Consider the following 287,883-nt stretch of genomic DNA (forward strand, 5'->3'; position numbering starts at 1 on the left):
AGAAATTGAAGAGGACACAGAGTAATGGAAAGACATTCCATGCTCATGGATTGGAAAACAAATATTTTTAAAATATCTATACTACCCAAAGCAATCTACACATTTAATGCAATCCCTGTCAAAATACCACCAGCACTTTTCACAGAGCCAGAACAAACAACTTTAAAATATGTATGGAACCAAAAAAGTCTAATAGCCAAAACAATCTTGAAAAAGAGAAACAAAGCAGATGGCATCACAATTCCTGACTTCAAGTTCTATTACAAGGCTGTAGAGATCAAGACAGTATGGTAATGGCACAAAAACAGACACATAACATCAATGTAACAGAATAGAAAACCCAAAAATAAAACCACAGTTATACAGTAAAGTAATCTTTGACAAAGTAGGGAAGAATAACCAATGGGAAAAAGATAGTCTCTTGAACAAATGATGCTGGGAGAACTGGACAGCAACATTCAGAAGAATAAAATTGAACAACTTTCTTAATCCACAAAAACAAATTTAAATGGATGAACAACCTAAATGTCAAACAGGAAAGCATAAAAATCCTACAGAGATAGCAACCTTTTTGACATTAGCTGTAGCAACTTCTTTCTATATAGGTCTCCTGAAGCAAGGGAAACAAAATCAGAAATGAAATATTGGGACTTCATCCAGATAGAAAGCTTCTCCACAGCAAAGGAAATAGGCAACAAAACTAAAAAGGCAGCCTACAGAATGGGAGAAGATATATGCAAATGACACAGCCAGTAAAGGGTTTGTATTCAAATCTATAACGAACTTAGCAAACTCAACACCCAAAAGTCAATCCAGTTAAGAAATGGACAGAAGACATGAATAGACATTTTTCTGAATAAGACATATAAAAAGAAGACATGAAAAGGTGCTCCACATCACTCATCACAGGTAAATACAATCAAAACTACAATGAGATATCCTCACACCTGTCAGAATAGCTAAAATGAACAACATAGGAAACAAAAAGATGTTGGGGAGGTTGTGGAGAAAGGAGAACCCTATTAGACAGTTGGTGGGAATACAAACTGGTGCAGCTACTCAGGAAAATAGTAGGGAGGTTCCTCAAAAAGTTAAAAATAGAACTACCTATGGACCCAGAAATTGTACTACTAGGTATTTACCCAAAGGATATAAAAATACTTGATTCCAAAGGACACATGGACCTGATGTATATATAGCAGCAGCATCAAGAATATCCAAATAATGGAGAGAGCCCAAATGCCCATCGACTGATGAATGGATAAATAAAATATGGTATATATACACAAAAAAGAATGAAATCATAGAAAAGAATGAAATCTTGCCATTTGCAACAAGCTAGAGATTATTAAGGTAGTGAAATAAATCATTCAGAGAAATACATCCACCATATGATTTCACTCATATGTGTAATTTAAGAAGCAAAACAGATGAACATAGAGGGAAAAAAGAAAGGCGAAGCATAAAAAGAACAAACAAGGTTGTTGGATGGGAGATGGGTAAGGGAATGGGTTAAATGAGTATTGAGTATTAAGGAGAGCACTTGTGATGAGCAGTGTTTTTTTTTTTTTAAGATTTTATTTATTTTTCATTAGAGACACAGAGAGAGGGAGAGACACAGGCAGAGGGAGAAGCAGGAGAAGCAGGAGATCCCTGGGATCATGACCTGAGCTGAAGGCAGACACTCAACCACTGAGCCACCCACGTGCCCAGCAGTGGGTTTCTATGTAAGTAATCAATCACAAAAATCTACTCCTGAAACTAATACTTTTAAAAAGATTCTATTACTTACTTATTTATTGCAAGTGAACAGCCAAGGGAAGGGAGAGAGAGAATCTCAAGCAGACTCCCTGCTGAGTGTGGAGCCTAATGTGGGGCTCCATCTCATGACCCTGAGATCATGATCTAAGCTAAAATCCAGAGTTGGACACTTGACCAACTGAGCCACTCAGGTGCCCCTCCTGAAACCAATATTATACTACAGGTTAAATAACTGGAATAAATAAAAACTTTAAACAAACAAAAAGGTATATATAGAAATAGATACCAATTTCAAAGTGCCACAATTTCAAAGTGCCACAATTGTAACTGAGGAACTTAAGGCCCATAGCATTTTATTCCTAAAGCAATCAGTAAACATTCCTACTTTAAAATCTGTTTAATCAAAATAATAAGAAGAAAGAGGTAACAATATTTTTAGTGATTAAAGACAGTGTTCTCAATTTAATCCCCTCACAGTAACACATTTAAAAAATAAAAATGAAAACATCTTCCTCACAGCAGAGGTCTTTCCTCTTCCTTAATCTGAGAATTCTTATTATAAGGAAATATTCGCTTCATAATATCTAGTTAAGAAAGAAATTTCTGGAGCAGCCTGGGTGGCTCAGTGGTTTAGCCCGCCTTCGGCCCAGGGTGTGATCCTGGAGACTCGGGACCAAGTCCCATGTCAGGCTCCCTGCATGTAACCTGCTTCTCCTTCTGCCTGTCTCTGCCTCTCTCTCTCTCTCTCTCTCTCTCTCTCTCTCTGTGTGTGTCTCTCATGAATAAATAAATAAAATATTAAAAAAAAGAAATTTCTAATGAGCAAACTGCCATAAATATTGAATATGGATAATAATATTTACTAGGATTCTTCACTAGCAATTAATAGAATTTACAACAAGTTATAACTGAGTTTTGTTGAGTCTTTCACCAAAATAAGGGACTTGAACTTTTATAAACATCATAATTTTATAATTAAGCAAGAGGTAATAAAACATAGATACTGTTTCCACTACTGAATGCCAACACAATCCAGGATCCTATATTCCTATATAGTGTTATTAAAATTTTGACCAATCTTCAACTTTCAGGTGATACACTATAGAATCAATACTGATTATAGGCACTTCGTATCAATTACTAGTTGTTATCACCACTGCAGAGAACAACATGGAACTCAGTTTCCCATCAAAATTGACACTTTTGTTTTTCCTTACATTATTATTAAATGAAGTATCTTATATTACTAAAATACTAGGACTTTAAAAAATATGTCCACTCTAATGTTTTAGGTTTATTTTTAAAACTCAGGAAGCTTGAATATCTTATTAAATTTAGGTATTTACATATTTCAACCCAGAGTCCAAAAAAAAAAAACAAAAACAAAAAACGTAATAGTGGTAATGATAAACTTCAGATCAGAGAATTTTGTACAGTATGCCAAAAAATGTCTTGCCAATGTCATTCTGCTGAGGTGACATTTCTTTCAAATAAGAAGTTATACTTAAGAGTAGAATATGATACTTTAATAGTTTTTTAAATGCTCCTTTTTATTTGGTAGTCTTCTGAGTCAAGGCCAAATTAGGTGACAAATAATGCATTAATCAAATAAATATATAACTAAAAGTAATAAATAACTTAAACTACTTTATTGGAAAAAGTCTTATTATAAATTAAACATTGTAGGCCATTTTTTTTCTCTGTTCTTTTGGACAGAGTTGATTGCTACTCCTCCGTTCCATGCTTAACGAAGGGCTTTATGGTAGTAATAAATAATCCAAGCCCTTAGAAGTGTTGTTTGATGAGTATGCTGATTATTTGTAATTAAGTGTGTATTGTAGCTAAATGGCAATATGGGATTTACTTGGTTTGATCCTTTGTTATATAATTATTGTTTGAAAATTCAGTAAAATGCTAAAACAAATAAAGCTACTAATAATAAGAACAATTGATGAGTTTTTCGCGTGTGTTACACTCTCTGTCTCTAGACTGAAAGAATGCAGCTGTGTTGATTCATTATTAAAGAACTACTTGCAAAGTTAATCCCCAATCTACCAAATAAGAGATTAGCAAAACAACTCAATTGTTTTAACTCTTGATTATAAGTGTGATTACATGAAAAAATGATACTCATCTGTGATGTGATTCAATTTTGTCCTTCACCAGAACATAACTTCTTAATAGAATTATCCTCTAAGTAATTTTACTGATGTAGAAAACAATAAATTCTATTTTAGTGTCAACATATAAGATTGTTGAATTTTATATCTTTTAAAGTATTTACAGATTTATATCTTATGAGGGAATTTCCAAATTACCAAATTGTCAATATTAGACTTATTAACAGATATATAAACTGTAAAATCAATAACAGAGTCTTCACTACACCATGGATTTGATTATAATAAAATAGCATATTTCTCCTAGATTCAATGTACAATTTATTTAGAGAGTAAAATATTAGATTTTGTCCAACAGAATAAGCCATTGTCATATTAATTTATTAATGATTTTTTCTCATTTAAGATGAGTTTATACTGAACTTGCAGAGAGCTATTTTATGAAGTATGACATTATATAATTATAGTTATGTGACAAATAATGTTCTAATTTTGCTATATCTACAAGTTAAATCAATTTACTTTCAAGTTCTAATTCTTAACCTTAGTTTTATGCTTTTGTTTTTTTTTCACGATACCGTATGTTTATTATATTCTGAAGTTGAAGCCTGACAATTTTCCTTGAAAAGATTTTTATCCACGTTGAAGCAAATGGTAAATTGAACACCAATAAAAAATAAATTTATTAAAAAAAGAAAATATTTTTATATCTGTTTGAGTGAGACTCTTTTCATCCTGTGATCCAGGGATTCCTCGGGTATACTTCCATGATTAATACCAAGTAATGTACAAACTATTGGATATGTACTGATTACAAATGAGTATTTCTTTACATCTGAAGTCAAGAAGTCAAGTGGGATATTTAAGGGTTTCTCACAGTCAGTTGCTGCTAAAATGAAAATACTTCTTCTCCATCTAAATTTAATTAGAGAATTACTTCTAAAGAGTAAAGTACACTTCCCTTTTTTGTTTTCATCACAGAAGATAACACCCTAACTTAAAATGAAAGGAAAGGAAAGATAACTCTGTGCAAAACCGGGAAAAATTAAAATTTTCAGCTGACATTCAGCAGAACTTAAAAACTGTAGTTTCTTAGACTATATTCAAAACTCTGCTTTAAAAACAAACCAAAAAACTGCAGATGGTAAGAGAATGAACATATTATGGATAATTATAAGGGTCTTAGTACATGAAAGCCACCCACTCAGTTGCAGCTGTCCCTTGTAAATAATGAGCACAGGACAAGTTGATGATGAGCAAAAGTTGGGCCATGCCAGAGAAATCCAAGAACTCTTAACATTGAATATCAACTAAGCTTGGGCTAAGAGACTGGAAAGTCATGTGTCTAATGTTCAGTTTGTCTTTTAGGCTTGAAGATAGATTCCAGCACTTTTCTCCATCACCCTATCTAATATATCTGCTAAGAAACATACACATGTTACATTCATTTTAAAACATTATTTATTTTACTCATTGTACTCATCACAGTCTGAAATTTCTTATTACTTTGAGTGATTGTTTACATATTTCTTGTCTTTTTTTTTTCACCACCAGAAAGTAAGCTCTATGAGGAAGTGTTCTTCATGATCATACATGCACTGTTTTACACAGTGGCTAGTAGTTAAATGCAGGTATTTAAATTTAAGTTAAACCTGAATAATATAATAAAAGAGTTCTTTTTTTCATATTTTAAATGTTTAGTAGTCATGTGTGGCTTGGGGCTACCTTATTTGACTTCACAAACTTTCATTTCTATTAGTAGTCATATGTGTAGTTTGAAATAATTTTTTTAAATCCATATTTTTCAATTACCCACACAAAAGGAAGTCAGCATTAAGTATTCCCAAGTCAAATGAGGAAATTAATTCACCAGCTCTTACTTCTTTTTGCCCTCCTGAATTACACTTCAGGCAGCTTCCTAACTGGGATGGGGGAACCCAGATACACAGAAAACAGAATTTCATAACATTGTCTCTGTAGTTTCTTTCTGAACTTGGGGAAAAGTCATCTGTGGCCAGACAAACAATATTGAGAGATTATGTTTCAAAGATTTGTTTCCATTATTGTTTTTTTCTGGAATTTGGGTATAAATTCTCACTTTAGTGAGGTTTTACTTGAAATGAAATTCTTCTACTCATGGAGTTTACACTGCAACTTTGTTTGTATGTTTACATTGCTTCTGAGCCCTAAGGAGGATGGCTTTCATACTTGACTCTTCCTTCTAGGAATCTGGACCGGGGGAAAAATGAAATTAGCTAGTATTTAGCCTACCACATTCTCCTTCAGTTCTACATCGCTTGTCTATCATCAAGGATAAAATAATTTCTACAAGGGGTAGTGTAGTTCACCCACTTCTTTAGCACTCTCTTTTCAAAACTGATAAATACTAATATAGTTGATCAGAAAGGCACCCATTTTGGATAAGTTATTCTGTACTGAGTCCAGAAAGTTTTAATTTGACCTTATTTTGTTTCCTTTCAATATCATCCAAATTTCATGTAACATAAGGTGAATGAATTTCTATAACTCTTCTTTCCTATTGTTATTTTTTCTCATTTAATTATACACTGGATAGTAGTATTTTTGTCAAATGTGCTAAAACTGCCATCCTTACCAGAATTTCTAAAGTTCTCTTGTCCCCAAAACTAAATTAAGAAAAACAAACCGAGAAGTTTTTATGTGTAATTGGTTGGAAATCTTACATCTGATTTAAAAAATGCCATTAATGACATTATGTTCTGTTATCTATGGCCCTCAAGCAAAAGTTTGCTTTGCTGAAATACATTTCTCTAAGTAATATATGTTGAAATAGCACTGCATTTTTCTTATTACTTACCTTTTCCTACTAAACTTTAGAAAAAAAATTGTCTTATTTCCAGCCTAAAAAAATCTGGTACATAATATGTACTTAACAAATGTTCAATGAATAAATGAAAGAAATAATGAATGAATGATGTTCTAGCTAATTAGTGCATTACTTGAATGTTCTTTTATAAGACAAAAAAACTACCCATATTATCTTTTTATGTCTAAAACAATAAAATGAGGTAAATAAAAATAGCAAAAATTATTAGCAAAAAGCTCTACAATTATCCTATTGACAAATGACAATTTTAAGTTTTTATTTATACAGGCAACATGAGTAAATCAATTTTGATTTATATGTTTAAAAAATATAATAGGAAGTCATCATGGTCGGGATTAAGATGCACAGTAAGCAATATTGTTAATGACAAGAGCTGTAACATTCCAAGTCCACCTAAAAGGTCTTGTCAGTAGACACATGAAGTATCAGGAAGTAAAGTCCACATTAGAATTTCTGGAAGTTCAATATTCAAGGTTGGAGGAATTCTATATTTGGATTAAGAATATTGGCTAGAGGTCATCTCATATGAGCAAGATCACCCCTATTATATATAGTTTCTGAGACAAGACTAAAAATGGAGGTCTACATACCACCTGACTAAATATTTAATTTGTAAATTAAATTAATGAGTTAAAATATATTTCATAATAGATTTTGTACAAATAGAAAATAGAGTTTTAAATGAAAAATATCAAAGATGATAAATTTTTAAAAAATTTCCAATAGTTCCTTGCATAGCCCCTATTAAGAATAGTAAATGTGAGAGATTTTGCCCTCCTGCAACCTAACAAGTTAGCCTGCCTTACATGGACACTGAAAGAAGACATGAGACTCTGGGGCTGGATACAAAGGACTTCATTACCTATAGCATTATAATAGCCAGAGTGCCGTCGCTTAGACCAGCTTATTGAGTCCTGATTCCCAGATGGTGACATGACAAGGGCCCCATGATGCCTGGGCCTACAGCAAGTTGTAGTACAAGAGTGAAACCCTGACCATAGGAAAGTTCAATCTTTCTAAGGGAATTAGAAACAAATCTGTCCAAGTCTAGCACCTGAGAGAGACATTATTATTCTGAACAGAAAAATTCTGCCCTCTTTCCTGGAAGAACACACTATCTCTATCTTTCAAGTCTGTTTGTCACACAAATAGTCTTTAAAAAGTAGTCTGAAACAAAAAGAATGACATTGTCTCTGCTGGCAAGATGTGTAGAAATATAAGGCATCCATGGAGAAATGTCTCCCAATAATCCTAATGTGTTTGATTGAATAATAATTAATAGAGTGCTATATAATTATTTCATAAAAATTGTTATTTATGCCTTAATTTCAGCAAAATCACCAAATATGTGGTTAAAGATAACCCTTTCACATAGGTTTTGTTCAATTGAAAGTAATGTAAAAAAAGAAAAAAACAAACAAACAAAAAAAAGTAATGTCAAATTGCACTTTTTTTTTTTTCCCCGAGTCACTGTAGTTCTTATGTTTTGTTCTAATGCTAATTTGGGGAAAAATGTTACTTTGTTGGGGAAGTTGCAATAAAATAACTATAATAATTTGGTTCTTTTTTCATATTTTCCATTTTTCTGTCGTGATTTTTCACCTCTTACCTCTTGATGCCTATGTTTCTTTAAATTTTTGATCATATACATAAGAGTGCTTTTAATTTTCTTGTCTGCTAATTTTAGAGATATCTTGTGATTTCTCTTGACTTTTTCCTTTAAGCTACAGCTGATAGGATCCGACTGTGGCATCTGAGTTTTGGTTTGTGATTATATGCTGGTCCTTACAGATATTACATTGTTGAAAGTTTGATTCTGTTGGTTTCCTTTAAAAAAAAATGATGAGTTTTGTCCTTACAGGAAGTTAATTTAAAATCCTTCTTAAGTCTTGATTTGAGAATTCACTAGGGTAGTTTTGAAGTAGCGATACCTAGCATGACAGTAGCCTTACTTCTACAGAAAGGGCTTTCTGCCATTTCAGTTGAATGTCCAGAGTGAGCAGAAGTCTCTTCACACTGGCTATATGAACTCCAGTGTATGCAAAATTTTATAACCTCCAGGATTTCTATTTAGCATACAGTTCTTCAGTAGTTGTCCTCTGTCAAGTAGGATATGGAGTATCATCAGCCAAAGGCTCAAAGGATTCCTATGCAGGTTCCTGGTGTTCTTCCTCTGTGTATCTCCTTTTTCTTTCATATCCCGCTTTCCAAATTTCAGTTGCCTCAGGAGTCCTATATTGTAATGACTGATTTCCTCTCCCCAGGGAGACAGCTTATCTCTTTTCAGCTCCCCTTCTTTTACCATGGTTCAGAAACTTTCTCTCACCTTTGGTGGAAATTTTGGTGAATGTGATGCTTACCTAATGGGTTTCCTTTCTCTTACAGATAAAAGTCTTGTTCCACGTGTTGTTCTGGATCTGAGCAACTATATTTGTATAGTTTTTCCAGTTTTATAGTTGTTTAGAGTGTGTATGGAGGGGAGTCTGGTACCTGCCATTCCATATTTGAGGGATATTTCTTCTGAGTATAGGCAGAATTGTGTATTGGAAATGTTTTCAGCATTGAAATATATCATCAAACTGTAATCCATCTTTGATTGCTCTTATGAAAAAGTCAGCCATCAAGTTTAGTGCTCCTTTGAAGGTAATAAATACATCTCTCATTCTCCGGCTACTGTCAAAGTTTTACTCTTCATCTTTGGTTTTCAACAGCTTTACTTTGATGTAATTGGAAATGTCTTCTTAAAAATATTTATTTTGCATAGAATTAAATGAAATATTTACATCTGTGTGGGAATCACAGAGAAATTTTCATCAGTTTTTAAAAAAATTATTTGCTGTGATTTATTCAAACATTGATTCTGACTCATTTTCTCTTTCCTGTCTCTCTGGGACTCAAATTTCACATATGTGAGAACTTTTGATAGTGTCTCACATGTTTCTTGAATTTTACTTTAAGTTACTCTACTCAATCTTGTTTCTCTCAGTGCTTTTTATGTATATATTCTATTTTTTTTTCTATTTCTGGTTTTCTAATTCTATGTCCTATTGTGTTCAATCTCATTCAATGTGCTTTTATTTTCATATTTTCTAGGGTTTTTTTTGTAATTTCTAATTATTTTGTAATTGTAATTTTGTAATTTTTTAAAATTTCTAATTCTATGTTAAACCTATTAAAATCTTTACTGCTAAAATCTTTACTTTTTAATCTATTTTCCATCTTTTCTCCTCTTTCACATTTTTTTTATCATGGTTTATATATTAGTCATAAAGTCTCTATCTGATAATTTCAATATCTGAATTACCTGTGGTCTTTTATCTACTATCCTTGTTTTATATTAATTTTCCATCATCTCAATCTCTGTTTAGTATTCCTCATAAGTATGGTAAACATTGCTAAAATACACTTGTGAAAACACTGTTTTCTGCTTCCAAAAGGGCAAACTTTCCTTCTATAAGCTTTAGTATTCTGGTGATTAACTTGATCTTGTGTCTAGATTTAAGGCTATAATAAGGCTTGTCTATACACTTTGGCAAAGTTTTAACTGCAATATCTATATCCTAGTATTTCATAGCTACTCATATTTTTGCTCATATTTTTAGCCTCATGGTTCCCGTTCTCAGTTTTTTTTTTAAAGATTTTATTTATTTATTCATGAGAGACAAGGGGAGAGAGAGAGAGAGAGAGAGAGAGAGAGGCAGAGACATGGGCAGAGGGAGAAGCAGGCTCCATGCAGGGAGCCTGATGCAGGACTCAATCTCAGGACCTCAGAAGCATGACCTGAGCCGAAGGTAGACACTCAACCACCAGCCACCCAGGCATCCCCTCAGTTGTGTTTCTATGAGATTTACTTAGCACATGTGTAGTAAAGGAGTCAGCCAACAGGTAGAAGAAATTTTGTTTACAATTTTGTTGTTATTTTACTCTCCTTTTCTATAGTTTTCACACTCTGGGATTTTTCCTGAGTTTTGATGCACTGGTATGCTTGAACACAACCTCTTCTGTCTTTGACCAGGTAATCTGATGCTTTGTTCTTTATCTCTATTCTGCTACTCCTGAGGTGAAGAGCAACCTTTGGAAAAAAGCTGTGATATCTGATACCTAAAGAGAGAATGATCCTTAAAGGATCCTAGTATTAATAATATCATACATAGTTATTGAAATGCTTTGATAATAAATGTACATGGTCCAAGACATTGATATTGAGTAAAGTTTTAAGAATGCATATAGATAGATAAAGTTTGCTGGGAAATGAATCTGTGGTCCATAATTAAAGATGTGTATTAAAACTAGCATCAAATTAGAATTTCGCCTACAATACAGATAATTGAGCACTCAACCCTTTAACAGAGGGCAATAGATTAAAATTAAACCTAATGTTTCAAATAATAAATGTGATGCTTTATTTCAAAGGTTTTAAAATACTGGAAATGAATATATAGTAGCACACACCAACTGGTAGATAAGGTATTTGATTTATCCTGCCTAAGGTTTGGTTCTACTGTTTGTTTGTTTTAAATATATACTACTAGATACTGCTAAATATTAAAAAATTTGATTTAAAGCTGTTCATGCCCATATAATTTTCTAACACCCTTGTCTCTCACATAATCCTTTTTACTTACTTTCTATCATTTCAACATACTGGATTATTGTAACCATCATTTAATATAATGGTTTCTTTAGATGAAAAATTAAAGTAACATATATATCATGATTCCAATATCTAATACTTGGTTAGCAAGCATATTACTGAGTTTTGTCGTAATTTTCTGCTGGATTGTTTATTAGATGTTATATTGCATTGTAGAGAACAGCAATAGCAGGGACAATCTGGAACCCACCCATACATTTCAGAAAATATAGAAAGGAGGAATTTTTTCTTAAACAAAATAAATAAATAAATCCTTCAAGTTAAAAAAATTAAGATACTTTTAGGCAACTTGTTTGCAATGAATTAACTCTTAGGTAAAATAATAGGTGTTTACACTCTCTTTTGGCATATTTTAAGAAGGTCTCATTTTCAGGATTTTTGAAGTGTGCTTCTCTTGAATTCCATCTTGGTTTTGTTTAGAGTTATACGTACAAATCAAACACTCTCAGAATAGAGGTAGGGCATCTTAGTCAGTGATTCAAAATGAGAAGCACCCAATAGTTCTACCTTAACATGTTTGTTGAGAAATTAATTAGACATGTATGGATGGATGTGTATGCAAAATGTTTATCATAGAATTTTTTATCCAAGTGAAATATCTGTAACAGAATATAGCAAAAAATGGTACTGGGTTAAAAATTTAAGTATAGCTTCACACATTTACTCATATGAAAAATGTTCACTCAACACTCATGTTTTGGCAATAAATAAATAAAATCTTTGAAAAAAAGGATTTTTTAACTGGATGTGAGGTATGAGGAGGAGTCATAGAGTCAAGGATGACTTTCCTGTTTATGACCTGGACACATGAGCAGATTGTGTGTTATTTATGAATACAGAACACTAAAATAGGAACAATTTCATTTTGAAGGGTGGGGTAGCAGTATTAAGTTCAAAATAATTTTGGTCATGTTCATGTAGAATTTGAATGCTGCTAAGATATCCTAGTGAAGAAACCTAGATGGTATTTGGAGAAGCACATGGTAACAGTCATGGACATATTTGCTCTTGAAGTATAAAAATTGTGTTGAAATGTAAGAATGCATAAGATCGCTTATGAAAGTGTGTAGAGTAAGATATGAAGGCCTAGAACAATTCTGAAAATTACTAAGATTTAAGAAGGTAGCAGAAAATAAAAATTAGTCAAAGAAAGAATATTCAAAGTTGTAGAAAACCAAGTGAGTTGTTGTGCCATAGGGAAGATTAGAGACTGTCTTGGGTGAATGATCAATACTGTCAAATAATACAGAGATTCCAAACAAGACAGTGGTTGAAAAGTATCCATTGGATTTAGTCTCAAGATAGTAATTGGTGACTATGACAAACTATTAAAGTAAGTAGTTGAAGTACTTCCTTTGTTGGAGTGGGGTGGAGTAGGTAATGAAGAACTATATAGTCCCTGAAGATGATGAAAAGATCTATATTTATTTGAATGAAAATGTGTTAATTTCTAAACATCAGGTTAAAAAGTAGTATTTAAATACTAGCTGTTTTATAAGAATGTGTGTGAATATACTCATAAAAGTATAAAATGACTGTAAAAAATGAGCATAAACTATATACCACAGTTTGCTTAGAACTTTCTATTATTACCTCAGAGGCTTTCTGTGAGAAATAGATGAGAAAGCCACAACTTAGGTACCTCTAAGATCACCCAATGATTAAATCAGGGGAGCCACAATTCTATTCAGGAAGTCTTGTCCCTCTCCTCCCACAAGACATCAGTTGGCTTAAGTTATTTTCAGGATGAGATACATTTGTAATTATTTTGTAATGTATGTGTATTTAAAAAAAGAAAAATTTAAAGGTACGCCATTTAACAACTATGGAAAAATCTTTTTTAAATAACCTTTCTCATAACACAAAAATTCAAAGTTCTGGGTTAATGGGTCAGTTTTCAAGTAGACTAAATGATGGAGAAAAAGTGAAGAAAAGCATGTTTATTATATTTTCAATAATAAGTATTCCATATCCAGACAAGTTCAAGTAAATGTTGAGTTTTTTAAAAGTATCTTAGAGTTTAACAAAAATATCAGTATCTCTAGGGGTGCCTAGGTGGCTCAGTCAGTTAAGCATCTGATTCTTGATTTCCCTTTAAGTCATGATCTCAGGGTTTTGAGGCTGAGCTCTGGCACTCAGCAGAGAGTCTCTCCCTCCCTCTCCTCTGCCCATCAACCTCTCTCTCTTCTCTCTCTAATAAATATTTTCAAAAATATCAATGTCTAAAAATATCAATATGCCTGAAATATTATGTTCAGTTGGTCTATGCCTTGTTATTAATGGGGGAGTTCAAGCATGTTAAAACTGGTTTGTATGGATGTAAGGTGACAATTATCATACATCCCTCTTTATAGCTGCAGCATCAGCTGTGAAAACAGATCATGGTATCCCTACTGAAATTTCTGTAGATTGATTGTGCTAGTTCAGCTCAGATAAAAGGTCAGCAAATGTAAAATGAAGTAGACATGTTAGGTCAAAGAAACACTCATATGCACCATGTGATATACTTCATTTCCTTGATTTGGTTAGATAATTGAACCATTTCTACATTTTGTTTCTAAACACACTATGCTTAATTATAAATTGAAATATAATTGCAATTATAATCCTTTCCTATGGTGAAATAATGAAGACTAATTTATCAATTTCAAAAAACAAACAGGAAGTGAATTTAGATATTATATTTTGTACTTATTTTCTTGTGGTTCTATAAGTATACTTTTAAAATCCTATGAGACAGGCACACATGCACACACACACAGAGACAGGGCTCTGCAAAGACACAAATTTTTGACACAAAACCGGAATACAAACGGAGAAGTTTTCATTCATAATGATGAATGTAGAAAATCCTAGCTGTTGGTAAATAGTATTTCTAAACCTTTTCAAGTATTTTCCATCTTGCTCCAGGATTTAAAATGCAAGGTGAGCTGGCCACTTTTGTGGTTCGGTTTAGTAGGACTAATTCCTCAATAGCTTTTTCTTGTCAGATAATTTCTCATGAGCAGCAACACGCCCCCAATGGCCTCTGTTACTGTGACTGACAGAGAAGATGTGGAAAAGTGTCTCACGTCCCCCCAGTATAAGCAGGAGCATTCCAATATTACCATTTCTGCAGTGATGAAATGGTATAAATCAAATTAGGAGAAAAAGCACTTGGCCTAGATACTGTTTCCACTTCCTTTCAAAGTGGCCATAGTAAGAGCTCATTTGGCACCCTGCAGTTTCGCCTCCCTCATTTCGGTCAGAATTAGCCAGGACTAGGTACGAGCATATGTTTTGAATATTGATTGCCATTTCACAAATTTATATGGATGGAGAATTATATTACTATTTTATCCTTTAGAGCTTATTATCTGAGATTACCAAAATAGGTAATGTTACCTTCACAGGAAACATAAATTAGGGTAAAAGGCTACAGAAGATGTGCTCCTATTTATAAGTTCATTTCATGTTACACTATAATGAATACCTGGTGACTGACTATCACATAATTAAAGATGAGTTATAATAATGACACTGGCATTAACTTTTGCTCGGATACTTCTGTTTTGTGTGTGTTTAAAAATCTTTATTTGAGAAAGTCAATATTTATTAAGAGTTCAGGTCATCCTACAGCTTTTCATAAATTATGCCAATTCCCAGAGATTTGTAAATATAACTTCATTTCAATTAACACCCTTACAGAGCTATCCTTTACATTAATATATTCATGAAGCTACTAAGTGTGTTGCAGATTTTGAACTAAGGTCTACTTATTCCAAAGTCATGAAACATGCTAGCCTTTTGAAATTGCTGCAAACATTAAATAAATAAGTATTTTGGTAATATGAAAATCATTATGGTGAGTGTTTTTACCTATACCTAACCCCAGTAACTCTAATATTGCTTATTTTCTTTACAGTACTTGACACAATCTGAAAATTCGGTAATGCATTTTTATCTCTATTTTTGTCTCTCCTCACCTTGAGGGTAGGGACTATGTGGTTTGTCTTATTCATAGCTATATTCCCATTATCTAGAGCATTTATTGGCATTAGGCAAGTGCCCAATAAATGATTGAATTTTAAAAGGTATTTCAATAGATGAAAATTTCAAGTCTGTTTCATTCTTAGGGACTTTTATAAATCTTACATGGTTTTAATTTTAAGCAATTAAAATAAAATACATGTTTGTTAATAGTACTCAGGTATGGGGCACCTGAGTGATTCGGTCGCTTATGCATCTGACTCTTGGTTTTGGCGCAGGTCATCATCTCAGGGGCATGAGACTGAGCTCCACAACATGCTCCGGGCTCAGCAGAGAGTCTGCATGAAGATTCTCTCCCTCTGTCCCTCCCCTCCACTCACTCTCATGTGCTTGCATGTTTGCGTGCATGCTCTCTTTCAGTCAAATAAATAAATAAATCTTTTTAAAAAATAGTACTCAGGTAATGGAAATAAACACAATATCCTGAAAATTAAAAAAAATATATACGTTCTAAGGATGTGGATATTTTTAAGTATTAAAAATAATCCTTCATTTCTATTTTTCAAATACATTATCACTTGAAATACATTTCCACTCACAAACCATTTTAAATTATTATATCAAATACAAAGCTAAGCCTCTGAAAGTTATCAGAATTCTAAACATTCATAACCTAAAACAATTTATCTTAAATAATTTAGTTAGGGCAAAGCTATTCTGGCATTTTGCTTGAGACATGTTTTTAAGCTGAATTTTAACCCAAGAAAAATAAATCAATTGAAACTACTTCTTTATATTTGATTCTTTTTTTTTTTTTTTTTTTTTATTTATTTATTTATTTATTTATTTTTTTTATTGGTGTTCAATTTACTAACATACAGAATAACACCCAGTGCCCGTCACCCATTCACTCCCACCCCCCGCCCTCCTCCCCTTCTACCACCCCTAGTTCGTTTCCCAGAGTTAGCAGTCTTTATGTTCTGTCTCCCTTTCTGATATTTCCCACACATTTCTTCTCCCTTCCCTTATTTTCCCTTTCACTATTATTTATATTCCCCAAATGAATGAGAACTGGAGGGTATTATGCTGAGTGAAGTAAGTCAGTCGGAGAAGGACAAACTTTATATTTGATTCTTAAGTGATATCTCTCTTCTCCAAGTTGTCACTTTACCATCTTCTTCATGACTCCTATTTGCATGTAGAGAGATCTTCCATGTTTGCTTTCCATATTACTTATTAAAGCTTTACAACTGTTAAAACCTCTATTTTTTGTTTGCCTATGTTAACAAATATTTTATTGTAGATATACTGACTTTTTTACTATTTTGGCTCCTTGAATTTTTGCCTTATCTTCTCCAATTTTCTCCATTTGGCTATATCCTCCTGTAGTCTCTTATACCTTTTTGAGGATAATAAGACATTGATTTTAAAAAATACTTCTCTATTCCTTGTAGAAATTCATTTGCAGTGACAGACACTCCCTCTGAGACTCTATGGCAAAATTCACTTTCCTTTGAGATTTCAAGGATACAGGCTATTTTGTTGCTGGTTTTATTAATCCTCAATTAGGAAGAGAGCTATTCATGTCAGTATATGTTATGAAACAGAGTTTAATAGGATGGTTGACAGTGATTGGATATGACCTAATTCACATTGGCTCCAGTGAAAGAAAGAGAATTTATTGACATATCTACCAAAAACTTCCAATGTTTGATCAGGTATAGATGGATCTAAGTACCCAAATGACATGAAGAGTCACTCTATTGCTCATCCCTATGTCATTTTTTTTTTTGGTTTCATTTATTCAGGCACGCTCTTCACATGTTTTGGCAAGATGGTCTTCATGTGGTTTACTCTCAGAAACCTTTGCTCAAAGAGATTCGTTTTCCCATACTGTAGTTTCGAAACATTTTAGTGGTTGATTCGGATTTTCTTCTTCGTAGGCAGGCTCTTCATGAAGAAGTCACTTTGGCCAGAAGTTTGTAAATATGTTGGTGCAGCCTCAGTTTTATGTTCACTTCTAATGATGAAGAATGGAATTGGTCTTGTTCACTGTTTGAACTCAGAATTAGAGGAAAGTCTCTGAATAAAAGAAGATGTTGGAGATATAATTGCTGGGTAGGAGGATAACAAATGTCTACCATGCACAGGCTGTATAAGCTTTTTTTTAAAAAAAATTTATTTATTATGAGAGACACAGAGACAGAGAGAGAGGCAGAGACATAGGCAGAGGGAGAAGCAGGCTCCATGAAGGGAGCCTGATGTGGGATTCAATCCCAGGACTCCAGGATCATGCCCTGAGCCAGAAGGCAGATGCTTAACCGCTGAGCCATCCAGGGATCCCTGTATAAACTATTTTTGATTGTGCTCACTATTTAGCACTAATTAATCACTATTTAGCAAACGCAAGGATCTCAGATTCAGGAATACTGTCCTGGATTTCAGTGCATTATTTCCTATTAAAATCTGGCTGGAAATTTTGAGTACAATGAAAAACTTAACAGATTCATTGTAATTTGAACATTGTAACTACCTATTTATATAAACTTGAAGAAGTCAGCTGAAATTTTAGGACCTCCATTTGCTTTGGAACAAATTCAGGTAATTATAATTTCTCTAAAATTATAATATTCTAATTAAAAATTAGCTTGTGAGTCCCTCTTGTGTGTGCCACCACCTCTGTCTGTTTCTCAAGCATAAAAAAAGTTGCAGGGTTCCTGTCCTTTCCGACCTTTTTGTGTACAGTGAAAGTAAAATAAAGTGAACTAAAGGAAAGTGCCAAGAAATATGTGAATAAGTTAAGTTTTAATTTTCACAGTGCAAGAAACAAATTATGAATCATTTTATTTAGTTGAATCTTGGGCAACTTCTCTTTAAAACAAACTAAACCAATACATATTTTTGCTGATGTGATATAAGTTAATCCAGTAAATACTATTTGTGTATAATTTAATAAAGCCCATGACTGTTTTTCTGTATACCCCTCAAATACTGATGGTACTTTGTAACTTACCCAACTTACCTAACATGCATAATGATAACAATAGTTAATATTTGTTAGTGCTTATTTTAATTATTAAACTAAAATGCAAATCACTTAATTCATAACAAAAATATTTTGAGTATTTTTCTGAAATAATATAATAATAATAATATAATATTTGTGGAAACCTAGTAATGCTGGCTTTACTTTTCAGTAAAATAGAGATATATCTGTGTGACTATTGACTTACATGGGACATAAAAAATATGTGATATCTGCATATTAATTAGTGATCATCATAGTGTTCCTGAGGTATGTATTTTTAGAACACATTTGCTATTGCTTTTATAATATGAATTGAAGAATTTGGCTTTTTCATTCCCACTAGTTTCACTAGAATACATAGCATTGAATTAAGTTTTAACCTAATTATTTTGTTACTTATGAAATAATATTTAAATCATTTTTACTCCGATTGACTTATTTCACTCAGCATAATACCCTCCAGTTCCATCCACATTGAAGCAAATGGTGGGTATTTGTCATTTCTAACGGCTGAGGAATATTCCATTGTATACAGAGACCACATCTTCTTTATCCATTCATCTTTCGATGGACACCGAGTGAAAGGGAATAGAAGGGAAGGGAGAGGAAATGGGTAGGAAATATCAGAAAGGGAGACAGAACATAAAGACTCCTAACTCTGGGAAAAGAACTAGGGGTGGTGGAAGGGGAGGAGGGCAGGAGGATGGGGGTGAATGGGTGACGGGCACTGAGGGTGGGCACTTGACGGGATGAGCACTGGGTGTTATTCTGTATGTTGGCAAACTGAACACCAATAAAAAATAAATTTATTATTTAAAAAAACAAAAAAATAAATCATTTTTACTGTATAATAGATTTATCCAAACTTTCACATTGCTGATTTTTATCTAATGCCATTAAACTTATCAGATGTACAGCCTACTGTAAATTTCACCCCATAACACTGCATCTATTTCTCATCAAACTCAAAAAAAATTTCTAGAAGAAATCACACAGCCTTTGCATGAACAAAAGTTCTCTCATTCACTTTTGCTTCCTCCCACATTCTCCCATGGTATTACATATTACATAATTTATAAGGTGAGCCACTGTTCTGAGATCCCCTATAATAATAATAAATGCATTCTTCGTTTTATGATGTAGTAATTATTTCCAGTGCTACAGTTATAATTGTAATGTGAACAGTGTAAGTGTCATTTGGTGAAATGTGTTCTTTGAGCATGGTAGATATGTGGACATGATTCCTTAAATGCCAGCTCATAACAAGAATCCATATGAGTAAGGCAAACTAGAAAGCAACAGAAATGAGGGCTTTTTCTTTATATCTTTGTTATCTTCAAAATGATTTTTGGAGAAATATGGAATATTATCTGTAGTTTATTTTCTGACAATCTAGTGACCTGATATTTAGTGTTTCATGAAATAACATTGAATTCTATTGTAATAAAAATGAATGATACTCTCCACTACATAAAGGTTGCATAATTCACATGTAAGACAGGATCAAAAATTGTCATAATTTTAGATGAAATAATTCATTTGGAACTTAATTCATATAAATTAAAATATTTTAAAATGAGGAAAAATAATTACTTAAGGTCATATGTAAATTCTTAAAATGGATAAAATATGTGTATTATATTTCAGGCTAATGCAAGGCAAAACAATGTATTCAATGAATCCAAACAACAAATTGAGAAAATGAATATTTTTTACTTGAAATACCTAAATTTTTTTTGAAATGTTTTTGCTTTGCTGCATCAAACACTCATTATTAATCTCTAGTTACTATATTTATCAAACTAATCAATCACATTATACCAATAAGCTATGTTTCCATAGTTCTATTTCAAAGATACTGACAGAGTTTAAAGTATTTGAGAAAACTGGTTTAATCTGTCATATGGCCTCAGGAAGCAATATATATATATCTTATTTCTTATTATATATATTATATATACCTATATATATGCTATATATATTATAGTATATAATGGTATATATATGGTATATGTATATGGTATGTATAGTGTATATATGGCATATACATACAGTATATATATAATATGTATATACCATATATAGGTATATATAATATATATTATATATAATATGTATATACCATATGTATACCAAGTTACATGAAGTTTTAGTAGCCTGAAATATTTATAATGGTCAAACTTTAACTCCTTAGTGTTGATGTGATGGAAGGTTATGTTGTTTGTATTGTTTTTCAAACTGTACTTTTCCTCATGATTCTTTTATTGGTTTAGGAAAAGGATTATTTATCCTTTATATGGTATTAAATTAACATGCTACTCACTCAAAAAAGAATAAAAGCAAGACACTAAAATATATTCGATTTCATTGACATCTTCTGCAGTCTAAAATATACATTCAAGAAGCAGTTGGCAATGTCAACTGCATTTGACACTGGCCAATTGATGAAAATGGTTTGTCCTGTTGACTTAACTTCCACAATTAGACCTGTTCACCATGGCTGCTGCACAGAGTGCTTTTAGTTACAGCGACCTGTGCTATTACAAGAAATGAGTTTTGGAAATGGTCTTTATCCTCCCAAATAAAGTTAGTGCATCCAGATTTGGAAACTGACAGCAGTAATATTCCCCAACTAAAGCTGGAGCTTAGCCCTGTTATACTTATTAAAAAGCCTATTCATACAAATTAAATCCATTCCATATCCTGGCCTCTGATGACAGCTCCATTTTTTTCCTTGTCTGGTTTGAATTACCTCAAGTCTGTACCCAGAAAGAATTTATCCCTTTCAAGAGACTTCTCCAAGCCTATAATAAATTCACATGGGTCGTCCCATCAATGTAGTGAATTTGCATTATTATTTCATTATGAGTAGGAAAGAAAGCGGATTAGATCTCTCCCAGCATTGGCAGAGCCTAATTCAACCTGAACACATGATTAAAGCTGGCATTTATGACTATAACTGTCAAAGAAAACTAATTGTAAACGGAGAGCTGTGGATAATTATGGCTTTTGGTATTAAACCATTTCTCTCCTATTTATCACAGAACCAACTACAGACTTTACTACTGTTTGCATTTAGTTGTCTGATTACTATGAACCTACTTATGCAAATTAAAATTGATTTATATTCTCAAATTAAGGCCTCTATGTAGGCTTAAGTTCAATCATGTTTAGTGTGTTTTGCCTTTTCTTTTCCTTAGTTTTTTCTTTTCGAAAAAGTAAAGTACCACTATTCCAAGACGCTATACATTGTTTTAATTACAAACCCTGAAAGCAGCTGCCTAATAATCAAGTTTGACACATTTAATTTAAACCATCTTTCATAAGAGATTTTTAAAAAATCATCCCTTATTATGTGCACATATACATAAAAAAGGTTTTAGAACCATATATGTACATATTATTATATTTTAAATTCATATGTATTTACAGAAGTATGAATAATTATGCACATAGAAAATACAATATATAACTGTGTATAGAAAAATATGTATGCTACACATACATACATACATATGTGTGCATTAACGCATCCACATACAAACATGGATATATCACTACTTACCATTATAAGCCCTTAATTGTGTAACTAGTATTTTTATAATTTTATGGGAAGTTCTTGGGTTAGTGACTAATCATATAAGCTCTAATTAGGATTAGATTCCAATTTTGCCACATGCCAGCTATGCACATTTTTAACACTTCCTCATTTAAAAAATGTACAGATATTAATATGAGTAGGATAATTAAATAATTGTTGTAGACCTACTTGTATTCAGAAAGTGCTCAATGTGAGCTTTTAACCTAGTTTTATGAAATTCTATTTTTGTCACACAATCTGTGTTTGTATGAATTTGTGTGGCAATTTATTTTCAGGTGGAAATACAATAGCGATAGGTATAATTCAACTATATTCTTCAATTTTATGGGACAGTTCTAATTCATGAAATTGTATTCAGCAAAGGCAATTACTTAAAAGCTTAAGTAGCAGAATTTAATTTTTATAACTGTAAAAATCATTTATGAATAATAAATTACACATCAAAGGAAAAAATAATTTTCTTTTGTCTAGTGCCCTGGTATTCAGTTCAGGGAATAGTTTCACTGAATCACATGAAATATTACTGATAATGAGTGAAATGAATTATATGTTGATAAGAATAGGCTATTTTAAAATATCAAACAGTGGGAAGTGTTGCTATTATGGATATTAACAGTTATAGTAGGCACAGAAACACCTATATTTTATTCCATTGACACCTGGATTTTAGGAAACAAAATGTTTCATTAAGAAAAAGCAAAAATAAAAAAAAAAGGAAAAATATCTTGAAAATGGGACGTATTGAGAATGCTCAACTCAATTACAAAAATTGAATTTTATCACTTCTTAGGGTCAATGAAAATAACATTTTATTCCTAATCACTCAGCAATATGAAACTGGAACCAAAGATTATGGGATTCCTTAACTGGACGAAGTTTTGATAATAAGTTACTCAGTAAATATGACTGATTAAAATAATTTCTACTACTAAAAATAACAGTATTAATTTAAAATCAACTTCAGGTGATATATGTAATGGTTAAAAATGCAGACCTTTGGATCAAAAAAATTCTTTTTCTTCTTTTTCCTTATGAAATAAAAGACCTTTTAAACTATCTTTGGTCTGGGCAGCCCAGGTGGCTCAGCGGTTTAGTGCCACCTTCAGCCCAGGGCGTGATCCTGGAGACCCAGGATCGAGTCCCACGTCAGGCTCCCTGCATGGAGCCTACTTCTCCCTCTGCCTGTGTCTCTGCCTCTCTCTCTCCCTCTGTGTCCCTCATGAATAAATAAATAAACTTAAAAAATTATCTTTGGTCTCATGATTCTACTGATAAATAAATCTTTATGTTCATGTATTACCTTTTTTTTTTCTTGGAATGTATTATCTTTCCATCTCTGTCCATGAACAAAAATATTTTGGCAGTTACATTAATTGTGCACACATGTCACACGTGCTAGTTTTTCACTTATAACTACTTCATAAATACCGATTCATGTCTTTACATAATCTCTGTATCATTTAAGTGATGTTTTATAATGTCATTGAGTCAATATTCCAGTATTGATATCAATATCAATAATTTAAACTACACCTTATATTTGTGAGACTTTTAGACTATTTAAAAATTGCTATGTATATTGATGCTACAAAGATCTCAAAGCATATTTCTTCAAATATTTCCTTATTTGGAATAATATTACTTTTTTTGTATTTGGAATCATATTACATTACTGAAAGGAATTAGACTAATTATGGTTTTCAAATTTTTATTTTTCTATAAGAGGATGTATAGCAATAGGCTTTTCCTAGCAGGACTATAGTGTAATTTTGGTTTCATTTTTATTATTTTGTTAATTTGTCAATTGTATATAAACATTAAAATGCATTTCTAATTTTAGGTTAAAGATAGCAAATCAATAATTAAAAAAACAAGTTCATTCTCTGTGTATACACTAAATGACATCTACTCGTTTGGTCTTTACTTTCTGACAGTTTGCACTTTGCTTATGAGTCCTGAAAGGGCCAATGTTAATAAATTGTGCTTACATTTTAGGAGTCTTAATTTCATATTAAAATGACAACCTGAGTCAACACTTCTGATAGGAATAACTTTTCTTAAGAAAAAAAGCATCACTAAATACAACATTTATTCTTTAAATTAAGCTAAAGTAAAAAGATACCTTTTAAAATATGCTTATTCTCTTTTGCAGGAGAATATTTTAGTCTCTGTACAAACTTATCATTAAAATTAAGGTTTATTGAAGCAGCTCAAAACATATTCATGTTCCTAACAAATTTTCTAACGCATATCATGGTATATCTAGATTAAAATTATTTTCCCAATGGGGCTAATATCATTTTGAATATTTTTAAAAAATTAATTTACTTGAAAAAGATAAGAGAGAAAGAGAAGGAGAAAGAGAAAGTGAGTGAAGGAACAAGGGTAGATGGAAAAGGAGAGAGAGAATCTCAAGCAGACATGAGGCCCTGATCTCAGGACCCTGAGATCATGATCTTGAGCCCAAACCAAGTCAGCCACTTAACTGAATGAGCCATCCAGGTGCCCTGAATTAGCATTATTTTGAATGAAAAAGCAAAATTTTTTCACAATGATACCAAAAATTCCTGTAATTCAGTAATGATTCAGTAATAGAATTTTCACCTAAAAATAGTGAGATGCACTTTAAGTTTTCTATAAGAAACAAATTCTAGTATAGAATTATATTTCTTTCTTTTTTTTAATTTATTTTTTATTGGTGTTCAATTTACTAACATACAGAATAACCCCCAGTGCCCATCACCCATTCACTCCCACCCCCCGCCCTCCTCCCCTTCTACCACCCCTAGTTCGTTTCCCAGAGTTAGCAGTCTTTACGTTCTGTCTCCCTTTCTGATATTTCTTTCTTGTGTCAAAAAAATCTCTAGAATCTCCTCTCATTAATGTAAAAAAGAAAAAAAGAAACATTTGGTTTTACCAAAGTGTTTGTAGTGTCAGATAAACGTTTTCAAAAGTGTTTTTCAACATGTGTATATACAATAAGTAATTTTATTAGCTATTTTGTGGGAAATAGAGCTCTATAACATTTTTATTCATTGATCATTAATGATGTCTCTATAGCTGAGTAGACTGAAATCCAAAGAAGTTAATCAAGTAAACCAAGACATAAAAAAGAGTAACAATGGAAAATATTTTATAGATTTTTTTGTATTCTCAAGAATATATGAACATAATTTCTCAGAAAATGCAATAGATATAACTAGGCATTACTGAACTTAAGAGGAGTAATGTATCATCATTGCTCAACTATAGTTCAAAGCCAGCTATTACTGTATTAAGGAAAAGAAAGTATGTCACCAAAGTGAGAAAACTGAAGACCCCCCCCCCCCCCGCCAAGTTGAAAAGGATCCTGGAATCTAGTAAGTCTGAAATAACAGAAACTTAATAAAACTACTACATATACAGATGAAATGCTTTCATAACCATTGTGTAGAGGTCAGTGCAATGCAGACTAAGCAGTGTTTATAGTTGGTGTGAGAATTCTTAGTGCTTTGGCTTGCATTAAGGACTGGAAGCTACACACAGAAACTTTAGTTTTTGTCCTTCATTCTAGAATACAAATTTGACAAGGATTTGACAGGATAGTAAGAATCATGAAAATATATTCTTTTACTATTTTCTTCCATTTCTTAACAGTAATATGTGTCAAAATAATATACTTTAAACAAACAAACCAAAACCTTCTGTCTTTATTTTAAGTGCCAATTGTCATAGCACTTCAGTCTTCATGATGCAATTTCCAAATGGCACAAATTGCAGAGGACTTATTTTGTGAGGAGGGAAAAGAGGGTATCTACCCTATGGAGGCCACACATATCTGAATAAGGGGCTACTGTAGAGAACTGAAGCATTAAAGAAGCAAATATATTCTGGAACAAATACCACTTCTTCCCCACTCTGTTTTGGACATTAACAGCTAGGCCTTTATTTTCAGGCAGGATACAAGATCTTTTTTTTTTTTTTTTGTGAGAAACACAGTATCCTAAGAGAAAATACTTACTATATACATCAATATTGGGAATTTCCAGCTAGGTATTTCATAGCAAAGTCCAGCTGATAAGCCCTGTGCACATGCTTAGAGCTTCCAGTTGGCTTTATAACATCTTACTCTTAAAGATGAAATGGTGAGCAAGGGCCAAAATATACAAAAGGGAAGTTAGTATCAAATAAATTAAATACAGAAGTAATTAAAAATAAGCTATCACTCAGTAATATGCCTTTGGAGACTACCAGCATGGGGGCAAGAGACAATTGCTAATGCCTTTTCCCACCATCTAGTGACTCCAGGTCGGTATTTAGCATGGTGGAAGTATTCACAGCATTGAAATTGGCTAACTCTAAAAATACAATGATATCAAAATTGCACAGCTGAAGGGAGAACCGAGGACACAGGACACACTGTGGCATGTGGGAGGTACAGAGATGTGGTTTGGGGGAGAAATGGATCATGGGTAAAGAGGAGAGGAGGGAGCCCTGGTTGCAGAGAGGCCAGAGAGAGATAAAGGTGTGCACAGGGGATTGTACAAGGAAAAACTTCCACAAAGCCATTTATTGGGAAAATGAGAGGGGCTGATTTTCATGTTTTCATAACCAGTGGAGCTCAAAGACTGGACTTTTAGAGGTCTGTGGCCTGGCTGCTATGGAGGTCTGATGGTGCTGCAGTGCTTTTTCCTGTGGAAAAAGAGGGCAGAGAGTTCCAGGGCAGATGGTGTGATCTAGGGATCCCCTGGAACACATGAGACGGAAGGTTCCCCTTCTTGGAGTACATCTGGGAGAGGCAGCATTGCCTCTCTAGGAACAAGAGAGCCAGAGGGCACTACTTCCCTCCCTGACCCCTCAGAGTAGGTACAGAGACATCTGCTAAGGCTAGATAACCTGGACATTGGTTCTTTGCTGCATTTTATGCCAAAACTCCATGCCCTTGCAATTTGTTGTACCTGCCCTTCTGGGACAAACCAGCATCAGTCCCAGTGTGCTGAAGCCCTCCCCCAGAAGACCAGGACAGGTCCCTGCAATGCCAGGTCCCTAAAGTCGGGAGTTTTAAAATTCAGCCAGCCTGCCTGGGATACAGACCAATGTGCACTGTGCTGATAGGTGGGCAGGTGATCTGGACACAGGGTGAAAATGGAAATCCGAGGGACACCTGAGACACATGAGGGGAAATTATTTGCTCTTATGAAAGGGCTTCTCAGACAGCAGAGGGCATGATTTCCCCTCTCCAGGATGAGGTAGGGGGCTGGCAAGATTTTCCTACCCCAACCCTTGACATAAACTAACTTCAGCAAACAGCACAGTGCCAAAAGTGGCAGTCTAAACCACTTACACTAAACCCTGTCCTGCTGCATTCTGCAGATGCTTTTCTTGGACAAGAGTGCCTGAGAACCAGAACCATGGGCCCCCCTCCCTCAGAAAACCAGAACAAATCACCTGCATGCACCATGTCTACTAACCATAGAGTTCTGCACAGCTTCAGCTGTAGTGAAAATAGCATCAGGTGGCTACTGTACAGAATTGAAGCATTAAAGAAGCAAATATATTCTGGAACAAATACCACTTCTAACAAGCAGATCAGAGCACATCTAGTTAAAATTTGCCACACTGGCCAAGGAGAAACTCTGCCAAAGACTGATCCAAAGGAAAAAGCAGCCAAAACACAGCAGCAGAGTGCACACAGCATACAGCAGACACTTCCTGAAGTGCCAGGCCCTAGGTAGTAAATGATCTCTTCTTCATAAAGCTGTTACTCTGAGTAAGAAATATAAAGGCTTTCCTAACATAGAGAAGAGACAGAGACCTAGAAAAAATGCTAAGACAGAGGAATTCATCTCAAAAGAAAGAACAAGAAAAAGCCATCACCAGGGATCTAATAGAAATAGATATAAGTAATATGCCTAAGCCATAATTTAAAGCAACAATAATAAGAACAGTATGTGCACCTGAGAAAAGCAAAGAAGACACTAGAAAGCAGAGCTAACTGATCTAAAAGCTCATTAGGCCAATGTGAAAATGCAATAACTGAGATGTAAAACTGACTGGATGTAATAACTAAATGATGGAAGAAGCAGAGGAACAAATAAGTGATATAGAAGACAAAATTATGGAAAATAATGAAAGTGAAAAGAAGAGGGAAATATTGAATCACAAAAATAGACTTGGGGAACTCAGTGATTCCAAAAAATATAATAGCATTCATACCACAGGAGTATGAATAATACTCATAGGGAAGAATTCTCACAGAAAAGAAGAAGAGAGGTAAAAAGGGACAAAAGATTTGAGAAAATTATAGCTGAAAACGTTCCTATCTGGGGAAGGAAACAGACATCCAAATCCAGGAGGCACACAGAACTACCACGAAAATTAACAAAAGCACAACAATAAGACACATTGTAGTTAAATTTGCAAACTATAGAGATTAAGAAAAAATCATAGCAGCAGCAAGACAAAAGAAGCCCCTAATTTACAAAGGAAGACAAATAAGACTAGCAGCAGATCTATTCACAGAAACTCGGCAAGCAAGAAGAAAGTGGCATGATATATTCAAGATGCTGAATGGGAAAAATATGTAGCCAGGAATACTCTATCCTGAGCAAGGCCGTCATTTAAAGTAGAAGGAGAGATAAAGAGTTTTCAGACAAACAAAAACTAAAGGAGTTCATGACCATTAAGCCAGACTTGCAAGAAATATTGAAGGGGATTCTCTGAGTGAGAAAAACTAAAGGTGAAAAAGACTAGAAAGGAACAGAGAAAATCTCGAGAAACTTTGATGAAACAAGTAATAAAATGGCACTAGTTCCAAATCTATCAATAATTACTCTGAATGTAAATGGACTAAATAAATGCTCCAACCAAAAGATACAGGCTGGCAGAATGGATAAAGAATACAAGACTCATCTATATGCTGCTTACAAGAGATGTATTTTAGTCCTAAAGACACTTGTAGATCGAAAGTGAGGGTAGGGAGTAGCATTTATCAAACAAATGAATGTCAAAAGAAAGCCAGAGTAGCAATACTTATATCAAATAAATTAGATTTTAAACCAGACTATAATAGGAGATAAAGAATGGCACCATACTAAAAAAGGAGTCTGTCCAAGAAGAAGATCTAACAATTATAAATATTCATGCTCCCAAATTGGGAGCATCCAAATATATAAAACAATAGCAAACACAAAGAAACTCACTGATAATAATACAATAATAGTAGGCGACTTTAACACCACACTTAGAGTAATGGACAAATAATCGGAGGAAAAATCAGCAAGGAAATGATTCTGAAACACACTGTACTGGATGGACTTAACAGATATATTCAGAACATTTCATCCTAAAACAGCAGAATACACATTCTTCTCTAGTGAGCATGGGATATTCTCCAGAACAGATTACATACTAGATCACAAATCAGGCCTCAACAAGTACAAATGTCTGAGATCATACCATGCATTTTTTCTGATCATCTATGAAACATGCTATGAAAACATGCAGTCAACCACAAGAAGGAAAAATGGAAAGGTCACAAATATATGGAGGCTAAAGAACATCTTACTAAGGAATGAATGGGTCAACCATGAAATTAAGAAATTAAAAAATACATGGAAGTAAATGAAAATGGAAACATGATAGTCCAAAACCTTTGGGATGCAGCAAAAGCAGTCAAATACCCACCATTTGCTTCAACGTGGATGGAACTGGAGGGTATTATGCTGAGTGAAATAAATCAATCGGAGAAGGACAAACATTATATGGTCTCATTCATTTGGGGAATATAAATAATAGTGAAAGGGAATAGAGGGGAAGGGAGAAGAAATGGGTAGGAAATATCAGAAAGGGAGACAGAACATGGAAGACTCCTAACTCTGGGAAATGAAGTAGGGATGGTGGAAGGAGAGGAGGCCGGGGGGTGGGGGTGACTGGGTGGTGGGCACTGAGGGGGGCAATTGACGGGATGAGCACTGGGTGTTATTCTGTATGTTGGCAAATTGAACACCAAAAAATAATAAATTTATTATTAAAAGAATCACAGAGGGGAGAGATCATATCCAAATACAAACAATTATAGCAGAATACTATAAAAAATTATATGCCAACAAATTGGGCAATCTGGAAGAAACGAATAAATTCCTATTAGCCTATAAACTACCAGAACTAAACAGGAAAAAATAGAAAAGTTGAATAGACAAATAGCCAACAAAGAAACTGAAGTGGTCAAAAATCTCCCAACAAATTCCAAGGCCTAATGGCTTCACATGGTACTTCTAGAAAAATTTTAAAGAATAATTAATACCTATTTTCAAACTATTCAAAAAATATAACTGTAAGGAAAACTTCCAATTCATTGCGCAAGACCAGCATTATCCTGATTCCAAATTCAGACAGACTCCACTTAAAAAAAAAAAAAAAAAAAACTACAGGCCAATATCCCTGATGAACATGGATGCAAAAATTCTCAACAATTAGTAGCAACAGTACAGTAAAAGAATCATTCAGCATGATCATGTGGGATTTATTCTTGGGCTGAAATGGTGCTTCAATATTCACAAATCAATCAACGTGATACACCACAGTAACAAAAGGAAGGATAAGATATGTGATCCTCTCAATAGATGCAGGAAAAGCTTTTGATAAAGTACAGCATCCATTCTTGATAAAAACCCTCAACAAAGTAGGGATGGAGGGAACTAATGTCAACATCATAAAGGGCATATACAAAAAACCCACAGCTAGCATCATCCTCAGTGGAGAAAAACTGAGAGGTTTTCCTCTAAGGTCAGCAAAAAAGACAGGAATGCCCACTCTCACCTCTGCTATTTGACATGGTACTGAAGTCCTAGCCTCAGCAATCAGGCAACAACAACAACAAAATAAAAGGCATCCAAATCGGCAAGGAAAAGAGTCAAGCTTTAATTATTTGCAGACGACATGATACTCTATCTAGAAAAACCCGAAATACTCCACCCAAAATAATTGATACACTAATTCAGTAAAGGTGCAGGATACAAAATAAACATGCAGAAATCTGCTGCATTTCTATACATCAATAATGAAGTAGCACATAGAGAAATCAAGGGATCATCCTATTCAAAATGGTACCCAAAACAATAAGACACGTAGGAATAAAGCTAGGCAGAGGTGAAAGATCTATCCTCTGAAAACAACAAAACACTTATGAAAGAAATTGAGGAGGGCACAAAGAAATGGAAAGGCATTTCATGCCCACGGACTAGAAGAACGAATATTGTTAAAGTATCTATGCTACCCAAAGCAATGAACACATTTAATGCAACTGCTGTCAAAATACCACCAGCACTTTTCACAGTAGTAGAACAAATAATCCTAAAATTTATATGGAAACACAAAAGACACTGAATAGCCAAAACAGCCTTGAAAAAGAAAAGCAAACCTGGGGGTATTACAATTCCTGACTTCAAGCTCTATTACAAAGCTGTAGTGATAAACATACTATGGTCCTGGCACAGAAACAGACACATTCAGCAATGGAACAGAACAGAAAACCTAGAAATGGACCCACACTCTATGGTCAATGAATCTTCAACAAGGCAGGAAAGAATAACCAATGGCAAAAAGTCTCTTCAACAAATGGTGTTGGGAAAAATGGACAGCAATATGCAGAAGAATAAAACTGGACCATTCTCTTACACCATATACAAAAATAAATTCAAAATGAATGAAAGACCTAAATGTGAGACAGTAAACCATCAAAATCCTAGAGGAGAACACAGGCAATAACCTCTTTAACACTGACCATAGCAGCTTCTTAATAGATACATCTCCAGAGGCAAGGAAAACAAAAACAAAAATAAACTATCGGGACTTCATTGAGATAAAAAACATCTGTATAGCACAGGAAACAATCAACAAAAGTAAAAGAGAATCTTCAGAATGGGAGAAGATATTTGCAAATGAGATATCTGATAAAGGGTTATTACCCAAAATCTGTAAAGAATTTATCAAACTCAATACCCAAAAAACAAATAATCCAGTTAAGATATGGTTGGAAGACATGAATAGACATTTTTCCAAAGAAGATATCCAGATAGCTAACAGACATGAAAAAATGCTCATCACTCATCATCAGGGAAATACAATCAACACTACAATGTGGTATCACTTTACTCTTGTCAGAATCGTGAAAATTAACAACAGAGGAAACAAGAGTTGTTGGCAAGGATGTGAGAAAGGGTAATCCTCTAACATTGTTGGTAGGAATGAAACTGGTGCAGCCAATATGTAGGTTCCTGGAAAACAGTATGGAGATTACTCAAAATCTCTATAGTTAAAAAGAGAATTACCCAATGATCTACCATTTACACTACTAAGTATTTACCCAAGGAATACAAAAATACTGATTCGAAGATCAGTGTGTGTAAATATGTATTTGAAAACCCTCAACAAAGGGGTTTCAACACACACCTTTGCGTGTTGAAATATATATATATATATATTTCTCTCTCTCTCTCTCTCACACACACACAGACCGGTATTTATAATAGCATTAACATTAGCCAAACTATGGAAAGAGTCCAATTGTCTGTCAACTAATGAATGGATAAAGATCTGATATATAGGCACAATAAAATATTACTCGATCACTGAGAAGAATGAAATCCTGCCATTTGCAATGATGTGGATGGAGCTAGAGACTAATACTAACCACAAGTGAAATTAGTCAGAGAAAGACAAATACCATCTGATTTCACTCATAAGTGGAATTTAAGAAAGAAAAAGATGATCATCGGGGGAGAAATGGCAAACCAGAAAACTGATTCTTTCCGATACAGAACAAATTGAGGGTTGCTAGAGGGGAGGTGGGAGGTTAAATGGCTGATGGAGATTAAGGAGGGCAATGGTCTAAGTAGCACCAGGTGTTGTATGAAAGTGATGAATTACTAAATTCTACACCTGAAACTAATGTTATACTATATGTTAATTAAATGGAATTTAAATAAAAACTTAAAAATAAAAAAAGGTGAAAACTCAAACATTGTATAAAATTACAATTTGAAATTATTTTAATTGTATTGAATTTATATTTTATATGGAATGGAGAAAGTTGAGAAAACAAAAAATAATAAAAGTAAATATACAATACTATAATTATTTCTCAGAGATATATGGGAAGTGTTGTATGTACAAAAAGAGATGCTATGCTGTTAATAAAGAAAAATCAGAGATGAAAACAAAAATTTTCACAATTAATAATGTGAAAGTAGAAATGAAAACTTAACAGAAAGTTTAGGAAAGATTTTGCTCCCCAAAACAAGAGCAAATCAGAACAAAATAAAACATAGGACAAAAAAGAAAAAAAATAAACTGCTGATCTAAATGTTCAATATACTACTAGTAAAAAAAAAAATCCAGAAATAGGCAGAAGAGAAAGATTGGAGTGGAGGAAATAATGAAATTATTCAATAATACTTCCCAGAGCTTGAAATCATGAGTCTCTTGATTGAAAGATTTACATATATCCAAAGCCATGGATGAAAAAAAGATGCACACCATGAAACATCATTGCTGAATTTCAAATCATGAAGAAAACAAGAAAATCCTACAAGTTCTCCCTGAGAAAAACTTGTCGTATATAAAGACTCAGGAAAGAGAATAATTTTACTGTTTGAATTTCAGCATTGTACATTTAAAGGCAAGAGGGTAATTCAGTGAACTTACAGAGCAAAAATGATTTCCATTACAGAATTCCACATCCAACCTAACTTTCATACAAAGATGAGGGCAAAGGTAAGTTCAGAAAGACAGTTAAGCTGATTGAGATCGTCAATCAAAATGAGAAATTAAAAACAATTTAAAAAGGGGAAATACATATGATGGGATCCAGGCATCAGGGGATCAAAATATAAAAGAGGGGCTCAGGGAGACTCCAGGATAATGACAAAGCAAGAAACCTACAGGATTGTGCTCTAAGGGTAGAGGGCAAAGTCCAGATTAGAGCAGGTAAGAAGTAGCCAGAGTTTTTGATAAAATTGAATTGATTGTACATCTGCTAAGTCTATATGCATTTCAAAGACTCTTGGACACTTGGCTGGGTTGTTTTAAGTTATAAAAGTAGAAAACTATTCAAATAAATAGCAAGACAAAACAAGACAAAATTCACTGTGAGGAAACTAAGAAGAAATATGGTTTATGGCTCAGTGATGAATAGTATTTATATCATCATTTTAAATGCTGGATAATGTTCTAATCCCAATTTGAAGTAATTGCATTAGAAGAATGGGAGGCAAGTGTGGTTATTTGTTGTAGGGATAAAGGAGGGAAAGAGAAGAGAATTATAAAGTAAAAACTACATCTTTCTTAGTGAGAAGTTAATAGATAATGCTTAAAACTGAAACTCAGGGAAGTCCTGGTGGCTCAGCGGTTTAGCGCCACCTTCAGCCCAGGGCGTGATCTTGGAGACCCGGGATCGAGTTCCGCGTCGGGCTCCGGCATGGAGCCTGCTTCTCCCTCTGCCTGTGTATCTGCCCTCCCGCCGTCTGTGTCTCATGAATGAATGAATGAATGAATGAATGAATAAATAAATAAATCTAAAAAAAAAAACAACTGAAAAATTGGGATGTAGCTATATAATAATGTTATGTATACATTTGGTGAAACACTTTGAATATTAGCAAAAATTGAGAGTAGGTGACACTGGGGCAGAAAAAAATTACAGAGTTGGTGATAACTATTTTTCATAATAATCATTTAAACAATGTGCATGTACAAGTTTGATTTAATTTTTAAAAATACTTGACAAAAGTTAGACATATACACAGCAGAGTACAAAGTTTAAGAGCCTTGGTTCTAGAGTCAGGTTGAGCTAATTCTGGAATAATCAATAACTAATTCCATTACTTTAGTCAAATTATTTAATTTCTCTGTGAGTCAGTTTTTTGCTTTGAATAAAAGAGATGATACTAAGACCCACTGGTCATTTTTATGTAGATTTAATGAAATTTTTTGTGTAAACAGAACTTCTTGGCATGTAGTTAGATGTTACTACTACTACTATTATTATTTCACTATAATATGAACTTCTCATATGAGACCTCCCTTCCTTCAGTTCCCCACCCCAAAAGAGAACTGGTAATTTTGTGCATCATCTAGAGATAGCCCTTATATTTATAGACATTATACATCTAATATATACTTGCATACCTTGTGGGTATATAGGAATTTTTTCATTTTTTATAAACAGAAACATAATAGAGATCACATTTTTAACCAGCATGTATCATCTAAAAGTTAATACTTAGCACGTAAACCACGAGTCATCTAATTTTTTTTTATGCTGCAAAAGTTTCCATTATATAAATGTACCATATTTTATCTTCTTACTGAGCGGTAGATATAAAGTATGTTTTAGTCTTATATTCTGAAAAACATAATTTAGCAAATGAGGGAGCATATTCTGTAGTATAATCTAAAAGCTGAACCACTAGATTAAATGATATGCAGTTTTAAAAACTTTAACAGATGCTACCAATGTAAGAATTTCTCAAACCCCAAGATTTAGCATATTGTATAATCTGCCAGCTTTCATACCCTGAAAACTTAGCAAATTAAGTAGTAATTGAGTGTGTACAGAGATACAATTTAGGGGTCTTTTCTATAAATTCAGATTAACTGATTTCACCAGGTTGGTGTAAATTCTAGCATCAATTTTAACAATAAATAGCTAGCTAGCTAGCATGGTATTTTAAGAAATACTAGTTAAATACCTACTATGTGCTGGTAAGTTTTTTGTTTCAATAAAAAAATTTACAATAATCCTACTTTATTACATTTTTTAAATCAAATTTCGAAGTTACATGGTAGAAAGAAGAGAAGTCTTGGGTCCATTGTGATTCAAGGAAAGCTTGAAGTTTACTATATGCTGAAAGTTTATGAGACATACTTAGAAGCAAAAAAACAAAAAGAAAAGAAAAACAATGTAAAATTCAAAGTTTTGTTTTGTTTTTTTTTGCTTACCTGATTAATTCCTTTAAGCTGAAATGTATCTTGAATAAATGTACTTGAGTTATAAAATAGCTTGTTTATGTAATAGAATCTGATTTTACTTCATTCCCCACCCCCATCCCCGGCCTTTTCTGATGTTTCCTTTGGGTATTTGTTCTTGTAATTATCTAGAGCGCTATACGGCCCTGTAATGGTGTGAGGATGCTGTAAATAGATGTCCCTGTCTCCCCACTAAAATCATTAATTCCTCCTTTATGTTGAGGTAATAAATGAAGCATGAGGAATAGAATATCTGAAAAGAAAAAGTAAAAGTATTCAATTTATCAAGGTCTAAAATAAAAGCATGGGATAGGAAAAATATATATAACTTAATGAACAAATGTTTAAATGAGAAATGACTGGCAGGTTTTACTGACAGCGAAGTAGCTGTACTCTCTCCATCAGTTAAACAAAAAATTAAGCCTACATTGCCAGTGATATTCTTATACATGAAAGTCAAAAATAAAATATGTCATTTATGTGCCCACTTTCAGACACACAAAAATTAGTTGATGCCAAATGTAACAGTAACACTTAAGTTTAAGGGATCAGGATAACTTCATATGCTGAAAGTCTGCTGCTCAGACACAGCTCACAGATGTTTGTTTGACATGAATATGTTTTTAAAAATACTCCATCAATTAAAATGCAGGAGATTTCACATATGAACCCAAACTTCTGGGGTTTCTTGAATAATCTGATTAGCTGGTACATTGGGCTCATACTTTCTAGCTTGCAACCCTCCTAATAGGTAATAGGTAATGACTATTAATAGGTAATAGGTAATGACTAGGTAATGACTCCCTGTCATGAGATGGAGTCTTGGTTCACATAGAACATTTTATTTCCTCTGTTGTTTTTCTTCTCCTTGGACAACCAAAAGTGGAACATTAAAGAGAATGTTTTATATTCTAAGGAAATTAGAGAGGGCGCTTTATTGTGGAAATGAAGAATATTCTTACTTTTTAATGTATGCAATATGTGTGCCCAGAAAATTCAAGATAGCATTTTCATAAATTCAGCCAAATTTCCTCATTTATTTTTTTTCTTGACTGAATTCAGTTGGCTTTTGATTTTGAGACATCTCTTTTAAGAGGATGTGAGCAGGACTTTTGGTTCTGGTTAGAAGCATAAATAGCAATGTTAAATTCTGAAGTGTCCCCTACAAAGAAACCAGAAGAATAACAATAAAAACTCAGTGAGTATTTGCAAAACTAAACAATTTTACCATGTGATCCAGCAATTGTGCTCCGTGGTATTTACCCAAAGGTGTTAAAAACTTATGACCATACAAAAAACTTGCACATGGATATTTATAGCAGTTTTATTTATGACTGTCAAAACTTGGAAGCAACCAAGATATCCTTCATTGGACAAATGGATGAGTAAACTGTGTAAAAAAAGTATTCCATTCCAGACAATGGAATATTTTTACCATTAAAAATAAATGTGCCATTAAGCCATGAAAAGACACGGAGGAACCTTAAAAGCATATTACTAAGTGAAAAAAGATAATCTGAGAAGACTACACAGTGTATAGTTCCAGCTCTACAACATTCTGGAAAAGGCAGTTATACTATGGAGACAGTGAAAAAAATCAGTGGTTACCTGTACTGGAGAAGGCAAGGGAAGGCTGAATAGGTGGAGCAGAAAGATTTTTACAGCAGTGAAAATACTGTCTGATGCTCTAATGACAAACACAAGTCATTATACATTTATACAAACCCACAGAATGTACAAGAATGTAAACTATGGACTTCGAGTGATGATGATATGTCAGGGTAGGTTCACCAATGATAACAAATGTATAACTCTGCGTGAGGTTGTCAATAATAAGGGAGACTATGCATGTATGAGGTTGGTAGAGCATATGGAAAATCTCTGTACCTTTCTGTCAATTTTGATGTGAACCTAAAACTGTTCTTTAAAAAAACTGTCTTTGGAAGAAGAACAACAACAACACACATTGATTGATTGAGTACATTTTCAGTTCAATGAGAAGTCAGAGAAAACTCAGAACTCCATCCAAATACCATTGAGTGTTACCTAAAGCATCTGAGACCGAAGGAACCATTTATGAAGTCTGTGCAAGTCATAATGGTTCTGTGGAAAAGAACAAGAAGGCTGAGTGGGATTTATTACAGGACTAGACTGGTTCAATATTGGGTATATAATCATATAACTTACATTATTTGGGAAGTACCAAAATATCATCAGAGTATTCCTTTGATGAAATTCATATCTGTGGTTTCCAAAACAAAACAAAACAAAACAAAACAAAACAAAACTAGGAAAATTGAAAAGAATAAAAATAGCTAAAGTTTCCTTAGCATGAGAAAAATGTATTACTCTCAACACCAAAGTTAGTATTATTCATAATTGAAAGATACTAGAAACATTTCTACTAAGGTCAGAAATAAGACAAAAATATGCTCTACTATTACTATTACTTAACAATTTTTCTACTGCCATTATCCAATAAATTTAGAAAGAATAAATATAAGACATAGAAGTCGATGAAGGAGGTTGACTAATATTTGCAGACGACTTGATTTTGCACCTGGAAAGTTTAAGAGAATCAAGTGAAAATAACTTATGATAGCAGAATAAAAAATCAGCATATACTAGTGGCTAATAATATAAAACATCAATAACTTTCATATACTTCAAATCAACGACAAACCAGAAGAAACATGATGGAGGAAATGTTCCATTTATATTAGGAATGAGTAAGATAAATTGGATGGAAAATAAACTTTGCAAGAAACACTCAAATTCTACATTAACAATATTTTAAAATGTTCCTGAGTGACACAAAGAAAACTGTAAACAAAAGGAAAGGCTACCTATTTTCTTTAGAAAAGATGTCTCAATATCATCATCTTATCTATTCCTGCTGCTATTTCACATATTTAACATTGTGACACTTAACGTCATCGAGATTTTATCAAAATTACTTGAGTGCACTATTAACTGTTTCACTACCCACTTCAGATGCATGGGAGACTGCACTTCTCAGGCCCTTGCTGAGTCAGAGGGCCACCTGACTCATTCTAGACCATGAGATAAGAGAGGAAGTTGTGTCACCTTCAGCACAAGCCAGTGTAAAGCATATGTGTACTGCTGTTTCTCTTTTCTACTTTGTGGCAATCTTGGAGAAAGTTCTGTGTTGAAATGGTCGGTCTAAGGACTGGAGCAATGTGTAATGTTGAGTGACATTGTTGAATAGAGTAATTTTGGGAGTTACACTGACACAGCAGAGTATGTAGGCGTAAAACCAAACCAAACCAAACAGAACAAAAAAATATTTTTCCTTAAGCCATTGAAAGTTTATGATTGTTCCTACTATTTAATCATATTTATTCTGCCTAATAACGGAGAAAAGTTGGTATATGGAGTGACATTTTTTACAGCAGTAATAAAATATGAGGCATTGATTTAACAGTCAAAAACTATTTCAAATGTAATATTCAATATATAAGTATTACATGGAATCAACACTTTATTAAAAACACAGAAATGCATAGATTAAAAGTGAAATCTGGTCATATGTGTCATTTACAAAACAACCAAAGAGATAAAAAAAAATTGAAAGCATAAGAGAAAGGTATCTTGGACAAACAAAAACAAAAATAAGTCATTATTATTTCTATTTAACATGGTAATGATGGACCTGTGTAATATTGAATGACAAGAAGGAAACGAAAGGTATAAGATTTTCAAAGACCTTGAATTTTTAAATACATTTTTTATCATTTACAATTATAATAGTTTTCAAGAAAAGCACAGAGATCTTATAGACAAATTAAGGCTATTAATGAGTGACGATTAGTAAGTTTTCTAAATATAATATACAAAGTCGAAAATAAAATTTAATTTTTATACATCATCACGAACCATTTAAAATATATAAATTACCATTTAAAATAGCAATAATTGAGGAGACCTTAGTTTTGTCTGGTCCCAGGAATTTAGCTAGATGGCTATTACATCATTCTGAACACCTGAGAACTCAACCGGAGATCCAAGAATATGAATAGCTGCAACTCTACGAACAGAAAAGCTTTCTTTTACTTTCTGCAAGGTAGAAGGTGCAGAGAAGCGAATCAAGGTGATATATGAAAGATAAATGAGAGAAGGGGAGGGATCCCCAGCAGCAGGCTACCAGAAAGTGGTGGAGCAGCAGAGTGCAAAATCAGAACTTCTAGAAGTCTGCTCTGGTGAAGGAGCTCAGGCAGCAAAGAGGGGGTGGAATTTGTGGGGGGACAGTGTGGTTTCAGGATCCTGAGGGTCACAGGAAGACTAGGGGTGGCTGAGTGCAGCAGATTCCTAGGCATCAGTGGGAAAGCCAGTTGTCATCAGCCAGTCCAGGAGGGGGCTCTCAGACTAGACTGCATGAACTGAGAACCTGGTACAGTTCAGGTGACTGCTCTCTGAGCAGGGATCTGACAAATGGCAGAACCCGTGGGACTCCCCTTGCTCTCCTGGGGGAGTAGGCGTAAGGGAATGCTGGGCAGGGGTCTTCAGGGTTTGGAGGCTCCAAAGGGCGGGGGGGGGGGGGTCGCATGCCCCCAGAGGAACAGCAAGAACAATCAGTTTACCCTGATCCTTGAAAACTGCAGAACTCCAGGGCTAGGGGAATACAGCATATAGAATTCATGGGGGGGGGGGGGTTCCACATTTTTTGGTCTTTCAATTTTAATTTTTTTATCTTTCTTTTCAACCAGTTTCTTATTTGATTCACTCTTTTTAAATATCTTTTTTTTTAATTTTCATTTTTACGGTTGCATTCTATCCTTCCAGTGTATTACTTTTTTTGGCAAATATGTAAGTTTTTCTTTTGTTACAATTTTCAGATTTAGTTTTCTAATAAACAGACCAAAGTATACACAGGATTCAGCATATTCCTCTATTCTGTTCACCTGTCTCATTATATTCTTCTTTTTTTTCATTATATTCTTTTTAAAATTTTTTTTTTTTTCAATTTTGGGTCTCTTCTGATTTGTTTAGCATATATTTCTCTGGAGTCATTGTTGTCATTTTCTGTTCTCTCATTCATCTGTTCTTCTCTGGACACAATGACAAGACAGGAAAACCTCAAAAATGAGAACAAGAGGCATTACTGTCAGCGATCTAATCATGTCCATACATAAGTAAAATGCTGGAACTGAAGTTCAGAATAATGATTATAAGGATAACAGCTGGGCTTAAAAAAAGCATAGAAGACACCAGAGAATCCCTTTCTGGAGAAATAAAAGAACTAAAGTCAAAATAAAAAATGCTATTAAGGAAAGGTAATAAAAAATGGAGGTTCTAACTGCTAGGATAAATGAGGCAGAAGAGAAAATTAGTGATATAAAAGACAAAATGATGGAGAATAAAGAAGCTGAGAAAAAAAGAGAAAAATACGCCACTGGATCATGAGGGGAGAGTTTGAAAGATAAGTGATACCATAAAGCAAAACAATATTAGAATAATCGGTATCTCAGAAGAGGCAAGGGGGGCCACAGAAGGTATATTCGAGCAAATTATAGTGGAATCATCCTTCCCCTAATCTGGGGAAGGAAACAGGCAACTAAGTCCAGGAGGCCCAGGGGACCTCCCTCAAAATTAATACAAATAGGTCAACACTCTGACATGTAATAGTGATACTTGCAAATCTCAGAGACAAAGAGAAAATCCTGAAAGCAGCTTGGGACAAGAGGTCCATAACCATAAGGGTAGAAACATTAGACTGGCAGCATACCTATCTACAGATCTGGCAGGCCAGAAAGGGCTGGCATGATATATTCAGGATGCTAAATGAGAAAAATATGCAGCCAAGAATACTTTTTCCAGATAGGATGTCATTCAAAATAGAAGGGAAATAAAAACCTTCCAGGACAAACAGAAATTTAAAGGAATCTGTGATCACTAAATGAGCCTTATAAGAAATATTAAAAGGGATCCTTTAAATAAAGAGACAGCCTAAAAGTAATACAGACCAGAAAGGAACAGAGACAATATACAGAAACAGTGACTTTACAGGTAATACAAAGGCACTAAATTCCTATCTTTCAATAGCTACTCTGAATATAAATGAGCTAAAATCTCTCATCAAAAGACACAGGGTATCAGAATGGATAAAAAAGCAAGACCCATCAATATGCTGATTGCAAGAGACTAATTTTAGAACCAAAGACACCTCCAGATTTAAATTGAGGGGGTGGAAAACCATTTATCATGATAATGTACATCAATATAAAGCTGGGGTGGCAATCCTTATGTTAGATAAATTAGATTTGAAACCAGAGACTGTAATAAGGGATGAGGAAGGACACTGTATCATAATTAAAGGGTCTATGCAACAAGAAGATCTAACAATTGTAAATATTTATGCCCCTAACATGGGACCAGCCAATTTATATAAGACAATTAATAAAAAAATTAAAGAAATACATAAAAAATACAACAGTAATAGTAGGAGACTTTAACACCCCACTCACTGAAATGGACAGATCACCTAAGCAGAAGGTGCATGAAAGGTGCAAAAGCTTCTCTCCTTATTCTATGAAACTTGCATGAGGCATATTTCTTTTAGATCAACTGCCCATTTATCATGTAAAAGAAGAGAAGGGAAAAGATCACAAGGAAACAAGGGTTCTGAAGCAACAGAATGCACGTTCTTCTCCGAGTGTACATGCAACCTTTCTCAGAACAGATCACACACAGGGTCACAAATCAGGTATCAACCAATACGAAGAGATTGAGATGCTTCCCCGCATATTTTCAAAACACAATGCTTTTAAACTATAACTCAATCACAAGAGGACATTTGGAAAGAAAGAACTCAAATACATGGGTGCTAAAGAGCATCCTACTAAAGAATGAATAGGTCAGCCAGGAAATTAAAGAAGAATTAAAAATTCTATGGAAACAAATGATTAAGAAAACACAATGTTCAAAACCTCTGGGATGCAGCAAAGAGAGAAGTATACAGCAACACATGCCCTTCTCAAGAAACTAAGAAGGTCTAAAATTCACAAGCTAAGCTTATACCTAAAGAAGATGGAGAAAGAAAAGCAAATAAAGCCTAAACCCAGAAGGAGAAAAGAAATTTTGAAGATTAGATCAGAAATCAATGAAATAGAAACCAAAAGAACAGTATAACAGATCAACAAAACTAAGACCTGGTTCTTTGAAAGAATTAGTAAGATTGATAAATCCCTGGCCAGATTTATCAAAAAGAAAAGAGAAAGGACCCAAATAAATAAAATCATGAATGAAAGAAGGCAGATCACAACCAACACCTATGTAAGAATATATTATGAGCAACTATATGCCAACAAATTATGCAATCTGGAAGAAAATGGATGCATTCCAAGAGACCTATAAACTACCAAAACTGAAAAAGGAAGAAACAGAAACCTGAACAGGCCCATAACAAATAAGGATATTGAAGCAATAATCAAAAATCTCCCAAGAAACAAAAGTCCAGGGCTGGAAGGCTTTACAGTGAAATTGTACCAAACATTCAAAGAATAATTAATACCAGAATAGCTTCTTCTGAAGCTGTTTCAAAAAACAGAAATGGAAGGAAAACTTCCAAACTCTATGAGGCCAGCATTACCTTGATCCCAAAACCAAAGACCCACCAAAAAGGAGAATTACAGAACAATATGCCTGATGAACACAGATGCTATAATTCTCATCAAAATATTAGCCAATAGGATCCAACAGTACATTAAAAGGATTATTCACCATGACCAACTGGAATTTATTTCTGGGCTGCAAGGGTATTCAACATCCATAAATCCATCAATGTGATACACTACATTAATAAAAGAATGGATAAGAACCATATGATCCTCTCAATAGATGTAGAAAAAGCATTTGGCAAAGTACAGCATCATTTCTTGATTAAAACTTTTCACAATGTATGGATAGAGGGAACATACCTCAATATCATAAAAGCCATATATGAAAAGCCCAAAGTGAATATCATTCTCAATGGGGAAAAACTGAGAGCTTTTCCCCTAAGGTCAGGAATATGGAAGAGATGTCCACTATCACCACTGCTGTTCAACACAGTACTAGAAGTCCTACCCTCAGCAATCAGACAACAAAAATAAATAAAGGGTATCCGAATCAGCAAAGAAGAAGTCAAACTCTCATATTTTGCAGGTGACATGATACTCTCAATATGGAGAACCAAAAGACTCCACTCCAAAATTGCTAGAACTCATACAGGATTTAAAATAGATGCATAGAAGTCAGTTGCATTTCTATACACTAACAATGAGACATAAAAAAGAGAAATTAAGGAGTCATTCCCATTTATAATTGTACCAAAAACCGTAAGATATCTAGGAATAAACCTAACTAAAGAAGTAAAGGATCTGTACTCAAAAAATTATAGAACACTCATGAAAGAAATTGAGGAAGAAACAAAGAAATGGGAAAACATTCCATGCTCATTGACTAGAAGAACAAATATTGTTAAAATGTGCATGCTACCTAGAGCAATCCTTACATTCAATGCAATCCCTATCAAAATACCATCAACTTATTTCATAGAATTGGAACAAATAATCCTAAAATTTGTATGGAATCAGAAAAGACTCCATATAGCCAAATGAACGTTGAAAAAGAAAAACAAAACTGGTGGCATCACAATTCCAAACTTCAAGTTCTACTATAAAGTTGTGATCATCAAGACAGTATGGTTCTGGCACAAAAACAGACACACAGTTAAATGGAATAGAATGGAGAATCCAGGAATGGACCCTCAACTCTATGGTCAACCTATCTTCGACAAAGCAGGAAAGAATATCCAATGGCAAAAAGTCTCTTCAACAAATGGTGCTGGGAAAATTGGACAGCCACATGCAGAAGAATGAAACTGGACTATTTCCTCATACCACACACAAAAATAGATTCAAAATAGATTAAAGACTTAAATGTGAGACAGGAATCCATCAAAATCCTGGAGGAGAATACAGGCAGCAACCTCTTTGACCTTGGCCTCAGCAGCTCTTTACGAGGCACGTCTCTAAAGGCAAGGGAAACAAAGGCAAAAATGAACTATTGGGACTTCATCAAGATAAAAAGCTTTTGCACAGCAAAGGAAACAGTCAACAAAATCAAAAGACAACCAACAGAATGGGAAAGGATATCTTCAAATGACAAATCAGATAAAGGGCTAGTATCCAAAATATATAAAGAACTTAAACACCCAAAGAACAAATTATCCAATCAAGAAATGGGTAGAAGACATGAACAGACATATCTCCAAAGACCTACAAATGGCCAACAGATACATAAAAAATGTTCAACACTACTTATCCTCAGGGAAATCCAAATCAAAACCACAATAAGATACCACCTCACACCAATCAAAATGGCTAAAATGAACAAGTCAGGGAAGTGACAGATGTTGGCAAGGAGGCAGAGAAAAGGGAACACTCTTATATTGTTGATGGGAATGCAACCGGGTAAAGTCACTCTGGAAAACACTGCAGAGATTCCTCAAAACATTTAAAATAGAGCTACCGCATGACCCAGCAATTGCTACTAGTAGCAAAATACTACTAGGTATTTGCCCCAAAGATACAAATGTAGTGATCCAAAGGGGTATCTGCACCCCAATGTTTATTGCAGCAATGTCCACAATAGCCAAACTATGGAAAAACCCAGATGTCCATCGACAGATGAATGGATAAACAAAGTGGTACACACACACACACACACACACACACACACACACACTTGAATACTACTCAGCCTTCAAAAAAAAAGAATGCAAATTTTGCCATTTGCAATGAAGGAACTAGAGGGTATTATGCTAAGCAAAATAAGTCAATGGGAGGAGGACAATTATCATATGATCTCTCTCATATGTTGAATTTAAGAAGCAAAACAGAGGATCATAGAGGAAGAGAAGAAAAGATAAAATAAGACAAAATCAGAGATGGAGACAAACCATAAGAGACTTAATCACAGGAAACAGAGGGTCACTGGAAGGGAGAGGAATGGAGGATGGGATAATTGGGTGATGGACATTAAGGAGGGTGGGTATGTGATGTAATGACATGGTAACCACTGGGTGTTATAAAAAGACTGATGAATCACTGATCTCTACCTCTGAAACCAATAATACATTATATATTAATTAGTTGAAAAAAAATTTTTAAAAAGCATTTATAGCAAAAAAAATAACCAAAATAGCAATAATAATTATAAAAATGTCTCAAAATAACTTCAACACTAGCTGTACAATAATGTTTATGGAGAACATTAAAATCTTTATTTAAAGACATGAAAAATAAATATATTACAATATATAACATATTTATGAGAGGAAAAATATCCTAAGTATGGTAATTATCTTTATATTAATTCATAAATTTCATAAATTTCTCACAATTCTAATAAAAATTCTTTCAGTTGTTTTTTTAAATTTGACATACGATTTTCACCATTATACAGAAAGGAAATGACTAAGAGAAGCCAAGAAAATTTCAGAGAACAATTTAGTGAGGCTTAACCTAACAAGTATTAGGTTGTAATATGATACTCACATAGCTTAATAGTATCTTGGACAAAAAACAGTTTTGTTACCTTTAGTTATCTATAATTAAAAACAATAAAATTTCACCCTTATTTCATAAACAACTTTAAAGTTATTAAATATATATCAAAGAATAAACCTCTTTGTTAGTGAAGGGTTTTATGATACAAAAACACATACTATAAACAATTGCTAATTCTAATTCATTAATTGGTAGAGTGGAGAGCAATTTGGCAATATTTAGAAAATTTGAAGATGCACTTACCATATAGCACATTAACTTCACCTTCAGTTATAGACACAGAAAATCTTTCCCATATTTGTACTGGGAGACATAAATAGGCAAGAATGTTTCTAGTGGTGGTGGTGTTTTTTTTTAAGATTTTATTTATTCATGAGAGACAGAGAGAGAGAGAGAGAGAGAGACAGGCATAGGGAGAAGAAGCAGGCTCCCTGCAGGAAGCCCGATGTGGGACTTAATCCCGGGTCTCCAGGATCATGCCCTGGGCCGAAGGCAGGCGCTGAACCGCTGAGCCACCCAGGTGTCCCAGGTAGCAGTGTTTTTAAATAGGGAAAAGAAACAAAACAACTTAAATGTCCAACAGCAGGAGAATGAATTCTAGGGACACCTGGGTGGTTCAATGGTTAAGTGTCTGCCTTTGGCTATGGTTGTGATCCTGGGGTCCTTGGGATCGTGTCCTACATCAGGCTTCACAGCTCCCTCTACTTATGTCTCTCCCTCTCTCTGTGTGTCTCTCATGAATAAATAAATATAATTCTTAAAAAAAAGAGAGAATGGATTCTAAACTGTTGTTATATATACGATGGATTTATACAGAGAAATGAAAATAAATTATTTATTGTTTATATAATAATGCAAGTTAATCTCAGGAATGTATTGAACAAAATAGTTGCATAATGTTACATATATAAGAATAGACTATGTAAAAATATATTAATGTAAAACAATAATGTTGGTATGTATATACTTTTCAGAAAAATTATAAAAAGAAATAGATGGAAATGACATCTAAATTTTTGAAAATGGTTAAGTATTATGAGAAGTGGTAGAAATGGAATTTTTAAGTGTCATATTCATGATTTCAACACTTTGTATGTTGGATTGAGGATACACAGGTCTCCTATACTAATTTTTAGTCTTTAAGAATATCTGATCTATTTCATAATACTTTTTTAAAAAACAAAGTCTAATATTTAATAGTCATTAAATATTAAAGACCCAACCAACCAATTTAGTAAAATTTTAAAAAGAAAATCTTAGGGATATGTGTGTAAGATAAGCCTTAAAAGTTATATAAGTTACATTTTCAGAAAACTATTTTGTTAATGACTGGTAGGTAAACTGTGCAGTGTAAAGAATGTAATAATGATTCAAGAACATGAAATCAGTAGACGACTGACTCAAGTTTTAATAACCACCACTTACTTGTCCTTGAACTTCATTTAGCCAAGCCATTCTGACTTATGTTCTTGTCCTTTGCCTTTCTAGTAAATATCAGAGCTACAATAGCTTGAAATATGAGCATATGTGAACTAGCCTTGTCAAGGTAGCTTCTAAACATAATGAGTGTGCTTTGGCAAACCTTGGTAAGCATAGGTCATTTTGTCAAGCTATTCTGTTACAAGATATCATGATGATACCTTTGGATTCAAACCATCATGCTTGAGCAGTTGCTGCCTAAAAGGAATTTACCTCTATTAAACTGACACAGAAAAGTTCTGCCTTCCTGACAAGATGTTTCAAATGAATTACTACTTTCATTGGCTGGTCCTAGAGATCTCTGCTTTAAAATGCCACCTGGCTAAAAGTATCAAATACAGCCTTTAACAACTTCCACCCGTAATAATTTTGAAGATTAGAAAAGATACAAAAGGGCAACTAGGTGTCTCAGTGGCTGAGCATCTACCTTAGGCTCAGGGTGTGATCCAGGGATCCTGGGATCAAGTCCACATTAGGCTCCCTCCTTCTGCCTGTGTCTCTGCCTTGCTCTCTGTGTCTCTTATGAATAAATAAATAAAATCTTAAAAAAAAAACTAACAATGTATTTTCCAAATCAGGCAATTACATTTCATAACTTACCAGAAGCCTGTGGTATATACATGTTTCCTATAAAACAGATGAAAATTCAAAGGCAAAAAATAGTTCATACATTTATTGTTCTTTATTTCCTAATTTAGATGCATAGTGTCACTAGTGTTCCAGATATATTCTGAGGTGGCCCTATCACCTCTGCCTCCTGCTGTTTATACTTGGTACTAGCAACAGAATGTGCAAAAATGATGGAATGTCGTCATTCCCATGATCAAATCACCTTACATAAGAATCTATTTTGCAAGTAAACTGCTTTTAGAGACTCTCTTTGTTGGCTTGAAAAAGTACTTTTTCATTCTGAGAAAGCTCCCAAGCAAAGCACTGTGGGTCACCTATACAAACTGAGAGTTCCCCCAGAAAACAGCCAGCAAAAAAGTGGTGCCCTCAATCCTACAACTATAAGCAAAGAAATGCTGCTAGCAACTTAAGTGAGCTTAGAAGTGAGTTCTTCCCCAGTTAAGCCTTCAGATGAGAGCACTAATTAGCCATTATTTGCACTGTAGTCTCATAAGGGCTTACACAGAGAACATCATTAAGCTATGCTCAGATTCTTGATCCATGGTAATGGTAAAGTAACAAATGTGTGCTGTTTTTAAGTTGCTAACTTTGTGATAATTTATTATGCAACAATAAGTAACTAATAGAGATGGTAACCGAATATTACACAGCCTTGCTCATCTGCATGTTGGATAAATAGTCCCCACAAGCTAAAAGTGAGACAGATAAGTAGTTGAAGAAGATCTATGATAACAGAAGATGCCAGAGTATGAAGTTTTTTTGAGCATGTATAAGTTCAAATGTCAGATAGAGGCACTGGAAGTAGAAAAGCTCCCTGGGTTAACACAGTAGCTGTGTTGTACTAGAGCACTGTACTAGATACTAAAGTATTGCACTAGAATACTAGAGTACTACATGCAGAGGCAGGTCATCATGTTAGATCTGTGTATCAAATGGTTTTCTAGTTATAATTAAGAGGAGACAGCCAATAGCACCTTATAAATTAGAGCAGAAGTTGGCAAACTATGCCCTGAAGGCCAAATTTGGCCCACCTAACTGTTATTATAGTTTCACTGGAACACATCCATGCTCATTTATTTACATATTGTCTTTGGCTACATAATGGAGTTGAGTAGCTGTGGCAGGGACTGTATGGCCTTCAAAGCCTCAAATATTTTCTATTGGGTTCCATGCCGAAAAAGTTTGCTGATCTCTGGGTTAGAACATGAAATAAAATGGGATCTGCCTATACTGGTATACATTTACTGGCAAATGTTACCTATAAATCTTATTTTAAGTGTTTTTTAAAATTTAAATTCAATTAGCCAACATATAATATTTTAAGTGTTAATGAATAAGAAAAATAGAGTTCCAAAACATATTGTACTACATGGCAGCAAAGGGACAGCTTCATTTAAGTCAAATGGACATATTACATGCCTGAAAATGACCTAAAGCAATATTTAGGATAAAAAGAAAATGAGAAAAAAAAAAGTTTTCAGATATAATTAATCAAACCTAGAACATAAGTAATTTTTCCAGAGATGAATAAATCAGGTTGATCTTTCAGATTAAAAATTTCACAATGTTTCAGTAGACATAGTAAGAATATAAATTTTTGTACCTGCTGAATTTTAAAGTTGTACTTACACATAAACACACATGAAAATACTATAAAAAATACCAAGTTGGAAAACTGTTGAATATAAAAATGAGTTACTAGTATAGCAACACATTTTTCTTCTGCAATAATAAGTTAAATTTAAAAAGGAGAGCTTTGACATATAAAAGCTTATACTCAATGTTTTTGAAAGGTTATATTTATTTATTTGAGAGAGCCAGCAGAAGAGTGAGAGAGAATATGAGCAGAGGGAGGGGCAGAGGAAGAAGCAGACTCCCCGCTGAGCAGAGAGCCCAACATGGGACTCAACCCCAGGACCCTGGGATCATGACCTGAGCAGAAGGCAGATGCTTAATCGATTGAGCCACCAAGGCACCCTTGTACTCAATATTTTTAGACTCAATTAACTTGATTTTTAGAAATTTGAGCCAACAAAGTACATACTCAAATATGTAGATGTTCAGAAACATAATTTATGAATTTTTTAATAATTACATAAATTACTGAAAAATAAAGTGTTTATGAATTGAAAACTGATAACAGAAAAGGAGGAGCAATGAACATTAAAATGAATTGTCCATAGTTAAAGCTAAATAAAATTTAAAAATCAGGTTACAACTGAATTAAAAAAAAGTTTAAGGGACACCTGGGTGGCTCAGTGGTTGAGCACCTGGCTTTGGCTCAGGTCATTATTCTGGAGTTCCAGGATCAAGTCCCACATCATGCTCCCTGCATGGAGCCTGCTTCTCCCTCTCCCTGTGTCTCTGCCTCTCTTTCTGTGTCTCTCATGAATAAATAAAATCTTTTAAAAAAGTCTAAAAAATGGAAGACATGTAATTTAGAAATAATAATTAATACTGCTACAAGTTGTTTGATATCTAGAAAATACTAAAAAGGACAGTGTGTTGAATGGTTGAGAGACTGTGAGGCTGTAATTAGATAGCATAGTACAGAAGGACACAACGGCATAAGAGAGGTTCAGGAGCTATTTTTAAGTAGAAAAGATAATCTACACTGTATGTAAAATGTTTATTTCTCTTATATGCTTTATTGTATGAATTATCCATCCTATCCATATCATGATTGGAAGGAGATCTTCAGTTATTGTCAGTGTTATTTCTATATATAAGTAGTTTGGGATATTTACATTTAGTTTTACCTTTCTTTGTATTTCCTAAATTTATTATGGCCAATATATATTATTTTTCAAAAGAAAGATTATAAACATACTTGAAATTAATATATCAAAATATTTACCTTGGATATTAGCAGTATTAGAGACAAAAGGTATTCTCAATTAAAGTTAGGATTGTTTTGGTTGACATTAAAAATCTATTGTATAACTAGGTCAGAGCCCCATTATTGTTTTATAATAAAATTGACTGTATCAGAACATGGAATAAATTTTATTAGGTAATAAGGAATGTCAGTGTTTAATAGCAAAACCCTTTTTTCAAGTTATTAATCCAAAAAATTGGGTTATGGATCCACAAAATTTAAGAAACAGCTTAGGCAGTACTAGCTGTCTTAAGCTGTGAGGCTTTGCTTCTGAATCAACCACCATTATGAAATAAGGTGCTATTTTCATAAATGATATGTGGCCACCCATGTTTATTAATGCCAGATCATAACAATTAAAATTCATTTCTAGATGAGTAGGTCAAGAATGCTTACATGACAGGAATTTTATGTTTCGTGCTTAATATAAGCAGGACACATAACTATATATATATAAATTTACTTATTTATATATATGTATTTTTACACATATGTGGGTGCCCGTGTGTGTGTACTAAAATGGTAAGACTTGGATTCCTCTATGGCATTTGGAATTTTCATAATAGGGAGAACAGGGTGGCCCAACCTCCAGGGAGGAGAACAGAGATGGGTGGAATGAAAACCAACATGACAGCAGGAGATAAAAAAAAAAAAAAAAAAAAAAAAAAAGGGCATATGCAACCAGACCAATTAGCCTGATCAGGAAAGGGAAGGAAGCAGGTTAGGTGCAGGTCTTCATAAGGAAAGTTTTTAGGTGTGTTGGTTAAAAATGAGGATAGTGCAGAGTTAGGATAACCAGGTGGGGCTGAAAAAAGAGGACTGTGATTTACAAGGAGAGGTCTGGAGACAAATAAAAGAGGTTTGGCAACATAGTTGCGGTCATTAAAGCAGCTGAGCTTCATAAATCTGGAGTCTGCCAGGATCATTATTCAGAATTCCCCATGTGTAAATTAGTTGTGGACACGGAACTACCACATGTAATTATTTGTTAATAGTAGGCACATACACAGAAGAAATAAAACAGATTCAGTGCAAAATATGTACTTATTTTATTTTTAAAATAATTTTTTCACGAGAAAAAAAGTTATTTCATGGAAATGAAATAGGGAAATTCAAAATCATAGCATTTACGATTCAAAATAAGATGTAAAATATCTCACAGTTAATGTTTATAGGTCAAGTATAATTATAAATCTAATTACTTTTAAATTAACTGAATATGGAGAAAATTTGTGAGGGAGCTCAAGACTATAAAGTTTGTTAGCAAATATGTCAAATATTACATATATTGAGAAAACTAGGAAGGTAACTCCTGATGGTATATTCCATAATACTATTAACTTGATGCAAAGTGGAAAACTTGAAAGCAACTGACAAAAGCGATTTTTAAGAGGGGGAGCACGGATAAAGTTGAAAGAACTTAATGGAGAGTCCAGCTGCTAACTCAAAGGAGGAAATAGAAACATTTCATACTTTTTGGCATCTTTCTACTCTAAGGTTTTCTGTATTTCAGCTGTTGATATTCCTAATCCATTTAGGGTTTTATTTTTTGGCAAGGTAAGAACAGAAAAAGACTTCATTGTGCCACTATAAACAAAGTTTAAGTAATTATATCTCAAAAGCTTTCCAAAAAGGATTTCTCTTTTCTGGACTTTCAAACTGGGTGTTGGAGAAAGCTTCCTGGTGTGGTATTTCTCAGTTTTCATTTTCACTTTGGCTAAGAGGCCTATTTTTGTTCTGTTTTTTTCTTATTTTGATAGGTCCAAGTTGGTTTCATTTTTTGAGGAGCTGATCACCCTGAAATTATTGCAGGTGCCTGAGGATTTGGTTTTGTCTCATGTTAGACAGACTTCAATATATGATACCTTCATTTATGCAGCAGATTTTTACTGGCTTAGCTTTGCTTACCCATTCTTTATGCATTCCTAGATAGTTTATCATTTATTTGATTTGCTTTATAGATCCAAAATATTTGAAATTAATGAGATGTGTCTAGATTAGAGTTTGTTCTGAGTAATGCAAAGAAATAGGTTTCCAGAATTTAAATCAACTCCCCTGAAAAAAAGTGGTTTTTTTTTTTTTTCATATTTAGGAGGTTGTCTTATTTTTTTTAAAATCCTGGTCACATGTATTGTTCAACAAACTGTTCAACAAATCCACTCTTAATTTCATCAAGCCATAACTCTGAAATACATTCCTCATTTATCTTTATCATTTCCTTATTTGTTTTTTTAAAAGTTCACTCCCACTATCAAATCTTTTAGAGTTAATCTGATCAAAATTTGATAATTCTAATCAGTCCAGATTACTTATCATCTATGTAAATAAGTATACACTTTTATTTCAGTGGGAAGATATTACTATGGACATTTTATTTTGGGCAAAGGAGAACTGATAAGGGCACATTCTTTGTTGTTAAAATTTGTTCCACTAATACAATTTTGGAAACAGAGAGTAGATTCCCATGTCAGTTGTGATTATGACAATTAAAAATAAGACTGATCTTGATATAGCATTCTTTCAGGAGACGGACTGGTAAAAAGCATCACCACACTAATGCCAGAAAGAAATCTTCTACAGGAAGAATGCCTCTGGTCACAAGCTGATGCATAGGTATCTTTAGCTTGTACTTTCCACTAATATAAGTTACGTTTATTTAATGATTAATAAAGCACTTCCAGAATGCTTTTCCTATGTTAAGTTAATCTTCACAGTAACTCTATGAGGTAGAAATATTAATATACAAAGACAAGGAAACCAAAGCATAACAATGGTCACAGAGATAGTGAGTGTGCAGCCATCATTTAAACTCAGGCAATGTGGCACCAGGGCTTAGGTCATGAAATACCTCCTATATAGCATCTGAAATTGGGTTCTGATGTCAATGAACCATAGTCCAAGAAAAGCCACTGCCATCCACCTCTTTCATTCTTAGAGAAATTGCTTAGTGTTTGAGGGTTCAATGATGGCTGGCAGGGGTTAGTTTTTCTACCACTATTTCCCTGTTTGCCTTTTAGAGCTGTGATAAGTAGACTTGCTTTTTAAGATACAGGTTCTAAGAGAGTTAGTTTGACTTGCCCATATATATGTTTGGGTAGAACTCAGATCGTTTTGTTTTGTTTTCTGTATCCCAGTTTTTAAAAATAAGCCTAAGGATCACATAATAGCATTGTCATTTCCTCATTGGTTCACCTCACTTGTAGGTTTTAATTTACATTATTTATATAATAAATATATGTACCCCTGTATTCCAACTAGATATTAAACTTTTTGTCTTCTATTATAACTGTGTAATATTACAAAGATAATCATTTCTAATCCTTTGTATCTATAAATAAGAAACTTAAGTCCAGAAGGCCTATATAATTTGTATGTGGCCCATAGTTATTCAGTGACCAAATCAGGATACAACTCATCAGGGCAGACTCTAGGTTAGTTCTCTTTTAACTATAAAATACAGGTGCTGGCAAAAACACTTAAAACTATAAAAAAATAAAGATAAGCTTCACTTACTTAGGCAACATAACTTTGAAATTCAGCTTAAGAGAGAATTGATAAGAAAAAAGTCATATTCTAAACAATTTGAGTAAAAATTAATATGCTATATTAAAATGTATCTAGTATTAATACTGTCATCAGAGAAAATGTATTAATGACACAATTCGTGAAGCTTACGCCAGCAAGAGAAAACACTTTGGTTCATCATCTGATCACGTTCTTAGAGTGTGGATACAATACTCAGTACACATTTGTTTTACAGTTGATGTTTGTTTGAACTATCTGCTCTGATTACTCACACGTTGGCAGGAAAACCATTCATACATAAGAATTAGAATGTGTTTTAGATTCAGACAAACCTTGATTAGAATGTTGGCCATTTCGTGTAATTTGTGTGACCTTGGCCAAATTACTTAAATAAGGACTCAATTTCTTTGTCTTTGAAGTGGAGATAATATTGTACATGATAGTTGCTCTCAGTTAAATATATATTCTGCTTAACACTCTCTGACACATAGTACATAATTTAATAAAAACATTTTATTATCTTTGTTGTTGGTATTAAGTGCTCAATAAACAAATGTACTGCAAGTTTTTCTCAGGATTGTACTAGAGAATTTAAATCAGCAGGCAAGTACTTTTTCCTTTTAGTTGTATACATAGTCTTTTGGGGGAGAAGGCTGTGAAGAAAGTGGGAGTTAGTGTAAAGAATCCTAAGTAAGTAGTTAAAGCTAGACATTTGAAATATGCTCTGGGAAGGTACAAGACTAGAAAATGTGTAAGTTTTCATTCAAGGTGTTACAAAGTAAGTTTATGTAGGAAAATAAAAAATACTACAAGAAAAACTGCTAACAAGTAAGATTTCTAAAAAACTTTCAAAATAAGTGCTAAGCGAAGCTGTAAGCAGGATAATCAGATCTGAAGGTAGATCACTTAGAATGGTTTTATGCAGAAGTGATTTGTGAGCAAGCTGTAAGCAAAGATGCAATGAGTAGAGAAGAATGGAATGGACTTTCCAAATGTAAAAAAAGGGCTTTTGAGGACACTTAAAATTGTGAGCTGACAAATTCAAATTGTGCTGACAAATTTATGGATAACTATAAACATTTTTCTTTGGCTGAAACAGAAATTCTTGCCTAGGAGTTAGAAAAGCATGACCAATGGTTAAAAACAAAAATCTGCTATTCATTTCTCAATGATAAGAAATAGTGGACGAACACACAGTATTAGGATATGTAATGTCTTTAAGATTTTAGGCAGAGATGCCACTGATAGAAATAGTAACATAATTCCAATGTTGCATTAATTACATATTTTATTTATTTTAGACAGAGATAAATAGCATCATCAGAGGGAGGAGCAAAGGGAAGAGAATCCCAAGCAGATTCTGTGCTCAGCGTGGAGCTCAATCTCATTACTCTTGAGTTCAATCAGCGAAATCAAGAGTCCAGTGCTCAACAAATTGAGCTGCTGAGGTGCTCCCCAATATTGCATTATATAAAAGATAATTTCACTTAGGGAATATGTGATAGTCTTGAATCAGATCCACCATTCAGTTGTTAACTTTTGTTAACTGTGCTAGTAGCTAAGATGATTTTGGTGGTCAGAGTTGGCTTCTTCTTTGCCTGTGATGCTTCCTTTTGCATGCCGTAAATGATGGTTTTGGTTTTACGTTTCATACCAAAGGTGTATTATGTCTTAGCTTATAAATTCACTAGGTGGTCCAATTCATAAGAAGCAAAAGCAAGTTCTTGTTTGTACAACTCTAATTTCACTTCTGAAGTAATTTTATAATGACAGGTTGTCATTCATACAAGGTAAAAATTTTAGAAGCCCATAAACCATTGATTCACTGATGAGTATTTCCCAGTTTATCCTGAGAGGTAAAATACATAGAGTGACTTTTAAATTAATCACAATACGTAAGATGTAGAGTTACCTAATTAAGGATATCTATAATTCCCCTGTAAGGAATGTCTCTAGTAGTTAGCCTGACTGCTGTGAGCAGTGCTATCTTAACTACTATGTTCATATGTTTGTCCCCGCCACTGTAAGACATGGCTGAGCACAGTTTAGGCAGACTTTCATCCTTCTCTGTCTTACTCCACAATCTAAATATGCACTGAACTTATTTGAAAAGCAATCATTTGGTAGAAATTTTAATTTGCACAATAGGCAAAAGTTGTGTCAGTGACCAGATTCCATTGTATATACTGGGCAAACACTTTCTTTTGAAACAGAAAATATGAAAATGTTTTTCCAATAAAAATTTCTTTTAGAATTGCTTTTATTGAGTTAAGATAATTTAAGCCTATTTAAGCCTACCATATAAGGCCTGCTGAATATATATATATATTATTATTATTCAATATATATATATATTCATGCACTTCATAGAACAGTGTAATTGCAGATGGAGGCAATACAGTCCTGTGAATGTACAGACAGACAAGTGTTCAAATCTTGCATTTAAATGACATTTTCAGGACGGCTGGGTGGCTTAGCGGATTGAGCATCTGCCTTTGGCTCAGGGCATGATCCAGAGTCCCGGGTTCAAGTCCCACATCGGGCTCCCTGCATGGAGCCTGCTTCTCCCTCGCCTGTGTCTCTGCCTCTCTCTGTCTCATGAATAAATAAAATCTTTAAAAAAATAAATAAATGATATTTTCAGTACATGAATCTACATATGAATCTAGAATTATTTAAACTACCTAAACTGTTTTTCTCCTCCTCTGTAAAATGGAGACCAATAGAAATGCAACTTGATTTAAAGTTTTCCATATGATAGCTATTGTCATCATCATCACCAATATTATTATTGTATATGCTACCTATATCCTTCATTATTCTGCAGCATCTTGTATGCAGCTCTAGTTTAATTCTTATCATATTGCTATGTCTGTTTCTTCTCTCTGAAATAAATACAGAACATAATGTAGATGCATTGGGAAATTTGCTAATTGAATAAAAGATGTGAGGTAATATAAATCTATCTCTATATTATATGTATGTATATATATGTATGTATATATATAAATCATACATATACATATATATGTATATATATGTATGTGTATATATATATATATAAATCAAGTAGTGAATATGTCTTCTTACATTGACTATAAAGGTGCAAACATAAACAAAAACTTTTTATAACTGAATATATACTCTTATTTAAAAGAACTCTAAAACTGGTAGGCTAATAACAAATAGTATTTAGGTTTAGTGCTGCCAAATTGTTATATTCTCATTAACTATGTTTAGCATCATATGTAAAATGATTCACTGTGCTTTGCTAACTTTAAGCATTTTAAAACATGATAAAATTTGCTTTTTTTTTAAAGTAGTCAGTACCGATGCATATGTACAGACAGCTGAATAAAGTAGAGAGAAAATCACTGAAGTAAGAATGACTTGGATTCAAATCAAATTTTCTAACCTTGACATATAAGGGAATGAACATGAAGTACAGAAGAAAGGAATAATAAGAAACAATAAGGGAAGGTTGATGCAAGTACATGAATTGGGAAAAGGAAACAAAAATGGGAGGAAAAAATTAACAAGGGAGATCAAGTTCAGGTGGGATTGAATTTAAGATATGGGCAGTGAAATTGTAGGAAAAACAGTGAAAATAAGAGAAGATATATTTTTCTCATTTTATACAAAACCACTGTAGGCAACTAGCCTTTGTAAAGAGGGATACAAAATTCAAATCCAAGAGGAAATCAATTTATGCTGTTTTTGTCCCTTCTGGGAAACTGACAGTGAGATACAAGAGAATGACATTTGGAATTTTTGTGTGAAACAGTAGGTTTGGGAGTAGTTGGTTCTTTTTTTGGCAGAGATATTAGTCTTTGAATATAGCAAAAGAGGTCCAGACACTGCATGAGAGTAAGGAAATTGAAGGAAGAGGAAGAAATCCTGAGGTGGGAGGTGAGGAGGCAGTAGAGCCATGTGTTCATGTAAACACCCTCTATTGCACTGATGCAGAGATTATATATGTCTACCCTTGTGTGAAGGATGCTTTGAGGGGAAACTCAGGAGATAGGAGCTGAGTTCCACATTTAGGATAATTCAGTAGAGTATCAGATCAGCAAGGTAAGGACTGTGTGATGGTCCATAAATGATCAAATATAACCAGCAGTGATTATTAAAAACACTAGTCCACCACAGATGAGATAGAATTTCAGCCAATCATACTGAACGAATCTAAAAAGACAGCAGGGTTGACATCCAGCTTAAAGGGGTTGGTGGTTAAGTACACATAGTAAGACTCACATGGTGTGAGTCAGCTGTTTCTAGAGATGAATTAGTTATTCAAACAAAGGAAAGCTGATTTCTTAGAAGAGCATCCTAATTTTGTTTTTCGCCATATGGTAATAGTTGTGAGTAACGTAGTTAACCTCTCCAAATTTTTAACCAGTTCATCTTTTCTAATCCCCTTTTGCTCAAGAACCTGGCTTTAGCCACTGCAAGAAGATAGTGAGGTGACTTCCTCCTGCCCTATGCAAAGTGTCAGCAGAGACTCAGCAAATAGTGGTTACTTCAATCTCTCAGGGAATTGGGCTCACAGGGAATTTTGTTTTCAGAGACAATTCAGCTTGTATATATTTTTCTAAATGGCTGTACTAATGGACAGAAGCTTCCAGTGTAATTGATTTTGTTTGTTTAGATTTATTTATTTATTTTAGAGAGTACAAAAGAGAGGGAGAGAGCATGGGTGGGAGGGGTAGAGGGAGAAAGAGAATCTTAAGCAGACTCCCTGCTGAGTGTGCAGCCTGATGGGGAGCTCAATCCAATGACCCTGAGATCACCCCCCTGAGCTGAAACCAAGAGTCAGATGCTTAACTGCAAAAAACAGGTGCCACTATTGTATTTGAGTTCGGAATTTCATGTGACCTTATGCCTGTAGATGGTATTTGGGGGTACATTCTGTCCTAGATATGTGTACCTGCTTTTTGTTCTTAAAACAAATTGGACATAGTGGCAGGAAATTCCTCTATACATCAGTATTCACCTCCAACGGACAAAACCTGAATGATGATATAATCATTTTTCTAAAACCTTAATAACCTTTAAAACTCTTGCCACTGGCTGTCCAGAAATTCTCATGTGAGCTAATTTAAATGAGATTATGGTTAATATGTCTCCATTTTTAACAAGAAACATTTTATTGGAGTATATCATGTATACCGAAAATGCACAGATCCCAATTATCACAAAGTGAAGTGACTCACTTCTCTTTCTCTATATATGTCAGTATGTATCTGGTATATAAAACCATTCTTTCTTGCCGAATACAATAAAAATATAATTATGTATTTTCTCCCAGAAACAATTAAAATGTATTTGGTGTGGGAAATTAAGATTTTTTTTTTCCTTGCCTCTTGATGAACTGGGAATGCTGGCTAAGACTCTCCACATTCTTATCTGTTTATTCTTTGGTATTAAAATACCTTCAGTCATTTTTAATGGTAAATACAGTTTTAATTTAGTGGTTCTAACTTTATAGTCCTAGAAAATAATCAAAACTGTGAACTAGCTTTAGCATTTGAATTTTTTCCTTTCCTCATGGCCAGGGACACCATGGGGAGAGTGCCTCCCTGTTTTCCTTTTTTCTGCATTTAGTATATCCTTCTCTGTACTGCTCTGTAACTGCTTGTTCTCACCTTATGAGATCATCAGGTTTAAGGCTCAGGGTAGGAGAAGTGGAGAGGGGAGGGTATGGTCTTCCTAGCAGCAGGTATATGTGATTTCTGACTTAGTCTTCCATGGTATTTCCTGGGTCCTTTAGGGTGCCCTCTCATCCGCCCACTCCTGCCACAACTCTGCATAGCTGGGATGCATGTCTTCCAGGTGAGTATTCTTTCTGCAGCCCTAGTTTTTCCTGCAATCCATATGCCGCAGAACCTTGGGCCTTCAAGGGAAGTCTCTACAATGGCCTTAGGCTCTCTTTCCCGTACATTCTTAAACCCGAGTTGGGAGGGTTTACTTCCCAAATAGCCTCTCCCTGCCTAGCTGCCTCAGGGCAGTAACCATGTCCATGGTTCTTGTCATCCTTTTGGAGTGTTCCACACAGCAGCTCAGGGTGCTCTCGTAAACACTGGGGATGACTCTCAAGCTACCTGATGAACCTCGTCAGAGCTCCTGTGAGTGGACGTGAGGCAATGGCAGGGGATTGGGAATCACAGCATAGGAGATACACTTTTCAAAAGGGAAAGAGCAAAACCAAACCAAACTCTTTCCACAAACTCTCTTTTTTATTCTACCTTCTATCTCTGTCAGGAGTCCCAGTAAGAAAGGTCTTCCTCCCATAAAACAATTCGCAGATGCTTATTTTGAAAGTTTTCATTTTGTTCTGTCATCTTACTTGCTTGAAACCTCTATTGTATCATGAGTCCTTGATGTATTATTATTCTGTGGAACAGATATGAATGTGTATAACAGTGATAAATATGATTTTTATACAGTACCTATTCTTCTTTACTTCCCTAAATATATATTATGATCACTTCCTCTCTGTTAATAAATACTCTTCTTTCATAAAATTTTAATGGCTGTAGATTATTCCTTTCTATGAATGCACCATATTTTATATGAAATATTTCCTACTTTATACAAACTGCCTATGATTATTTCTCCCCAATTTTTACTACTGTTAACAAAGTACTACTAACATAAACTCTTCATGGAAACATTCATATTTATTTCCTTAGGATAAATTCTTAGAAAGAATTGCTGAGTCAAATGTATGCACATTTTTAAGAGTTTTAGTATATATTGCCAAATTGTCCTCTGAAAAGTTTGTCTCAGCAGCAGTGTATAACAGTTCCTGTCTAATTTACACTTGGCAATAATGCATATGTAATTTCTTTAGTCTTTCTCAGTTGATGAATAAAAATTAAATCTCACTGAGAATTCATTTTTATTACTGGTGAGTTTCAAACTATGTATGTGTATATATACATGCATTAGACACTTTTATTTGATAGAAAATTGCTCATTTCTTTACCCATTTTTATTGGCACATTAATTTTTTATTTATTTCCGTTTAAATATTAAGGACATCAAGACTTTGGCTTACCCTATCAGTCAGAATCCAGTCAAAAACAGAAACCACTTTGGCTATTTCAGAGAATTTAATACACGAAATAGGGTATAAAGTTTTGGAACCTCTGAAGGAACCAAAAAGAGAAGGGAATGTTAGAGGAATTAGAAGGATGATAGGATATTACCCTGAGATGAGAAAGCCATGAATGCCCCTGAGCAGGAGCCATGAGCCTGCACCTGCTGCTGTGTGGTTGTAGGTACAGCTGCAGCAGCTCCAGTTCCAAAGTGGCACTGACACTGCTGGGGAGAGACCTCAGAGAGGGAATTCTTATTTGGGCTGGTGCTTCCATGGCTGCTGGAGGCCATGATTATCTCCCTGTCACTAGCCCTAGTGCCAAGGCCACCAACTGCTGCCGCTTTCAGAGCCAGACAATGAACATGTATTTTCCTTCTCCCTACCTCTTAATATCAATCATCTATCTTTCACTGACAAAAAGTTAATAAAAAACCAGCTAGTTAAGGAGTCTAGGGAAAGCAGTTTAAGGTGTCTAGCTGTAGAGCCACAAGGCAGCATGTAGAATGCAATGACCAATGTGGGACCAAGAGACAAATGACAAATAATGTGTATAATGTTTATACATGATATTTTCCAGGTTGTCATTCACTTATCTTTTTGTACTATAATGTCTTGTGAACAAACAAAAGTTCTGAATTTTATTTATTAAAAATTTTTATCATTTTCTTCTGTTTTCTATCCTTGGTATTTTGATTAAATATATTCTATGTGTAATTACACAGGCAAGTATAAATACATAAATATATATATATGTCCCCTAATATAAGCTTAAATATGCTTATAAATTTACATTTAAGTTTTAATCCTTCTGACTTGATACTGTATGTAGAAAAAGCCAAAGGACTCCACCCCAAGTTTGCTAGAAGTCATACAGCAATTCGGCAGTGTGGTAGGATACAAAATCAATGCACAAAAATCAGTGGCATTTCTATACACTAACAATGAGACTGAAGAAAGAGAAATTAAGGAGTCAATCCCATTTACAATTGCACCCAAAAGCATAAGATACCTAGGAATAAACCTAACCAAAGAGGTAAAGGATCTATACCCTAAAAACTATAGAAAGCTTCTGAAAGAAATTAAGGAAGACACAGAGATGGAAAAACATTCCATGCTCGTGGATTGGAAGAATCAATACTGTGAAAATGTCTATGCTACCCAGGGCAATTTACATGTTTGATGCAATCCCTGTCAAAATACCAAGGACTTTCTTCACAGAGTTAGAACAAATAATCTCAAGATTTGTGTGGAATCAGAAAAGACCCCCAATAGCCAAGGAATATTAAAAAAGAAAACCAGACCCAGTGGGGATCACAATGCCAGATTGCAAGTTGTACTACAAAGCTGTGATCATCAAGACAGTGTGGTGGTACTGGTGCAAAAACAGACACATAGATCCATGGAATAGAACAGAGAATCCAGAAATGGGCCCTCAACTCTATGGTCAACTAATATTAAACAAAGGAGGAAAGACTATCCACTGGAAAAAGGACAGTATCTTCAATAAATGGTGCTGGGAAAATTGGACATCCACATGCATAAGAATGAAACTGGACCATTCTCTTACACCAGACACAAAGATACACTCAAAATGGATGAAAGATCTAAATGTGAGACAAGAATCCATCCAAATCCTAGAGTAGAAAATAGGCAACACCCTTTTTAAACCTGGCCACAGCAACTTCTTGCAAGACACGTCTATGAAGGCAAGAGAAACAAAAGCAAAAATGAACTACTGGGACTTCATCAAGATAAAAAGCTTCTGCACAGTGAGGGAAACGGTCAACAAAACTAAAAGACAACCTACAGAATGGGAGAAGATATTCGCATATGACATATCAGATAAAGGGCTAGTATCCAAGATCTATAAAGAACTTAATTAAACTCAATAGCAAAGAAACAAACAATCCAATCATGAAATGGGCAGAAGACATGAACAGACATTTCTCCAAAGAAGACATACACATGGCCAACAAGCACATGAGAAAATGCTCCGCATCACGTGCCATCAGGGAAATACAAATCAAAAGCACAATGAGATCCCACCTCACCCCAGTGAGAATGGGGAAAATCAACAAGGTAGGAAACAACAGATGTTGGCAAGGATGTAGAGAAAGGGGAACCCTCTTGCACTGTTGGTGGGAATGTGAACTGGTGCAGCCACTCTGGAAAACTGTGTGGAGGTTCCTCAAGAAGTTAAAACTAGAGCTACCCTATGACCCAGCAATTGCACTACTGGGGATTTACCCCAATGATACTGATGTAGTGAAACACCAGGACATCTGCACCCCAATGTTCACAGCAGCAACATCCACAATAGCCAAACTGTGGAAGGAGCCTCGGTGTCCATCGAAAGATGAATGGATAGAGAAGCTGTGGTCTATGTATACAATGGAATATTCCTCAGCCATCAGAAACGACGAATACCCACCATTTGCTTCAACATGGATGGAACTGTTATACTGAATGAGGTAAGTCAATCAGAGAAGGACAATCATCATATGGTTTCAGTTATACAGGGAATATAAGGAATAATGACAGGATTATAAGGAGAGGAGGGAAAATGAGTGGGAAAAATTAGCTAGGGTGACAAAACATGAGAGACTCCTAACTCTGAAAATGAACAAGGGGTAGTGGAAGGGGAGGTGGGCAGGGGGAATGGGGTGACTGGGTGAGGGGAATGAGGAGGGCATTTGATGGGATGAGCACTGGGTATTATACTATATGTTGGCAAATTGAACTTCAATACAAAAATTATAAAAAAGTTTTAAACCCTCTACTTATTCTTCTTTCTATATTCCTTTTATTTTATTATTTCTTTCTGCAAGTGGTAAACTAATTGTTTAAACATTCTTTATTCAATAATTAAATCTTTCCCCAACAATTATAAATTCTACCTCCAGAAAACCGTCTAATTTGCTGGCTCTAATTTCTCTCTTACAATTCTTTTACCACCCTCTAACCAAGCTTTGGCTGATCTCTCAAGGCTGTTAATTTTTTATCATGAACACGAACCCTATTGACCTTACTAAATTCAAATTTCAATTCTCAGTTCTTGTCTTACCTGCTGCAACACCATTGTTTGAAACACTGATTACTCATTCTTCCTTCTCTTAGCTCACCAGCTGTACCTTCTCAGGCTCCTTGACTTGTTTCTTATCTCCTACACTTCTTTTTTTTTTTTTTTTCCAGGACTTTTTTTTTTAAATTTATTTTTTATTGGTGTTCAATTTACTAACATACAGAATAACCCCCAGTGCCCGTCACCCATTCACTCCCACCCCCCGCCCTTCTCCCCTTCCACCACCCCTAGTTCGTTTCCCAGAGTTAGCAGTCTTTATGCTTTGCGCAGTGGCAGTATCGTAGCCAATGAGGTTTATCCGAGGCGCGATTATTGCTAATTGAAAACTCTCCTACACTTCTTAATGTTTGAGTTTCCTAAAGCTCAGCTCTTAGACGTCTTCTCTTCTGTTGCTACATTTACTTCCTTGATGACTTTGTTCAGTCTCTGGTTTAAATACATTTATATAGAGATTTATATTTACATTTCAAACTTTCCCCTACATTTCAAAATTATATATGCATATACCTATTTGACATTATCATTTGCATATCTAAAGAACATCTCAAGTATAACAAAGTAAAACCAATACCTTATCTTTGGTCCTAAATAGGCTTTTGCTATAATCCTTCTAATCTCTATAAATAGTAATTACATCGAGTTGCTTAGGACTAATGCCTTGGACTCATCTTAGCTTCTCTAACTTCTCTGAGAGCCCACATCTAGTCAATAATAATACACCATCAGTTTTCTACCCAAAATTTATCAAAAATTCACCAGTTCACTGCTACCATCCTAGTCAAAACCACCTGCACCTTTTATTTGGATTATTTCAAAGGCCTCTTAATTGGTCTCCCTGATCTCACTATTTTTCCTCTACATTCAATTCTCAGCACAATAACCAAATCATTGCTTTTAATATACAGATTGAACCATGTACTGCCTTCTAAAAGTAGCTTATTCCAAGGAAAATCTCTAGAATCCTTATGATATTCCTCAAGAACATTCACCGTGTCACCACACTGGTCTCACAGCCAAACATACTGGCTTTCACTTTTTTTTTAGTCACAATGGTCCACTTGCCTGTCTTCAAATCTGCCAAACATACTCCTTTCAGAGACTTGCACTTTCCTTTGGTATGGAATGATCTTTCCCCACACATTCCTATTGCTCACTCCCTCAACCTATTGCTATTCCTATTGCTTTCCCCCATCCCATTCCTATTGCTCATTCCTATTGCTCACTCCCCCATCTTTCTCAGTTTTTCTCATAATTTGCTAACTGAAAGGCCTTTTTGATCATTCTATTTAAAAATGTTACCCCTTGGGACGCCTGGGTGGCTCAGGGGTTGAGTGCCTGCCTTGGGCTCAGGGTGTGATCCTGGGGTCCCTGGATCAAGTCCCGCATCAGGCTCCCCACAGGGAACCTGCTTCTCCCTCTGCCTATGTCTCTCACTCTAAATAAATAAAATCTTAAAAAAATAATAATAATTTTAGTCTTACAAGACATTGTAAAGATAGTGTGCAGGGTTCCTAACACCTCACACACAGTTTACCTGTTATTAACATCTTACATTAGTACATTAATTTTGTTACAGTTAATGAATTATGTTTTATATATTATTAATTGAAGGCTACATTTTATTCAGATAGTCTTTATCTAATGTCTTTTTTTTTTTTTTTAATCCGAGAATTCCTCCAGGATACCACATTACATTTAGTCATCTTGTTCCATTAGGCTCTTCTTGGCTATAAAAGTTACTCAGACCCTTTTGCTTTTGATGACTATAGCAGACTGAATGTTTATGTCCTTGCAGAATTTATACGTTGAAATTCTATCCCCCCATGTGATAGTATTAGGAGGTGGGACCTACTGGAGGTGACAAAGTCTTAAGGGTACAGTCCTCAGAATGAGATTAGTGTCCTCATGAATGAGATCTTAGAGAGATCCCTCAATCCTTCTGCTTCTGAAAAGACAGTGGTCTATGAGCCAACGCTTGAGCTTCCCATGCCCAGATCTACTGGCATCTTGATCTTGTACTTCCCAGCCTCCAGAACTGTGAGAGATTGCTGTTGTTTATATACTATCTAGTACATGGCATTTCTGTTACAGCAGCCAGGAGAGACTAAGACAACAAACTTGACAGTTTTGAGAGGTACTAGTCAGATATTTTGTAAATTTCATCTTTATTGAAAATTTTCTGATTTTTTTTCCCAAGATTAAACTGGTTATAGGTTTTGGAAGGAATGCCCCATCAAGGGAACAAATTATCAATATGACTTTTCACTCTGTTAATAAGCTTGATCACCTGGCTCAGGTCAGGTAGTGTTTGTCAGGCTTCTCCAATGTAAGGAAACTTTTTTTCCCTCTTTCAATACTATATCCGTTGGAATAAAATCACTCTATGAAATTCATTTAAGAAGTAAAGAGTTATACTTATTCCACTTACTTGAGGGTGGAGCACAAAATTCTTCTGCATGGGAAATTTCCTTATTCTCTCCCATTTATTTATTCACTTATCTATATAAATATTAATGTATGCATATTTATTTTATACTAATTTATTCTGTTGCTCAAATTGTATTTAGGGCCATTGGAAGCTCTTCTATTGGTTCCTGCTTCCTTTTGATAGATGACACATACATGTTTTTATTCTTATTTTTTTGAGCACTAGTTTTCTGACACTGAAAGATGTTCTGGGCTCATCTTCTATATTCCTGCCTTACTCCTGGAACAGTCATTTAGTTCCTTCAATCCAATAATGGTTTTTAAACCAAGATCTGGGCACTTGGACTCAAGTATCCTTTATTCCTTCATTTATCAATAATTTCTTGTGTACTTTTGCCTAAACATCCTAGATGGATGTTAACATTATTAACTCAAATTAAAAAAAATCTATTAAAGTTTTCATTGATAATTACATATAATATGTATATATCGACTTGACTTACATTAATGTATTTATAATGCTGAGCAATTTCCTTCAGGACAAAATTTGTCTCTATTTACTAAAGTCTTCTTCGCTGTCCTTCAAAAACTTTACTATTCACTCTGATTTTTCCTTGTTAAGTTTTTTCTCATTCAAAAAAATTGTATTGCTATTGTGAATGGGTTCTTTTGTTCCATTTATGTAACTGGTCATTGTTATTATATTTATGAATATAATAAAATGAAACATATAACAAATGAAACTTTGCTAAACTTATATATTCTAGTATCCTTTTAGGTTATTCTTTGAATAAAGAATGATAATGTTGTAAACTCTTTTAGCTTTAATCTTCTGCTTTCTAATACTTATATTATCATTTCTTTATGGTGATAAAACTTCCAAGAAATATTCAATATAATACTGAGATTCTTTTCTTCTTATTTGTGTTTAAAATTCACTAAAAATAAGATACTAAAATGAAAGCATGCTCTGATTTGGTAATAGAATCTTGTCAGTCTATGGTAAAAAAAAAAAAAAAGACTTACGCAGTGATGGACACTTCAGATGTAAATCTGATAATATGTTAGCAATTTTAAGAAATCACCTAGAAGAGGAAATGTCAAAATGCCATAGGACCTATTTCAGGTAAACTGATACCACAAAAACTTTATCATAGTCATTACAATTCTAAACCACACATCAGTTTTCATCAGGACACTACAAATGTACCTATACGTTCTCTCTATTTAAACCTGTATATAATAATTGGGTTTATAACTTTCTCTTTAACATAAAAGGTACCTATTCTTTTCAATGTGGAAATCATAAAATATAGTAATAAAGATAAAACAAGGTATGGGACAAGTTTACTAGAGATTTAAAATGAAATCATATCATTGTTGATATTTTTTTCCCTAAAAATAGTTAAAGTGCATACCTGCTTAAAATAATTTTAAATTTGTTTTCCTTTACTTTGCTATTAGTAGATACATTTCTCCAAAAAAGATTACTAAATATTTTGCTCTTATTTTAAAAATGCATTTGTAGGGCATCAGGAAGGCTTGGTCCATTAAGCATCTGTGTTCAGCTCAGGTCATTATTCCAGAGTCCTGGGATTGAGCCCCACATCAGGCTCCTTGCTCAGCAGAAAGTCTGCTTCTGCTTCTCCTTCTGCCTCTGCTCCTTCCCCTAGCTCACTCTCTCTCTCTCTCTAAAATAAATAAATAAAATCTTTAAAAAATAAAAAAATATAAAAGCGCATTTGTATTCTTTGTTTGTTTTTCCTTAAAACAGAGGCAATTAAAGGCCTGATGACCCCAGAGATTATGATGGAAGACGTCTATTTTTTCCAGAGGTATTATAGTTCCTAATGGTTTAACCTGCAGAAATATGGACAGTATAAATAATATACACTGTAATGAAAGCTAATAGTTACTGCTGACTTGCTCATTATGATACTGAATAATAATCCTTGGTTTGTAATTATCACCTGACAAAAGGAGAATTTACCAATTAAGATTAGTTTTTTTTTTTTTTAAGATTTTATTTATTTACTCATGAGAGGCAAACAGAGAGAGAGAGGCAGAGACACAGTCAGAGGAAAAAGCAAGATCCATGCAGGGAGCCCAATGTGGGATTGATCCTGGGACTCCAGGATCACGCCCTAGGCCGAAGGCAGGCGCTAAACCGCTGAGCCACCCAGGCATCCCAATATTAGTTTGTGCTTAATGTCAATGTTGAATCTTGGAGAAGAATCTAAAGTAGGAATGGAAAGGATTTTTTTCTGAGTTGTTCATTTTTTTGACAATATAGACTTATCAAAATTAAGTACTATTTCACTCAACAAAGTACAACATCCGTTCATGATAAAAACCTTCAACAAACAAAGTAGGTTTAGAGGGAACATACCTCATATAATAACAACTATATATGAAAAATCCACAGCTAATATCAGCCTCAATGGGGAAAAAACTAAGAGCTTTTACTCTATGGTCAGGAACAAGACAGGGATGTCTACTCTCATCATTGTTATTAAATATATTACTGGAAGTACTAGACGCTGCAATCAAACAATGACAACAACAAAATAAAAGGCATCTAAATAAACAAAAAAAAATGAAACTTTCATTCTTTGCAGATGACATAAAAATCTATATGGAAAACCCTAAAGGCACCACCAAAAAACTGTTAGAACTGATACACAAATTCAGTAAAATTCAAATGATACAAAATCAACATGTAGAAATGTATTTCTATACATCAATAATAAAGCAGCAGAAAGAGAAATTAAGGAATTAATCCCATTTACAAATGCTCCAAAAAGAATAAGATACCTAGGAATAAACATAACCAAAGAGGGGAAAGATCTAAATGTGAGACCTGAAACCAAGGGACTTAGAGAAGAATACTATACCCTCTTTAATACTGGCCATAGCAACTTCTTAATAGGTAAGTCTCCAGAGGTAACTTTAATACTGGCCATAGGGATCCCTGGGTGGCGCAGCGGTTTGGCGCCTGCCTTTGGCCCAGGGCGTGATCCTGGAGACCCGGGATCGGGTCCCAGGTCGGGCTCCCGGTGCATGGAGCCTGCTTCTCCATCTGCCTATGTCTCTGCCTCTCTCTCTCTGTCTGTGTGACTATCATAAATAAATAAAAATTAAAAAAAAAATACTGGCCATAGCAACTTAATAGATAAGTCACCAGAGGTAAGGAAAACATAAGCAAAAATGAAGTTTTGGAATTTCAAGATAAAAAGCTTCTGTACAGTGCAGGAAACAATAAACAAAACTAAAAGCAGCTTTTGGAATAAGAGAAGATATTTGCAAGTAACCTTTCTGGTAAAGGGTCAGTATCTAAAATCTATAAGAATTTATAGAATTCAAAACCATAAAATGAATAATCCAATTGAAAAATGGGGATAAGACATGGCAGGCATTTTTTCTAAGGACCATCTAGATGGCCATGAAAAGATGCTCAACATCACTCATCATCAGAGAAATGCAAATCAAAACCACAATGAGATATCACCTCACATCACTGAGGAATGGCCAAAATCAGCAACACAAAAAACAACAGGTATTGCCAAGGATGTGGAGAAAGGGGAACCCTCTTGCATCGTTGGTAGGAATGCAAACTGGTACCATATGAAGTTTACTCAAAACGTTAAAAATAGAACTACCTTATGATCCAGCAATTGCACTACTAGGTATTTACCCAAAGAATATAAAAAAAGACTCACTCAAAGGGAGTGCCTCCCAATGTTTTTTTTTGTTTTGTTTTTTTGCCTCCCAATGTTTATAGCAGCATTATCTACAATAGCCAATTTATGGAAACAGCCCCAAATGTCCATTGATTGATGAAATGATAAAGAAGTTGTGTGTGTGTGTATAAAATGAATATTATTCAGCATTAAAAAGAATGAAATCTTGCTTTTGCAACAATGTGAATAGAGTTAGAGAGTATAATGTTAAGCAAAATAAGTCAGAGAAAGTCAAACAACATATGATTTCACTGATAATTGGAATTTAAGAAACATAATGGGAAAAGGGAAAGAAAAAAGAAAGAGGGAGGCAAACAAGAAATAGACTTTTAACTATAGAGAACAAATATGGTTACCAGAGGAGAGGAAGTGGGGGGATGGTTTAAATAGTGAGGGGCATTAAGGTGTGCACTTGTCGTGATACACTCCTGGCGTTGTATGGAAGTGTTGAGTCACTTTATTGTACACCTGAAACTAGAATTTAAATTTAAAATATTAAAATAAAAAAATTAAGTGCTACTTAATTCTATCTTTAATGCTGATCCTTGAATAAACTTTGAATATCATCTACTCTTAACAAAGATTATTTTAAAATAACAAAGATTATTTTAAGCCTTATATATACATTGTGATATATGCAACAGGAAAGTTTATAAATAATATTAATATATTAATATATTATATATATTATATATTATTATATATCCAAAAATTATCCAATACATTTTTGTCTAAAGCTAGTGTGTCTTGGAGGATTTGTTCAGGCTGTCTTAATCTTTCTAGGCAATGAAAGGAACGTGTGAGTAATCAAGTTATGCTGTAAACCAAAGGTTGGCAAACGTTTCCATAGAGGGCCAGAATATAAATATTTTAGGCTTTGGTAGGCCATACCATCTCTGTCACAAGTACTGAACTTGGCCATTGCAGCATGAAAGAAGGCCTAGATGACACATAAAGAATAACTGTAACTATCTTCTTCAAAACATCATTGGGTACTGAAATTTGAATTTCATATAATTCTATGGGTCATGAAGTATTATTCTGCTTCTGAGTTTTTTAAACCTTTTAAAAATATGAAAACTATTCTCTCTATAGCTTATAGGCTATACATAAACATGAGACAAGATGAATTTTTCTCAACCATGTTTCCATTGTTTGCTGACCACTGATACAAACCCTTGAACACTGCCTCTGAGAAAAGAATTTTACCCAATAATTGAGTGACTGATGGTAACAGATCATCATGTCTTTCAAGGGATACCAGAAATCTGGTTCTGTTCATGTGTCACCATATTGATCTTCCAAAATGTTTTCTGCTTTCATTTGGAAATAATTTTAGAAACTACGTGGATTAGATCAGAGCAACGGAGGCATTATTTCTAGAATGCTGATCAAAATGTGTAACCTTTGTGTATGACAGGAAAAAAAACCCTAATATGTAAAAAGGATATCTTTTATTTTCTTTTTTCCCTCATTAGGGATCAATTTTCTACCTTGGAAGGTACAAAGAGCATTTCCTCGGACAGATGAGTGAATATATAAAAATTTCAGTAAAAAGAAGGTAAAATATAGTTCAAGTGACATGTCCAAGCATGTCTTCACTCTCTCTGCCTAAATTGTATGTCATTAAAGTTTTACCTCAAGAACAGAATGAGGTATGCTGGAATAACTCTAGTTTGGGGAAGACAGGGAGCTGCATGAAAGCATCAGGGCACATCAACTTTGAGGTAGGTATGAATATGATAGAGGAAGAAGTAGTAGAAAGACACATTGTACTTAAAACTTTTGTAGAATAATTCCTTAAAAGTATTCTAGAAGAACACAATCTTCTATATACAGTTGACCCTTTAATAACATGGGTTTGAACTGTGCAGGTCCACTCATACATGGGTTTTTTTTTTTTTACAGTACTATAAATATATTTTCTCTTAGGCTTTTAATAATATTTTCTTTAGCTTGCTGTAAGAATACAATGTACAATACAAATAATATACTAAATAAATGTTAATTGTTATCAGTAAGGCTTCTGGGTAATATTAAGCTAATAGTAGTTAACTTTTGGTGGAGTCAGAAGATATACACAAATTTTCAAATACATGGGGGCCAATGCCCCTAACCTCTGCATTCAAGGGTCAACTGTATAGTTAAAGTAGAACACTGAGGACAGAATGAAAGCTACTGATGGTCAGTCTTCCCTTTTGGTCTTTGAGGAATGCATGGTTTGAAAGCTTAAACCTAAAAAGAAAAAGTGAGTTCCTTCTTTCAGCTGGAAAAAAAAGCAGAAACATAAAATTTATATTGAGTAACTTAAAAGTTATTAAAAGTTTTCTATGCCTATGATACATTGATCCAAAGCGCTGATAAGACTCTAGTAATTGAAAATAAAACTAATTATTGGAAGTTATAAATTATCTATAAATTTTAAAATGCAAATTGTTTACCTGCCATTGGACATTGTAAAATGGGAAAGATTTATATATTGGCAATAGATTATGCTGTTATGTTTATTTTATCTCAGACTTACAGCATGAAATGTACACCCTGAAAATTCAGGCACAGTACATGCAGTATAATCAAATAAAATATGAACTATCTCTCATTGGTTAAATAATTAATTTTCAGATTTGATATAGTTTTGGCTTGTTTAACATATGCCTGGGGCTTATGTTGAGTATTTTGAATGTATTTGAATAATATGTGTTTTAATGTGTGTATACATTGAGTAAAATCAATAACATGTCTAAAATGTATAGTGCCATGCAAAATCCATAACTCAATATAATTGACCTGAAAATAGCAATTCCACATTTATCTTCCAAGCTGGTCAGCAGAGGACAGGATGAAAATGTCTACGGAAATGTTTTAATCAGTGTGCATTCTCCACCCAAAATTGTGGTTGGCTAAAGTCCAGAATGAGTTTCTTTGTCTTCTTCATATTTATCAAATGCTAAAGCAGAATAAAAGAGCAAAAAAAAAATGACTTGTCATAGTAGAAAACCTTAAAATTAACTACTTTTGTCATTCTGAAGTTTTTCTAAGACCTCACATTTGGCTACAGAAAAGCAAGGTGGTTTCCATCTTTTCAAGACACAATGCAGTACGTTGTTCATTGGAACAGTTGGCCTGCCAAAATTCCTTGGCAAAGAGAAGCCTCTGGCCAGCTAACTGTGATATAATAAATGATCTGACCAGATTGTCAATGAATTGAGATCTGAAGTTAGAGCCGCTTTGGGGATGGAGAAATTAGTTATTTCTCTTCAACTCTTGCCCCTACAAATATGAAAACTCTGCAAAGTGTACCACAAACCTCCAGAGAATTAATACTGTAGCAAGTAGTGGTGTGTTTCTTATTTGTCTAATATTATGAATCATTTATTTATTTACAAGGGAATTTTTGTTATTAAACACTTATTATGTCTGATTTTAAATATACTACATGTTCATTTGGATAATATGACAAAGTTTAAAGACAAAAATAACAGCCATCCATAATTTCACTACCCACACATATCCACTGTTAAAATTTTGATAAATAGCTATTTTTTCTTCCTCTGCATTTGCAGATTATTAGTTGTGTGTATTACTTTGTATTCTATTTTTAACAGCTTCATATTATAATGTAAACATTTTACCAAGACATAAAAAATATCCTCATAAATACTATTTAAATATTTTTAAATATTCAATCATAAGAATTTTTGGTCATTTAATGTATCTATATACCAATGTATTCACACTTCAATATAAATTTTTTAATATCTAGATTTGCTCCCAAACACTGCTTTTGTTCTCCACATTTATATTCTAAGATAACATAAAATGTAACCCTAATACATATGTTAAGGTGTCGCTATTTTAAATTTTTGTAGTTGCTGCCCTGGTAAATTTATTTTTAAAAAGGTTAAAACTGTATCAGGAATAAACTTTGATGGCCTCCTCTGAGAATCTGCATAGAACTAAAAGGGGCTTAGCCAATATATGAGGCATCTGAGTTTGTTTTGTGCTCTTTACGACATCTGTTTGGTGTGGACATGCTCTGCCTGAGTAGGGTTGTTTCATATCTGCTCTTCAGCAGAATGTTCTTCAGTTCTGTTCTGTCTTGGGTAAGAAAAGTTATTTAGATAAATTAAATTGTATAAATGTCTAGTGATTTTTGGATAGTATTCTGTAAAGATGTGATATGAGCTAACTACTCCTCCTTCTACTACTCTCATATTTTCTTTAATCATATGATATGTTTTTAACCCCAGTCACTAGTTCTCAGTTTTCCATAATTTTCAAACATCTCTACTAGAACTGTAATCTAGGATAAACATAAATATACTAATTCATTTACCAAAAGTTTAATAAATACCTAACAAATGACTTGGAAATTTGTAGACAATGAGAATACAGCAGTCCACATGACATTAAAAACTTTTCTCTCATGGAGCTGTTAACACATAGAGAAGGGAAGGGGGAAGATATGGTTCAAGAAAATATAAGCTGAGGGACGCCTGGGTGGTTCAGCGGTTAAACGTCTGTCTTTGGCTCAGGGCATGATCCTGGGGTCCCAGGATTGAGTCCCACATCCGGCTCCCCACGGGGAGCCTGCTTCTCCCTTTGCCTATGTCTCTGCTTCTCTCTGTGAGTCTCTCAGGAATAAATAAACAAAATCTTTAGAAAAAATATGTAAGCTGAAAAAATCAGATAGTGTCAAGTACTATACTGTTAATTAAAATGAGAGGAATTCATAACATTGACAAGATAGCTACTCAAGATTGTATGTTCAGAGAAGGCACCAATGAAAAGGTGACATTTAGTCTGAGATTTCAGTATCACAGAGGAGACAGCCTTGTGAAAACCAGAAGGCCCAGCCTTTCAGATAGAAGAAATAGGTACTGCAAATGTTACAAGGTAAGGAGGCGCCTGGTATGTTCAAGTAACATAAAGAAGGTTTGTGTGACTGAAGCTTAGTAAATTAGAGAACAAAAATGGAAAATAGATAATAGAGGAAAAAGAGAGATCAGATATGATATGAATAATAAGCTAGGTTGAGAATTTAGATTTCATTCCATTTGTATGAAGAATCTATTGGAAGCTTTTAGGCAGATCAATCATATGATATGAGAGCTAGCAATATAATTTTGTTTTCTTCATTATGGATGGCTTATAGGGACTTAAGAGTAGAGACAGGGGATTAAAGATATAAACTTCCAGTTATAAAATAAATAAATCATGAGGATGAAAAGTACAGCATAGGGAATATAGTCAATAATATTGCAAATAACTTTATGTGGTGACACATGATAACTACCTTTCTCATGATAAGCATTTCATATTGTACAAAATCGTCAAATCACTCTGTTGTCACATGAAACTAATATGCCAATTATACTTAAAAATTTTGAAAAATTATACAAAGCACAAAAAAAAGTAGAGACAGGAAACTATTTACCCGTAGTAGTAGGCAACAAATACAAGAAAAAAGAGGATGGAGGATGGCTTAGACTTGTGTTGCAACAGGGGGGATGGAGAGAAAAGGACAGATACGAGGCATGTATTTGAAGACAGAAGATGAACTAATGAATTTGACCTAGAAGGAAGATGTGTTTTGGCAAAAAATATTGGTAATTTGTGTGATTTTTTTCCAGAATGGAAAAGACTGAGAGTAGAGCAGGTTTGGAGAGATAAATCAGTTTGTTTTGGACATGCTAACTTCTAGATGTCAATATGCTACCTGAGTGGAGATGTTGAGGCCACTTTAGATAGAACTCTGGAAAATTGAGGACAGAAAAACTGGAAATAAATACTTTGGAATTATTTTTTTGATAAATGACATCTGAATACATGAAGTAAGATATGTTATCTACTACAATCAAACCTCATTCAAAATATTCCTCTAACCTCCATTTTATGCCTTTGTTTTTAGTTTGTTCACTACTCACATAGACAATACATCCAATACCTTATCTTCAGATATTTGGACTTTTCAATACCAGTGATCCTTACTTTGTCACTTATTCTCACAGCTTCATCTTGAACCTTGGCTCAGGGATGACTCATCATTTCAAAGCTCTTACACTTCTGACTTTCCTCCATAACTACCAAGCAAGATCCCAACTCAATCTCAAATCTACTCTCTGTGCCACTATGAAACACCAGCTAAATACTTCTGCCATAATAACACTTCAGCATGTTTAAAGTTTCCCTCTCTTGTTTCAGAGATGTTTTTAAATGGATCATACAGGATTATTGTGTCTATGTGTAACAACAACAACAAAAACACCTTGAAATAAAATGTCATAAATGAAAATTGTTAAAGTTTTAATCATTATGACCTTGGAGGGAGGAGCCCCTTGGAATTGGTTCAACAGCCCATTGACACCATAGTCAACAGCCTTATAATTCTTTTGCACGTTGTCCATGGCTACAGAGAACAGCCCCATCTCCACGCTTTGCATTAACATTCAAGGCAGGAGGATGTGGCAAGAAAAAGAAGCTGCACCAGGTATGCTTGTCTCTTTGAATCCTAAAGAAGAAGCTTCCTCTCCATCTCTACTTTTTAGCATTATAAAATTATTTTCCCTACTATTTTTCAAAGCAAACACCACCATAGTAGTTCTTGATTCCATCCTCTCCACTATCATTTTTCTCCAACATCATTCCTCTCCTCTTCCTCTGCCACCATTAAGTTTCAAATCTCTATTTCTCTACTCACTCTTCCTCTAAATTTAGCCCAATGCATATAGCTGGGTATCTTTTAATAAAAATACCTTTTCATTGATCTTTCATCCTTCATAACTATAATCACTATTTCTCTGACTCATGCTCCATTCAATTCTCAGCCGACTATGGTCTTTTCCCTCCCTCACCATTTCAAAACACTGTCATTTCAAAGGTTCCTGATGACTTCTATAGTGTCAAGAGCAAGATCTTGTTTTACTGCCTTTCAACTAATTCAAACACGTCAATTAGCATTTTTTTCTTAGAAGTGTATACTTAAAAGTATTTTGAATTCCATATAAATATTGTCTCTCAAGTCTCTGAATGCTTCTGGAACTATTAATTTTTTTTTTTTGGAACTATTAATTGATGGCTTTCTTTGCAGGTCTCTCTCTCTCTGGCATATCAGTATGCTCCCAAATTTTAACTTTGGTTTATTGGTATTTATTTCCTCTGAATATCTGCCAAATGTGATATGAACCACTGTCATCATGTCCACAAAATTTAAAAGGTAGGTGATTGAACACTGGCATTTGCATTCTGATATCTTTTGTGATGGCTTTTGTGGCACTTATCTGCATAGCACATTATTTAAATGTGCCACCATCAAATTCATCATGTCCAAGATCAATGTAAGATATTTCCATCCTTTCTCTATATTCCTCTGATCACCCAAAAAAAGAAAACTGGCAAGTATACTGGTTACCTCATTATAGCGCAACCCACAATGCTATTATCAGTATGAATCCTAAATATTTCTTCTCACTTATTAAAAAACTACTACATCCATTTTAAATTCAGGCTTAATTCAGATCTTACCTGAATTATTTCAATAACACCCTAATAAGGAAGGCCACGTGGCTTCAATCCATCCCTTATGCGTAGTTACGTTACGCCTAAACAAAACTACCTACCACATCTACAGCTGAAAATCCTTCCATTGTCCTCTATCACTCATATAAGACTTCAGTGCTCCCCATTATTCACAGATAATGTACAAGAGGCATTTCATGGCTATGAAGATTATCTTTGCTCTAGTCCTCTGAAACCTGATCCTTAGGTAACTATAAAGCTTCATCTCCCTTCACTGCTTTTCTCACACCTTATATGTTGGTAAAACCAACGTGTGTGGTGCTCTTGGAACACAGTGCAATGTTGTACAGCTCTCACCTCTCCTCTCACTCCTCTGTCCCCCCACACTATCCCTTCTAGCTCACTGTCTTCATTTAATTATCGCCGATCCTTGAAAATTTAATTAGGGACTACTTCTTTCAGGTACTTTGTAATTGACTCTTATTTCTCCCCAAATGTTTACTTTTCTCCAGTTTCTGTATCAACCTCCCTCCAGAAATATCAAAGTAATTTCTCCCAAATGCTACAGTCTTTTCACTTCTAGACTTTTGCATAAACTCTTAAGTCTGTTCTTTCCTCTCCTCTCCCTTTACCTCACTCTCTTACCTTCCAACAGCTACCCTCTAGGACATTTCCATCTTTACCATAGCTATCACTTCCTCTCAGAAGTCTTCCTGAGCATCAAAGTCTTGATTTGATCCCTTTAATGTGATAACAAAATTAAACAATATAGTATTTAACATGTGCCAAACATTCTTCTAAGTATTTTGAATACATTAGATTGTTTAATCTTCGCTGTAATGCTGTAAATTAAGCATGGCTATTATCCAGATTTTAGAGACAAGGAAAAGGAAGTATTGGGCTATTAATTAATTTGTTCCATGTTGAATATTAGCAAGTGGAAGAGACAGACTTTGCACCTAGGCAAGCTGTCATTGCTCGTGGTGTACTATAATTCTACATGCATTCTTCTATCATACATATTATCTGCTTACTTGCTATTATCATTCACCAGAATATAAACTCTATGAAAACTTATTCATTAGTGAATCCCTACCATCTATCATCTGCCCAACAGCTTTTGAACATATTCGATGCTCAAAAATTTTTGATAAATGATAGAGACATAACTATGTGTTTCTCTTCTGTGTTCCCACAGCACTGTGGGAATGTCTATGCTTTTGCTGAAACTGTGCCATTATTTACTTATAGCCCTCTTGGCCTTATTGAATTCTAAGCCCCTCTAGGACAGAAAACTTTACTTATCCATCAATATGTCCCAAGTGAAGCACAGGTGTTCAATAAATGTTTGTTGAACAAATCTGTAAATAATACCAGTGGAAGAAATGAATGTAAGTGTTTTTTTTTTTTTTTTGGATAGATTTCAATAATCCCCTTCTATGTGTACATCTATGTGGCTGCAGGAAAATATTTATTATATAGTACTCATGTTAATCACCTGTTTTTGAGACTTCTATTTTATTGTAAATGAGGATGATTCTGAAATAACTCTTTCTCCTCTAGAGTACTAAAATGTTTATGAATCTTTAATTCTCTTCAAGTACTTTATGACTATTCAAAAACACAACAAAATACATTTTAATAATCTTCTAAAAATATCTTCTAAATGTTCAATATTATATTGCCACAAGGAGTTAAAGAAAAGCAGAAGATATATCTCTTGCCCACAAGGACAATGCAATACAGAAGTTAGCTCCAGCATAAATAAATCTCTGCAAACATAAATGATAGAGACATACTTATGCTCCTATTGACATGGCAAGATACACACAGGTGCGGAATATCTGGAAGGGAGCAGACACAGGTGGATCTAGTTTGACAAGTTTTCTAAGAATTGATCAAGTGGAAACTTGAAGGAGGGTTTTATACATTTAAGAAAGGTGTATGACCCAAAAAGGGTAGTAAAAACATACTGTAACAGCTCATGGAGAATAATTTGAAATATTTTCATTTTTTAAAGTATTTATAACAAGTTATAAGGTTGTATATAACAGCTTGACCTCCTACTCAGAGTTGAACTCATAAAAGTCTGCTTTGACAAATAGTCCAGGCATGGGCTTAATTTTTATTTTTTATTGCCCCACTGTGCTTGTATTTCCACATATCCTCAGCAGAATCCCACATATCTTTCTACCTCTGCTCCTTGAGATTTCTTCCCTTTTCTTTTATCCTCTTTCTTATTTTAACACTATTTTTTGGCTTTTTTAATTCCATGGAGAACAACTTCAGGAACTTTCAGCGATCACCTCCTGCATTTCCAGTACCCTATTAGCTCATCTCACTTAAAAACCTTCTCCTTGAAGAAAGAAAGTGGGTCTCAATGCCTTGAATCATAAGTATTTTGACATCTAATATTAAATAAGTATGGATATTTTATAAATGTGAAATATATATACACTGTATTTTCACATAATTGGACTAATTTTAAGGGCTCATCACATAGCATGTGTTACACACTGGAAAAGAATAAACTGAATGAGAAAAGATGATTAATTTCAAAATATGGTAGATATCTTTAACAGAATTTTCTATTTGAATCTTCTCCAGGGGCCATTATGAACTTGATTTGAATAAACCAAAACTTTCCCTAAAGAAATCCCAATTTCCTACTTTGTTGAGAAGTTTCATTTACATAGTCTTCTCATAAAGCATTATCTTCAACCTGAGTTTGATGGCGAAGTCGCATTGCCTCACATTAACAATATCCTTTTATTGGAACCTTATCTTTAGTGCATGCCTCTACATATAGCAGTCCGTAAGAAATGGAATAAATAAAGTCTATAGACACAGCCTGCAGGTATAAAACAAAGAGGAGAAAAAGCCCCCCTGTTGTGCTTTCACCTGGCCTTTCTTTGCATGCCCTTGGTGTTACAACATCTAATCTGGATTTTATTCCTTCCCTTTGTCAGGAGAGGATCAAATCTGGATTCTTCTCTGGTACACTGCTTATCAGGAAAAGACAGAATTATAAAAAATGATCCAAGCATCGTTCTTCTCCTTTCTGAAACCCCTTGGGTCTATGACATTCCAGCCGCAACCCTAATTCATCATTTGATTTGATTTTCTTATTCTTAACTATCATTTTCTTATTTCTTTATGCAGATTAGGAACAATAGTACATATGTGCAGCTAGCACTGGGAAAGTATTTTTCCATTTATTCCTGGGAGAAAGACATTTTACTGCCCAACCAAAAGGCAAAGTGAAGGATCAGATTTATTTATAGTTATATTGCTACATTAGTTAATATGGGAGTGGGGCGCGGCGGGGGGGGAATCCCTGGGTAGCTCAGCGGTTTAGCGCCTGCCCTCAGCCCAGGGCGTGATCCTGAAGTCCTGGGACTGAGTCCCAAACATCAGGCTCCCTGCATGGAGCCTGCTTCTCCCTCTACCTGTGTCTCTGTCTTTCTCTCCCTCTGATGAATAAATAAATAAAATCTTTAAAAAAACATATGGGGGGAAGAAAGGAAGAAATGTTGACCCTTTGTATAAATAATAGGTAATAACATAAAAGCTAACATTTATTGAATGTGCCAAATACTGTTTTAACTAGAGCTTTGTGTTATCTCTTTATATGTGGCAGGTACTCTGAATTGGAGTCCTCATCTATGCTCCCCAGAAACTGAGGCTCTGTAGGTTTCAGGCACTTTCTCAGTAACTCTCAGCTATTGAGCAGGAGAACTAGATTTGAGCTTATGTCCATCTGGCTCCATAATGTGTATTCCTAAACAGCATGCTACATCACCCCATATTTAATACCCCAAGCCTCAAAAGGACTTTACTATTACGCATCGCTTAAATTATGTATTCTACTAAGTTCTCTATAATTACACTTAAAGTGAAATTTAATAACTTTTGAAGCATAATTTAAGGATGAAACACAATAAATGGAATAAGCTGTGTATCTTATTAGGATGTTCAATGTTCAAATGGATTTTTTAATTTGGAAAAAATTTTTATATAATTTTTACTGAAATTTCTTGTAATACATCCCCACCAATCTTAATAGTCTCCTCAGCATTATTCCACTTTGGGTGTCTCCTTGACTCATCTGTAATTATTTTCTATTATTTTAATCTGTGATTTTTGTTCATACACACTCCAACATCTAAAAATATATTTAAATATTTTGGCTTCTTATGATATTCTTCCCAGGGAAGTGTTTATTTTCTTTTTCATATTTTTGAAGGATCTCAAAGGATGAAAGAAATACATATTTGCTCAGCCTAATATCTTGAAATAGAGGTTTTATGTATTTTTTTTTATTTTTTTTATTTTTTTATGTATTTTTTAAATGACAATTATTAAAAGACTATTACAGGTATATTGAATACTTAGTATTGACACTTAATTCAATACTGAATTAATTCAGTAATTAATTTACTTAATTCTACTCTTTATTTTTGGGTTTCTGTATTTTCTCACTTAAAAAGGAAAATTAAACTTCATTGCATCAACTAAACTAACTTAACTCTTTCCCCCTCTACCTCAGGCCTCTTTGCTGGATTTGATAGCACAGAATATGTTTCACAACCAACAGGGTTGGCAATACAAATATGAGTAAAAATAGGATTAAAAATTATTTTAAGATATTCTTGAAAAGAACAGTGTATGACTATAGGAATTTGTAACATGTGGAGTTAGGTGAAAACTGATTTTTATAGTATGACTGAACAATTCAAATGAGAGCTTTACAAATCCACTGTTAGGGCTAATTTCATGATTAATTAAAAAATATTAGTGGGGGCACTTGGATGGCTCAGTCAGGTAAATGTCCAACTCTTGTTTTTAGCTCAGGTCATTATCTCAGAGTTGTGAGATGGAGACCTAGTCAGGCTCTGCCCTGGGTGGCAAGCCTCCTTAAGATTCTCACTCTCTCTTTCCCTCTCTCTCATTTCTTCTGCCCCTCCCCCAACCCTTCTTTCCTCTAAAAAAGAAAAATAGTGGCAATAATTCTGATATAATTTCAAATAATTGATGGTCAAGTAAATTTATTATCAACTGCTTCTTTTAATCATTACTGTCATATAACTCTGCTTAGTCATTATTTTCTAGTATATTTTCTGAGATTTGAAATATTCCTGTGTCTGAGGATGGCTACGTGAATGCAGAACATGTCTGCGTCTTATGACTAGGTACATCATTTCAATGGTCAGGTTTTTGTTTTTCTTTTTGTGTTTCAGTTTGTTTTTGCTGTGAACCTTTAAAAATTATTTATTTTTATTTAAATTCCAGTTAGCTACCATACAGCGTTCTACTAGTTTTAGGTGTACAATATAGTGATTCAATAGTTCCATACATCACCCAAGGCTCTTCAGGACAAGTTCCCCCCTTTTACCCCCACTACTATTTCATCCATCCCCACCCCGCCTCGCCCTCTGGTAACCATTAGTTTGTTCTCAATAGTTAAGAGTCTGTTTCTTGGCTTGTCTTTCTTTTTCTCCTTTGTTCATTTGTTTTGTTTCTTAAATTCCACACATGAGTGAAATCATATGGTATCTGTCTTTCTCTGACTGACTTATTTCACTTGACATTATACTTTCTAGCTTCATCCATGTTGTTACTCTAAGGTCAGTTTGTATATGAATTAAATCATGGTCCAGGCCCACCGACATACTCTCAGACCTCTGTAGTTACATCACTGCCCTTAGGGGTGCTCCTTTCTTTTGTACCACTCTCAAACAAAAGTGCTATTGTGACTTTTCCTTAATTTTCCTTCATATAAATAAGTTTTATAAGAACTCCTGGAAAAGTTTTAATAAGAACTCCTGGAAAGGATCAAGCAAGCAGATATATCTACAACTGGCTACTGTTTGTAGTCAGAGATGTCTGCAGTTTACAGACAATACCCTATTCTTGTGAGGAGTTTACCATCCTGATGTAGAAAATTAATTTGTTAAAGATTAATGAACAGTGAAACTCCTTCCCTCCTCAACACCTGCTCCTCTTTACTAGACAAGTGGAAAGGTAGAAATGGGACAGGTATCATTCAAACCAGTCACTATTCACTTGTTTCTAAATTGTAGCTGCTTATGTAACTAATATTGACTGTTTACTTGTTTAATTTTCTCTTGGTATTTGGAGTCTCTGAAGTCTGTATGAGACCTCTGCAGGCCTCTTGCCACATACTCTCCTCATCTGAGAGATCCTACTTGGACACAACCTCATTTATTCTCCCTTAGCTCTCCCGCCAGAGCACATGCTTCTGGGATTTCCTTGCCCAACATTATTCTATGGAGCACAGGCAGCAGAGCCCAAGCACAGTTACTTCTCCAGGGGCTCACTTCATCCATATTAAGCCCATATACATCTTTATCCTCTTCTTGACAATGCCATCTCTCTTTGGTCCCATATGAAAGAGGGACAGTTTAGCAAGTGCACAATTTCTGTGGATGTCAAGGAGAGAAGAGAATGGCGTTCTCTTGATTCCCTCCTTCCCATGAGTACCCGTCTCTCTTTTCCCTTGACACTTCTCTTCACAAACACCTCTCTAAGGGACAAGTCCAAAGACCCATTCCTTTTCTTGGTCTGTTGGAGAGTGGCAGTATGTTAATGGCTGCAGGACCAATTTTATATCCTCTAAGCCTTAGTAAAGATGGCTAGGTTCAAATGTTTATGGGTTTCAAGTAGACTTTCTCAGCACATATTATTTTCTGGTTTTAGTACAATCCTGAAAAACTTTAATGTCAGTGGTTGAAATACATCTGATCATTCTCCAAGTATTTAACTGGTTCTCTGATATTCTCCTCAGATTACATTAACTGTCATGTTTCCATCCTGTTTATTTTCAACCTTTAATGGATCAATTTTCTATAGTGTAAGGCCAGTGAGTTTGTATGTTATTCCTACTCAGCCATAATTTCTTGAGATTTTACTATGATGAAATGATTTCTGTTCTTTTTCAAAGGTGCTCTGTTATTGCCTTTCCTAAGGTATTTAGTGTTTAAGAAAAAGAACACTAAGTAAAATATCTTTCTTTTCTCATGCAGCATATATTCCCGACGTAGAGAAATTATGTATTACCTTGAAAATAATGCCTTATGTTTTTTTCTAAAAATACTGATGATTTAGTTTTCTAAATTCTACTTTGATATTGTTTTCACTATGAGATTCACAAATGGAGAACTGCCCAAGTAATCATTTCCAAAGCACTGTAATCTCTATCTAACTTTGAAAAGAGATATGTTCAAATTTTTTATGGCATATTATCTTTTCAGCAAAATATTTTAAGTAAAATGGTGAGAACATAATATAGTCAAAGAAAGCAATTTGTGTGAGAGATCATACATTATCACATGGGAAAACAGTATATGACACACTTTACATACAATATAGGCACGAGATGTTTTGTTAGAGTTGCTGAAGCAAAAGAGTTCTACCTTTGTTTTTACTTGTTTGATCTTACAAGGAATCTGAGTCATTCAACTGAGCTATCAAAGTATGTTCTCTCTCTGAATATTGTAAGGTTTTGTTTTTCCTCACTAATCATTATACTTCCCACTTGCTAGCAGTTCAATCAATACAGTTTCTTCTCTAGATGGATTTTAAAAGGTGAATCTTGATTTCAATAAATGCTTTGTAGAACCAAAGACTTCTAGAGCATGCCTATGCACAGGGCAACTTTACAATTGATCCTCACTCTTGTAAGGCTTAGAAGTTATTGAGAATGCCTTAAAGATAGACAACCCATAATTAAAAGATGCTATTCCAATGACAATAACTATTACTGAGTATTTAAGAAAAGCTCAATTGAGTATCCATTTAGTCATTATGACAGTATGTATATTAGTGGTATAAAACAGGGAAATCATAGATAATTATATTTAATTTTAGCATATTATTTTTCTCTCTTGGACTTGCTATATAGTCAAATATGTAAAAAGTGTAAGAATTTGGAGAATCTGAAAAATCACATTGACTTAGGGGTACTTGGCTATTTGTGTCCTAACTCAGATTCTTTCTGTTATCTTAACCTAAGAAAAACACTATTACATGTGGATTATTGAAAAAAATTAGATTTATTAGATCTTTTAAGGTTAGTGATAATAATAATGTAAGTTGTACATAAATAACCTTTATTTGAATAGTATTTCATATCTATCATTGATTTGATTTCTATATTATTAATATTGACAATAATAGCTACTGTTTCCAAGTATTTACTTGGTTTTAGACAATTTATACAGAAGAATTTAGGAGATTTTCTTTATAGGAAATTTTTAGGAAAAACCCATAATAACCATGAGGCACAGATACTGAGTTCTATACTGTTATTGCACTTTTAGAAAGTCGTACAGCTGAGATTATAAACTACATTTTACTGACTCTGACCAATATACTATATATTTCTTATCCCTGTTTCTGAGAAGAAAGCAAGATCATTATTATCATCCATTCAGTTGGTGAGACTCCATGGTTAGGAAAATCTCACAGGCTTTGGATAAATAATCTTAGTTCAAGCTACACCCCAATATTGCCCTTCTTTAGTTATGCAGATAGTGGATGTGAGGTTAGATCTTACTCAGTCTGAAGACCCGAAATCTTTTACAGCATAAGAAAGGTATATAAATAATAACAGAAGACAAATATATCTATTTGCAAATGTGCAGAATCTCGAAGAGAAGTCAAGTCATATGGTAAGAACTTTATTCATTCACCTCATAATTTGTTAATAAATTGTGATTAACAATATCTTGAATAGTTGCATTTAAATTCATTTTTTCTCATATTTTTAAGGAATACCACCTTAGAACCACAAAAGTTTTTTAACTTTTTAGAAAATCTCTTTAGATTATAAACATCAACTACTCATGTAGATGCTTTGAAGAACTTCAGATAACCAAATAAATCCCATTTATTTCCCACTTGTTCTTAATGGCTTATAATATAGTATAATGATATTGTGTCCAGTTTCTCTCTTTTCCACTTCATTATATAACAACTCCATTCTTTTTACACAATAAGAAACATAATTAGACTCTCTGCCTTTTTCCCTTTAGAAGGCTAGAATATAAATATTATCCTCATCATAAAAAGAATTGTCTTTAGAAAAAAATCTTTTACATCTTCAAAAAAAAGTCTATGAAGTTACAACCATTAAAGAGAATTTTCCCTACTTTGGTTCTTGTTAGAAGGATTAAAGACACACCCCTTAGCACAATTTAGTATGCATTCTGCTATTCTGTACTTAAAAACATATATCTTGCTTTCCCCACTGCTCTTTCATATTGTGCAATAAGAAAATATAGCATACTGCATTCAGCATGATGTCAAGAGCCTGAAACCAGGAAGGCAGAGACATGAAGCTATTAAGATATAAAATATGTTAAAAAAAGATATAAAATATGTAATCTTAACAATGTTCTTTACTTTGAATGCATTCTTGTGGGGATTTCCCAACACATCTGCCTTTGCTCATTGAGCTTCACAGGAGTAATAGTGTGGAGCGGAAAGAGTTATGGGCCAAGAGCTTGAAATCTTGGGTCAAGTTCAAGCTTAGCCTTACATTCATTCAAAACTTTTTGATGGGAATAATTGTGCATGGACCTTGTTTTATTCCCATTTTCTCATGTAGAATTTGGCATGGGATAAGGACTAAATAACTATTTGTTGAATGAATAAACACATGAGCTCAGACAAACTATGAATATTCTCTGAGTCACAGATTCCTCACTAGAAAAATAGAAATCATAACATCTGAACTGTGATGGCAATAAGAAAGTATATGTCTGATTTGTGTGTATACATTAAACTATTGTACATGAAAATATTCTGTAATCTGTGTAAGCTAAAAAGTAAATGCAAATGTAAAAAATATTTTATTAATACTAGAATCCTTGTTGAAGACAGAGTGATGGAAATGAGCACTTTATGATACTCACTATGATAAATATCAGAAAACTGTAAATCCAAAGTAAAGTTTATAAATACAAAGTGAGAATGCTACTATGCTTCTAGTTTGTAATAAGCCTTCCTGACTTGAATAGTACACATCTGTTCCCTGAGAGGCAACTTAAATACTATTTAATGCTGTCAATAGGATATTCAAGAGAAGAATTTAATGTTTTGCATGTCAAACAGAGATGTTCCTCTCATAGTGCATTGCCATTAAATACTGGCATCAATCAGAGATTCAGTAAAGAGTTTAACATTTGGAATATTTTTAAAGTTAAAAAACTCACAGTGACTGGTAGAGGCAAGTCAAAGATGAGGCATGGGGCAGTCCATCTGTGGTGCAGGCAATCCATGAGGTACACTGTCTGTAGAGAATTTAAACACAATAATAAAGTTTGACTTGTTTAGTTTGACAACTAAAGTTGTCTGCTTTTTATTAACACCATGCCTTAAGTCAATGATAAAATTTTCCTTCCAGAAAAAATTCTGTGTTGTTCTAAGTTCAAACAATCGCTACAATTACTACTGAGTTTTAATAGTATATATGTAAGATTCAAATTAGCACATTTGTGTTACTTATCCTCTAGTAAACACTGTATTCTACATGGAATTTAATTCTCAGTTTTATAGCTGGACTTAATACATGCATTTGTTTCCAGATGAGTTCATAAAGATTCGGAATCATTTGAGATCTCTCACAGTTCATGTCTCACTTTAAACAACAGAGTAGAAATAAATAATGATAGTCTAGTGATATAAATATAAATATAAATATAAATAAATATAAAATGATAGAACAAAACTTTAGTTGGTCATCTGGGTTTTTATCTGAGTTTAAAATATCCGTTCTTAAGAATTGATCCTGGGACACTTGGGTGGTTAAGCGACAGAATCTTGATTTCAGTGCAGGTCATGATCTCAGGGTCATGGAATCAAGCCTTGTGGGCTCCCCTGAGATTCTGATTAAGGTTTCTTATTCTCTCTCATGTAAATAAAATAATATTTTTTAAAAGAATTGATCCTAAAGAAACAACAATGTACAGTAATATTGCACTTTCTGGAATTTATTGTAAAACAGGATTTTTATCTGTGTATGCCAAATTTTCCTTATATTTTTGATATTTTAAAAATGATATATATCCATTATGTGAAAAAAACATTTTTTGGAATTAAAATTAATGAAAAGTGTTTGTCAATTAACTATGAGCAGAATTAGAATTACAAATCTGGTTATGTTGCCAATTGACCACAAATATTTTAAGATAATCCTGATAAAGGCACTGGAAAATCTGCAGATTAAGACTTGCAAACCGAAAATTTAAAGTGATTACAATTTATTACAGCTGTAGACCAACATATGTGTAAGATACATTCCCATTCTTTAAAAGATACGGTAATAACTAAAAAAAAATACTAACCTACTACATTATTCTCTATTTTGACTATAATATTTCCATATTTGTATTCTTTAATTTTTTTTACAACATCATACACACACACACACAACATTTAGTAAAATAAAACCCTTACTGTCTGTGTTCTCTTTTTTGGCCTTTATTTTTATATATTTCATTTCATGATTATTGTTTGATAATAATCTATTCAGGGTGTCACCTATGCTAGGTATGACACTGGTGATGACTCCTGTCCCACAGATTGTCAGATGAAGAAAAGAATGTTGAAGTTGAGTGTCACTTTACATGGAAGCAATGAGATGTTTTTAGTGGATATATTCAGTTCTCAATTGAGCTTGATATAGTAGAAAGGGAAAATTTTAAAGTTTTCTCCTGTGTTTGTACATACAAGTGTGTGGAGTAGGGATGACAATGAGATAACTAGAGAGGGGAATGTTCCCCAGATCTTGGTTTGGAATTTCTGCTCATTGAAAGATGTTATTGAGAGCATAAAAAATATAAGCCAGAGTGGAGAAGCGTATTTGTAATACATGTAAACCACAAAGGACTCACATCTAGTATGTATAAGGTATCCTCATAAACCAACAGAAAATAAGAAAACACAAATGAGAAAACATTTGATCAGGATATCCAAATGGCTAACATACACATAAACAAAAGTCCAATGCCATTGATATAAAGGGAATATAAATTAAAACCACAATATGATATCATTACAAGTTCATTACCTTAAATTAAAGGAAAATACAACATATTGACAATATCATTGTTGGCAAAAATGCTGAATAGCTAGAATTAATATAGACATAGTAAGTATATACGAGCATAACTCTTTGGAAAATAATTTGCTGTTATCTATGGAAGTTGATCATATGATCCCTGTGACTCAGCAATTCCCTGTAAGAATGACCTCACTGTTCCATTCATAATAACTGAAAACTATATATAAAGAATGCAGTTATTCATCAACACTAGAATAAATGAATTATCTGTGGTGTATTAATAGAACTGTGTATCATATAGCAATGAAAATAAACTACTGCTACATGCAATAAGATATAATCTCACAAACATCACTTCTATGGACTACATAAAGCATATATGTATATGTAAAGAACTCCTACAAAATTTACATTAAGTTCAAAACTGGGCAAAACTAATATAAAGAATTAGAAATCAGGGATCCCTGGGTGGCGCAGCGGTTTGGCGCCTGCCTTTGGCCCAGGGCGCGATCCTGGAGATCCGGGATCGAATCCCACATTGGGCTCCCGGTGCATGGAGCCTGCTTCTCTCTCTGCCTCTCTCTCTCGCTCTCTCTCTGTGACTATCATAAATGAATAAAAAATTAAAAAAAAAAAGAATTAGAAATCATCACAGTATTTAATTTCGGGTGAAATACTGGTGTCTGGGAGGGATGTCAGGGAGAAATTTTGGTGTGCTAGTAATCGAACTGTTATAGCCATATTATACTTCAAAAAAGTATTTAATTAAGTTATAATATATTGCATTTACTTTAATTTTAATAACATAGCAAATCTAAACAAGAATTCCCCTTGCATAGCAGAGCCACATAGATCATAACTCTAATCTCTAATCACACTAAATATAAATTGACCTTGTAGCAAGCCTTGTTGTAATGCACTGGTATAGACTTTTATATTTTATCAAAAATCTTTTGAATATAAAGGTCATTAATAAGCCATTTAGATAAAATTGGATTTTCAAATTGTTAGTGGAAAAAATCTATTACATTTGTTTCTTATATGGTGATTTAGTATCTCATTCACAACTTAATCATTATCTCACATAGAATTACTAGATTGCCTAGTGGAATTACCAGTTAAAGATATGTAAAGAATACATGTGCTACATTATTCTTCACATTTCCTTTATGAGTTTTCACAGATGTCTTGAAATATACATTAGGGACAATTGCTTTGCCAGGCACATGATTAATGCTTTTAAATCAAGAGCCTATTGAGGTTATATCATACCTATACTATGTGGATGTTTTCTAATTAGATATACACTATTATTTGTTATAAACCAATTTTGTGGATGTTTTCTAATTAGATATACACTATTATTTGTTATAAATCAATTTTATTTCCTTTAAAGAAAACACAAACAGGCAAATTCTCTAAGTAAAAAAATCCCTAAATTTTCTTCAAGGGCAGAGAATAAGGAAATGGTATTAATGTAGTATAATGGCAAAAAAATATAAATTTCTGCCTTTCTTTTTGATTTACTAGAGTTTTGTAGTGTTTAATATCCATAGAAGTCAATGTTATCATGACTACAAATCTTATGTGAAATTTAATCAAATATGAAATTACTATAAGCTACTGGTGACTTAAGTCATAATCTCCCACATCTATATTGTTTGAATAAACATACTTACAAATTTATCTACATTAAAAAAATTTTTAAACAGAAAAAAAGTTTACTAACCAAAACAGTGAAATTCTCAAAGTCTTGACAGACAATTTAAGGTTAATAAATTGTACCTTTTGATCAAACGAGATTTTCAAGACAATGTCTATAAAGATACTGTTAGTTCTCACATCATTTAACTAAAAATAATAGAAATAACCATCAAGAAAAATAACTCTCTAAACATGTAGTGTTGACTGCTAGTATCTCTTTCAGGGTAACATTTAGAGTTTTTGTTCCTATGTTCTTTTCTCTGTGCCTTCTTTCTCTTCTTGAATGTAGTTAAGCTAATTTTCTATTGTTACCTTAGAGCCTAATATTAAATTGTATTACTAACTCCAGAAAGAGTCTATAAAGTTGAAAATCCACAGGGATTTCATTTTTTGCTCCGTTATTATCTATATGACTTTTGGTTGTATCATATGAGAGTTGATAGGGTTTTAGGGACTCTGTTATGTCCAATGTTGCTTCTGAGGTAAGGTGTATGTTTCTCAAGTTATAAGGTTCAGAAAGTCTCTTTATTCAACAGCTCTGCAATTCTGTTGCTAGTTGGTACCACCACTCTTCACTGAACACTGGCTAACTATGAAGCCAGCAACCTGGGTTTCTGACTTAATGGACTTGTAAGTTATTTAGTATAAGGAACATGTTCCTTTTGACTTGCTTTCCATGATGTTTTTATCTTTGTAACAAAATGACCTGTAAGGCTTTGATTATTAATATTTCTTTTGGAATTGGAAAAACGTGATATAAAAGTCATCAACTCACCTTAGGAACACACTTTGAAGCATCATCACTACAATCATTGTGATTTAAAAATGTAATAAGAAAAGGCTTGAGTTTAGTTGTAAGTTTTATTTTAACACTTTTAATATCAATATATAAAAGCCAAGTGAAATTATTGATTTTAGAAAAAGATGAATTTCCATGGAAAAAAATTGTCAAAAGAAGACAGAAAAGATAATAGTTTAAAATGTTTGCTTTGATACAAATCAAAGGATCACAATGCTTGCTCTTCTCATTCTGTTACACCTAGGCTCATGGAAAGACAACATTTAAAAAAAAATTATCTACCAGCTACTACTAGAGAAGTATGATTGGGTAAGAAGTTCATTTTCTTCCACAGTATGTAATATTGTTACTAATGATAATTTACTTCAATTTCCATCAACTATGCCCTTACAAAGAAACATTTATATATACCACTGGATAGGTTGCAGGTTTCTATTAACAAAGAACATTCTGCAATACAAAAAGCAATTTTAAAAAGTCTTGAACCTGTTATAACTTTCAATATTGTTATTTTCACTAATTAGATTTCCATCTCTTGAAAAAGAATAATATATATCTCAATCTTATTTTTAGATTTAATTATTCATTTGAGAGAGAGAGAGCCATGCATGCATGCTAGGAGAGGGGCAGAGGAAGAGGGAGAGGAGAGAAGCAGACTTCCCACTGAGCACAGAGCCTGATGCAGGGCTTCATCTTATGACCCTGAGATCATGACCTGAGCTGAAATAGAGTCAGATGCTCAACTGACTGAACCACCCAGGCACCTCTGTAATTGTTATTTTTATAGATCATGTTTCTTAATGCCAGTATAAAAAAGTTAATATATTTTAAAAAATTACTTTTAAATATTTAAAATTTAAATTTTAAAAATTAAAAAATTTTTAGAAATCTAACCAAATTTGCCTCATAAAATTCTAAAATTTCAAAATATGTTTAGGACACAAAAAATATGGCTTTGGGATGTCTAAATGGCTCAGCGGTGAGCGTCAGCCTTCAGCTCAGGGCCTGATCCTGTGCTCTAGGATCAAGTCCCACATCAGGCTCTTTGTGGGGAGCCTGCCTCTCCCTCTGCCTAAGTCTGTGCCTCTCTGTGTTCCTCATGAATAAATACATTAAAAATATTTTTTAAATGTGGTTTTAAATAAATTATCCCAAATAATAAACTATTAACTTATTATTCCTGGTGAAAATTGGGGTACTATTAGCAAAAGATTCCCATTAAAAAGTTAGTAAATTCTTTCTGTTTCTTTTTTTATTCTTCTTCTTTTTCTTTTTTCCTTCCTAACTACAAGCTCACAATCAGTTACATCTTGTCTGGAAATCATTTGCAATTGGGAAATGAAAGGTATGTCTTTTTATCCTGAAATGTACTGGCAGGAAAGTAAAACACCATAGTGTTGCAGGTAAAATGAGTAAATCTGATACTCTGATATACTTTAAGAAAAAGTATTGAAAACTGACTTTGCTTGGTATGGTATTAAATAGAGTGGACATGTTGATTTTGTATGTTTATTTATGTATTTTTTGATATATTTAATTTTTAGGTTTAAGTCAATGAACTTAATGAATCGGATTTTTTAAAAATTTCAACTGAATAGATAAAAAGAAAGAAGGAAAGAAAGGAAGAAAGAGGAAGAGGAAAGAGAAAGAAAGAAAGAAGAAAGAAAGAAAGAAAGAAAGAAAGAAAGAAAGAAAGAAAGAGAGAGACTTTTAAAAACACAACCACAGAGGCACCTAGGTGGCTCAGTTGGCTGAGTGTCAACCTCTTGATTTCAGCTCAGGTCATGATCTCAGGTAGGTTCGTGAAGGAGCTTCTCCCACTCTCAGGCTCTGTGTTCAGTGGGCAGAGTCTAAGATTCTCTCCCTCTACTCCTTACCTCTTTAACATGTGTGGGTGTGCTCTCTCTCTCTGTGTCTCTCAAAAAAATAAAAATAAAAAATAAAATACATAAAAACAATCACAATATATTATCAAATATGAAAATTAATATTTTCTTAATATCATCAAACACCCAGATTAAACAAAATAATTTAACTTGGATCCAAGTGAGATCAATATGTTCCTTAGGTCTCTTTTAATACTTATTTCAAATAATTAATATTTAATTATATATTTCCATACTATTTCTTTTTCTCTTGTAATTTATTGGTTGAAAAAAACTGAGTCACTTGATTCAAAGAATTTCCCAAAGCCTGGATTTTTCTGATACCAGCCTAACATTTTACATATTTCTTCACATTTTATAATTTCTGAAAATTGATAGGTAAATCTTGAAGCTTGATCTGATTTGTGGTAAGAGATTTCGTACATAGTAAGGTTTAATTTTGTTTTTAATACAACCTAAGCTAGACTTTGGATTTGCTGTTGACCATTATGATTACATACATTCTTATTCCTGAGTGCTAATGAAGTTCCTTCCTGATGAGAATAACTAAAGTATCCTGTGGCAGAAAATTTAGGGAAGACACAAGTCCTCCTCATTCCAAGACTTATGTTTGTCTTAGGTGTGTAAGGTGATGAGATACCTGACGTTTCACTGGGATTGAGCATTGTTTTCATCAATGAGACCTGTTGAGCACTGGATCCTAATTAGCAGTGCTAAGGTGCTCTTTATATTTTCTATTTTCCTTAGTCCTAAAGTTTGGTTTATCTTGCCCTGTAATAAGCTTTTAGGAATTAAGGACGAAAAAAAAGAAAAAAGGAATTAAGGACGAACCTATGTCAACTTCATGCAAAGTAGTATTCAGGCAAAGTATAAATGTTCTTTTGCTCCTCAAATAATAGTTACTTTTACATAATGAACTAGGCACTGTGTTAGGAACTAAAGGTATAAACAACTGTGAAAACAGACATGATTCCTGTTTTTATGATATTACGGTCAAAAGAGGAAGAGACATAATAATCAAACAATTCTCCTAATTAATACACAACTACAAACTGAGAGAGCACTTTGAGGAGAAAGAACACTATTTAATAATATCATAAAGTGCAGGAACCAAATCCCAAGATAATGAAGACAGTACAGAGCCAGGCATATTTTGGAGGTGATAAATAGCCATTGGGATTTGTTTATGAAACATGCAAATATTTCTCATCCTTTTATTTTTTTTAAGACTGACTTTATTTATTTATTTATTTATTTATTCATTCATTCATTCATTCATTCATGAGAGACACAGAGAGAGAGGCAGACACAGGCAGAAGCAGAGGGAGAAGCAGGACCCATGCAGGGAGCCTGACGTGGAACTCGATCCCGGGTCCCCAGGATCACATCCTGGGCTGAAGGCAGACGCTTAACTGCTGAGCCACCCAGGTGTCCCATTTCTCATCCTTTTAGGGAGGATATTAGTTGAGGGAGGAAATCCTATTAGTTGAGGGAGGATATCCTATTCCTGAAAAGAATTTGAGGGTCTCTGAGATGTAGTCCTCACACTTTTTTATTAGACATTGAATAAAATTATCTCTGCAAGTAAGAAAAGTATGGACTATTTGGCTTCTATCTCAAAACTGATTATAGAAAAACATGCCTCTCATCCTCATTGTTTGTCCTGATGGTCCATATTGGAAATACTGGGTAAGCAGAGAACTATATCTATTTACAAAAGGCTTTGACTTCTGGCTAGGTCTAAACATGACTTTAACTGCTGTTTGCAATACAAACTAAATGGTTTGGTGATTATATTAACCATACCAGTATCAAGCTTACTAACTTGCTTTGTCTAGAAATACAGAGAAATTTCTTATAAACCACATGTAAAGGAACCATGAATAACCATGTGCAAGACTATGAACACAAGCTGAACAGATTTAAAAATACAATTTTCCCTACACCATGAAGTGTTTCTCTACTTCAGCAATTCTTCATGTGAGAGAAAGAGCCACCAAAGATACTTCAACATAAAAGAACCACAATATTTTTTTTTTGGTTATAAATGGGAAACAGAGGAAATAAGAAGACAGTATAGGAAATAATTTATGGAGAAAAAGAAAGCAAAGGAAAAATTTTTTACTCGGAAAATTTTGCAGCCTGATACCTGCCTTGCTCATGGAGAAGATAAGTAGTGACAGATGTGGCTTTGTTATAGAAAGAACTTAATGTCAAGCAGCTGAGCAACTATACTTCTTAAAGAAAATTAATCCTGAGCTGTCTTAATTGGACTCCTCTCCTCTCCTCTTTCCTCCTTAAATTTCCATCTGGAGTTTTCAGTAAATGATAGCAGTCTTGATGGGATCTAGTGGTCTCAGTGATTTTACAATCCCAGTTTTCCTGCTGGTAGTGTTCACAAACACTTTTTGTAAGTACCAGTGTCTGGGGTGGGGTGATTTATCTCAAAATATGGCCATTTATTTCATTAAAAGCTGACTAGGAATGATATATTATCATTTACATATGCATTCTCCTTTTGTTACTATATCTTTTCTGTCATACTTTTCTCAGGGAGTAATGAGTTATATAATAATATTAGTAGGGATAATTTATAAAAAGTAAAAATACCATTTTTATGTATTATATATTTACCTATGAAATTTTGAAATTCCTATATTATGAAAGCACTGTTATTTCAGGGGCCACTCCAGGCTAGTGAGTTACCACAGGAAAAATAGTGTTCCCATTGATGCCTCCCGGTTCTGGAAGGACCCATCTTCCACATTTTAGTGAAATGGTTCCTCATCTCTATGTGGTGTTGTCTGGTTCTCCATGTTTAATACTTTACTAGTGTGGCTTCCCATTTTCCTACCTATTAACTCTTTACAAGATGGTAAAAACTCCTCTTGGCATTCTAGATCAGTGTGTCCAAGAGAAGTATTATTGATGCCACATTCGTAATTCTAAACTTTCTAGTAACCACATTAACAAAAGTTAAAACAGTGAAATAAATTTTAATATTGTATTTTATTTAACCTAATGTATAAATATTATTTCAACTCATAATCAATGTAGAGATCATTCTTTTCATCATACAAAAGCTCCCAAATCTGTTTATATTTAACAGTTATAGCCCATCCTAATTTGAACTAGCCACCACATTTCAAGTGTACAATTGCCACATGTGCCCAATGGCTATCATATTTGAGAACATAGTTTTAGATTCTAGCAGCAGATTTGATTATTTCTCTCCTTTATATGGCCATGGGCCTAGATCAAGCAATTGAGTAATCAAGAATGCACACTGAGAGACTTAGAAATGAGATGACCAGACCATGTCCTCACTTTAAAAAAAATCAAATAATGACCCTTTATTTTAAAGTTCATTCTGTCTTGGATCAAATTTACATCAGTCTCTAGGACTCAGTTCATAAACAGAGTATATGAAACTTCATTCTCAGTCTTGTTTCATTCCACATCTAGGTATGTGCTTTCCTTCTTCTTAGAACTCTTAAATGAAAAAAAAAAAAAAAAAAAGAACTCTTAAATGTCTAAATGTTGACAAAGCCCTTAAGATGTCCTCACTATGTTACTAGACAGAAATAAGAAAATCAGTAGGAAACAGAAGAGAATTCCAAACTCCATTGAGGCTGTGAATCATATAATCCATACACCGTGTCCACAGGTAATTAGTATGCTCACCATAAAAGCCAACACATGATCATTTTTATTCAGATAGACACAGATTTGAATCCTGCCTCTATCATCTGCTTGTTTCCAACATCTTCATCATAGAAACTCCCTCTGCTCTCAAATAGGAACAATAATAATGGTACTTGATATTAAGAATTGTAATTATAACCATACATTGAATATTTGCTTTGGGTCAGATTCTTTGCTACAGACTTCACATCAGTTATTTATTAAATGGATAAATACATCTCATTAAATGAAGTAAAATATGTAATGCTGCTAAGTTATATTGTCTTATCAACGTAATCACTACAATAAAAATATTAATAATCATTTCTTTATTATTTTTGGTCTGTATTTAATATTTTAAACCAATGATAAAATATCAATTTTTGTCATAGAAAAGAAACCTCTAGTGACAAAAAATGTATATTATTGATTACATGAACCCCCAGGGCATAGCTTGTTAATTGCTTATAAACTTTGAGGGTTCAAATGTTCAATAGAGAATGAATAATGAATGAATAAGCCAAAAAGAAAGCATTTCTAAATTCAACAGTCAGGGTGTAAAATAGCAAGTGTATATAAATCATGCCATTTGGAGAGCTGAATTTACAAGACAGCCTCTAAAATTTGTTAAATCATACCAAAGCAGTACACACTGGATAGTCACTCAAAGAACCCAAAATTTTATTTAAATGGAGAGATTAGATTCATTGACAATGGGACCAATTTGACTCCTCATATTCCTCTTCTGCCCTCCCACTAAAACTAGGTCATGAGTGTCCCATCTGATTAATGACTGGAATAGCTTGACATACATAGTAGCAAATCCTGTAGGTCCAGAGAGATCTATATAAAAGGGGCTCTGCTATTTGCCAGCTTTTCGACTTGAAGATTCATGGAGTCTGCTTCCTTTTTTCCCCCAATCATACAAAAAATTAGTTTTCGCATGTGCCATATACATGTAAGTTAAATATAAAATACACCAAACAATTTCTGAAAAATGTGGAATTAATGCTCTTTTGTATACACATTTCTAATTTAAATAATAATTCAAAACTATTCATTTTATTAGATACATCAAAATGTATTGACAGATATCAGCATTTCTGGGAAAAGTGGACACTCGTGTTAAAGAATGAAACTAGACTCCTATCTTACATCATTCACAAAAATTAACTTGAAATAAAGTTGAAATAATGCATATGAAATCTAAATAAAGTTGAATAATGCATATAAGACTTAGAGCACAAGCAACAAGAGTAAAAATAAACAAGTGGGACTATATCAAACTAAAAAGCTTTTGCACAGCAAAAGAAATGATCAACAAAATGAAAGACAACATACAGAATTGGAAAAATATTTGCAAATCATACATCTGATAAGGGGTTAATATCTCAAACATATAAAGAACTCCTATAATTCAACTGCAAAAAACCAAATAATCCAATTAAAAATGAGCAAGGGCGCAGCCTGAGTGGCTCAGTGGCTCAGTGCCGCCTTCAGCCCAGGGTGTGATCCTGGAAACCTGGGATCAGAGTCCCACATCAGGCTCCCTGCATGGAGCCTCTTCTCCCTCTGCCTGTGTCTCTGTCTCTCTCTGTGTCTGTCATGAATAAATAAATAAAACCTTTAAAATAAAATAAAATAAAAAAAGTGAGCAAGGGACTTAATAGACATTTCTCCAAGAAAGATACAAATGGCCAAGAGATACATGGAAAGATGCTCAGTATCATTAATCATTAGGAAAATACAAATCAAACTCAAAACAAGATATTACCTGAGGCCTGTTAGCATAGCCATTATCAAAAAGACAAATGCTGGTAAGGACGTAGAGAAAAGGGAAACTTTGGGGATGCCTGGGTGGTTCAGTCAGTTAAGTGTCTGCCTTAGGCTCAGGTCCTGATCTCAGGGTCCTAGAATGGAGCCCCACCTCATCTCAGGAATCCACCCTCAGGAGGAAGTCTGACTTGTCCCTCTGCCCATCCTCCTCCTCAAGCTCTCTCTCTCTCTCCCTCTCAAATACATAAATAAAATCTTTAAAAAAAAAAAAAAAAAGAAAAGGGAAACTTTGTGTGCTGTTGGTGAGACAGTAAACTGCTGCAGCCACTATAAAAACAGAATGGAGTTTCATTAAAAAATTAAAAATGGAATTACCATATAATCCAGCAATTTCACTTCTGAAAATATGTCCAAAGGAAACAAAAACACTATGTTGAAGAGATATCCACAACCTCTATGTTGACAGCAGCATTATTTACAATAGCCAGGCATGAAAACAAGTTAAGTGTCCATCCATGCATAATGGGTAAAGAGATTGTGAGATATACATGGATATACAATGGACATTATACCGCCATAAAAAAAAAATAGAAATCTGAAATCTGTGGCAGGAATGGGCCTTAAGCACATTAGACTAAGTAGAGTAGAACACACAAAGAGAGATACCTACTTTATAATCTCACTTATACGTGGGATCTAAAAGCAAAAAACAAAACAAAACAAAACAACTAAAAAGGAATGAAATGAAACAAAACACCAAACTCAGAAAAAGAGATCAAAGGGGCACCTGGGTGGCTCAGTCAGTTAAACGTCTACCTTCGGCTCAGATACTGATCCCAAGGTCCTGGGATTGAGCTCAGCATCTGGCTCCCTCTTCCTCTGCCTGCCACTTCCCCCTGCTTGTACTCTCTCTCCCTCTCTTTTTCTGTCAAATAAACAAATTCTTTAAAACAAAAGAAAAAGAACAGATTTGTGGTTACCAGATGCAGTAGGTGGCGGTAGGTAGAATTGGAGGAAGGTGGTCAAAAGGTACAAACTTCCAGCTGAAAGATAAATAAATGCTAAAGATGTAATGTACAACATGATGGTAACAATTAACACTGCTCTACGGTATCTTTGAAAGTTGTTAAGAGAGTAAATCCTAAGGGTTCTTTTCAAAAGGAAAAAAAATTATTTTTTTATATCTATAAGATGATGGTTGTTAACTAAACTTCTTGTGGTATCCACTTCACAATATATTTAAATCAAATCATCGTACAGTACTCTTTAAAATTATACAATTGTTTGTGCCAATTATATCTCAATAAACCTTGGGAAAAATTAAAAAAAAAGATAATCATTTTTGTATTACTGGCTATTTTGAGTCACAATCATTGCCTTAACCTTCACCTGTTCTTTTAAACTTTCTTTCAATGGAAATGTTTTTATATAGCTACATTCACTTTTAATATGAATAGCAAAATTATTGCTAATTTGGAAGCAAACTTATTTCAGAGTTGCACATCACTGTTGTATATCTGGGCTGTTCATTTAAATAACTTCCATCTTAAAAGAACAAAAATCACTACAGGGTTTTTATTATAATGGCTCAAGAACTTGTGGTCTAAAAATTCTCAGGATATTTCCAAAGCTAGAAATTAGACCTTTTGATGACAGGTTTATACCAAATAAGAGATTATAATTCATTTACATAAGATCATCTGGGAGAGATTTTAGATGAAGTTTTTTCTTAAATAAATAAACTTCAAGTTTTTCCCCCCACAAAGGGAGATGGATGTAAATGTGACCTCTCCCTAATTTTCCCTCTTTCTCTTTTCTTCCCCTCTTCCTATTTTTCTTTCCTCCCTTCTTTTTTAGTAGGGAAATAAAGCTTCAAAGATTGATGTCATGTGAGTACAAGAAATGAGATCTCAACTTCCAGAGCCCTAAAGGATGAAAGGTTATTGCCTGAGGGGAAAATGAACTTGTCTCAGAAGGTCTTATGACCACTTAAAGGAAAAGGATATGCATAGTCTTGCTAAAGAGGTCCAGGGAAGCCTGTGTGTCTGATCATCACGATGTTGGCAAGATATCCCATATGTAGGGATGGAGGCACATGATTTACAGACATACTGCTCTGCCCTTTGCTGCGCGAAGATTTAGCAAACATGATTTGGGCTATGAATAATGCTTAATGAAAATAGCCCAGAAAGACTGGCCTTCAAGGAAACTGATTAAACAACAACAACAAAACAAACAAACAAAAAAACAAAAAAAAAACAAAAACAAAAACTTAGAACAGTCATTGAAAGATGAAGGTATTATAAAAAAAATGAAGGAAATCATTAAATTCATGGGCATATGAGAAGCCATCCAGGTTGTTTCAGGACCTATTGAATTAGAGGACTCTAGCCAAGAAGTTTTATAAATTCCTAATTCTGTCTTCAAGTTACTTAATTATTTACTTCAACTATCTGCTAAATGAAAACTTAGAGAATTAAAAAAAAAAAACACAACAATCCAAACAAAGCAACAAAAAAACTCTCAGAATTACCTATAAAGTGTAAAATCTGGGTGAATAAATGAAGGTTAACTCATCAAGAGCATCATCATTATTTTCTCATTTCAAAAGATCTTTAAAAGGGCATAGTGTGGCCCTTGCTGTGTTAATTTGCAAGCATAAATATTTGATAAAAGCTTAAAATGTGTATCTGGTAAAAACTCACAATAGTAATTGAAAGCTTACTTCTCTTTGAGTGCTAAGCAGATGAAGTTATGATTTGTACTGAAAAGAACCTCACATTTAGCATTTGTGATGCCTCACCTATCAATCTAAATAAATAATCATGTTACTATGTACTCTCAATGGTTTTACTCTATATACATTATGAGCCAAATCTGGCACATGTGTATATTATATAAGAGCCCTTACATAATTAGCACTACAAATACTCAATACATTCTACTGGACCTAGAAGTAAAAGGTTTCTGTATAACTTCTGATGAGAAACTTTAATTTTCTATGCCTTAGTGTCCTTATTGATTGATTTGAAAAAAATAAATAAATAAAGGTCTAGAACTAGATGTCAAAGGAGTTTTCACTTTTGTTTTTTCCCTTAGGCAATAAAGAGATATGTATGGTCAAGCATTTATCTATTAATATAGAATATTCTTTGCAATATAAAAAAGTTGATTAATTGATTTGCTTATCAAGTTTATACTTAAAGAGATATATTGTTAGTCATAATAAAGTCTGTTTATTTTTTCTCCAGCTTTTGCTTTGAGGAGTTGGTTTGTTTTATAATAAGGTATTAGGTGTTTCTGTAAAGCTGTATTAAGAATAACAAACAAAAACCGTAAAATACTAAGATTCAACAATATATAAATCCCTCTGGTTCTTTTACTTTTTGAACTATACACAATATTATAATTGACTGATCTGGTTACCTTGAATTCCGGTTTGTCCCCATTAGATTCTAAGCAATTATCTGTTTAGATGAAGTAAAGAAATAAATCATCTCCATATTATATGAGGTGTTGACATTTATTGATTTAATATTCTCTTAAAATCTTTTGGGGAAATGGTTTTTAAATTACAATAATAAGTGGACAGAAATTAATGGACCTACCCAAACTAGAGCAACATGTTGGAATGTAATTCATTGTCAAAATTTTGTGAGTGAATTTTAGTAAGGAAAATTATGGCTAAGAGGCTGTATTTGTAGGTGTCCTTTTATAACTTGCACTGCTTTCTGTGAGCCAGTGTTGAAGAATGCTGCTCTACTGAGAAACATAATTATTTCTGGCTTCACTAGAATCAAAGTCCTTCAAAAGATAATCTTTTAAAAAAGATTTTACTCCATAATTTAAGAAAGAATAAATGATTATGAATATAATAAAAGATTATCATTCAGACAACTCCACATTAATATTTAATAAGAAAATGTGTTGTAACATGCAATATAAACTTTACTAAATACATAAAAAACATAAGCATAAATCATTCGGATTACCTTTATCAATCTCCCAGACAGCTGTAAGTACACATAAATGGTGCCTGTCTACAAATACATAATTAGCCCTATTCATTTTACCCCATAGTTCTTTTCATGTTCTTTACCTTGTGTTCTATCAGCTTTCCCCAGCCATTTATCTGTTATTTATATTTCTTGTTATCTTGGGCTTTTTTGCTTATTTATCTTTACAACAGGAGTATGGTTTCTCTTTATCAATGTGCAAGTAAGGTACATGCCACTTCCCCCATATGTTTCATATTGAAGCATTTTTTAACTAAATCAAAATTTCTGTTATCTCTTTTTCAGCTTGTGCCTAACCATACTGTTTTTTTAATATAAAATTTTTTCTTCTGTTACAAGTATCTATGCAACATTGGTAAATCTCAAATCTGAGGTCAAAGAGTATAGCACCACCTCATGTTAGGCAGGCCTTAAGTGGCATTCTTGTATACCTGTATCCCTAGGATGCTTGAGTGCTCTTATGAGTTTCCTTAGCTTTGCTTTCGAAAAAAACTAAGACATAGAAGACAGAAGTGAGTCTAAGACAAGGGTTAAAACACTGTTAGGCTCTCAATACTTCAGGCAATGAACCTTTGGCTTGAAATTTTATTTTATATTGATTAGGAAAACGATGCTTGAAACGGAGATTCTACTTCAAAATCATTGGCTTTTGTGTAATATTCTCAAGTTGACTTGTGAAAAACCTCTCTTCCCTGCCGATTGTGCCACCCCAGATGGTGTTTTGGCATTATTTACCTGTTGGGTTATTGTATTTTATTGAACAATCTTAGGGTACCTGAAAAGCAAGCAGATGAAAAAAAAACTTACTTTATTTTAAAGGCATACACTAGTTTTTACACAGGGGGAAATAAAAAACCTTAATGGAAGTGTGGAAATCATTCCAAAGAAAGTAAAAACTTAACTTGGCAGGTTTGAACTGACTGAGTTAAACTGACTTTTTAGCTAGATAGTAAAGTTCAGGAAATCATTGTTGGAATTATATTGATGCCTGTTGGGACCTGGCCTTTGAATTTGTTTTGGTACAAACCTACAAAACATCTATGTAAAAAACTGTTCTTACATTTCTAGTATATAGGTCATGACACGTAGTCATTTCCTACTGAATGTCCATCAAATGTTATCCTTTTGCATCCTTTAAGGATTTAAAGTCTTATATACCTACTGGCATACTCATTCAAAACTCCAAAAGCTCTCATCATGGTTTTTCACACTTCTGATTAACCCCTGAAGCACAGGAGAACTCACCTAACTGTATGAAGAAATGGAAAATCCACAGCAAGACAGAAACCTCATACAGAGGAAAGCACTCACTCCTACAATCTCATTTTTTTTTTTTTTTGTAGTACATGTGCTCAAACCACTAAAAAACAAGCGATATTTTTCTGTTATTTGATTGGGTAGACAAGCTTTTTGGCCTTCAGCTAGCTTACAACTCCCTAAATACGTAAGCTAACACATTTCATAAGTTACCAAAACAGAAAGAATGCCAGCAATTCTGCACAAGATATATTTGGGGGAGTACTTTTTAAGTATTGAAATGAAATTGGCACTTCAATTTTTATTATTTTATCTTATAATTTGTACCTAGAGGTCATACAATTTAAACATGATTGCTTATTGTTAGCATATGCAGTGAGGTATGCTTAAAACTTTCTAATAGAAAATTTGTGGTGACTGTAGGTTTTCTATACAGTGATAGGCAATGCTGGAGAGGTAACTTTGAAGGTGAAGGCAAGCATAAAACTCATAAAAACACCCATATTAATGACTTTAGAGTGAGCTCGATGAGTATATAATTAGATGACAAAGAAGTCAATCACCCGAATATATTCCACACTTTTAAGTTAGGTACTATAGGTAACAAGCTTAAACAGACTGGAACCCCTTTTCAAAGTTACAACAAAAAACTGCAGTGCAACATGTTTTTCATGTAATTTTAAGAGCTATCGGTAGTTTAGATCGAATATCATGAACTTATATGGAGAGTGTTAAGCAAAGTGTTGAGTCACCATGAAAAAGTTTAGTGGGCAGCCTGGGTGGTTTAGCGCCGCCTTCAGCCCAGGACCTGATCCTGGAGACCCGGGATAGAGTCCCACATGGGCTCCCTGCATGGAGCCTGCTTCTCCCTCTGCGTCTCTCTTTCTCTCTGTGTATCTTCTGTGTATCTCTCATGAATAAGTAAAAGCTTTAAGAAGAAAGAAGAAAGAAAAGAAAAGAAAAGAAAAGAAAAGAAAAGAAAAGAAAAGAAAAGAAAAGAAAAGAAAAGAAAGAAAGAAAGAAAGAAAGAAAGAAAGAAAGAAAGTTTAGCAAGGCCAATAACAGGAGGACCATTGTTGTGTTAAGGGAGGGAGAAATAGAGGAGAGAGAGAGAATTTCTCATTGAAAATGTCTTTGTAAACCCCAACTCTGTGCTACTTTAGAATTTTGAATCATCCTATAAATTCAATCATCTTTAAAAGGTGATCAAGTGAAAAAAGTTATGGAAAATTCCTGGTCAGGTTTTGTTTTGGCTTTTGTTTTTTTCTTCCTAGTCAGGCTGTGAATGATTGCAGTTCAGATAAATTGGTGAGCCATCATGAGAACTAAGCATCTTGTAATCTCGGAGTTGGAAATAAATGGTACACAGCCATTATTACTCAGTATAGGTTTGAGTTAGAATAAGAAATTCTTGGGACACCTGGGTGGCTCAGCAGTTTAGCGCCTGCCTTCAGCCCAGGGCATGATCCTGGGGTCCTGGGATCGAGTCCCACCTGGGACACCTGGGGAGCCTGCCTCTCCCTCTGCCTGTGTCTCTGCCTCTCTCCCTGTCTCTCATGAATAAATAAATAAAATCTTAAAAAAAAAAAAAAGAAATTCTTGATCATACAAATTTTGGGTGGGGGGCAAACAACAAAGAATAGAAATATGCAAACATCGGGATCCCTGGGTGGCGCAGCGGTTTGGCGCCTGCCTTTGGCCTAGGGCGCGATCCTGGAGACCCGGGATCGAATCCCACGTCAGGCTCCCGGTGCATGGAGCCTGCTTCTCCCTCTGCCTGTGTCTCTGCCTCTCTCTCTCTCTCTCTCTCTCTCTGTGACTATCATAAATAAATAAAATCTTTAAAAAAAATATGCAAACATCAAAATTAGGACTTTGATGGACTTTACTAGATACCATTCTTTGCTGTATAGCTTTGTTGAAATTTTATTAGATCAGAATAGAATTTGTTCTATGAGGACCTGTAATTTACACGACTTGTTTCCCTTTCCCATTTGTCTTAATGGTTCTGGTTGGATTTTTGGCAAACAGTAGATACTTTGTTAATTAATCAATCAAGTAATCAATCAATGAAATATATATCAAGTTTTAGTGGCTATTTTGTTTTTCATTTTTTTCATAAGAGGAACATTGTAAATTATTTGACTCTCTCCTTTTTCTTCCTGCCACTCTTTCCACATTTAGTTTAAGAGACAGCTTAACTAGTTGAATGGCTCAGCCTATAATAAAATCAAAGACCCACTTGTACTTCTCTTCAAATTTCCTCCCAGAAAATATTTAGTAAGGGCTTATTAATTGTATCTGTGTTCAAGGATGGAATATACCATTTATAAGAAAGATCGTGTTCTTGCCTTTTATGGAGCTTATATTTCAATGGGGAAAAATATGAAACACAAATTACATAATATCAGATAAATAAAACAGGAAGACAGAATACAAAATAAGAGTCACTTTTAGACAGAATAATCAAGGCAGGCCTCCATGCAGCATCAATGTATATAGTATAAAATATTTCAGGAAAGTGAAATGGTAAATACAAACATTCTGATGCAAGGAAAACCCTTGTGAAATTGAGGATTAGAAAGAAGTCTATTGTGGGTGTAGGTATGGGCTATGATTGAGGGGGAGACTGTTTATTCTGATTGTGATGGGAGCCACTGGAAGTTTTGAACAGAAAGCGATCTAACCTATCTAAGTATCAGGATGACCATATTGACTGCTTTGTGAAAAAACTGACTCAAGAGACCAGAAAACGAATACAGCAAGAATATTAAGAAGGCTATCACAGTCTATGATTGCTTCCACCGGGTCAGAATGAAAATAGTGAAAGCAGTCGGAATTCAGCATTTATGCCAAGGTAGGGCCTTTTAGGACTTGCTGTGGGCAGGATGAAGGGCATAAGGGAAGGAGAGGAGTCACATGTCTCTTCATATTTTGGCTTAAAATAACCTATGATGATGGCCCCCTTTATCCAGGTGGGAGAAAACAGAGGTAGAGAACTGAGGATTCTGTTTAAGTATATTAATTTTGACTAAATTTAAGTGGTATTAAATAACCAATTAGAAATATCAAACATATGGTAGAGTCTGAGTTTGAAACCACAGAGGGAATGGAATTAGATGTATAAAGGGGAAGTTTTCAGACAATAAATAACATTAGATGGCAGCCATACACCACTGGGTCTTGGGGTCTTCTTCCTCACCTTAATCTCCATAAAATATTAGAAGTTTACTCAACACAAAGTTGCCAGTTATGTCCCTTTTTTGTTTCTTGGAGTGAAAACTTGATTTTCCTTCTGCTTCCACTTGCTATAACTGTTGGTCACAAGTGGCCCCTCGGGTTTTGATGCTATCATATCTACTACTTCAATGATTCTACTAAAGGTTTTAAAGGGAAGGAGTTATGGAAAGAGGAAGTCTTCTCATATTTACTTTCAGCTAAAACTTCTCAAATCTGTACTATGTATACAATTCAGCAGGAGAAAACTCTAAAATGCAGAATATGATTTAGTAACTCATCTAAGAGTTTGAGTTTCTAGGATATGGGCCACACTTTGAATAACATGGCACTGCATCACCAGAACCATGGGCTACTGACATTTCTTATATTAGCTACTTAGTTCATGCTGACACACTCAGCTGTTCATCACGCCTACGGCTCAGGATGGCTGGTCATGAGGAATATATAGCTTAAGTCAAAGACAAGTCAGAATCATGCATCCCCCCCAAATATTTCATTCTAGATTTTGAGTCTAGATCATCAATTCTGATTGTCTCTTACCTTAAGATGAGGTTCTGGGAGATGAAAGCTATAGGTAGGCTAGGGGGCTTGGGAAACTGTAAGAATAAGCCTTACTGAAATTGCCCTAGTCCATCAGAGAGGGTCCAATAGCATTGAAAGCGTTTGAATCTCAATCATTTTGCTCAAGGAGGATATTCCTCAGAACAAGGTATTTGGGTAAGGGGCAACTTCTGCTCATGCATAAGAAAAGACTAGTTTCTATACTCCTCACAGTATCATCAGTGCCTACAAGACTCTCTTTGCCTACAGCGTTTGCCTTGCCTTGACATGGATTATCCTTGATATCTCAAAGTTTTAAGACAATTCTACATAAAATCAAAACTATAGAATCAGTTGTGAAACTCCTTGTTTTCATCAATCTTCCCATTAGTCTTATGCTAAAAATGATACCAGTTTTGACTAGTAAATAATTGATTCCTTGATGTCCTCAGACATGACTGTGGACAAGCACAGCCCTTAATATAATAAGGTAATGGGACGCCTGGGTGGCTCAGCGGTGGGGTGTCTGCTTTTGGCTCAGGGCATGATCCTGGAGTCCCAGGATGATGAGTCTCACATCGAGCCCCTGCAGGGAGTTTGCTTCTCCCTCTGCCTGTGTCTCTGCCCACCCCCATCCCTCATGAATAAGTAAATAAAATCCTTCAAAAAATATATAGCAAGGTAAGGATTAACAATAAAATCAAAGTACATTTTCTTGAGCACTGTATAAAGACAACAGATTTAAAAGCTAATAACTGTTTGACACTGCAGACATTATTCTCAAACAGGCAAGTCTAATATTATAGCCAGGGTGTTTTTCTGTAAAAGATGAGATGTCTCAATCATCATTGCACCTGGAAGAAAGCTAACATACAAAATGTACACTCACAAAATATTGATATCAAATGTACTGACTAATCAGGTTCCTTGGTACTCTTTAAAAGAGTAAGGTAAGTAAGTACTTTCTCTCATTGCAGTATTATTTCAGAAACCTTAAAATGGAAATAACAGTAAACAAGGAAAGGTATTTTCAATTAGCAATAATCGCGCCTCGGATAAACCTCATTGGCTATGATACTGCCACTGCGCAAAGCTCAAGGAAAGGTATTTTATTAAGCATTCTCCTCAGAAGGTAACTGTTTTCAATACTATTGTTCCTTTGTTAGGAAACAACATTTTACAAAAATCTTGCCTTCTTTGGCTTTGTCCATCTGCACTCTCATCAGGCCATTCTAATGCACCAGAAATTCCAAGGAACACATGACTACAGGCAAGGGATGTAGACATGTTTAAGTGTTTCATTCCTGGTGCGACAACAGTTCAGCTAAAATACCCATTTGTTGGCAGCCTGGGTGGCTTAGCGGTTTAGCTCAGGGTGTGATCCTGGAGATCCGGGATCAAGTCCTGTGTCAGGTTCCCTGCGTGGAGCCTGCTTCTCCCTCTGCCTGTGTCTCTGCCTCTCTCTCTCTCTCTCTCTCTCTGTGTCTTTTATGAATAAATAAATAAAATCTTAAAAAAATAATAAAATAAAATACCCATTTGTTGTTACACATCATTACTAAAATGAATGTTTTAACCTAGTCACATAGGGTTATCTTAATTGACTAGATGTTTAAATTTTATTTTCTTTGTCTTTTGAAATAACTTTAATAAATATTTTCTTGCATTTTCAGCTGCCTTGCAGCTGCTTCCCTAGTTTGGTTCAAACCATCTCAGATATCATTTTTTTTAGAATTACTTCTACCTCTACTGTATGAGGTTATGGAGAGTCTTTAATTCAGAATATTTTCATTTTTTCCTTAGTAAAAGAGTGAATTTGTAACATATAAACAAATCGGACATTTTCTTCTAGTATTTTACAGTAAGAATGGAGTACAAAAAGAAAATAATTTATATACTTTTATTCCAGGAAAACTGTTTTGATGAAAACCTTGAATGGTTCTTACCAGAGACATATTTTATACTTCCTAAGCCTTATTATTCATTATTACTTGTATTATTTATGTCCCTTCATATCTTTCAAATAAATTTCTTTTTTTAATCTAGGTATTCAGATTTGCTTTACAAATTCCATAGACATTGAAATTTGGAAATGTGAAGCCTTTTTTTATGCAAAAAATTTTAAGTATCACTTGTTTTGATAAAGAGAAGTTGGATGTTGAAGTATATTCACAAAAAATATTCCAAGAATAACAATATTTTACAAAGTCACTGTGTAAGAGAACTAGTAACTAAGCCAATCTTGGTAACTGGGTTCATGTTAAAATATTGCTAGAGGGAAGTTATTATTGACACAACATAACAAGGTCAATTCCAGCTCACTTAAACTATCATTTATGAGAAAAACTGACAATAGCATAGTATCTAAAGAAAAAAACTACCTAAAAATTCAAAAACATAAAAATCTATTTAACATTTTAGTATATATAGTAATAGTAAATTACTTGGTAATATAATTTTCATTATTATAGCTCTTTTACCCACACATGTAAATTCTGAATGGCATACTCCTTCAGTGCAGTGCTTCATGTTAACAAATGTTCTTTATTAGTACATTTCAAAAAAAAATAGCTCTGATAACTTCTATAGACTATTCAGGGCTAGTCCTTGAGCTATATACTCTATCAACAGGTATTCTAGAATACACTTTCCCACAATTTTTTTAGTACAGTTGACATAAACTCTATCTGAATATCCTGCATATTCTTTTATACTAGAAATCCATTTCAGGAACCTTCATGATGTGAAGCCACTTTAATGCTCTTGTGGATCTTACTAAAGCATGTCCTTAATACTCTTACAACTTTCAAGTGCACACATATCTATCTCTGCTTTCAATTTTTATGTTATTTGCTTCAAAATAAAATGAATGCCTTCAGCATACAAATCCAGGTAACATCTGACTGGCAAAAAACTCTTCAGTATATAATAAAAGTATTCTTTTAATTACAAAGCTTATGCTTTGGGAAACATTCATCTCATCAATATTGTCAAACCTATTAGTATAGTATTATTTGCAATATTCCTTTACAATTTTTATTATTGGAAATAATAATTTTTTTTTACACCTACAGGGTCTTCAATGATATCTCCTGGTTCATTTCTGATATAGTATTTTTTTGTCATTTCTTTTTTTGTCAGTGTTGATGGAGGTTTGCCAATTCTATTAGTATTTACAAAGAAATGGCTCTTTTGTTGATCTCCTCTATTGTTTTTCTGTTTTTAAACTCATTGATTTCTGTTCTTGATTGGGTCTTTATCCTTTCATTGGGTTTTTTGCTTTTTTTTTTTTTCGAGGTCTTGAGGTGGGAGCTCAGATTATTCATTTTAGAAGTTTCATCTTTTCTAATATATGGATTCAGTGCTATACGTTTCTCTCAGCACTACCTTAGTTACGTCCCACAAGTTTCCATTGAGATGTCTTTAACCCAAAAATTACCCAAAGGGTTATTTAATAGTTTGTTGTTTAGCTTTCAAATATTTGGTGGTTTTCCACTTACCTTCATGTTACTGAATTCTAGTATGACTCTATTGGATTTAAAGAACACACTATTTTTGATTGCAGTTTTCTAGATTTTCTAGTATTTGTTCTATGACCAGGATATGATCTGCATTGGCATATGTTCCCTGAATGCTTTAAAAAAAAATCATGTATTGTCCTGCCATTGAATTGTGTATTCTAAAAATGTTGGTTAGATTCTATCAGTTGAGGGTGTTTTAAGTTCTGATTCTTGCTGATTTTCTATCTAGTTGTTCTGTCAGTTATCTGGAGAGGGTATTAAAATCTCCAATTATAAATGTGATTTTGTCTATTCTCCTTTCAATTCTATTAGTTTTTATTTCACACATTTTGCAGCTCTATCATACACAAATTATATTGCCAGGTCTTCTTGATGTATTTACCCTTTTATTATATCATGTTATTCTGTGACTCTGGTAATTGTCTATGCTAAGAAGTCAATGATATCTTTTGTTAATACAGCCACGCCTGCTTTCTTTGGTTGATGTTTACATAATATAAATTTTAATACTCCTATACTTTTAACCTGCCTATATTATATTTAAAATGTCTTCAACATAAAAATCCTAGAAGATAGAACAGGCAGTAACATCTCCGACATCAGCTGTAGCAAAATTCTTTCTAGATATTCCTACCAAGGCAAGGGAAATAAAAACAAAAATAATACTAGGACTACTTCAAAATAAAAAGCTTCTGCACAGTGAAGGAAACAATCAACAAAACTAAAAGGCAATCTACTGAATGAGAGAAGATATTTGCAAATGACGTATCCGGTAAAATGTTAGTATCCAAAATATATAAAGAACTCATATAACACCCCAAAAATGAATTAATCCCATTAAAAAATGGGCAGAAGAAATGTACAGACGTTTCTCCAAAGAATACATACAAATAACTAACAGACACATGAAAAGATGTATAATGTCATTCACCATTAGGGAAGGGCACATCAAAACCACAATGAGCCATCACCTCACAATTGTCAGAATGGCTAAAACCAAAAGCATAGAAACAAATGTTGGTGAGGATGTAGAGAAAAAAGAACCCTCCTGTACTGTTGGTGGGAATGCAAACTGGTACACCCATTCTGGAAGACAATATGGAGGTTCCTCAAAAAAAAAAAAAAAAAAATAGAACTACCCTATAACCCAGTAATTGCACTACTGGGTATTTACCCCAAAGATACAAAAACACTAATTCAAAGGGATATGTGCTCCTCTATGTTTATTGTAGCATTATTTACAATAGCCAAATTATAGAAGCAACCCAGTGTTCATTGATGGATGAGTAGATAACGAAGTGTTTACACACACACACACACACACACACACATGCACACACACACATACTGGAATATTATTCATAAGCAAGAATGAAATCTTTCCATTTCCAATGACATGGATGGAGGTAGAGTATAATTCTAAGCAAAATAAGTCAGAGAAAAACAGATTCCATATGATTTCTCTCATATGTGGAATTTAAGAAACAAAACAAATGAACAAAAGAAAGATGACAGAGAAAGAGAAATCAAGAAACAGACTCTTAACTATAAAGAAGAAACTGGTGGTTATTGGAGGTGAGCTGGACAGGGGGATGGGTGAAGGAGATTAACGTGTGCACTTGTGTAATGAGCACTGGCTGATGTATGGAATTGTCGAATCACTATATTGTACACCTAAAACTAAATATAACACTGTACATTAAACACAATGGAATTAAAACAAGACAACATAAATAAAAATAAAATGAACTTCCACAGACAGCATATACTTGAGTTCACATTTTTTATTTCATTATGCTACTATCTCTCATTTAATTGGTATACTTAGGCAAGTTACACTTATTAGAATTATCAATATGGTAAGGTTTAAGTTTTACTGTTTTTTAAGGTTGTAGTTATATTTGTTCTGTCATTTCTATGTATCCTTTCTCTTGCCTTCAGAGGTTACTGGAACATGTTTAGATTTTATCTATAATATTTTTGAGCATATCTCTTTGAATATCTTTATTAGTCATTTCCTCTAAGAATTTTATTATATATACATAACATCACATTCTTTTAATACTAGCATTTTGCCCATTTGAGTAAAATATAGAAACATTACTTACCTTCTCTATTATATTTTCATGTTTACTGACTCCTTCCTATGTGCCCTCCATTCTGCTGTCTCACTTTTTTATTTTAGTAATTTTATTTTAAATTCTAAAATTTCCATTTGATTCTTCTTTACATATATATATATATATATATATTGCTGAGAGTTAAAAAATCTTTTTGTTTCACAGGTCTGTGTAATGGTTTGTTGAACTCTTTTTCTGAAGACTACTTTTAAAGCCTTTTCAGATAATTTTAATATCTTTCATCTCGGTGCTGGCATCTATGGATTGTCTTTTTCATTCAGTTTAAGTTCTTCATGGTTCTTGGTACAAGTGATTTTTATTTAAACCTGGAGAGTGTCTTGTTAAGAATTTAATTTTCATCTGACTGATGACTAATAAGATTGAGTATCTTTTCATGTATTTGCTGAAATTTGGATATTCACCTTTGAGAAGTATTTATGCAAGTTTCCCCGCTAAGGATTTTTTACCATAATTGGATGTTGAAAATCTTCAAAAAACCTTTTTCAGTATCTACTAAAATTACCCAACCCTTGTTTTTCTTCTTTATTCTGTAATGGAGTCATTTAGATTGACTTATTTTCAACAATTAATAATTACTGCATTCCTTTCAATAAAATACTTATTTGTAATCAATTTTTCTTTAATAGATGGCTGTATTTAATTAGCTAACATTTTCAGTAGGATTACTGCATTTTCTTTCATTGCAATGTCTTTTGTAATTATCTGTGTTGTTAGCTTTGGATATCAAAAGTATTCTGGGAAAATTTGTCTTCTATTTCATGACTATGTTTACGTTTGGAAACATTACTTTGATTATGTTCGGGAGAATCAAGTAAGAAGCCATCTAGATTTGATGTTTTTATGTGAGATTTTTATTTATGGTTTCTTCAATTCATAAAGAGATACTTTGATTTCCAATTTTGTGTGTGCCATTCCCTCTAATGTTTTCATCAAAACTTTTCAAACATAAAGAAAAGTCAAAAGTCTTGTACAGTGAGTACCTACATAACCACCACTTAGACTATAGGAAATATTTTGTTCTGTGTGCTTCCTAGCATATTATTCCATGCATTCAGCTTGCATGCATCCTTCAATCTATCTTATTCTTTTATTCATTTCAATTAAGTTGCATATTTCCACAGACTTCAGCCTTAAAAATTTCAACAAATACCACTGCCATCTACTCTGATACTTGTTTATGATTTTTAAGTAAAAGTCACATAGATTGAAAAGTACAGGTCTTAAGTGTACATGTAATAACTTGATATATACCTGTAGCAAACGTCTTTCAAAATATGTAACATTTTGGCCATCCTAGAGAGGTTTTGTTGTTGTTGTTTGTTTTTAAAGATTTTCTTTATTTATTCATGAGAGACACTCAGAGAGAGGCAGAAACACAGGCAGAGGGAGAAGCAGGCTCCATGCAGAGAGCCCAGTGTGGGACTCCATCCCAGGACCCCGGGATCACAACCTGAGCCAAAGGCAGACGCTCAACCACTGAGCCACCCAGGTTTCCCCATTTTAGAAAGTTCTCATGCCAGTCTACACACCAGAGGAAAAGAGTTCCCTGATTTTTTTCCTTCCCTATATTTGTTCTGTATCTTCTGAAATGTCACATAAATGTAGTTACACAGGTTGTGCTCATTTGTGTGGTGCTTTTGTTTTACTAACATGTTTTTTGAGATTCATCCATGGCTTTGCATGCAATAATAAATAATAGTGCATTGCTTTTTATCAGCAAGTGGTTTCCCATCCTATGAACATGTCACAGTTTGTTATATATTGTTGGTTAAAAAATAAACTAGTTTTTTTTTTTCCACCTTTGGTTACTATAAACAAAACTGACTTGATTGATTTTTATCTTGTAGTCTACTTTATCTGTAATTAAGTCACTGTAATCATCTTAAGCTTAAAGTATGTCCAGGCATAGAAACCTTTCCAGATTCTGCCTATCCTTAGTTTCTCTCCAATGGATTCCTGTAGTTGACGTTTACATTTTATCCAAAGTTTATATGTGTTAGCTGCAGAATTGTTCCGAAAGGAAGAATTAGTAAACAGTTCTCTGTCCAAACTACTCAAATCTGTCATTGTTGTACAAAAACAGCCACAGAAAATAAAGGAATGGTCATAGCTGTGCTCTAATAAATGTCTGCATAAAAAAAGCTAACATTGATTTGGGCCCACAAGACACATGATAAATCCTTTCTGGGGGTCTGCAGATAGATGAAACATAATCTTTTAACAGCATCTTTTTGTATTGGGTACTTGGTCAGTTTTAGTAAGGGTATAGCTAGACCAACTGAGATCTTTAAAATTTAATTCTCTTCTATCTCTCCCACTTCTGAATGGCCTTTGTCCTGAGGCTAGCAGGGACAGGGTCAAGGGTTAACACTGTTGGAGATAAATCAAGTAGTGGGTTGTCAATATGCGCAACCATTTGGTTGTCAATGTACACAACCATTAATTATAGCCCAGGTATTATTATCCTGAGAGTTCCAAAAAGAAGCTGCCTCATCCATACTTTAATAATGGTATCAAATTTACAAAACCGGTCTTGGACAGATTCTTGGAGTGAAATCAATAACTGGTAAGTTTAGTGAGAGGATCCAGAGAGTGCCTTAGCAAATAAGAAGTGGTTGAGGCAAACGTACAGTTGGAGAGGTATCTGAAATTCCAACAATTGAAATTCTATTCTTACCCTAAGGAAGGAGATGGAATGGTAATAGGGTTAACGACAGAATCAAATAAAAAAAGAGCATTGTTTTGGCAATTATGCGGACACATCCATCCTGCTTATGTTGAGGACAATAATGATAGAGAAATACCATTTTGTCACACAGGAACTGTCATTTGTCCCTTTGAATTCTATTTTTTTGTGCATAAACAACATATTTTTTTCTTCTTTTTTGTAAAATACGGACAAGTATTTAACGACAAGTATTAACGGACAAGTATTAACGACAGAATCAAATAAAAAAAGAGCATTGTTTTGGCAATTATGCGGATATTTATGGGTTTTTCCAACTGCTTACCCTAGAAGCTATGAATTTGGTCTGCAATTTTTTTTTTTTTTTCTGAGCAAAGTTTGTAAAGTGTTCAGTAAATTCTTATAATTCTGAGAGGGTCCTGCTTGCTTTCTAATGTTTGGTTTTCTAACGAAATCTATGACTTCAGGATTAAGACTTTAATAAAAAATGTTAGTAAGACAATTAGGACAGTTGTGCTGTCCTCTCCTTGAGAGACAACAGAATTTCCTCTTAAGATAGTAATAATAGCATCTAAAAAGTCTAAGATGATTTTTTCTACTTATAAAACTGGGGTTTTTAAAGTATGTATTGTATTTATATTTTAGAACACTTTCATATTTGAAAAAATTAATATACTACAGTTCCCATATATTTTGCACCCATTTCCATATTAAGAACATCTGACATTAATATGGTATACTATTAATTAACAAACCAATATTGATACATTGTGGATTAAATAAATTTTGCACTGTATTTAGATTTTAATTTTTACTTAATGTATTCTTCTGTTGTAGAATCTCATCCAGGGTCCCCCATGTCTCTTTAGCCTCCTTTCTGTTATTTTTTGGACTTTCCTTGTTTTTTTTATTAACTTGGCAGTTTTGAAGTTTATTGATCATTTTGTAAAATGCCTCTTTACCGGAATTTCCTAATTTTTTTCCCTCAGGAATAAACTGGAGTTACGGGTTTTAGTTTTGGGGGAGGACCACCACAGGAAAAGTATGATTTTTTACCACATCTTTTAAGGACACATACCATCAACATAGTTTTTCACTTTTGATGTTGACCTTAACTGCCTAGCTGAGGTCATGTTTGTCATGTTTCTCCACCATAAAGTTACTCTTTCCCTCTTTCCAAACTATACTCTTTGGAAGGAAGTCATTTTGTGCAGCCTACACTTGAGGAATGAGGAGTTATATTCCTCTTTATAAAGATCAAGTATCTATATAACTTATTTAGAAGTCTTCTTATAAGAGATTTTTCTCTCTTCCCAAATTTATTTATTCAATCAGTTATTTATATAAGTACAGACACATGGATCTTTATTTTATACTTTGGATTATAATGCAATACTACTTTATTTTCTTGCTCAAATTATTCCAGTTTTGGCTACTGGGAATTCTATTAGTTCCCCATCATCATCATACCTCATCAAAGTGTATATATGTGTGTTTTTAGTTATCTTCTATTCTTTGGCAATACAAAATGATTCAGGCTCATCTTGTATATGTTCTATTCCAATCCTTAAGTCAGCCACTTGTCCAGGGAGTTCTGCTTTTTGTTTTCATTTTAAATTAGAGACTGGTAAGACATTAAGATCTAAGAGCCAGAACTGGATTATTTGCTAACCATTTCTGAAGATTTTATTTATTTTTTTAAGAGAGAAAAGCAGAGATAGGGAGCAAGAGCATAAGTGAGGAGGAGAGGGAGAAGCAGGCTTCCCGCTGAGCAGGGACCCTCCCCCATATACCTCCCCACCCCACCCCACCCGCCCCAGTGCAGGACTCCATCCCAGGACCCTGGGTTCATGACCTGAGCTGAAGGCCTACCTGGGAACCCTTAACTAATCATTTTTGATAGGAAAGCCCTTGGGAAAATTATTAGTCTACTGAAAGTTATCCAAAATAACCACTAAAGTCATTAATTGTCCTCAGTAAAGTCCCACCAGAGTTTCAAATATTTAGTTATATTCATATTACAGCATTTGTACACACAAAGTGGACAACAAATTAGTTTCATTGAGTGAGAAATCCATATACAAATGATAATAAACAATGAAAAATAATAGATAAGAATCCCAGCACTACACCCTACCTTACTGAGTGCCTTGGGCAAACAGATTCTAATCAAGAGGCTAAGTCAAGGTCAGAAAAGATAGACAGTAAAAGCATAAACAGCACTAAAAGAATAGGCATGTTCATCATAAGTACAAACTACTCAACCTTCCAGGCTCTGGGATTCCAGAAAGGCAGACATTATGAGGTCCTGTTGTATCCTACCCAGGAAGTGACCAGGACTGAGTGTGATCTGAGTGGCAATACCAAAAATGGCAGAAGACTATAACCTCAGCACCATTATAGACAGCCTTCATTTGAAAATGCTAAAGCAGGGTATTTTTTGTTAAGAAAAAGGGCAGGGGTGCCTGGATGGCTCAGGGCATGGTCCCAGGGTCTGGGATCAAGCCCCACATGGGACTCTCTGCTCAATGGGAAGCCTGCTTCTCCCTCTCCCTCTGCCCACTGCTCTGCCTACTTGTGCTAGCTCTCTTTCTCTGTCAAATAAATAAATAAGCAAACAAACAAATAAATAATTTTTTTAAAAAAGAAAAAGGGTAGGGTTTTGTAGTGCTTTGAAGAGTAATAAAATGAAGTAAGTTTAGGAAAGGAAACTTAGTTATAAGCATTTCTTGGAACAGGGAGAGACTGTTCTTGCAGTTTATCAGCTGATGGCTAGGCAATTTTGATTCAGCTGAAATGACACAATGAGGGTTATGTGCTAATGATGTCACATAAAGTCTACCATGATGTTTGGGAGGAACAGTTTTGGAAGCTGAGAACATAGTGGGAAATTTTTAGTCCAAGTTTCTCATGCATGATTATAATAAACAACGTGCTCTTCAACTTCAAGGAAATGTAAGTATTATACCCTCTCACATGTATTATTTTTATTAATTTTAATGTTTTAAATAAATATAGCAAGAAAACTGCATGACAGGATTATGTACTTTTACTATATACCTTTCAGAATGCCTCCTTGAACGTATTAGGGAGAGTTAATATTTTGAGAGAAAATGCTGATGCTGAGCACTAATAACTAAATATTAGTAGGTAAAATATCTTTAGGTATAATGGCTAACTGTCTACCTACTTGCTAATTCGGTGTGATTTTCTGATCCCATGTTTAGTTTTACCAAGAGTTTCTACCTTGGAACTTAGTCAAGGAGTATAATACATTCTTCATTCAAATATAATATGGTAGAGGAAAGTGAGAGGAAAATTTGTCAGCCTGACTTTCTGCAGAGACAGTTGGAGGATTATGTAGCAAAGTATGCTTCATTCAGACTGCATGACCCTTCTCTCAATGAGCTGTACCCTAGACATGGAATTGTTGCTCTTCTAAATGGATGATAAACTCTAGCCTCAAAAGTTTATATAATTTTCTTATGCCTCTGCAGGCACTAAGCCATAATTCCTGATTTCATACCATGCATACAACCATCAGTCTCTGTGTTTACAGGCACACACAGAGGGCTTATTTGTTTATTTTTAGATGTAGTGCCCCTTTGAGTATGAATGTGTATAAACATGAATCAGAAAAAAAAGAGTGTAGCAGAATACTAGAGGGCAATATTTAATTTTGCTTTAAAAATGAGCTCTCACCTATTTCTCATGTGTTGAAAATGAAGCTTGTAATTTCCCAAAGGTGTGCAGTGGGAAATAGATAATATTTGGAAATTCATCAGTGGGCTTTTTCTTATAATGAAAAATGTGGACATGAAAAGATTGTTCCTGATAGCCATGGCAACATTTAGGAAAATATGGAAAGAGATCTTAATAGTAAACTGAACATAAACAAATATACCATTAAAAATTCAATAAGTTCATTTCTCTCTCAGTTTCCAGTGTGACAGAAACATGGAAATACATATATAATAAGTGAATCAAAGGGACAGTGGCTGCATTTTCCCCCTCAGCTCCTAGCACTGTGGGCTCAGTTTTACTTCTTAAGTAAAGAAAAGGGCATCAAAAGACAAGAATGAAAAAAATAAAGGCAAACAACAGTGGCTTTTGAAGAACTCTAATCAGATATGTTCTCCTTTGTGAATGTCTTTATTTATTTAGTAGGAAACTTCTGTCTGGACACTAGGACATTTATTATTTACCATTATTTTTCACTGTGCCTTATTACTTCAGTTGGAAGTGGCATCCAAAAAAATTAGAAAATAAATTTGTTGAAATGATTAAAAACAGTAACCAAGTATAGACAATTTCACTTTGAAAATTTAACAAAAAACCTATTTCTATTTTATTTAGGCTACTATGTAGCTACTTGCCAATATCTTTTATGTACTTATTTATCAAGAGTAATTTGCCTCATTACCTTATCTTTTTAATATCCCTTTTTGTAGAGAATTTGGAATTCTTTTTATCTTTACAAATTTGAAATTGCTAACAATAACACATAATAATTAATTATGTATAAAATACTCTGTATTTTCATAGGTTATGCATATATGTTTTATTTTACTGTTCTTGCAGTGATTCTGTGTTGCTATTTAAAATGAAAAAAATTACATAGCAACATAAAAAGTAGAACAGACTCAAGATATTCTATAATTTAATTCATTTTTCTTTTTCTCCTGAAAATAAATCTGTCACATGGCTAAATTATGGCTCAAGTAGTAGATGAGTCATTCCACATATAAAGATTAGACAGTTTTACTGAACTGAGATTCAGAGAAGGAAGAGAGACAAAGCACAGACTGGAAGCTTGATGAACTAGACTGTAGTAGGTAAAGACATGGTGAAAGATGATTCGAATAAACACCCTTACTGCAGATGACTGGGATCTAGAATTCTAGCAAAATTAGATCAAACACACTGTGAAGCTATAGACTGCTATTTTTAAATAGCTCTTGAAGACTGGAACATGGTTAAGGGTCAGAAAGAAAACTCTAGGCTTAGCTTATCAATTTGGGAATTTGGAAGGAAAACATCATTGGATAATTTTACATTGTCTTAAGAGTGAAGTACTCTTAATAACTACCATAACTTTACGAGGTATAAGACCTACTTTTACCACTTATATTCAGGACAGGGAAACTTCTTAAAATCAAAAATAAGACTAGACATTCATCTTGATCTCATTGTATCTTTAGATTTCCTCCCTTATGGCATGATAACGACTTCATAATATACAAAATAGACCACACAGCTATCCAGAATGCATACAGTAGCTTAATAATAATATAAGAATCACAATGTTGGTAAATTGACTTTATTTTCCTCCTGGAATTAATAAAGAATTCATCTGGGATCCCTGGGTGGCGCAGCGGTTTGGCGTCTGCCTTTGGCCCAGGGCGCGATCCTGGAGACCCGGGATCGAATCCCACGTCGGGCTCCCGGTGCATGGAGCCTGCTTCTCCCTCTGCCTGTGTCTCTGCCTCTCTCTCTCTCACTGTGTGCCTATCATAAATAAATAAAAATTAAAAAAATGTTTAAAATATAAAAAAAAATAAATAAATAAAGAATTCATCTATGTAACTTAGTGACTCCAAATCCTTGATGCTCCCTCTAAGGCACAGGAATGGTATTTAATTAAAAGTGAGTTCCTAAAAGGAATGTAAATTCTTCTTACCTCATATTCAAATCTTTTTGACTCATTCCATAATTGGCTTAAATTTGGTAAGAGAAAAAAAAAGATTTGAACTACTCTGACCGCTGCTGTTGGTGGTATTGATGCCAATAGTTACACATGGCAGCTACCAGGCAAAAGCCAAAAGTTCAGGGCTATTGTCTCTAGCACTCAGCAAGCTGCACAGGTCATATGCATAGCTCAGGGAGAGATCAGCATAGGCTTTTCTCCTTACTAATTATCCACACTAGAACCCTTGACTCACCCAAACATTAGTTAACAAAGCTGTATATGAGAATATTGGAGATGTCAGACGGATTCAGTGGTTGAATCATCAAAAACACAACAAAAAGCTATCAAAAGTTCAACCTGAGGTAAAACACAGATCAAAACCACAATGAGATACCACCTCACACCAGTGAAAATGGCTAAAATTAACAAGTCAAGAAACAACAAATGTTAGCATGGATGTGGAGAAAGGGGAACCCTCTTACACTGTTGGTGGGAATGTGAACTGGTGCAGCCACTCTGGAAAACAGAAGACAGGTTCCTCAAAACATTAAAAATAGGGCTACCCTAGGATCCAGCAACTGCACTTCTAGTTATTTACCCAAAGGATACAAACATAGTGATTTGAAGAGGCACCTGCATCCCAATGTTTATAGCAGCAATGTTCACAATAGCTAAACTATGGAAACAGCCCAGATGCCCATTGACAGATGAATGGATAAAGAAGATATGGTATACACATACAATGAAGATTACTCAGCAATAAAAAAAAATGAAATCTTACCATTTCCAATGATGTGGATGTAACTGGGAGTATTATGCTAAGTGAAATCAGGGAAAGATAATTATCCTCTGATTTCACTCATCTGCAGAATTTTAAGAAACAAAGCAGGATCACAGGGGAAGGGAAGGAAAAACATAAGATAAGATATGAAATCAGAGAGGAAACAAACCATATAAGACTCTTAACTTATAGGAAACAAACTAAGGGTTGATGGAGGGGAGGTGGGCGGAGGGATGGGGTAACTGGTAATGAACACTAAGGAGGGCATGTGATATAATGAGCACTGGGTGTTATATGCAACTGATGGATCACTGAACTCTACCTCTGAAACTAATAATATACTATATATGAATAATTTAAATAAAATTAAAAAAAATTTTTTTGAAAGTTCAAACTGATATAAATGAACTCAATACACCCATATAAAGAACAGGGATAAACATGAAATAACTTTCTAGTTTTGTTAGGAAATTTATAATTTAAACAAACTTTTTCATAAATTTTGGTAACTTAAATAGCTGGTTTTAGAAACAGAGTCTTCACATGCAATGGTTGAAAGGGTGCTTTTCCAAAGCTATTTTCTTTCCATGGGATATTTTGATATAGTAAAGAATACCTGAATTCCATCAAGGATAGTAAGTTGATGAAGGATGTTTTCAGTAAATAATGAGCCCCTTCCTAAATCTAAAATGGAGTTTAAGACCATTCAACTTGACTATTTCTGAAGTACTCAGTTTCATTTTCTGCCTAACAAAGATGGCGCTGGGGCTCATTCTGTTATTTTTGACAGCGTATTTTTGTGTCATAACATTTCAAATCACTTGGATATACTAACACAGACCAGAAAAAACTTGTGAGTTAAGATATATTTGCTGCTACTTTATAAAAATGTCTTCTCTCTACATATCAAAACAAGAGTATTATAGAGGCAATATAGCTTTTATATACTTCAGATATTTTTAAAGATTTATATTATTATAAAAGAAGATACTCATGTTAAAAGAGTACAAAAGGAAATACATTTAAAATATGAGTCTCTAAGGAGTTATACTTTCCATAGGTATAAAAATATGCTTTCCATATGTACACATGTGTGTATATATAGAAAATTAGAAAATGCCTATTAAATTTGGTAATAGAATTTAGCAAGAATATAGGGAAGCAGAAACTCGCATATGCAATTGCAAGTGTCAATAATTTAGAACTCTTGGTTACCATTTTAGATACATGCAATTTAACCACCTTTGTTTTATTTTTCTTATTGGCTTGCAAATGACATTTACATAAAATAATCATCTTATTGTGGATTTCTGGGTGTCAGTTTTTTCCAGTTTATGATTTATCTTTTGACTATGCCAATATTGATTTTGTATAAAAAGTTCAAATTTGTAGCACTTTATGCCACCAGAATAAATAGTTCTTATGGTCTTCTTAGTCTTTGCCTTACTTTAAAAGTTTTTCTCACACAATTCGTAAAAAAGAAAAGTTTATTCTTGTTCCTGTTCTTCTTGATGAATGTACATGTGATTTTGAGCATTCAAAGTTTTTATTACCAAATATTGATCATACAGTTTATTAGAGACTTATATAATAGTTTTACATATAATTTTACAAATACTAATGTTTTGTTTGCTCTGTTGGCTTAATTTTTTCTTTGGTTAAATATTGTAAACAAGTTAAATAATCACAACATTTCAGCTATCTATTTTACCCAAAAACTGCAGCATGCATAGGTAGAAAAAATTTACACAGTTACTGATCTATAAGAATTTCAACCTTTTGGGTACAAATTATTTGTTAAATTAAATATTGAAACCGGTTCTGGTAAGGTTTCTACAAGAAAAATTAAGAGATCAACCCCTCCCACTTTTAACAAAGTATTCTGAAGATGTATTCTTTAAAATCAAAGCCATCAACCCATCACATACTATTATTTTCTAAGCTAGTTTAACAATAATCACTGTACTATGTATTTTGAGAGAATCATGATTTTAAAGGTTAATTGTTTAGAGATATTAACCTTTTTACAATGTTCAGATCCAAACTGGTTAAAGATTTTGTATGATAAAAGAAAAACTTCTATAGGCATCCTAACTACACTTGTCTCTTTTCCATTAAGTATATATAAATGCCAGCAACTTAAAAGTTTTTGACATATATCATCAGAGGTATTATCATAAGCAGCCAAATTCATAATCAATAGAAGTTATTGAAATTATTTCATTCATCAAAATAGCATTACTCAACTATGAAATTGAAAGAACACACTATCCAACTTGCAATGCAGTATTGATAAAGAAATTTTTTAGATTTCTGAAAAAGTTACAGCTGTTAATAATCTTAACATGGTCTAAAAATAGAATTCAAATATATCAGCTTTTGAAGCATTGACTGATTCCTTTTTCTTTCTCCCCCCTGACTTCAGATTCATACATATGTATACTTTTTCAGAACTCATTCTAGGGACAATCTTCATTTGTTTTAAGCCACATTTTGGTACAGTAAAATAGTGTCATGATGTACATGGTGAATATAGAAGATTGGACTCATTGCTTTTACTCAAATGCTTTATCTTCCTTTCTCTTTGTCTCAATAATCTTTAATCCAACCTCTATTCAGAATTGAAAGCTCTGTATATATTTTAAAATTATTTTTCCATGGAGCTTCTAAAGTTTCACTCTTCTACTATAAAAACACAACCTTCAATGTATAACTAATTTTTAATCTTTGATCATTTTCTTATATTCACTTTTTTTGTATTCACAAATGTATTTTTACCAAAGAAAGAGGTGAAAGATAAAATTGTAAGGTGGAACAAAAATATATATGAAACACATAAAACAGAAAGTAAATTATTCACATATCACAGGTTAAAAAAGAGACAAATCATTTTAGGCCTAAAGCAAAATGATGATGTCTCTCCATGACAGGGATTTTATACCTAATTCAAAAGAAATGAGAAGAAAGACCATTGACTGATAATAGTAAATATCATAAAAAGAGAGATTTTGATGTCATTTTACCTTTCATTCATTGAAAAGGATACATACACTGTGATGTCAAAGAATGACAAGAAGATAGAAAAATGAAAATAATAACTGAACAATATCTTATTCTTAAAAGATGTCAATTATGCCACTTATATGCTGTCTAAATATTCTCATTTTTTTTACTTTAAAGTATTTTAAAATTGCTTTTACTTCAAATACAAAAATACTGAGATATTATTGTCAATGTGATTTCAGCAAACTCTTTCTCTCTCTCATTCGTAAATATCTAACTTGGACTTAAGAAAATCTCTCCTGAAATCTATCAATCTGGTATAAAAAATTATTTACCTTAGAGTATTTCATTAACTTTTGACAAGAAATGTACATTAAAACTAGAACGTAATACCTAGTTATAATATTTCATATGTTAGTATAAAGCTCCTAAACATATATGCACTCTTTTTTCTGGATTTAGGAGCAGGAAATAGTTGAAATCTAAGTGAGCTTTTTAAAAAAATATTTTGCTACATTAATAGTGCTTCTCAAAATATATTGTGAGAGTATCAATTCTATGATATTAGAAACTATTATACTACTATCCAGAAGAATATAATGTAAAAAATATCTGGGGGATAATTTAAACTGATATCCTTATTGTAAAACTTCTCAGAATTCTTAATATTATATAATAACTATTTTGAATTTGTCAAAAGAGCAGTGTAGTATAACACATCCCAAACATTTTGACCACATGTGTTTAAGAATCTTGCAGAAATAATATTTTACAACACAAATTTTGGCAGACACTGAAATATTTTGTTGGAAGTTTTTTGGGGAAATATAAGGTAATTTTTTAAAATAAAAAATGGCTATTCCAATATGTTTGAAATTCACAAGTGTATACAGATAGAGCCCTACAAAGAGTGCCCAGTATAAGTGAGTACTCAATAGGAGGCAGATTTATTTTTCTACTCTTCATCTTATTATTATATGTATAGGTTTTTAGTGAGTAAATTTAAACCATTCTTAAATGCTTTAAATATGCAAAATAACTGGCTGGCAATAAATATACAACTTAAGAAAATAAATGAGAGATGGTGTATAAAATCAAACCCAGAGACGCCCAGGTGGTTCAGTGGTTGAGCATCTGCCTTAGTCCGGGGATCGAGTCCTACATTGGGCTCCCTGCATGGAGCCTGCTTCACCCTCTGTTTGTGTCTCTGCCTCTCTCTCAGTGCCTCTCATGAATAAATTAAAAATAAAACCTTTAAAAAGAAATTAAAAAAATAAAATGAAATCAAACCCGTGTCTTTGGTTTAATGCCCATCTGGCAGGTCAGTGATTCTCAAATTTGAATGCAAATAATGATCCCCTGAGGTCATTTTAAGAACACAGCTTCCTAAGCCACACCTTCCGCAGAGATTCTGATTGGGTAGGTCTGAGATCAGACCAATAACTGTTTTTTTTCACATGACCTAGACCATTCTAAAACTTCTGTCCAGAGACCATACTTTGCCAGGTACTAGGTTAGGAGGGTCTCACAGACTTGCCTAACCACTTTCTTCTTCCTCTGCAATGGCTACATTCTTAGCTTACTTGCTTTTTATGAGTGTTGCTATTACTACTATCTTACAAGGCAGATTCATCAAAGAGAAAAGGGTAGCACAAATTTTCTAGAAGTAGAAAACAGCTTAGTTATTAGAGATTAAAAAGAAATACAGGGATCCCTGGGTGGCGCAGCGGTTTGGCGCCTGCCTTTGGCCCAGGGCGCGATCCTGGAGACCCGGGATCGAATCCCACATCGGGCTCCCGGTGCATGGAGCCTGCTTCTCCCTCTGCCTATGTCTCTGCCTCTCTCTCTCTCTCTCTCTGTGACTATCAAAAAAAAAAAAAAAAAAAAGAAATACAATATTTCATAAATGTGTCATATGAATTACTGATGACCAATATACTGAGACATTAAAGACAAAAGAAACCAATATTCTTTTCCCCTTAAACTATGTTTCTCAAGAAAACAGAACTTTGAAGGGTTAGGTTGTATTCCTGAAAACTCAAAGTACAATCTACTTTCTATTTATTCCTCCTTAAACATTTATTCAATAGCTATTAGCCATCAGGCACTTGCTTCATGCGGATAAGACACCTCCACCTTCAAGGTACTTCCTGTGTTCAGGTACTCTGAGATCTGGTGAGCAATGATATTTCTCTTTGCCTAACAGACATTTAAGTAAATGAGTCTATATTTGTCAGTATAGCTATTTCAATTTCTATGCTTTTAATAAATAAACTACTTAGGTTTTTATCTTTACGGAAATATTAGTGATGTTTTAAGATTGTTCTTCACCTTACAGCTTTTCCACATTATTGACCATTTTAGTTCTCCTCCATGATGTGTGGAAACCTGCCTTAAAGACATTAAAGGGCTCTTTTCTCTAACTAAGCAATAAAGGCAAACCTTGATTTCACCAGGTAATTATGTCATATCACCTGCCCTTCACTAAGGCAGTGTAGGTCTGATCTTTGTGTTTTGAATTAAAAAACTGGTATTTAAAAGAGAGCTATTAACTTCCAAGGAATAGGAAATTCCATGGATAATAGAATGTTGCAACCATTACAATCTCACTATGTCAGCTGTACAAATTAAATTCCCACATCTTAACATTTTATATATTCATTGCTATTTATAGGAAGATGGACATAAAGGGCAAGAAAGACACAATATAATAAAAGCTACTTTAATATTGCCAGCACATTTTGCACAATGATTCAACAATAAGCTTGCATTATTTGTGGAGATTTTTCTCTCACCTTCATAGGTGTAGCCTGAAGCAAACTTTTATGCAATTATGAATTACAACTTTGAATTAATAAATTAAAGCTTTTAAAAACTCATACATATATATACAAATATGTATATGTATACACTCAAATACATCTACACACATATATATACACATACATGTGTATATGTGTCATATGTATGTATATATGTAAACTCTTAGAATTCATTCATATAAGATGGTTTTCCTCATCCATTAACCACTCATCAGTCTCCTTATTTACTTTACAAAAAGAAATGTACAAGAGAAATGGTAGTAATGAGAAATATCACTTACTTGATTAGAGTCATTGAATTCTTTTTCAGGGATGCATTGCAAATAACTAAACCAACCATACAAGATTTCTAATCTGTGTGTTTCAAAAAGGTTTTATGAGTTTCCTAATTTACTATCCAATAACATACAGAGTTTCTATAGCAACTGTGTAAGAAAACACAGCACTTGTGTTATAGCACTTGAAAAAGGAGGAATGCTCCACAGGTACTCAAATACATTTTAAAAATGAGATAATAACCTGTCTCAGTGAGTAGCATACTATGTTGTATGTACAAACAGAACTTCATATTGTCTTTCCTGGAGAATGATTATATCTACACATTTTTATCTATACCTTTCTCTGTATCTATATAGAAGTCCATTTTCAAAGAAGTTAGATAGATACAGAATTTGTACTTTATGGTAAATTGTATTCATGACCAAATAAATGACTGTTATTCTTCGTCAAAACTCTCATTGTTTATTTTTGTTTACAAGGCAAGATTATTTTATTCATTCATTTGTTTTTTAAAGAAATATTTTTCGAGGAGTTTTAGGTTTACAACAGAATTGAGAAGAACATACAGTGTTCCCAGGTACCTTTCCACCTGCCACCTGAATAGACCCCCCTATTATTGACATTCCCCTCAACAGAATGGCATTTTTATTTTTTACCAAAGATGAAACTGAAACTTCACTGACACATCATAACCACCTCAAATCCATAATTTACATTACAATCTGCCCTAGGTGTCCATTCTGTGGGTTTAGACAAATGTGTAATGGTGTATATCCATCATGATAGTACCAAACAGCATTTTCACTGTCTTAAAAATTCTCTGTGGTCAGTCTAATACACCCCTTCCATCAATCCTGGAAACAACTGATATATTTTTACTATTTCTATAGTTTTGCCTTTCCAGAATGTCACATAGTTGAATCATACATGTAGCATTTTCATGTTGGGTCATTTCACTTAGTAACATGTATTTAAGTTCCCTCCATGTCTTCTCATGGACCATTAGATCATATATTCTTAATTCTAAAAAGTATTTCAGGGCAGCCCGGGTGGGTTTAGCACTGCCTTCAGCCCAGGGCCTGATCCTGGAGACCCGAGATCGAGTCCCACATCAGGATCCCTGCATGGAGCCTGCTTCTCTCTCTGCCTGTGTCTCTGCCTTTCTCTCTCTCTCTTTCTCTCTCTCATGAATAAATAAAATCTTTAAAAAAATATTTCATTTTCTGAATGCACCATAGTTTATTTATCTATTCACCTAGTGAAGGACAACTTGGTTGTCTCCAAGCTTTGGTGATTATGAATGAAAGTGCTGTAAGTAAGTACCTTTGTTCAGGTTTTTGTGTGCACATAAGTTTTCAGCTCCTTTGAGTAAATATCAAGGAGTACAACTGCTGAATCCCATGGTAAGAGTATGCTTAATTTTGTAAGAAACTGCCAAAAAAAAAAAAAAATGTTTTGCAGAATTGCTGTTATCAGCACTAAATGAGAGTTCTAGTTGCTCCACACTGTCATCAACATTGGGTACTGTCAGTGTTCTGTATCTTGGTCACTCTAATAGGTCCACAGTGGCATTGTACTGTTGCTTGATTTTGCATTTCCCTGATAACCTATGATGTGGAGCATCTTTCCCTATGCTTATTTGCCATCTGTAATCCTCCTTGGTGAGGTATATGTTAAAGTCTTTGTCTTACTTATTAAGCTGGGTTGTTTTGTTTTCGTTTGTTTTTTCCACTGTTGAGTTTTAAGAGTCCTTTGTGTATTTTGGATAACAGTCCTTTATCAGATGTATCTTTTAATAATATGTTTTCCCAGTCTGTTATTTTTCTTCTCCATCTTATCAATTATCTATTTCATAGATTGTGCCTCTGGTGTTGTATCTAGAAAGTTATCACCATACCTAAGGTCATTTAAGTTTTCTCCCATGTTAGCTTCTAGATGTTTTATAGTTTTGCCTTTTAACTTTAGATCTGTAATCCATGTTCAGTTAATTTTTGGTATAATTTATTTTTATTTTACTTTATAAAAGTATTGGTATGAAAACACTGAAAATTTACAAAAATATATCCTCTCATGCTAGATAGTTTGAAAGCACTACCACTTGGCCTTATCTGCTTTTCCTCTTATTTCTATGCAATGTCATGTTAGTTTAGTCCTCTGGGAGATTTCATAAATTCCTTTATTCATTGCAATCACCATCACTGTGTCTCATTGCCTGTTTTATGTCTATTGATGCCTCTACATGGTCAGTCTCACAATGTCATCACTACACATGCTAACATTTTCTGGTTGAGAAATGGAGATGAGATCTCTCTGTTTTGATGACTAAAAGGTAAAATTGTATTGTGCTCTCAAATGTTTCTCACAGGAATATCATCTGTCAACTATTCTTACAGTTCTTTCTGTTCTCTTCTTTTGTACTCGGATCGGTATGCATGAAGATGGATAAGCTATTTACTGAAGTGTTGTCCTTGTGTTCACATGCTATTTTTGCTCCCAAACTCCTTTCTCTTCAATGTCCTGCACTGTCCCTGGTTAATTCAATTTTATAAACATGGTAGTGAATATTTTTGCTACAAATACAATTTCAATCATTCTAAATATCTTACATCTCGTTGAAGATTAATGGCATTATATATTGAATATTGCTTTGAAAACTGAAAGCTATATTTCTCAGAAATCTATGTCTATTTTTTAAAATATTAAGCTTCTTAAAGCTTCAATTTATACTAAATGTGAATACAAGTGTAAAGGCAACTCAATGTTTTTATCTAATTTTTTAAATTTTAAATCATTAAAACAACTAAAACAACAACCAACTAAAACAACAACTACCACATGATTGCAGCCTGAAGAGTAAACATATCTACTGACTTCCTATTTTGCACATTAGACTGAACACTCGGGATCCCTGGGTGGCGCAGCGGTTTGGCGCCTGCCTTTGGCCCAGGGCGCGATCCTGGAGACCCGGGATCAAATCCCACATCAGGCTCCCGGTGCATGGAGCCTGCTTCTCCCTCTGCCTGTGTCTCTGCCTCTCTCTCTCTCTCTCTCTCTCTGTGACTATCATAAATTAAAAAAAAAAAAAAAAAAAAAAAAAAAAAAAAATAGACTGAACACTCTAAAGAACTGTATGTTTCTGAATACTCACTAATAAGGTAAAGAAAAAGAAGTCTATCACTCATTAATATTTCAGAAGTGTGATAGACACAGAGATTTATTTATGTCAGATTTTAATTACAAAATTCCCCTCAAATACATTAATTTGCATCTTGCAATAACTATTTTATAAAAAGTTAAAACCTGAAAGCAAAATATAGATCCTAAATGATTCCTATGTCAATGGAACAACTTTCTAAGCAAAGGCATGTGGGTCACCAAGGAGTCTAGGATAAAGAACTGGAAACCACCAGGCTGTAAGGCTGATAGAATTGTTATCATTGCCAGCCATCATTTCAATATATTCAATGCCTTAATGACTACTTGACACTACTGAATTTCTGAGCCACACTTATACACACAGATAATATAGTTTTTCATGATATCACCTTAAAAATAAACAATGATAGTCTATAGTTGATAATATTATTAGAAGTTGCTTTGGAAGTCAACAAAAATTATTCAGAATTTCAGTGAGTTTTCCTGATGGGTGTCTGCCTAAGCAGTCTATTTTGGCAGTAGTTCCCCTTCTTTTACTGAAGAGTTGCTATCTAAGTCTTACTGAGTAGTACTATTAGATTTCTGCACCTGTACATCTCTCTTTTCAGTCTCACTGCCCATCTTTAGGGACATGGAAATGTTCTTTGTGCCAATAGCAAAAACCATTTCTAAAAATGTGATCCTGTGTTACTAGAGAAAAATTCTTGCTTCCTGATTATATTACATAGAACATATTCATTCATCCTATAAACTAATAAAATGAACTGAAACAACTACCTAAACCAACTTTGAATTAATACAAGTTATCAATTTTTGATCAGCATAACTCACAGTGGGAGGAAAGTCAAATCCCTTGTCAAGTAATAGCCCTGAAACCCCAGTAAGCACCTCATAAATTCTCATCCAGCTCTATTTTTGGATTATATGCAGAACACTGAAAATATTTATACCTGGGTTGACAAATTCCCTCTTATGTTATTTTCATTCACTCAATAGGTAATTTTAAATTCTTTTTCAAACTTTGAGAAACATTTGTTTTCCCTGATAAAGAGCAGAAAACCTTTCTTCTCCTTGGATCTATTCTTCCTTTATTCCATGGCTTCAACATTCTCCTTAAGTAAATGAGCTGTTAAAGTTCCATGGTTTTTCACAAAACACTTGTAATGTAGAGACCATCCAAGTAAAATTGATCAGATTCTATCTCCTCTCCTGATCTTTGATTTTGCCCACTGAGATTTCTTTGCGGCAATTCACCTCCCAAAGGTGAATAGTTTTTTAGTTTTCAGTAAATTTACTCATCATATCAGTTATAGTTTTCACAAAGAAGTATAAATACAGGGACTCCTGGGGGGCTCGGCGGTTAAGCGCATGCCTTTAGCCCAGGGCGTAACCCCGGGGTCCCAGGATCAAGTCCCACATTGGGCTCCCTGCATGGAGCCTGCTTCTCTCCTGCCTATATCTTTGCTTCTCTCTCCCTCTGTGTGTGTGTGTGTCTCTCTCATGAATTTAAAAAAAAAAAATCTTAATAAAAAAAGTATAAATACATTTAGTCATGAGAACTGTGTGACAGCACAATCTTGTCTTTATTCCTTTGTACATGTTACCAGCATTTTTTAAAAAAATCTCACTAAGAACTTTTCAATAATTTTCCTACTAGTTAATTCTAATGATATCTTCATTTCTCAAATTCGTCCGTGAATCAAAATTCAAATGATTCTATAAACTTATTTTCAACATTATACAGTAAGATGCATGCGACAGATTAGCAGGCAAATCTTTAATCCAAAAGTGACAATACTTCAGTTCAGGACAGCAACAGGGCAAACCTCCAACACAAAAACCTCCAATGAGAAGAAATAAAGTTGAACTTTTAATTACCTTAATAAAGGTGAAAACATTTGCATCCAAAAAGTTTATAAAAGATCAAATCTGACCTACTTGCCCTTATAATGATCCACATTAAAACATTTTAAGAAAGCAAGTAATATGATAACATATGTTGAACAAATACAAATACAATGGACATCTTCATCTTAATGAAAATTTCTGATTGTACTTTGGAATGTAAGCAAATTTTCAATTATTTTTCAGCCAGATGCCTATTGACTGAGATCTTATAGTTCAATAAAAATTTTTAAGTTAAAATATTTCTTTAGTTTGCATTTTTGAAGAAAATAATTAAGTTTGTCTGCAAAAATAAACTGGAAGGCCAAAGAGAGTTTTGTTACAAAGTGATGATGGTACAAGGAGGCAGATGAATAACACCATCCATCACCATGACATTGGGTAAGAGCAGAGGTCATGCAATCCTCCTGAAGGGTTTTATTTACATATACCTGCTGAGGTTCTTTATGTCCAACTTAGGAGAGTAGAATGGGTTTCAAGTAGAATATTTGTTTTTTAAAGTTAAATTTTCTAAATGCATGGAGGAACACATACCAATTTTAGAATTCTATTGACAGTTTCATTGTTTATTTGTAAATTAATTTATTAAAAAAGATTTTCTTCTGAAGAAAGAGCTTACAAATTTCAGTCTGTGAACTAAAACCCTTTTTAGAAATTTTACATATAACTTATTTTTCCTTCATAAAAGTATTTTCTAGTAGTGTCTTACTGTTGCAAGAGATTGATATTTTCCTGTCAGTTGATCATTTTGGCTCTTAGCCACTCTCACTTTTGTCAGTTGTTTCCCCTAGAAACCAATAAAAAATTGACATAAGTCCTATTCAAACAATTAAAAACATTCCCACCATAGCAACTCTCTAGCCAAACTGGTATTTACTTTTTTCCTCCAAATAATGCAATACGCTCTCCATATAAGCTTACAAAATTTCTGTCTGAAGTGCAGTATTTGAAATAGCAATTCCCACTCTGTTCTAACTAGTTAAATATTAAGTCAGATTTTTACACTAGTAGCAATGGCAGACTTAAAACTCTGGGAGTGTTTGAGACTCTTTTTTGTCCTGCCCAGTTGTGCATGTGTGTGTCTAAAGTTACCACTTGTTAGTATTTAAAAATCTGGACATTTAATACAAAGTTGAGATTTTCTTATTCTCATAAAAATTGGGATATCTGACAACTCTGGGTCAAATCCTGCAGAATCCACTCAAGCTGAGTGGCTATTTCCCTGTTAGGACTTGACCTCCTCAAGGATGTGGCTTCCACTTGAGTCATGGGTTGACTCCAAAGGGTACTTCAGTTTATAAAATTGGATCTGAAACCTATCTTTCCTCCATTGGGTCCCAGTCTAAAACTCAAATTCCTAAAAACATTTTGAGCCTGGTAATCATTTCTTTTTTTTTTTTTTTTTTTTTTCTGGTAATCATTTCTGTTTCTGTCCCACTAGCTCTATTTTTATTTAAAAAGCTAATTTGGAACTTAGCATAAACATGACATGGTTTCACTAAATTATCAGTCTCCCAAGTGGATTATAAATCCATTAAGCATACACACTATATTTTGCATCAATATTGTATACCCTGATTTTTAGTATAATACCCTGAACACATAATGATTTTTATGAGAGTATTTTATTCTACTTATGGCTAGTATCTAAGGAAGTACTTATATTTTTTTAATAGAAATTAATTTAAATGAATGTGTTTAACACACATCTGGGCACTCTCCAACATGTATGTCACTGTCTCAGAAATCTCACAAGAAAACACTTGGTTTAATTTAGGCAATCATGTTCAGGTAATTAGTTTTGGTTCTAATCACTTGACTTAAATATTTGCAAGTTACATGCAGAATGGGAATCCTGGAAATAAATGTAGAAAATTAACACAGGCATAGTTTTTGATAACAAGAATTTGCCTCTGCCTGAGTCATGTTTCATATACTATGGAAATACAACTTAAAATTCAGAGGGTACATAATACTCCATGAAAATCATAGTTTCATTATGTAGTAAATGGAATATGTAAGATATATAAAATCAGGAATGGGAAAATCAAACAACGTAGATCATAGAATCAAAGCTCTTAATTAGAGTTTAAATTGTGACTTCAGATTCTTCAAATGCAGTTTAGGTACTTTCTAAATCATAAGGAATAGATTATATGTATGCAAATTAGAGCTTGTTTGATTGACAGAATGAAACATACTTTAGGAAAATATTTTAGTTATAGGTATCCCCTGCTTTAGGAAAGTTAACATTATGACACTTCACTTACAAAAGACCTAATATTGTACCTGTTTTCACTAACTGAAAGAAATCTGAAGAGGATTTTCACTTTTAGGAATAAAGGCAAAAAGAAAAAAAATAGTGTTCAGGGTTTGTTTTGTAGGAAGCCTCTATAAAGGCAGCACGCACCCCAAGCAGTGAGAGTGGCATAGCCAAGTTCCTCCCCTGGAAACTACACGCAATGTCTCCCCATCAAGCTGCCATTGTTTTGAGCTATGTCTGTGAGCATCTATGCTTCACCTCAACTGATTTTGTGCATCTGTTATCAAGATGTGTCCTAATGTATCAGAAAAAACTAAAAGAGGTTATACTGGGGGCCTGAAAATGCTCAAAAAATTTTTCCATATGAAGTAATGATAATGGTTTCTTCCCTTTATGCTATTTTGGCTTACAGAAGGCTTCACAGGAATGCTCAACTCCTGGAATGGGGTAGGGGGAAGCTGGACCTCAGATGTACTCTAGACTTTCTATAGAATTCTTAGTTAACAATTTGACTCTTATACTCTCACACAAACATATAGCTTTATAACTAGCATTCTTTCTATTATATACACAGGAGTTAAAAAAAAAAAAAAACTGTCATGGAGCCAACAGAAATAACTTTGAAGCTTCTACCATGAGGACTAGAGTTGAACTTATTAGGCTGCTTATCTCCAGTCAGTCATATCAGTATAACATTTCAACCCTAATTTGTGTTGTATATTTATGGTACTAATTTAGTTTTGGAAATCAAATCAATTTTTAATACATATTTCTTGATTTAGATAATAATTACATTGTTCGCTCATTAATTATACACATTATTGGTAAATATTTGAATTGTTAGAATGACTGGTAAAATAAAAAAGTTTGTAATTATTTCTATCATTACCCTGGCAATTTCACATTTTAAAACAAACTATTTTAATTTTGATTTATCTTGAAGTAAACTGTCCCTTTTAATATCCCAGAAAAACTGAACTATAAAGATAAAATATGATGAATTTCAAACATACAGTAAATAATTTTCAAATAAAGGAAAAACCATCATAAGCCACAAAGGAAGAGGGAAATCCAAGTAATAGGAACACATCTGAGCTAACTCTTGAGCAACACACTAGAGATAACACTCCTAAAATTTGACCCAGGAGGTAAGTAATTCCTGTTTTAGGAAGAGGAACATGTAGAACTGCTGAAACTCCAAGTGATGGTTCACAGATTCTTTTTTCATTTTAAGATTTATTTATTTATTTGAAAGAGAGAAAGGAGGGAGGGAGTCTTTCAAGCAGGCTCCCCGTTGAGCACAGATTCCCACAACCCATGAGCACATGACCTGAGCCAAAACCAAGAGTTGGAAGCTTAACTGACTGAGCCACCCAGGTGCCCCAATGGCTGACAGATTCTTGACCAAACTTTAGTCAGGTTCTCCTGAGCCCTCTTCTTGACTAGGACTCAACCTTTATTTATTAAAAATGATTGGAGAAAAGCAGCACATATGATTTTATCTAGCTCACCAACTCTCCTTGACACACACACACTCATAGACACAAAATAAGAGTCCTGAAAAATAGCTTCTAACAGCTCCAGGCCACATCCCTGGGATGAGTCCAACTCCCTTTACAATGCCTGCCTGAGATAGAGTGAGGCTGCCAAAAGAACTTAGTATTTGTTCCAGTCATCACTGGAACAGAGGGACCTGGTCTCCTGGTCTCTGTAGGAAGATAGGAGCCTAAGTTACTCAGCCAGTTAGCAAACTGGCCTAGTCACATGACCCAACCCTTCTTCCTAATTTTGTAAATTTCCACTTCCTTGAGTCCACTCAACCTCCCTTAATTCCCTATCCTTACTCCCTCACTCTCCTTTTAAGATACCCAGTCACCTCTATACAAATGGAAGTTGAATTCTGTTCATGGGGGACCCTCACCAACTACAATAGTTTATTATTGAATAAATAGTGTCTTTGCTTTGTCTGTCTTTGAAATGATCTATGCAAGAAATGGAGTATTAAAGACACACTGTTCACCACCCAGAAAAAGATAAAGAGATGACTGAGAGAGAAAAAAATAAACTATAAGAAATCAGTAACCCAAACCTCTAACCTGAATTAACTATAAGAAATTACTATTCTAAATTTCATAAATCATTTGTCACATCTTTTTTATTACCCACAATTTATTGAACTGGAAGGTAATTAACTCTGTGCAAAATTAGTACAAAATTAAAAATTGCAAAAAGAATAAAAGAGGGGTGAAAGTAAGAATGAAAAGAATCAAAGACCTTCTGAATGAAAATGTTAAAATAATTTGAAAGAAACCATAAAATAAGTATATTTGAAAATCAAAGAGAAAATTAAAATGAAAGAAAATATACAATTATATGTAAAAGAAGGCAAAATTGGAAAAAGAATCAAAGTTTTCTAAAATTGAAAACAGTGACTATAGCATAACAATGTTCCTTTTCTTATCAGTACTATTCCCCATTTTTGCTTCAAATAGAAATTCTATTTTATTTTTTCAAATATTCTGTATCTTCTACCTAATACCTCTGAAGATGCTATTCAAGACCAACTTCCAAAGACAGATCTGATTGGTACACAGAAAATTCCACTACATAGCTAATGATTCTAGAATGGGAATTTATGAGAATTTGACTCAAGGAAACAGGATGGAAAAATACCATTGTACTAAAAAAGAAAATGTTTAGTTTTTTCAATTGGACTATGTTTTATAGGAATATTCTGCCTATATATCATATATATCACATTATACCTATATAATATAATGATATAATATCTCAACATAATATAAATGGTAAATTATATATTAGTATACATTAAATGTTATTATGGATTAGGCTATTTGTTGAATTGTAAAGATAAATAGAAAATGGCAAAGCAAAAATGTGGAAAAGAAATTTGATGCTAAAGACATAAACTAAACTGCATAACAGATCTATCCTGGAGGCTATACTACCTCTAGACTTCTTCTTATACAAGTATTTTTTCTGGTTTTCTGTTACTTGCAAGCTACATCTTCACTGACACTGAAATATAAAAATCGGTGGACAGGTGAATACAAAGTAAGTTAGGTAAGTCAAAAGAAAGCATAAAGATGATGTGAGGAAAAATATAAAAAGGGATTTTTATCACAAGTTAAAATACAGTAACTGGGGATTTAAAAATCTAACTGAAAGGTTTTTTGTTTCCACTTTTTAAAGATTTTATTCATTTATTCATGACAGAGAGGCAGAGACACAGGCAGAGGGAGAAGCAGGCTCCCTGAGGGGAGCCCAATGCAGGACTCAATCCCAGGATCCCAGGATCACAACCTGAGCCAAAGGCAGACACTCAACCACTGAGCCACCCAGGCGTCCCACTAAAAGGTTTTAGTAAGAGACAAAATACTGATCTATACTTGTACACTATATAAATAACCTTACAATCCATATTATTTAGATACTTTACTACCTATATCATCTTTACATAGTATCTCTTCATATATTTTATACTCTTTCATATACAATGTATAAGAATATATACATTTATGAATATATACATATACATGAATACATATACACACATATATATACGCAGGCACACATTTGTCATATACCAGAAGTGTCAAACGCATTCACAACAAAAATAAGAGGACTGAAAAAAAAATAAAAAATAAGAGGACTGAATGATTGAGAAAGTCACAAAATGAAGTAGTAAATTTTCACTGCTGGATATATTATCAATATATACTTCTTTACAATCTGTTGTCAAATTTCAAATTTTAATACATATTTCTTGATTTAGATAATAATTACATTGTTCGCTCATTAATTATGCACATTATTGGTAAATATTTGAATTGTTAGAATGACTGGTAAAATAAAAAATTTTGTATTTTTACAAAATTTATTTGTATTATACCTTGCTTTTCTCAATTAATTTAGGCTTCTCTAAGAATGCCTCACAACTCAATAACAGTACACGCCACTTACTCTATCATTTAAAATAAATTTTATTTGAAAATGGAATAATTTCCAAATGATTAGAAATTTACTTCATGTATTTAAACTGCTATGTGGTATTCCATTGTATTAATAGATCCATTCCCATTATGGTGAATTAAATCTCTATAACCTAATTTATGTTAAAACTTAAATGAGAAGAGTTACATAGGTTCAGTATGCAATTATTAAATAAAATAAACATATTTTATATAATATTTTTTAGCTTCAGGCATATATTTGATATTTTAAACATGGGTGGTAATGTTACACATTAAAGGAGAAAATGTGAGAATAGAGGAGGAAAGCACAAAGGCATCTGTAATTATTTTACATATAAATATATGCATAAAGCAAAGAATGAAATATATATAACATTTAAATATTCTGAGTAATGAATATATGGGTATTCACAACTTCATTTTCTGTTCTTCAACATAAAATTGCCAAAACACAAATATATAAACATAAGTTATAATTCTGTTATATTATAAAAATAAATTCTGAGGGCTCATTGTATCTATGTGTACTGGATAGCAGAATTGCATGGTTGATAATTTACAAATAACTAGATGTGGAGAGAAGCTGAGTGGATGACCCTGGACAAGTAATTTGACTATTTTGAATCTCTGAAGCCTTATCAATAAATAAAAGCAAAACAATAACAGTGCTTGCCTTGTATAGTTGTTTTGAAACTTAAATTAGACAACATATATAAAGTTCCTGAAATATAGAAGGGAATAAGCAAATGTTCATTCTTCTCTCATCAATAAATATCCAGTTTCTTTTGTAATTCATGGCAGAGGACAAGAAGTTTCAGTTGCCTTCATCCTTAATCACCTGCTTAATCAATTATTCTAAGAATATTTTATGATATTCTGATGCTCTCAAGGCAAGCATTATTCCATTTTAGAATTTTCAAAAAGCCAGATTAACCAGAATTCTAGGGAAACAATATTTAAAACATTTGCGATATTGTACATGACTAGCTTACAGGTTTTAGGTATATCAAATTTTTTTTTCATTTTATTGGTGTTTGAATATTACCTCATTATTTGCTCAGAATCATTCCAGAAATTTTACTTTTATTTAAATTATATATAGGGGATCCCTGGGTGGCTCAACGGTTTAGCGCCTGCCTTTGGCCCAGGGCGCAATCCTGGAGTCCCAGGATCGAGTCCCGCGTCGGGCTCCCTGCATGGAGCCTGCTTCTCCCTCCTCCTGTGTCTCTGCCTCTCTCTCTCTATCATGAATAAATAAATAAATCTTTTAAAAAATTATATTTAAATTGTCAATATATTTGTACTATAAATGGTATACTTTCTCTTGAAACTAATAATAATTAAAATAATAAATAAAAGTTTTGAAAATGGGCAGGTTTGTTTTGCCAGCCTCTTTTCTTGTGCATAGTATTGGAGTTAGGGCATTACTGAATGCCAGTAGGATTAAATAAGGCAAAGTGGCTTTGAAAATACCTTTAACTTTGAGATTTGTCCTTTTCTCAGCCTGATATTCTTTGACTAATATTTAAGAATATGTTACCCTAGTAGGAGATAAGAGGTAGAAAGCATTCTAAAAAGTGCAATCCAGTATTGCATAATAAGGTATTCTCATTCTTACAAACCAATTTTTATTTATGGTTTGATACATAAGTGTCACATCATCTATCTTTCAAAAGAGGTAATATTTTGACAAGGCAGGAAATTGTACACCAAAATATATTTTACCCACATACACACACAGGTGCACATAAATACATATTCTCTTTCCTGAATTTGAAAACTTACTACCTATAGAAGAATACTTACTTTTCAAATATTTCTATTAAATGTCATCTAATGAACAGAAATTTAAATACAAAATTTAGACTGTATTTGGGAAATTTAGGATTGTAAATCCACTTCCTAATGTTGTAACACTCACGGTAGTCTGTATCCCATGGCTTTCTAATAATTGTAATCTGCTTTGCCCCCTGTGTTAGAGATATAATTATGTTAACAGCTTTCCTACACAGGCACCATACATTGCCATTATGAGGCTAACTTCATTTAATTAGCATCATGTAGTAAATTAGCAGTTATAAGGACTGCTGGGTACAAGGGGATCTCCATTTTCTCACCATTTACTTAATCCTCAGTCAATGTTAAGATTACTGCTCAATGAATTTCCCTAGCAAAATCACCCTCCTCAGATGTTGTGATTCAGCATTTGTATGGATTTGGAACAAACAGTTTTCTCTAGATGCCCACAAATTAGGATTATTGAAATCCCATCCTGTTCCTTGTTGGAAAGACACAGGAATACAGAGGGACAATGCCCATGTGAATGCATTCTTTTTCTTTCAAAACAACTATTTTTTTAAACGACTTGATGAAAAGGAGTGTTAGCTAGAAAGTAAATGGAAAGGCAGAATGAATCCTTTTAAAAGGAAGTTCCCAGATTTTATTTGTATTTTCTTAAGCAGATCTTTTTATGCCTAATGCTTGGTGGAAACACACAAAAATAAGAGTAAATTACATTATTATTTATCCCATTATTGGACCTATAGTGTGCTGTGAAGATGACTAACTTCTGTGATTGTGTGTATATGCTTGGTGATTCATTGTTTTCAACCCTATTAAGAATTATTTTCAGAGTGGTACAAACTACCAGTTTTAGGAGAAATTATCAAAATCCTAGGCCATCAGGAAAAATCTATTATTGCTTAATATATAAGAGACTTGATACATACTTAAAATGTCATCTTATCTTGGGGTGCCTAGGTGGCTCAGTCAGTTAAGCATCCGACTCTTGATTTTGGTTCAGGTAATGATCTCAGGGTGGTGAGATTGAGCCCAAGACAGGCTCCGTGCTGGGTGTGCAGCCTGCTTAAGATTCTCTCTCTCTCTCTCTCTCCCACCCTCCCCCCGCCCCTTGAGCATGCATGCACTCTCTCTAAAAAAAAAATCACCTTAGTATTTCAATATAAGTTAATTCTTTTGCTGCATATACACACGTGAGTGATCACGCACATGCACACGTACACACTCCATAAGTAACTTCCAATTTGTGATTTTATGATCAGAATCTCTAACAATTCAGACTCCAGAAATACTGAAGACCTTCCCAAAGCATTGCAAAAAGTAGTCTAAAAAGTTCTGTTGTCTAATTTCCCTCTCACCCACATGTGCCCTGGCAAATAATATATAATCACTAAATATCACACGTGTAGAAAGCATTTCATATATGTCAAAAGTGAAAAAATCAGTCAATTTTTACTAGTTATCAAACAAACGGAAAGTGTGAGGATTTTTAGATTACAGACAGTCCTTGACTTACAATGATTTGACTTATAAATTTTTGACCTTATGATGGTACAAAAGCAATAGGAATTCAATAGAAAACATACTTCAAATTTTGATCTTTTCCAGGTTAGTAATAATCAGTAAGATACTCTCATGATGCTGGGCAGAAGGAGTCAGCCCTAGGGGATCACAAGGGTAAACAATTGATACATTTACAGTCATTCTGTACCCATATGGCCATTCTATTTTTCACTTTCAGTATAGAATTCAATAAATTACATAAGATATTCAACACTTTGTTATAAAATAGGCTTTGTGTTAGATGTGTTAGATGAACTTGCCCATCTGTAGACTAATGAAATTGCCCAACTATTAGATGAATTTGTCCAAATGTTCTAGGCACATCTGAGGTAGGCTAGGCTAAGCTAGGATGTCTGGCAGGTTAGGTACATTAAATGCACTTTCAGCTTATGATATTTTCAGCTTATAATGGCTTTATTGGGTCATAACCTAATCCTGAGATCTGTACTTGTTTGGGGGTCCCCTCACCTAACAGGAATTTAAAATATCTGGATCCAGAATATTTGCCACGTGGATCTGTCAGTCATGATTCTCTACTGAATACTATGCCTTTTCTTGAGAAAGATTACCTAGCACCAGAAGCATTTCTGTAGGCCCAAGGAGGGGTTTCTGTCATTAATAAAAGCAGGCCCCCGAAGTACTGTATCTACTTCTCAGAGAAGCCAGGTTTTTTTGACTTTCAGCCTAGTTGGCTTAGCCGGCCCACTGCAGTAATTACTCTCAGAGACATAAGCCCAATAGTAATCTGTTTCATGTCTTGTTCAAGGCCATTTTACTTCCTTCCCTGGTTAGTCTGTTTCCATGGGGCCAGGAGAGCACAAAGGGTCTGCTGGAGCTCACACAAGTGAAACAGCTTGGCAAGGAGGATTGTCAATTCACACTCACTCCTTGGTTTACCTTGCATCTTGTGGAGTATACTTGAGTGCTGTCATTGCTGTCTTAAAATCTGGTGTCTCTGGCAACCACTCTGAGTGGACAGACAGCACAACCAACATATGTAGGGGAATTGATCTCTATGAGGTAATGTTGACCAATGGAACATGGAAGCTAATGAGTACATTTTTCTCCCATCATTTTCCTGGAGAGATTCTTTTGAGACATATTTGTCCATAGGGTCTCTATGTAGATATAACTTCCTAGCCTAGCCTAACCCAATTTCCCTTTCCTCTAAATCTTGATTTCTTTGGAATTTAGACCCCATAAAGTGTTAGCATATAGGCATTAGGCTCAATTGCCTGGGCAAATAAATCAGCTATCTACCCATCTGAAGAGAATGTGTAAGTCACTAGCCAGCTAGGTAAAAATCAGAGTAAATACATTAACTCATGTCTTTTACTCATGAGGAAACTACCTTTAATCAGATCCTAGTACTCTTACTTACAACTTAGATATGCTTCATTATTTTGTTTTGAAGCACATGATATTGGGAAGTAGCAAACTTCAAAAGATTATGAAGGATTTATACATTGTTGTCTTTAGGAGAGAAAGGTGACAGTAAGGTAGCAAGGACACATACTGAAAATAGAATACATGTTACTAACATTGTTCCAAGAGCCTTAAACACTTTAATATGTCTTGGAGCCATTACTGCTATAAAATACAACACCCAAACTAATTTTATAATAATTTCTGGGATTATTAGGAAAAACTCAAATTATATTTACTATGTTCTATGTAAAGAAGGTAGGCAAGTTCCTTGGAGAACTCTCAACTAAACAATTAAAAAATGTCTTGATGTTTACATTGGAGCTAGACATTCTGACAATCTAGCCATATAGAACACTTTATTCTCTAAGGTTCCAGATCACGATTTTATCTTTTTTAAGAAGCTAAATATTTCATATGGCAATTTGAAAATACATAGAAACATACTCACAGTAGTAAGGAAAGATCAGACAGTGGCAAACCACAACTATTTCTTCAGTTCTGGCTTGAATGAGATTAATATTCCTAAATATAAACCAGAGGCAGGTGGGGAGAGACAGAAAATCGGAAAGGACCCAAAACTAGTAAGAAGAATAAATTAGTAATAAAGAAAAAAAATCTGACAAGAAAAGCCCCAGACCTGATGGCTTTACTGCTGAATTCTCAGAAACATTCAAGGAACTAACATCAATCCTGCTCAAGCTTTTCCAAAAAATTGAAGCAGATGAAAAACTCTGATGAATTCTAAGAAGCCAGCATTATCCTGATAGCAAAGCCAAATACACTACAGAAAAGCTACAGACCAATTACTTTTATGAATAACGATGCAGAAATCCTCAATAAAATAATACCCGACCAAATTCAATAGCATATTAAAAGAATTATATACCATAATCAAGTGGGATTTTTTTCTTGGAATGCAAGTTTCCTTCAACATAAGAAAATAATTCAATATAAGATATTAGATTAACAGAATGAAGGATAAAAACTATGTAAATACTATTATTTAAATTGATACACAAGAAGCATTTGACATATACAGCAAAAATCATACTCAATAATAAGAGACTGAAAGCTTTTCCACAATATCAGGAAGAAAATGCCCACTTTCACTACTTCTATTAAATTTCTTTCCAATATGAAATTGGAAATCCTATCTAGAGCAATTGGGCAAGGAAAACAAGTCATCCAAGTCATAAAGAAAGATGTAAAGTCATCTCTATTTAACAGAGGATATAATCTTGTCTGTAGAAAACTCTAGAGATTCTACAAAAAAAAATACTAGAATTAATAAACGAATTTAGCAAAGCAGCAGGATTCAAAGAAAGCAGCAAACAAAACTCAACTGTACTAAACAATTTAAAAGGAAATTAAAAAAAACAATTCCACTTAATAATAAATATTTAGGAATTAACTTCTCTAGTAAGTTGAAAGATCTGTACAATAAAAACTATAAAAACATTTCTGAAAGAAATTAAAGAAGACGTAAATGAAAAGAAAGACATCGTATGTTCATGGATTGGAAAAATTCATATTGTTGAGATCTCAATACTATACAAAGTGATGTACAGAATTAATGCAACCTTTGTGAAAATCCTAATGATTTATTTGTAGAAATAGAAAAATCCCCACTAAAATTCATATATAATCTAAAGGCACCTTCAATAACCAAAACAATTTTGATAAAGACATCAGGAGTCTCTTTCTGATGTCAAAGTTCAATATAAAGCTACAGTAATGGTACTAGCAAAAAGACACATGCACCAATAGAATAGAGTTCAGAAATAAACCCTTGCATATATGGTTAGATGTTTTTCAACAATGAGATACCACCTCAGATTCCTTAAGGTGATTATAAGAAAGAAAAAAAAAAAGAAAAGAAAAGAGAAGAGAAGAGAAGAGAAGAGAAGAGAAGAGAAGAGAAGAGAAGAGAGAAGGAGGGAGGGAGGGAGGGAGAGGAAAGGAAAGGAAAGGAAAGGAAAGGAAAGGAAAGGAAAGGAAAGGAAAGGAAAGGAAAGGAAAGGAAAGGAAAGGAAAGGAAATAAAAAAAAGAAATGGCAAGGATGTGGAGAAATTTTAACTCTTAAGCATTATTACTGACAACATTTAATAGTATAGCTGCCATGGAAAACATTACAGTGGTTTCTCAAAAAAATAAAAAGAGAAATACCATATGACCTAGCAATTCTACTTCTAGGTTTATACTTAAAAAATGCAAACAGGTTCCCAAAGAGATATTTATATACCCATATTCATAGCAGCATTTTTACAATAAATAGAAGCAACTCAAATGTCTATCAACAGGTAAACAGATATGTAACATGTACTATATACATACAATGGAATATTATTCAGCCTTATAAAGGAAGAACACTCTGACATATACTACAACATGGGTGAACCTCAAGGACAAAGTACTAAGTGAAATAGGCCAAATAAGACAAATGCTGTATGATTCTACTTTTATGAAGCAGATTAGTCCAAATCATAGAGATATAAGGTAGATCGGTGGATGTCTGGGGGTGAGAAGAGGAAGAAATGACAAGGAGTTACTGTTTAATGGATATAGAGTTTCAGTTTTGCAAGATGGAAATGAGTTCTGGAGATGGCTGGTGGTGTTGGTTGCACAAGAATATAAATGTACTTGATACCCATGAACTGTACAATTGAAAATGGTTATAATAATTTTTAAAATAATTTAGTAATTTTTAATTAAAAATTAAACAATTAAAAAATGGAAAACATATGCAAGACATATATATAAGGCAGAAATTGTTATAAGAACCTCACAATTGATTTCACTGAAGAAAAATTTAAGGTAGGTGTTAGAATTCTTAACTGATAGGAAAAGTGGCACAACATCTGCAAGTTCACACAGCTAGTAAGTGAGAAAGCTGGACCTGAACACAAGCAGTGGCAACAGTGTCTGTACTTCTGCACTCTTAACAATCAAATTACTATCTATTCTTGACAATGTAGTTAAAGACAAAAATGTCCTTGTGTGAAAGTTTCATTTTTTATTTTTGATAAGGGGAAGTGGAACAGTTCTTAGATCTATTATCAAAATGCCCTATTATGCCCCAAAAGAGATTTTAGCCTTAGTTCTCAAAGCTGTTAAAAATGATCAGGAAAGTGAATATTTAAAAGGATAAACAGAGGCGATCCTGGATGGCTCAGATGGTTGAACATCTGACTCTTGGTTTCCACTCATGTCATGATATCAAGGGTTTTTGATTGAGCCCCATGTTGGGCTCTGTGCTCAGCAGGGTCTGCTTGAAGATTCTTTCCCTCTGCGCCTCCCCCAGGTCATGCACTCGTATGCTCCCTAAAATAAATCAATAAAAGTCTTTAAAAAAATACAAAAAGAATGAAGAAAATGGTAAGAAATAAAGGAGCAATGCTGAGTAGCAAGAACTGTGACTGTGGAATGAACTGGTCCTGTGCTTTTAGATGGAGTAAGGGCACACTGGGAATCTGAGATTCATGACTGAATTCCTTTCTGAGGCCAGGATCTATTTTGTGCCAGCCTTCGTGCTCAGAGCTTTCATAAATGTGCCTTCACTTCATCTCTCACAGTGATTCTGCTATAGGAAAACCATTATCAATTTATTTCCATAACATTGTTTTATATTATGAAGAATATTCCAATTTGAAAACCACTTTTCTCCAAACCATTTTTAACTTTGTATATTATTAGGTAATGACAAAGCATTGTCAGTTTTTTTCTTGGACTTCAACAAATTTGGGTAAGATATTTTTCTTGTTTTGTTTGATTTAAATCAATTCATTAGAGAGTTTATCTTTTAAATTAATTCCCTTTATCACCAAATCACATTCTGATTTCCATCTCCCCTTACTGAATTTATACTACATTTTTAAATTTAATTATGTTCTTATAATATGTGCACTATTTTTTTCTGTGCATGCATTTTTCCTTCTGGAAACTATCTATTTTCCCTATAGTTAGGGGAAACAAATATGCTCATTACAGCAGTAAGAGAACTGGGCATGGTTTATGGCAAGTTAGTTATATCGTGGTGCCTCAGTCTACTGTGTTCTTTCTATAACAAATAAAGTGTGCCATTTTTGCATTGATGGGCCACCTGGATCTTATTACTTTGGTCAACCCAGTACTTTTGCATTAGCCTGCCATTCTTACCAAGTGTCTGTCAGTGTGTGTCTTGTATGTGTGAAGCTTATTTTTTTCCCACAGATGCCAGTAATGTGCTTGCTCTTATTCACCAAGTCAAAATAAAACAATAATTGTTGATACATTTAAATTTGAAATTTCCATCAATCTGTGTAAATGCTGCCTATCATTTGTCATGATCAACGTTCATGGGAGATCGAGGGAAAATAGTTCAATCATCACAATACGTACTATTAACCACTGTCATATTTGAGTCTATAGTGTGCTGACTCTTAAAAAAAAAAAAAAAAAAACCTGTAAAATATATGCCAGAAAAAAGAAGAGCACATTACTAGAGGATGCATGCTGACCTTTTACCTCAGAGTAAAATGGGCTTATGATTTATTTCTATACCAATTAGCTAGAGCTTATAAGAAATTGCTAGCCAATTAGGATAACACAGAAAAGTGACCTTAAAGGCTATTCTTGTGCTTTAAATATAATTCAAAATATTGTTGATAATCTATAAAACTGTTTTATGATGTAGTTAATTTAGGTTTCAAGGTGAAGTATGGAACAGAAATAACCAGCTGGACTATTCAGACATAATGCTTTACTTTTAAATTGATTTTTTTCTGATTGAATTAGGCTTTGTAGTAAACATATATTTTATATCCATTAACTTTAAAGATTCAGTAATACTTTATAAGGTAAATTATTCGCAAGTAACACAGTTTTGTAACACTATATTGATACAAGCACATTAACATCGTTACCAATCAAGTATTCAAGTTGGTATTAGATTTAAACTTTTAAGTTAAAAAAAAATCACAATTTTTTTTTATTAAGTAAGTAAAGATACCACTACAAAACTGAATAAAGAAAATGTTTCTGGAGTGCCTAGTGGCTCAGCTGATTAGGAATCCAACTCTTGATTTCTGCTTGGGAACCAGCTTAAGATTCTCTCTCTCCCTTCGCCTCCTCCCAATACCACCCCCGGCTTGCCCACGTGCCCTCTCCCACCACCACCCTCAGTCTCTCTCTCTCTCTCAAAAAAAAAAAAAAAAAAAAAAAAAAAAGGTATACTTCTTATTGGAAACAAATTTAGAAGAAGTAAAAATTATAGTGCATTTTTTTCTCTTTAGATTTCTAACTCAACCTAACAAGTGTTGTTGACAATACAGTTCATGAGATTATCTGCATCAGGACAGGCTTATCTAAATCACAAATAAAGCGTCAAAAGGTAGGTTCTGTCATCAGCTAAAAAAGTGATAAAAATACCTAGGGCACAAGAGGTTTAGAATCTTTGCTTACATAAGAAAACTTTGATTTAGTTTTTAACACATCCTTTCTATTTATACTAGGGGTCAGGGAGACAAAATATTTAAAATTTTACATAAAGTGTTAATCCTGGAAATAGAATTACTACATTCATTTCCTCATGGTTAAGAACTGAACATTCTGAAAAGAATATGTGATAACCAAATTACTGATTTGGAGTTAGGGCTTGGTTATCTGTACCAACAATCGGACACCACTAGAATCTCCTCAGTCTCATTCTGTTAGCAGCAGTAGGATACTTAATGCCCCAAACCTACTATTTGGTCACTTCCTAAGTTATTCTTCTTTTCTCTTCCCTTCCTTCCACTATCATCCCCTCCTCTTTTGCTGTCTTCCTCCTCTGGCCTGCCCTCCTTCCTCTTTCCTCCTTCTTCTCTTTCTCTTCAGTTGGGACTTTCTACCTGGTATTTCTCCTAATTCAAATCTTAAGAGGCTAACATTCGGTATACATCATTGAACTTCTCATGGCTTAAGTGCTGCCTTCTCTGTAAAGCTTTAAATAGACACAAAAATATTTTCTCTGTCAATAGATTTTCCCTAACTTTGGCATAATAATCAGCATTGCATCATGCTCAATGTTTTGTGTGTGTGTGTCTTTTCCTATCCCTCTCCCTACCCCCCTTGAAGGCAGGGATAATGTTCTCCTTATCATTGTATCATTAGCTTTAATACAATTTGTGAAACACAGATTTGTATTGAGTGTTTATTTTGTAGATGAATACTTGTATTTTTAGATTAATTTCCCCAATGGCTCAAGTAAGTTAATTTTGTTCTCTTTGGAGACTTTCAAAGGGGTTAGAATAGCATAAATGCATTTTCCACTTTCAAGGTGCCAAGTTCATGTGGAAGAATAATATATCTAGGAGATGCTTTCCAACAATCTTCTACAAATTTATGCATCCAAACCAAGAATCTGAAAATTCCAACATTAGGTTTTCCAACCTTAGAACTTGGGAATCTCTTAAATGCTACAATTGAATCGGGGAAGTATTGAAATTATGATTACTTTTTTCTACATACCTTTGGACTTGGATGGCATGCCACTGAAGTATTTTGATCTATAAGTCAGAATATAAAATTTTAAAACATGTAGTAGTAACAGTAACTACAGCAACTAAGATAGCAACAAAAACAGCAAAACAATAATAAAATTTACTGATAGTCTTCCATGTCTAAATTGCTGACAGAAATTAGGCATTTCTGCGGATTATAATTTACTTTGTATGGGTATGTAATCCTATATTTAAGAAAAACTTTTGACAACTTCACATAAATACCAACCTTTACATGGTTAACTTATATGAAATACTACAGAGTATCCAATTGATCTTACTTGAGAAACTTGGGCAATAGACAATAAATATATTGCTAAAATTCACATTCCAAAGGTAAAATAATTTTGGTCATCATTATCAATGGATATTAGGAAGTGAAAGTAGGTTTTAAAGGAACACTGGAAGGGGAAATACCCATGAGATTCTATTTATAAATAATGTGCTGCCTGCCAGTGTACTAACTTTTAAACATTTCTCACTTTATACTCAATGACAAAATGCTATTATTATGCCGTTTTATAAAATAGGAAATAGGTAAGAAAGGGTAGGTACCATCTACATTGCAACTCAAAAAGTAAACGTCTGGATTAAATTCAAACCCAGTTCTGTCTGCCTGACTTAAAAGGCTATGCTATTAATTACTAACACCTTCACTTTTCATAGAAAGATGCCTTCTCACTATTATGCCAGATACATTTGCTCTGCACTTTCCCCCTCACAGGGAATTGGCTGTTCTTCTAGATTTATTAGTTCTTTGCTTAAAGAGGAAGGTAGAGAAAAGTTTGAAAGGTTATTGCAGTTTTGTGAGAGGGCAGAGGAATATTTCTGTTGGAAAAAGGGTAAAAATGTCTGAAGACCTCTTTTTTTTCCTTTCTTATTAGGAATTGTATTCTTTAAACTTTATTTAAAAATCTAGAAATAGGGATGCCTGGGTCGCTCAGTGGTTGAGCATCTGACTTTGGCTCAGGGTGTGATCCCAGGATCTGGGATCGAGTCCCACATCAGGCTCCCTGCATGGAGCCTGCTTCTCCCTCTGCCTCTGTCTCTGCCTCTCTCTCTGTGTGTGTCTCTCATGAATAAATGAATAAATAAACCTTTAAAAAATTTTTAAAAATCTAGAAATAAAAACAACTACCATATTGAGCACTCACTGTGTGACAATCACTGTATTAAATACTTTACATATACTATTGCTAATTGTTAAAACACTGCCTCAAAATAAATGTCAGTTTCTTGTTTTAAAAATGAGGGAAACGAGGCTCAGAGAGATTAAATGATCTGCCCAATAACCGCAGATCTAGGACTAGCAGCTGTCATATAAATGCCTGTAGAGAATGAAATGTCCACGTACTCTCTACTCTAGCAAAGTAAAGGAAAAATGACTGACAATATTGAGGGATGGCATAATCTTACATAGAAGTAAAAAGACCATCAGTAGAATGAGATGATGCTGTATAAAGACATGTTTTCCTTCTTGGATTATGAATTTGAAGTTTCTACAGATTAAGTAGTGACCCATTATAAAAGCTAATACTAATATACCAATTGATAGTGTATTTATCATTTAATGAACATTTAGTATTCTTACAATATAATCTCCATTTTTACAAAAACCTTGTGAGGAAGCTGACATATATACTTCTAATTCCAGATTATAGATGAAGTAACAGAGACTTTTTCAAAGTTTCAACATTTTGTCCAAAGTTATACAATTAATTGGTAAATAGAGTAAGGATTCAAATGCATCACTGATTAGTACCTTGTCCTATGCTCTTACCTAAAGAAAACATCCTATTACTAATTGTGTTAATGATATCATTTTAAATAACAATCTCTGAGTTAAGTGTAAGTTACATCCAAAGTAACATGTCTGGCCAGAAAAATAGAGATTTTTTTTTTAAAACTCGATAAAGAGTGGCTAAGTCCCAGTTCACAGACTTTAGCCCTAACTTTTCCCTAAAAGTTATTATTATTATCCTTATTCAAGACTTTCACAGACACTAAGGCCCAGTACCCAAATCAAAAGCCATATCAGTAGGAAATCAGTAGTAGAGTTGAGGAGGAATAGCTAATGACTTTGTGACCACCAAGAATGCTGCTTATCTCTTCAGCACACGTATCAGAGATAGCTATTTCTAGACCATCCCTTAGTTCTGACAATGATTCCCAGTATACTGTGATACCAGAATTTCTTTTGCTCTGGAGCTGACCTTGTAAACCAAGGGCTATTATCAGTTGCAACTGGTTGGGGCTGGGATACACAGAAATTTAACTATATATTTCTGAATGGGTTATTGTGCTCAGGGGAATATAAAAAAATCAAGAAATCAGCACATTACTGACAGTTTGTTAGGATTTTTTAGTATTATGGGACAATGTAGATTGGGTATTGGAATAATTAAGGAAGATTTGTGATTGGATATGCAAATATAACTTTAAAATCTTGATTAATAGGCCAATGCCAATAACAGGAGATCTCTAAAAGAAAAGTACAAGAATTTACAATATTTTTTATCAGTGACTTGGATCATGACTTAGAAGCCACCCTTTTCGTATTTGTGGATGACAGATTCAGGAGGATTATGTAATATATTTCATGACAGTGGAGGATTTAAAAAATCTTGATAGGCTTGAATGATGGACTAAAACCAATAAAGAAAAATTTGACAAATAAATATAAGATTCCCCATTTAGATTAAAAGCAAGTTACATAAGCGTAGATTCAGAGAGTCCTATCTCAAAAGCAGCTTGGTGAAAAAGACTAGATATTTAAGTTGGTGACAGAAGCCAACAATGAGACATAAATAATAAATTCTAGGCTGCTTTAATAGCCTTGCAAGAGTATGTAATGCCTATATGGCACTATTTTTCAAAGTAGATTCTAAAGAATATCCAGTATTGAATCTTGAATCAATTAGCAAGTCCTAAAGAACAGCTTATTTTATTTTTATAACCAGAAAGAAGAGAATAGGACAGAATAAGATTGATGGAATAAAAAATACAAAATTGCATTGTTCAGACAAAGGAATAATTGCGTGGTGAGGGGGTTCTAGGTATAGAGACAGGCAGATTGGATCATCACCTATATGGGGGCCAGAAGTTTTGACTACTTCAATTACTTCTGAATTCCCAGTCCATAAGCAAGAAGAGAGCATGGCACATGAAATACACTCAATAAATGTTATGCAAGGAATTATGACAAAAATATATTTTTTTACTATGGCTCATGTGAAAAAGTTTAAGAGCCACAGCTTTCTGTCACGCTGCATCATCAAGACACTGGGGCACCTGAAAATTTTGTAAGGTATATTAACAGAGAGGTTCCAAATGAAGTTCATCAGGATGGAGCTATCTGATTTAACTCCCATACTATTGTAAAAACTATAGGAATAGTGATATTCAACCCAAAAATATTTTGGGACTACATAGTTGTTTTTATATAAATGAACATTTAAGAGAAAGAATGAACATTTCAACAAATCTTATACTAAGAGGCACACTTTATTTTTATGAGAGAGAGAGAGAGAAAGAGCCTCTGAACAGGGTGGAAAGGCAGAGGAAGAGAGAGAGAGAATCTTAAACAGGCTCCATGGTCAGCTCAGAACCCTAGATGGGCCTCAATCTCACCATCCGGAGATCATGACCTGAGCCGGAATCAAGAGTTGGATGCTTAACCAACTGAGCCACCCAGATACCCCTGGGAGTCATACTTAAAAAAAAAAAAAAATTTAATATTTCTAGTATGGAGGTGGCTTCCCACACTTTTCTTGTTGTGATGTCTTGATACTGATACTTTTAAAGCAGATAAATTCCTTAATTTACCAGGAGGACAGATACTGTAAATTCTTTCCTGAATATACTTAATTTTTAGTTAGGTATCTTTTGGTATAAAGCTTATTTCCATATTTTAAAATATAATTAAAATAATTAGTTGATTAGTTGGTTGGCCATGCTAAGAACAGTGTAACTGGTACTGCAAAGGAATCCAGAAAGCAACTGCATTATAGTTATAATATATTAATTATATTAATGTAACCACTTCCATTGTTTCTGAGAAAGAGAAAAATAGACCAAAAAACTTATAATGACCACTTTTATCATGGAATATCACCTATTTTCTTTTAAACAGAATCAGTTATTCCTCATGTGATGGCTTAGATTAAATTGAATTAGATGTTCTTTTTAAACCAAACCCAAATTCTAATTAGATGGTCACTTGAAATAGCATAGCTAATTCTTCATAGAACCTAAGGAATCTACTAAATTGAATTGCATTATTGGTATTACTAATAGATTAAGAATTCAACAATTTCAACTACAACGGTGAAATATTTACAAGTAAATATGAGGAATTAATTTTTTCTTGGAATCAGATTGCCATTTTATAATTTATTATATAATCTATATTTTATTATCATATTTTTAAGTTTTTTAAAAAATTTATTTATGATAGTCACAGAGAGCGAGAGGCAGAGACATAGGCAGAGGGAGAAGCAGGCTCCATGCACCGGGAGCCCGATGTGGGATTCGATCCCGGGTCTCCAGGATCGCGCCCTGGGCCAAAGGCAGGCGCCAAACTGCTGCGCCACCCAGGGATCCCTATTATCATGTTTTTAAAACCCAAATTAACACTTTTCAATTTTTTTAGAATTTAGGTTTTTTTCTGATTTTAAAGAAAATATGGAATTATTGTAGATAATTTAAAAATAGAAAAAGGACAAAAATACTAATTAGTACTCAAAGCAAACTCATTGTTAACTTTCCAGTGTATATTTTCAGTTATTTTTCACACATGTATTTTTATTTTTTTAAGATTTTATTTATTCATGATAGACACAGAAAGAAAGGTAGAGACATAGGCAGAAGGAGAAGCAGGCTCCCTGCAGGAAAACCATTGTGGGACTCGATCCCAGGACCCCATGGTCATGCCCTGAGCCAAAGGCAGATGCTCAACCACTGAGCCACCTAGGCATCTCTCACAAGTGTATTTTTATTATTTGATGTTAAATTAGGGTTAGTTTGTAAGCTATGTATTTTGTTACAATGACCTTTTAGATGATTCTTATGCCATATTTAATAATAATATTTTTCTAACTATAAAATATATAATTATTTTCTGACAGGAAATATTCTACATTGTTACTATTTTTTCCTAAATAGTCCAGTTTTCTTTCTTTCCATGAATATTGTATATCTCTCATATATATGTGTATATATTCCTGAAATATGATATATATATAAATATCTGCTTTTCAAAAAGACATATATGTCCAATAGAATCTCTTGTTGCATTTCTTAATCAGTAAATTTCTCTACAAAATATGACAAGATCATGTATTATTAATATTTTATTTTCCCCAGGAGGGGGGAAAGCAGCAAAGAGAGAACAATTAAAGTACTTTCCTAAGGGAAATAGTTAGAATCTGAATATTTTAAGGAATATGCAGCAATTTGGGGTTAAATAAAACCCTTCAGAAATCTATCAGTTTGTAAAATGGAAATTATAAAAGAGGATATAAAACTCATCATAGTCTGAAATCCAACTTGAGATATAGAGAACTTTTATTTATAACTTTTACTCCTATATGATCATCCAAATTCTTTATTATTATTACTATTATTATTATTTTTTTAATTGCTAAAGTAACCTTTATTATGAAGCAACATTTTTTTTGGTTGAACATTGTATATCAAACATAACTGAATATTGGCAATGTTATATTATTTAACATAAGGAGGTAGAATTATTTAACATAAGTGGTCTCACTGTTCTCAAATTTCAAATGTTAAGTTAGAATTTCAGGTAACCTCGAAAGAAAACACTGTTTAAAAAACAAACTCATTACAGATCTGAAAAAATAAAGTGATTAAAATTATCCATAAATTAATTCTAGTACAGTCCAGGACTTTGAAAATGAGAAGTAAGCTACCTTATTGAATTTGAAAAGAACTGAGAATCAGATATTGTTCTTAAGTAGTATTGCTTCCAAATAAAATTAGCATAAAGGACAAGATTATTGAATTGAAGATAAGGAATATAGCTTGTTTAAAAAGTTATCCATGAATAACTATCTGTATGTCCTAAAATACTGTCTGTTGTGAGTTTAATAGAACAATGTATTAGTTGTCAACATCTCGAAACAGGTTTAAATGCCTCAAAATGAAGGAATGAGCAACAAAGAAACAATATATACCTGCAATTTCAAGAGAACAATGGTAGCATATGCTTGGCATTATTCAGTAGGACAACATCTCATAATGGAGGTGAGAAAGAGCTGAGGAAATGGTCTTGACTTACAAATGTGCTCAGAAACTTCAGCCTAAAATGAATGAATGGAGAATTATGGAAATCAATAATCCCAACTGGATGATATCTCAGTGGTGAGGAGAATCAGATATACCATCTCTACAGTAGTATATACAACACTAATGAAAAGCAATTAAAGGAAATATGCAGGAATCTCAGGGACTGAACTATGAGGAAATGTTTCCTTAATATATTTTCTGTGCCAAGCACTGTTTTAAGAACTGGGGGATATAATAATAAGTGTGATTACTCCATAGGTCCCTCTTCTTAAGGTAGGCATAGGGCTGTGGATTTTGGAGTGGAGAATGTAGCTAATAAACTACTAAATTACTACTATAAAAAACAAACAAAAAGGAGCAAGATAACTTTAGATAGAAGTAAGTGGTGAAAGAAAATAAAATGGGATAAGAATAAGAGCAATTTGTTCTGGAATTCAAACAATGTTTTAGGAAAGAGGATATTATAATTGATTTTGTAAGCACAGTCTAGCATAACTTTAGGTGCATAAATAATTGGGGACTATGCTCTAGGAGTAATTTAAGGTGGTGAAAATGAATAGCAAACTGAGTCATAAGAATATAAGGTGAGTTTTCTCAGGTAGGTATCAAATATATTATATATTCTAGTTCCTACTCATTCTTTATGAAGAATGTATTATCCAGGGGCAGGGCAATATGGAATGAGAGTCACTATAAACTTTGTGGAATTTAGTAGTAAATGTTAAAATACTGGACTTAAAATATCAATGATCAATGGCTTTATTTGGCATATTCTAGTTTTAATAATACAACTTAATAAATTTTCTTCAATTTTTCCATATTATAATCTAGGCACTATACTAAGATTCAAAAACACAATGTGAAAACTCTTAAGGAATTTATTAATCAGTATAAATGAATGATTACTAATATTAGAACAAGGAAATTAGCATGGGGAAACACGTAGTGTATTTATACAAGTAGTGTTATATTTAAGGGAATTGCGATAAAGAGAAACTGAGATGTTTCATACTCATAAAGATTGAAATATGACTTCTAAAATATTTCTGAAGTGTGTTCTATACAGTCAAATAGGAAACATGCTAACATTTAAGTATGGGCATTTGAAAGACTCATAAAAATCAGTCACAAATGATTTATTCTGACATGGGAACATGCACATGGGATAAAGTATGTCTTAAATGTTTGGAATATGTGATCAAATATGTGGTTTACTCTTTTTCTTATATGAAGAATTGATTGCCTAAGAGTGATTTACTTACCAAATGGATTTGAAATTTTTTGTTCAAAATATTTGATTAGTAACTTTATCGTTATAGCATTTATAATTAAGAGTAAGAATAGGAATGTAAAATCTAATATTTCTCCAAGGACAATTCTATAACATGTTCATGAATATATTGCAAGATCCAATATTACACTAATAAGTTCTTTCTGAGGGTCATTCTCATAAAGTAAAAAAATTTGTTCTCCTGTGACAGAATCTGAAAAATAGTTTTTAAGACTAATTAACTGATTAATGTGCTCTTTCTTTTCATTTTTGACCATCAAAGTAGTGTCCAGAACTTAAAACCTCTATATATTTATAATAATGATTTCTCAAATTATATTTTTACCAAAATAACACATAAACATAGACATTGTGGATGTCAATTAACCATATATCCTTTTACTTGATTAAATGTCCTATCTACGCAATTTAACGTACAATACTGACACTCAATAGATAATTAGAATATGTGACCAGAACTTGCTACTATATAATAAAAAACCTTAATGTATTTTAGACAGAAAAAAAGGAAATAATCATCCAAGCTTTGCTTTAAGTATTTTAAAAAGGGATAATGGGGCAGCCCTGGTGGCACAATGGTTTAGCGCCGCCTGCAGCCCAGGGTGTGATCCTGGAGACCCTGGATAGTGTCACATCAGGCTCTCTGCATGGTGCCTGCTTCTCCCTCTGCCTGTGTCTCTGCCTCTCTCCCTCTCTCTCTTTCTGCATCTCTATGAATAAATAAAATCTTTAAAAATAAATAAAAATAAAAAGGGATAATGGTATCTTAAGAAGAGATCAAACAATATGGTACAAATAAAGGTAATATTTTCCAAGGAATCTGGAACCAGTTTCTGTGAATACTCTCTCATAAAATACAAAAAGTAACTATACCTTCCATTGTATACAACATAGGAATTCTGGCATTGTCTGTAATATTATCTCAGGAAGATTATCAAAGACTGACTTTGAAAACATTATAAAAATTGTTATGGATAAGAAACCCAAAGTCAGTAAAGCTGATAGTAGTGACATGAGTTAATTAAGAGCTTTAGTTACCAATGTATCTACTTTTTCCTACTAGTTAAATCTCTGGAAAGCAGAGGTTAAGGCAATTTTTATACAACACTGAACAATGTTAATGATGATGGAGGAAGTTCCTGAAAGGTGGTCCCAAAAAATCTATACAACTATTATCAACTCCAGCTGAAATCATTACGTGAATGTTGATGATGAACTTTATAACAGATTATCTTGAACTTTTAATAAGGTTCTTAAAATCATTAAAACTGAGATAATCACATACCCATGTATTACCTAGCATAGTACAATATGAATTATACACACTGTAATAATATGTTCTTGGGGGGAAAAAAACAACAAACCTCTGAAACTATCAGTTTACATACAATATGGAGGTTAAGGTTCACGTTAAACTACATTTTGAAGTTGTAATCAGCCAAACTCAAGAGTTTGGAAAATTCTGGAATACATAATTAAGCCGCACCAACTATTAAATGACATGAAAAAAAAATACAAATGGGGAACGATTCTAAAGTAAAGGAGATTTAAGATACATAAACACCAAACAAAACATGGGAAACTCATTTTTATCCCAATTCTATTATCAATTATAGAAGATATTTTTGAGCTAATCAGAAAACATGAGAAACAGACCAGGTATTAGATGATTATTTTAGAATTCTTGTTTATTTTGTGAGGTGTTAAACAAAATGCCCTTATCCATTGAGATACACATAAGAAATATTTATTAGTAGAGTGATGTAAAGTCTAAGATTTGCTTAAAAAGAAAACTGGACACGCATATAAAGTACAAGTTTGTGTATGTATGTTATGGGGGAAAGGGGATAAATGAAATAATGGCAGAAAATTAATAATCGTAATACCTAAAAGAGGCAGGAAAAGGACACCCCCAAAGATGTCTAGGTCTCAATTTTGAAACCTATGAATATTTTGTTATATGTCAAGGGATAATTAATGTTACAGATATGAGTTTGCTTATCAACTGCCCATGAAATAGATAAATTTTCCTGACGATCCTACAGTGCAGAGCAGAGTGAATCAATGCAATAATGAAGGTTCTTATAAGTGGAATAAGAAGGCAGAAGGGGTAGAACCAGGAATTGCCAACGTGAAAAAGATTTGGCCTGATGTTGCTGGCTTTGAAGATGGGGGAATGACACCACAAGGCTGCAGGCAGCTGCTAGAAGCCAGAAAGATAAGAAAACAGATTCTCCCCTAGAGTCCAGAAAGGAAATCTGTCCCCATTTTTCACACAGTGAGATGCATTTTTGACTTCTGACCTCTAGGACTCTAGAATAACAAATCTGTGTTTTAAGCTACCAAGTTTATGTATTTTTGTTTTACAGCAGCAATAGGAAAATAATGTACTAGGCTTAGGGTATGTGGGTTTCGTTATTCTCTTTACTTTTTTTTTAAGATTTTTTTTTTAAGATTTTATTTATTTATTCATGAGAATACACAGAGAGGAGAGAGAGAGAGATAGAGAGAGAGAGAGAGAGGCAGAGACACAGGCAGAGGGAGAAGCAGGCTCCATGTAGGGAGCCCAACGTGGGACTCGATCCCGGGTCTCCAGGATCACGCCCAGGGCTGCAGGCGGCGCTAAACCGCTGAGCCACCGGGGCTGCCCTATTCTCTTTACTTTTATATCAAGTTTAAACTTTCCATAGTAAAACCTTTAAAAATACATTAAGATTCTGAAAAGAATTGTCCATGACCAATTTTGTGATTAAAGTCCAAGAGCAAAAAGCTTAATTTAAGGATATATGAAATCTAACTTAAATAACAGGACTAGGGCAGCCCCGGTGGCGCAGCCGTTTAGCGCCGGGGTGTGATCCTGGAGACCCAGGATCGAGTCCCACATTGGGCTCCTTGCATGGAACCTGCTTCTCCCTCTGCCTGTGTCTCTGCGCCTCTCTCTCTGTGTCTCTCATGAATAAATAAATAAAATCTTTTTAAAAAAAATAACAGGACTAGTTGTGAAGATGTTCTTCGTATATAATCAAAGATATTATAATTTGGTTTAATTATTTGAGCCATATGGTACTATTAAAAAAAGAAAAAAGTGGGCAACATCTTCATAACATTTGAGATGTCACATTTGTAAAGACAAACTATATTGAAAACCACATGATGACATCATCAATTACTACATCAGGGAAGATGGTAGGTACTCTTCATGACCTTTTGTGTTAAGTAGCCCCTGTTAAATTCTGAATTCTGTAAGCGAGGCATAGTTGTAACAATGAATCCCTCTATAAACACTACATTTTTAGACCCAAAAGTCAAAGGTGATAACCTATTATTTTCTTAAAATGCAATTTAAAATTATATTTTATTCAGCAGAATTATATTCACATGAATATTTTTATCTGCCATAAGGGGAGACGGTGACTTTTTCGAGGATGGGGATTTTTTTTCTATCATCTAAAAAGAATTCCCTATAACTTCAAAGGAAATTAACTTTGTTTCAATACTTAAGAAAAAAGTAATGAAACTTTCCCTCTAAAAATCATTTTAAGGTAATAATAATAATAAGGGGTACCCAGTTTTGGTACAGCATTCAGCTCTTGATTTCTGTGTCTTGCGTTTAAGTCCCACATTGGGCATAGAGATTAATTTTTTTTAATAAAAATAAAATAGTAATAATAAAAGGTGACATAGAAGCAAATGATTAAAAAAAAAAAAAAAAGAAGCAAACGATTTCCAGTGTTTGGCCTGTATATGTGATTCTTGAGCAATGATGTAACACCATCACAGAGAGCACAGAGCAAAGGGCACATGCTTCTCTCCTTATTCTATGAAACTTGCATGAGGCATATTTCTTTTAGATCAACTGCCCATTTCACTTATCATGTAAAAGAAAAGGGAAAAAACAAAGTCAAATTCAGTCACGAAAAACTGATATGATGGTAAAACTGGAGGAAATGGGTGCATTTTTCATCAATAGTGTGGGTATTGGTTTAAGACTATAATTGCTTTCATGGCAAAAACTAGAAAACGGTCAATAATTACTTTAAGAGGTAGGTTTTCCTCAACTATGAGCTAAAGAATCAAGTGGGTTATTTTCTATCTTCACAACCTGTATACACTCTGCCTACAGTAACAAGTGCAAGTGATGATTTCACCATTATTTCCAACATTCTTTGTAATTAAGGTTTGAGGGTAGAGATAAATATGTGAGTGTCTACCTCAGAAAGAATATTTAAAGCTTGTTTTTATGTCTGTATTAATCCTGTCCTGTACTTATCTTTTCTAGGGAATTGCTGGAGGAATTGAATTACTTTGCTTCTGAAATGAACCCTGAAGGGCTACACAATTCTTGGGCAAGACTGGCTGGTTGCTTATTAGCATAGAAAAAGATACCCACCAAAGAAACTTCAATTTGCAAATAAAACTCTAATGAAAGAAACAATAAAACGGTGAGAAAGACTACTTCTTATCCATGGGGAAATACAAAGGGCCAAGTGTGCTTAAGTTTTATGCTAATATAACATTGGTTTCGGGATCCCTGGGTGGCGCAGCGGTTTGGCGCCTGCCTTTGGCCCAGGGCGCAATCCTGGAGACCCGGGATCAAATCCCACATCGGGCTCCCTGCGTGGAGCCTGCTTCTCCCTCTGCCTGTGTCTCTGCCTCTCTCTCTCTCTCTGTGTGTGTGTGTGTGACTATCATGAATAAATAAATAAAATCTTTAAAAAAAAATTGGTTTCAACAAAGTACTCAGTTTATAACCTAACAAATTGGTGCCAACTTATTTACTTACTTAAAAAATCTAACAGCAGGCGAAGAAAAAAAAAAAAAAAGAAAAGAAAAAAAGAAAGAACACCACTCAAGAAACATGTTTAGAAGAAAGGTCTGGAATCATTAAAAGTGTATTCATTATAAGATGATTAGTAGGAATGAAGTCAATACTGACTTGCCTCAAATATATGATTTTAATACATGCGGCAATAAAGAGTGGTGTGAAGGAGGCTTGTCCTTATGATAAATTAATATTTGTATCATTTATTATTGAATGACACATGTGACAGAAGACTCTCATAAGCCAATTCAAGATTCAGGAAAATATTTCATCATGTTATATACACAGTAAGAGGAAAAATAAAAGAAAGCGATAGAGAAAAGAAAAGTTTAGCCCTGTTAAAAGATAAACTGAGACACATTAAAATTTTTGAGATCTATTTGAGCAAAAATCTTATAGAATTGGGCAGCACCGAACCAGAAGTAGCTGGGAGTGCTTCAGGAGCTCTAGGAGAGACTTTTCTAGAGAAAAAGTAGAAGCAAAGTAAGGAAATAACTGATTGGCTTTAGCTTAAAAACTAGTTGGCTGTCAGTGATTATCTTTATCATTTTGATTTCATTACCTTCAGGCATTTATAGGTTTAGATTTTGGTTTGCTTGGATAGACCATCACTACAGCATCAGAACCACGTCAGTCTAATGATCTCCGTGTTTAAATAATTTAACCATTCCCTCATTTGGTCAACTTCTCATACATGAGAGATTAACCAAAAATTTGGTATTAATGCCACTCTCCATCACCATCACAGGTAAATACTAGTCTCATTGTTAAACACATAGATTATGATGTTAGATTGAGAGGAGAATTGTTTATGCTGTTCATCTCCTTGTTCATCTTGCTTCCGTTTCTCTAAGCACAGTGAGATCATCTGACGTACTGCTGATAGCTGTGAACATGCATTTAAGACCTGTGACAGAACATAATGTACCAGAGAGACTATAGTAGTAACTATTATTAGAATAATACCAAAAAACTGACAGGCACTCCTTCAAAGAACGCAACTAAAGAAGCATCAAGTGGTTTTAGCCAAGTAGCTTATTTCTTAGATTTGCTACAGCACCAAAGATGTTGATCTAGGTACAGATGGAAACATTTGCTATGGCACAGACTCCTTGTTCAGCCAATAAGTACTCTAAAGCAAGTCTATTATCTAAAAGCACCTTGGGATGAAGGTCTAGGAACTTTTGTTCTCCTATGGCCTTAGCACTAGATTCAACACTAGTTGCCAAGGTTAAGGAGCACTGTCTTCCTTTTATTAACAAGAGAAAAAACAAGGAACAAAAAGACAAAAGGAATAAAGTTTTAATACTGGCGATGAAAATCTTATCCCTAACCTTGGGAGACTTATCCACCACAAGATTTTGTTTACTCCTAGGAGGAAACTCCCTAGTCTATTTTAATTCTAGATCTCCAGCTGGTTCCAAGAGTTGGGCACAGTCCTTTATAAATGGGGCATGTAGACCCAAGGTTCAAGTTCCTGAAGTTTGGTTACTATCTGGATAGTGAGGAGGGCCTGGTATGGCCCCTTCCAAGGAAGTTCAAGGGCCATCTTTATTCTTAGTGATTTCAAATCACAGGAGTGGGAGAAAACTAGAAACATTAGTTTGGAGAGCTATAGCCAGATATTTCATGAAACTAAAAGAATTAGGGATCCAGCATGGTTTGCAGAAACAAAGAGACCTAGAATCTGATACCCAGAAGATTGTGTTGTAATTTTCTATTGAATCATAATTTTTTCCTCTATAATCACCCTCATGTCTAGCAAAGGTAATCACAGTAAGACTAATTTGTTTGCAAAATAAGCCAAGTCTCATTAAACTTGGCCTGATTATTTACACAAGTGCATCAAGAATAGTGACTGACCACATACGCTCTTTTAAAGTCTGCTTTGCTGGAAATTTTCATAAGGAATCTTATTCTTTTTTTAAGTTTTTAATCTATTTAACTTTTATTTCTTATTTTTAAGATTTTATTTATTTATTCAGGAGAGACACACAGAGAGAGGCAGAGACACAGGCAGAGGGAGAAGAAGGCTCCCTCTGGGGAGGCCTGATGTGGGATGTGATCCCGGGACCCCGGGGTCATGACCTGAGCCAAAATCAGATGCTCAGCCACAGAGCCACCCAAGCATCCCTAGCTATTTATTTGAGAAATCTAGAGAGAGTGAGAGAGAGTGAAAATATGAAGGGGGGGGGGGGCGAGAAGCAGAGGAAGAAGCAGACTCCCCACTGAGCAGGGAGCCCAATGACAGCTCAATCCCAAGACTCCAGAATCATGACCCAAGTGGAAGGCAGATGCTTAACCAACTGAGCCACATAGGTGCCCCCAGAAGGAATCTTAGATTGGACTTTTAAAAGCCTCTCCAGTCTTAAGAGTCAAGCCCAGACGCCTCCAACACATTTCACCAGAAGTACCTATACACTTGGGTGACTTCCTCTCCTCTCGTGGTTCCCAAAATATCTTAAGGTTACTGGGCCTGCCAGGGAGTCACCTTCCTTATTCACCTGGTAAGGCTCCCAGGAACCTTGTACATAAGGCACCAAAACAGTTTCTCAAAAGATCTTTTATTGGCTCCAGTAAGTCAACCTTAGTTTCTTAAAACTATCTGGTCACATCTAATTTTTATGCATATTCTCAGATAATGACATCCCAGTCAAGCCTTAGTAATCTAACCAGCATTTCCAATTGTGTGTATGGTTTGGGGAAGTTATTAAAATGTCAAAGGTTTGAATATTTGGTTAAATAGGATCCCAAGTCACTATGAGATAATACTTATTTAACTAAAGTGACTATGGAAAATTTAAAAGGCAAAAATAGTAGGTTATACAGTTGTGAGAAAAATTTAGTTTTTTTAATATTGAGAAGACTGGGTTTTCGTAAGTAATCAAAGACCTCAAAAAGACAATGTGAAGTACAGTAAGTTATTCTGGTAAGACATAAAATCTTTGCTTTCCAGGTAGATTGTCCAAAAGGTGAGAAGACAGAAACAGAACATATGTAGGGCAGCCCGGGTGGTCCAGCAGTTTAGCGCCACCTTCAGCCCAGGGCCTGATTCTGGAGTCCCGGGATAGAGTCCCCCGTCCGGCTCCCTGCATGGAGCTTGCTTCTCCCTCTGCCTGTGTCTCTGCCTCTTTCGATGTCTCTCATGAATAAATAAATAAAAATCTAAAAAAAAAAAAAAAAAAGAAATAATAAAATAAAAATAAAAAAAGAACCACAATCTCTTATAAAATTCCACAATTCAAGAGCAGACCAATGGTGCAAGAAACTTTTTTTTTTTTTTTTGAGAGGGAGAGAGAGAGAGAGAGAGAGGTGGTTGTGGGGAGGAGGGAAGAGAGGAAGAGGGAGAAGATCTTAAGAAGGCTGTATGCCCACTACTCAACTGAATACAGGACTCCACCCATCAACTCTGAGATCACCACCTGAGCCGAAATGAAGAGTCAAACACTTAATCAACTGAGCCACCGAGGGGCCCAAGAAAACCATCCTTCCAACAGAGAAGCAAATTCTAGTTTTGTGGCATGGTACTTTTAGTACTAAAGCTTATTCTTTAAACACATAAATTAATCTATTCCAAGGTTACTCAGTTTGGCCACATATAAAATTCGTTTTCCAAGATTCCTTTTCTACAAACTGAAACTTTTTCAATATCCATTCAAGTCTCCTTTCATCCTTATTATTTCTAAGCGGTTGTACTTGCATGTATTGATTAGAATTCTGAATGCTAAGAATCATTAATTTCTAGTGGAAACTAAGAAACAAGCAATTGTGGAACATCTGCATCCACAATTAGCAGACTTATAAGTACGTTTCACAATTTTCTAGAAGTACATTTTTCCTCATGGATTTTTCAACGTGACACAAAACATGTTCACTAATAGACCCAAATATCTTTAGCTCCTCTGTAAGAAAAAGCCAAAACTGAATAAACCTGTGTCTAGTAGCTAATACTTGAGTATTTTATCTTATTTGGAAATGATCTTGTTTTTCAGTGAAACCTTGGTGGAACAGAAGTATTTAATGCTGAGAACTCCAAAAACACGCCTGTTTTCATTAAACCAATTCGTACTAGGTTTTATTTCCTGAACGTTAACCTAGATCCCATTTGGATTAGTTTCTATATTTGGGTTATTTTCCATATTTCTGAGAGCATATCGGAGTTGTATAAACGATTATTTACCTTCTAGCCAATTAAATAGAGCTCTTTTACAAATTAATTTTGGCCAACAACCAGACTGAGAAAAATGCCACACATTACAATTTGCCTAGACAGACCTACATCCTGTCTATTTTACAACATCTGCAAGTCTTACTGGGAGAATAGGGGACAGTTTCCGATTTGGTATAAAGGATACATGGGTTTTAACTAGTTTCTAGAGGGACATCTGGGTGGCTCGGCGGTTGAGGGTCTGCCTTCCGCTCAGGTCGTGACCCTGGGGTCCTGGGATCCAGTCCCAAGTCGGGCTCCCTGCCGGAAGCCTGCTTCTCCCTACCGGAAGCCTGCTTCTCCCTACGCCTGCGTCTCTGCCTCTCTCTCTGTGTCTCTCATGAATTAATAAAGTCTTTAAAAATAAAAAAATAACAAAATAGTTTCTAGAGCAACATTTCTGTTCTTGTAAAGACTCCATTTCTAAGACAAAAACAGTTTTTTTTTTTTTAATTCCCCAGAGAATCAGATTGCAAAGAAGCTGATTCAGCCATCCAACTACATCACCCTCGATTTGCTTCTTTATACCAGGGAAATCTTCAACTTTGATGGAAATCAAAGAGATTCCTAAGTTGTAGATTTCGATTTCGAGTTGCATTTATTTGCAATGTTTTCGTGGATCCTTCCACGGTGGCTTCGGAATGATCTTCTTCCCTTTCCGGGACACAGTTTCACTTTTTTAGTTTCAGGGAAGGAGGCCTATCAGGTCCTGAATATCAGCTTCCAACCTGGCCAACTTCCCACCTAGAGCTGCTTTACGAGGGAGGGGAAAAACAACAACAACAACAACAAAACCAAAAAACCCGCCAAACCCTTCCGAATATCTTGCCGGTTTCAGCCACGACATGGACTAAGCAAAAGCAAGACTTGCACAACTTCCCCGCGAGGTGACAAAGAGGGGGAACCTCCTTCCTGCAAGTGAGGCGCCACCCACGTTGGTGTCGGTCCCTGTGTGGGGGGACCCTCTGCAGACCGGCACCGCGCCTTGTCCTCAGAGCACAGAAGGAGGCAAAGGCGCGCAGTCGCCGTCCCGGGGGAGGACGGGCCGTGACTGAGGTGCTTTGGTTTGGTTTCCCCGCCCACCTGAATTTGGGAAAGAAGAGACGTGACAGCTCACCTACCTGTCTCGCTGAGGCCCCGCGGACACCCGGGAGCGCCGGTCTTCCTACGAATTCCTAATTTCCAGACCCCCCAGGTAGCTCAGCGGTGGGCTTCTGCCCAGGTCGTGACCCCAGGGTCCCGGGATCGAGTCCCACACTGGGCTCCCCGCAGGGAGCCTGCTTGTCCCTCTGCCCATGTCTTTCGTGAATAAATAAACACAATCTTTAAAGAAATAAATAAATAAAAATAATAATAATAATAAAAGCGTTCTCCCCTTCGCCAGTTTCTGTCAGTTTCGCCAGGTTCCCATCCGCAGGCCTCGCAGCCAGGCCGCGGCCCTCAGCGCCCTCTGCGCCGTCACAGACACCGCGGGGGAGGCCCGCTTAAATAGGCCCGGCTGACCTCGGAAGGAGTCGCGTGTGCGGGCGGGAGCCGGTCTGACCCCGGAACCAGTTCCCGGAACCAATCAGAGCCGCCCACGCCTGTGCCCCGGGCGGTCCTCAGGTCCCGCGCGGTGGGGCTGTGTGTGCAGGGGGTCGGGACCCGGTCTGGAGGGAGCGGCGCCCCGGGTGTGGGAGCTCGTCAGGGACCGACGCCTGGAAGCCGCAGCGCCCCTAGGGGGGTGGGGGGGGGCTGTGCAGGCGCCCACGGGGATGCTCCAGCCCCGGCCCGTGGCCTGGCTCCCGAGGTTCCCTGTGCTGATTGCGGAGCTGTGAGGAGAGAAACTGAGGCACAGCAGAACTTTCAAAAGCGTACTTGAGCAAAAGCCAGGTAGAGTTGGGTAGCCCCCACCGGTGGGGGTGGGGGTGGGGGTGGGGGGCTTGCGTCAGTGGAGGCACTCTGTGGGAGGAGGGGGGCCTTTGTGGCGGAAGGGGGACGCCCTGGGAGGGGAAGGGGGCTGTGTGGGGGGAGGGGCCCTCTGGGGGAGAGGGGGCGTCCGGGGGGGAGGGGGTGCTCTGAGGCGGAGGGGGCGCTCTGGGGGGTAGAGGGGGTGCTCTGTGGAGGGGAGGCCCTCGGGGGGGGAGGGGGGCCTCTGGGGGGTGGAGGAGAGGCCCTTTGTGGGGGGAGGGGAGGCACAAACAATGCAAGGAGATCCTGGGTTGGCCATCTCGTAAAGCCTGCTTAGCTGTTGGGGTTTGTCCTCAGCCTTGGGGTTTGGTGGGCGAGAGGCATTTTACAGGCTTAGCATTCGGTTGCCTCCACAGGCCCCCACGGCATTGCAGCCACATCCGTCCAACGGCCACCTTGCTTGATTCGTTTAACAGCTGAAACCCAAAACCTTCGGAGTTTCGCATCCATCGATTCCAGCCTGAATAACTGTATGGCAAGCGGTAAAGGTAGAAATACTTTGAACTCCTGAATAAAGGTGAGTATGGTAGCCCTGTTTTATTTGTTGTTATTGTTTCCTGAATTTGGTCCTCCTTCAAGAAAGAAGAAAGGTCAACACACACCAAAATGGTTTATTTGTGGGGTTTTTTTTTTAAGATTTTATTTACTTCTTCATAGAGACAGAGAGAGAGAGCGAGCGAGCGAGGCAGAGACACAGGCAGAGGGAGAAGCAGGTTCCACGCAGGAAGCCCGACGTGGGACTCGATCCTGGGTCTCCAGGATCAGGCCCTGGGCTGAAGGCAGGGCCAAACCGTGGAGCCACCCGGGCTGCCCAGTTTTGTTTTGTTTAGTTTTTTTAAATTATTATTGTTATAATCGCCTCTGTGCATGTGTCATAACTTTGGACTCTTTGTGAAATTTAAACAAATTATTGGGAATCGTACTCCAGTGTATTCCACAGGAATAGAAGTGTCCTCAAATTAATAGAGGTCAGAGCATGAGAAAGTATTTTTAAAAGTGCTAATGTTAAAAAATATATGTAAAACTACTAATATTAATGTATCAGTGATTCAACTTTTATTTAGAGATTCCACATGTAGGCTTTATATAGTAGTTGTCAAAATGATTCTACTGAAGCCACGTCAAAAAATATAACTAACGCTATGCGAACGGGTTATCATCTTTAGATTTATGGTTATGTTTCTATAATAAAGCAGTATTTTATTATCCACATTGAAGGGCCGCCTTTCACTGTTGAGGGTACGTTTGATTCAAAAGTCTTCTAAAGTCAGGTCTCCATTCACGTACAAACAAGCTACCGTTGTAGTGTTGGCTCCTTGATGGAGAGAAATGAGATTGTTGTTCCTCTTTCAAACTAGAGAAAAACTGGGAAAATAATTCACAGGTAAAAACTCATTAACTTTTCTTTGCCTTTTTTTAAAAAAATTTTATTTGTTTATATATGAGAGACACACAGAGAGAGAGCTATGCAGAGACACACAGAGGGAGAAGCAGGCTCCATGCAGGGAGCCCGATGTGGGACTTGATCCTGGGTCTCCTGGATCATGCCCTGGGCTGAAGGCCACACTAAACCACTGAGCCACCCAGGGACCCCCTCCTTGCCTTCTTAAAATCGATCACTTGAGATCCAACATTTTTTCACCAAAATAGATAGCTTTCTAATAAAAAATGACTCATTCTCCTCTATGTTCATTAAAAAAAGAATTGTTCTCATGTTCTTATGGTGAACGTTCTATGAATTCCATTTGGACACTACCTTTTTGATTAGCAATACATTTTATACATTATACATTAATATTTTGGGTGTTTTTTCTACTATTTTTTTTTTTTTACTGGTTTTTAGTCTATATATACCGAAATTGCTCCATTAATCCCTATTGATAGAGACTAGGATGCCTGCAACTTTTCACAGACTGACTATAATTTTTTATGTATTTGTCAATGATATATGTAAGGTATTATGTACTAATATAGTGACATAAAATATATATGACAAATGTCTAAAAATTTATGCAAAGTATGTATAAAAAGTATACGATTGTTGCTTTAAGAAAAATTCTTCGACATGCATTATTCAGTCAAAAACATTAAACATTTTAAGTTTTTTCTTTTTCCTTTTTTTTTTTTTTTTTTTTTTAATGTGTAGTCAACATTCTTTTGGGGTTTTGTCTCATATTTTCTCCAGAGGAGAAAGGAGTTAGAAGAAGATACAAATCTTTTTGAAACTATGAATAAATATGCATCTAAGCTATCCATAATGAGATGTGTCAAAAGAGAGGTTCAGACTGATGGTACATAAGTGTTGGTGCCCTTAGCATATTGTTCGTGATCAAAAGTATTAGGGTGGATAATGTCATCTAAGTAGAAAGATTAATCGGAGGGAAAAAGATGATTTGAAGTAAAGTTCTAACAAATTTCACCAGGTAAAATAAGATAAAAGGGGAGGAGACTTTAAGGAGTTGGAGAAGGAAAACCCATAGGTGTAGGAGAAAAATCAGGAAATTATGGTGTCACAAGCCAAGAAAGAACCCAAGAAAGACGAAATGGCAACCAATATCAGCCACAATTTATCCAACGTTATAGAAGTTAATGTCAACTACCTGGAAGTTTGTACAAAACTGAAGATAGCAAGGGTTGCAATCTAGTGGCCAGAATAAATACTAAAATAAGGAAATTATGTTTGAGAAATTGATATATAAAAAAGTAGGATGCTATTAAAATTATTACAGAGTATAAATTTGTATAAAGATAATTTATGTTTAATAAGATGGAGTGTTCAAGTAAGATATGGATTGAAAGCATTCCTTGGGTTTGGTGACATGATATTAACTGATTATAGGCATGAGAACAGTTTTAGTAAAATGATAGGATTTAAGTTTCACAGAAAGAATGTTGTGGAATAAGAGAGAATAAGTAGGAGATGAGTATGTATTTTTAAAATACGGCTGTGAAGAGATGGAAAGAATTTTTAAAAATGTATCAGCAGCGGTCAGAAGTTCCTAATAAGCTTGTAACACATGTAGCAAGGATAATAGATTGATTAAAAGATTGTGGTACTTGGATGTCAGAATTATTGAAGGGGTGGTCCTCAGAGACATGGAGATGGTGGGCTTGTGAATTGGTAATGGAATTGGTTATTTTTGTGGAATACAAAATTATAGAAGAATGATGTAGGATCTTGGATAGAAACTGCAAGCAAGTGCCAAAGAATGAAGCAATTGTGTGTGGGTGGGTGTGTGGGGGGATGGTAGGCTACCCTGGATCTGTATTATATTTAGCCTTCCTAAAGACAAGTGCATAATATTCCATTTTCTGCGTAAATAAAAAGAACTGCAAAGAGATAACACCCATTATAGAGCAAATGGTAAAGATTATCTCTGATCTTTGCATTTTTTAAAAGATTTTATTTATTCATGGCGGGGGGACAGAGACACAGGCAGAGGGAGAAACAAGCTTCATGCAAGGAGCCATATGCGAGACTCGATCCCAGGTCTCCAGGATCACACCCTGGACTGAAGGCAGCGCTAAACCGCTGGGCCACGCAGGCTGCCCTATCTCTGATCTTTGTATAAATAGTAGATACTCTGTCAAATTGAACATTGGATGAACCCACAGTTAAGAGTAAAATTTTAGTTCAAAATATGTTGCTTGCAAAGAAACATCCCTCATTTTATTTTCATCTCTATTTGAACAATATTATAATAAGCAACAGTTATTAAAAACATCACCATGGTGTTCCCGTTTTATCTCAAAATCATCCCAATTATGGGTCAGATATTGACAGAACTCAGTTGCCATCATCACTACAATCTGTTTGACAGCAGTGAGACTGCAGAAGGCAGATAAAAAGCTTGTAGTCCTGTTATTAGACACACTGAAGGGTTTATTGTAACATAAATTTTGTCATGATTTTTAAAATATCCTCTTTCTTCCTAAATTGATAACCATTAATGAATTTTTAATGAAAAAGCATGCTCTACTGTTTTGCATTATCATTAATTTCTAAAACAAAATGCCAAAGACTATTATACACTACCACGGTTTACAAACCAGCTTCAGATATAAAGCACACAACATATTGAAGCTCCTTTGATACTCCCTATGCCGTTTCCTTTCCACATTATTCATCCCTACACAGAAGAACCTATTATCATTAATTTTACATTTCCACACGTGTTCTCAAACTTTTAATACATATGTATGTATCCACATTTTATATTTTTGTATTATAGATTTAAAGATTTTATTTATTTAGAGAAAGAAAACAAGGGCAAGCAGGGTGAAAGGTGAAGGGGGAGGGAGAAGGAAGAGGAAAGAATCCCATAGATTGCACGCTGAGCGTGGAGCCCAACGTGGAACTTGATATCATCACTCTGAGATCACCATCTGAGTTAAACCAAGAGTCAGATGCTTCACCAACTGAGCCACCCAGGCACCCTGTATTACTGACTTAAGATTAAAAACATTAGAATAGTTTAGTATAATTTTTAATTGATTCGTTTATGACAGTTATCTCTGTTGACCATGTAACTCAAGTTTAAAATTTTCATTAATTACTAGCATTTTTAATACCATTATACCACATTTCCATTATAAATTCCTCCAGCAATGAATATCTGGTTTGTTTCCAATTTTTTCAGTTTTTAATTTTTTTTTTTTAATTTTTTTTTTTATTTATGATAGAGAGAGAGAGAGAGAGGCAGAGACATAGGCAGAGGGAGAAGCAGGCTCCATGCACCGGGAGCCCGATGTGGGATTCGATCCCGGGTCTCCAGGATCGCGCCCTGGGCCAAAGGCAGGCGCCAAACTGCTGCGCCACCCAGGGATCCCCCAATTTTTTCAGTTTTATAAATGATGTTGTCATAATTGTTACACATGTCTACTTTACAGTAGACATGCTTAAAAGATATAAGCATATGCTTTATATAATTTTAATAATATAATTATAAATATATCATAATATTATTATAATTAATACCTGTAGATATAAAACATTAAGTTATAATAAAGTGTATGTAAACATAAAAAGGAAAAATATAATTTTATTACATAAAATAACTATATAATAATAATGTTATTCATTTGTGGTTTGTAAAGGAGGTAATTCTGAATACCAAAACTTTTCATGTATGTAGCAGTATTTCCTAATTTTTTACTTCTTTCTGCTTTTTTATTTTTAGCTATAGAAGGACAGATGTTTTTTATTTCAACACAGTTATAATTATCAGTCTTTTCCTATGTATTTTTGAGTCTAATTTAAAAATCCATTCAAACCAAAATTTTAAAAACTATACATAAGTTTTAAATTTTGCCTTATATATTTCAGCCTTGAATTTACCTGCAACTAATTTTGATTTGTCTAAGGAATTTTTTTATGTGCCTGTATAGTAAGCTAAGCACGCTTATCAAAAATTTTAAACTTTGTTCCAATCCTGATTACTCGAAAGCATTTTTGCTACATAGCAAACATTCATACATCTTTGAGCCAAATTCCAAGCTTTATGGTCTGATCAGTTAGCAGTTTGTTTATCCCAGGTAATAAAACACTTCTCAGTAACTCAAAATCAGTAATATTTTGACATTGACTAATAATTATGAACAAGACTATGTAACCAAAAAGTCCAGGTTTAACTTCAGTCTTTACCACTGTGTGAAAATGGATAAATTCTCTGTCCTCTGCATGACTCTGTTTTCCCATCTACAAGATGGAGTTTTATTACTTACATAATTGTGGAGATTAATAATATTTTAAATGTAAACATTTTTAAAATGTTAGCAGCTACAAAGTGTTATATAAATGTAAGCATCATCATTATTATTCTTGATACAGCAAATCCCTCCATTATTGTCTCTAAAAACTTTGGTTCTTGTCCATTCCACATATATTTTAGCATGAGCTTTTCAAGTTTCATGAGTATAACCAGTTGGTATTATAATTGGAATTACACTAATTTTATAGGTGAATTTGGAGGGAAATAGTATGTGTATGGTAATGTTCCCATCCGTTATGTGGTACACACTCCTTCCCTGACTCCTTCCTCCTCTCCCTCCTGGTTTTCTGTAATGTCTTTCCATAAAACATATATTCTCCAAAATTATTTTAAATAGCTTTGTTAAATATAGGTTATCAACAACCTAATATTTTTCTTTTTAAAAAATGTGATTTTTCTTCAATCACCTTGTTTTGCTTGTTAAATAGACAAAATAATAGAAAAATAATTCATTTTGTATAATTAAGTTATAACTTGCTGTGTATTGACCTAATAAACTCAAATAATTGTCTATAGAGTTTATTCAATTTTCTAAGAATAAAAATATCTGTAAGTAATGGGACTTTTTTCTTTCAATAGCTTATAATTTTTATTTTTTCTTATAATTTGCATTATTTAAGCCCTCAAATAAAATTTTGAAAAGCAGTAATGAAACCACTCAACCATGTTTTATTTCTGATTTTAAAATAAATATTTTGATTGTTTATTTGTCACTATTTGCTGATGGATTTTCAAAGGATATAGTTTATTCAGTTTGGAAATCTCAGGTCTATTCTTTGTCTACTAATAGTTTTTTCTTTTTCATGAAAATAAAATAGGTGCTGAATTTCTTAATTACATTACGGTTTCTATTTGAGGCATAATTAGATGCTCTTGATTTACAAGATTTTTTTTTTAACTTTTCATAGTAATCTTGTTCTGTATGTTTAACTTAATGGTATTTTGATCACAAAGTGTGGTCTGTCCTTGATAATTGCTCTCTTGTTTTAAGGCTTACATAGTGACCGGTTTTCTATATGAATAGGTTTGATGGCTAATTTGTTGATACCTTACTGAATTCTGTTCATTTTTTCTTCATATATTTTGAGACTATAACATTTGTTATTTATATTTGTCTAAAGATCAAGGGAGATGATGCTAAAATATGCACTACATACCCCAAATTATATTTTATTAGAACTTGATGACTGTCTACTTGAAAATGTATTTGGTCAAATAGTAACCTGATTGTACTATTTGTTTTCATTGTTATTTGATTAGTATCATTGCCTTTTGTCTTTTTAGCTCCAATCATTCTTTGACTTTGTAATTTATGTTTATAAATGGTACAAAGTTGGTTTCTGTTTCTTTTTATTTACTCATATAAAATCTGTATTTAATGGAAAATTAATAGCATTTATAGGTATCACAATTATAAATGCTTTTGACTTCTTGCTAAAATCTTATTTTGTGATATTTTTATTTCTTTTGTTGCCTTCTTTGGATTTAATAGATTTTTTTCTTTTTCCTTCTAATGGTTTTAAAAAATATACACTCTGTACTTATGTATAACATGTATATATTAATATATATTAATATGTAATAATTAATATATGTACACACACATACACATTCAGCACTTGGGTTCCACTATCTTTAAGAACTATATGAGGCCATTAGAACTTTAGAACTTCTCAAAACTAAAAATCATTTTCTGTCATACATGTTATTGCTATCTAATATTTTACTTATATGTTATATTCCACACAACATATATTGGATATTTTTAGCATCTTGTATATAATATATTTAGATTACATACACACTTACCAGTTCCTTTGCTCATTATTCCTTCTTATATGTTTCTATGCTTTTTTTTTATTAGTTTATAATTCTTGAAGTAAATTTTTTAAACCTTTATTCATAAGAGTTAATACGCACTAAACTCTATCAATGAACATTTCTCTAAATTCTCTTTAACTTTTCATTCCTAAATAAAAAATAAGTAGGTATAAAATTAAGGATGGTTATGTTCTCAGCTTTTGTAAGAGCTTTTTCTCAGCTTTTCCTGTCCTTATTACAATCTATTATTGTGATTGATCGTTTGCTGTCTAATTGTAATAATTTCTACTTAAAATGCCTTTCCTTTATGGCAGATTTAAAACCTTTTGAGGGGTGCTTGGATGGCTCAGTTGTTACAGTATTGTAACTATAACCAGATCATGATCTGGTTATAGTTACCTTTGGACCAGATCATGATCCCAGGGCCATGAGGTTGAGCCCAGTGTTGGGCTTCTTGCACAGCAGGGAGTCTGCTTCTCCCTCTCCTTCTGGCTCTCCTCCTCGTGCTTACTTGCGCGCGAGCGCACTCTCTCTCTCTCTCTCTCTCCGACATAAATAAAATAAAAAATAAAAACTTTTGAGAGAGGAAATTTGAATTAAAAAAATATATTAAGTAATCTCTATGCCCAATATGGGGCTCAAACTCACCACTCCGAGATCAAGAGTCATGTGCTCTTCTAACTGAACCAGCCAGGTGCAAAGAAGAATTTTTGGAAGACAGTAACATAGGAGGTTCCTGAGCTCCCCTTTTCTCAAGATCACACTAAATGTACAGCTGTACATAGGGAAATTATCTCTGAAATAAACCCGTATGTTTGAGTGTCTACTACACATTGTTTGAATAAGAGAATACATTGAAGAATACATACAGGAATACATACAGGTAGGAAAGCCTCAATTTTCCATTTCAGTAAAAACTGAAAGAGTTCATCACCATTAGACTAGCCTTATGAGAGGTATAAGGGATTTCTTTAAGATGAAATGAAAGAGTACTAATTAGTAAAAGGGAAACATAAAAAGAGGATATAGTTAAATTCAGAATAAATTGTTAAATATGTAGTTAAAAGTAAGTATATAGTTACAATACTGTAATGGTGCCAGGTATATCACAAATAAATTTAATGAATTTAAAAGATTAAAGTAGCAAAAATAACTATAAAACAACCTGTGAATGAATACAACGTTAAAAAAAAAAAAAGATATAAATTGTGACCCCAAAAAGATAAAATGAGTGTGTGTGGCAGAGCGGGGATAAAAATACGGAGGTTTTGTATGTGTCCAGCTTAAAGTTATCAGCTTAAAGTAGACTGTTGTAAGTAGTTTTATATAAGCCTAATAGTAACCACAAAGCAAAAACTTCTAGCAGATACACAGAAGATAAAGAGAAAAGAATCCTACCATATCGCTATAGAAAATCATTGAATCACAAAGGAAAGAGGTTAGAGGAGAAAATAACGGCAGCTTTATAAAACAGCTAGAAAACAAGTTACAAAATAGCAATAGTTTATATATATATATCAATAAACATTTTATGTAAATGTACAAAATTTTCCGATCAAAAGACATAGAACCTACATCAAGAAACAAGAAAAATCTCAAATTAACTTCATACCTTAAAGAATTAGAAAAAAAACAAAATCCAAGTTAGTAGAAGGAAGGAAATAATAGATCAGAGTGGAAATAAATAGACTAAAAAGACAGTGGAAAAGATGAATGAAACTAAGAGCTGGTTCAAAATTAAGAAGGTAGACTGAGCAAGGAAAAATAAAGATTCAAAATAATGAAAGAGGAGCTGTTACAACTAATATCCCAGAAATAAAAATGAATTATACAGGACTATGAATACACCAACAAATTGGACGACTTAAAAGAAATGGAAAAATTCCAAGAAATTATCTGTCAAGACTAAATCATAAGGAAATAGAAAATCTGAACAGACCACTTACTAGTAAAGAGATTTAGTGTAATCAAAAATCTCCCAACAAAGAAAAGCCCAATACCAGATGGCTTCGCTGGTGAATTCTATGAAACATTTAAAGAATCAATTCTAATTTTTCTCAAACTCTTCCAAACATGAGACAGGAGGGAATACTCCATGCTTATTTTATAAAGCCAGCATTTCATTGATGTGGCCACTATGGAAAACAGCAAGGAGTTCCCTTAAAAATTTAAAATTAGAAATACCACATGATAGAGCTATTCCAGTTCTGGATATATAACCGAAGTAAAAAAAAAACCAGGATCTTCAAGAGATAACTGCCTGCACGTTCATGTTCACCGCATCATTTACACTAGTCAAGATATGTAGACAACCTAATTTTCTGTCAAAAGATGAATAGACAAGATACGGTATATATATCCAATAGAGTATTACTCAGCCATGAGAAAGAGGCAAACCTGCCATCTGCAACAACATGGAAGACCTTGTGGGAATTATGCTAAGTAAGTCAGAGAAAGACATTATATACCTATACATAGAATATAGAATGTACAACTCATAGAAACAGAGGCCAGCATCACCATGGTGATGGGACTTCAGGGTGGGTGAATTAGGGGTATGTTGCTCAAAGTGTACAAACTTCCATGATTAAGTTCTGAGGATTTAATATACAGCATAGTCATTATAGTTAATAATACTAAATTTTACACTTGAAAGTTGACAATATTTTTACCCTTGGTGCCTTCAGGTTTTATTACCATGTATATAAATATTCATTACAGATTCTTTGTTCTTTTTACAGATTTTTAAAAAATTTTTATTTATTCCTAAAATATATAGAGAGAGGCAGAGACACAGGCAGAGGGAGAAGCAGGGGATTTAATCCCAGGACCCCAGGGTCACTCCCTGAGCCAAAGACAGAAGTTCAACCACTGAGCCACCCAGGGTCCCATGTGCTTTTCATATCTTAATTATCATATCTTTCATTGATTCTGGAAAACCATCGCCTATCATTTTTTTGAATACTGTCTCCATTTTCTTGTCTTTTTCTCTAGAACTACTATTAGCATCCTTAAATCTTTTCTGTTTCTTCTGTGTGTATGTTTTTTAAAAGATTTTATTTATTCATGAGACAGAGAAATAGGCAGAGGGAGAAGCAGGCTCCCTGGGGAGCCTGATGTGAGATTCAATCCTAGGACCCCAGGATCACAACCTCAACCAAAGTCAGATGTTCAGCCACTGAGCCACCCAGGTGCTCCTTTTCTGTGGTTTTTTTGTTTGTTTTTTTGTTTTTTTGTTTTTTTTAATCAATCTCCTTTCTGTGTCAGTCTAGGTAATTTCTTCTATCTTATTTTTAAGCTAACGAGTTTTTAGCTGTATCTAAGCTGTTTATCCAATACATTGAACATACGATTTTCATAATTATATTTGTAATTTTAAGATGTTGTACTTGATAATTTAAATAATGTACTTAGTCACTTTAGGGGTTTATTTCTGTTTTTGTCTTCCTTCCCACATTTAAAAGGATTGTATTTATTTATTCATGAGAGACAGAGAGAGGGGCAGAGACATAGGCAGAGGGAGAAGCAAGCTCCCTGTGGGGAGCACGATGCAGGACTGGATCCCCCCAGGATCACGACCTGAGCCAAAGTTAGTTAGATGCTCAACCACTGAGCCACCCAAGCATCCTTCCTTCTCATTTTTTTTTTCATTTTTATCTACTAAATTTTGAAATGTGTATTTCCTGCTCTCTAATCCAAAATCCTGTTATCTGAAGATTCTTGGAGTCTAAGTTTTCTCATTTTTTTGTTGTGGCACATTCATTTTTGTGCAGATTTTATATTGTGTATTAGTATTTGTTAAGCTTTATATGGAGGAATTTAGTGCAGTCATGGTTGAGGGTCATTGTACAAATAAGTTGTCTTGGTCTTGCTTGGCAAGGATCTTCAAAACTATAAACTCATGAAACAGCAGATCTTTAGTCTCAGTTTCATGGGTAGATATTTTCCACCTGGAGCTCAGGATAGGCACATGATTTCTCTTGTTATATTCCACTACTGATCATAGATGCTTCTCTGCTGGCATTATTCTGGCATTTTAGTTCTGCCTTCTCATTTTCATGGATCCCTAAGGCCTCAACTTCTGTTTTCACGCAGCTATGAAGATCCAAATTCTTGAACACAAAGGTTAAAGGAGATTTTCAGGTTGGCCACAGATTTACTTTCAATTAACTACTTTGGTTTTGACTTCCTCTTAATTTTTGGCATCTGGGGTTTTGTTTACTTTGTGAACTCATTCATAATAATAGAGGAGATATTTATATTTTTCACCCAGGTGTCTGGGTGTCCTAGAGACAGCATTCCTAAATGTCTTTTAGGGGGAGGTTATTAGGAGTATTTATCCTATTGTATTGTTAAATAATTTTTCTCTGTTTATATATACGTGTGTGTGTGTGAACATTTTTCCTAATCAATAGAACCAGCATTGGTTTAACTTATGGAAAAAAAGTCCCCACAGCCCATACATGCTACTACTCATTATGGCTGAGAGCATACATAGGAAATTAAAAACAATACATAGAAAATGTGTTATATGTGCTACATGCAAGGTTTATTTTTTTATTTTTATTTTTTAAGATTTTATTTATTTCTTCATGACAGACACGGAGAGAGAGAGGCAGAGACACAGGCAGAGGGAGAAGCAGGCTCCATGCAGGGAGCTCAACGTGGGACTCGATCCCAGGTCCGCAGGATCACACCCGGGGCTGAAGGTGGCGCTAAATCGCTGAGCCACCCGGGCTGCCCACAAGGTTTATTTTTTTTTTCAGTTTATGCTCTGCAAAGGGCATGTAAGTATAATGCCTCTTCCTTTAGAAATGGTTACATAGTAGGAAATTTATAGCTTCTAGTGGCTAAAGTAGGTGAAAAAAGGCAAATGGGCTTAAATGTCATTTTGAATTTTACTTAAAGATTGTGTTTTAATTTAGGAATAAACTCCTCATGGATTCTTAAGGCTTTGGAAGGTAAGCACTGACTATATATGGAACAACATCTATAAAACTAAGATAAGGGGAAGATTACGTATACTTTCAGCTCTATAAAAGCCTTTTATGGTTAGTACATAAAATGAGTATTTGAATTCTTCTACAATGTCTAAATTCAGTTTTTAAAATGGGGAGCATAATCTAACAGAAAAAATAATATGGCAAAGATCAATATCTTACAATGACTACACAAAATTTCCCCAAGTGCTCCTTTATTTCTTTTCCAATTTCTTTTATTTCCATTTGCTCTTAAATCACTAATCACCTAATTTCCAAAAGCCACAGTCAATTCTGAAGTCATTTACTAGCCTGATACTCCACGTATCATATGCCACATTACATAACTATATATGCCAATATAATCAAAATCTTAATGAAACCCAATTAAATTGTCTGTGCTGTAGCTCTTCAGGTATCTTGTCTCTTTATTATAGAAGTCAATTTCATTTGTTAAGCCCTTTATAAATTTGAAGCATGCCAAGAAATATTTAGCTAATAGATGTTTTATTGAAATCCTGGGAAAATAAACCAATAAATTTCTCTATATTCATAATTATTTTTCTACTCCCTTCTGCCCTTTTTCTTGTTCTATCCCACATTATATACAATTCAAGTTGATTTTTACTATTGTGAGAAATACTATAGATATAAAAATACATAGATTTTTATGTATTTTTGTGTTCAATTTATGTAAGTATTAAGGAATATCCATATAACTATCAAATTGTTCAAAAAAGAGCATTTCTAACATGTGAAGCATCTGGGTGCCCTTCTCCCAAATTATTTCTTCCTACAAAAATGATCACTTTCCTGATCTTTTGATTTTACTATATATTTATCAGTTAACATATTGTTTTAGCTTGCCTGGTCTTAAAATTTACTTTTTCTGGTCTTGAACTTTATATAAATTAACCCACACTATATAAAACTGCATGCTTTGCTTCCTATGCAAAATATTGCCAGCCGATTTTATATTGTTATATACTGCCTGTATTAGGGTTCTCCAGAGAAACAAAAACAGTTGGATCTCTTTCTCTCTTTTCTGTCTGTATACATACACACACACATTGTTTTTGTTTTCTGGAGAATTTGCATAGACCGTATGCAACAATATGAAATGCATATTTTCATGTTGTTGCATAGACAGTATGCAACAATATGAAATGAAAGAGATAAGGAATAAGAGATACATTTTACAAGGAATTGGCACACACTATCATGAAGGCTGAGGGGTCCCACAATCTGCAGCCTGTGAGCTGGAGAACCAGAAAAGCAGGTGGTGTAATTCAGTCCTAGTCCAAAGGCCTCAGACCAGGGCAGCCAATAGTATAAGTCCTCATTTGAATCCAAAGGCCCTAGAAGTAAGAATGCTGGCTTCTGAGAGCAAACAAAGATGTTCCAGCACAACCAGCCAGAAAATTCACCCTTCCTCTGCTGTTTGTCCTGTTCAGGCCCTCAAAGGATTAGATGATGCCACTAGCATTAACATTAACTTTTTAATATACCCTGTGAGTATTATAGGAGTTCAGAGAAATGATCTGTGGACAATCAATATGAAATGATAGGTGTCCTTGTCTTTAAAGATGGGTAAGTTGTAGACTGTAAAGAGAATCTCAACATGGGTAAATAGTATGGAAGAATAAAAATGCAGCAGGAAGGATTTTAGTAGAGGAGAAACATTCACTGAACATTCCTTCAGAGCAAACACTGAATTTGATACTCATGGCATATACGTGAGTCCTAGTTCTTCATGTATTTTAAATGCTCATAATTTTACTTGGAGACGTATTGGTGTTAGCTTAATGCTGGTCTTTATGTGGGGTATGATAATGCTGTAATTGGAATATTATCTCTAATGTCTTAAAATTAAATGTCTACTTTTTCATGCTACAGACAAATTTTTCTTTATTTCCTTATATGCATGCAATCCATTGTAAAGGAAAAACTGGTAATTATTTAGTTTTTTCACTGAATGTAAAGTAGCAAAATCTTGGGGGCTAAAATTACATGGTGTTTCCTCATTTTTAAAAAGTGGCATTGTCACTATTTAATCAAAAATTATGACCTGGTAACCAGGGACTCTCAATTTTCAGTGACATTGACTACACAATTGCTTTGTGTTTCTAATTTTGTATTTTCTGTTTGTTTTCTCATGCCAATACACACCCCAGTCAACAGAGGAACTCCATTCTTTGGAACTTCAGAGTGACAAGTGAACCCTGGCTGAAGGGGCAAACACAGATTCAACTGTTGTTGGACAGATTGCCAGAGGAAAAACCAAGGTCTGGAGATTTTTACATCCAGTTAAATAGTGACCAACAAGTGTTAGAGATCATTTGCAAGCCTATATATTGGCCAGAACTTCTCAATTAGAGCCATGCATGATGAGGGTCAAGGAAGTGTACTATGTGCCTGAAGGGTCAGGAGTCAGAAACATTTCATGAACAACACTAAATTTTCCCATTTTAATTGCTACCTCTCTTTATTTCATATAACTTAGATAAAATCTTTATTAATAGATGAACTTTTTGATTATTCTCTTATTTATTGAAATTGAATAAGCAAATAAACTTTTTCTGGTTATTTTTTCTTTATGACTTGATCAATAATTTTATTTTTATTTATTTATAAAAGATTCTATTTATTTGAGAGAAAGCGAGGGAGCTCGAGCAGGGGGAGGGACAGCAGGAGAGGGAAAAGCAGATTCCTCACTGAGCAGGGAACCCAACACAGCCTTGGATCCCAGAGTCTTGGGATCACACCCTGAGCCGAAGGAGGACACTTAACCAACTGAGCTTTTTTTTTTTTTTTTTTTAATCAAGAATTTGGGAGATTTTAACTTAGGATTCTTAATTCAGTGTCAATACAAGTAGTAACAAACATCATTTACCAAAATAATGGTACTTCTTTTGACGGCACAATAGCAACACCAGGATTACATGTAATTGCTTCAAAGGCTAATTTTTAAGCTGACCAAACATCAATTTGATGATCATCTATGATTTGCTAATTTCCATATTTGGACTTTTTCTTTAAATATAGTTGAATTTTTCTTTAAATATAGTTCACTGATTTTATTCCAATTAAATATATCACTACCTAGCTCTTTCCTACCTAAATAAAATATTTAATCCTTGGATCATGAGAAGTATAAATGTTAATAAAGGCATTCAACTTGCTGAACAACATTGGAGTCATCCAGGTAGCTGGTAGGACTCTTTTGAACCATTGAGAAATAAAGAAAAATAATAACTTAGAGATGATGATTCAGCATTTTCTCAATGAGCATGTGCCTCTGAGAAGAAACACAATAAGATCTTGTTATCAGCCCATATTTTAATATCTCTGAAAGGAGAGTGGAGATTCTCCAAAGAGTTTCCAGATCATTGAGAAAGAAATGAATAACACTGTTTGTGCAAGTGGTTAGGAGTTGGAAAATTAAGTGGAAGGGTTATATTTATTAGGAAAGGGACTATGGAAAAATGTTGACTATGAAGGATTTACAAGAACTGATATAATTCTCTATAATGAATGTTGTATACATAAGACAATATGTTCCATATTTTGTGGTTGTTTAACAGACTGTCAAGAATAATTTTGACAAAGTGTTCCCCTTACCATTTGATTACAGCTTAGCTCAGAAGGTGTAAATCCACAGTACCAAATATTTCATAGTATAAAATGCATGTGGAAGTCCTGTTAATAATCAATATACTATTTGTCAGGAATACATGTGAGACAGTTTTGCCTGTTTTCAGTATTACATTGTTATTGATTTGCTGTCATAAGAAAAAAAAATTAAATAAACTTAAAACATTTTTAGAATACTATTAGGTTTACGGAAAATTTGCAAAGATCCTATACAAAATTCTTTAATACCCCTCACCCAGTTAACATCTGATATCACCATAGTACGTTTGTCAAAACTAATTACCAACATTTGTGATACTGCCATTAACCCCGCCCTTTATTTGGATTTTCCTAGTTTCTTGCTAACACCCTTTTTCTATCCCAGGTTTCTCTCCAGGATATACTGCATTACATTTAATCATTATGTTTGTTTAGCTTCCTCTGTAGAGTGACAGTTTCTCAAAGTGCCTTGGTTATGATGGTGTGGCTGTATTTGAGTACTGGTCAGGTGTTTTGTAGACTAGATCTTAGTTTGAGTTTTTCTGATTTGTTTTTTTGTTTTGTTTTTCTATGTTTACATTGGGGCTTCAAGGCTTTAGGGAGAAGACTATGAAGGTGAAGTGCCATTCTTCTCACATATATCAAAGATATGAAAAACCAAAATAATTTTTCACTGAAGGTATTAGCCTTGATCACCCCTCTGTCTCCAGTGTAGTTCACTTTTCTACCTTTTCCAGACTCTCCACTTTGGAAAAATCGTGGGGATTTAAAACATATTTCCTTCAAAGATTTAGGGAAAAAGAAGCATAATGTAAGCCCTTACAAGCACAGAATAAAGCAATGAAGTCACAAATATGAAGGTCAAATTCTTACCTAAAGCAGACTGTTGTATCTTCAGCCTGGAAAAGAAATAAAGTCCGTTTATCTTCAAATGGAAGGTTGTCTTTCTTTCCTGAAATGTTGATCATTGGTGTTAAGATTTATATTGTTATTCCTTAATGAAGCTTAATTGTTACACGTAAAGGGCATTTAAAATTTTGCTGTAAGTGTTCTGGAAACAGTCACTGGAAATTGTTGAGGAAGAGATGAAAAGAAATTAAGAAGAGCCAAAACAATAAAAAGTAAATGAAAGTATTCTAAAAGAACAGAAGTCATTTGAAGATTAAAGAACTACAGAGGTTACTATTTTAGTGTATGAGTAGAGAGATGAATTATATTACTAGAATCAAGTGTGTTTGAACAAATAAATATAAGCCAGCTAAGAATCATAATTATTTGGCGCTCCCATAAAGCTTTTTATAATTTCTTCATCCCAGGTAATCAGAATATTTTTAACAGACTTGAAAGGCAAAGACTGATGGGTGTGCCAGGATAAAGACAGACAGATCAATTAAGCAACTCTAGAAACTGATAAGATTTCTTTCATGAGATAATAACATTTTTCAATTCATTTATTCCTATTCTGATTAATTAGGAGAATATTTTGAGTGGATTCTGGCAGATTTATTGCTAATTAGCTTGGCTCAGTAAAACTTGCTGCCTGGTACAGGATATAGTGACAGCCCTTATGTGGAGTAATATTTATTAGGAGAGTAAAATCACTGGATTAGGTCCCTGCTTAAATAGATAACTTACAGTACATTTTTCTCCATCTTGTTTTGTGTCCTTTTCAATAGGAATGGCGATATGAATTAAAAGTGGTAACTCTCTGCTTGGTGGGTTAATACTTTACGTAAAACATTCAAAACATGTGTCCATTTTCCTCATAGAAATTTAAAAAGCTATGTATTTGTATCAATTTTGCTCTATTAAAATAAAATGTACATTTGACTATGGCATATGATGAGTAAAAGTAACATTATTAAAACTTTAGTTTTTGGGTTTTTTTTCAGAGTTATGGTAGAAGCACAAAGCTGTATTAACGTTTGTAGTGAAATTGGGAGAAATAATTCCTTTATTGAAAAAAATGCCTAAAATATCTCAAAAAAGTGATTTTTGAAAAAAAAAAAAAAAAACGACCAAGGTCTTGTTTCAGACCTGTGAGTGTTTGTATCATTTATAATAGTTTCATCTCTCTGCTGTCAATATCACCCTATGCCAATTCATTTCCCAATCCTTTTTTTTTTTTTTTTTTTTAAGATTTTATTTATTTATTCATGAGAGACACACAGAGAGAGAGAGAGAGAGGCAGAGACACAGGCAGAGGAAGAAGCAGGCTCCACACAGGGAGTCCGATGTGGAACTCGATCCCAGGTCCCCAGGATTAGGCCCTGGGCTGAAGGCAGGAGCTAAACCACTGGGCTACCGGGGCTACCCTCATTTCCCAATCCTATCGGGTTTATTGTTTTAAATCCCTCATCTGATCATACAACACCTAGGAAAATAAAAACTGTGTGTGAGAGAAGACCATTTTTAATTTCCTAGTATATTTAATAGGCCTGACCAGTCCAGGATTCAGGTCCTCCAGGTGAAAGTAAGACTTCAGGTATGCAAACGTGTTTTCAATGTCCTTATTTTCTCATGCTAATATGTTTGCATTGACTTCAGGTATGCAAACGTGTTTTCAATGTCCTTATTTTCTCATGCTAATATGTTTGCATTGGTGTCATCTTCACTCACAGTATCTTTTCATTTTTTAAGACTCTTTTGGGAGGGGGCACCTAGATAGCTCAGCGGGTTAAGTCTGACTCTTGATTTCAGGTCAGGTCATGATCTCAAGTTCCTGAGACAGAGCCCCAGGTCAGGCTCCATGCTGAGCTGGAGCCTGCTTAATGGTCTCTCTTCCTCTCTCTCCACCCCTTACCCCACTCCTTAAAAAAAAAAAAAAAAAAAGAACCTCCTCTGTGAATTTTTTCCATATTCCTTAGAAGTGCCTTCTTGCCTCTTCATTCTTAGGTTACTCTAGATTGCATAAGGAATTTCGCATTTCTCATCTTAAGATCTTAAGTGAATAGCACAGTTGCTGTCAAAGAGTAAACCAGTCAATAAATATTGATAGAGGAAGGAGAAGGAAATGTATAGTGATTTTAATTTCAGTAGGAAAAATGAATGCCATGAAAAATTACCTAAATAATTTTATCTTGTTTATGATGCAGGAATGATTTTTTTCTCTCTCAATAGTTTAATATGATAGATACTGATATACAACATTATCCCCTTAGGGCTCAGTGGTTGAGCTTCTACCTTTGGCTCAGGCGTGATCTTCAGGAGTCCTAGGATCAAGTCCTACATCAGGCCCCCTGCATGGAGCCTGCTTCTGCCTCTGCCTATGTCTCTGCCTCTGCCTATGTCTCTGCCTCTGTGTCTCTCATGAATAAGTAAAATCTTAAACAGAATTTCTTCTTGGGAAAGAATATTTGCTAGCCAAAATATTACAAGAGAAAATTCCTTAGCTATGGATGTATTTCCTCTTTTTCTCATTTTGGAGGAATTCATTAACAAATGGTGCCTAAATTTACACATTTAATGCAATCCCTATCAAAATACCATGGACTTTCTTCAGAGAGTTGGAACAAATCATCCTAAGATTTGTGTGGAATCAGAAAACATCCCCAATAGCCAGGGGAATATTAAAAAAAAAAAAACATAGCTGGGGGCATCACAATGCCAGATTTCAGGTACTACAAAGTTGTGGTCATCACGACAGTGTGGTACTGGCACAAAAAACAGACACATAGATAAATGGAACAGACTAGAGAATTCAGAAGTGGACCCTCAACTCTATGGTCATCTAATATTCAACAAAGCAGGAAAGACTATCTCCTGGAAAAAGGACAGTTTCTTTAATAAATGGTGCTGGGAAAATTGGACATCCACATGCAGAAGAATGAAACTGGACCATTCTCTTACACCATACACAAAGATAAACTCAAAATGGATGAAAGATCTAAATGTGAGATAAGATTCCATCAAAATCCTAGAGGAGAACACAGGCAACACCTTTTTTGAGCTTGGCCACAGCAGCTGCTTGCAAGATACATCCATGAAGGCAAGAGAAACAAAAGCAAAAATGAACTATTGGGACTTCATCAAGATAAAATGCTTCTGCACAGTGAGGGAAACAGTCAACAAAACTAAAAGACAGCCTGCAGAATGGGAGAAGATATTTGCAAATGACCTATCAGATAAAGGGCTAGTTTCCAAGATCTATACAGAACTTATCAAACTCAACAGCAAAGAAACAAACAATCCAGTCATGAGGTGGGCAAAAGACATGAACAGAAATTTCACCAAGGAAGACATAGATATGGCCAACAAGCACATGAGAAAGTGCTCCACATCACTTGCCATCAGGGAAATACAAATCAAAACCACAATGAGATCCCACCTCACACCAGTGAGAATGGGGAAAATTGACAGGAAACAACAAATGTTGGAGAGGATGCAGAGAAAGGGGAACCTTCCTGCACTGTTGGTGGGAATGTGAACTGGTGCAGCCACTCTGGAAAACTGTGTGGAGTTTCCTCAAAGAGTTAAAAATAGATCTGCCCTACCACCCAGCTATTCCACTGCTGGGGATTTACCCCAAAGATACAGATGCAGTGAAACGCCAGGACATCTGCACCCCGATGTTTATAGCAGCAATGTCCACAATAGCCAAACTGTGGAAGGAGCCTCGGTGTCCATAGAAAGATGAATGGATAAAGAAGACGTGATCTGTGTATACAATGGAATATTACTCAGCCATTAGAAACAACAAATACCCACCTTTTGCTTCAATGTGGATGGACCTGGAGGGTATTATGCTGAGTGAAATAAGTCAATCGGAAAAGGACAAACATTATATGGTCTCATTCATTTGGGGAATATAAAATATAGTGAAAGGGAATAAAGGGAAAGGAGAGAAAATGAGTGAAAATATCAGAGAGGGTGACACAACATGAGAGACTCAACTCTGGGAAATGAACAATGGGTAGTGGTAGGGGAGGTGGGGGGGGGTGACTGGGTGATGGGCACTGAGGGGGCACTTGATGGGATGAGCACTGGGTGTTATGCTATATGTTGGTAAATTGAACTCCAATAAAAAAAGGTGTAAAGATGTCTATTCATTCATCATTGAGTTTCTCTTTTGAGAAAAGCCCCGTTATCAGTTTGTCTCCAGTGACTCTATTAGTCCTCAGATGACTGACTTCAGCAATCATTTCTTTGAGAGGATTAGAATTTCTTCTGATGAAAAATCAACATTGTTAATGAAGTATAGGTGTTGATTAGCCAGTGCATACGTCTGAATGGATAAGAATTCATATCAATGCAAAATAACTAATATCTTATAAATCAGTAAGGCAAAAATCAGTAGTTTCGTAGAAAAAAATGGGAATGGGGAAATTAAAATATCTTAAATGAAAATTGCATACAAATGAAAATAAAAACAAGACATCATTTCTTAAATACTAACAAATTTAACATGAATTGTGATAATTCACTGCATTGGCAATCATTTGAGTAAATAAGAGGAGTAATACATCTTGCTGATAGAACTTTTCAAGATGATAGTTTGGCAATGTCCATCAAAATTTTAAAGACAGGGAATCCCTGGGTGGCTCAGCGGTTTAGCACCTGCCTTCAGCCCAGGGTGTGATCCTAGAGTCCCGGGATCAAGTTCTGCATCAGGCTCCCTGCATGCATCCTGCATCTCCCTCTGCCTGTGTCTCTGCCTCTCTCTGTGTCTCTCATGAATAAATAAATAAAAATCTTTAAAAAAAATTAAAAACACATAGCTTTTAACTCAACAGTTCTAACTTCAACAATTTATTATACAGATATACTTACATCTAAGCCAAGGGACTTATACATATTTAAGGATGTTTAATATTGTTTATAAAAGAATGGAAATAATCTAAATGTCAACAGGGGAAATAATGATGTATCTAAATAGATGCTATAAAGGATTAGTGACATTATGTATAATCATCTGGAAATATATCCATAGTATACTATAATGGGTAAAAAAGGAATGTGAAGAGTAGTGTGCACTACCGCCATACAGGTCAAATTAAAATATATATTCACCTAAGTATTTGTGATGCACAGATTAGGGCAACCATATATTTCCCATTTTGCCCAGTTACTTCTAATTTTCACCTATTGTCTTAGTATAATTAATACTTGCACACTCTTTTAAGAGTATCTCAGTTTGGTCAATAAATTCTTAGTATACTTTATATTTTGGTGCATATGCCTGGACTATTTCTCAAAGTTTGCACAAGAACTACAGTGATGGCTGCCACTAGGACAGTTGTAGGTCTGGGTTGGAAAGAACACTTAGTTTGCTTTATACATCTTTTATGTAGCATGTGTTATAACCTGGTACAGGGATTCCCAATTCATAAGTTAGCATTAAAGATTTGGAACTAATTGTTCAAGTTTATCTCCATAAGATTTTTATAGAACGTGAAAATATTGGGAAATACAAGAATTATGATTAAAATAATATGAAGTTATACTGTGTAATGTGAAAAGAAAAGCAAATGGAATCATTATTAGAGAATGTTTTAAGGGTACAGTGATCTAGAATTGTAATCTGCTAAAATGCCAAATTGTGGCCCTAAAGATTATAATTTTCTCTTTGACCTCTTGATGTTTTGCAAAAATAAGATGTGTGAGATAATTATAATGCCTTATAGTACTTATACAGACTCTTATTTTGTAAATAAGTCTTGTATATTTTCAGTTCTCACCAGGATATATTATCTATTTGAACACCAGTGCAAAACTCAGAGGACTTTTCTCAAAATCCAATTCTTTTTTTTTTAAGGCTAGCATGCTATCATAAAATCAAGTATTTTGGGACAAACCTCATTAATTATTTGTTACAATGTAAACTGCTGATATGGAGCAGCTTTTCTTGGCTGGTTCCCTGTGATAACCCATTAGCTATAATAGTGCCTGGCATATTGTGAGTATGCAATAAATATTTCTCGAATAAATGAATTAATGAAGGAAAGATCTCAGTTTGACAGGTAGTCTTATACTCTAATACTGCTGTGTAAATTGGCATAAACTTTTTCAAGGTGAATCATTTTAACTCTGCCACCAAACCTAAAATGTACTTTTCGAATCAGCAATTTTATTTCTGGAAATTTATCCTGTGAAGATGGCTTATTCAATTCACGAAAATTCACAGACTTATGCAACATGTATGTTTAATGGGATATTACTGCAAATAGTAAAAATGTCATAAATACCGATTTATTCATCTTTAGGGAAATAATTAAAGTCCTTACTTGAGATCCATAAATGGAATACAATGAAGACACTGAAAATAATAAAGTTGGTGTTTGTGTTCTGAGTTGAATTAATTTATAGGAAAGAAAAGAAAAACAGAAGGGGGAAGGAAGGAGGGGAATGAGAAACCTATCAGCAAAGAATCCCTAGATTGTCACAATCAAATATGAAAACTTATAGTCAGCAATGAAACAATTTAAGTTAGGGACACCTGGGGGGCTCAGTAGTTGAGGTCTGCCTTCGTCTGGGGTCGTGATCCCAGGATCCTGGGATCGAGTCCTGCATCGGGCTCCCTGCAGGGAGCTTGCTTCTCCCTCTGCCTATGTCTCTACCTCTCTATCTCTCTGTGTCTCTCATGAATAAATAAATAAAATCTTTTTTAAAAAAGAAATAATTTACTTTAATATCTTTTATATATAGGATTTAAAAATTATAAACTTGTACAAAACGTTCTAAAATGAATATGAACACAGTATATGTGTTTATTTGATTATGGTTGTGTTTTCTTATTACAAAGCTCCATAAAAGCTGGTATCCTGATTTTTTTATGCACTTCTTTGCCACTTGTTCCAATGCATAGTAGACACTTTATTATGTGATTTTTGGATGATGTATCTGAAACTAAGCTACCAAGATATAATCTAAGAAATAAAGTGAAAACATCAGGTATGGAGTTATTTATATTCTTTGTTGCGTGAACTAGAGAGATTTAAAATAAGAAGGTTGGGCAAATTTCTCCCAATAGGTCTACACATTTAAACATTTTACCATGTCTTACATTTGGGAAGAGGCCCATGGCTCAGTATTTTGTTGACATTACTTGGAACTTCTGCTACTTTATTGTATACATACAAAAAGGCACAGGTAGCCTCCAGCTTCTTTCCTACTCTTGTCTTCTTGTGACAATCTAAGCAGCATAGCTATCTTCATGCTCTTTTATTAGGTACTGCTATTAACTAAGATCATCATACAGATGTGTGAGTCAGCAAAAATCAGTACCTAACAAGCATCACCTGTTCCCCAACCCTGTTTCGGGAACATAAAATGACTTATTTGGCTGGACAATGCAACTTCTATTTGTGCACATTGTGCGTAATTCTATTTATTTGTCTCATGATCTGCATTTTGGTTAAATAGAACAAATTGACTTCAAACTGCTAGCCCTCTGTTCTATTATGTATGTAAGGCATGAGTTCATCTTTGATTTTCAAACTCTGTCATAACCCTAAACTCGTTAAAGATTGTGACTTTATAACAGATTTTTTAAAATAGTGTTTCTATAAAAAACTAATCTATGCCTTTGATGATTATAAGTTAAGGTCTTGAAGTAGTCTTAGAAATAAAATGTCGGAGTGCTTTTATACAGGATTATTTGTGGGACTGAATTTCACTTTACTAATATTTATATAAACGTTATGTCCCAGTGTTCTGCTGTTAGAATACACAGAAGTGAGAATGAGCCAAAGAACCAGAAGCCAACCAGAAAAACGAGAGCTGTGAGTTCTGCGCCAACACCTCCAGAAGGGCCTTGGTGAGTTGACAGATGATAAAGTTATGATTAGGTAAAAAGTAACCCAAAAAGTAACCCAAATGACATTTTTCTATTATTTTTAAAGTCTAAGAAGACCTAGACGTAATTGAAATATTCATTTAAAACACTTTGAACTCTGAGTAAGAAGGAAACCTAGACTATAATTTAAATATTCCTTGACCTATTGCTTTCAAACAGGTTAAAGCACACCAATTTTAAGGAAAATATCTATTTCCAAATAATTACAGTCCTTGGGCTTGTGTGAGGGTAATATCTTGAAAGGCATTAACTATAATAGATGTATGATAACTGCCATTTGACTGACACTTAGGTACTACTTGAAGGACTTCTCCAAGGACAGAAGATTCTTTCTATCTCATAAAAAAGCTGGATGCCCCCGAAGGACGAAAGAGTAAGTGTTCTTGAGAAGATTTTTATTTGCATATGTTTTCAGCAGAGAATTACAAGAGAAATCATTATACTATTAAAATTAAATCCATAAAATGAAAATAATACTTATTGAGCTTTTACAGTTTGTCAGGCATTTTATACATATAAGATCTCTTCTAATTCTCAAAAAACCATATGATGTAATTTTATAAATAAAGTGACTAGGGCTTAGAAAGGTTAAAAATTCCCAAAGGTTCTACCTCTAGTAAATGGTAAGGCTCAGATTCAGATATAGGCAATTGGACTGAATTTAGTAAGCTATAAAAACTAAGGATAAATTTCTACTGAAAGTGTTTTTATTTTAAAATTTAGAAAGTCTAAGTGAAATATGAGAATGTTCAGTTCTTATCTTGCCTATTTTTTAAATGTTTACTCAATTATAAGAGGTGTTTATCTTGATTGTTAGGTATTATGTCATATGATAAAAACCATTCTAAATTATGTACTTTGCCTCTTAAGAGATATGCAGTCATTAATACTGAAGTATAGGAAAGTGATTGATAAGCAGATGTCTCTACTTGTAATGTTTTATGTACATTTTCTAATTCATCCCAGTGGTTCATTAAAAAAAAGCAAACATTAGATGTAAGAAAAGCAGATGTTTATGTTTTATATTTAACAAAAACTAATTACTTAAGAAGAAATGCATTGATATAAACGTACTTGCTACATAGAATTTGGTTAATGCATGTTTATTTTTTCATATATGAATTAAATCTGAGATTGTATAGATATAAAAAATAGCTTTTGGACATTATACAAAGGTTGAACAATTAATCCTGATGTCTTTCTTATGCAGTAATTATGTTCAAGAATTTTTACTCTACATATTTTAAGTTTAGTTTATGACTTACTCTTATGTTGCATGTTGATTTATTTCACATTAATCAATTATTTGTGACATGAAAATATCTTTGGGCTAAAAAAAGGCAGTAAGAGTTGGATACAATCAAATGATTATCAACAAATACTTGATGAAAAAATAACAGCTCAAGGCATAGTGCTCACCTTTGCTAATCTGAAGAAAATATTAGAATGTATATCCTAATGGAAGCTATTTGGGGAGAAATAGAAGTATACATAAAAAAATGAAATTTTTCAAAGGTCTATGGGAACTATTAATAATTGGTGATGTGTTGTAGGGAGAGACAGTGAAGCCTGAAGCAACAGTATTTTGGTTCTGAAGGAATCCATTCTAAAGGGTGATAGTAAAGAAAAACAAAGCATATTAAAATGACAGTTGATATGTGAAAGGTAAGTACCTTCTTGTGGTGGGATAAATGATGCCCGAGTAGAGCTAGAAGACCTGTGGAAAGCAAAGCATCAAAAGATGGTGAGGTAGGACTTAGTTGCTGGTATAGTCTTCCATACCTTTTTTGAATGCATATCCTACTACATAAGTTTTCAAGCACAGTTATGAAAGGAAAAAAATGTGAATATTTAACTTTAATTGAAGGGATTTTTAATAAGCCTTGAAAATGGTGCTTAATTCCACCCTATACTTTACTGTATCCTCCTCTAAGAGCACAGATTCTCAGTCACAGCAGTGTTTTAAAGACTCAATGTATTATGTAATGGATTATAAGGCTATAAATAATGTCATAAATAAGACCAATGTAATTATATCACAACAGAGGCTAAGAATCCATCCGTAAACTACCAAACGATCCAGCTGAAGGGACATATGTTTTCCTTAAGATAATGAAGTATAGAATGTGTGAAATTTATTTTGCAAGCTTTTATGTATGTCAAACTTCAGGGAAGCTATAGGTTTTCCATGAAAGATATAAAGGATTTCTTTTTTGAAAAAAATTAGAAGCAGAAAAAAATTTAACTTATTTCAGTCATGAGTATGCCATAGCTAAATTAAAATCCACAGTTTTATATCTGGTATTCAAGAAGAGTGTTTCAGATTGAAGAACTTTCAGCTATTTGTTTAAACATGGATCTTAAATCACTCCGAGATTTTCTTGGATAGCAAAACATAGTGGAATTTACAGATGTTAGCCTGAAAATTAGTAACTATGTCTCTCCTATTAGTGATGGGAAAACTTGATGACCTGGATTCCTTTCAAATGGAAAAAAGAGAGGAACAATGACAACTAGATTCACCTCTTGCCTGCACTTTATATAAATAGGATTACACTACCCAGAGCTTCAAACTCACTCACAAAGGGAAACTAGGATATGAAGCTATCTTGTAAGCAATCACACACAGGTAGCAGGACTAAGTCTAGAAGTACTACTCTGTGTATTTCCCTCCGTATCTTCAAGCATTTCTTTGGGACTTTAAGCTTCTTTCATCCTGTCTCTCACCGTACATAAGCAGCAAAGAATAAGTACTTAGAGAAAATGTCACCTTAATAAAATGAAAGATTCTAACATGTACTTGGAGAGCAAAGATAATTTTAGAACTGAGGTAAATGGGGGGAAGGAGAAACCGGTAGCATAGGGGAGATGTAGTATGAAAGGCAGGAGTGGAGAATGGTTATTGACATAAAAAAGGATACAGGTTCTAAAACATTACTGCTTCTGCATCACTATCTACTCATGGCCTCTGATATGCTTGCCATCAGTTGGAATCCTTAAGCTCACCTGAATATGAGCTTAAGGATGTCCTGGGCATTCTGTATGGCAGTAGGATATGGAACAAAAAATTCTCAATCCCATTTTATGGAGGAATTGAATAAAACTAGTTTGGAATTTTCCTGTAAGCCAGGTCATTGTTGTACTCTATGCTATTTGATAATTACCATTTAAATGACCTGTTAGTTCCAAACATGTGAGGACTTCCGTTGATGAAAATATTTACAAATATTTTAAAAAATTATTTATTTTTAAACACAGTGTGCTGCCATAGTACAGTCCCATAGAGGTTCTCCTCAAGCCAAAGAAAGGGAGTGAATTAGCTTCTTAAAAAAAAAAAAAAATAAACAAATAAAAAACCTTACATTCTTTTCTGTGAACAAAAAATCATCGAGATCTTATTTAATATATTTATTACATTCACTGTTGGTTTGTGACTTTCAGAATGTGAACTAAATCAGCTTGTAAAGATCACATGAGAATGTCTACTACAAAAGAGGAGTTATTTTTCAGGTTATTGAAGTTCAAAATGGCAGTGTATTTATGTATATTCATATCCTCTTCAGAGTGATGATACTTATCCTTCAGGGAAGTTAAGAAGGAGCATTTGTAAGTTTTATGATTGATTCTAAATTTCACTTTTAGAAGACTTTTACACTTAGGTAGGTTTTATTTAACATCACAGAATGCAAGTTTGTGGGTATAATTATAGCAGCAAGATATCAATGAAGCTTACTAATTCATAGCAAATGCAGAGAGGAGGGGAAAATGATTTAAGGCAGAGTTTAGGTAGTAGGAAATGAAGGATAGATTTAAACAAATATAAAGAATTTAGTTTGTGGTTGTTATCCCAAGGTAATTTCAGTATAGGAAAATAACTTTCCCAAGTCTTTCTCTATACAGGAAATCTGGTGTGGGGCACCTGAGTAGCTCAGTTGGTTGAGCCTCTGACTCTTGATATCAGCTCAGGTCATGATGGGGTAGTGGGGTGGTGAGATTTGGCCCTGGGAAGGGCTCTGTGCTCAGCACAGAGTCTGCTTGTTCCTCTCCCACTTCTCCTTCCCCCATTTCTCCCTTTCCCTCTCAAATAAGTAAATAAATAAATACAATTAAAAAAAAAAAAGTCTGGTCTTGCTTATTGGTAAGATTTTCTGAAAACAATATGGTGCGTGACTGCAAATCAAAATATATAATCACAATCTCTGGGTGAACCTCACTTCTAGAAATTTGATTTAAGGAAGGAATTATCTAAAGTAAAAGTAGAATGCTATAAGCTTAGCAAAGTTTAAAATTTTACCTATAAAATCATAAAATTGAAAATTTGTCTAAGGAAATGTTTAAAGGTTATGATACATCAGCTAAAGGAATGTCTGTAGATACTAAAAATGAAAAATATGAAGTAGAAAAGAAAATGTTCGTGCAAAAAGCATAGAACTATATCTTTTAAAGCTGGTATATATAACTTGTTATATAAAGTTAAAGTTATGTAGAAAGACAAAATACTTATTTGATTAGAGCTGCTAAAATTATATATAATGTGAATTATTGAATTGTGTTGAATATATCCGATTAAGGGCTAAAACAAATTCATATCCAACTTAGCCCTTGAGGAAGTCTGGCAATAATGGTAGACTCAAACTATCATTGGCATCATGTTTTCAAAATTATTTTAATATTTTCACATTCTTCGAAAATATTATTTTATTTTTACATGACAAGAAATTGTAAATTAAGTATTATGATATTCAACCACTGCCTTCTCTTCTGTCCGTTTAAGAAAGAAAAATCACAGTTTTATACATCTGGCTCAAATCTTTTTTCCTTAATGAGGCTAGGCATACAGTAGGAAACTGATAAAGATCTTGTTGACAAATGGAAATTGCTAGGAATTAAAATTAGCCTGCTTATACTAATCAATACTTAGAAGACATTGAGGCATATACATTCATTAGAAAATCATTACTGCACATAAAAGATGTATTTGAAGCCGCAGTAATGTAAAACTTTAAAAGATGTGTTTATTGCATGTCTTAATAGGTGAAGAGTGATAAGGAAGCAGTCATTAGTGCGGTGTTTGTAAAGTGTGGTAAATGGACCATTGCAGTTCTCTGTGGTCTATCACATTCTCTGTAGATGGAGCTGCTGCTGTTTGGGGTGGGGTGAGGGAGAGAAGAAAAGCAACAATTTCTTTATCTGTGTTTCCCAAATCTGAAATGTGGAAAGTATAATCCATTCAGATTTTGATTTAATACTATTATTCTAACAATCTGTACATTTGAAAAGTTTTCCCATGAAGTAAAGAATCCCATTGTTGAGTTGGTCTTGGTTACCATTCATTAAACAAGGCTCAGTAATTTTTGTCAAGTTGTTTCACATCATTTACTTTTTATTGTTTATGTTTAATAATTTATCATATATCACATTTTGCTGTGATAGTGTAAGATATGAATCAGTGACTCAATGATTTAAAAGTTATGAGATGGACTAAGTAAAATATGAAAAAAATGTGAAAAGGGATGCCTGGGTGGCTCAGTGGTTGAGCAGCTGCCTTCCGCCCCGGGTGTGATCCTGGAGTCCTGGGATCCAGTTCCGCATCGGGCTCCCTGCATAGAGCCTGCTTCTCCCTCTGCCTGTGTCTCTGCCTCTCTCTCTATTTGTCTCTCATGAATAAGCAGATAAAATCTAAAAAAAAAAAAAAAAAAAAAATCTAAAAAAATAAAATAAAAAATAAAGAAAAAATGTGAAAAATACATTCGGAATATTGTATGTAGGAACTTAGTGCACATAAAGAATGTACAAACCACGTGCTTAGAGAATTCTAATTTCACAGAAGCAGCCATCAAAGATAATTTTTTAAAATGGGGGTTCAATACTGAATATTCTAAAACTGGATTTTGTTGGAGAATTTCACTGTGTCTTAAATGTTTCTCAAAGAGTAACATAAAACCACTAGAAAGTTTTCGTCATTTTCCATCAAAGCCAAGTGAATTCTCCGGAATATAGTTGATATTTACACAATGAACATAAATTTTTGTAGTATAGAGCAGCATATCGTATGTTTGTAAGGAAGTCTTCTATATACATTTGTAGTATTATTCCAAACTACGTTATTGATAGTAATTTTGTGATCATGCTTCTTACTGAACAAATGATTAACTAGTCATTAAATGTGAGGAAGAGAACAAAATAACAGAGGCTTCATGAACATTTTTACTCCTTAGAAGGAAAAGGGGCTAAACATCACATTTTCTGCAGAGAAATATATAAAACCAATTCTGAACTTAGTTGTAAATACCCTTGGAAAAACAGAAGTAGCTGTTGGAAAACATTCTTTTCATAAATGCAATGTTGACAGTGATATTAAATCAATGATGCATGATGTGAAAAACATTTACTATTATATAAACATATCTATTTGCTTTTTTTAGATGATTGATATCACTAAAATACATAGTGTGTTTATGTGTGTGTGTGCATGCACACAAAGCATACTTGCATAGCTCATATATATGTATATATATACCTGCATATATATACATATATATATATATATACACACACACACACACACACATCTATAGGCAGTACTGAAGTGTATATTTGAAGGAGAAATGTCCTTCTTGTTAATGAAATTATACACATGATAAAGAAGTTATTCATTTTATAATCTATGCAGTAAATTTTAAGCAGATCAAAGATGATAGAGTTGTATAAGTATCAGGGAAGTGTTCAAGTGTATAGGTAAGGCTTTTTGTTTTCAGTATCCTCAGTGTCTTTCCTTTAGTAAAGTATATAAACTTCAGCACTATATCATCTAATAGCTATTGCCCTATCAGTCAATTATTTGCCAATTCATTACTAAACTTCTCTAAGGAGATTAGGATATTCATTCTCTTTGTTTTGTTACCTGATACTGATTTCTCTACCATTCCAATTTGTCTTTAAGCACAATATTGCCTTACACAATTCTGGATAAGGAATTCATTAGAATCTACTTCTCTAAACCCATCAAGAATTTTCCAGTACTTTGAGTTCTCAGTAGCATTTGAAAATAACCATTTTTTAACATCCTTACATAATATTTGCTCCCCTCCAGAAGTCTTTTTGCCTCCTAATTTCTTGCTGCATTGTCAAATTTAATGTTTAAGGTTTCTTTTTTTTTTTTTTTAACTTAGTAATTTTATTTTTTTGTAGACGGACTATCAACAAATGTGCTATTCCTTAAGACACAGGTCTCACTGTTATTCACATGTAGTTAATCACTACATCCTTTTTGAAAATTACTTTCTTCAAAATTGACTTCCATGATACATCATTATACTCATTTTCTATTTTTATCTTTTGGTGTATATTGGCTTTTTTTTTGTTCACAAATGCATCATTCTCTATTCAGCTATTATATTTTTTAGCTCATCGTGATTCATCTTAATTATCTTTCCTTTTATTCCATATGGTCCAAGATATTTCATCTAAGCTTGTAGCCTCAGTTGTTACATATATACTGAGGGCTTGAAAGGTTTTAAGCTCAGACTTCACTTCCTGCTCCAGAGCTGTTTATCTAATAGCCTCTTGCATTTTCAGGTAATAAATGCAGAATCTCAAAATGAACCCACGCACTCCCAATCCTCCAAGACACCCTTTTCCTTTATTCCTATAACAGCAATAAGAACTACTATCTGTGTTGATAGTGAATAATCTAGGAGGTACCCTATGTGTTTCTTTTTCTATACTCCAATATCTAATTTATTACTGTTCTGTAATTTACCACTTAAATAGCTCTTACATCTCTGTTTTTCCTCATCTCTGTTTCCTGCCTCACAGTTAATGCTATGAAATTCTCTTGCCTGGGATAGTACAGTACCTTTTTAACTCTGCTCTCATGAATACTTTTGCCTTGCCAAAAAAATATTCTCCACATTATAGAGTAATAATTTCCAAGCAAATTTGTTTGTGTTACTATTTTCTGTGTTACTATTTTCCTGCTAATCTAATACCTATTAGATAAATACCTCTCTTTATCTAATAGGTGCTTATTGAGTACCAGGTATATGTCAGGCATTGCCCTAGGTACAAAGAACACACTGGCAAGCAAATAGAAAAAAAAATTCTTAGATTAATAGAGCTAACATTCTTAAAAAAGACATAGATCATCAAATAAACATGTAAATATGAAATTTCAAGGAACAATATATGTTTTGAAGAAAAATGAAGCAAGATATAGAGGAAAATAAGGTATGCTATTTTTATTTCTCTGGGTTTCTTTGTTAAGGCATTATTTAAGAAGATAGACACAAAAGCAAGAAGGAAGCAAGAAGGTGTGTCTCAGGGTGTAGGGATAGTGAATGCAAGGTCCTAAGTGGAGGCATCCTCGGCAGAAAATAAATAAACAACAAAAACAAAAGAGAGCCAACCAGTATGACTGGAGTAAGAAGAACTATGGTAGGAGATTAGGTTTTAGAACAAGGGGTGGGAGAGGATGGGACAGATCATGTAGGATTTTCCAAGAAGAGTGTTTTAAGCTAAGTAAAGCAGGGACCCACTTAACAGTTGAGATTAGGGAAAAGCCAGTTCTTGCTGATGATTTTTAAAGCACTTTGACCCTTTATAGATAAACAATTACAGGAGTGTAAGAAGAACAAAAGCAGTGAAACAAGTTAGGAGGCTATGCAGTAATCTAGATGGAGAAGATACAGACCTGGCATAGGTTAGAAGTATGGAGGAGGTAAAAAGTTGGCTGTATTCAGGATATATTATGATAGCAGACTGCAAAGGACTTACTAATGTATTAGGCGTGTGCTGTGAAAGAAAGGAGACAAGAATGACTATAAAACTTTTCCCAGAGTCATCAGGTAAATTGTACAATTGCTCAAGATGGTGATAAAAACAGCTGGAGAAATTTTCAGTAGTTTTGTAATGGAAATGCTAAGTTTGGGATACCCAGTAGACATGCAAGGTGAATTGTTGAATATGCAGTAATGCATATGGATATAGAACTCAAGAATGAGGCTGAATTAGATATCTAAATTTGGCAGTAAATAGCAAAGAGTGTTTCAAGCCATGGGACTAGGTGTGATCACACAAAGTGCAAACAAGATAGTGAAGAAAATGCGAGAAGACTGATTCAGCAGTAGCAGCCAGGAAGGTAGGAGGACAAAACACCTGTTTAATGAACTCCGATTACTGATTGAGTGAATACATAAATATATTAGTTTGCTTATAAATTGCAATCCACAGTGAGGTTTTGTTAAAGAGAATAAATCTTGTTTCTCGTTTTTTGTTCCTTTTTAGTAAAAAAAAAAAAAAAACAACACCAGTACTGATCCAATTAGCAAACCAGAAACTTAGGACAATCCTTTGACATCACTCTCTTTGGTAAAGTGCTGAAAGTTTTCCTTAAGGAGAAATGTCTCCACAATAGTCTTGTCCAAATATATATGTATTTAGAGACACACACACACACACACACACACACACATATATATATATATATATATATATATATATATATATATATATATGATTCAAACAGTGAATATGTGTATTTCATAAGACATATAATTATGTCAGGATTTTGTAAGACAAGAAAGTACTTGGGTATGCAAACTTCCCTACATTTATAGCTATTTATCATTAAATGAAGACTGGAAGCATTCATTTAAGAAGCAAACGTTATCATCATTACTGATGGGAAATTATTAACAATTTTATGACATTCTGTGTTCTTTTGCAATAAATCACTTTTTCTTAGTTAACCTTAATGTTATGATCCATGTGAGTTCCAAATGTCTATTCAATGATATGCAGACGTCAAGAGTTTGAGAAATACTGCATTAATGAGTAGTCTGAACGATAAAACAGCCATTTCAAATTTATCCCAGTAGTTGGTACCTAAAATATTATTTACCTGTTTTCTTGGTTCTTGGAAAAAGCAAAATATATGATGACTGAGAAAGATAGAAATCTCTTTTTCAGGGCCCCAAAGCCGTATTTCTACCTAATAGTAGATATATTTAATTGAAAATTAACAGTAGGTCACATCTGAGTCATAGGGAGTAGAGTAATATTATATCCTTGTTCTATTAAAGCATAATTTGCACATAAGTATTTTTAAGAAATATTCTGAGAAGCGTCAAAGTCTCTTATAATACTTTAATGTATGGGTAGCCCGGGTGGCTCAGTGGTTTAGCACCGCCTTCAGCCCAGGGTGTGATCCTGGAGTCCGGGATCCAGTCCCATGTCAGGTTCCCTGCATGGAGCCTGCTTCTCCCTCTGCCTGTGTCTCTGCCTCTCTCTCTCTGTGTCTCTCATGAATAAACAAATAAAATCTTTAAAAATTAATAATTATTAATAATATTAATAATTAATAATAATAATTCCTACCCCCCATCTGTGAGAAAGAAGTTTGCTTTGTTCTTTAATAGGTAAAGCCATAGACTTCTTTCTTTAACATTAAAGACAAAAACAAGAAGTCAAATAAAATATTTATGTTTATTTGGAACCAGAGTCTCTTCCTTCCTTCAAGACATTCACAAAAATGACCATGGAAAATTTACACCTGAGCTTCCTTGACAGCACACTATAATGTGTTGAAGTCATACTCATTTTTAAACTTCTAGACTGTTTCTGATTAAGTGGTTAGGCTTGAAATTCTTGAAATAAAACATGTCTTCAAATCTTTCTATTCTTAAAGCTAAGAAGTAAAATTGGCAGTAACTGGAGGGGACCTTGCAGCCCTATAAACCACTTAATATTTTATGGGATTTCTGTGTGTTTAAAAAAAAAATGGTAAGCATGTTTAGCAAACAGAAAGAAGCTGCATCAGATTTTCTGTTTAATTTAGTGATGAGCCTGTTTCGGAAAATAGTATGAAAGGGAATCTCTCCATTTATACATTAATTTATGACTTAATTTATGCATTATTTATGATTTAACATCTCCCCCCAAATGCGTCATAAAGACAGAGTCTTTTGCTTTCATTTTGGTGCCTTCCTGACTTTGCCAGGCCTGCTTTTGATTAGGTATTCAAAGATAAAAGCATATTATCTTAATTGTCAGACACAAATGAAGAATGAAAGCAGGGATTCAGTTTCTTGTATTTTTCTTTCTAGAAGATTCAGGCAGCTGCTAATCATTATCTTTCAAGTACAGAAAAAGGAAAAAGAAAGAAAGAAAAGAAAAGAAAAGAAAAAGTAAAAAGAAGGAAAAAACCATAGGGCCAGTTTTGTTTCATTATGACTATCTCTTGATTTGAGTCTCAGAGTTAATTTAGATGTCAGGTAAAATCTATTGGGCTTCTTATATCTATTATATTATTAACTATTCTTCCTCTATTGGCTAATTTAAAATTTTACTGAAGTATCTACAAATGAGGCTATATATCTTGATTATAATAATTCTAAATTGCATTAGGCACCTAATTTGCTTACTATCACTTCTTGGCATAATACTAATTTTTAAAAGTGACTTTAATTTCAGAAATGCTCTGTGGATTCTAAAATTTTAAAAGCAATGGCTACTAATGCAAAATGGCTTTTGGATAAATGGATAATTATAATCTTTCTAGGAACTAAATTAATTAGCTGCCTCCCTTTCCTAAGGACAAAGCTTTGTACTTTGCACATTTCTTTAGATATTTATTTGACAGAAGGGCCATGACTAAGCAAGTTAGGCTACTTGGAATCACTTAACATGGTGTAATAAAATGCAGTGATATACTGAATTCCTTGTGTTAAAACTACACAGAATTCTCACACTACCAAAGAAACAGAGTTTGAAAAGACTCTGCTTAAAACTCTCTTGGGTTCATCTTACCTCATTTGGTGGAGAAAATAATTTTATAATTCATTCAAAATAATATCAAAATTCAATTGTAAATAGGTAAAGATGAAGCAGCACTGACATTCTGAAAAACAAAGAGGTTAATATAAGTGAAACATTCTCTGTGGCAGTCGTATTTCTTGGGCTTTCAAAGTAAGTAAAGTAAGGATTGGGTGGGGGGCTTTTATAACACCTTGTAAGCATGCTTTGAGTACCCATGTGATACACATTCGGCAAATACGTATTTCTTTGAAATAATTTGACTTAGAGTTTCAGGATGAAATAGTTCTCTTAAAATATAATCATAGGATTATAGAGCTGCTTCATTTTAGGACAGTAATTCTAGACTCAGGGAGGCTAAGTGACAGGAAGGGTCCCTAAAGACTTCAAGAGAAGTGAAAAGATTGGACTCCTAAGTTTCATGACATTAGATCATGAATGTGACTTTTTATTTATTTGTAGAGTATCCAGTTTGACTTGACTCAATCACTTAACAGTTTATGTGTCCTTGAACAATTTACGGTGCTTTGGTATTCTCTTTTGTAAACGGAAATAATCATGGTATTAATTTAATAATGTAAGAACTAAGTAAATTAATTCATGGGGCTGGCCTTGAATCAAGCTTCATGCAGGGAAAGCACTTAAAAATATGTAATATACTATTGTACTATGATACTATCTTGTTTGCAATAGGTGGTGCGCGCGCGTGCGCGCGCGTGTGTGTATATATATATAGCGATATATATATATGGCTATAGGGCCCCAAAGCCATATATATATATATATATATATATATATATATATAATACACACACACACACACACACACACACACCACTAAAAAGTAGTTTCTAATGTATTTGGGAGCAAATCTGACACTGGTGTCCTTTTTTTTCTATTTCCTTTAGTCTGTTTCTTGTCTAAGAAAGTATCATTTATCTTTAAAAAAACAATAACACGCACAATTTTTTTTTCAAAAATGTTTCAGTGCAAATGATGGGAGAATGTGAACAAGTATCTAGTATTCAATATTTTGATATTGAAGTGCCAAGAGCCTATAGATATTCCATTTTCCTTTATTGGATTAGGTCCCTTAGAAATAAGACTCACTTGCTGAAACTTTACTTCTTGTATTGATTCACTCTAAATTTTTTCTCCATTTTCTTTCTTAAGCACACCTTTTATGTAGCTATAGCTAATCAGACTCATTTGTAAACAGCATTCCAGCAATTTTCTACTTTCCATTTGAATTCCAAAAAAAATTTCCTTACATGTTCATCAACTGTAAGTCTGGAAAATAAGACTCATATTACATTTTTAAATTGCTCTTCTGAATGTGTTTTTCTTCATTAAAATGTTTTCTTTCTAATGTTGGCCTCAGGAGATGCGACATAATTTGCTCATCCAGATCCAAGGGAAAAAATAAGCAATCTGCTGCATGTCACTTATACTAACTTTTGTAACTTAACCTGAAAGGTCTTCACTGAAACCACTGCTGTTATTCAGTTGGTTCACACATTTTTAAAAAATGAATCTAATGTTTAAATGATAAATTTTGTACATTTTAGTACATTATCAAAATTAAGATAGTTGTAGAATTAAATTATCTAAAAATCCTCAAATGGCAATATATAAAGTCAATTCATGGATAACACATGCACAATAATGAAATTATATTGTTTTAATTTTTATCAAGAGTTGATAAATTGACACCATGTTATAGAACTATGATCTATTCAAGGAAAAATATATTTCTAGATTGGGAAGATAAAATTTTGGGAATTACTTTATAACTCCTCTTGTTAAAAATGATTGAAATAATATCCTATTGGACAACCGTATTTCCAAAAGCTCCTAATGACAAAAATTGCTGCCTGTATACATTTTAGCACACTTCAAATCCTTTGTAGTGACAATATTTTGAAAACCATGTTCAATTTCCAAAGTAAATACATTAAAATACTAGCACTGTGCTGATTTCAGTTTTTAAATCTTATTTATTATGCTGTATGTAACTACTTCACTTAAGATAAAACTAAATAAGTTGAATTTTAAAAGGGCTAATCCATTTAGAAACCTTTGAAATAAGACAAAATTCAGCTAATATTAAAATGAATATAATGGAAAGGATGATGAAGGAATGGGAAGAAGAGAGGCAATTCATATAAAATCCGGTCGGTATAATAGTTAGTCTTTGGTCTTTATTCTAAGAGTAATAGGAAGTGAAAGGAAATATTAAGCAATGAGTTGCCTTATTCAGAAATGTGTACTCTTGTATTGCAATGGTTGATTAGGAGGATAGAAGAAGATGCATAGGAATAATCTTTAGATCTTTCTATTCTTGAAACGGAGAAAAAAATTGGCAATAACTGAAGGGGAGCATTCTAAAATTAATGTATATTCAAAATATTTACTGAATACTTCTCAATACTAATCAAAACTACAATGAGATATCACCTCACACCTGTAAGAATGATTACAACAAACCATACAGGAAACCATGGATGTTGGTGAGGATGTGGAGAAAGTGGAACCCTCTTATACTGTTGGTGGGAATGCATACTCGTGTAGCCACTCTGGAAAACAGTTTGGAGGTTCCTCAAAAAGTTCAAAATAGAGCTTACCCTATGATCCAGCAATTTAACCTGAAGATATTTACCCAAAGGATATAGAAATATTGATTGAATGTGATACATACACCCTGATGTTTATATTTATAGCAGCATTATCAAAAAGCCAAACGATGGAAAGAACCCAAAAGTCCATAAACTGATGGTTAAAGAAGTGGTATGTGTACACACACACACATACATACACACACACACAGGAATATTATTCATCCATCAAAAATAATAAAATTTTGACATTTGCAATGACATGGATGGAACAATTACGCTAAGCAAAACAAGTCAGTCAGAGAAAGACAAGGATTACAGGATTTCATTCACATGTGGAATATAAGAAAAAAAAAAACAGAAGAACATAGGGAAAAAGGGGGAAATTAGAGGCAATCCAGAAAAGAGACTCTTAACTGTAGAGAAGTACTGAGGGTTACTGGAGGTAGGTGGGCAGGAGGATGAGTTAAATGGGTGATGGGGATTAAGGAGGGCACTCATTTTGAGGAGCATTGGGTGTTGTATTTAAATGATGAATCACTAAATTCTATACCTGAAACTAAAAATAAATACATACATAGTAAATGAGAATATATAACTCCTTCCTAAGTTTTGTAGCCCTTCGAAGTGCTTTGTTATGAGCAGAATTCTGTGTGTATAAAACTTAGATGTTTTCTCTTCATCTCATTATTTTAAAGACTCAAATATATTTTAAAATTCTAATTTTTATATAATTGGCAACATCATGACATCCTTTAGTAATTTGTGCATTTTTGGGGTCTTACCTTTTTGGTGCAATTGCTTGCTTACGAGGTAAAATAATATTACCCCGGAATAAATGAATAGATGAATAACTGAATGAATCTGAATTATCTATATCACTTAAAGATTCTAGGTAAAGTACAACTCCATTAGAAATTCTACTTGTGTGTTTTCTTCATAGAGACTTGTATTTTTTTAATTAAAGAGTATATATACTATTTAAAAAATAATAAACTGTGTAAACCTTTGGGGATTGTTTTTTTTCCCCCAACTTAGCATAACTTCCCAGAGACTCATCTACATGGTTGTTGTGTATCAATAACCTGTTTCCTTTTCATGGTGAGTGGTAGTTAATAATCTGGATGAAACAGTTTAACCATTCACTTTTATTCACTATTATTTGAATATAATAATTTCATCAGCAAATAGTATGTTATTTTACTTTTATTTTATTATACTAATTACTTATTTTCAATGGTTAATACATTGGCCTGCACCTTTGGTATAATATTAAGTAGAAAAGTTGAAAGCAAGTATTCTTGTGTTCTAAGAGGAAGAATTTCAGCAATTCGCCACTGAGTAGGATATTTGTGTAAATTTTTGGTGGGTACTATTTATTATAGTAAGGAAGTGCTTTTTGTTCCAAATATGCAAAGAGTTTTTATGTTTAATCATGATTGCATGTTAAGATTGATTTTATACTTCACTTTTCAGGATGATTGTATTAAGTTTTCTTTCTTCGGTTAAGATGTTAAATTATATTGATTTTTCTATTATTGTACCATTCCTGGAATAACTGTCACTTAGCCATTATATATACTTTTGATATTTCACTGATTTGCTGTCTTGTTTTTAGAATTTTTACACTTTTATTCATAAAGGGTTTTTGTCATCTTGTAAAGTTCATGTTGTGGTTATTATCAAGGCATATGAAGGCTCATATTAAGAGTTGGAAAATATTATTCCTCTATTTTCTGGAGGACTTCATGTAAGATTGGTGATATTTCTTCCTTCTATGTTTGGAAGATCTATCTCCAAAATTATTGAAGTCTGGAATTTTCTTTGTGAGGTTTTAATAATGGATTCAATCTTTAGAAAGATAAAATAATATTTATATCTCCTATTTTTCTTCATGCCTTAAATATTATGTACTTGTTAATTATACACATATTTAAAAATATAATGTACTACTGTTTCTGGTATTTATAAGATATACACACACTTATTTATGACATTTTTACTCCTTTCATTGTCCATCATTTCTATTTATATTTTCAAGACTCATTATTGGCCTTTGGAGGTCAATATAAATTTCAGAACTGATTATGCTCTCTTCCTCTCAGAAAGATGTAACTGGATGGAATTTGTATTGGAATTGTGCTTATTCTATAGATCAGTTAGGGGGATAATTGATTTACTGTTCCATGAAATATTTATGCCTCTAATTATTCTCAATAATTTTTCATTGTATATTTTTATACCATTTATAGATGTGTTATTATTCATGTTATGATATAGGGAAATATTTAAGAAATTTTATCTTCAGTATGTTTTGCTACTGTACAGGTATGCAAAGTACTGCATGTTAACCTTGTATACTATGTTTACTTGATAAATTATCTTATGAATTTCAATAATTTTTATATATATTTTTAAGTTTATGTAGATATATGCGGTCTATAATAGAAGCGGACAACTAACATTGTCTTTCAACATTGGGTCTTACAAGTCTCTCAGCTCAACAAGATCACAAACTGCATTTTTTTTCTTTCAGGTTATTGTAGTTCACAGCTTTAGCAAGTATTTTGCCACTAAATAACAGTCGGTCACTGATTCCAGCATTTGATGACACTTTACTCACTGTGGAACACCCTGCCCTAGAGCCAGTGCTACAGATTCGAGATTTTGATAATTTTCCACTAGATACCAATTTCTGTATCTTTCATCTCTTGTCACACTACTACTATATAGCACACACTACCAAAATCTCAGTGGCACACATAAATCAGGATTCCTTTAGGGCTTTTAGTTTTGCGGATTGACTGTACAATTGGCTAGGTTAGTTTGATATACTCAAAATCTATCAGTCTGAGGTGAGGGATATTGGCTCCCTCAAATCTGTTCTTTCTGGATCAGTATCAAAAACTCCCAACCGGCACAGTAGAAATTAACAGCATCTCTTACATGGTAGATTTGGAACTGGTTCACGGTCACTGTATGGTGAATTCCATACACCAAAAGCAAGTCATATGGTTAAGAACAACACCAAAGGGTTTTGAAGTATGTATTCTCATCCGCATAGCTTCAGGATTTACAAAGGTCTTCGTAAGACTAGCTTTATGTTTGAGATGGGAAAGTTTCCAACTTCATTACTCAAGTCCTGCAAAAACATCAAAATCTTGGCTGTGTTTTTAGATCAGTAGTGGGACTTTTAATGGGAAAAACATGGATTTTTAGCCTCTGCCTATACAGTAGATAGCCCCAAAGAACAACCAGCTATAGAAAGTCTTCTCCACAGTTCGCCTGTCTGTAGAATCTTCTAGCTCTCATTGTTTTAATAGCTCACTGATATCTTTTAATAGTTTTTGTTTCTTAATCCACCTTTTCTGTTTGTTTTGCTCAATAGCTAAGCACTCCTTTCTGGAAGGTGGGCCTTTCCCTATTTTTTTGAAATAAATAAAACAGTAGTGTTATTTTTGAAAGCCTTTTAGGAATCCGGTATGTTTGTTTTTTTATTTTCATAGATATCATCACTATTTTGAAGTTTATTGGGTCATTTCCATTCTAGCAGTTGAGAGAGCATTTCTCACAGTATCTCTATCTTATATAAACGTTTGTTACTATCTTTTCAAGAATGTTTCTATAACAAATAGCCTTAGAAGAAGCAATCTCCCACCAGGGCATTTATTTGCTGACCGGTAATAGAAATCTTGCTTTCCAGGGGAAAACATTGGTCAGGTTTACTAGTTTCCTAAGACCTGCATTGTGAACTGTGAGGGAAATGCACTGTGTACATAGCATTCACCTCCATGGGATGTGTTGGGGCAGAGGAACCAAGATGAACAGGAATTTCAAGCTACCTACTGTGCCATGAGTAACAAAATATTTTGTCTTGGACTCTGGAATATTGTGTCTTATACTTGTGTATAAGTACTTATACTTGTGTCTTCTACTAGAACCTATGACACTTCTTATCGTAAGAGTAAAATCTCAGAGCCTTTATTGTTCTTACCTTTTTTTACTTAATGAATGCGTCCATTTGTTTTACATATCTTAATATTTAAATAAAGAATATCCTTCAACAACAATATTGTCAGTTTGATAGGTGTCTAATTATATCTTTTTGTTGGTTAAACAGACACTACCCTGATTATAAATTAAACAACTTTTCATGTATTTGTTTTTATATTACCGTATCTTCAAATGGCTTGTTTATGTATGTTGTCCCTTTTTTTCATTTTGATTTTCTTTTTTCAAATTTGTAGGAGTTAGTTTTTGTCTATACTACTGAAAACTGCAAACTGTTTCTCTGTCAGTAATATGTTTTACAAATAACCTCTTCCAGCCAGTATCTTGCGATTAAGTCTCTTTATAGTTTTAAGAACTGTGTATTAGATTTGTCAATTGATTTATATATGTCTCATTATGAATTTATCAGTATCAATTATTTATCAATGTTTAATATGTGTCAACACACATGTTTTTGTGGTTTGTATCTTATATAAGCAACTCGCGCTTAATATTTTATCCTATATTTTACTTTTAATATATTGAATATTTGGTTTTCAAACTAAGAATTTTAGAAAGGGAATTTGTTTTATATAATTTCTTTCCATATTGACAGCAGTTATGTAATTTCAAACTTTTATGCTCATATTTTGAAAAAAAAAAACGAAGATTAAACAATGGAATAGTCAGTATTTTCCAAACCACTTCTATTATGTACTGAATTTCTTTACAGCAGTTTTAGGTTTACAGCAAAACTGAGAGGAACGTCCAGAGATTTCCCATATGCACTCTGCCCTTCGACACAGGTAAGTCTCCTCCATTCTCTGCACCCCTCACAAGAGTAGTGCATTAGTTATAATCGATAAACCTACATGGACACATCATCATTAATACTAAATTATGCTGGTTTCTTCCAGGGTTTTCTATTCACACAGTCTACCTGTGCCAGTATACAGACTCAGTTTCTATGACTGTAAAATATGGCTTAATATCTTATATATTTCTATAGGTTTCTTCTAGCTGTGAAGATGGTATATTCTCTTATTAGGTATTTTAATAACTTATTTTTTATTAATTCTTAACAGTGGGGTGCCTGCGTTACACAGTCAGTTAAGCGTCTGACTCTTGGTTTAGGCTCAAGTAGTGATCATGAGATCAAGAACAGCCTTGGGCTCCCAGCTCAGCGTGAAGTGTGCTTGAGACTCTCTCTCTCTCTTTCCCTTCCCCCTCGCCCCCACATGCCTTCTTTCTCTAAAATAAATAAACCTTAAAATAAAATTCTCAGTAGTGATTACCTTAAATTGTTGGCACACCATTGTTAATGGTTTGTTTTTTTAAGTATAGCACTGGTTTTTATATAATGCTTTAAAACTTACATATTATCTCATGCATTTTTTAATCTCAAAGAACATACACAAATATTTAACAGGGTTGAAAATGGCAGATAATGTGACAATATAAATTTTGTAGCACAAATCTATCATTTGAATCATTGGATCTTTTTACAGTGGGCATGTGGTATGTCTGCCTTTGGAAAAAATAAGATTAAAGAGAGAAAAAGTCCTTTCAATAAATTTACAGTTTTTCCATAAAATTCTTATTTATCTTTTACTTAGTTCAGAACATATTTTAATTGTTACTGCCAACAGAATATTTTTAAGTTAATTTCTTTTTTTATGACTAGTATACAATTATACTTTAAATTTGGCATGCTGATTATACATTCAGAACAAAACTCTAATTTGTTCTAATACATAGATTAGAATTTTATATAGATTATCATATCACTGAAAATAAAGGAAAATTTATTCCTTCTATTATTTATAATCATTGGCTAGGGTTTCAAATATAATTTTTGTTCTAGCAAGCTTGAACATCTTTTTCTTCTCAATGTCACGTGGAATGCCATGTACATCTTAAAAGAAATAGAGTTTTCTGTAGGCCTTTTTTGTAAATAGAATTGACTGGAAAAGAAATCTAGTTTTTCTTATACTCCCCTCTTTAATGTTTTCCATCGCTTTAATTCGAGGTTTGCATTCTGGGGTTCCCTTAAATCACCTTCCATATTTCAGTCTTTCAAGAGCTTAATCTGCTATTTAGTGTGTCATATGAGTTATTAATCTGAATAGTTATGTTGATTTTTAGCAGTTCTATTTTTTTAAATATCCCCACTTATTTTATTCTTGTTTCCCAGGTTTCTAACTCAGCTCTTATGTATTTACTTATTTTAAACCTACTTTATTTCATTATTTTTCAGATAATTGTTCTCTTATCAGAGGTTCTTTGGGTTTATTGGATATATAGACTCTCATACAATTTTTCACCATATTTTATTATGTTATCTTCAGTGGGGATCCCTTGGTCTATGGTTATGAAAGTGGTCTTCCTTACAGAGGTCTTTCTGACAGTTCTTTGTGGAGTTTATGGATTTCTATGAAACTTTTCGATTTATACTTCTTTTGTGGTTTTACATTTTCTTACTTTTCCGATATTTAGACTTCACAACTCACAGTGTAAAGTGGCCCAGACATGGGATTTCAAATTTTCAAAACTGGCTCCCCCCCCCTCTTTTCCCATAAATTATCAAACATCCATATTGTTTTGATCTTTATGCAAGTTAGATAATTCCAAGCTCCTTGTCACCCATCCAACAGATGGGTCTTCTCTCCTTTGTTTGTCATAACCCCACTCCCACCTATTAGGACATTTCTGAGACTAGAATATCAGTGGACTGCCCCCTATCAATTTGTAGTTAGTACTCTTAATTTTCTCATGACTTTTTTTTTTCAATCAGGACTTGACAATAAATAACAAGCAACTTTATGGGTACTGGTGTAAAGTAATACAGGAGCAAAGAGAAACTCACTGCAGTTTAGTTTTCTATATTGAAGAGCCTCCAAAGGCGATTTTTGTATGTGGATCTGGAAGTCTCTCATTTACATAGACAAAGCTCTTAAAAATGTTAGTGATTAAAAAAAAAAAAATGTTAGTGATTAAAATTTGGATATCCTAAATAATAGTCCACAAGAATAAAACACTGAGACAGAAACCAAGGCTCATTTAAATTTATATCCTAATTATATTTTAAACCCACATATGACTAAATGGTATTCATTTTATTAAAATTTACATAAAATACATGTAGATTTGTATTCTGAAATAAAATTTCTTGGGGAAGGAATACAGATGAAGAAATTCCCTAAAATTCTTATAGAAATTTTTTCTTCTATCATAAGTTCCTACTTAATTAAAAGGACTTGAGATACTTTAAAATAAAAACATACTGTAAGTGACTATTTGCAAATGTTGAATATGCTTTTCTTCACTCTATGTAATTGAGTAAAATCTTTAAGTTATTTAAGTTGGCAACGCCTCAAGTAAAACAGTGACTTGCAGTAAACCGGTAAAATCGTTCTGGCTACTAGAGAAATATGTTTCCATTTATTATAAAGACAAATTCTAACTGACCAATTTTAAAGTGATGAGTTTTAAGAAAATATTTAATTCCTTCGAAGTGATACGAACTGTTGAGTATATAGTTTCAGGAGAGATCAAGGGAAATTGTGTTAATTGACATGCTTTTTATTCTATTTCTTACATATCCTATCAGGTAGATGCTCCTCGCCTGAATTGCAATCAATAATTCATAAGATACCAGTGGATTTCCTTAGGGCAGGTAACCATATAAAAAAATAATTCTCATTTTAAAGGAGTCTGACCTTTTATTAAATCTGTGAAGGAAAAAGGGAATTGAAAACTCTCTGGCACATTTCACAGGCCTCAATTAAGAAAGGCTGTGATTATTATTACAGAACAAACTGAGTCCATTAGGCTTCTAGAACTTGTACTGCACCGTCTTTAGCAGCCCTCTCAGCCTAGTGTTGAAGTCTTGAGCTAAGGTTCTCTATAATACTCTCAGCATTTGATTCAGTTTACAAAGAGAAATGAATTATAGCCGTCTCCTAGAGAGTGAAATTTCATTGTAACATGCTGAAGTAGTCTGTGACTAGAGGAAAATGGGGAAAAAAAAAAAAAAAAAACAACCCTCAGACCTCTTAATATCTTCTACCATCATCACAAATGTACTGATGAAAAGGAACTGAAGAGATTAAAAAAATCCTAATTATAAAAATGTAGCTCTATTATCTGTGCTGGAAACCAAATCTCTGAAGAAAAAAATTACTGCCATGTATTTTATACAATTTGTGTTACATACTTGCCCATAACCCAAGCACACACATTTGAAAAAATAAAAAACTATATGGAAGAAGCTAGCTATGCTTAATTTGAGTGAACAGTATTATTTTTTTCCACACTGGTTGAGGTAGTATTAAAATCATGTGGTTGTTTTTATAGGCTCCACATGAAATCCAGTTTAAACTTCTCCATTTTTCTCAACTGGCATAATTTAATAGGTTGTGATCAACAATTTATTTCATGTTTTAATGTTTAACCTGGTGAAAAAAATACTGCTAATTTTTACTACCGCTGGTAGCTATTTAGAAACAGCTGTCTTCAATCAAAGACCAGCTATTTATTAAAGCAGTGGTTCTCAGAAATTCGCATCACCTGGTGGGCTTGTTAAATCAGACATTGTGGGGCCCCAGCCCCAGTGTCTGATTCAGTAGATCTGGGTTGGAGCAAAAGAATTTGCATTCTTAACAAGTTCCCTTGTGGTACTCTTGCTGCTGATCCTGGTATAACAATTAGAGAACCACTACTGTAAAAAATAATAATTGTTCTCCTACTTAAGTCTGAAGAAAACTACCTTAGAAAGCTGTGAAATATACAGGTCCCTGGGTCTGCTATCTGACATCTAAATTCATCAGGATCCTGAATAGTTAGGTTTATACTTTAAGTCCTTCCAAGTACTGAAAAGCCAACCAGTATGTATATCCAATTAGTCATTTACTGAGCAAATATTCATCTAGTTTCAGCCCTATACCAAGGACCATCCAGGCCTCAGGGTTAATATAGTGAATAGGTAAGACTTGATCCCTTATATTTTAACACATTAGAGTGAGATGGGCAAGGAGACAGTCATGCATTACTCTAATGCAAAATGTTACTAATTCCACATGTGTCTAAAATATCCTTTTGTGAGGAAGGCTTGACGGGATGAGCACCGGGTGTTATACTATACATTGGCAAATTGAATTTAAATAAAAAGTGAAAAAATGAAGTAGAAAAAAAAATACTAAAAAAAAAAGAATATTATGTAGCAGTAAAACTGTGTATCTACAGGCACTGATGTTGACAGATCAGGGCATATTGTTTTGTGGAAAGGAGTCCCAGATCACTACAAAAACAATACAAGATGTGTACAATCACAAAGTTAAAACTATGTATTTCTATGAATACACTTATATACATAAAAAGAATATGAGAAGCATCAAATTAACATTTGTCTGATTAAAATTTATTAAAAAAAATAGGGGCACCTGGAGGACTCAGTGGTTGAGTGTCTGTCTTGGGCTCAGGTCGTGATCCCGAGGTCCTGGGATCGAGTCCCACATTGGGCTCCCTGCATGGAGCCTGCTTCTCCCTCTGCCTGTGTCTCTGCCTCTCTCTTGGTCTCTCTCATGAATAAATAAGTAAAATCTTAAAAAAATAATACAACTTATGTAAAATACTAGTGGGAACCAGGATTAGCATACTGATTTTTTGTTTAAGTATTCATGTATATGTATGAAATTAAAAATAATGTCACAAAATATTAAGACAATAGAAAATTGGATCCAGTTTTCCTCACAAAAGAAAGAAAAAGGACAGAATAAAGCAACTAAATCTCAACCACATTAGTCATCAAGGAAATGCATATTAAAATATCCACGAGACAACTCATTTCAAAATAAAATGCAACAAAGAAGAAAGTACAAGCTTCCTTTGCCTGGCTTGGAAATGACCACAGGAAATACCGGCCAGGATTTGCAACCAGCTCTTGAACAGCCCTCTCTACTCACCACAGAAACCAACAGAAACCACTTCAACACAGTCACGTCGCCTTCGGAGTCTGCATCCTGCTTCCTAAAGCATATTCCAAGGGAGCCTTCCATAAACTTAGTCTCAAAACCCACCCTTTACAGTTTCCAGTACCTACTTCATTCTTTTGTCCATGACTTGCTCTCTGGTTCTCCCACCACCTAGCTTATCTACCGCTTCAACTCGATGAGAAGCCCTTTCTAAATTCTAACACGTGGCTGTCACCAGCGGTTTGGACCCATTCCCTCCCTTCCAGGATGCTATCTCTGATCACTTGGGAAAGGATCCTCTGCTTGATGTAACAGGTTAAATAAATAAAAACAAAGCAAAACAAACAAACTCTGTAGTTCTGTCCAGGGGTTTTAAAATGGAGCCAGGAGGCTGTTAAAAAGTTGAGTCTTAAACATGTTCTCCTTGGGTGGCAACATAAACCTTTAAACTGGGCCAAACCCCAAACACTTCAAGGATTCTCTACGAACAGCTGCTGCATGCTGTAGTAACAAACCTTTGTTTAGCAATAGCCTTAACCAATTACGTTCGTTTTCGGCTGCCAACGCCAATCAAAAACCTTTGTGAACAACTTATATAAGTTTTACCTATCTATCTATCCATCCATCCATCCATCCATCCTTACAGGCCACTGACTTGCTCACTGTGAAGACACACAGTTTGGGTTAACTCTCAGAATCTGTGCTCCCCTAATTACCATTCTGAGGCGCCCAAATAAGAGCCTTGGTTTCATTTCAATTCTGCCTCTTTTCTTGGCCAACAGTAACAGGACTTGTGGGAGGCAATAAATATAACTCCTCTTACCGTTCCCTTTATAATGGAACCTATTTGTGATCAAGATACAGAGATGTAGAGAGGTTAAAGTACTGATAACCATAAGTTAGAAAATTTCAGATCTGTAGCTAAAGCTGCTTTAAATATTAAACCCCAACGTTAGATGTACACCCTGCCAGACACTACTGCAGCTGGAAAACTAAAGCAACAGAGTTTGCCACATTGAATTTATTGCATGGCCAGCCTTCTATGAATGAGCCAGCAACCAGAAAACTAAGTCCCAATGAGCTGAGCCTAGCAGGCTCAGATTCTTCACTCAAAATTTCCAATCTGCTAAGATATTCCTCCCCTACTGACGAGTGAATTAGGAAAGAGAATCTAAAAGATATACCTCACAGTTCAGCGTGGTGGTTCTCAAACTTCAGGAAGCATCACATCATCTGGAAGGCCTGTTAAAATATAAATTGCTGAGCCCCAAAACCAGAGTTTCTTATTCAGCAAGTCCGGGGTGGAGCCTAAGAATGGGTGCTGCTGTTGCTGGTCTGGTGATCAAAGTGGAAGAACCATGGTGATAGTGCATAAACTCATCTGAGAGACCTTTTAGAAAATGCTAATGTTTTAGCTCCACCCAAACCAATTAAATCTCCGTTTCTAAAGGTGAGGCTCCAATCACTGAGATTTGATAAATTACTAACAGGTGGTTCTAATAGCTCCACAGAGTTAATCATTGCATCTAGTAGTAGTAGTCTTACATAGATGCTAGAGGCCAGGAAAATTTACATTTTCCCTTAATTTGTTTTTTTAAGTTCCAACTACTACAACTTAGACACCGGAGGCATATATTTTTGGATACTCACAAGGGAGAACACAAGTTTGTGGTCATCACCTCTTGGTACACAAATAAGGATGTCCTATACTTTGCGGGTGTTGCCAAGTGCCAATAATAATTTTCCCTTAATTAAATAATATTTTCTCATCTTTATTTAGAAGAGAAGTTTACCTTTATAACAATGTTCTGACTGCCCTTTTTTTTTTTCTTTACAACTGAAAAATTGAGAAACTACATGAGGTATTGTGTTAGAGACATTTGTATAAAACGCATGTAAACAATTTCACCTTGGGGTGATTACTTTCATTCTGAAGTTTTTTCCTATTTTATTATGAAATATACATGCAATATTAAGAGTAATAATAAATAATAAAAGCAGACTCCTGAACACCAATCGATCAGTTTAAGACTTTGGCCTTGCTTTTGAAACTTCAAGGGTGACGATCACTGAATCATCTGCGAGGTAACTAATAGCATCAGTTTTGTATTTATCATTCCCTTTGGTGTTTTCATGGTATTATTACACTGCTAAATTGTTTTCCAAACTTTATGTACAAGCCAACATCCTGTCACAGTGTACAACTGTCCTCTTTGCTTGACCTCCTAGCCTACCTTTGGCTTTGTGCAAGAAGTTGAAAATCCTTAAAAAGTCAAATGCTTACACAGCGTGCCGTGTAAGTCAACAGAGGAATGTAATTTTACTCAGAAATAAGCTCAATAATAAATAAAAGGACAACCGAATAAATGCAAAGAAAATTGTTAACTAAAATGTTGGGAGATGGTTTATTTCAGGGGCCTTTGGATGCATCTGGTCTATTTGATCTGCTGTGGATATTTTCCCCTATATCCCGGCCCACCCCAAGACTCCAGTACAGATAGAAACGGATCAGGTGCTTGGAGTCAAATTGCCTACTCATAATTTAAAATGGTATCAGTCTGAAACAGACTATAAGATGTTAAAGTAATACCTCCTTCTTATTCATCTGATCTACATATCCCGGTGTATGGGGTCATTTTCCTAAGTATGTTGGGGGTATTAGGATGCTTTATACCACTTGGAATAAAATTCAAAATTGGGGAGCATAATTACACTGTATCTTTATGAATACATCCTCTATATTTCAGCCCCTTTCTTTCAATTTCTCAAACTAACCATCTTTTGTTACTGCTTAAAATAGCATGTGCTGTTCTTTCTTTGTAAAGACACCCCACCTGCCCCCCGGAGTTTATGAGTGAGTGAGAGGATAATGGAGAAACTTCATTGATATTACACTACATTTTTAATGTTTTGGACTTTGCCACAGGGACCCACATGTTCCAGGTTTCTCTTATCAATGTCAGAGGAGGATCCACAATGCCTTTTTAGCACATGTCATATCTAAATACTCCAAAGCAGCCTCTTGCAGATTTAATGAACTTTCTCTTGGCTTCTTTCTGTTTATTAAAAAGTCAATGTTTTCCTTTACGTAGTTTTTCCCATAGTCTGGGCTTCATGTGTAGAGTTTTATACCTTCTTAAAGATGATGTTTAAAACCTTATAATTTATACAATTTACCAAATTTTATATGAACATATTTATATTTTACCTTCTTAAACTTTACAATTGTAGTAGATCTTATATTGTTAAATGCTTATAGTTTTATTTCAGGATTTGCATACTTCTACTTTCTTTTTTGCTTGGGTATGATAAATGATAAAACCCTCAAATGATTCTAATTCTTATTCATTGCTAGCACTGAGATTGGCTCTATACGGAAATGATGCCATTTATTTCTCACAATAACGCTGTAAGCCAGAAATAGTTTTTCCCAATTAACACAGGAGGACATTGACCTCAAAGAGGTTAAGTAATCTGTTTAAGGTTGCACTGCTAATAAATAATTCTGGAGGGTCTGTTGAGTCTAAACCAAGCTCCTAGCCACCAAATTCTGCATTTCAGTATTTTTAGAACAAATCCACTTCCACAAAATTTTATTGACACGTTTAACTTATAGTTTTGCTTCTCTCTGATATTTTCTAGAGTCTCAATCTTTCTCTTTTCTTCTTTCATTGTGATATATCCAGCATAGAAATTAAAACAATATTCACTTTTTCAATTGTGTAAATCTAAATTTATGGCATACACAGGAGAAAAAGTGATTTTTGACCTGTTTGCCTTGTGATGCTGTGGTTTTCACAACTTTTTCATCGCTCAGATTTTGACTGAAAGAGTTTTTAAAGTAACAAGAAACACACTCTTAACTGCAGAGAACAAACTGATGGTTACCAGAGGGGACATAGGTGTGGGAAATGGGTTAGATAGGTGATAGGGATTAAGGAGGGCACTTGCTGTGATGAGCACTGGGTACCGTATGGTAGTGTCGAATCACTATATTTTACACCTGTAACTAATATTACCCTGTATGTTAACTAACTGGAATTTAAATTAAAAACTTAAAAAAAATAAACTGAGTAGATAGAAACAAAAGGGTTGTTAGGTCTTTGTCGTATCCTGCGGGGGGGGGATACAAGAACCTATTATTCAGTGTTGGCCCAGTGAGTTAGCGACCACATATATAGCGCAGATTTTGTCATTTGGCATTTTTACAAGGAAGTGACTGCCATTTATCTTCCCACTCTAAGGCTAGTGTTTGGGTCCTGTTTTAATGACCTGCGTCAGTTATGATGAAGATGGATCCAAGTTGGCCAGTCAGGAAGTATCTCAGGTTTTCTCTTCCTCCCTCTCCCTGACTTTATTTTTCTGTTTCCATCCTCGATACCATGCACAGTGCCTACGGAAGGAGTTATATACCTGGTTATCTAATCTGAAATGATATCGGTTATTTAGAAAGGGTTGTCTTCCCCTAATTTTGAAATTTGAGGGACTTTTTGTCTTTGTGTATAGGACATTGAATAACACAGTAGAATATATCTTCATATATAGTTTTATAGCAAATGCACACAAAAAACTCTTACATTAAATTCTGGGAAATGTGATCATCTACTAAGCATTATCCTTTTATCAGGCTTCTCCCTAACTGGGGAGGTAAATCTGCAAAAGAAAAAGGAGAAAGGGCTTCTTGTTCAGGCTCTCCTATATGCAGGAGGAATGTTTAAATGGTATGTTCTTATTACACTTGAGAGCATTCAGCCTTTGTTATTCACGTGAAATCAGTGCTTGTAAAAAAGCACTAAGCAAGCTTTAAGATGAGCATCATGGTATGACAGTTAACTAAGTTTTCCTACACTGTGGGGCCATTTACATTTATAATTGAGTAATATATAAATTTATTTCTGAAAACTATACCAGTATATGCTTACCAGTAGTGGTAAGTACTGAGCACTCTCACGGACCTTCATTTCCTTGTGAAATAAATCTTAGTCTAGAAAGAACAAGAAACTTAAAAGCTGTTAGGTGGATCTCTCACTGGATTCTTTACATTAGCTCTAGGCTTAATAGAGTTTGGGCTTCTAATGTTGACTTTAGGATTGGCTTCTTTGTTACAAATAGATATGTACAATAAAAAAATTAGAGAATATTATCTGGAGAAGACATTATAAATTGACTCCACTTAGCACCCATTCCCTATTCTTTCTCTCTTGCCAGATTTTACCCTAGTAGAGAAACAGAAGTCTTCATCTTCTCTGGCCCCCTTAAAGCTAGAGTGGCCAACCTGATGTATTAAATTCTAGTGCCACATCCCATTCTACCTACCTCCTCTTTCTGCTCTGGATGCTGGAAAGATGACTGGAGCTATAAAATTATTACACTCACTGGCAATCAAGGGCACAGGGCATCGCAGATGTCCTGGCTCTTAGTCCACTGAAAACCTGACCAAGTTCTTACCCACCTACCTTCTGCTACACATTATGTGGGGACTAAAACATTAAGCATACTTTTAAAACCACTATAGTCGGTTTTCTGCGGTTAAAATCACCTCTAAATAAAATGTAATCAAACTATGAACTATGGATGAGTTGTACTGCTAACCTCACTAAATAATGAAAAGCCAGATCTCTAACCATGTAAGAAAATTTAAGGTAACAGTGGGAAAATTTTCTATAACCCAATTTTGAGGTAAGAAAGAAAATTTGGGCTCTCTTCCAAAAAACTCAGAAAAGTTATTATAAGCAACAATTTTTCTATAAAAAGTATCCATTTGCAATAATATATTGGACGTTCGCTGGTTAGCCTCTTCTATTTATTTATCTTTCTCAAGAGTACCTGGAATTTCCCACCTGTAATGTTTATGAGGGATGGGTTATTCCAACTCTGTTTCTAGTGGGTGCACTAAGGTTGGATAAATCCAGTTAACATGACCTACCTTTTTGGACAAGATAATTTTTCCAGATTAACACATATGAAGATATTAGGGCAAGCAGAGCTTATGGATCTCAATTAAATGTCTTTTATTTGGCCGTTAGGAAATCAAAATTTCTCTTGTTGCCTATGATGATGGGAGCATTTTGTAGAAGATGCTAACATACAATTTGCAAATACAAAGGCAGAGTCCATCACACAATGGGTGCAATTTTAGGAAAAGGAGCTGAGAGTGATGTGTATCCTGGTTATACAACTGGAACCCAAGATATCAGCCTATCTTTAAACTATAATAACGCACACATTGCACAGTGAAGTGACTTCAAAATTCCCTTTGTTTTAAAATTTTGAATTTTCTATTACTTGAAATATAAAGATTTTTGATATAAACAGAATCTACTTGCTTGTAAATGATAGTATAAAAATAGAGGATTATAATATTTGAAAATACTTCGTCACTATTATAGTATTGCATTCTTTCTCTCTTTTACTACATATGACCGAATGAAGATTTATTACATTTTCTGAAGTAATTTATAGTGCTATGTGGAGAGACAAGCAATAACATTAGAACTATAATATCATGCTATAAATTCACTGTCCTATATCCATGTTTTTAAATCTTTTGGCCAGGAAATGTAGGATGGTGTCTGGATAGCTCGGTCAGTTAGACATCTGACTCTTGATTTCATCTCAAGTCATGATCTCTGGGCTTTGAGTTTGAGCCCCACATTGAGTTCTGCACTGAGTGTGGAGCCTGCATAAGATTTTCTCGTCTCTCAAAAAAATGTAGAGAGAAAAAATTCGGTTCAGTTTTACACTCAAACTTTGGATCAAGCATAGATTGAAATTACTTCAACCCTTGAACCATTCAATAAGTCACCTAATACATTCACTTTATTTTAAAACTTCAAATGACAGTCCAAGTAGATGGTTTCCAAGGTCCTGAAATTAAGGCCCGACACACTCCTCCTTCCTAAGCACAGGCTTTTTATACAAGATGTTTTACATGGTTCATGATCCAAAATAGTATTTGAGAACATTTCTCTGCTTTGAAGGTCAAGTGTAGTATTTGTCTTATTGTCATAAGTCCAATATACACTGTGGCTAGGACTAGTCTAATAGTATGAGCAGCCTTGCATAAACTCACTGGACACCAGAGATAGCTGTACATGGCCAGGTTTTTCTTTTATGGATTTTTTTTTAAAATTCCAGTATATTAACCTATAGTGTTACATTAGTTTCAGGTGAACAATATAGTGATTCAGCAATTCCTTACACCACCCAGTGCTTATCACAACAAGTGCACTCTTCAAATCCCATCACCTCTTTCACTCATCCTCCCACCTACCTCCTTTTGGGTAGCCATCAGTTCTCTTTACTTAAGAATCTGTTTATTATCACTTTTTTTCCTTTGTTCATTTGTTTGTTTTATTCCACAAATGAGTGCAATCGTATTTTATCTTTCTCTGACTGACTTTTCTTAATCTTGTACTTTCTAGCTCCATCCATGTTGTTGCAAATGGCAAGATTTCATTTTTTCGACTGAATAATATTCTATTATGTGTGTGTGTGTGTATATATATATATACACACACACACACACACACAGGATATATACATATATATACATAAGATATATATGTGTGTGTATATATACATCTTTTTTTATCCATTCATCTATTGATAGATACTTGGGCTGCTTCCATAATTTGACTATTGTAAATAATGTCACAATAAACATAGGGGTGCATATATCCCTTTGAATTTAGTGTTTTTGTATTTCAGGGATAAATCCCAGTAGTGTGATTACTGGATCTTAAGGTAGTTCTATTTTTAACTTTTTGAGGAGTTAGCCAAGGAATTTATGAATGTCAGATTCTTAACTGGAAGGAACAGTGGTGGAAGAAAGAAAGCAATGGAAACATTATTATAAATTGAGACAAAAAGAAATAGAGTAGCATGCCAGATAATAATGTAGCTGGAGGGCCATTGGGCATGGACTGCAGAAAATGGGGTGCCATTTAAAGTTAAGGTGATACAGCATTCTCAACTTTAATAGCCTCAAACTAAAAGTGAATCATCAATTTGAGGACATTCAGAACAGTATTTTCGTGTGGAATGAAAGAGAAGGACAGAGAGAGTGAGTTTGATGTAAATGTTCTCAGTTATACCAACATAAGTGACAAACTCTTGCCTATAGTGTCATCTCTAAAATTGAAAGATGCTATTTTTCATTTTTCCTGTAATATTCACTGCTCACCTTTTTAAATACTGTGTTCTGACTTACTACTTTATTCATTTATTAAATATTATAATACAGTTCACTAGACTCTGTCCTATATAGAGGAGATTTTTTTTTTAAAAAAAGGTACAAAGCTTTATAAAGAATGCTACATGTTGATATGCGGAAGATCATTTATAAAGAATGCTATATGTTGATATGTGGAAGATCATTTAAAGGGCAGCCCAGGTGGCTTAGCGGTTTAGCGCCACGTTCAGCCCAGGGTGGGATCCTGGAGACCCGGGATGGAGTCCCGGGTTGGGCTCCCTGTGTGGAGCCTTCTTCTCCCTCTGCCTGTGTCTCTGCCTCTCTCTCTGCGTCTATCATGAATAAATAATTTTTTTTTAAAAAAAGAAGACCATTTAAAATAATGATAATAGAGGTAGATGTATAAAGTAGTAGCACAGAAGAAGGAAAGAAACTATAAGAGTTGAAGAGTTAGGAAGGCAACAAACAGACTTTGTAGAAGACCTCTCAAATGATATCTATGATTTACTGAAATAGATATGAAAGCCACTTAGGAACAGAACAGAAAACTGAAGGCCAGTATCTCTGATAAATACAGAAGCAAAAGTTCTCAACAAAATTTTGACAAATGAAATGCAACAGAACTGTAAAAGAAACAAATATCATGATCAACTGAGGTTTATTCCTAGGATGCAAGGATGGATCAACATATGTAAATTGATTAATGTGACACATTATAAGAGTGGAAGATTTAATTCATGTGATTATCTCAATAGATGTAGAAGAGCTTTTAACAAAATTTAACGTCCCTTCATGATAAAAACTCTCAACAAATTTGATAGGGAAGGAATATATAGCTCAACATAACATCTAAAATCAGAAAGGAAGAAGTAACATTTTCTTTTTTGCAGATGATATGATCTATATATAGAAAATCTTTAAAGACTCCACCAAAAGCTGTTAAAGCTAATAAATTAATTCACTGAGTTTGTAGGATACAAAAATCAACATAAATCAGTTGTGTTTATATATGCTAAAATTGAAATATTTGAAAAAGAAAACAATCCAAATTACACTAGGATTGAAAGCAACAAAATGTTTCAGAATACATTTAACCAAAGTGGTGAAATATCTGTATACTGAAAATAATAAGACTTTGATGAAAGAAAGTGAATAAGACACAAATAAATGGCAAGTTATTTGTGTTCATGGATTAAAAGAATTAGTATTTTTCAGTGTTTATACTACTCAAAGCCATCTGCAGATTCAATGTAATCCCTATGAAAATTTCAATGACATTTCCTCACAGAAATAGAAAAAAAATATCCTAAGGTATATATGGAATCTCAAAACTTATATGGAACTGAATACACAAAGCCATTCTGAAAAACAAGAACAAAGCTGAAGGCATCACACTTCCTTATTTCAAATTATATGATAAAGCTATATTAATCAAGACAGTATGGTACTGAAATAAAAATAGACACATAGAGCAATGGAACAGAATTTAGAGCCCAGAAATAAACTCTTACATATACAGTCAACTAATATTTGGCAAGGAAACCAAGGGTATTCAGTGAGGAAAAGATAGTCTCTTCAATAAATGGGTGGGGAAAATTGGATAATCATACACAAAAGAATAAAATTGGACCACTATCTTATATCACTCACAAAAATTAACTTGAAATAAAGACTTAAAAGCATAAGGCTCAAAACAGCAAAATTCCTAGAAGGATATATAGCATTGATCTTGGCACTGATTTGGCGGATATGATACCAAAAACACTAGTACCAAAAGAAAAAATAAATGTGAGAATAAATCAAACAAAAAAACAAAAGAAACAATCAACAAATGAAAAGGCAATCTACAGATATTTGCAAATTATCTTTTAAAGGGCTAATATCCAAAATGTAAGAAACCCATACAACTCAATACCAAAAAGACAAATAATCAGACTAGAAAATGGTCTGATGACCCAAACAGACATTTTTCTAAAGAAGACATACCAATTGCTAACAGGTATGTGAAAAGTCATTCAACACCACTAATCATTAGAAAAATGCAACTCAAAACCACAAGAGACCACTTTGCATGTCTTAAAATGGCTATCATCAAAAAGACGAGATCGCAAGTGACGTAGAGAAAACAGAATCCTTATGCACTGTTGTGGGGTTGTAAACTGGTCCAGCTACCATGGAGAAATATGAAGGTTCCTCAAAGAACTAAAAATAGAATTATCATATGAGCCAGCAATCCCACTTCTGGGTATATATGTAAAGGAAATGAAATCAAGGAGTTTGAGGGCATTATACTAAATGAAATGAAGTCAGCTAGAGAAAGATAAATACCATATAATCTCACTTGTATGGAGAATCTCAAAAAGCTAAATTCACAGAAACAGAGCATATAGAATAATGGCTGACCATTGGACAGAACAGAAATTAGAACTGGTGGTGACCAAAGGATGCAGACTTTCAGTTTGCATGAATAAGTTCTGAAGCTTAGAGACGATAGTTAACAATACTATGTTAAATACTTGAAAGTTGCCAAGAGAATAGATCTAAATGTTCTCACCACATACACACACAAAAGGTAATTATGTGAGGTATTGGAGGTGCTAAGTGACTCTATTGTGGTTATCATTTCACAACATATATGTCTGTCAAATCATCCTGTTGTACCTTAAATTCACACAAAGGTATATGTCAATAATACCTCAATGAAGCTGGAAAAAAGAAAATATATTGTATATAAACATTTACTTGAAGGATGCCTGGGTGGTTCAGTCAGTTAAGCACTTGACTCTTGGTTTCAGCCCAGGTCATGATCTCAGGGTTGTGAGATAGAGCCCTGCATGGCAGGGAGAGTCTGCTCAAGATCCTCTCTGCTTCCCCCTTCTGCCCCTACACCCTGCTCGCTCACTCGCTCTCTTTCTCAAATAAATATTTTTTAAAAATATTTAACGTGGTGCTTTTATGTATATAGTTCATCTGCACACTGTAGAAGATACTTGTAAAAATAAGTCTACTCTCCAAACGTTGCCATGATATTAATCCGTCTCTTTTATAGTCAGTCCTCAGGAATCCTTTGTTCTTTTGCTATGACATTTTCTCTCATATGCTCAGTTTACTTTTTTTAAACACATTTTTTTTTTATTTCAAAAATCGTGATTAGGAAAGAAAAACCAACACATAGCCCCTTCCAGTAGCAGGTACACATCACTTCAGTGATTTTATTTATTTATTTATTTATTTATTTATTTATTTATTTATTTATTTTAATTTCAGGGTAGAATGTAGTGATCCATCAGTCACATATAATACCCAGTGCTCATTATGTCAAAACCACAGTGAAATACCACCTCACACCTGTCAGAATGGCTAAAATTAACAAGGTACCCTCTTACACTGTCGGTGGGAATGCAAACTGGTTCATCCACTCTGAAAAACAGTATGGAGGTTCCTTGTTCTCAGTTTACTTTCTTTAATTACACGGATATTCCATGTTTTTTGTTTTGTTTTGTTTTTAGATAATATCCCCTATAGCCCCACTTTTTGAAGCAAATGTATTGTTTTTTTCTTTCAATATTCACATGAATATTTTTGAGATTTAAATGAAAATTTTTTTTACCCTAGAAACACATACAGGTAGAACCTATTTTTAATTATGCACAAATTATTAGGTATTTCTATCAACATCTCTCAAACTCAGGATATATTTTAATCAGTAATTTAGAAATTTTATATCCATTTCCAGAATTGATTTTGTAGTCTTTTTATATATGTACATATAAAAAGTTAATATGCATAAACAAATGGCAAACTGGGTCAGAATTATACATCATATACATTTACAGAGGGCAGTTTTCTTATCATCTAAAATTCCCTTAAAGTTAACTTTGTTTTGATCCCAAGTCACGTCAGTATTAGAATAAAACTCTAAATGTAAATCTGAAAAATTTACAATTGATGTAAAATGACTTAAATGTCTAACCGAATATTTGTATTCAAAGACCTGAAAACTTATGTAATTTAAGTACTGAACTTTGGAAAACATACTGACATGTAAGAAAATAAGGAACAACTCATTTCTCAGTATCAGTTTTTTATAATCACTATTTTCCTGCTTCTTTAATAAACATCCAGAGATTTTTCAGTTTTTGTACAAATAAAAGCAATACCTCTTACAGACAAATGCAAAAGAAATGAGAAATTTTAGTATTCAACTAGTATAAAAATGCCAAGAATACATAGATGATTACCTCTTAACTATGTTTAAAACTAAAAAATTGCCTTTTGTCTCATAAAAACGTGGCAAATTTGCCTTGATAGTTAAGAAATAGTCAATTAGTGAAGAAATCTTATTTCTTATGTTTCAAATATCCTAGATATATTCTGCTCTACTTCTGTTTTCTAAAGGTAGTCCGAAAGGTTGAGTATTTTAATTATGATATAAAGCATTTCTTCAGACTCCATTCTTCATGCACATTCTGCTATTGTCAGGTGGTTATTTAAACAAAAAGGGCATAGTTCCTACAGCAAATGAAATTCTGGAAGGACAATTAACACATTTTAGAGCTTATGTAAGATATTAATATATTTTGAACACCATTTCCAACCATTCCACAAAATAGACCCAAATGAGGATTTTGCTGATATTTTATGCCAGTGCTCATTAAAAGATCAAGAAGTCTTATTTCAATCATCAATTTAATTGAAGATAAATCTTAATCTACTTTTTTCACAAAAATGAGATGGGGAGGTATATATTCAAAAATTGAGTGCTAATGAATTAATACAGTTTTGTTCCAAAAACATCTCAATATTACTGAGATGTAGTTTCCTTTTATTAATTTCTTTGGAAAGAAGCTCTGACCCTTCCTTAATAGAAAAGTGAAAGCAAAACAAAACAAAAACAGAATCATCTAAAACATAGGTTGTATCAAACAAATTTAAGACAAATTATGATTTGGGGGCAGACTGCCTAGACAAGCTAATTTCAAGTAACTTTAGACCAAACAAAACAATTATATGTGACACAAATGTGCCAACAGCATTTTAATTACTTTCCATAGTTAGAGAATTTCAGGCTATTTATGTACTCAAACTATCACTGATCTTCATTTTCTCCTTAAAATAACCTCATATCTTGACTATATCCTCATTTGAAAAAAAAAAATGGCTTGATCTCAATGTTCAAGATAATGGAGGAAAAAAAATTCCTTTAATTTAATTTCACTTCTCCTACTTGTGTTTACCTAGATGATATAATTTAATAATTTAATTACTAAAGGAAAGTTTGGGCAACAGGTCATTAAATACGTCTAATATAACAATGCATTTGGATGTTAGAATGAAGGTTGCTGTGGTGGAGGAGGTCTCAGAACATCTGTTATTTAATGTGACAGAAATCCACTCATATCAAGTTTTACCACATTTCTGAATCATTTCAAAGGCAATATTGATGGAATCCTGTTCCATTTTTCTCTTCATGTTTTTCTTGGATCTTAATCAGACAGTATCTCAATTCAAAGTGGATATATGATGCCAATACAAATAGGATCCTCTTTTCCTTTCCCCGTGCTGCATTACATCCCTGTAATATGTGATGTGCAGTGTTGGATAGACTGACGTAGTTAATGAGAGGTGACAGAGGCAATAAGATACCAAGTTCTACAAATGCTGGATGTGAAATGAAAATCTATATAAGTTGAATTCCAACAAGGCATTTTCTTTTCAGCTTCTGTTTATCAACTAGAAGAGATATAACCATATAGGTCAATAAATTTTCCCATTAAGTCTTTAAAAATACGTATAAAAAATCATAGTATTTGAAAAACTAATGTTCATCTGATAACTTTTAGAAGTCACCAAATTAATCCTTAGCCAGTAGATTTAGATTATTCTTTATAGTATTCTTATGGCAGAAAGTAAGTTTCATTGGTCCACTAAATCCATCTATTTCAATATTCTTGATGCATTAAATAAACACTATCTTACTTGACAGTATGTCAAATTTACAAATTGGTCTCATTAACTAGGTAATGAATATTTAAATAAGAAGATATTATTTAGATTAAGTCTGGTCTAAAGTATAACTACACATATCAGAAAATTTTAAAAGTGGTTATTACAGTAGACCCTCGAACAACATAGGGGTTAAAGATGCTAACGTGCCTGCACAAAAATCCACAGATAAAACTTTATTTTATTTTTTAAAACTTTATTTTATTTTTATTTTTATAAATTTATTTTTTATTGGTGTTCAATTTGCCAACATATAGAATAATACCCAGTGCTCATCCCGTCAAGTGCCCACCTCAGTGCCCATCACCCAGTCACCCTCGCCCCCCGGCCACCTCCCCTTCCACCACCCCTAGTTCGTTTCCCAGAGTTAGGAGTCTTTCATGTTCTGTCTCCCTTTCTGATATTTCCCACTCATTTTTTTCCTCCTTTCCCCTTTACCAATAGCCTACTGTTGACTAGAAGCCTTACTGATAACATAAATAGTTGGTTAGTACATGTTTTGCATTTTATATGTATTATATGCTATAATATTCTTGCAATAAACTAAGCCAGAGAAAAAGTATTATTAAGAAAATTCTGAGGAAGAGAAGTACATTTTCAGTACTGTACTGTATTTATTGAAAAAAAAATCTGTGTATAAGTGGGCCTGAATAATTCCAACCTGTGCTGTTCAAGGGTAACTGTAACTGTAACTAGCCACTTGTCAAAGCATTAAGTTAGTACTCACAAATATAAATAGTGAGATAAATAGACATTGAGTCAGCATTTAGTATAAAAACAGGAATTGGTGCAGGATTGAGATTTCAGGGGGAAAAAGATGGTTTAAAGAACTAATAGTATTTTTTTTTTCTTTTTGACCTTTGAAAGATACCAATGGTGAGTAACTAGAACCTTGGATGTGATTAACTCATGATGTTCATTTAACCTAATTAATGGCCCAATGTAGTATTTATAGGAGTATGACTCCCTGCAGATCCTCTGTAAAAAGTGGTTCATTTACCCCTTAAGTTAGGAAATAAAGGAGAGCAGAACATGTCAACTGCGATTCTTAATCATAAATACTTTCTCTGTTATTTATGATAAGATTGTGAAGACAACAATAATTCTGTTTCTATATTTCCTCCTTAACACTACTTGATATACTTTATAAAATGAGATTTTGAGAAATAGCCAATTTTGCTTTGATTTGGTTGATGGTTTCTTTTAGTTAAGATTTCATTGGATTTATAGATGAATTTTGGGAAGGGTTAATATCATAATAAGGTTTATATCATCTCATTCATAATTATTGTATATGTGTCATACTTTTTTCATTAAAATCAATTCATTGTTTCTAATTCTAAAGATAAGTTTCATTTACCTGTTCAGTTTTGGGGGCATCTTTATAAGTTTTGGTTAATTTTTATGGCAAAGTTTTTCTTCATGACACAGATTTACATTGGTTATAGCTATTCTATTTTTTGTAAATTAAGGAAGGGAATTTAGGCATAAAATAAATTAATGTGAATTTTTGGAATATTAGAGCAAAACTAATTAAATTATATGGTAAGCTTGCAATTCCAATTTCAGGAATTTATCCTAGAAAATACAAGGAATGAGAATTTTCATTTTAGTATTGTTCATATTAGTCAGAAAATAAGTACCTGAAGATCACCATAAGAGAATAGTTAAATACATTACAATATATCTATACACCAGAACATTATGTAGTTGATAAGATGTGAATGTACTGACAGATCATATTATAGAGAAAATATTAATTTGCAAAATGGTATGAATTTTGTGATCTAAAAACTGCAGGTATAGGTCTATACTTATTCTCAAAATTGTTAATCTATTTTTTAAAGATTTATTTATTTTAGAGAGAGAAAGAATGTGTGAGGAGAGGCAGAGGGAGAGGGAGAGAATCTCCAGCAGACTCCCCACTGAGTGTAGAGCCCCACATGGGACTCCATCTCATGACCCTGAGATCATGACCTGAGCGGAAATCAAGAGTTGGACACTGAGCCACCCAGGTGCCCCTCAAAACTGTTCATCACCTCCCAAAGTATGGTATCTCAAGAAATATTTTATTCTGTAACTTGTACACTTTAAGCTATTTTTGTTTTTTGCCCATTGTTCATGTAATATTTGGAAATATTTTTATTGAAAAATATGCAGAAATTAATGAAAAACTTTTGGAATTAATGGAAAACTTTTGGAATTAATGGAAAACTAATGGATTTTTTTTTGGAAAATTTACGATTAAATAAGCTGTCACTGAGGGAAAAAACTCAAACCGTGGTTAAGTACATCGCTAAAAGAATATTTTATTACTTGATATAATATAATGCAAACAGTGTTCATTTTTCTATTTCTTTAGTAAAGTTAACTGATTTTAAAAATTGGATATGAAAATTCTTTCCTGAATGTAAGCATTCTCAAATTTTGTGACAAATAAGGTATTTGAAAATCTGTTAAGAACAACAAAAGATTTAAAACTTAACCCTATTTATTTATAGAGATTTTATGTATTGGGTACGGTGTGGGAGAGAGTACAAGCAGGGGGAGGGGCAGAGAGAGAAGCAGACTTCCCACCGACCAGGGAGCCTGATGGAAGGCTCCATCCCAGGACTCATGATGTGAGCTGAAGGCAAAGGCTTAGCTGACTGAGCCACCCAGGTGCCCAGGTGCCCCTAATTTTACCCTATTTATAAGCTAAATGATTAGCCTGCCACAGTTTTTTCAGTGTGCTCTCAGAAGTTGCCTGCAAAACTTCTGAGAGCAAAGGACTGTTTCTCACATAAAAGCAAGGAGTGTGGGATCCCTGGGTGGTGCAGCGGTTTGGCGCCTGCCTTTGGCCCAGGGTGTGATCCTGGAGACCCGGGATCGAATCCCACATCGGGCTCCCGGTGCATGGAGCCTGCTTCTCCCTCTGCCTGTGTCTCTGCCTCTCTCTCTCTCTCTCTCTCTGTGACTATCATAAACAAATAAAAAAATAAAAAAAAAAAAAAGCAAGGAGTGTGAACATCATAATTGCATTGGTTCCTCTTGCACTTCAAGTCCTAATCAGCCATCCAGGAATACCCTAATATGTGCTTGCACTCAAGTTACATCATAGGAGAGAAGCCCTGAGCTTAGAAAATCCAAATAATTTACAATGAGCAGTAAGCATGCCTGTTTGCTCTGAAAAAAGATGCACTCTCTGCATTCGAAGATTGTTTGCTCTACAAGCGTCTTCATACATGCTTCTATTTGTTACATGTATTGAAATGTAAGAAATCTTTTGAGAAATGTCTTCCAACAATATCCTCCACTTGTTTCTGTACTATTCTGGGATTCGAATTTTTTTTTTTTTTAATGACTAAAACACTTTATCAGGCACTCTAATTAACCTGATGGTCAGAGACTGGGATCAAATCCATTCAGTTGTTTCATTCAGCAATTTAATTAAATCTACACCAGTGGGACTTCAAGCTGCATGATGGGACCAACCTGCTTTATTATGTTTCCACCATGCCTTTAAGGGTCCCAGATTGAAACACTCAGGAAATTCCATAAACTATCAGGGTCTAACTTAAGATACTAGGCGGCTTTCTCCATCTAATTGGCACTTCTTTATTGACCTTTCCTCTCGGCTAAAGTATTCAGCCAGGAACAGCAAGATGTATCAGTAAATGTACAGACTTAACTTGTTTCACAGAGGGGACACCTAAGGTAAATCTGTCATCCACAACTGTCCTGGTCAGTGAGCTGAGTCTGCATTGAATAGCTCCCGTGGCTGAAGCTATTGATCTTTTTAGCTAAAGTTATGGACCCATTTCATAACACCCTTTCTAATCGTATAATTCCCACCGTAGAGACCATTGCCTGCACTGTGATTATGATAACAAGTGAGTACTCCCTCCCCTAGAAATTATTCTGTGACCAAGAGCTACGTAATTTAGGAGAGAACTTCTCAGTGTCTGAGGGCTACGAGATCTACAGGTGGTGTCTCCTTAAGCAATTACAAGTCTGTTATGGCTGCCATTAAAGGGCACATCACTATTTTGGAAAGGGAGGCAAGTTAATGCCTCCCTTACACACAAGAAATACAGTCCCAAGGATGAACATTTTGCCCCTGAAAAGTAATTGTAGTTTAGAACTGTTGGGAGTCCTCCAATCGGGGCCTACATTAGCAGAGGTCACAGTGGCCTCCAACGCCTCTGTTGTTGATGTTGCATCTCGCTGCTGGTAAGTCTTTGAAGTCCCAGTTCAGTATGGGTAACTGAACCCACTCTTTGTTCTGGAGGTATTGTCTAAGGGAAGTTAGATCAACCTGCCCTCTGTCTATTCCAACAATCGAGTGGTGTTTGCCCTGCGATGTGATGATATTGGATGGGATGACTATTACTATTACTATGACTATTACTATTCTTTGGTAGCATAACAAATAACCCAAAGCTTAGCAACTCAACCAACACACAGTTATTATATCCTTGTTTCTGTACATGAACATTGTGGGCACAGCATATCTGGGTTCCCTGCTTCAGGGCTTGTTATGTGGTAATTTATGTGCTGTCTGGGTCTGTGTTCACATCAGAGGCTTCACTGTGGGACGAGTCACTTTCAATCCCATTGCTATTGCTGGTAGAATTTGTTTATTGTGGCTGTATAACTCTGTCTAACTAAAGTCGTCTTCTTTTTTATTATTTATGAGCGTTGGCTAGGAGCAGGTCTCTCTATGGGCCATCTCACTTAGCAGCTTGCTTCTTTAAGCCAACAAAGGGATTTCCTCTGATCGTGCTACTCAGAGTCTTAATATATCTGTTAATACAATTACAGGAATCATACATAGCCCATTACCACTGCCATATCATGTAACCTAATCAAGTCAGAGACATCTCATCACTTTGCCATATACTATTGTTTAAAAGCTGATTTAGAACCAACCCCACTCAAGGAGAAGGGAAGTCAATGATAACACTAGTAGGGGAAAGGGACACCTGGGTGGCTGAGTGGTTGAGTGCCTGCCTTTGACTCAAGGCATGATCCCGGGTTCCTCAGATTGAATCCTGCATCAGGCTCCCCACGCAGGGAGCCTGCTTCTCCCTCTGCCTGTGTATCTCTCATTAATAAATAAATAAAAAAAAAAAAAAAAAGAAAAAAACACTAGTAGGGGAGGGCATAGAGTAAAAGCCAACTTATAATTCTGCCTACCACAGAGGGCTGCAGGAATGAGGGTGGGGAAAAAAATCCAGAGTGTATTTTACTTCATGAGAAGGACTATAGAGATGGCTCTGAAAAAATAAAAAGTTATTTCCCCTATACCTTCAAGGACTTAAGGTATTCCCTGTAAAAGTGATGGGGTAATTGTTTCCACAGCCTCTACAAAATTGTTGTTTTCAGGAGCTATACTATAACTTTTATACTAATCATACCTTCCTTGCACCCAAGCTTTCATCCAGAAAAATCGGGAGAAGAGAGACAAGGCAACATCCATACAACTAATAGAGACCTATGATGTACTTTATATAAGTATTCATGGGGGATTTGGTAAGAAATGGACTCAATCTGTTACTTCTTTCACTGCCCTCTGATCATTGCTAGGAATAGAGGAGATGAACCCTTTCTGGGGACAGCTCCCTTTATATGACTAAAATGTGTTATTCATACCAGGAGATAATGGACATAAAGTCAGAAATCTTTCTGAGTGATATTTGAGGAGACTATTCCAGTACTCAGCAACACCAGGTGCTTATGTATCTTAGGTATATGCAAGTTCCAGTAAAGGACACTCAGCCCATTGTTGAATGGTTTTTGCAATGAAATTCATACCCTTTCAGACTGAGAGCGATCCAGAAGGTCAAACATTCTGCAGGTTAATGTTAAAGGCCACAGTTATGGATGGCACCAGAGGATTAGACTGTAACATCGGTCCTATAACCTGGAAAATTGTAGGCATACCGTTCCCGTCAATGATGATGGATGTATTGCAACATCTGGAATGATGATAGATCTAAGTAGCCAGCAGTGGTTAGTGCAATCTGGTTAGTGCAGGTTTGGCCAGCAGTTTAGTTTCAGTCATTCTCATCAGAGCAGGCCCTTATTATGGGAAGCGAATAGTGAGTAGTTTTCTAGAGCTGCTCTAATAAATTACTGCAACCTGATGCAGTAATTGATTAGAGTAATAAAGTAAAGAGTAAGTAAGTAAAACTTACTTCCTCACAGATCTAGAAGCCAGAGTCCAAAGTCAAGATGTCAGTAAGATCGGTTCCTTATAAAGGCTGTGAGGAAAAGTTTATCCCATGCCTCAATCCTAGCTTCTGGTGGCTGCAGATAATCCTTGGTGTCCTTTGACTTGTAAATGTATCATTTCAGTCTCTTCCTGAGTACTTCTCATGGTCTTCCTCTTTGGGTGTCTTCTGGGTTGGTGTGTCTCAAATCCTTCTCTCCTTTCTCACATAAAGACACAAACTATTGGATTTAGCCACACAAAATCCAGGATGATCTCATACCCAAATTCTTGTCACATCTGCAAAGGAACTATTTCCAAATAAAATAACATTCATTCATAGATACCAGGGGTTAGTGATTGGGCATATCTTTTTAGGACCACTATTCAACCTACTATAGTGACCCAGGTGGCTTGGTGAGCCATGATTTATTTCCATAGTTTGTGGCTCCAAAGAGATATACTTGAATCTGCCAGTGTACTTTTCAGCTGTAGTTAGGTTAGGGAGGAAGGAAACAGAATACGAGGGAGAGAATGACTGACTAAGCAAGTCTTTGCATTTGCTTTCATTTTTATGCCACATTGTTCATGGCTCAACCAAAATGTTTTTCTAACATTTTCTGTTCCCCCAAAGCCCCACATTGAATTGCAAGTTCCTTTTTCCAGACAATATTTATTTTAGCTTTGGGATACCTTAGTTTACTTGCCATGGAGCCATGGTCTTGTAGATGGGGCCATGGTGCTTGCTTCTTCATTACATAATGATATCCTTCCCTCATTGCTCACTCTCACCTCAGAGGAGCGTAAACAGCAAACAAGGCACTATATGAACAGCTTGTTTAATGCTATCTTTCACTGCTCAGCCTCTACATACTAATTCTTCTGTTCCCACTCACTAGAACATTGGGATATACTCCCTCCTAGTTGCTCACTACCTGGGCAAGGACATGCATTATCAGATCCCGGGGAGTCATCTTGATTCCTTGTCCCAGCCCAGGAGGCCCCCATCCTTCCTCTTTCGGAAAACCATTTCTAGCAACATCATATTCTTAACGCAACCTGTCAGGAACTGTAAAAGGACTGAGATTGGATCCTACTTGCAAGCTAACAAGTTAGCCCGCCACAGTGTCATGGATGCTGACCGAGGCCTCTGGGCAGAAAGGATTTTATTACTCACATCACAACAAGCATCATGAGCATTAGTGTATTGTGGGTAGGGTCCACTTGACCCTGAGTCCCATGGGGTGATACAGATGTGTTCCCACTGATGTCTGCATGTGTAATGGTTTCCATCACAAGGGGCATCCATGAGTGCGGGGAAACCTGAATCTTTCTTAACGTGAACTAATCATGTCTGCCCTTTGCTCCAGAGAAATACACAATCTCTGCGTTCCAAGGATGTTTGTACAGCAAAGACAGTTGAACAGATTGTTCAGAAAAAGAAGCAGTTAATACCTCTACAAGATATGTGGAAGCAGGAGACATCAATGTAGCATTGTTTTTCAACAAAATCTAGTGCACTGAATTCAAGGTCATCTTTTATGCCATGTAATTTATGAGAATGTCATTTTTATTGTTACATAATATCTTGAATTTAAGTGTTTTCAATAAAATTAAATATTCAGTGCTAGTTCAAGTCATTGAACTGTCATGACAGTTCCATAACCGATGACCATATTTTGTAGACTTTTTAAAAAAAGTGACTTTATTAAGATCCCTCACATGATATTGATCCAGAGGGAAAAATAATTTTGATTTTTAAAATAATGCTTATGAGATATACTATAAAAATATTAACACAAATACTGCAGCTTTTTAATTTATAGTGGCTATGAATTTTGCTACATCAAGTTAAGAGCTTATAAATGAAAAAAATTTTCAATAAAAGTGAAAAGCCAAACAAAATGAAGAACATATATTTGATAAAGTGCTAATTACACACTCAATGCCTCTTTCCCAAATAATATTTTTAGTCTCAATAAAAATATGAAACAAACTGATACTCAACTGTAGTGCTATCTCTTTGGCAAATACTTAGTTTGGTAATAGAGCACATATTTCCTAAGAACAAATTTCTCAATGAAAACAGATTAACTAGGAAAACCTGCAGTAACGTTTACCCACTGGAAATATGCAAGAAGAAACTCTTGAACACGTTGAGACCTATATTAAAAGAGAATACTTAGGCCAGGTGAAGACTGGAATAAGTCATCTCTTAGTATGTATCTGTGCATAGTGTCAATTCTTTCTTGATTTTACAATTCTAGCAGAAACCTTTAATATCTGTTTTATTGGTAAACTACTAGCTAAAGATTCAATGGTGTCTAATTTTGAGACTCACCCCTTATAGTTGTTAGCTTGGAATATATGAGACTCCAAGAACATGGGGAACATCTTTCCAAAGTTTAAGTTTTAAGAGATTAAAGAAAATAATAGAATTATATGATTTAGGGAAAATGTAGTTAATATGCTAATAATTATTAAATATTTTTTGGAAATTCAATAGGTTTTAACATGAAACTTGGAGACTTTTTTTCAATCAGTCTAAAATATCTCCATAGAGAATTTGTCTTGGTGTTCTTCCTTAAATTTTCTCCTTAGTTTTGCATTTATCCCTCATCTTCACAATGATGAGTTTATGTTACTCTTAGATAAGATATTGGTAATTTAACTAATATATGTACTGTTTTATTATTTCAATTAAGGTATGCGTTTTTTAGTACTGACTTAAAGGTTGCATGCTCAGAGAAGGCACTTGTGAAGTGTGTGTGCACACATGCATGCACCTCACTCATATTGCTTTTGGCAGCATTACGAACATGTAGATGGACTAGAAATAATTGAAGTTAATGGCAACAATTGTATTTACCATCATGGCCTGTCTTTCAGTTTTCAGAAAAGTTATTTTAACCGAAGATTATTCATTCTTTTGTAATAGAATACTCTTTATTTGTTTATTTAAGCAAAAAAAAAATCCTTTTTCAGTACAATATTATTTTTCCAAGGTGCAGTAGATGTGATGTTCTATAGTCCTTTAGTTCTTTTGGTTTTGTGTTGGATTTTTCTCTTTCTACAAAATGGTAAAGCATAGGTTTGTGGACCTTTTGTGGATATCATTTTTTTTTTGTTTTATGAAATAATGTAACCTTTTTAGATGTCAAACAAACAAGTGTCATGAACTTGGAGCACAGTAAGCCATTTAGGAAAAAAAATAGACCTTCTCTAGAAGTATCTATGATGGTGTCCATTTTTATCTTAGGGACTTTTATTCCCCCATTACTATGTGATGTCATGATTATATGAACAACTGTTCTTTCAAGTTTCTCACTCAAATGGTATAAAGTAGGCAGTGCGTTAAAATGTAGACTACAATATCTGTGCTATGAATATTTATGTATTTTGACATTTAGGAAGAATATGCCTTTCCGTACTAACCCTTAGCAGTGTTTTAGTTGATATATTTCTAAAAATGGAGCAATTTATTTATACTATGTCACTTTGGACTTAAGGGACACATAACCTACATTTTCTTGGGCATAAAATTCAGTTGTCTTATTTCTACTGCATGAATTATGCTTAGAAGCTGTGGAGTCACAAATGCTTTAATGCTTTCTGTTTCTACATTTATTTATCCCTAGGTAGCCACATTCACAGAATTGAAAGGTACATCAAGAAATTGCAGAATGTGTATGTAGACTGATACCTGGACTATGTGAAATAATTCTTTCTTTGTAGAGCCTCCAGAAAAAGATAATCACCAAGTTATTTTGGGAATTTGTTTGGGTAACACCAAATATAGTGTCAGAAAATTCTTTTTCTGAGCTCATGTAAATGTTTCCTCTGTAGTTTAAATTTTTTCTCAAATCTTTTGTGAAAAATGAGGTCCTTGTTTCCTTTCTTATAATCTATCCAAGAAAGACCAATAATATTTACCCATAGATCTTCTCTTCATTTCTGATAATTTAAGTTGTCCTTAGTCATTTTCTGATTCTTTCGGTTATAAAGTTTGAATCTTGATGAGAATCAGAAATATTCCAAGAAAAATAAATGGGTTACATAATGATTTTAAAATCTGTCAGATATTACTGTAAAGTTTGTAGGTCTTAATTTCACTGTTATATGTTCATGCTTTTGAGGTCTTTAGAGTTCAAGACTGTATTGCCAGGGCTTTTATTGTTTTATTAAGGTAATAATTATATAATGTTAAATACATGCATCCTAATGCACATATAATGGGTTTTGAGAAATCAGTATACCTGTGTAACCAGCATTCCAGCGAAAATATCAAACATTGCCATTATTACGAAAAGTTCCACTATATCCATTTTCTGTCAACAATTACCCCTGTAGGCGACCACTATTCTGATTTTAAACACCACAGATTAGTTTCCCTGGTTCTGAAGCTCCTATAAATGGAATCATATTATATGTCTTTTTTTCAGTACAAACTGCTTTAGAGACTCTTTCATGTTATTTTATATGTCATTAGTTCATTCTTTTTATTGCTGAGTAGTATTCCATTGTGTAAATATACCAATCAATCCATTTTCCTGCTGAAAGGAAAGTTTAAGTTCTATTTCAATTCTAACTACTCCATATCCTCACCAATATGTGGTGATGTTGATTTTTGTAAATTTAGACATTCCAAGGGTATGGAGCAGTATATATTATGAATTAACTTTTCATTAAACTAATGAATGATTTTGAACATATTTTATAGCATTGCCTGTTCAACTCTTTTGTCCATTATTTCAGTGGACTGTCTTTTTTTTAATTGTTCAATTTTGTAATTGTTTATACATTCTGGACACATGTCCAGAATGATATATTAGATATATTATTGATAATATTTTATTTTTTCAGGATTTTATTCATTCATTTGACAGAGAGAGAGAGGTGACACAAACAGGGGGAGCAGCAGGTAGAGGGAGAGGGAAAAGCAGGCTCCCCACTGAGCAGAGATCCCAACATGGGGCTCCCCTCCCAGGAGTCTGGATCATGACCTAAATCGAAGGCAGACACTTAATTGACTGAGCCACCCAGAAGCCTGATAGTATTTTCTTCAAGTATGGCTCACCTATTTATTCACTTGATATTTCTGAGAAGCAGGTTTACAATTGTGTTGAAATTTATCATTTTTTAAATTATTAGTGCTTTTTGTGTCCAAAAAGACAAAGATTTGTCCACCTCAAGATCATAACTTTCATTTTCAAAATTTCTATGTTCATTCAATTACTTTACACTTTATAAAAATTGAATAAGCTTGTCAATTTTAATCCAAAAAAAATCCTGGGAGAATTTTTTATTAAGATTGGTGAAAATCTATAGACCTACTTGTGGACTATTAAAATATTATAGTTTTTTTTTTTGATGAGTGTGAAGGAGTAATTTTTAAATTTAATTTTCAAACTTTTGTTAGCTTATAAAATATAATTGATTTTTAATCTAATCTTATGTCCTAGACATAAGATTGCTAAATTCACTTTTTAAAAATTTTGCATGTTTTATAAGAATTTTGTCGGTGGATAGTAATGTCATCTTTCAGTAATTACAGTTATATTTTGTTTTTTCTAATATTTTAAAATTTTATTTTTCTTGCTTTATTAAATGGATTAGAATTCTAATACAAGGTTGAGTAGTTCTTTTTTTAAATCATGAGTGGATGTTGATTTTGGTAAAATGGTTTTTAGACATTTATTGAATATGTCGTATATATTTTTTCTCTCATTCTGCCAGTAGACCAATTTACATTAACAGACTAAGAAATGTTAATCTGATATTACAATTCTTGAGTAAGATCGACTGGATCATATGGTCATAATAATTTTTACATATTGCTGAAGACAATTTGATAGGATTTTGTTAAGAATTTTTGTTTCTGTGTTCATGAGGAAGATTAGTCATTAATTGTCTTCTCTTATAAAGTACTTGTGAGATTTGTGTTCAACTTTTGAAAAGACTCATAAGACAAATTTGGAGAGTTCTCTCCTCTGTCAGTTTCTGAGAGAAGTTGGATAAGAACAATATTATTCACCTGTGAATACTTAATAGAATTCACTATTTGTGCCTGAATTTACTTATGGAGTAAATTTTGTGTTATAGTTTAGTGTTTAAATTGGAATAATGCTATGCTGAGTCTGTCTTTATTTCTGTTTAAATTTGGTATATCATGGGCACCTGGGTGGCTCAGTGGTGAGCGACAGCCTTCGGCTCAGGGGTGATCCAGGGGTCCTGGTATCGAGTCCCGCATCTGGCTCTCCACAGGGAGCCTGTTTCTCCCTCTACCTGTGTCTCTGTCTCTCTCTGTGCATCTTTTATGAATAAATAGATAAAATATTTTTTAAAAATTGGTATTTGTGTTTTTTAAGTAATTTTCCATTTATTCTAAGTTGTATTAATTAGCTTAACTAGGATTTTGTTGGTAGGATTGACAATAATGTCTCCTTCTACTTCCAATATCAGTAAATTGTACTTTTTTTTCTCTGTTTTCTTATTCACTATTTGTAAGAGTTTATCACTTTTATGAATATTTTCAAAGATTCAACTTTGGCTTTGTTAGTTTTCTATATTATTTGTTCTCTATTTCATTTATTTCTGCAATTATGATTTCCTTTATTCTACTTACATTGTTTTAGTTAATTACCCAGCTTAGGGAGGATGGCTATTAAAGTGTATAGCATGGTGCCTATCATTAATAACACTCCATTATGTACTCAGAATTTGATCTTATGTGTTCTTACCAAATGCAAAAAGGTGATATGATAAAGATATCTGAAATGAAGAATGTATTGATTTACTTGATTGTCGTAATAATTTCATAATGCATATATATCATATGTATATATACAATAGCATAGTATATATAATGTAATGATATATATATGTAATATATGATAAAGATATCTGAACTGATGATTGTATTGATTTACTTGATTGTCATAATCATTTCATAATGCATATATATTATATCATATGTATATATACAATAGCATAGTATATATATACAATGTAATGATATATATATAATATATATAATATATACAATAGCATAGTATATATATACAATGTAATTATATATACATAATATATAATATAATATAATTATATAATATGATATCATTATATAATGATATATATAATATAAAGAATATATAATAATATTCTTCTACTCTAGTATAAACATTTAAGCTTCACAATTGTTTCAAATCTTGCTTTCACTGGTTTCCAAAAACTGATTTCCCTATTGTTTTTCAAGTGAAAATATTTGCTAGTCTCTCTTCTGATTTCTTCTTCAAAGCATGAATGATTTTGAAGTGTTTTGTTTAATTTCCAAATATTTGGCATTTTCCTAGACATTTCCTGATCAATCCCTTGTTTATGTATGCTGAGTCAGAGATATGCTCTGTAATATTTTAGAATGTTGAAATTTATTTTATGATGCAGCATAGGCTGTATCATAATGAAATTCCATCTTTTCTTGAAATTCAGAATGTGTATCCTGTAGTTGTTAGTGCAATATTCTATTAATGACAGTTGGATAAAGTGGGTTGATGATGTTCAAATTTCTATTCCCTCTCTCCTGTGTTCTGGTATTGTCATACACTTTATTTGAAGTATACCTCCAAGTAAAATATATTGTTTTTTCTATAAAGAGCTTTATTTTAAAGAATCTAAGATGGCAGATTTTAGGTCTCTCCTATTTTCTTTTCATCATACTCTATTTCTTCCTGTGGGTCCAAGTTTTCATGCTTAATCATATCGTATGGTATACATAGGTAAACTAGTATGAAATTCCCTCACCTTTTCTTATCTGAAAATATTTTATTTTAACCTCTCATACACATTAAATTTTTAAAAAATCTTATGTGGTTTCTTTGACTTTTTTTATCTAGTTGGATTTTGAATTGTAAAATTTTGTAATAATTATCAAGCATTAGAATTATTTGCTTATATGTGTATTGCATTTTCCAAAATGAACAATAATGAAAAATTCAATAAAAATATTATTTTGATATTTTAAATTTCAACTAATAGACACTTTTAACTTTGACTAGTAGCCAGTTGCAAATATTCTGTGTCCATTTAGAATAATAATGCAACATTCTCAAACATTTGGAAGAGCTCTTAAATCTATTCAGTTACAACTAAGCTAATTTAGGACACAAATTCATTCACGATATGCAGGTACAGAATTTTTCAGAAGTCTATTGTATTTTAAACATACACTATAAACATAAATATTTTGCTGTGATCTCCACCCAAGTTCATGCAGCATTTTAGGAGAATCATTCTATACATGATTCCCTCTTGCTTATGGAACATAGGAATTGAACACAGAATATCTTTGTTATGAGATATCTGTCTTCTCATGAAACTCTGAGGGGTGTGATTTCTTACAAGTCACTTAACTCCCGGCATGACACACAAGAGCACAATATCTACCAAATGTGTTGACTAACAATTATTAAACCCACTGGCAACGCCAAATTCTCTGTTTACTTCTAACGTCTCCTTTGATTTAGCCTAATGCTTACATCAATTTCTTCCATATGCTTAGATCATGTACCTTAGAATGTCAATAGAGTAGTGGAGAATTGTTCCTAATAAGCTGCCTCCAGTAAAGCTTTCTCTTCCACTTGGACTCAAAGACATTTGCTTTGCAAGGATGATATTTTATTGCATTACTTCAAGTAATGAATGTTATCTGCCTCATATTTCATTCTAGATACTTTGTGAATCATCTTCTCTACACTCTGTCTTTGTCTTACATAGTCTGACCTTTCAGAACATTAGTTCTGTTATAGACTTAAATGTTTGTATTTCCACAGAATCCATATGTTGAAATCCAAACCCAAATCTAATGGTATTGGGGGTGGTCTTTGTAGGGTGATGACATATAACAATGACATGTCACAATGATATATCATCTCATGCCTGTTAGAATGACTGTCATCAAAAAGATGAGAGATAACAAGTGTTGGTAAAGATGTGAGGAAAGGGAACCTTCGTGCACTGTTGGTAGGGATGTAAAAGTGGAGCCTTCAGAAATGGAATTAGTTCCCTTATAAAAGAGTCCCCTCAGAGCTCTTTTTCCCTTCTATCATTTGTGTCATATGAGGACACAGTGAGAAAATGCCTACCTATGAAGCAGGAAGTAAACTCTCACCAGACATCAACTCTGCAGGTGCTTTGATCTTGGACTTCACCACCTCCAGAACCTTAGGGCATAAACATTTGTCATTTAAGACACCCAGTCTATGGTATTTTGTTATAGCAGCCTAAACAGCCTCAGACAGGGCCATTTTTCAGCTACTTAACTATGCTTACATGTTTCATCCTCAGATTTAATGATCAAAGGAATGCACATTTTTGTCATAATCTCATAAAATTTTACCATAGGTAACTAAATTTGTTAAAGAGAATTTGTGGTGATGTGTCACAGTAGACAGAAAATTCAGTTCACAGTCTCTCTTCTGGGAGATCTACGTCTGGCCAGGCAACAATAAAGGCAGCCACTTGCATAAAACTATGTAATGTTAGGGAAACAACAACAACAACAACACTACATTATGCAAATTTTGGCTCCTTCTCTATCTATAAAAATAACTTTTGAAAAATGGCCACCAATAGATATGTTCATGCAAATTAATTATTGATCTTTGATAGTCATTGGTCACTGACTTTGTAAAGATTAGTGCATTTGGGTTTATGTCTGATTTAACATCAACTGTTATTGAACTTAAAGATATTATCCTAAATCAAGGAGATGATTAATTATATAGTTTGCCCAGTATTATGAAAAGGGGACGTACATCACCATCTTAAGCCTCGAACTCAGGATATAATTATTAACTCTGACTAATATACTGACAAACTTCTTATTCACATTTTACCCTATTTTCTGTTCCAGAGCTAGAGATCTCTAATTCTTAGTGGAAGAGCAAATGCTGGAGATATGAATAATAATAATAATAATTCAAGATAAATATTAGCAATGGTCCCAAATAACTTATTTTTTGAAGTGAGGGTATTATTTTTACATATAACGTTTAGTTTCTAACACATTATTAAAGTATAGTTTTCTAATTAAAATATTAATTGAATTCTACTTGAAAACTTAATTTTTTTCTTTTCACAAAATTGCACCTTGGTATATATTTCCTGTCATCACACAATCACTATTTGTGAAGATGTCTTTAGTCACGTTCTGTCTTTAGGAGCACACTTCACAATATAAGCAAGAGACATGGTAGGAAGTATTGTTCTTTTACAAGCATTCTCTAGCCCATTAACTATGTAGATCTATGTGTCATTCATGAAATCTACAAAACATCTGATGGGAGAAAACATTTTCAAATCATGTATCTGATAAGGAGTTGATATCCACAATATATGAAGAATTCATACAACTCAATCTGCAAAACCAAACAATCCAATTAAAAAATGGGCAGAGAAACTGAACAGACATTTTTCAAAAGAAGACATACAGATGACTAACAGATTCAGGAAAAGGGGCTTAACGTTACTAATCAACAGGGAAATAAAAATGAAAATCACAATGACACACCACTTTAGACCTGTTAGATTGACTGTCATGTAAAAGAGGAGAGGTAACAAGTGTTGAAGATGTAAGAAAGGAATCCTTGTTTACTGTGGGTAGAATGTAAATTAGTTCAGCCACCCTGGAAAACAATAAGGAGTTTACTAAAAACTACTAAAAATTGAACTACCATGTGATCCAACAATCGCACTTTCAGATATATAGCCAAAGGAAACAAAATCACTGTCTTAAAGAGATATTTGCATCTCCATACTCATTGCTGCATTATTTGCCAAGACATGGAAGCAACGTAAATGTCCATAGACAAATGGATAAAGAAAATATGATGTGTGTCTGTGTGTGTGTGTTAGTGTATGTGTGTATATATGTTTGTATATTAAAATATTATTAGCCATAAAAAAAAAGGAAATCCTGTCATTTGGGACATCATGGATGGGCTTTGAGGGCATTATGCCAAATGAAATAAGTCACATGGAGAAAGACAAATACTGTGTGATCTTGAGTATATGTGGAATCTTAAAAAAATAAATTAAAAATAAATAAATAAATAAATAAATTCATAGAAACAGATCAGTGGTTGCCTAAGGTGAGGGATAGAGGGTGGAGAAATAGGTAAAACTAGTCGAAAGGGAAAAAAAAAGTAGTCAAAAGGTACAAGCTTCCAGTTAGAAAATAAATAAGTCCTGAGGATATAATGTACAGCACGGTGACTGTATAGTCATAGTTACAATACAGTAATTACCAATACTGTATTGTATAAGTTTCTAAGACAGTAGATCTTTAAAGTTCTCATCATAAAAATATCGTAACTATATAAAGTGAAGATGTTAACTAAACTTATAATCACTTTGCGATATATACATAACTCATGTTGTGCACCTTAAAATAATGCAATATGTCAATGATATCTCAATAAAACTGGAAAAAAGTGGAAAATTCCTATAACACTAGAAGAGTAGTTTCTTTTTTTTAGAAGAGTATTTTCAAATAGACATTTTGCAACGTGTACTTTTAATTAATCTATTAATTTTCTACTATTTTAATTGGAATAGGGGGTTATTTTTAAGAACTTTATTCTTAAAAACACTTCTATACTATATGTATACTTTCAGATTGCACTGTGAATCTGAATTCCAGTGAAAAACATTGATTATCCTACAACAAGCTGATTAGCCTTAGAACAAAGTGGTTAGCAATAATTTAAAACTGTCATTTCTATAAGGTTAATCTTGAATAATCTTCCATAGTTTATTTGAAAAAGTCATATATGTAACTCTTGCAGGTATTTGACAGAAAGCAAGTGGCCAGATCTTGGAATAAAGTTCTGTGAATAATCATTCTACGTACTTCTTCTTTTTCTTTTTTTATTCTTTGGGCCTCCGACCTTCTTCTCTTGCCAATATGTTCAATTATGTTATGTTGTGACAGGTGGCTACTCCTCCTTCCTGTGTTCCATCTGATTTGAAATAAGTGGCCCTGAGGTGCTTGGTGGCTCATCAACTCCCATATATCTTGGTTGTCAGCTTGAAATGTAGGATTCTTAAATGACAATCACTTTAGAGAGACCTAACCAACTGATCCAGTGACCCTAATGGATTACAATTTCAGTCTCAACTAAAGCAGCTTATCATTGTCACCTTACACTTGAGCAGCTTAATTTTTATTACTCAGAAATGTTAGCCCACTCTAAGCAGCTGCAGAATTGGTTTCATGGTAATTAGTAGTTCTTTTCAGATACCATGTTTATTAAATGTGTTGTGATCAGTCCATTAATAATTTAACATATTTGAAATGTTTCTGAACTGGTTAGATTTTACTAAAAACGACAATAAAGTCTACTTCTCAGGAATATATGGGCACAATGTGGTTGCAAGGCAGAGGGTAAAACGTTTTTCAAATTTTCTCTTATAATTTTTTTTTGCTGTAATATCAGATTCTCAATAATACAGTATTATTGAAAATTTTATTCGTGATCTTATTACTTGGTATCTTAGAACTATCTTTTGTAAAGCGTACCCAAGGAATGATTAGATATCATCTGAGAACATTAACTTTGAAAATAAAAACACACCATGTAAAAGTTATGAATAATTCTTTAACATTTTTCACTTGGAAAATAACTATCTGTACAACTAGTAGCAAGTTCCTGCATCACTTCTTAAGTAACTGATTTCCTTTCAAAAAAGGATCATGTCATAAAAGTTGGGGTAGTAGAAATTTATCAAAATATCTCAATTCTCAGATATGATAAAATTTCTTAATAAAATTTATAGTAATATTGAGTTTGCATTTCTTATGAGCCGATCTAAAATTTCATCTGAGAAGCTGACTAGGAAGTAAAAAATGAATTGAATTAAGAAATACAATAATCACTATATTCATCTAAGGCTCAGTCCTAGGGGAAGGATATCTTTGATAATAATAAAATATTTGGGAAGTCACTGCAAAGAATATACAAATAATTTCCATACATAGACTTTCCTCATTTTATGTATATATGAAAATGCCTGATATAAATGAGAAATTTTATATAGCACAGAGAAGTGATTAAAAATTTGTATTAAATCATGCTTATAGTGGATTACTTTAAAATATAAATATCACTGGGGCACCTGGGTGCCTCAGTTAGTTAAGCATCTACCTTTGACTCAGGTCATGATCTCAGGTCCTGGGATTGAGCCCCACATTGGGCTCCCCACTTAGTAGGGAGTCTGCTTCTCCCTTTCTCCCTCTCCCTCTGCCACTCCCCCACTTATGCTCTCTCACAGGGGTGTGCTCTCTCTTTCTCAAATAAATAAATAAAAATATTTAATAAAAATATGAATATCAATTTTAAGAAACCAGCCTTATTTGTTTATGGAATTGGTAAACTAGTTTAAATTTAAAATCTAAAGGTATTTCTATTGGAAGTACTAGTAAGATCAGTTTGAGTATGTTGAATGATTATGTTTTAATTCCACAATTGAGAAGAAAATACCATTAATTCAGGCATGGGGAAAATTTCATTTAGTAAAATAAAATTCAAAATCCAAGTGATTTTTTTCTTACCTTGTAAAGAACAAATTAATAGGAAATTTGAATGAATTTTCTTGGAATCATCAGGACAGCCCTTCTCCCAAGTAAAGAGTAAGTAGTTTTCCAAGCAAAATGGACGTTTTTTCCCCCAAATGGTTGTTTCCTGCTGATTGATTTTTTTTTCCATTAGTTTTTACTGGGATTCTAAAAATCATGCATTATATTACCTTTTTAACAAAGTCATGTTGTGGTTGTTATGTTGTGATTGTTATGATTGCTGTGATTGTTAACTACTTAGAGTTTAGATTGTGGTAACTATTTCTTTCAAGGTTGATATGAGTATTCCAAATTTTGTAGTTACCAGGTGAAAAACTTTAACTTTTGCAACCTCAACTTTTGTAAGAAATACAACTAGTGATTTGACTGCAATCGTAGTCATACCTCTCTGGCCATAGACTTTTTCCCCATTAGACTAAAATCACTTTCCCTGTGAGAAAAGCCAAATTTATGTTCCTTGATCTTTTCACCAACCCTTAAGTTCTAAGGTAGTGAAATGCAAAGCTGCACATGTTAACACCTGAGCAAGTGAGTTCATTTCCTATCTGTTGAAATCACTGAGTTAGATTTGGTGCTATCATGAAAGCACACTTACAGCAATTTCCTAACATGGAAGCATTGTTAAAAATCTGAATCAAATAAAATACTGAGATAAAACAAAATTCTGAAGTTGTAATTTAGTATGATGTCCATTTAAAAAAAGAAAACTGCTTTAAGTTGAAAGATCTGTTGTTCACTTTTATTTTCACTAAATTAGTGTCATTTTCATTTTTGAAACTAATGTTCACTTGCAGTTTATCCCAGAAGTTTGGATTATCATGAACATTTGACAATTTGTAATTGAATGCTTACAGGCTAAAAAGGTTTTGCTCTTTCATTTGATGGATTGTGTCATGCTGGAGCCTGGCAGTGCATTTTATTTGACCTTTCTCCTTAACTCCATTCATCTTAAACTCCTTGTCACATGAGTGACGGGCCATCATGATGTGATGGAAGACAAAACTTCAAAAAGATGCATCACCTTGTCAGATAAATGCAGATCAGAAATCTTTTTTTTTTTTTTAACTGTCGAGTGAGTTAGAGGACAACTTAGGCTAAATTAGGTTGTAATATTGAAGGAGAAGAATACACTATGGAAATCAAAGATTACTGTTGGAATAACTAATAAAATTTATAAAGGAAAAATCAATGATTTTTATGATATGATAAAAAATCATTCTGATTTTTCCTATAAAATGAGAAATGTGGCAAGACACAAAGTTTTCCTGAAAAGGTGTTAGTGAAGGAAAACAGTTTAACTAGGGGTGTATACACAACACACACACACACAAACACACACCTAGTTAAACTCTGGGCATCTATTTAAAGAACCTTTTTTTTTTATAGGGACATATACAAAGCTTAATTCATTCAGGGCCCCTGATACTGCTAAGAATTTTGATGCAACTGAAGATGGGCAGTTTTATATCCCTTGAGCAGAAATCAACTCTCTACTCACAGAACAGACATTACTGAGGTGAAGAAAGGGGTAGATTTCCTCATCTTTTGTAGGTCATTCATCTCACATCCAAGACTTTTTATTACAAAGTCCTGAAAGATTCTCTGCTTTGTGTGTTTATACCAACAGACAGAGGCCATTCATATTGTAAATCAATGAACTAGTTTCTTGTTTTGGCAGGATCAGCAGTGATTCAGTGGTGGAATATGAGCACAGAGTAAAGACATTGACCTGACACATTTTCATCCCATCCCATGTGAATAAATTTCTTCTATCCATGGAAGAACGGTGAAATATGAGACACAAAATAATCACAACATAGAAATACTGTTGCCCTGGAACAGAAATGGAGAGAAGTAAAGAGACCCACATCTTTGCTACAACACTGGAATCTGATAAAATTATGAAAAATAAGACTGTACCACTCTACACACATATAGACACATACATATGTATTTTCTTTGTTCATTCATATAGTTAAATCATTCTAAGTCATGTGCTTTTTTAAATAAAGCAATCATAAAAGACAACTAAAAATAGACTATCTACAAAATTTTACATATATGAATTTAAAATAACATATATTCTGGGGGTGCCTGAGTGGCTCAGTCCAACTCTTTATTTCAGCTGAGGTCATGATCTCAAGGTCCTGAGGTTGAGCCTGCATTGGGCTCCATGCTCAGTGTGGATTCAGCTTGGGATTCTCTCTCTCCCTCTGCCTCTGCCCTTCCTCTGCCTTTGCCTCAGGTCGTGGTCCCAGGGTTCTACTGAGCCCCACATTGGGCTCCCAGCTCATTGGGGAGCCTACTTCTCCCTCTTCCCACTCATGTTCTCTCTTGCTATCTCTGTCACTATCTCTATGTCTCTCTCAAATAAATAAAATTTTAAAAAATAAAATATAAATATATCTTTCAAATAAATAAAAATTTATATACCCTGAAACAACTGATGTATTTATATTTCCTCTCTTTGGTTGCATCATCTATTCAATTTAGATCATAAATCTTGCCCAATTCTTTCTTCTTCATAAAAATATAAAATCACTTTTAATCTGAAGTAAATTAGTACAGCCATTAGAAAATAGCATGGAGGTTCCTCAATAAGTCAAACAAAGAACTATCGTATGGTTCAGCAATTCCATCCCTGGCTATATATCTGAAGGAAATGAAATCACAGTCTTGAAGAGATGTCTGCATCACGTGTTCTATTCAACATTATTCATAATAGCCAAGACATGGAAATATATTAAGTGTCTGTCAATAAGTGAATAAAGAAAATGTGATCTACATACACAATGGAGTATTTTCAACTGTAAAAATGAAGGAAACTTGCCATTTGTGATAACATGGATACACCTGGAGGATATTATGCTTAGTGAAATAAGCTAGATACAAAAAGACATGTACTTTATGATTTCATTTATATGTGGAATCTATAAAAGTCAAACTCATAGAAACAAAGAGTGGAACATTAGCTCAGGGGTTAGGGGGTGAGGAAATAGGAAGATATTGATCAAAAGGTACAACTTTTATTTATGAGATGAGTAAATTCTGGGATCTAATGTACTTATGATGATTATAGGTATTAATACTTTATAATTAAAATTAGCTAAGATAGTAGATTTTAAGCATTGTTAATAGAAAAAAGGAAAAATATGAGATGTATTTTGTGAGATGATACATGTATTAATTGATTGTGTGTATTTCATTGTACACCTTAAAAATCTCACCATACAACCTAAATATAAGTAATTTTTGTTGGTTACACCTCAAAAAAAGCTGGAAAAAATCCAAAGTGGTATATAAGAATGTTTTTTGGCAGTCCGTATTGGGACAATTTTGCCTTGTTTTTGTAATTTCCTTTTTCTTTGCTATTAACTGTTCTTTTTCAAACAATGTTTCTTGGCATAAGTGAATTCCAGCGAGAAATGACATTTTTATTCTGTTATTATTGTAGAATGTGTGCATCACCTGCAAAATCTGTTATATAGTATTGTTCTCTTTCTATTGCCTTTCCAACTTACGTACAATCATGTAAATATTATGTATATTTAACTGGAAATTATTTTTGCTCTAAATTCGTAAAGCTAAAGCTATCTCAACAAGTACTTTCTTTCTATAAGCATGTTTTTGCAATACTGCAGTAGATTTGGAAGAGAGTAGCTTTCAAAATACAAACTATTACCTCTAAGAATATACCAGAAAAAAAATTGGTAATAATGAAGTAAAGAAAGATATTGACAAGCAGGTTTGTGGGAAATGAAAAGATTATTTTTATGGCTGATTTTTTGCATCAATAAAATGATGATGGTGTGTCACCCATGTTTACAAAATCCGTCTTAACTCTAAATCTTTTTATGACCATCTTATGGCTCTGCTCCTATTTATAGCCAAACTTCTTCAGAGTCACTACTTAAAATTCCAGTAATTCTGTTTTATGCATATGTTGTTGTTAGCATTAGCACATAGACTAATGCATTAATATGCAGACAATGCATATAAATAAATACATGTGCAATTTAAAGGATAATTCTGAAGTGAATCCTTGAACAAATAAGTTTGTTTTCTTTTTTTTTTTTTTTTAACCAAATAAGTTTTTTGAGTTGGTTAAGAAATAGAAAATTTGCCAGTGTCCTCAAGCCTTACATAGAGAGTATAACCACTTCCATCAACCATCAACCCTATCAGTAACCACTCTCCTGCTTTAATGTGATTATTTAATTGCTTTTGCTTTTTTAAAAAATCACCGTGTAAATTATTTAAAGTAATTTTGACAGTTTTAGTAAAGCATATCAAAAAATTGAACAATATTCAATTGTGTCTTCCTCATTTCAATTTCAATTCAAACAATATTCAATTTAATAAAAAATTCAATTCAAACAAAATTCAATTTAATAAAAATTTAATAAATTTAATAAAAAATTCAAACAATATTCAATTGCTTGTGTCTTCCTCTTTCCTAAATACCATGTTTGTGTTTCTTATGCATTTTGCATATAATCACAATTAATCCATTTTTGTTGCTGTAAAGTGCTTATCATAACTTATTTATTGATTTTAGTGTTGGGACCTTTGAGTTGTTTTCAACACTTGCTCATGCAAGGCTGACATGAACAGTCTTGTGTGTGTCTCTTCGTTAACATATGCACCAGTTTTCCTGAGGGAATCACTCTAGGAGTGGAGTTGCTAGTCATAATGTATCTTCAACTTTTATGATACTATCTACCTATTTTCCCACGTCAATATGTAAATTAAAATGCTACCAGAAGTTCTTGTTCCTGCTTATTCACCAACATTTTGTATTGACAGACTTCCCTCATCCTGTTCAAATTTGGTGAGTTTATAGCACTATTTCTCAATGGCTTTAATTACAATTTTTATGTTTCTAATTAGATGTTATTTAATGTTTTTATTTATTGGCCATTTGTATTTTCTCTTTTGTAAACAGCTCATTCAAGTTTTTTGCCCATCTTGACAGTAGGTCTTAGTTTTTGCCTTGTGGATCCTTACAAAGCACTTTAAATATTCTGGATTATATGATACTAGGTTAAATTTATGGCAAATATATTTTTTCACTATAGGGCTACTATTTCAACTTGCCTTTTAGTTTATTTTGATGATAGATATATTTTAATGTTATTCTGATTAATCTTTTTGGGGGAGGTTAGTGCTTTTTTGTCTTTGTTTTAGAAGTTTCAACATATACAGGAAACATGAAGACAAGGGGTATTATATTATTTTCTAAATCCTTTACAGTCTTTCACTACAGTAATTCATTGGAAAATCCTGTTCTTTTCCACCAACATGCAGTTACACTCACATAAAATATCAAGTATCCATGTATGCATGAGTTTAAGATTTGTATTTTCTCCTTAGTTGACATTGACTTATCATTTTTTCACTGTAACAGTGTTTTTATTAGTAAGATTTATAATACATTTATTATCAGGTAAGTCAAGTCCTGTTAAACCATCCTGTCCTTCTTCAAAATTTTCTTGGACAATGTTGGTGCATACATTTTAAAATTCGTATTTATAGCTTAAAAATATGTTAATTTTTATGGAGATGGCTTTGAATTCATAGATATTTTAGAGAAAACTTGACATCATTAAAATATTGAATTTTGGATCTTTCTATTTATTTACGATTTTATAAATGCCTCTCAATAAAACTTTAGAAGATTTTAGGCATTCTGTAAATCTATTTTGATATGGCTTTGGTTCCCATTTCTCTACTAAAACTTCCTTTCCAGGATCACCATCAGTAGCTAAAATAGGGATCTGTTTTCAGTTTTCATCTTCTTTTATCTCTTAGCAATATTGACAGAGTTGACCACTCCTTCCTGGATCCCTCTTTCCTTATCTTCTATGACATGCACAATCCTAATTTTCCTTCTAGATATGAGTGATTATCACATATGAGCTACTATCAAGAAATGAATTGATCTGAGATGTAACAGAGTCACTGCTTAGCATTAAGAAAAACATCTTCGATTACTTTCTAATCTTTTTTATAATGTATTCTTTTAAAAAGATTGCTATTAACACAAGTCCTCATGTACAAAATTATGCATATTAATTCCAACTATGACCCTAAGGTCATTGGAGTAAAATATTTTTGTAAGCATATAAATGCTACATTTTTTTAATTTATTAATTCATCACATAGCTAAGAAAGGCAGACTTTTAATGATGTACTTATATACCCAAATTGAACCTCATAATTATAGATCTTACTAAACCTCTCAATAGATTGTATGCATAGTGTATTTACATTTCATATAGCAGTTAGACTATAAAATTAATAGGAAAAAGGTTATACCTAAGAGCATGAGTCTAGGGTTTTATTCTATGATGGAGTCTGAAATCCAGACACATAATTCAGTGGCTGGTATTAGACATTATCCCCACAGCAAATTTTTTGTCTTCGACCTTCTTTTTATCTCCGAGCTTCTTTAGATCATCATTTTACAACTCTTGGTAGCTTTTACATCGATGTTAACTATTCTCAGGTTACCTATATACAACCATTCCTTTTGCACTTAAAATTGACTAATTCCACAAAACAAAGGACGACAATCCAGCTTCATAACACTAAGATGATTGCCATTTAAAGGAACTATCAAATGTATTTTTTCAAAGATTTTATTTCTTCATTCATGAGAGACACAGAGAGAGAGAGAGAGAGAGAGGCAGAAACACAGGCAGAGGGAGAAGCAGGCTCCATGCAGGGAGCCCGACGTGGGATTAGATCCCGGGTCTCCAGGATCAGGCCCTGGGCTGAAGGCAGCGCTAAACCGCTGAGCCACTGGGGCTGCCCCCAAATGTATTTTTTAAAAGCAGAATTATGAAATGTTCAGACTAACTGAAGGATTCAGGAATGTACATTCCGATACCTTGATTTTAAAAATAAATTATTTTTAGGTTTATACATTTTAATATGCTCAATATTTGAAATTTCAAGTTTTACTTGCAATTTTGTTTCCACATTCTGCAGGTTCAGGAAGGATTTAAGAAGGATAAATTTTAAAAACACTTTCAATGAAGTCCACATTTAAATTATTTCTGTGCCCACTGAATATCCTCAGAGATCTTATTGGATTAAATGATAAAGCCATGTGTACCAATAAAACAGTGGATTCATCTAGTAGAACTGCCATAACAAAATATCACAGATGGAGTGACTTGAACAGTGGAGCTGTATTTTCTCACACGCTGGCGACTTTGGGTTCTAGTGAGTATTTTCTTCTTGGTGTGCAGATGGTGACCTTCTCACTGTGTCCTCACATGGTTATTCCTTGGGAATTTACTCATGATGTTTCTTCTTCAGGTCCTATTTGTGTCCCTTGTGACCTTATTTAACCTTAATTGGCCCGTAAAGAGCCTATCTCCAAATATAGTCACAATGGGGTTAAGACTTCAACATATGGAATTTGGGAGAACACAATTCAGTCCATAACACCAGGTATTCAAGATATTGACAAACTCATTTTTCATTATTATTGAAAATAATAAATAACTGGTAATTTGTATTATGTAGACAAGAAGGAATTTTTTCCTGTATTTTTTAATGAAAACTAAAGCTGATTATGTAATACCACTGTAACTAATTGAGATAGACAATGCGTAATTCTCTCTCTCTCTCTCTCTCTCACACACACACACACAGCATGCGCGCGCGCACACACACACACACATATCCTGCATACATATTTGGAAAACAAAACATTTGCAGTTCAGATTCAGTTTTCCCTAGGTTAATGTTGGATCCAGAAATTTTCTACACACACATATCCTGCATACATATTTGGAAAACAAAACATTTGCAGTTCAGATTCAGTTTTCCCTAGGTTAATGTTGGATCCAGAAATTTTCTACAGGTAGAGGTAAATGAAAGAATTCTGGCCTAGAGGATCTATGTGGTTAATGTGTATGAGAATGTGTATCTGTATGTGTTTTGTCCTTACTGAAGAAGTTGTCTAGGGAACTCAAATTAAAGCTGGTTTCAGAGTGCTAAAAGTAAAACAGAAATTCAAAGACAAAAATAAATTATTTCTTTGTGTGCCTTTTAAAATTATATATATCTTTTCATAAGAATTTGTATTTTTCCCCACCCCAGGTCATCATAATAATTTTATTTATTGGAGTTTACTTCCTTTTCCAATGTTTGATGTATCTGTATTTAATGAACCTAAAATATGGCGCTTTTAGTTAATCCTGTCACGAAAAGTATAGTAAAATTATTATGTCTCTTCTCAAATATCTTATTAACCATAAAAGTTAATCTTTCTTATTATTCTTTTAAGTTACCTTCCTCCTTTGAAATTCTGTAATCATAGTGGTTCACATTGAATCAAACCATTTGGAGAAGTGAGAATGGTTAGTTATTTAACATGACCTTTTGAACTGGATGACACTCTTTTTAAGTTGGATTCTATATTGAAGAATCTCAATTTTTTTCATTATTAAAATAGCTAGAAGCACATTGTCTTGGAGGAAATCAGCTTATGTAAAGCAAATAAAAATGCAATACATGTTAAACAATATTGCTTTAAAAGCATACCAATATATTTGTTTTCAAAAAATTTTCATGCTACATATAAATTATTTCATGATTTTTAAGAAAACCCAAATCTGGAGTAAAGACAGATTATTTTATTTGTTCTTGAAATTCGAGAAGTATCAGAACATTAACTCTGAATATTTTGTGTATCAGATTAAAATGTAACTTGTAAACCTTTTTGTTATATTAGTATGACTTGGTTTGGTGGAGATGGGCGAAGTGGGGAAAAGGAGCAAGTAAAAAAACAATACAGATTTTTAATAAAACGGTGCTGTTTTGCAATGGTGGCAATGCAACTACATAATTTGTTTTCTTTAAGTGGCTCAAATAGTTCCATTACCACTGTGAATAAACCATTCACCATTGTGGTTAGAAAAGTTTATTTTAGCAATTTCCATGCTTAAGGCCTCTCACTAAACAATGATTCTGTGGTGGTGACTTTTTGGTGTGCCTAATTGTCCACAAAACTAAGCCTGAAACTGGCATTTCATGTCATTTAGAGACAAATATTCAAAATAGAATAACAATAAAGATTTATAAAGCTGGCCATTTCGGAAAAATACGGATAATTCAAATGTCAAAGAAGTTTATATCTATACATACATACATATTAAAATATTGTGGTTAAAAATACAAAAAATAGAATAAAGATGACTACAAAACATATCGATTGAAGATGACATTTGCTGTCACAGATTTCTTTTTTAATAATCAGAGTCCATCACATTTATTGTTTCAATATTCCTAATACAAACAAATGGCACTCGCAAAACTTTAAAAATTTGTCTAGTATTTTCTAAAATGTTTACAAATTATCTACCATAGCCAAGAAGTAATTGCCCTGTGTCTGTATTTTGTAGATGTGCAACATTACTGAAGAACTCTGGCTTTTAAAACTTATGTATTTTTTCAAGGCAGAAAGAAGAAAGATTCTTATTGTAAGCCCATCTGGAAACTGGTGCGATTCTCAGGACAGCCTAAGTTTTAGCTGGCCTCTGAAGATATTTACAAAACCTAGTGAAATTTCATCATTACAGCTCTCAATGATTAAAGCCAACATATCCAATAAACCTCTATTGAACTTTGTACTGAGGTTATGAGCATGATGCAGAGATAATTTGGAGTAGGGTAGGAATATTTCGTGAGTACATAATGAGTTTTTGGAAAAAAGAAAATGCATGCTTGTAAAATAAAGGAACTGATTTTTCTTTCTGGTCTCATAAAACCAACAAACTGCTTATAAAATTAATAAAAGAGTTTCCAATATTTTAAGGATAGTCAACTTGATGAAATAAGTGTATATCTATTGTTGACAACGTGGAAATGAACAAAAACAATTGTCATTTTTGCTTTGGTAATTGGTCGGTTAACTTCAGTAACATATAGCCACATCTGGTACACAAAGGTATGCTAAAACTTACTGTCAGTACTATCTTAAATTTTCTATACCAATTATTTATATAAACACATTTAATATTATAGTATTCCATACGGAAAGGAATTGCTAATCATTTTCTGTTGATATGAGAGGGCAACTCAGTACAGTTGCATGTCCTTATGATCATTGGAACATGACAGAAAATATGATTTTCTTTTTCCAGCTAAATGCTTCTGCATAAGAGGATTTTTTTTACCAGTAACTATATTATGTTTAATTGATTCCTTTAAGAATAATGAGGTTTATTATTAGTCTTCTCAGGGGAAACAAGCAAGTAGCTTTCAAGCAAATAAGTGAATTATCTGTAAAATTGTCATTGACAAGGAACCTATATTTTTATGCATGTAAGTAATGAAGGAATAAAAATGGAAATTGAAAAAGGTCTCAGATAAGATTCTTTAAGACACTTGTGTTTGGTCGTTGTCTACTGTAAGGCCCTTATCATACAAACATAAATACTTAAATTGTTTTGGCATTAAATTCTTTTTTTCCTCATTTTTTGATTAAGCTAGCTCCTTCTATTCTACTACACAGTGAGACTTTTCTGGAAAACAGCTTCAGGACACACAAATCTTTTTGAACCTTGAGAAACAGAAGCCTTCTACATTTTTTTTAATAAAAGCTGTTTATAAATGGTATTGGTACTTCATAACATTTGTTAGGGAAAATAATTCCCATGTCCAGCCTTCTAAATCAAATACATCTTACTCATTTCAAATTTCGGTCACATTTCATACTGACCATTCTGGAATTAATCTTTTCTTGACTTTCTGACATAGATTTGACCCTCAATAGGGTAATCAGTTTTAAGATCCCAATTTTGACTGCCTCTTATTTTATCAAGTACCATACTATTTTAAGGCCAATTCTCCTTTACACCTTGTGAACTATGTTTATTATTTTCAAATAACATTATTAGCACTTGACTAGAGAAACAGATTGAGGAAAGAAAGCAAACCATCACTTTGACAACAGAAAGCAGAGAAGACTCTGTGATATGTATCACACTCAATGGCATAGGAGATTCCCCCAGAAAAGCAAAATTTAAAGAAACAGAGGGAATCAGTGAAAATGAGTTAACATTTTCTGTGTACTTGGAAATTGCCAGAGATAAAAGGTCTAGACACTTTTTAGGGTTCAGAAATTTGAACTGGAATGTAATAAGATACAGCAAGGTGATGGAGTATTCGATAGCTAAGATTAAAAAAAAAAAAAAAAAACGAAAATAACACCAAAAAGCCCCCAAAAAACTGAAAGGAAAAATCTACACAAGTCTTAGGAGGAGGGAAAAAGATTTTATTGACTGGTAATGATGGTAACATAGAGGTAACATACTCTAATCTGAACAGATTTCTACCATAAAGCACTGGTAATAAAATAACTAATGTTTTTTTTTTTTTTTTTTTTTTTTTTTTTTTTTATTTTTTTATTGGTGTTCAATTTACTAACATACAGAATAACACCCAGTGCCCGTCACCCATTCACTCCCACCCCCCGCCCTCCTCCCCTTCTACCACCCCTAGTTCGTTTCCCAGAGTTAGCAGTCTTTACATTCTGTCTCCCTTTCTGATATTTCCCACACATTTCTTCCCCCTTCCCTTCTTTTCCCTTTCACTATTATTTATATTCCCCAAATGAATGAGAACATATAATGTTTGTCCTTCTCCGACTGACTTACTTCACTCAGCATAATACCCTCCAGTTCCATCCACGTTGAAGCAAATGGTGGGTATTTGTCATTTCTAATAGCTGAGTAATATTCCATTGTATACATAAACCACATCTTCTTTATCCATTCATCTTTCGTTGGACACCGAGGCTCCTTCCACAGTTTGGCTATCGTGGCCATTGCTGCTAGAAACATCGGGGTGCAGGTGTCCCGGCGTTTCATTGCATTTGTATCTTTGGGGTAAATCCCCAACAGTGCAATTGCTGGGTCGTAGGGCAGGTATATTTTTAACTGTTTGAGGAACCTCCACACAGTTTTCCAGAGTGGCTGCACCAGTTCACATTCCCACCAACAGTGTAAGAGGGTTCCCTTTTCTCCGCATCCTCTCCAACATTTGTGGTTTCCTGCCTTGTTAATTTGCCCCATTCTCACTGGTGTGAGGTGGTATCTCATTGTAGTTTTGATTTGTATTTCCCTGATGGCAAGTGATGCAGAGCATTTTCTCATATGCATGTTGGCCATGTCTATGTCTTCCTCTGTGAGATTTCTGTTCATGTCTTTTGCCCATTTCATGATTGGATTGTTTGTTTCTTTGGTGTTGAGTTTAATAAGTTCTTTATAGATCTTGGAAACTAGCCCTTTATCTGATATGTCATTTGCAAATATCTTCTCCCATTCTGTAGGTTGTCTTTGAGTTTTGTTGACTGTATCCTTTGCTGTGCAAAAGCTTCTTATCTTGATGAAGTCCCAATAGTTCATTTTTGCTTTTGTTTCTTTTGCCTTCGTGGATGTATCTTGCAAGAAGTTACTATGGCCGAGTTCAAAAAGGGTGTTGCCTGTGTTCTTCTCTAGGATTTTGATGGAATCTTGTCTCACATTTAGATCTTTCATCCATTTTGAGTTTATCTTTGTGTATGGTGAAAGAGAGTGGTCTAGTTTCATTCTTCTGCATGTGGATGTCCAATTTTCCCAGCACCATTTATTGAAGAGACTGTCTTTCTTCCAATGGATAGTCTTTCCTCCTTTATCGAATATTAGTTGCCCATAAAGTTCAGAGTCCACTTCTGGATTCTCTATTCTGTTCCACTGATCTATGTGTCTGTTTTTGTGCCAGTACCACACTGTCTTGATGACCACAGCTTTATAGTACAACCTGAAATCTGGCATTGTGATGCCCCCAGATATGGTTTTCTTTTTTAAAATTCCCCTGGCTATTCGGGGTCTTTTCTGATTCCACACAAATCTTAAAATAATTTGTTCTAACTCTCTGAAGAAAGTCCATGGTATTTTGATAGGGATTGCATTAAACGTGTATATTGCCCTGGGTAACATTGACATTTTCACAATATTAATTCTGCCAATCCATGAGCATGGAATATTTTTCCATCTCTTTGTGTCTTCCTCAATTTCTTTCAGAAGTGTTCTATAGTTTTGAGGGTATAGATCCTTTACATCTTTGGTGAGGTTTATTCCTAGGTATCTTATGCTTTTGGGTGCAATTGTAAATGGGATTGACTCCTTAATTTCTCTTTCTTCAGTCTCATTGTTAGTGTATAGAAATGCCACTGACTTCTGGGCATTGATTTTGTATCCTGCCACGCTACCGAATTGCTGTATGAGTTCTAGCAATCTTGGGGTGGAGACTTTTGGGTTTTCTATGTAGAGTATCATGTCATCGGCGAAGAGGGAGAGTTTGACTTCTTCTTTGCCAATTTGAATGCCTTTAATGTCTTTTTGTTGCCTGATTGCTGAGGCTAGGACTTCCAGTACTATGTTGAATAGCAGTGGTGAGAGTGGACATCCCTGTCTTGTTCCTGATCTTAGGGGAAAGGCTCCCAGTGCTTCCCCATTGAGAATGATATTTGCTGTGGGCTTTTCATAGATGGCTTTTAAGATGTCGAGGAATGTTCCCTCTATCCCTACACTCTGAAGAGTTTTGATCAGGAATGGATGCTGTATTTTGTCAAATGCTTTCTCTGCATCTAATGAGAGGATCATATGGTTCTTGGTTTTTCTCTTGCTGATATGATGAATCACATTGATTGTTTTACGGGTGTTGAACCAGCCTTGTGTCCCAGGGATAAATCCTACTTGGTCATGGTGAATAATTTTCTTAATGTACTGTTGGATCCTATTGGCCAGTATCTTGTTGAGAATTTTTGCATCCATGTTCATCAGGGATATTGGTCTGTAATTCTCCTTTTTGGCGGGGTCTTTGTCTGGCTTTGGAATTAAGGTGATGCTGGCTTCATAGAACGAATTTGGAAGTACTCCATCTCTTTCTATCTTTCCAAACAGCTTTAGGAGAATAGGTATGATTTCTTCTTTAAACGTTTGATAAAATTCTCCTGGGAAGCCATCTGGCCCTGGACTCTTGTGTCTTGGGAGGTTTTTGATGACTGCTTCAATTTCCTCCCTGGTTATTGGCCTGTTCAGGTTTTCTATTTCTTCCTGTTCCAGTTTTGGTAGTTTGTGGCTTTCCAGGAATGCGTCCATTTCTTCTAGATTGCCTAATTTATTGGCGTATAGCTGTTCATAATATGTTTTTAAAATCGTTTGTATTTCCTTGGTGTTGGTAGTGATCTCTCCTTTCTCATTCATGATTTTATTAATTTGAGTCTTCTCTCTCTTCTTTTTAATAAGGCTGGCTAATGGTTTATCTATCTTATTAATTCTTTCAAAGAACCAACTCCTGGTTCTGTTGATCTGTTCCACAGTTCTTCTGGTCTCGATTTCGTTGAGTTCTGCTCGAATCTTTATTAACTCCCTTCTTCTCTTGGGTGTAGGATCTATTTGCTGTTTTTTCTCTAGCTCCTTTATGTGTAAGGTTAGCTTTTGTATTTGAGTTCTTTCCAGTTTTTGAATGGATGCTTGTATTGCGATGTATTTCCCCCTTAGGACTGCTTTTGCTGCATCCCAAAGATTTTGAACGGTTGTATCTTCATTCTCATTAGTTTCCATGAATCTTTTTAATTCTTCCTTAATTTCTTGGTTGACCCTTTTATCTTTTAGCAGGATGGTCCTTAACCTCCATGTGTTTGAGGTCCTTCCAAACTTCTTGTTGTGATTTAGTTCTAATTTCAAGGCATTATGGTCCGAGAATATGCAGGGGACAATCCCAATCTTTTGGTATCGGTTCAGACCCGATTTGTGACCCAATATGTGGTCTATTCTGGAGAAAGTTCCATGTGCGCTTGAGAAGAATGTGTATTCGGTTGAATTTGGATGTAAAGTTCTGTAGATATCTGTGAAATCCATCTGGTCCAGTGTATCATTTAAAGCTTTCGTTTCTTTGGAGATGTTTTGCTTAGAAGACCTATCGAGTATAGAAAGAGCTAGATTGAAGTCACCAAGTATAAGTGTATTATTATCTAAGTATTTCTTCACTTTGGTTAATAATTGATTTATATATTTGGCAGCTCCCACATTCGGAGCATATATATTGAGGATTGTTAAGTCCTCTTGTTGAATAGATCCTTTAAGTATGATATAGTGTCCCTCTTCATCTCTCACTACAGTCTTTGGGGTAAATTTTAGTTTATCTGATATAAGGATGGCTACCCCTGCTTTCTTTTGAGGACCATTCGAATGGTAAATGGTTCTCCAACCTTTAATTTTCAGGCTGTAGGTGTCCTTCTGTCTAAAATGAGTCTCTTGTAGACAGCAAATAGATGGGTCCTGCTTTTTTATCCAGTCTGAAACCCTGCGCCTTTTGATGGGGTCATTAAGCCCGTTCACATTCAGAGTTACTATTGAGAGATATGAGTTTAGTGTCATCATGATATCTATTCAGTCTTTGTATTTGTGGACTGTTCCACTGAACTTCTTCTTAAAGGGGAATTTTAAGAGGCCCTCTTAAAATTTCTTGCAGAGCTGGTTTGGAGGTCACATATTCTTTTAGTTGCTGCCTGTCTTGGAAGCTCTTTATCTCTCCTTCCATTTTGAATGAGAGCCTTGCTGGATAAAGTATTCTTGGTTGCATGTTCTTCTCATTTAGGACCCTGAATATATCCTGCCAGCCCTTTCTGGCCTGCCAGGTCTCTGTGGAGAGGTCTGCTGTTACCCTAATACTCCTCCCCATAAAAGTCAGGGATTTCTTGTCTCTTGCTGCTTTAAGGATCTTCTCTTTATCTTTGGAATTTGCAAGCTTCACAATTAAATGTCGAGGTGTTGAACGGTTTTTATTGATTTTAGGGGGGGATCTCTCTATTTCCTGGATCTGAATGCCTGTTTCCCTTCCCAGATTAGGAAAGTTTTCAGCTAGAATTTGTTCAAATACATATTCTGGCCCTCTGTCCCTTTCGGCGCCCTCGGGAACCCCAATTAAACGTAGGTTTTTCTTTCTCAGGCTGTCGTTTATTTCCCTTAATCTATCTTCATGGTCTTTTAATTGTTTGTCTCTTTTTTCCTCAGTTTCCCTCTTTGCTATCAACTTGTCTTCTAGGTCACTCACTCGTTCTTCCACCTCGTTAACCCTCGTCGTTAGGACTTCTAGTTTGGATTGCATCTCATTCAATTGATTTTTAATTTCTGCCTGATTAGCTCTAAATTCTGCAGTCATGAAGTCTCTTGAGTCCTTTATACTTTTTTCTAGAGCCACCAGTAGCTGTATAATAGTGCTTCTGAATTGGCTTTCTGACATTGAATTGTAATCCAGATTTTGTAACTCTGTGGGAGAGAGGACTGTTTCTGATTCTTTCTTTTGAGGTGAGGTTTTCCTTCTAGTCATTTTGCTCAGTGCAGAGTGGCCAAAAGCAAGTTGTATTGGGAAAAAGAGAAAAAGAGAGGAGAGAAAGAAGGAAAGAAAAGAGAAAGAGAAAAAAAAGGGAAGAAAAAGAAAAAAAAAACGAAAAAAAAAAAAGGGAAGAAAAAGAGAAAGAAAAAGAAAGGAGAAAAAAAGGGGGTGGGGGAAGGATACAAATCAAAAAGCAAAATAAAACAAAAACAAAAACAAAAACAAACAAACAAAAAAAGAACCACCGGGGAGTATCTTCTGATTCTGTGTACTTTAAGTCCCTTGGCTTCCCCTGGAAGTTGTCCGTCTAGCTGGTGTTCTGGGGGAGGGGCCTGTTGTGCTGATTTTCAGGTGTTAGCAGTTGGGGGAGCTGCTGTGCCCCTGCCTGGTGCAGGGCTCAGTGGGGGTTTACCCCGTGAGGCCCCAGGAGCAACAGCCCTAGTGGCGGGGCCGCTCTGGAAACCTGGATTCAGCCCCCGCAGGAACTCCGGAGCTCTCCGTCTGCAGGGCCTGGAGGCTCCGGGGCGGGGCCGCTGATCTGCTCAGCTGGGGCAGGAGCGTCCTCGCTGTCCTGGGCCCTCCCGGCCTCTGCCTGTCCCGGGGGAGGCGGGATCCTGGGCTGTGTCCCGGCGCCCTGTGCTCCGGAGCCTGCGCTGGTGGATTCGCGCTCCCGGGCCGCGCAACCCCCTCCGCGGAGCCGCCGCCCGAGCCCCTCCGAGCTGCTCCTGGAGCCGCGCAGCCCCCTCTGCACGGAGCCTCTTCCTCTGCCCGAGCCCCTCCGAGCTGCTCCCCCCCGCAGCCCCCTCCGCGGAGCCGCCGCCCGAGCCCCTTCAGCTGCTCCGGGTCCCGCCGGGTCCGCGGTGCGCGCTGCAGCCCTTAGGGAGCTCGGCGCACTCTCCCGGGGCGCAGGTGTCTGTTAGTGTCCCCGGGAGCCCGAGGGCATCCCCGCCCTCCTGGGTCCTGCTCCAACTCCCCGCGAGCCCCTTTCCGCCCGGGAAGGTCGGTGCAGCTCCTGCGTCTCCGGGACGGGGCTCTCCTGTCCTGGGGACACTCGCCCCGGCCTCAGCCCGGCTCCTCGCGGGGCCCCTCCCCCTTGGAGGCCTTTGTTCCTTTATTTCTTTTTCCCCGTCTTCCTACCTTGATAGAAGCGCGAACTCTTCTCACTGTAGCATTCCAGCTGGTCTCTCTTTAATTCTCAGGCCGAATTCATAGATTTTCAGGATAATTTGAAGGTTTTCTAGGTAGTTTGGTGGAGACAGGTGATTTGGAGACCCTACTCTTCCACCATCTTGCTCCTCCCCTCTAAAATAACTAATGTTTATTGAGTTTCCTAAGCCATAGTTCTAAGAGTTTTGTTACCTCAATCCACTTAATAATTATAATAGATCTGTAAGTTAGGAGTTAGTAATTCCCCATTTCCCCATTTCTATAGATATAGATGTTAAAACTGAGGCTAATAACATGTCCAAGGGCAGCAAGTAGCACTCTAAATCATTATACTACCATATTTTCCTTTAATCGAGTGAGGAAGGCAAATTGAGTAACCCAAAGATATCAATGAAGTATGGGAAAGCTATAGCTGAAGGCTGCAGTGTTCTGTGGCAACTCAAGGAAGATTATTTACATGATCCCAAAACTTACTTTTGAAATTAGGTAAACTTAAAATACCTGAAGAAAATAAGACAAGAGATAAGAAAGACTAATTAAAATGAGGTTCTAGGCTTCTAAAGTTATCTTGAGAGTAATAAATGCAATAAATTATATTAATAACATTAGTTTGTTTTAATACTAATGTTTTAATACATATTAGGACATAAAAAATCATTATTGAAAGAAGACTTCAGCTACCTGCATTTTGACCTCAGTCTGTACTGTCTAATTGATTAAGTTCTTCTTTCCAGCTTATCTCTTAACTCAGGCCAAATCTCTTAACTCAGCAGGCAAAGCTCCTTTGATGGGAACCAAAACTACCCCCTTAAGCAATAGAGACTGCCCTGATGCAGTTCTGTGTGAATGACCCCAAGACAATGAATGATCCACCTGACCTTACTGCACACCTGCGTGTACCCACCAACCTTTGATCCACATTTTTCTTTTGTGAACTTAGAAGTATTTTCAGCACTTTAAAGAACATCTTTGAGATGTTAGTCCACTGTCTTCCCAGTGTTGGCCCCACTGAAATAAATTCCTTTGTTGTTTCACCCCCCCTAGTCTCTCTACCTTTGGATTTTATCAGCAGCAAGTGGCCTAATCTCATCTCTTTGGGACCCCTGCAGCCAGGTACTATTGTACCCCCACAGTATCTGTGCAGTAATTACTTGAGAATCCATTACAAGAATCATAGAAAAAATACAAAATATTTGTATAGTACTTCAGAGGATATCAAATGGTCAATAAAGACCTAAAGATCTATTCAACTTCAGTAGCCCTAAGGAAATGCAATTATATTTCTGGATACATGTCCAACAATTTCTTTGTGTGCATGTGTGTTCATCAAAAACACACTTACAAGTTTAGCAAAACTCTGTGAATACTCCAAGTGGAAATGACCTAACTATCTATCTATACTGGGGTGAATAGATAAATTGGTATAATAATACAATGAAATTTTATACAAAACTGAAAGTGAACAACATATGACAAATGAATCTTACAAATATGTTAAATGAAAGAAGTTGGAACAAAAAGAGTATACCACACAATTCCATTTACATTCAGCTCAAATCAAGTAAAAATTAATCTATAGTGTTAGATGTCAGGGTAGTTATGCTGTGAGTGGAAACAGCGATGAGAAGAGCTTTATAAATAGACTCTGGGGTACTGTTAAGACTTGATCTGCTTGCTGGCTATCCAACTCTGTTCAATTTGTGAAGTCAGTAAGCTGTGTACTTGTAACTTTTATGTATGTGTTTTGTGGACATTTTATTTCAATTAAGCATTTCCATAAAATTAAATTTCATAGATGGAATTAAATATAGTGGAATGTGTTCCCCAAGTGTGGCATAATATGAAATGATATTGAAAAGGACATTGCTCATTTTTAGTAACACTATCAATAAAGAGTATTCAATTATCCATACTAGTTATGTATATATGCATATGCCCATATATATGCATATCTATCTTAATCATCAGTCATTTGTTTATTTGATATAATTTAAGAATTAATATATTAGCATAGTGATTATGGGCCGGGAAAGAAAATCTTACTGCTAAAACTTTTGGAAATTATAGAGTTTTGCATATTTTTTTTAATGTTTCATTTCAAACATAGCATTCATCTAACTGCTTGTGACAGAAAAAACATAGTTTTAGCCTTAAATGTTCAAAGCAAATAGCACATGCTTCCTTCAAGTATTGGTGCTAAAATTAAAGAAATTTTCAATCTCATCTTCAGAGAAATGAGTCTCATAAAAAAGCCATCTTTCTTTAATAACATTTACATACTTTATTATCAGAATAAAAACTCAGATTTCATCCTTTTAGTAAAAATGCAATTTGGTAAGTAATGTTTTAAAATGATCCTTAAGCATTAATAGCTTGAAAAAAGTTGCCCTTAATATATATCTATTTGCTGTATGGAATAAGTTTTTTTTTAATGCAAAATAAAGAATCGTCATGGAATTTGGCATAGTTTCTAAATGCTTTATTGTGTATGTAATATATTTTAATTCAACAGTATTTTGAAAATCACCAAGGTTTTAGTTTTCTAAGAATCTTTGCTGTTGCCAGAAATTCTATGACAGTTCTTGGAAAATAAGGTGAATGAATTTGGAAAGTTTCATTCTATCACCTGAGAATAAAAGATATGATATTGGTTAAAGGAAAGGATTGAACCATAGTTTCATAAACTCTCTGCTTTTCCCTTCTTTTGCTCCCCATGAGCTGTTACAAAAAGGAGACTGTAGACCACCTTCTTGATAGCATTGCCACCTAGAAATGTGAAATAAATGATATGTATATTTTATAATTATATATCATAATTGTTTTGTAGCAAGTAAATCATTAGAATCACAATCAGAGGTGAAACAGTTCTTCCCAGGATAAAGAAAACACAATGTTAACTACTGCTGAAGGAAGCATAATAATGGCACCTCAGCGATGTCCCTGTCCTGATCCCCGGGACTTGTGAATATATTCCTTATATGGCAAAAGAACTCGAACTTTTGGATTGACTAACGGTTGCTAATTGCCAGGTAGGGTGATTATTTTGGATTATCTGGATGGGTCAAATGTAATCGTAAGAGTCCTTAAAACTGCGAAAGAGAGAAGATCAGAAAAAGAGATGTTAGGAGAAAAGAAATGTCCAAAGTGATGTCATATGAGAAGAACTTGAGTGGCAGTTGTTGGCTTTGAAGATGGAGAAAGAGTTAGAGACCAAGGAATGTGACTTGCTGAGAGCAGCTGGAAAAGTTAAGAGATTCTTTGGTAGAACCTCCAAAAGGGAACACAGCCTAACCAACACCTTAATTTTAACCGAGTAAGAACTGCATTAGACTTGTAACCTATAGAACTTAAGACAATCAGTTTTTGTTGTTTTAAGTCACTAACTGTGTGGTAATTTGTTATGTTAGCAACAGAAAATTAATACAGCTCTTACGGAGCTATATTTTCCAAGCAGCAAAACAAGTATGCTGTTAGAAGTCAACTCCTCATACTGCATGGGGCATGGTCTGGGCAGGAGAACGAGGATTCAGCAGTTTGTACAAAGGTGGGTGAGGAATCTCAGACTTCCTCCAGTTTCTAAAATATAAAACATGCCTCCCCAAGCACATTGGTGTTGGAAAGCAAAAGAATATGCTTCACTGTGCACTGTGGGGAAATTGGCAGAACAGAGATTGGTTCCAACCAGAGCTCCTAATGCCGTCACTGAGGCCTGAAAAGCACCTGCTTACACATCATCTGCTTTAGTACCTCTGTCTCTGGTTACTGGGCAATGTTTCAAATAGTACAATTTGTGCCAATCCAAAGCAGTTCTATCCGCATTCCCTGCGGACCAGGCTCTAGGAGCAGAAGGTCATTGTGGACTAGCAATAACTTAGCAGTATTTTAATGTGCGATCCAAGAAAAAAGATTGAGCTGTGGAATATGGGTTGAGGTGCAATTAATTCTTGCTGATGCGAAGGTAAATGGAGACTCGCATAAAAGAAAAAGTTAAATTCCCCTTTTGCTGTTGCCTGTAATTGTGTTCTCTCAGGATAAAATAAACAGAGGAAAAGAGTTGATCAGAGTCAAATATGTTGGAAAACTGCTTAAATTCAGTCCTGCCAAAGTTGGCATCAGATTGAGCTGTCTCTGGTATGCTTTGCCAGCAGCCAAAATGTAAGCCACAGAGAGAATAACTTCACACAGAGATCCTGAATCTGTAAAAATTGTTCATTCATGAATTGGCAAGAAATAGATGGAGGAGACAAAGTATATAGAATGAAATTCCAAGGTGGGAGTGCATAATTGCAGAACTATAATTTTTTTTCAGAACTATAATTTTAATGAAAAAAATATATAGATTTGTTCCCAAGGTCTATATACAAAATACAAAAAGAAGAAGAAAAGGTTGGGTTCATTCATATGCAGTGTATGAATCACTTTCAAACAGGGTATTAATTTTGCTACTAGAAGCCAGAGCATGACATGGTCATTGGATTAATTGGATCCTTACAAAATAGATCAGATTGCAAAGCTTGCTTCAGCAATTTTTTTTCCCCTCCTCTTTTGCAGTCAAACTAGTGATGCCGGGGTAGACTGAGAGAAAATGTCTGAGTAGAGTCTCTGTGAATCTAAATTTTTCCAGGTTCAAAACACTAGGGAAGTGAAAGTGACATTTATGTATTTTATAACTTATTTTCACTGTCTCTGATTATTTCAGATTGAATGGAGTTATGGAAATATGGGACCTTCTGACATCTCATGACTGATGAACTATAGCTCTGATTTTTATGATGATTGATTTTATTTTTCAATTGTTTTGATTTCTGAAAATTTAAACACCCACTTAGCATGAGATTGATAATGGTTATTTGTCATGTAGAAAATCTGACTTAGATTTATGGAATTGTTTGACATATTTCAGACCTACTTATACAAGTGAATCCCTATTATTTTGTTCATATATGAATCTGAAATAAAATAAGAATATCTGCTATTAGATTAGCATGAGAAGGGAAAATTCTTATTACTGTTAGCACAAATTCTACTGACAAAAATACTGTAGTTTATTATACTACTCCCAGAAAAATGTGTGTGTGTGTGTATTTCTCCTCAAAATAAGCCTTTCTAACAATATCAAATTAATTCAAGAATGAGGACTCTGAGGGGATGAACCACCGTTAGATCCTCAAATAAATTTTTAAACAGTCATTGTGTGTAATAAAAAGAAGAGGAGGAGGAGGAGGAGGAGGAGAAGGAGTTCATTCTTGGCCCCAGCTGGATAGCAGGCATTTATTATCTATGATACTTATGCATGTCACTGCGAGTTGATCAAATCTAAAAGATTTTTCACTTTCGCTTGAAATAATCATAGAAATTTTGAGATGGAACTGACCTAAGACATAACCTTGCCTAACTACCCACCCAAAGTAGAAATTATCAACGCCAGTACCTCTGACAAGTGGTCATTCATTGTAGATTTCGGATACTATAAGTGACAAGAAACTCAGTGCTCTTTGAGTCAGGTCACTTCATTGTTGAATAGATCAGTTTTCTAAAAATATTGTCTTGTTAAAAAATAAATAAATAAAATAAATAAATTTTTAAAAATGAAAATATTGTCTTGTAAGGTGAATAATTGGCATCTTCTTAATACATATCCATTGGTTCTTTATCTGATCCCTGTAGCTCTAAGACTAATTTTAGCTACTCTCATCTTTCTGTCACCTTTGTCTCAACATTCTATTACCTTTAATTTTATATTTGCTCTTTAGACATGTTCCCAATGTTGTTCACCATGTTTTGGATACATACTGATTTTTCACCATACTCCTAAAACTTAGACTTGGAAACAGTAGTGGGTTTTTCTCATATAGCCTTTAGGGTGAGATATTGGCTGTCAGTGTTTTTGAAGACTATTATTTCATTAAACATGATATTTTAATTATTATTTAAATAGTCTTGTTTTCTTGGGCCTCAACGTAGACTTTTGTTTTATTTCAGTTTATTCTGTCCGAATCTATTCCACCACACAGCTCCCCAACTACCAAACTCTCTCCACTCTGTCCACTCACACACTATTTGCAATTATTTTTAACATGAATGCAGTACTTTACATTTTCCAAATGCCAGGACATATTATTACATTTTTAAAATTATTATCGTTTCGTGTAACGTAGTGGTAGTTATTCCTCTACCATAGTCTAATCTTTTCAAGCCTGGCTTCTGGGTCTTCTTCCAAGTCATGCATTAAGAAGAAAAAAGTTTGATCAGAATGAGACCAAAGATTTTGTAGCATATTATGAGAAGCCTCTTTCCATTGATCATCCTTTCTTTGAGATGACTTGTAAGTCCTCTTGACAGTTGAATGAAAGTTACCTGAAATAACCCATAATGTCATTAGAATTCCTAGGCATTTTTTCATTACATATATTCTGACTTGAGCTTCAGTTCCCTTTAATACGTGTTTGTTTTACCCATTTTAGATTGAAGGAAATTTTATGCTCCATTTTATGTCAGCATCATGCTATTGTTCTTACCATTTCCTGCAACTATTATTTTTAATCACCATCATTTTTAAAATTCAACTTTGGATATGGATACTTCCTCCATCTTTTGCAAATGGTATTTTCAAATATTAAGTTTCTGTCAGACATATTATTTTCACTCTGTCTCTTCAGAATAAATATTTACAAATCTTTAGAAATAGGGAAGTTATAATAAGTTATCATTTAAGAAGGTATAATAAGTTATATAATAAGTAAGTGACTCTATTTGGTGATTTATATTTTCAGACTCATTCTCCTTTCTTGAGTCATAGTTCTCTCAGAATGTCTCATCAAAGGCTTTTTTTCCCTTGATGACACTAAAAAGTATATTCCAAATATCTAAGTTACACATATTGCTCCCCAAGTTATCTCCTTCAATCATTATCATCTAATTATGAGCTATCAACTTCTCTTAAGGCTCCAAATTTCTTCTTTGCTTTGGCTCAGAAATAAATTCGCAGCAGCAAGTCTCATTGCTTCTTATGGCTTTCAAAAAGTAAGATTTTAATAGATGACAATCTGGCAGATGTTCCACGTAAGGAAGCTCATTCTTCCACAGATGTCTTCATCTTGACCCACTAGTTCTTGCATCATTGCTGATTTTACAGTCTATTTCAGAAGTTCACAACTAATACCAGCCACCTCATATAACCAGTTAGTATAGATGTACATGCATACTGGTGATGCTTACTATATTATTTAATATGCAAACACAGTCATTGGTTTCTATTCTAAGTTTTCTGGATATTTATTCAAGTCTGTATGTTTCTCTTATCTAATCCTTTTATGAATTCTGTTTGTAAATAATAATGTATATACTTTCTTGTCAGTAATATAATCAAAAGACCAGTTTGTATAGAAAGACCAATAAGGTCAAGTAAAAGTCTAAACAAATAGATACAAGGACAAAACACAATAGACAGATCAATGACTGCAGAAATGCTTGTGTTTAGCACTTTCAGATGACAGGGCACCTCCTGATTCTATGGGAATTTTTCCTCAGTGGGATTTCTCTTCCTCAAAAGTAAAACTTCTTAAAGTACATTTTGACAAGAAAAGGTTATATGTACTTAATATTTGACTTTTGCTAAACTCTGGAGAATACATTGATGCAAATATCGCTACTACTTCCTTCATGAGTCCTAAAGTCTACCCGGATACACATAGAAATGACAAAACAAGGCAGTGGAAGGGGGGTTCAATTCATGTATAGTGAGCACAATGCCGTGAGAGTTATGAGGAAGGAATATCATATTTGAATGCTATAAAGAAGTAATTTTTTTAACGTAGGTGTTATGGACTAAATTGTGTCCTCCCCAAATTCACACCCTGAAGCCCTAGCTCCCAATGTGACTATACTTGGAGATGGTAGTAATTAATGTTAAATAAAGTCATAAAGGTGAGGCGCTATCCAATAGGACTAATGTCCTTCTAAAAAGAGGAAGAGATAACCGACACTTCTTTCTATACACGCAGAGAAAAGTCCACGTAAGGACACAGTGAGAAGTCTCCCTTGTAAGTGCAGGGGAGAGTCTTCGCCAGTAACCAACCCTGCTGGAACCTTGATGTTGGACTTTCAGCCTCCAGAACTGTGAAAAAATAAATTTCTGTTGTTTAAGTCAACCAGTCTGTATTTGTTTTGTTACGGTAGCCTGAGCAGGCTAAAATGGTAGGCAAATATTTTAATACCAAAATACTGAAAGAAATCATCCAAACAGTATGCATTTTCCTTTTTATTACTAGCATACCTGCAGTGTGCTAATCAGAATAATTGTAACAATATTCAACAATTAGTCAATATGTACATGTCTTAATTTCTCTCTTCCTTTATAGAATGACATAAATTGATGGATATATTTTCTCATTCTCAGGTTCAGATCAAGTTGAGGGTTTGGAACTATAAAGACCTGAGTAAACTGAGGGATATTATAAATCAGTGACAAAGTTGAGCATTGCTCCGTAACACCAAATGCTCAGCCTTCAAAGATGCTACAACTGTTTTCTCTTTAATTTTAACAGTTGCTGCAAGAATTGAAGACTCTATCAGAGATTTAATCAGAGGGAAAATATTAAAAAGTCAGTAATATTAAGGAAAATTCTAAAAATTAAAGAAAATGTTCCAGAAAAAATTCTTAAAAATGTATCTTACTTTAAGATCCAAGTGATTGAATAGTAGGAACTCCTTGATTTGGGGAGGCAAGTTGGGTTGCAAAATAAAATTTGTCTTAATATTAGGGAAGAATTTGGTAAAAAAAACAAAGACCCAATCTGGGGTCTCTTTCATAAAAAAAGCCTTAAATAAAACATAGTAGAAGGAAAGCTATGCTTATAACATTAATGTGACAAACTTTTTCTTCCTCTTAATTATGTTGTATATATAATGATTAATATAAAAAGAGGAAATATATGTTAATGAGAAATCTATTTTTGATAAGTAAGGGGTTTTCTGTCATTATTAAAAATACAACGTGATAATAGGCATGCAATAACTCCATAACTCTGAGCCTACGAGGACCTTCCATCACCACGTGTTACAGCAGATGTAACTGATGAGCAGAACCATTACTACCTCATTACATCTCTGCTTCTGCTGACTCAACGCAGGGTGTTTGACTGCGGCACATGCTGTGACAGCACGCCTCTCCACCACACAAGTCAAATAAACTATTGGTTTTAATTCAAATGGTGTCAGATGATATTATTCCATTTAGAAAACACAATTTTTATATCTTCAATGTTACATACATGTGAATCGATGTGTTCATTAGAATATATACACATCAGAATTGAACTGGTGAAAACATGGCACCTAAGAACTGAGATTCTTATGCCCAAAGACTCTGAAAAACATTTTACATGTATCATCATATTTTAATCCTCACAGTAATCCTATGAGGCAGAAACTAGGTTTTTGTCGAGTGTACCAAGTAGGAGCACTGAGGGGAAGAATGGTAGAAACTTGTTCGAAGTCCCACATGCAAGCCCCACCTTTAGATCTACCTTAGGTCCATGAACTTAACTATCATACCAGACTGTATCAGAAAAAAGACAAATATTAAACATGATATATGCATACAACATGTTTAATTAAAATTACCCAGCCCTCCGTAGGAACTGCTTCTGCAGCCTAATAAACCCTAGCTTCTACTACCTTAGGTTAATGCGTAGGCTATCTGTGAGTACTTCACAGTTAGGTTGTGATATATGAATAAAGACTTAAAAGAGTGAGCAATAATCATGATGGGACATACTGGGACCTTTGGAGAAAAGTGACCTTAGTTTATGATTCAATCAGTTGGATCGATATGTGGCATATGCAATATGCGTTTTTTTCTCTATTAACACCTAAAGATGTTCTCATTCAAGTATACGCTTCAGAAATATCTTACCAAGAACACAAATGAAAAGCACATGCTAAAAACAAGATAAAACAAAATCCTAGGATAACAAAGGAGATTTCCTGAGGATGTTATCATTATTTTTTGTCAAGTTTCTTTGTGGGTGTGCGTGTGGTGGGAGTTATTTGTTTTAAGGACAAAACATTGTATTGGTGGGAAGTGACTATATGTTTAATTCAAGTCTCATTCTAATCCATGCATATAACAAAAACTGAAAACAGAATTTAGCTTTTATTCTCCTCTACAGAAACGAATTACAAAACTGAGACAAACAAGTTTGTAAGTGAATTGGAAAGAAATGAATAGTATACATTTATTAAATCCCCAGGCTTACATGTTAGAGAAGTTTTATGTTGGGTAAGATAGGTGTAAAAACATTATTATAATAAAATAAGAGAAGAACCAGAGCGTAAGTCTAGAGAGTAGACTGTAGCAAATACTGAAATAGATTGTATCTCAATTTTGGTTTCATGAGGTACAAAATGCCTGAGTGAGAGGACGGTTACTCACCTCCCCAAACCTCAAGAATCTGAGAAAACAGTGTTTGAAAACAAGAGTGGGAAACTGAAACCAGAATGCTGAGCAACATGAGCGGACGTTTGTTCCCCTTCATAACAATGACAGCAGAACTCTGGCAGGAGAGAAAAGTGGATTCTGAAATCTTGGGGGAAAAAAATGAAGTCTCAGGATTCTACTCTTTACATGTGAGCTTGGGCTACTCTCCACATTCCCACTCTCCTCCAAGCTCTAATTCTTCTCCTAGCTCCCCTTTGTTGCGTCTTGCTCTTTCAATCCTCTACTCTCCTTTTCCTCATTAGTATTCTCCTAAGTTCCTGCCCAGGGACTTTTCCAGGTCTTAAAAATGTGTAGATGAATTAGATTCTTAAAGAACTCTGATTTTGGTGGAAATGAAAGGGTCATAGGAAGGGATCACCTATTTATGGAGAAGGTACCTTACACACCTCATTTTGTTTCATCATCACAGTCAAGTTTGGTTCTGTTTAACACCTGCAGAAACTGGGGCTCATGGTTTTTAAAAGTACTCAGAGACCTAGAGATAAGTAATCAAATTATCTTTCAACTCAGAAGATAAAGAAATTAGCAACTGTAATGGTGTAGAGATGTTATTAATGAAGTAGGGAAGACAAAGACCCAGTGAAACTTAGGTATGTCTGACAGGGCAAGGACAGAGTGGTCACAAAAGGTTGGTGGAGAAGGTGATTAGAACCTGGATTTGAAGGACATCATGTAGAATTGATGGATAATATGGCAAATGAAGATCTATGCACAGCAAGCTGTATGTGCGAAGGCACAGCACCATGAGAAAACAGGGACCGCTTGGGGAGCGATAAATTATGACAAGTGCCTGCATCATAGGATAGTAGGAGTGGTAGCCATGGTGCATGAAGAGAATTCAGGAACAAGATGAAGAAAACTCTGGTAAAATATGGTACTGAATTTAAGCTTTAACAAAGGCAGTGGTGATCCACATACAGATTTTTTAGCATAGTAATTGCACAATCAGATTGCACTTCTAAAATTTACTCAGAAATAATGAGGAATGGAGAAAAATAGTTTAGGAGAGAAATGATGCTAAGTACTCAAGCATGGCAGTGTAAATGTTGGCAGCACTTGGAGAGATATTCTGGAGTAACTAATTCTGTGCCCAGCACAGCCCTTTTTAGAGTAATAGACAGACAGATGGCACTTATAAAATCTTGATGCATGGTGATTAGTCTCTCTCTTCTCTATAAATATATATATTTTAATGAGTAAGAGGGAATAGTTGGCATCTATATTTGATAGCAGCACGTTGCTTTTAGAATAACATACATTTTCAAAGATTCTACTAGTAATGAAAAGCAGATAATGCTTTTTACCTGAATGGATTGCCCATTGCGTGCGTACCATATTTCTGCTCTTGTCCCACCTACTTCTCCTGTGAATCGTGGTCTTTGTACCGCACGGGCAAAAGCGTTCTGCAAAATAGACTTTAAGGACCCTGATTGTACTTTTATTACATAGTAGCTCCCTGCTACAAATTGGTTTTTGTTATGATTAACCGTACTTAATTAAACAAACCTAAAGTAAAAAATAGTTATAATTCATTTACTAGGGTATGTTTTGCTGTCATTTAAGTGGGAAATTAAAGAAAATTCATCTGTTTAACATTCTTAAAATATATCCCCTGATCAAATACCATTCTCCATTTCTATTTTGGTTCCATGAAATTATGAGTTGTTAAAATAATTGCTTTGTTACATTGACCCAAATTTTATCAGTAATTACCTAAAGATTTTTAGCCCCTGAATGGGATCCTGGCTATAAAGTCTGGTGGTTATTTTTGTATCAATATACTTTCTCACATTTCAAAGCGAAGTGGAGACTTGTAGGTGCTTTGGTTTCAGAATAAATTTCATCCTATTCGTATGTTTACTTCTCTCCTTGGTATCAGATTTTCCAAAATGCAAAAACATCTTTTTTTGCATCATTGTATTTATGCGTATTTTCATTAACTTGCTCAATATTTGTTTATTTGTTTGTTTTTTTAAGTAGGCTCCATGCTGGGCCTCCACGTATAGAGCCGGACTCGGGGCTTGCACTCACAACCCTGAGCTCAAGACCTGAGCTGGATCAAGACTTAAGACACTTAACCAATTGAGTCACCCAGGTGCCCTGCTCCATATTTTTTTTTAACATCTTTCAAATATGATTGTTAAAACAAGAATCTGCATTCATCTAAGCCCTGTATTCTTTGACCTACTTTCTAAGTTTTGTTTCCTCATTTTGTTTCTCTATACTAAAACATGCTCAAAACTACCTATCTGTTGTTCTCCTAGTACTTGAACCTTTTTTTTTTCTTTCTTTCCTTCTTTCTTTTTTTTCTGGACATGTACTTTTAATTTTAAGTTCTTGAATTTTCTTTCAATATCATTGCATCGCCTGCCTTTTGCCATTTTGGAATACACTATACAAAAGTTCCTTTCTTTTTTTTTTTTTTCAAAAGTTCCTTTCTATTGTATTTTCCATCTATACTTCAAGCTGTGTGTGTTTGTAATATAGCACGTTTCTCTTCCTTTAAAAAAAAATCCAAACCTATAAAAGAGGCCTTATTCTTATCCTCCGACACCAAGGCTATTGCAGTTTTCTATTCAAAGTTTTTGAAAAAGCACTAAGAAATACTGAGTCCAGGTATATAGGTCTTGGAATGCAATATACACAGATGCTCAGTAACTGTGTGTTTCTGTAGTTACACACCATAAAGAGTCAGGAGCTGAGAGGAATTGTGACTGGGATCCGTGAAGCATGAGCAGTGTGAATAGGCAACAATGCAGCGCTTCCTTCTCTCTTGTTCTGCCAAAGGATAAACTTACTGGGACAGAAAAATAACCGTGTACTTCATTACAGTAATCAATAAGAATTTTTGTTGAAAATGTGTCATGTGCAGAGCACTGTTGCAGGTCCTTGGAGATATAAAGAGTTCTAAAACACAGACTCTGCTTTTTAAGTGTCTTTAATCTAGATGAGGAGTTAATATTTATATCCTATATAAAACATAGGTTTTGGATCCAGGAAAGAAGGCAGGACGAGATTTCACTTAACTACAAAAACCAGGTTGATTGGAACTTAAACATTCTGATGTGTTCACATGATGTTTCCCCTTTTCTTTGCTCTGTTCAATTTTCTACTCTTCTTCAGGGAAAAACTTCAGGCTTAGTCATCCCCAGACTTTGCTGTAATGTAGGGAAGGGGAATTCCCCTAAACGCACATGCATGGACACACACACAAGTGCAACTATGATATCGTTAAATAAACTTATACTAAATCATTTTCTCTGATCACCTGGGGATTTATGAACAATTTTATGAAGTAGAATGAACAGCATTAAAATAGTTCTAATTATATAAGCATAGCGTAAGTTAAGATCGTCCATCTCAATAGATCGTAGAATAAATAATCATGAACAAAATAAAGTTATATCTTTAAAACACTTTCATAAAACTATTTTAAAGGGGTTTAAAATAAAAATTAAAGTATAAAATGGGTTAGAATTTGGTAAATATTTGTAAGAGAGTATTGCTAAATATTCAGAATGCTCTACTTGAAAAATATACGTAGTAACTTGTGCTTTTCATATAAAAGTATTTACAAATAAATAAAAGAAATGAGCATGTTATAGCATTTAATGAAAGAATTGGGATCTCAACTCTGTAGTAAGATCTAAGTGGTTTTTTTTCTCTCTAGTTATCTATTTACCTACAAGTGTAATTCAGCTGTCTATCCATCTGTCTATCTACATGTAAAGATTTGTCTTTATGGTAATCTGGGAAAGTATAACTTTGTGTAGTTTTGATTTTTTTCTCTATTTTTTCCTTTGTTTCCTAAACTTATTTAAAGATTTTGTTTATTTATGAGAGACACAGAGAGAGAGGCAGAGACACAGGCAGAGGGAGAAGCAGGCTCCCTGCAGTGAGCCCAATGCAGGACTCGATCCCGGGACCCTGGGATCATGCTCTGAGCCGTAGGTAGACGCTCAACTGCTGAGCCACTCAGGCATCCCTGTTTCCTAAATTTGTTTTTAAAAATATGTATTTATTTACTTATTTTAGACAGAGAAAGAGAGTATGTGAGCAAAGGGAGGGGTCAAGGAAAGAGAGAAGCAGGCTCCGCCCTGAGCATGGAGCCTGACAGGAGGCTTGATCTCTCGACCTTGAGATCATGACCTGAGCTGAAATTAAGAGTTGGGGGCTCAACTGACTGAGCCACCCAGGTGCCCCTGTTTTCTAAACTTTTTGCAAAACCTAGATATTGGTATCGTTACAATAACCAGGAAAAGAGTGGCAGGTTTGTGCATAAATTTCCATTGTCTTCTAGGAAAATATTTTGTCAAACTAT

At 34.2% G+C, this 287,883-nt stretch overlaps 5 long non-coding RNA genes, 1 other non-coding gene and 1 pseudogene across 22 annotated transcripts; 3 read left to right on the top strand and 4 right to left on the bottom strand.

Annotated features, from left to right (window-relative positions):
- Positions 1–36,974: 36,974 nt before the first annotated feature.
- On the bottom strand, positions 36,975–77,706 carry LOC144292302 (uncharacterized). 5 transcript variants are annotated; one of them, XR_013359751.1, is made up of 7 exons: positions 77,432–77,706; positions 74,228–74,387; positions 57,894–57,974; positions 40,929–41,102; positions 38,462–38,566; positions 38,194–38,248; positions 37,175–38,109 (listed from the first exon to the last, which is right to left on the bottom strand). It is a non-coding gene; the product is annotated as an uncharacterized LOC144292302 (long non-coding RNA). The 5 variants fall into 5 exon arrangements; XR_013359750.1 differs by lacking the exons at positions 37,175–38,109; positions 38,194–38,248 and adding an exon at positions 36,975–37,168; XR_013359752.1 differs by lacking the exons at positions 37,175–38,109; positions 38,194–38,248; positions 40,929–41,102 and adding exons at positions 36,975–37,168; positions 61,335–61,482.
- LOC144304116 (U4 spliceosomal RNA) lies at positions 65,532–65,636 on the top strand (annotated as a pseudogene).
- An 86-nt stretch (positions 77,707–77,792) lies between the features above and the next one.
- LOC144292277 (uncharacterized) lies at positions 77,793–165,539 on the top strand. 5 transcript variants are annotated; one of them, XR_013359720.1, is made up of 8 exons: positions 77,793–77,930; positions 78,531–78,656; positions 79,135–79,205; positions 93,794–93,858; positions 94,842–94,894; positions 150,675–150,723; positions 152,252–152,349; positions 165,379–165,539. It is a non-coding gene; the product is annotated as an uncharacterized LOC144292277 (long non-coding RNA). The 5 variants fall into 5 exon arrangements; XR_013359721.1 differs by lacking the exons at positions 150,675–150,723; positions 152,252–152,349 and adding an exon at positions 81,237–81,328; XR_013359722.1 differs by lacking the exon at positions 150,675–150,723.
- Positions 110,901–111,043, bottom strand: LOC144304129 (U4 spliceosomal RNA). The gene has a single exon (XR_013371099.1). It is a non-coding gene; the product is annotated as a U4 spliceosomal RNA (small nuclear RNA).
- Positions 124,250–171,780, bottom strand: LOC144292313 (uncharacterized). 2 transcript variants are annotated; one of them, XR_013359757.1, is made up of 6 exons: positions 171,250–171,780; positions 159,697–159,822; positions 153,468–153,505; positions 136,641–136,718; positions 124,767–124,848; positions 124,250–124,342 (listed from the first exon to the last, which is right to left on the bottom strand). It is a non-coding gene; the product is annotated as an uncharacterized LOC144292313 (long non-coding RNA). The 2 variants fall into 2 exon arrangements; XR_013359755.1 differs by lacking the exon at positions 159,697–159,822 and having other exon boundaries at positions 171,250–171,775.
- LOC144292290 (uncharacterized) lies at positions 171,709–201,150 on the top strand. 6 transcript variants are annotated; one of them, XR_013359730.1, is made up of 8 exons: positions 171,709–172,000; positions 172,435–172,595; positions 184,270–184,418; positions 184,596–184,631; positions 186,824–186,934; positions 196,931–197,037; positions 197,369–197,449; positions 198,630–201,150. It is a non-coding gene; the product is annotated as an uncharacterized LOC144292290 (long non-coding RNA). The 6 variants fall into 6 exon arrangements; XR_013359746.1 differs by lacking the exons at positions 196,931–197,037; positions 197,369–197,449; positions 198,630–201,150 and adding an exon at positions 188,875–190,075 and having other exon boundaries at positions 171,721–172,000; XR_013359724.1 differs by lacking the exons at positions 196,931–197,037; positions 197,369–197,449; positions 198,630–201,150 and having other exon boundaries at positions 171,720–172,000; positions 184,270–184,457; positions 186,824–187,246.
- LOC144292318 (uncharacterized) lies at positions 173,082–182,130 on the bottom strand. 3 transcript variants are annotated; one of them, XR_013359758.1, is made up of 3 exons: positions 182,068–182,130; positions 180,319–180,466; positions 173,082–173,443 (listed from the first exon to the last, which is right to left on the bottom strand). It is a non-coding gene; the product is annotated as an uncharacterized LOC144292318 (long non-coding RNA). The 3 variants fall into 3 exon arrangements; XR_013359773.1 differs by having other exon boundaries at positions 182,045–182,117; XR_013359766.1 differs by lacking the exon at positions 182,068–182,130 and adding an exon at positions 181,617–182,055.
- Positions 201,151–287,883: the final 86,733 nt, after the last annotated feature.

This window comes from Canis aureus, chromosome 2, assembly GCF_053574225.1.
Source record: "Canis aureus isolate CA01 chromosome 2, VMU_Caureus_v.1.0, whole genome shotgun sequence".
Taxonomy (NCBI): domain Eukaryota; kingdom Metazoa; phylum Chordata; class Mammalia; order Carnivora; family Canidae; genus Canis; species Canis aureus.